This window comes from Triturus cristatus, chromosome 12 (genome assembly GCF_964204655.1).
Source record: "Triturus cristatus chromosome 12, aTriCri1.1, whole genome shotgun sequence".
NCBI classification, from domain to species: Eukaryota; Metazoa; Chordata; class Amphibia; order Caudata; family Salamandridae; genus Triturus; species Triturus cristatus.
In genome coordinates this window covers 68,528,512-68,750,657 of record NC_140595.1, presented here as the reverse complement: position 1 = coordinate 68,750,657, position 222,146 = coordinate 68,528,512, and the positions used below count along the sequence as shown (strand labels likewise).

General features: G+C 43.3%; 1 protein-coding gene across 1 annotated transcript; it reads left to right on the top strand.

Moving 5' to 3' along the window:
* The first annotated feature begins 11,242 nt into the window (after positions 1 to 11,242).
* On the top strand, positions 11,243 to 185,216 carry LOC146772524 (excitatory amino acid transporter 1-like). Its single transcript, XM_085638978.1, has 11 exons — positions 11,243 to 11,366; positions 99,790 to 99,997; positions 145,306 to 145,562; positions 147,474 to 147,611; positions 151,507 to 151,711; positions 153,315 to 153,357; positions 166,039 to 166,373; positions 169,070 to 169,303; positions 177,644 to 177,838; positions 178,879 to 179,013; positions 181,859 to 185,216. The coding sequence occupies exons 3-11, from the start codon at positions 145,343 to 145,345 to the stop codon at positions 182,052 to 182,054; spliced, it is 1,701 nt and encodes a 566-aa protein (XP_085495104.1). The 5' UTR covers positions 11,243 to 11,366; positions 99,790 to 99,997; positions 145,306 to 145,342; the 3' UTR covers positions 182,055 to 185,216.
* Positions 185,217 to 222,146: the final 36,930 nt, after the last annotated feature.

Here is a 222,146-nt window from a genome sequence, read left to right as displayed (position 1 = left end):
AACGTGTGTGAAACCTATGGTTTTTTCAGTGAATTTGTACGGTTTTTTAAATGCTAAGTTACTTTACGCCATTCGTGGCGTGCGCGCCCACTTAACGCAGTTCGTTCCGTGCGCGCACGGTGCGCTTCGCGCACCGCGCGCGCACAGTGAGCACGCGGTGCGCTTCGCGCACCGCGCGCCCACTTTACGCAGTTAGTGCCGTGCACGCACGGTGGGCACGCGGTGCGATGACAAAGCAAGAAAGCACGTCAACAAATCTGTTTCTGCTTTCCTCCGTGACTATGGTATGGGTGCCATTTACCACAACAACTTGCGTTATGACATGCAAGACATTTATAGAGGAGATGGTGTGCACTTCAATGATGAAGGGAACAGAGTCTTCCTCTTGAACCTTAGACTCTGCATCGGTACTTACTTGTAGGTACCACTAAAAAATCATTTCATAAACACAACGGCTCTTTTTAGAGCCCCCTAATATCTAAACACTTAAATCTGATTTTCATTTTTTTTTTTTTTTTTTTCCTACCGTACGCTTACCGTAAGCTTACCGTACGCGTACCCCGTGATTTTTTTTAAAATCAATAAATGTTTTCTTTGTACTTTTCTGTCCTTCTTTGACCCCCTTACAAATGTTAGGGGGTCTGTAACTCTCCTCATTGCCCCCTTTCCTTGTTTTCACTCTTTTTTTTCAGAGTGAAATACACAAAATGGCGGCCGCCGCTTCCTGGTTTCGGCCGATTCGAATGTTTACTAAGATCTAAGAGCCAATCAGAATCGCGCTCGTGCACGCCACCGTACGCTTACCGTAAGCGTACGGTAAGCGTACCGTAAGCGGGCTCAGATATATATATTGATTTAAAGGCTATTTTCTCAGAATCTACTGAACAGATTTACACCAAACCTACAAAAGGCACTTCCTTGACCTAGGGACTACCTCTCTGCCAAATTTGAGTAATTCTGTTCAGCCGTTCGGGCTGTAGCTCGTTCTAAAGGTCCTATGGAAAAATGCATGGGAAAAACGCGTTTTGGGACCCCCCTTTTATCTCAGCCCCCGCTTGACGGATCCCCCCGAGACTTTCAGGGTAGGAGCGGAGCGTAGCGCCCCACCTATTTTGAGAAATTCGCGAGGATTCGTCGACCGGCGCCAAAGTTATTCAAAATAGAATGTTGAGGTTTTCCTATGGAAACGTGGTCCTAACTATAACTACCTACTGGCGACCGCCAGTTGGTAATATATATAGCGAACAGCAACAGGAAACAAAGACATCCCTGTCTTGTTCCCCTGCTAATGTGAACTTGCTGTGATTCCATGCCCATCACACAAATCCTCGCTCGTGGTGACTTATACATACTTTAAATAGCCCCAATAAATCCCTGCCCAAATCCTATCTTCCGCATGATGCCCCATAAGAATGCCCAGGAGACACGATCAAACGCTTTTTCTGCGACAAGAAAGATCAGCCCAAGCCTACTGTGAAAAACATTAGCATAATCTATAAGAGTAACTACTCTGTTTATATGATTGGTCGTGCTTCTGCCAGGTATGAATCCATGTTGACATTGAGATACCAAAGGCGTATTTACTCGCGCCAACCTGTTAGCTAATATCTTCACATAAATTTTACCATCTGCATTTAACAGAGAAGTAGGTCTATAGGCTCCAGGCATGTTCGGGGGCTTATCCTTCTTTTTGAACACCACTATATTAGCCTTATCCCAAGATGGAGGTGGATTCCCAACTTGAGCTTCTTGAAAGGTATTCAGCATATCTATTTTCAATACTTGAAAAAGCATGCAATATACCTCAAGCGGTAGTTTTATCTGGCCCTACCGCTTTACGGTTCGCAAGCGACCCCATTGCCTCCTCCATTGTTATTATCTCATCCAATATCCCTTGCTCTTCTAAACTTAACCCCTTCGCTGCGGCGCGAATTCCGCCGCAGCGCTGGGGGGGGTGAGGGGTGAGCGCTGCGCCGCCATGCTTATGACGGAACCATGCCGTCATGAGTCACGGCGAGCTGTGCTCATGATGGCGTGGTTCCGCCATGACTCCGCCCACTCTCTATTTCGCCCGCACAGGCGGGGAATTAGAGCCGCGTGGGAGGAGCGGCCGCCAACGGCCGCAGCATGACGGAAACACGCCATCATGAGCACACGCCGCCCGTGGCTCATGACGGCGTGGTTCCGTCATGAGCGCACAAGGGGTTAACCTATTCAAATCCAATTGTTGACAAAAGTTCTCTATCTCATATTGATCAATATCACTCTGCGTGTACAGTTCTCGGTAAAATTCATAAAACACCCCCACCATACCTTGTACTGTTTCAACCGTAGTCCCAGCCGCATCAATCAATGCATTAAAGGATGCCTTTTTTTCTTCATCAGGATTACACACCCAACATGTTATATATCAAACAAAGAGACATAAGAGACACATTCATCAGTCTGTTTTATGAAGTAGACCACCATCATTAACCATAATGAACAGAACACAACCGGTAGACACCAGTACGATCAATAAAGACATACGTTTACTTCGTACAAAGCAAAAATAGTATTAAAATGACATAGGTATATTAAATGTTGTTTTTTATAGCACTGAAATAAGATATTCATCACATTTCCACACTGTGCATGAATATCTTATTACTGTATGCCAAATGAACTTATGAATTGAAAACAATGTTCATATTACATCTGCTTCATAAGTGTTCTCTTCTCCAGTCCAGGTCACCACTATACCCAATATTTTACTGCTAACTTTAACAAACATCTCTCTGTCAATGTTGTATAATATTTCAGTTGCCTTGTCTTCACAAACTGCAAACATATAAGGGTACTAGAGGAAGGCCCTCACAATTATGTGAATAAATAGCCCAGAAAATCATAGTGATAACTCTGGACACAGTGTTAAAAAGATTCAGAAAATTAATATGATCATGGCCAACTTGGCTAATCCCATATATACCTATGTGTTGATTATCATCAGAAAATCTAAATAAATCCAGTGAATATAGGGACAAACAATGGAGATTTCTATCACCTGTTTTGTTCATGCTGTTTGTAGAACGAAGTTCAGGAAAAATGAGAAATAAACAAAAATTGAGAAATCAAATTTACAAACTACACCTCTTCTCTGACTTCATTTTGGTTCGAGTACAACCCCCTCGACTCTCTCAGAAACACGTAAAGCATTGCCAACCTTTCAGAGAGCTTCAGAGTCCAAAATGAAGCCACAGATTGGAATTACGGAGGTTGCCCTTGAACGAGGTGAATAGCCCAACAATAAAATGGACCATCCAATCAACTATGTCATAATATTTTTCAAAACACAAGCAGATGTCGTTAAACAATGGAACATTCTAAAACATCTATTGGTGATGATTGTTAGAGATAGAGGACTGAATAAAGAGAAGTGTTTTCTCTTCACTTGATTGTCCCTTTAAAGCTAAAGTCTCAACTTAATCTGCAAAAGCAAAAGCCAAATATTTGGGGGTTTTCATAAGCATAGAGTTTTAGTTTGGGACAAATCAGAGATTCTAGATTCAATAACATATGTTTTGACTAAACAGAGGACATGTTTTGCCTCATAGCGTGACAGAATAGAGACAACCAAAATTAATTTCCTGCTGTGTCTAGCGGATTCATTCCAAGCACTTCTTATTGAATTCCCACTTCTTACTAGCTCCAAATTCAAAAGATATGAGGCAAATTAACGTACACACTGCCCTCAAAATTAGTGGAAGTTACAATTTAACCAGTGTTAAATATGCAAAATAGGCAACCTTGGTTCCATAAAACTTTAGGGATACAATTTTCGGATCGTATATTGCCTTAAAAAGAAAGTAAACTATTAAGACACTAATGTGAACCTAGTGATAAAACCACTTCTATCATTCTGGAACAGCCAGACTCCACCCCTTCTATTAAATACATTTCTACTTTCAAAAGTGGCTTCTCTACAATACCAGTCCATGACTAAGATGGTCAGTGTTCTGGAAGGGCTATGGGTAGCTGCCTTCTCGTGGTTAGAACCAGCTTGGTGATCTGTCAAATACTTAGTTTGCAGGGGAGTCTTGTCTCTGCTCCTGGGGAGGCCCATCGCAGGCTGGAAGCTCCAGAAATAAATATCCCAAGTGGGAGGGACAAAGAGCTGAAGCTCAGCATAGGATGCCTGTCCTGCTTGGAGCTCTTCTTGAACTAATGGATAAGACACAGCCCTTGTTGAATGTTTGTGGAAGTGAAATAAAGAAACAAGAAAGTTCAATCAATCAATCAGGATTTGTAGAGCGCGGCTAATCATCCGTAAGGGTATCCAGGCTCTAGGATCCTACTGCAGGTAGTCGAAGAGCCAGGTCTTGAGTCCCTTTCTGAATTCCGGGAGAGAGGGTGATGTTCGGCGGCGGAGTGAAAGGTCATTCCAGGACTTGGCTGCAAGGAGGGAGGAGCGTCCCCCACTGTAGATTTGACAGATGCGGGGAGTGTGAGCGAGGGAGGCCCAGCACAGGCATCTTGCAGGTTGATGGAAGCTCATGTGGTGGTTGATATATGGCTGGTCCTAGGTCCTAAGAAAGATGGTGAAAAGACATCAACAAGACAATTTAAGCTGAGGTTTTGTGATATATAAGGCGGATTGGAGGGTTTCTCACAGTTGGTGCCTCTTATAAGCAATATGGCTTGAAATGCCAATTCCACCTGATCAGGTCTACTGGAGACAGAACTGCTAACCCTTCCTATGGGTCACCTTGACATTTTTCCTTAACTAAGTCTCCTTGTAGAACCTGCTTCAAAAAACACTCCTGAAATATAACCCAGCACTGTCCATCTATGGACATCTCTGATTCATCATACTTTTTTTATGTGCTAGGAATAAATTCACTCCCTTATTAGAGCAGTAATTAGGCCCTCAATTGTTGTTCCAATAATCAGTTGTACGACGGAACAACGCAGGCCTTAACCACGCATTTTTTATCCCACATTTTTTTACTACGCATTTGCTTTCCCAGCGTTTGCCATTACCACGCATTGTTGATAAATATAAAAACAACGTATTTGTGGGGGAGACTCTCTATACCCCCCAATTTACCTTATACACATGGTAAAAACGTGTGCTAAAAAATGCGTGGTAATTTCACGACATGGTAAAAAACTCATTGTAAGGGCTGTTTCCCCAATAATCAGACTCTAATATATTTTTTCAGTAGTTGTTCACCGAATGTTAATGCCGCAGTCTTAAACTTAACTAGCAATATTACTGAATTATTAAATCCTTTCAAGAAGTTTCCTACCAGAAAACAATCTGCACAGATATTGTGCCACTAATCAGTAACAAATGAATTGATAACTAATTATTACAGCCCGAGCAGTTCCCACATGGCAGGAATAAAAACCTCAATCAATGCAAACATTAACAGTGCAATAAAAAAAATATTATGTATTCATCCACAGGAGCATTCTGTCCCCAAACCACATTGGTGCGTGGTTTGCAGGGTGTGGATTATCCCTACTGGGTCTCTCCCGGGGCAGGTGAAAACTTCCACTGGAGATACATTAATTAACATATGGGCTGGTCTATTTTGTCAGTCAAGATCAGGGCCACTGGAATTATGCAGCAGCAGAGGACATAATTATGTAGCAGAGGGGAACAAATTATGCGGCATGAAAAGTGCTATAATGTTGGGCACTGTGATACATTTCTTGTTTGTATTATCTCATTATTTTGGATTTATTTTACACGTCAACACTATTCGGACAAAGGTTTCACCTCACTAGTGCACTTTTTATATACAAATACAGAAATATGTAATAGGAAGGTGATCCGTCAACCTTCACAAAGGGCCTTCCACTGAGCGACAACATGTCTTGCTGCGTCTTTAGTAGTTTTTGATCAGTTTTAGCTAGAAACAATTCCAGTCGTCCCTATCAAAACGTATGTTCTCCCACAAGGTCTTTGTATTAACTGTTGGATTAAAAGAAATACTACCAACACTAAGCAAAAACGCAAGACATTTACTAGCTCAGGATGGATAGAATTACACTAATCCATTGCTTAGGAATTTGTCAGAAAACAGACATAAGATGAGGTAAAATAGAGTCACCTCGCAGACGGATTGACATGCTTCACTGTGGGTGTTGATATTGAGCAATGGATTGTAAGGCACCAGTTGAGGTGTCTCTCACCACTTAAGCCTGCGTCTCAGCCCACTTTCCGCAGCGTGGAGGTGGTCAAGGGAAGGATGCTACCAGACACCGATGGAGCGAGGAGGTGAATGTGGCCCACCTCACCTTTCCTCAAGCGAGCAATCAGGTCCCCTAACCCCCTGGATTTGTACCATTAGCCAGCCCTAGTGATAATGGGCCAGCAGAGGGAGAAAGGGGGAACTGCACTGCTGACCCCCTGCAGAGGGAGAGACTAATGTCAGAAGCCCACTGGCCCCAGCTGCAGGAATCCAGAACGACTGCGCATTATAAAGAAAGCAACGAGTTGCAGTGCACAAGGAAGCGTACACAGAGGAGTGTGGGGAGAAGTCCATGAGGGAGACAGCTGGAAAACACATGCGCTCCCGTGGAATATTTAACCAAAAGAAAAAAATAGTGCTTGAAAAGCAAGCTATAGAAGCAGTGGATGTTAGCCAATCCAAAGAGATGGTAAAGAGGGGGGAACAACCTTTACAACGCAACTTTTACAACGCACTACCATTACAACGCATTTTTTACAACGCATAATCCATTACAACGCATGATATTACAACGCATGACACTACAACGCATTTTTAAAAACTACCATTACAACGCATTCCATTACAACGCATACTACCATTACAACGCATACCATTACAACGCATAATATTACACTATACTATCCAACACTTACCCTACTGATGCACCCCCTGGAGTTAGAATAGTAATTTTTACCCCTATACTATCCAACACTTACCCTACTGATGCACCCCCTGGAGTTAGAATAGTAATTTTTACCCCTATACTATCCAACACTTACCCTACTGATGCACCCCCTGGAGTTAGAATAGTAATTTTTACCCCTATACTATCCAACACTTACCCTACTGATGCACCCCCTGGAGTTAGAATAGTAATTTTTACCCCTATACTATCCAACACTTACCCTACTGATGCACCCCCTGGAGTTAGAATAGTAATTTTTACCCCTATACTATCCAACACTTACCCTACTGATGCACCCCCTGGAGTTAGAATAGTAATTTTTACCCCTATACTATCCAACACTTTCCCTACTGATGCACCCCCTGGAGTTAGAATAGTAATTTTTACCCCTATACTATCCAACACTTTCCCTACTGATGCACCCCCTGGAGTTAGAATAGTAATTTTTACCCCTATACTATCCAACACTTTCCCTACTGTTGCACCCCCTGGAGTTAGAATAGTAATCTTTACCCCTATACTATCCAACACTTTCCCTACTGTTGCACCCCCTGGAGTTAGAATAGTAATTTTTACCCCTATACTATCCAACACTTTCCCTACTGTTGCACCCCCTGGAGTTAGAATAGTAATTTTTACCCCTATACTATCTAATACTTACCTTAAATGTAATTTAATATTATGCGTTGTAATGGTATGCGTTGTAAAGGTAGTATGCGTTGTAATGGTAGTGCGTTGTAAAGGTATTTTTTTAAAATGCGTTGTAGTGTCATGCGTTGTAATGTCATGCGTTGTAATGGATTATGCGTTGTAAAAAATGCGTTGTAAGTGCATGCGTTGTAATAGTGTGCGTTGTAACGTCATACATCCGTAAAGAGGCTATGCTCCATGGGCGGGCAATCACAAAAATAACAAGCTAAGACAAGATTAAGAAATACGCAAATGAGACTGACAGGAAAGCCCCTCAATGGTTTTCCGTGGGCCGGCTTCAAGTCCCGGTATGTTGTTATAATCCCACAATATGTGTTGCAACAGACAGCGAATGCTCTGTCTATTAAGTGAGACCTAAAAACAAGCACTGACAAAGCCACTAGGTCTTACCTTTGAACGCTATGTGCTTTGATGAAGACTTTTGGTGATGCTGCACAGCATCTGCATGGTGTTTAGCAGCATGGCCAAAAGCAGCATCAGATTGGGAAGGCTGGCAGTCGGGCATTGTTCGATGGGGCCGGTGCTTAAGGGTCACCTGTGGGCCGGTTGTTGTTAGCTCTATCAACCGGCTCACAGAGCCTTACTGTCTCTTTCCCGCCCGGCCACTGCAATGTCGCTCTGCCAGTATTCAGGCCGGGGCAGACTTCAGCGAGGCCCCGTGAGGCCGGGGCAGATGCTCAGAAGCAGTGTCTCACTTCCCTGCTGTGCTGTTAAACTGAGGCCCCTGCCTGGGAGCAGGTCAGTGCTTAATTTGTGCCGGTGGTTCCATGCACTCAGCACTGGTACTTAATTGTTAACACCGGCACTTATATCAGTCTGCCCCATGGTAGCGCTGTTTGTGTAATTTGGAGATGAGCACAGTAGCAGCTGTTTATTAGTCTAATACACATAAAAACAACTAATATCTGCCACCCAAGATATTTTTTTAGCTTTGGGGGCCTTGAATAGTCTGAATCGTCATACTTGTAGGAGTGCGATAGCTAGTAGTTGTGTTGGTTCGGTCACTGGCAGCGATGGCAGGGGCAGTGGGTGGTGCAAGCTGCAGTGACCTCCTGACGAGGGCCCTGGCACTTATTTTTTAACAAGTTAAGCACTGGTGCTGGTAATGTGCCTGCTGGGCCTTCCTCACCTCAGCTCCCCTGGAGCAGCAGCCGCTCTGTGCTTTACTTCACCCCACCCCTGCCAGGCCATCGCCCTGAGGCTCTACTTGGCTAGGGAGGGGGAAGAGTAAAGAAGGGGCCCGATGGGGGCCTGTTGTGGGCACCTCAGCGCCAGAGTCTTTCAGGCCTTGATAGAGGGGGGTGTATGTTTGCATAGGTCTCGCTGTGAGGCATCTTTCACACAGAGAAAACTTGAGAGGATGTAATGTTGGGGCCAGAGCTGCTGAATTTGGAAATAGGTCCGAGTCCCAGCCTCAGCTCAACATCCTGTGATTCTGGGCAAATGATTTAATTTGCCCAAGGCCTAAAATAAAAATGTCTTTAGTGGAAGAGGTGTGGCGCAGCGGCCAGGACGACTGCCTCCAGAACCTGGGGACTCTCGATTCAATCCCCGGTGCCGGCGCCAGATCAGACCAGCACCATGTGACTCTGGGCAATAGCTCACTTAATCTTCCCTACGGCCCCCATCGCCTTGACACTTTCGGGTAATTGTTTGCGCTCTACAAATACTGGACATTTACATTTGATCTTCTGTAATGTGACTGGTGCTCATATAATCGCTGCCCTTGGGCCAAGTTCACACTAAAACTACAATAAAAAATAATCTTCTGTTTGCTCATGTTTTAAGAGTCTGCAGAGGCTAGAACAATAATAAAACAGGATTCTTTATACAATAATAAAAAAAATTCCCTATTCCTTCTTGGCATGGCTTTTCTGCCTTTGTTTAGTTTTTAACTATCTGTCATGGATCATTAAAGGAGCTTTAGACCACATTTTAAACTCCATTAACCTTATGTTTATTGTTTAAAGTACATATTGATCAGAGGAGAAAATACCAGCATTATGTGATTTTCTGCATTTTCCTATGACCAGGACATTAAAATACCAGTAATGCTGGTTAAAAAACATAGGCAGGTGGCAAACATACCCACATCAGGAGTTGTGGACTTCGGGCCACTTTATTTCACCTCACTCGCACAGCCAAAATGTAGTGCTTCTAGCTGTCACCAATGTTTCTGGCTCTATAATCTTTAAAATATGTAATTTATCAAACATTTCTCTAAAAATGAGCCCGATGAGACTCGCCAAATGCGGTTTTATAAATGGGTGAAATCTGGGAATGTGGGCCACTTTTTAAGGGGTGCCTGGGCCAAATTGAGATCCCAATCCAACCCTGCCAAAAGTTACATAAATAAATAAATAAAACGGGGCATTAATGTTGCATGCCACTTCATTTTGTAGGCACACTCTTGGGTTACCAAGTAAACGTGTGTGCAAAATGACACCGGCATATTATTTTTTGCCAATCCAAGATGGAGCAATAACATTTGCTATAAACTGTTTTTTAAGGTGGAGGAGAGGGGAGCAATTTACAGACTGAAAATCAAAAAAAGTTTTTAAAAAATGTCCGATGTGTGAAGAAAAGCAGCATGGGAGTGAGTGTGGAAAATGCAGCACTGGAGAGAGAAGCAAACAGGAGGGAGTGGGAGAAGCATAAAATGTAGGGGGAAAAAGCAACATAGAGCTTTCGAGAGAGTGGTGCGGGCAAAAACCACACAAAGCAAAGCTCACAACACTATGGATACATCAGCCAGACTGGCCGTAGCGGGCACCGGACTTTTCCCCGGTGGGCCACCAGGGTGGGGGGCGCTTTTAGGCCCCTGAAGGTCCGTTTTTGTTACCGGGCCGGCAATATCGGCCCCTGTAACAAAATCGGCCAGAACCGGCCCTAGCAAACAGCGCGGCCGCACCTCCCCCCAGCAGTTTGCCAGGGCCTGTTTTGGTTCCCAGTCCGGCCCTGTACATCAGCATGAGGTAAGAACTGTGATGCAGATGTACAAGACAGAGAGAGGTGGAAAACACATGCCCTCTGATGCCTGGCTCAACCAAAAAGAAAAAAAAGTAATTTCCTAAAAGTGAGCAGTGGAAGGATAGCAGCCTGGAGAGACGATAACGTGGCTCTAGAGTAGGGACTAACACAAGATGAGCAAGGTTGGACAAGAAAAGCCACTGAATAAGTGAAAAACTCATGGCAGAGAAAATTAAAGCAACCAATGGTAAGCAGTGGGCGGCCGGAAGACCCTGCAAGCTCTTGGGAAGCCCACAATAGGTCTTTTGCAACCAAGCCAGCTGCGCTGGAGCCTGGCCAGGAGTACCTTAGCCAGTGGCACGCGGCCTGGTAAATACCAGCCGACCCTGAGTCAGTGACCATATCATGGTGCGTGTGCGCGAGCGCGTGACTTTCCTGTGCCAAGAACTTCAAACACAATTCGCAATAGAGTTTGTGAATTTTACGGAAGAAAAAAAAAAAAACACAACACCATGTGCGTTTAAGGCTCAGTTTGCGCTGGTGCAAAACTTATAATAAGCTGTGATGTCACGTAGCTGCACTGGACACGTGTGGAAGCCTGCTCGAGTCCCCGCCAGCTCTGAAAGAGTTAACAGTGGGTTCTGCCCAGCCGGGCCCAAAGAACGCCTCTTCGCCGCGGGGCAGGGGCTCGGATTTCGCAGAAGTTCTGCCTCGCTGTACTCCGCGTCCTTCTCCTGCACACGGGCGCTGAGGGGCAGACGCACGCGGATGCACGCGCAGTAAGTACCCCAAACTTGCGCTACTTTACGGGCGCATCTCTCCTTACCTTAGGTAGATATGGCGGGACTTTTGCTAAAGTGTTATATGAAAGCGTCCTGCGCCCTCTAATGAGGGGGGCGGTGGTGGGCGTGGTGTCTCGCGCTCAGCGGTGTTGTACAGCTCCACGTGGACCGAGAGGGGACTGTTTTATTTAGTCGCTGACCGGAGCCAAATTAACCGCTTCCTTTCCGAATCATTTGTATACACACATATATGCAGGGCACACTTGTAGATGTGCTTTTTGAGTTTTATTTGTACGTTGCTTAAGTTCTCGCTGCTTTTTATTGCATTTGTGTAATTGTAAGCGTATTTTTTATTTGTCTTGATTTTTTTTTTTAACTGTGTTTAATGTCCCCTAATTATGTTATTTTTGTAAACGCGTTTTCATGTCGATAATGCGAAGCGCTTTGGCTCGCTCAGGGCATGTTGGCACTTTATAAAACGACAAAAAGGAAATAAAAATAGTTGTTTACAGAACGGAAATAAAATAGTTGTGAGTGGTAGCAGAAAAGTTGCGGTTTTTTTTGTCAGTTACGTCGCTGTATACGCACTGTGCAGGACTGATGACAGTATTAGCCGGCTTCAGGGTATATCTCACCGGCATCGGCAGAATGAAGGGCTGAATTGGCCCTGCCAGGATGACATGTTACGACACGGAATCTCTTATTTTTTGTGGTTTTATAGATTGCTGTGTGTATGGAGGACTGTGAGTAGCAGCCCTTAATTTGCTGCAGAGCGCTGGGGATTTCGTGGAAAAATCAGATTTCTGCACGGTAGGAAGACATTAGAATTTAATTGCATGGGCTGACAGCTTTGTGCGAGGTGCAGACTTGTTTTGAGTTCTCTGTTCGCGGTATCTCCTCAAAGTTTTCAGTGAATGCACTGTGCCTGCCAGGAAATGTTTGCACGTCAGCCGCACACCCCCCAGCTCCACCCACCAGGAGGCGGGTTTCACAACATAGACTCCACTTTCAACACTGTCTAAATCTAATTTATTTTATTTGGGATGGACTTTTTAAGGCGTCGGCAAAGTGGTTATTTGCCCAGGGCCTCCCCCTTCCAAATGGCCCAGTGAGAAAATGTGATACGTCTCTCACCTCTCTTTTCTTCCCGTGAACCATTTTCCTGCTCGCTGCCTCTCTCTACCTTTCACTCTTTTTCTCTCTCTACTCCCAGTTTCACTCTAAGGATTTCTAGCACACCAGGCAGCTGTTTTTGTGGGACCCCATTTCTGAAATTATAAGCACAATTCAATATCGTTGGGCATCTTGCATGCTTGAATTAGCAGAAATTGTGTAATAAACTTCAATGTTGCCAGAGCAGGGGCCTCCTAAAATATGTATTGCCTAGGGCCCCAAGAATTGTTAAAATTACACTGCTTACGCTACCGCCTGATAGAGCTTGCTGTAGTTCTAAACGTTTAGGAGGCAAAACATAGAAAACACCAGGGCCCTGATTACAAGAGTAGGGACTGTTTAGCGCGCCTGAAAAATAACGATTCTTTGGGGTACATTATTTATCGAGTGCAATAAATAGCACTTATTATGAGAGTTATGGGGATTGGCATGCATATTTTGTCGTTTAACGCACCAATATCCGCATGCTCGCCAAAAAAAGCGCTTCAACACCTCATCAGGGGTGACAAGCGCTATATAAATACAAACCTTTTTTCCTTTTCTATCCTTCCGAATCTAAATCACTGACTAACCTATCCACCACTTACATTACTTTCATATTTCACTATACTAATTCAACACTAATCCTTTATGGTTCCCGAGTAGCGTGCTACTGGCCGAGAAAGTGCTTTGATGCCTCGTCAGGAGTAGTAAGCGCTATATAAATGCAATTACAATACAATGATACAGTAAATGCTGTATCATTTTCCCCTATTAAATTTCAGTAGGTTTGACCTGACCAAATTTAACAGGCCTTGAGATATTTAATGCATTCGATACATATCGGACGTGTTAAATACAAGAAAATTCGTAAACAGGGGCTTAACCGACCGACTCGTAATCAGGCCCTATGAGTATGAGAATCATATGTGATATAACATGTTGGTAATTAGTGCATGGTTTTTGTAATTATTCGGCCCTTAGTTCTTTTATTGCAGACATTTGCAATAATGAGTTACATACGTAGGATAGAACGTTAGGCGGCAAGGGCGAACCTCGCTTGTAGGCAGGCTGTATATCATAATGACAGGCCCAGTAAAAGCAATAACTTCTTCTTGATATAGCACTTCATACACCACACGTGACATTTCTAAGCGCTGTGCATAGCCAATGTCAGTATTGCCACATGTAACCATACTTGAGGATTGAGATATTCGTGTCACATTTTGAAATGACTTGTTGAAGGGGTTGCTTGGGATAATACATTTAAAGGGGTACAAGGGCTGCAAAAGTGGGCGGGGCGCAACTGAATGCAAAATCTCCCCGGCGCAAATATTTCATTTGACCAGGGCTTTAAGTTGGCTGGGTCCTGCCGGTGCTCAGCACCAGCAGTTCTTAAAAGCAGGTGCCGAGACGGGTCCCTATCGGGCTCTCCATTTTTACCCTCAGGGTGGAAAAAGAAATACCTTAATTCTGCAATAGTACCAGCCATCACTGCTTTTGATGTAACTTCAAAGAGACTCATTTTCCAGTTTTATATAGCGCAAACTTGGAGCGCTTCACATGAGCACCGGTTACATTACACTAGGAAATTTTCATGTTTTGAATCACAGGATGTTGAGCCGACGTCAGGCGTGAACCTGCTTTCGCAGCTCTAGACTTACGCCACAACCTCGCCCACAAGATCGGAAGCATTTTCAGTATTATAGGCAACAAAGTCATAGTTGTTGCTGATTTATCTTATGCGATTTACAACCACTGACCAAGCCGGTAGCCCTAGCTTGTTGTAGGTGAAATGTTACTTGTTGTGTCATATATCTGGATCCAGTGACAGAAGCAGCAATATACCAGTGGGGCAGCACACTATGCTAAGTACAGATTTTTAGCTTGAGTGTTTTAAGCCACGCCCTAAATTATGTTGGCCACGCCCCTATGAGAACCCCCCCCCCCCCACCGGTGTTTTCATCCCACTGAGGTTTTGCACTTACTGAAACCTTTGCAAATAACATTAATGCTGAACCATGTTTTGCCCTTCATTTGTGCCTGTTATTTCTTCTATCCAAGCGTTTAGCGCTATTTTTTTATCCCGCTAACTTTTAAGTGGTTATAACATCAGGCACAATTAACGCTTAACGCGTTGCCCTAGTGGTAAAATGGGAAGGAAATTATTTTGTAATTATGTCTACACTAGTGTTGAAATATGAATGTTTATTGAGCTAGCATTGCACACACATTGCAAAACATAATTGCTTCTAGGCCTTGAAGCATTGGATTCGTGTTGACCAAGGTGGTTGGGCGGGGCAGAGTCAGTCACATGCCAGGCAGAGCGTTACATTATTATTTACCTAGTCAATGGTTATCCCTAAAATCTCTCGTTATCCAGGCCTCTTGGTCCACCATTGGATGCCCCTTGCTTGGAACGGCTGCTGTTAGCATTCCTTTAACCCTGCTAGTGACGTGTGGTGACTAGCCATAAGGAATTACTCTGCTAATAAAGTTTGGGTGTAGCAATCAATTCTTGTGTTCCGATTACTTACTCTTTCTACTTGTTAGTTAATTTTTTGGAAGTTTTATGTCTTTGGCCCCACAAGAGCCTGCTCTGGGCACTATTAAAGGTTATTCGTCAGCCCTTCTGGCCTTTTTAAGTTTACAGGACCAACCATCCTTGTTCAAATCACCTTTTGTGATACGGTTTATTAACAATTTGACACATTTGTTCTCTCCCAAACAGTTTGTGATGCCACAGAGGAACCTTCATTTGGTCTTGACTTTTTAATGATATTTTTTCTTTTTAAGTGTTTCCATTTTCTGCAGTGAATTACCAATTGTAATTTTTTTCTTGAATTACGTATACAAATTAAATAATCTCTGTCACTCGCATGAATAGGTGTACAGGGCAAATGATTGTGTGACCTCGTATAGAAAACAATCACTATGCTCTTGTGCAGTGTGTTTATTTTTTTTTGTGAGTTTTTATTTTTTAACCTATGTAGTGGGTGGTACTTTAGCTGGAGCGCCAATGCCCAGTATAACTAAACACACACACACACACAAAATTACAAAGTAACACACACCTCCCTTACATTTGGAATGTGTCCCAAAACAGCAAGGTAAGAGGGAGAGGATGAGTGCCAAGTCTTGACATTCAGTGGTTAAAGCTGGGAAAAAGTGAAAAAAATTAAAACTAGAAGAAAGTAAAATAATTGGAGAATATTGGAAATTTGTTAGTCGTTCAATACTAGAAAAAAAAAAGTTTGGTCAATGTTGACCGCAAATCTACTCTTGAATAAAATATGTACCTTTTAAGTAGTACTGTCAAATGCGGCTACAGTGGCGCAACACAGACCTACGCAGCCCCCGCAGTGCAGGGGGGCCCCATTCAGCACAGTACCCCGGTCTAAGAGCTCCTGACTAAATCCAGAGCAGGACCCCTCCATGTACCTTGCAGGGGGCCCCCTCAAGTTTTGTTACGCCACTGCGCGGTTACTGCACTATTATAAATACAAGACCAGAACCCTTGATGTCATCTGTCGGACTAAAGGAAAAATATTGGAACATCTATTGTCTTTGGGACACAAACCTGTCAGAATCAAGGCTTAATTACAGGAGCCAAGGTGGTATGGTGCCAGAATATCGCTGTCAGAATATCGTCTTAGATAAATATAGTGTCCTAAATATGGTCTATAAAAATATTGGAGTTAATAGAAAATGCACATTCACTTGGATGAAATTTTTGTGTATGATATTTAGAGCACTATATTTAAATCTGATAGTATTTCTGTATACAAAATTCTGACACACAGCCGGCAGTGTACACTGCTCCATTCATATCTGCGGCTTGTTTCTCGAATAATACTCCTTGTACCCAAGGAACTGGAGGACGAGAGAGCTGTATTTTGCAAAGTGGATTGGGAAAGGTGAATAAAGATGTTTTACATATATGTACTGAATTGTTACATCAAGTTTTAAATATATCTGGCTACAACTCAGTATACATAGGTAGTAATTGCACAGTGCAAATCTAGCCAGAGGAACGGAGGTCTGTACTGAGGGCGAGAGAGTACAGAGAGAAGTATACCCCGAGACAGAACACTTCTGAGATTTGTGCAGTGTTGTGATGTAGTGCTCCAGGAAAAAATGTGTCTTCAGATCTTTCTGATCTTGGTCAACAAATTTACTAGAGATGTGTGCATCATACTGTTGCGTTTCGTAAACTCCTGAAAACCTGCCTCTTCAAGGCCCCAGGGTAGCCATGCGCTATATAAATATAAATTCATTCATTCATGAGGCAATGTCTGTAATGGGTGCAACAGTGTAGTGAGACCGTACAGAAAGAACATCACCCCTGGGTAATATCAAACACTGCGATTTAATTGAGGTTTTGTTCTCTGCAAATATTTCATAATGTGCTGGGGGCAATTCCAGTGACCACCATCCCATGTTGCTGCCCCTCCAAAATGGTGACCTCTCGGAGATTAAATGAGCTGTGTCTGAGCCCAGTTCTTTTATGCTTCTCTCTCCCTCACACACTTGTGGACTCCTCCAGCCCATAGTGGTCAACGACTCTGCCAATAATTGTTCGCTGGAGTTGAGCCTTTATGAATTTCACCAAATGAATTTCTATTACTCAGTTGCCAGAGCTCCTCGTGATGAGTAGGGTAAACTTGCTTGTTCAGTTCCTAGTTGACTCATAACTTTCAACTGGGTTTAAAAACGTATCCCTTGATCTCGCCTTATCAACCACTTCTGTAAAGTCCCTCAAGATCTGGTTTCGCGGTTGCTCGTGTGTGGGAAGCGTCCGGTTAGTTGTACTATCATCGTTCTGGAATTTGATGACTCGGACTTCCCATAATAACCAAACCAATGGGTCTTGGGAATACTTACCCTTATTCTCGGAGAAGGCTTCAACCCCCACAGGTCATTGCGATCTGATCCCACGCCCAGCAAGGAGACGAGTCTTTTGTAATCGTTGTAGTGCAGCTGCTACCACTGATTTACACGAGTGACGTAATTTTGCCTTCTACATCCACTGGTCGGTTCAAGTGTTTTTTCATATTTTGCTGCCACCCACCACAGCATGGGACTTAGTTCAGCCCACGTCATCCATTGGCTGTCATGCAGTGTGACTGACCGCATTTTGCCTGATTACATGTGTGCATCTGCCTAAAAAGGAGTGTTCGTCAGTGCCAGGACAGGTGTTGTGGGATTGCTGGACCATCCTTTCGTTTTTATATCTTTGTCAATTTTTTGTTTACTGCTTATGATTGCAAAAGAAAACAAGCATTTACAATGCAATAGGTCTCGCAATAGTGAGATTTTGAGCTACTGGCATTGTAAATGGCAATGCCTTTTATATTATTAAAAGTCATTGTCATTTATAATATCAATAGGTCAAAGTTTAGCACAAGCAAGACCTATTGTATTGTATGTAGAGCGTGGTGCCCGTGAAGTGGGTGCCGCGCTCACCAATAAAGTAAAAAAAAAAAAAAGAAACCGAGTGCGGTGTCCCTGAAGCGGACACCGCTCTCAACATGATAGTTTAAAAAAAAAATTAAACTGAGCGCAGTGTCCCTGAAGTGGGCACCGCGCTCAACATGATAGTTTAAAAAAAAAATTAAACTGAGCGCAGTGTCCCTAAAGCGGGCGCCGCGCTCAGCATGCAAAATTTAGAAAAAATAAAAGGTGAGAGAACATGCGGTGTCTCTGAAGCGGACGCGGCGTTCTTTTAAAAATTAATTATACAAAAAAAAAGCTGTGCCAAAGTGCTGTGAGTGCTGTGGGGGTAGGAGGCAGCCACTTTTAAAGTTGGGGTGGCATAGTGCTCCTATACGAAAGCGGTGGGTGCGCTGCAAATACAAAAAAGCAGCTGCCATTGTATGTTCCCATAGGCCAATGAACAAAATAGTGCTCACCCACTTATAACGCAGACCCTGTAAGAAGCCAAGTAAAAGGCCCATTCGTTATGGGAGGTAACAATTGCAGACAAGGCGGTACCAAGGAGGGACTAACAAGCCTACTTATGAATCAGAAGCCAGCATTTATGAAGGACAATGACAAAAGCCAATGACAAATAAGGGCGGAGAGTGGGCGGGGCTTCCGCTGATACCTCAATAGAGCATGCCTCGCAGAGCGAGCAGCGCATGTGCGCTGCCCTTAGGCTCGACCTAAAAATGCCAGTTTGTCATTGACGAAACGGATGACGTTGCCAATGGTTGTTTTTATTTGATGATGCCTTTGGAGACAGATAATACCTTGCAGGATTTACATTTTTCTTGCTCTAGCCCCTAGTTGATTTGTCCTGTTTGCAGAGAAGATCAAAAAAGCAATGACAAACACACAAAGCACGCGCTCCTTCACCTCGAGTAGAGTCTTGTGATTCCAGGCCTGGAAAGTATGGATGAAACAGCTGAGATTTCATCTTTACCACCTTTACTAAGCACCCAATCTTTGAAGAAGAAAAGAGAAGCTTGTAGTCAAAAAAAGCAGGTTTAAGTTCTTGGGCCCGACAGATTTTGGAGAATTGATTGTACTCCGTCAGTACGACAGAGAAAAATACTTTGCCTCCCTGAGGGAGTCCCTGTACTGTGAATTTAAAGATATCCGCCGGCCCAGCAGACAACTCCAGTCATTGACAGGAACTGCAGTCAAGGTGGTGAGGACCGGACGGGGAACCCAAAAGCAGCCCTGGCAAATGTTGTCAGACCACTTCCCATACAGTGCACAGCGAGCCTGACCACTACAAAAGGGGTTGAGGTGGGGGGGACGTTCTCCCTCCAAGAAGATTTGGGACACAGTGGCCAAAATAGTGCATTCAACAACATATTTTTAATTGTATATTCAATGTCTTTGTTTTTAAAGCATAGCAAATGATGACCTTACAGTGCACCAGGATACGGCAATCTTTACTGGTGCTCTTTAATGATTCCCTCACTACCACCCTCCAACAGTGCCTCTCGTCTCTCCATAGCCCCTCTCTTATAGCGCCTCTCATACCAGTGTAGGGTGTCGGGGCATTTTACATCCTACACGCATACAGAGACAATGAATCATACATGTAAATCAATGTGTAATTCGGTGTATAGAAAATGTTAGATAAGGCTCCGGGGACTACAAGGTGCAGGATTCAGGTCATTTATACTGATTGGCATTTTTTAAGAGTCCTTGGTCTGGGGAAGCACAAACTCAGCATTCAGAACGTAACACAGTTGTTAGAGTTGAAATAAGCATTTATTTCTACCCAAACAAACCTTTTTTAGCAAAATCGAGATAATGAAAGATGGGGCGGAAAAAAAATTCTAACCTAGATTACAATTGTAGCTTGCGAACTGGACAGTAACAAAAGGACCTCTGTGGCAAAAGCAGTAACCCACTGAGCTATGCACATAAAATACTGTCCTATTATCTGCATAGTGCACGTTCTTTGCAGCATTCATATTAACCCTCTGCGCTACCTGGGAGTCAAAACTGCCGCTAGACAAAGCTCTGAGTTCTCTACAGCAGGTGCATTAATCACCAGAGTTATCTTGGCACTTTTATTATTGCCTGAAAACTGTTGGATATACAAGGAACTCTGTAGTGCTTTTAAAACTGCTGCACTGCTATAAAGCAGGGCCCCAGTTACAAAAGTGTTGCCCCAACCTCACAGGGAAACGCCAGATACCCAGTACGACCATTCAGGCCTGACAGTGGTTCCTGTCAATGAGTTAAAAGTTTGACAGACTGTACCATCAAAATGTTGGTACCGTCCGCCAAACTTTTAACTTGTTTTTTGTTTTTTTAAAAACAAAATCCTAAAGTGAGATTTTGTTTTTCAACAAACAAAAATTAATTAAACACACACTATGGGAGTTTTCCACCATGGTCCCTTAAACGTTTTTCCTGTCCGTTTATCATTGTGGTAAGGGAGAGTAAACACTGACCAATCGACCTCCCACTCTGAATCGGGCAGTGGTTGAAAGGCTAAGCCTCCGTTGGCCCTAACCCTGTAAGGCTGTTGGGGGAAGTATGTCAGTGACCGATGCGGAGCAGAGCCGGACTGGGAACGAAAACTGTCCCTGGCAAACTGCTCGGCCAGAGGAGGGGGCGGTGCGGCCGAGCTGTTTGCTATGGCCGGTTTCGGACGATTTTGTTACACGGGCCAATATTGCCGGCCCACGGTAACAAAAACGCCCCCTAGGGGCCCAAAACCGGCTCCCACCCTGATGGCCCACCGGGGAAATGCCCGGTGCCCGCTACGGCCAGGCCAGCCCTGATGCGGATTAGCCGCAGACATACTCAAGGTCCGCCCAGCTCTAAATACGGCAGGCAGACCTTCAGTTTGGTGGAAAGGCTATATTGTTGCTGTTGCGACGGAGTATCCTCTCTTCAAACTCTACCCCCACGTTCTCTGCCTCCGCCATAAACAAGAGACGTTCAGTGGTTACAAGTGCAGCAGCGTACAGTATATGAACGAGCGTCGACACCAATAGGGTGTGTTCATTGCATTCCATACAGTATTAAACAGGGGGATTTGGATTTTAATTTAAAGTAGATTTCTAGTAAATGCGAAGGAAGCATTCTAGACTTTGTGCTTGTGTAAGACAAAATCAACTATTCCATATCTTCAAATTCCACATCTTGGGTTTTATTTTTCAGTGCAGTGGTGTAGCTAAGGTGGGCTGGTCCCTAATGCACCCCTCACCGATTGGCCAATAAAAGGCAACAATAATTGGGGGGTCTCTCACACTCCTCTGCTCCAGAGCTCCAGTGCTACTGCACCTGCCATGCTAAGGATAGCCACACCCTTCTCTGAGTCTGTGTTCACCCCTCCCTCATAAACCTTAGGTTGACTCTCATAAAAACTGACGAGGGACTTTGGAATACTGCAAATCACCTTTGGGTGCACTGTGCAGAAAGAAAAGTAAACAATACATTTTGACATTCCCAGCGAGCTGAAACCACTGGGGTGTAAAAACTGAGTGTAAATGCCTCAGGCAGGAATCATGAGGCTGACGATGGCCTCACGGGGAGCAGGTGGAAAGTGCGTTCCAGTGCTGTTTTCTCAAGATTGCTGGAGGAAGCGTGCCCATGTTAGAGAAGATGGCAGAGGCCAGACTCCTTTGTCTGTGGGCACCATTGCATTTAGTGAGACAGATCACACATTGCCTGTCTCTTTTGTTGAGAGTGCAAGGTGCCAGGTGAAAGGGAGAAAGTGAAAGATTAGCCAAGTATTTTATGAAAGGGTTAAAAAGTGGTAATTTGGCTTTGACTGAAGTGCTGCCCTTTGGGCGCCTCTCCGGGCAAAAATAAGACCGGGTTAGGCACCATTCACAGAGATTTGTCTGAAATCCACCCTTGTAGTGTTATGCAAATAAGCCGAGAGTAGGCCGCGAGTCCGCCACGTGTCTGTCACACTGATGCACAGTGGCGTAGCAAGGTCAGGTGGTACCTGGTGCGGAACATTTCTTGTCACCCCCACTTTCAACATTGTTTTTTTTTTTTTTTTTTTAAGTGAGCCCCCAATTTATTATTTTTTTTTATTTTAAAAACACTTATTTTTGCAATTTTGTCACCCCCCTCAGTGATGACATCCGGGGCTACCCGCACCCACCGCACCCTCCTTCCTACGCCCCTGAATGCAAACACTTTTCTTCCTGAATCGGGCCGATAAGATAAAGGAAACCGATCTCCGAAACCTCACGAGGAATGACGTACATGCGTGGCAAATATTGAATAATCCGTGCTTTATACACCCCCGGCGACACTGACACAGGCGGGCAACTAGAGCCAAATTTCGTGGGGGTGCTGAAAAAGATTTTTTTTGGGGGGGGGGGGGTTAAGTCTTCCAGCCATAGGCAGAGTGGCTGTAAGAAGGGGTGAAAACACAACAAAAGCCTCATTAACAAGTAAACGGTCTTTTAAAGGGGGGGGGGGGGGGCTGAAGCTCGTGAGCCCAATTGGTGTTGCGCGCCTGCACTGACACAAGTATGCATTTGTAAATACATTCTAGTAGTATTTGCACGAACAGTGGGATCCCGTTCACAGAACCATCTCAGGGTAATATAAAGACATTTATTTTTAAGCCCAGGCGCGCGCATTGTTTTCAGTTTTGATATTTTAAATACCAGTAAATTGTTTTTGTTTGTTAAAATTAAACTCATTGACAACGAAACTTGATGTAATGTTACTAAGCAGTAAGCACTTTGTTAAACGAGAAGCCATGAAACACATTGCAATGAGATTAACATCTGTAAATGTTTGTAAATTGCACTTGACGCTCAGTAGCAGTGGATTAGCTGTTCTATTGTGTTTTGTTTTGAGGCAGCCAGCCATAAACTGTGAGCCCTAACAAGGGCCAATTTCTAACGGATGCATTCATGTGTGAGTAAACTCTTGTTTGTAAGAGTTGTAGTTTATGAGATTAATGTTAGCATTGACTACTCCATGTATTTAATATGTTGTATCAAGGACGTCAAACGTTGGTCCAGGAGGGCTCTGTCTGTGCCAGATGTGTGTTGTAACTGCTAACTATTTAAATGATTGTTGGGGATGTCTAATGTAGGTTCATGAGGGCTGGATCCATGGTAGATTTTTATTGTAACCGCTGACTATGCAAATGAGGGTCTCAGGTGTCCAATGAAGATCCAGGAGGGCTGTTCTATAGCAAATGTTTATCGTAAATCAGGGATGTTCATAAGGATGGATCCGTACAGATTTTTAACGTAGCCTCTGAGTATATAAAAGGATCTGAATTAGATCTTGGTGGACGCGTTACACCGTCACAACGGTGACGGATATCCCGTCCGCTGAAATATAAATCGTATAGGCTATAATGGGATTTATATTTTGATTGGCGGGATATCTGTCACCGTTGTGACGAAGTTACCCATCCACCAAGATCTAAATCCAGCTCTAAGTATCAGGGATGTCCAGTGTAGGCCCAAGAGGGCTGGATCAATTCCAGATTTTTATGGTGACCACTGATTATGTAAATTAGTATCAGGCATGTCCAATGTAGGTCCATGGGTTACTGGATCCATGCCAGATTTTCTTTTGGGAACTGCTGACTATGTAAATGAGTGTCAGGGAGGCCCAATGCCAATGTAGGTCCATGATAGATGACTATGTAAATTAATTTGAGTTCTGTTTGTTGAATGCTTATATATCTTATGCAGACAAATTGCTATGTATCTAGCCCTCCTGGGCCAATGATGGCCACCTCTGGAATATCTGCATGTATTAGCAGCAACATGCATCTTAGAGAAGATAGTTTTTATTATTTACATAACATCTAAGTATCATTATTATACATAAAAAGGTTGCTTGCAGGTTAATGTTATTCATTTCAAGGTAAATGCATAAATAAACTATCTTTGTTCAATGTCAGCATTTTCATGGAGTGGCAGTGCTCAAATTGAAAGTGTATTCATTGTGGCATAACCTTGCATTTCTTTCTTTCTCCAAAACATTGTCCTTTTTACTCATTGCCAACATAGTGAGTCAGAGGTTTACCGCAGAGCAGAAGTAAACAGCAGAACTTGTAATGCAGTCCAGAGGGGTGAGCGGGTTCACGAGTGGAGCCTCTAGTGGAAGGCGGTGTGATCAGGACAAGGCAGTGCTTTTCTACCTCTTCCTCTAAAACTTTACTTGCGTCTAATCCTGTATTGACTTTGGGTGGGGGAGTTATTCTGAGAGCAAGCTGGGAAAACTGGAATGTCTAGATTCAGTAGCCAGCAAAACTCAGGAAGCTAGATGAATGGGAACTCGAGACAACGTGGGCAACTTTTTCTTATAATGAGATCTTTGAAGAATGAAATCCTAACAGTAAATTTCCTGAATGACCCTGATTTCCAGAGCCATGTACTCGTGGTGCTGCTGGTGAGATCTGATGATGGTGTTTGAATTAGGGAACTCGCAAGCATTTAATTTAAGAACAATCATTGGCAAAGCCAATAGGTTTCGCCTAACGGAGATCTGTTGGCTTTGCCAATGTCTTTTAGCCATATTGTGCTGCAGCGTGGAGTGGAGTGGTGTAGGGTGGCCTGGAATGGCATAGCGTGGTTTGGAGTTGTGTAGAGTGGCGTGGAGTGGAGTGGCGGAGACTGCAGTGGAGTGGACTGGAGTAGAGTGGTGCATAGTGGAGTAGCTCAGAGTGCAGTAGCTCAGAGTACAAAGAGTTGAGTACTGTAGCGTTTAGCAGAGTGGTCTAGAGTAAAGTGGCGTAGAGTGCAGTGGTGCAGGGTGGTGCAGAGTGCACTGCCATTGTGTGCAGTTGCACAGAGATGCAGTGTAGAGTTCAGAGGCATAGAGTGGTGCAGAGTAGAGGGCAGATTTGTAGAGTGCTGCAGGGTAGAGTGCAGTGGCATGGAGTGATGCAGAGTAGAGTGGCGTAGAGTACAGTAGCCTAAAGTAGAGTGGTGCAGAGTTTAAAGTGCAGTGGCATAGAGTGCTGTAGAGTGCAGTGGCATTGCGTGCAGTAGCGCAGAATGCAGTGGCGTAGAGTTCAGATGATGTGTAGAGTGGTATAGAGTGCAGTGGTATAGAGTAGAGTGGTGCAGAGTATATTGCAGTGGTGTAGAGTGGATTAGTGCAGGGTAGAGTGCCGTGGCATAGAGAGGAGTGGAGCAGAGTAGTGTGTCCTGGAATGCAGTTCTGTAAAGTGCAGTGGCATGGAGTGGTGCAGAGTAGAGTTGCATAGATTCCAGTAGCCTAAAGTAGAGTGGTGAAGAGTAGAGTGCAGTAGCATAAGGTGCAGAGTGCAGTGGCGCAAAGTCCAGGGGTGTAGAGTGGCATAGAGTGCAGTGGTGCAGAGTAGAGTGCAGTGGCATAGAGTACAGGGTAGGGGTGGGAGAGAAAAGAAGCTACATGGACAGGGTTATGGGAGACAGACTGAAAATGTAAGCACTCATATGGTGCTTCAACCCAAAGAAACTGGAGCAGTGGATGGACACAAGCACTTGGTCCATGCTCCAAGGAAGGGTCAACACAAGAAGAGGACATGACGCCCGCATGCTGTGATAAACCAGGACAGAGGAAATGAGAGCGACTCTGAAGCTAGCGAATGGTTAGCTATGGGCGGGATGTACAACAACTGTATGTAAAGAACGTGTCTTGCAGAGAACAGCGCATGCGGTGTCTAGGCGAAACCCAAAATCTTTGGTTGGCCTTCATGTGGGAAATTTGTCAGTTTTCACCCCTCTTAGATAGAGGTCTGGAGGAATCTCTGCGAGGAAACCCACATCAAGGTCAATCATAAAGGCCTAATGGGATTGTAGTCCAGCATGAGAGCGGCAGTGCATGCAACTCGTCTGTTGGGCCACTGTTTTCATGTGTTAGTATGGGTAGGGTTTTTTCTATGTCTACGATAGTGTGATGTACAAAGGGATTTTGTTAAATCCTATCGTAGTGTGGGTTGATTCTGAACACTGTCTATTGCACGGGTGTGCCTCTGGCAACTCATGTTTTGACTCTCTGCGGTTACTCTTGTAATTAAACCAAGCTTGAGTTATGCACCGTAGTGTGGAGATTGTGTGGCATCTGCTGGAGAAAGCCTTTATAGCCTTGGGGTGAGCAGTGACTGTGTTCCAACACAGCAGAATGCCGTGTTCAGTGAAATTTCTCCCACGGTGCTTGAAGCAGAGGAGAAATTGAGAGCACGTTCTCAGGATCCCACCATCAAGTAAAACTGCAATTTCTTCTTCATCAGCAGGGGGGTCCTTCTCTTTTCTTTCAGGTTCTGAGGTAGAATAGTTTGTGAATGGGCCAGTTTGTCATTTATAGTTAGCATTAAACCAAGCCTTCCAGGTGTCATTATCTTCCTACCTCTACTTTTCCAATAGGGTGATTTATTTCTCTACTAAGTTAGTGATTGATGGTAGATACAATCTCCAAGAGGTCTTTAGGGTCAGAATCCAAAATAGTACACATTTTTGCCCGGCAAGAAAGAACTCTCCTCAAAACATAGAGGTCCCATCACAAAGCTTGTTCACAAATCAAGGCCCTCTCACCTACAAAGACGCTCCAGAAAATGAAAGTAACACCTCTAGGATGACATACTACATACAGAGTAGGGAGCCAGGGAAATTGGGATGGACCTGCAATTGAAATAGGGTAATAAGGATGGGGCTCATTCCACTCTCTCTGCCAGTGGTAGGCAAGATATACCCACCTTCCCATTCCTTGACTTTGGGTAATAAACCTTTGGTGTGCTGCAGGTGGATGCAACCACTCTAGAGCTATTTGTGAAAGTTAAATATGATTTCTCTCCTTAGAGTAACTGTAATTATACATGAATGGTGGCTGGAAAATAACCCAATATATTCCTTCCATTTCCCACTTTGAGTTTTTGAGGTTCAGTTACCAAAATGCTCCAAACATGAATCAACTATCTGCCTCCAAATATGTTACTGATGTTTTTGCCAATTTTCGTATTTCTTTATTAATGAAGGAGCTGCAGCAAAGTTGCAAACTTGTCATGTTTCAGCTTGTTGTGAGGCTATTTTTCTTGGCCCTATCTACTGATAGTGTGTGTGACTCTCTCCGGGACATTGCATGACTCACTTATGGATTGAAGTGGAACACCTTGATGTTGTTGCCTGTCAAAGTGATAGGGACGACAAGAGCAAACCCCTTCTAGGGTAACGCTGCTCAGAAATAGGGTAATGTACCTTCAGAGGGGAGGGAAAGGGGCAACGGCAAGAGGATCGATCGAGGATCTATACCTCTGAGTAACCAAGAAGCAAATGGAATATATATAATCTCCTTTTTCTACAATTCACTCACAAGCTCCTAACTTTCCACTGGTACATTGAGGAAAAGATTGATTCCGGGTTGAGGTGATGAAACTTCTTTAACTAGAAAACTAAAGTGTCAAAGATCCTTACATTTCCTAAGACACGTTGTGGATTGGGTGCTCCAGATTTAAAGTTATATGCCCTCTGTGCCCAGGAGAGCTTTTAGCAATTTTTGGCTACACCCCACACCGTTTCAGCCTCATTTGGCGGTAGAAAGCGATCAGACCACTCCATGGCAGCTGAAAACTGCCTTGTTCCATCCATATACAGCACCCAAGGCCGAAATAAACACAATTGAGTGCGTGCGATGGGCATGGGAGGGTGTCCGTAGACAGATTGGCGCTGACCAGCTCTATGCGCCATCCGCCGCTTTGGCTGCGAATCCCTCTTTTCTCCCTCTGCAGGACTGTGGTATGGTGCGACATTGGGCATCAAAACATATTCCGACCTATACCCGAATGACCAATTCCTCCCCCCCATTCACTAGTACAGACACGAGGAAAATCACTTGGATGTATACACTTTTATACTATCAAATCAGATCGACGTGTAGAACTGCAAACAACTCATTCCCTGCCCCCTTCTAACTATTGCAGCACTAGAATATATATACACAACCCCCATGCCATGTAAACTCATTACCCAACTCTACTCCTTAACGATGTCCGCCTCCCCTGTGGACACCTCAAGGGCATGCCAGGCCTTGGAATTGGAGTTTGGCCAGGACATACCAGTTGAGCAATGGCTGTACTGCTGTGGGCACGCAGAACGCCTCTGCCCAATTACAGATAACGCTTGATCCATTTTAAATTTCTGCATAGAATGTATCGCACCACCATATACCTACACGAAATCGGACTGACTAGCGACGCGAGATGCTGGCGCTGCTCCGCGCCGGATGCTACCTTTTCACACCTGGCCTGGACCTGTCCAAGAGTGGCAAGCTACTGGAGGTTCGTGTGTAAGACGATTAGTGCCATCACCGGAGACCTGACCTCACCCGACCCATTGTTGTTTGTTGTTTGCTTGGGTATGTTAAGGAAACTATGGCTGCGACCGTCGGCTCGTAGCGATGCTGCTGGCTGAGCGGGGAGTGGCGATACACTGGGGCCACACACCGGCGCCTACAAGGAAGGCATAGTTGTCCGATGTAACACATTGTCAAACGCAGCTGACTACTTTCTGGTACCTCATGCCGCAGGCGAGTCGCCCTCGGTGCATATGGGACCCATTCACGACGTACCTCTGCCTACACATTATCAGCCCGTTTGGCTCGCCTACTCTTGCACTTATCAGCAGCTAGACTAACGTTGGGCGCCACACGAAGCCTGGACCATATAACCCGGCGCGTCTTATTACATACATCACAAGACACAACACAGCCACCAGAGGCTATCCATGTTAATATTCCCACATGTCTGCTTGTGGAGAATGTGTAATAAGTATCAAAATGATAGGCACGTATTACGACTGTTGTAAACGCTTGCACGTTTATGTTGCTAATAAGTAAGATGTTGTTTAACATGTACTCCCAAGAGTGTATATCCTTGTGAAGGTCAATAAAGTGTTTTATTTTTTTAATTGTCATAAATGCATACTTGTATCAGTCAAATTAAATACTTAAGGTTCCTTCTGCCATCTGCATTAGTTGTGAAGACCATGATAGGGCATCTGAGCTTTGTCTGTTGAAAGTAGGAAGACTATGGGGCTGAATACGATGTCGTTAGGAAAGGCACCGGATGGGATTCAGCATTGCAGAATCTGATTCAGAACCCTTGTTACCCACCGAATCGTACAGGATTCCCAACAACCGATTACGATGCCCGGAAAACATTCGAGCAGACCGAATCGGTTCTGAAAGGCATCGGGACAGCCCAAGTCTTTCAGAGCCGATTCGTACAGCTCTAAGGACAGAGTTTCCGGACAAGCGATTACGATGACCGATTCAGTTTGCCCGAGACGAAACGGCTGCCGGAATCTCTCTTTGGAGGCATTTTGCGGGCCCCCCTTAATACTGAGACATACAAATGTAGCCTGTGGGGGTACCCAAGGTACCCCTCTTCCCAACCATGCACAGTGTGACAGGCACCATCGGGTGCCTGCCACAGGGTGCAGGGTTTTCCCCAACCACCCCTTTTTTCTATGGGAGCCTGTGTTCTCGTTCGGAACACAGGCTCTCATTAAAGCCAATTCTATTCCGACCGATCAATGTTGGGAAGCATCGTAATCGGACGTCCGGACTCTCAGGACCCGATTCGTTTGGAAACTATTCTGGAACCGATTAGTTCGGGACAGTTTCTTAACAACATCGTAATCTGGCCCATAGTCTCGACAGCTGAAGGCAAAGCCTCTTTTCTTGTGACAGACAGGGATTCATGTTCCCAAAAGTGGAGATGTGTTGGATTAACCTGGAATGTTTGTAGGAGCTACCTCCAAAACATTTGTGGATGCCCAGTCACTATCTACATCTTATCTGGTACCTTTAGGTTTGTCACATGAAACGCAAGATCTTCTAGAGTGAAGAATTGGTCTGATTCTATGAGTAAGTTATAAATTCTGAGGACGAAGCACCAGTGACATTTCCTCTTCTACGCTATTCCATTTATGAGAGTTTATCTTCATATTTAATTTTTTCTCTAGAAAATTGGAAGTTTTTCCACGAATACCTAATTTTAAATTGGAGACGCAGAAATAAATCGAGTTCCATTGAGTAGGCGAATAGTGGCAGCTGCCATAGCAACAAAGATCTGCACAGTTTATCGTGTGTGCTGGAAAATGTGCAGTAGATGAGGAGGTCTTCGATGTATTAACCAATAATTATTTTAGATTTTACTATTTTTAGAGTTCACAAAAAAACAGTGGTGCCTAAATACGAACTAGTGACAGATTAGTCCCAAAAAAGTATCCGCTACTGATCCCAATGCCTTCATATATTCCGTTTACGTAATGCCATTATGTCTTTATGCCTACCCCAATATGCACTGCTACTATACACTGTTAAAACAATATCTATTAATTTGCTGTTTCTATCTCAAAAGTGTAACAGATACTGATTCAAATGCCTGTGTATGTCTCACTCATGCACTGCCATTCTGCCTCTCTGTCTACCCCAATACGCCACTGGAATCAAGCTATCCTGGCTGAAGAGGGGTGAAACCCCGAAACCAGTCCTAGGATGCTTGATTCCGGTCCAGGGAAGACCTGGCTTGGCAGTTCGGGCTGGACTGTTCCCATGAGGCACAGGGTCAAGACTGATTTGCATATAGCCAGGTCTAAACTGGGGTGGCATGGTGAGCACAATAACGATGGATTAAACCCAGATCTGTGACTGGGGGTGAATGTTTTGCCAATGTGCAACATTCCGTCCATCATCTTGTGTGTTTTGCTGTTCACCCCAATTTGTAAACCACATAATTACTACTATGCAAATAATGTGAAGTGCTGTGATGACTTCGGGTCAAGTTTGCGCTATATAAATTTCAATAAATAAAATAAATATACCTATGCAGTCGGGTTATTGTCATTCGTCACAGTCTTGCATACGGTATGATGTTCTTTACTGACATTTATCATTGCAAGAGCATTTTTCGATATAAAAGAAATGCTTTCAATTATGGATCAAATAAATCACATCAAATAAAAACAAATACATTAATTAATACATCTCTCCCTTTTGTCCTCTAAATACTTGCGTAGAATGGGTCAGCGACTTGAATGCTGACATGAAGTGCTCTGCAGGATGAAAACTGAAATTCTAAAAAGGCTGATTGTGACTTCCATCCTTCCAAGGTCGATAAATGAGTATTAATGAACTATATAATTCTGATTACTGTTATGTAGTGTTTAGAAACAGTGCAGGTCTGGTATGAAGCACTATATAAAAAAAGTTTGGATTATTATAGAAACACAACAAAGAAATAACTTTACATTTCCATATAAATCAAGGTCTTTCGTGTCTCGCTGCTTCCACTCAGGGCTGAAGTGGACTTTCTACAGTAGCAGCTAGAATAGGTATTTTCAGCGTTTTCTATATTAAGATCTACTTATGTTCATTAATAAAGCATCTAGAGTTGCTAACTCAAATTACAAAATGTCTTTACTGGCCCAATTAAGCAAGGAGGGATTACCAGCAGCGATGACCGCGGTGCGTCAGGCAGTGTCGCCAGCAACAATTTCGAAAACAAGGTTCATCACTTTTAATGTTGAATGTGTCTTCATGTCATGGCGTCTTACACACAATGCCCACTGGCACCTGAGAAAGGGCATCAGTAATAAGGATTCCCCCCAGAACCATGACTTAATATTTACATATCTACTTTAAAACATTTTTTTCATCAAATATCTGCTCAGCAGTTCTGAAAATAGTTTGCATTTTCCTTATAAGCAGCGCACAAGTCCTAAAAAAAGAAGTGTGGAGACTAAGTTAGGAAATATGCAAGTGACGTCATGACACATGAAGTCACAGCACATGACATACCATGTGGCATCACAGGAAGTGACCTCACAAGAAGTGACATCAGATATTTAAGACCTCAGACATGTTTAGCAGGTGTCTCATGTGTACATTTAAGCACATTACGAAATTTAACGAATGAGATTTTGCGTCGGGTTTGTGCCAAAAATGTGGTGCAACCCTGACGCAAAATCTGGGCCTCAATTTAACTTATAACTATACTGCAAAGAAATTAGCAACAATTCGAAAAATGGCAGTAGATCTGTTCTGCTTAATTGGTGGCAATGCTACATTTTAAAATACCTTATGAGGTCAAGGCACCTGCTGCAGAGATCTTTGTGTGCCCTGCAAATCTCAGGGAATAATACCAATGTTAAGATAACTCAGGAGGTTAATGCTGTTGTTGGCCGGATCTGTGTTTTGTCTAGTCCCAGATTTGAATCAAAGTAGCATAGAGGGTTAATGTGTCTCCTGCAACGTACATCATGTAACATGGATGTGACAGATTTTTATTTTATGTAGACAGGTAAGTGGGTTACTTCTTTCAACACAGAGATCCTTTTGTTATTTGTAGTTCATAAATTGTAATCCTTGTAATATAACGCAGTGAGCTGTGAAGGACATGTGACTCCTACACCTTGTAACCCTGACTGTCTTATGTAAACCATCTTTTACATTGATTTACACACTTACATGACTTTTTGTCAATGAATAATGTGTATGTTACGTAAAGCGTTCGGAAACTCTGCATTGGTATGAGTAGCGCTATAAAAGAAATTAAATAGTGGTATTTAAATTGTTACTTATGTAAATACTGGGACAGACTAACTGACATTTTTGCAGCGCATGCGTATCTCCTATGTACACATCTCTTATGAACAAAGTCGAAAGTATGCCTCTCTTAAGAGAAAACAAGCTGTGAGCCTTTATTTCCCCGCCATTGCATTTGCATCAAAGTGTGAGAATTCAGACCGCGTCGAGGATCACATAGGAACAAAAGGAAGCTTGATGGCCCCTTAATGTCAGCCTTTACCTTTGGCCCAGCTGGAGAGAACACAGCTCCCTGCCACCCCCATGTTGATGCTGGGAAAGGAAAGTGCTGCTGAACCTGTCCCGGGGTCTGAAAATGACACCAGGACGAGCTCGGCATTTTTTAGTGGGGGCCCAACTTCTTGGAGCCAAATTTCGGGGTTGGGGGGGGGGGGGGGGTTGGCTAAGGAAAAACTTCGGGGGGGGGGGGGGGGCTGAATCTTTCAAGCCATAGGCAGAGTGGAGCTGCAGGGGCTCTTAGAAGGGGTGAAACAACAGGGAGGCCTCATTAACATGCAAATGGTTTTTTAAAGACCTGTGAAGTGCTCGGGTGCGGCTGTGTGTGCGCCGCGAGGCTGTCTCATCCCGGGCTGCCACACGCGACGGGGGGTGGGGGTGGGGGAGGGGCTGAAGCCCTGTGAGTCCAATGGGTGTTGCGCACCTGGTGGACGCCTTCTACCCGCGTGGACCCCCGACTTGTGCCCAGTTTATAAGTATTTCTTTTACAATTTTGGCAACGCGCTTATTCAACTCATCAAAAACTTTTCATTTACCAGGTTGGGCTGCACCTTGGTAGCTCCTCCTAGTAGCAGGAGAGCTTCTAGCAGCTCCACGAGCCACTGGTTGGGGAACCTTAGAAGCTTCCACAGGGCGCTCTTTGATCCAGGGCAGGAGTCAGGCTCGCCCTTGACCGCTGCAGCGGCTTTGCTCTTGGCTCGGTGAGCGGCGGCTGCAAGTAAAGCGCCCTGCCCTCCCCTATCTGGCCTGGAGGCGCTCTGATAACCCGCCCCACAACAAGGAGGCCTCGGATAAGGGGCCGCATTTTTGTTGGCATAAGGAGGAGGCCCTCAGCAGGATCAGCCGAGACAAAAGCTCGAAAAAGAATCGTCGAAAAGCAATGATGCTGGAGGCGAGTGTTCAAACAATACATTCGAAAATGCATTTTTAATCATAAAAAGTTTGATTCTTAATAAATGTGCTGCATTCGACTAGAGTTTTTACCCAACAGGTTAGTGTTTCTGAAATGGGGTAGCTAGGGTTATCTCACTGCAAGGGGTCTGAAGCACTCCTGGTTTTTAAAACTTTCTTCCTTTTTGGGTTAACATCATATTGGTAACTATGATGAATCAGGAGGATACATGTTCATGGATGGGCACGTTCTTTTATAAGGGATGTTCATATTTTTATATTTTGATGTCACATAGAGCAATACAAAGTTTGCGTTTGAAATTAATTTTGATTATGAATTGTATGGGGCTGATGTGTACTTTTAATATTTATAGATAACCCTGAGGAAGGTCTGAAGTCAGACCGAAATGCATTGGGTGAAAAAATATGCAGAAGGAATGGAGACCGATGACGTGCCTGGGAATAGGCCCGGATGGGCAATTCCAGTGTGATTTACAATGCTTGAAAAAGTTGATCTTCATTTCCTTGACGTAACGGATAAAGCTGGATGAATTATGCAAATAAAATTTGGATGAACTAGGACAAAATTATTGAGTACGTGTAAATATTTCGCAAATGCGCAAAAGGCTGTGCAACTCACTGTGACATGAAAACTTGCGTGTCACAATCCTGGGTAGCTAGGGTTATGTCAAGCTCAGTAACCTGTCGTGCGCGGGCTGCAGGAGAGCAGGTTGGGCTGGGCAGGAGTCAGTAACATGTGCATTACACCTGCTGTAGGATTTTGTGCAGTCTGATTAAATATCCTCCTTCTTTCTTCTATATCTGGTTCTTGCACTTCTTCCATCAGTTAATTTCAATGTCACCACTCACGACTTTAAAGTTGGGTGGTACCAGAAGTGCTAGGCTCATAGAAGCATCCACTGGTGACATTTTCTGAACTTTAGGGGTGGCATATACTGCACCAGAGAATCCTTCAGGCTGAGGAATTTCCAGCGGTGGATTCTCTTCTAACTGCAGGGCTTCTTCCAGAACTCACTGCCACACAAACCCCAGCCAGGCCCGGTGCATCGCAAGCCGCTGGCGGCTTCCATGGAGTCTTATTCTTGTATCGGGCTTCACACTGGGCGCTACTCAGCATCACTGGCCACTGGACTCCGAGGTGGCCACAAACTCAAGGCTCTCCCTATGGGAGTAATCTGCATGTTTAAGGATTTATTCCACCGATCTACTAGAAATGATGCTCTTTTTCGACCACCAGTCACACTAGATTGTCACAGCCGTGAGAACTGGATGCTTCTCCAGGAAACTGATCTTCTTAATCAAGCCATTCTGTCCACTATCCCCATCATTACACATCACTTTATGCCCATGCCTGCCCCAAAACCAGGGTTCCATTCTACATCCCGCTCATCATGCCATTGCAAGAATCCATTGAATTCTGTCAGGAACTTGTCAGAAAACTACTCCTTTGTCCCATCTTGTTGCAAGCCCAGATGGATATTGTGCCTCCTTGGTTAGATGTCCAGTTACTCTGTAACCAGTGTAAATAACAATGCTGAGAAAACAGACCACGGTTTTACTGAACCTCCTTGGAGTAAGTTGCGGGGATAAGGTCTGCTCCAGACCACCCAGAAGCTCTTGCAGGGTTACTCCACTCTGGTTCCCAAAATATCACTGAATACCATAGTTACATGGTTAGAAATCTTTATTATACTTCAATCTAGAACATCAAGTATGTTCAGGCAATTCTGGAAATAATGATTGAAGCATTACCACAGGCAGATATTAGAAATGTGAACATGAAGAGAACCCCTAATGTATGGGGCGACAGCAGCGGACAGTACGTTTACTGATAACCTACGTTTACTGATAACCTACGGAGGAGAACCCTAGGCTTGCATATGTTACCTCTTCTCTTAGCTTGCGGAAGCGTGTGCACGCTTGACAGAGGTAAAGTCCAAATTCATGGACAAGGTGCTCTCCAGTTTAGCACTGCATCCCCTGGCAGAAGGCCCACCCTCTACAGCTAAAACCTGGGGTTTCATATACAGATGCACTCGAAAAAAGATCACTTGATCATACTATGTTCACAAGGTAAAGAGAAAATAGGGTTTATATTTATGCGTCACACTTCTGTAATTGATCGCATGGTTATTTGCTGACAATGTCTCAATGTAGGGAAAGGACAGTCGAGTAGTTGAGCCTTCACATTTGTCCTCTTCAATGGTACACCCAGTATTTTCTCCAGCTCTCCAAAAGAAATCACTAATTGTCATAGTCACTTGTCAGTCCTAGCTCAAACCTAAATCTTCTAAGTAATACACTCCATATAAACTGCTTTACATCTTGCAAGAAGGTTGTGAACCATTTAGACACCATACACCGTACCAGGCGGCCTCTGCAGTGTCATCTTAAGGATTTTCAGGGCCCTGGGCAAGGAATGTTTTGGGGCCCGCTATAGGGAACAAATTAGAACCTTATTACCTATTTCCTGCTTATACAAATCTACATGATTCCAAACAATATTTAATTATACTTTAACTTGTACACCAAAACAGCTGAAAGTTTTTCCTGGAACCCCAAAATTCCAAAAACTGTGGAGAGAAAGTGAGAAGTTCAGATAGGCAAAGAGAGGTTCTGAAATCAATAAAGGTGATAGAGCGGGAGGAAGATCCTCTTATCGGGGGGGCCTTGGAAAGTAGGGGGTGGGGTCCTGGGCAATTGCCCTCTTTGCTCCTACCTTAAAACATCTCTGAGCCCCTGGACTGGCATCTATCAAAATAAAGTTAATCGTTCTTGAAAGACAAGTAGTGATCTGGTACGGACTGCACTGTGGGGCAATCGGGCAGTGCCCGGCGGACTGATCTGAGAGGTCAGTGTGGGATGTTTTTTTGGCTGTTTATGGGACGCTTTTATGGTCTTCTGGGCTGGTTTTTACTGTTAATATTAAATCAAACATTGCCAGCAGCAAGCTCAAACCCATGCAATCTTCCATACCTTGCAAAACACTTATACAGCTTGTCTTTACAAGTTCAATACCGCCCCAGGTTGTCAACACGGGATTCTTTTTTAGCTATCTAAGTCACTTTTATTTTGGTGCCCCGGCCTATTTTAAATCCCAGTCCAATCCTGGACCAGCGATAACTGGCAAACAATGAAAGACTGTATTGATGTTCGCTTTTGCTATCCAGGCTTCCATGCTTATCACCAATTTCACAGTTTTGAAAGAAGTGAAGCACATTGAAAAATAATTTTTTGCCGTAAAGGGATTCTCTGAATTGCTCTCGGGATATGAAGGGCGTGTGTCATGTGAATCCCTGCCTACTCCTCCTTCAATAGAAACCCTGGGTGTTCTAAAGTCAAAATATCGAATGGGTCAGAAATTCTGCCCACGTAAAGCGCTCTAAAGCCTTTGGGCCAAGTCTGCGCTATATAAAAAACACATTAAAATAAAATGACAACTCCCTTCTCAGTCATTTCTTCTATTCATGGTGGTTGCTCCCAGGTGGAACTTAGATTTGTACAAACCTACAAGTGCCTTCTTCAGTTTGGCAAACAGTAGTGAGGGGCGGCAGTGCCCCGGCGCCCATGAACCAGTGATTTATTTATTTGAAAGGTTTTATATAGCACTGGCTAGACCCGGGGGTATCAGAGCACTTTACATATGCACAAACAAAATTACAGGACAGAGAGAGGATTTGTACAATAGCAGAGCATAACAGTAAGTAAAATCAAACTGAAAATTATCCGAGGGCAATATACATAAAAAAGACACTCACTGAGGTCTATTATACACGGCAGCAGCAAAAAACAGATAGATTTACATAAAGAGTGGCAGAGGGAAAAAAGAGTTTCTGGGCAGAGCTGTGGGTGAGGTAATAATTAGATGAAGATGGGCGGGGAGAACAAAGTTGGGGGCGAAGGGGTGGGCAGGTAAACTGGAAGGGATTTTTGGAGGAAGGAGGTAAGGGAAGTGGGAGAGGGGACAAAAAGGGGGGAGTGTACAAGGAGAGAGAGAAGAGAAGAGAAGAGAGGGGAGGGGAATAGTGGGAGAAAGTAGTGGGGTAGAGGAGGATAAGGATGGTGGAGGCAGAGTGTGGGGTCAGATGCCAGGTTAAGGACCCCAGTATTTGCTTAGGAGATGCATTTTAAGTTCTTTTTTAAAGCCGATGTAGGAGGGGTTGCAATGCAATTCCCTGGGGAGGACATTCCAGATAATCGGCGCATTTCCAGAGAAGGAGCGAGATTGAGTAGTTTTCTTTTTGAATAAGGGGGGGGGCGAGGAGGAATGTGTTAGTGCTCCTCATCGGTCTGGAGCCGCCTGCTTTTTTGAGTTTATTTGTGAGGTACAGCGGGGTATTCTGGTGTAGAGCTTTATGCGTGATGCATGCTGTCTTGTTGGAGGATCTGCCTTCAACGGGGAGCCAGTTGAGAACCTTCAGGGCTGGGGATATGTGATCAATACGTTTGTAGTCCGTGATAAGCCTGGCTGCTAGGTGGACACAGATCTGAGTGGGGCTAGGTGGACTTTGGGGGTTCCGGTGAGGATAGCGTTACCATAGTCTATTTTAGAGAGAACCAGGGATTGGACGACCCATTTGAAGTCTTCAGGTGGAATGAAGGGTTTGATTTTCTTCAGACGACGGAGAGTGAAAAGAGCCCCCATAGCGGAGTATTTTATGTGTTCGTTAAGGGTAAGATTTTTGCCAATGGTGATACCAAGGGATTTCACTGAATTGGACAAAGAGAGCGAGCAGTTGAGTGCATTAAGGTCAGAGATCCAGGTTTGGATGGGGAGTCCGTTATTTTTAGGGGAGAAGAGGATGATTTCAGTTTTCTTAGGGTTGAGTTTGAGATGGTTGGAGTGGAACCAGTATTGGATCTTGTTCAAGCTATGGTTAAGATGAAGTACATCAGAGTGGGATTTAATCTTATAGTAAAGTTGGGTGTCATCAGCATAGAGGTGATAATTGATTCCAGCTTGCTTCAGAATGAGGGTAGGGGGTTCCATGAAGAGGTTAAAGAGAGAGGGGGAGAGAATAGAACCTTGAGGTACACTTAGTGAAACCGTTGAGGGGTTAAATAGACAGTCATTCATTTTGATTTGTTGTGTTCTGTGTTGGAGAAATGAGGTGAGCCATTTTAGGACCTGACTGTTAAGGCCAAAGCGGGTCTTGAGCGAGTTGAGTAGGGAATTGTGGTTGACTGTATCAAAGGCAGCCGAGAGGTCAAGGAGACTGAGTAGGCAGGATTCACCGTTGTAAAGGGAAGAGTGGATGTCATCGACTATGTTCAGCATGGCGGTTTCAAGTTCTGCAGCCTTTTCTGAAGCCGGATTGCAGGGAGTCTAGAAGGTTGAAGTTGTTAATGTGTTTATCCAATTAAAGCAAAGCACATTTTTCAAGGGCTTTGGTAAGAAGTGGTAGGTTCGAGATAGGGCGGAGATTGTTCGGGTCATTAGGGTCTGAGGTGGTATTTTTAGGGACAGGTGTGATTTGACCAAGTTAAAGTGAGTGCAGGACACATCCTGTGGAGAAGGAGGTGTTGATGATGGTGGTCCAATAAGGGGCAATAATGTGGCTAAGATTTTGGATAAGACTAGAGGGGATAGCGTTTTTGGTGTGTGAGGATGACTTAAGTTTGGCGATGATGTTAAAGACTTCAAGTTCAGTCACTGGGTGGAAGTCAGCCTAGGATGCATTGTTTTCAGTTGCAGGAGGGGAAGGCTGGGTTCTGGAGGTGTAGTAGCGTGAGGGAGAGTGGAAGAGTAAGGGGAAATGAGTTGGCCTAACGGCTGGAGTGGTCAACCTCGAATCTGGGAAACTGTTTTCGAGGCTCGGTAATAACGCTGAACATCCTGTGATTCTGGGCTTATCACTTAATCTCCCCGTGCCTAACAAAAAAAAATGAATGTGTCCTCATGTAATGCAACTGGTGCTATGTAAAGCGCTCTGATACCCGATTCGGGTCAAGTTTGCGCTATATAAAACTCTGTGTAAAAAAATAAATAAGGAGGCAGGGTCAGGACTGAAGGATCGTTTAATGTAATGTCAGCGACAAAAGGGAAATTAGGTGGGATCTGAGTTAGATGGAATGCCTGATCGACTTTGGCGATTTTATCCAAGAAGAAGTTGGCAATTTCCTCACATCTATTAGTTGAGGCAGCAAGTTTAAGGGGGACTGTGTTAAACAGTTGTCTGGGTCTATTTTCAGCACGATCTAGTTGTGTTCGGAAGAAGGTAGCCTTTTCCTTGAAGATGTGTTTTTTATAGGTAGAACTAGGGGCCTGGAGACTAGGGGTGGGCGGAATTTGCATAGTCGCGCTATGCAAAGCTCCGCGAAATGGTAACAAATCTCCACGAGCACGCAGAAATTCCGCGTACACGCGGAATTGCTTGTTCGCGATGCTTTTTTTCTGTTCGCACACACTGTTTGCGTGCTCGGCTGGAAATATCTTGCGAACAAGCATTTTGAGAACGCAAACAAGCAAAAAATCCCGCAAAGCCGCGGAACGCAGAATTTTGGGCAATTCCGCATTCTCCGTGGAACGTGGAATTACCCAAATTCCACGAGCGGAATGGAATTTACCGCCCAGGCCTACCGGAGACAGGCAAGGTGGGCGGGGGAGGGGTGTTGCCTCCATGTTCTTTCAGTCAGTCTAAGTGAGCGTCTTCCGTAGTTGAGGTTCGAGTTAAACCAAGTTTTGGATGGAACGGTTTTTGGGTTTTTTTAGTTTGGGAGGGGCTAGGAGGTCTACGACCTCCTTGGAGGTCTTGTTGAAAAGGTCGGTGAGCTCATTTGCATCTTGGGAGAGAGGGGTGAGAAGAAGTTGAGCTTGTAGCTTAGACTCAAGTTCGCCAGGAGGGACTTGATTAAGATTTCTGGTCTATTTCATGGGTTTGTCATTTTTATTAGGGGGGGGGATGGGAGCGGGTTCGATCTTGAACCGAATGAGGTGATGGTCAGACCAGTCAATGGGGAGGATGCTGGAGAGGGATGCCAGGTCATTATTGGAAATGATGGCATCGAGAGTGGCACCTTTGGTGTGAGTGGGCGAATTGCAAGTGATTGCAATTATTACCTTCACATTGTCCTCTGCCTCGATGGCCATGGAACCGCTTACACCTACGGAGCTTTTTTTTCTGGCCCTTTTCTTTACCCAAAATCCCTGATCAGATGCTCGGTCTCTACTTTGAGTCTTATGTGACATCACCCCTACTTGGTGCATTGGAGGAAAACATGCAGGATTCCCCCAAAACACAACTGTTGATCAGAATCCCAGCTCAGATTTACTCAGTCTTTCTGCCTCAGGAAATGTGCTGAAAATCTTCACTGAAATTGATGAGATGCAAATGTTTCTCATGCATCTCATTGTAGCTAGCATGGAAGGAGTGAATGCGGATGTGTGCTCAGCTAATTTTAGTTTGCTAACAGTTTGGAGCTCTGTCCTAACTTACTCTGACTGCCTTCTTTAAATGCAGTTTTTCCCCAATTTTTTTTTCATTTATAGGGGTACATGTGCACGCAGTGCTGTCAAGCAGCAGTACATCGGCGTGTAGTCTTAACTAAACAGAAAACGCTATGGTTGTCTGCTGACATAGGTAAATAAATTATATATAAAATATAAAGATTCCATTCAAAATATTTTGTGAAAATGGTGTTCTGTGGATGATTCAAACCTAAAAAAACACTCAGTTCTCCAGATGTGGTTAGTACAAAACCGCAGTACCAACAATCTACTGTTAATGACCTCATACATGACATCACAGACAACATTACAAATCGTAATAATGATAAACTAATTTGTAGTAGCATATTTTTGATCACTTCCTGTAAAATACTTCCTTAGTTTCGCCTTTATTTAATGCATTTCTTGGCACCACCTTAGTCTGCAGTACCACTGTGGACCTTTAGGTGTCCTCGTCCGTGCTATGACTGAACCATAACAGATGTGCCCACCCTTTCCCCTTCGAGGGACTATAAAGGAGAGGCGTGGCTTCCATTGGTTCAGCAGTTGCAGTGCACTGGGACCCAGAGCCCTCTGGCCCATTGAACACTGATAATTGCCTTATTTTGGTACCCCACCAGCAGTCAAAGGGGCCATGTTCCTGCTGGCACTAGGGCCCATGACCTCCTTGCTACTCTTATGCTTAAAAGAGCTTGCGGTTTTAAATGGGAACTGGGACATGGATTTTATTGGTGCCAAGCGTCCGGGGCCTGTGGGGGCCACTGAACCCTGATTATTCCGTATTTTACAGTTCGAAAAGTGACTAGGTGGCCTATTACTTTCTTTGCACTGGGGCCGGTGACACAATGGCCATTCCATTGATCGAGATCTTCGCTTTGATTCCACAAAGCTTAGTGGCTTACTTTGTTTTTTGGAACTTCAGGTGACTGGTGATGGAATTTAGTTACCCTCACAATTTATTGATACCTCCATAGACATTAAAACATGCATATGGCAGCATTAATACTGGCAACATGTAGACGTCTTTTTATTACAAATACAGACTCGAAAGCCTATGGTATTGACTGTTCAAGGACCTTTAATTATTTTTAGGTCTAGTTTTTAACAGCACAGTGTGACGGGGCCGGGGACATGACTGAGGAGGACTCACCTGTTTGGCCATATTGGTCACATGACCCCTCTATATCACTTTATGTTCTTACATAGGCTGGCGAGGAACGAGAGCAACCGCAGGACTGGATTTACAGCCCTCAGCCAGACTGGACTCAGAAAGAGGTACCGGGTGCCTTTAAGACGGAGATCCCATGCGACGAGACTCCTCCCCTGGATGACGCGTCCTGTAGCGGGACTTTAAAGGAGAACAGGAACAGGAAGTTGGCGGACGGCGTTTCCCTGGAGTTGGAGAGTGAGCTGGAGTGGAGGAGAAGAGCGACGGTGAGCGGAGAGGAGTACGGGACATCGGAGGAGATCGAGTTGGAGTGGCGGAAGAGGAGCAGAGTGGAGCGGACGGCGGAGCCGAGAGCCGAGACCGAAGAGCCTACGGGAGCCGAGAACGACAAGCCAGGAGGCCACCGATTCCGCGAGGCGCCCTGCCACGTTCCCAGGGGAGGAGCGTGGCTGGAGCAGGTACGGGGGAGAGTCGCAGGCTGGGTGGGGAAGGGGAAGTCCTCTTAAAGAAATCACTGATAACCTCGAAAAACCCGCCATCACCCCCTATTCCCAAATCCCCTCCCCTGAGCACTTAGACACCAACTAGACTCTCGCTGCACGGTGTCCCTCACTCCTGGACCCTTCATTGATTATCGCTGGGCGACACCGCCTAATACGTGATTTCCTTTTTTTTTCTTTTGGGTTATACCGGGGAAGAGAAACCTGTCCAGAACGACGAACGGGGAGAAAGGGACGACGGGAACACCTGCAGTGACTCGACCTACCCTGAACACGTCAGAGCAGCCCCCTGTTCACTGGATGAGAAAGACTGTTATACTTGGCAATAAAACCTACTTTGAAACCCCTTAACCTTCTTGTGCAGCGTGTCTGTCACCCCGAACCCACTACACACAGATATCAAACAGACCTATTGGTAACAATGAACATAAAGTGGGCTTTGGGTTTGCCGCATCACCCCGTTGTCTCTTTGACCAGCCTCCTTCATCCATTGGCCTTTCATCCGTTGGCCTGAGGCTTTGTTCGTTTGTTTCCGTGTATCCTTCTGCCCCCTCTTGAGTACTTCATTGAATTGCAAGAGGGACTACTTTACCACTGTAGCTCTCTCTAGCCACTCCTGCTCACTCCCTCTCGGGTGTTCCACTCCAATGTGCTAACACTGCATGCATTAGCATTTTAAACCCAGACCTGTTGGCTTTCACAATGCCTTTTTGACTTGGGATCTATCACAAAGGTCATTGCCAGCCTGTAGGTTCGGGTTTTGGCTTTCTGCCACGTCTTAAATCGTGTGTGAATTTACACAGCTCGATGCATAATGTGGGGACTTCGGTGAAGAAATTCTCTATCTTCAATCCACAGTACAAAGTGGAAAGGAGAACACAAATTTAAAAAAAAGAGTATAACACACACGGTCTCAAAAAGAAACTGTAAGTCAGAGGCTTTCCAAGCCCTACACTTCCAACCTGGTGCGCGCTCTGACATTCTCGTATTTTTAATCCTCCTCTTTGCCTGGTGTAGAGTATGATAGTGGTACCCCAAAAATACACTTTCATCCGATATCTGAAGCCTGCATGCTAATCCGTAACTCACCTTGTCCAATAATATGTAGACATATTTCTATGCCTCCTCTCTGCTTTTTACTGGAAGCGTAAAAACACAACTGTTTCTGGGCGACACAGGCATGGGGGGAACTCGCATGTTTAGAACACCACGGAGTAGTCGGGCCTGGACAGGACCAGCCACAGTGAACCCAGAGAACACCTCTAGTAAGCAGGACAGCGGACTCCTTCTAATGCCTAGATGGGCAGACTTGAGCTTCCCAGTCCCTTTCGCCTGTTAACTACACTCTGCTGAGGGGCACCCGCTCTGCTGTTGTGGAGAAGAAATACCCCGGGTAGTCTGCAAATCTTGGAAATGTTGGAATGTCTTGTGAAGGAACTGTTGACTTTAGCGATATTATTGAACATTTTGGGTCTAAACTAGGTCACATGGGACCCCTAAGCCAATAACGTACATTCCATAGGGGAGGCTGCCCCAGGACAGGGTCAGGCATATACTCTCAAAGTAATATAGGGATGTATTTAAACTTTCTTGACTGCTGCTAGATGTATTTACCCTTCATTCCGGGCTTCTGTTAACTCTGCCCAAACCAGGCCAGTATACAGCAGTGCCTTAAGAGACACAAACCCGTAGGGCTGGGGCAGAATCTGCCAGATGTCCGGCTCCGTCGTAGTATACAATATACTAACTTTAATAGTTTTTAGGTCTCACCTAGGCATCGCTGCCTCTTTGAGACATGCTGTATTCAGGTATGGACTTGAAGCTCCGCCCTTTTCCGCCCATCTTTTCAATTGGTTCCTCTTACTGTCTTTTGTAAATGGTGGCTTTTGATTTGTGATTAGGCTTAGTAGTCCCGCCTTAGTACCTCCTTTGTAACCTCTCACGAGGACTGCCCCTGTGGCGTGTTGTTATTCTGTATCTTTTATTTATAGTGAGCACTAATTTCTGAAATGACTTTCTCCAATTACACGCAAGACACGCTCTCCTGCAAACAGCGCGGCACGCCATGCTTTATCTTTATCTTATCTAATGTTTTTTGCTTTAACAATGGCAGCTGCGCCATTAATGCTGCTCATGCCATAATATAATTTTTTTAAAGCAGCACGGCATGCCGCCCTTTATTTGTTTTTTTAAAACTGCGCTTTATGTTCTTTTTTCAACACCGCTTCAAGTTCAAGAATGGTAGCTGTGCATTTCTTTTGTTATGTGCTGCTCACCTAAATCAATCAACACACTGGCAACACACAGTCAACAATGGCAGCCGCATGGCTCAATCTTATTCAAACTCTCCCAGGTCACAGTCCCTCATCTCCGTCCCACCCCGGAGCACCACACTTTATGTTGCAGCACGGCACCCGCTTTTCAACTGTCTGCTCGATCGACTCTTTTTCATATTAACAACATGGGCGCCGCGCTTTATGCTACAGCAGAGTGCCAGCTTTTCGACTCTCTGCTCAACTGTCGGCTCGACTGTCTTCTCGGTCGACTGTTTTTCATATTAAAAACACAGGAGCCGCGCTTCATGTTGCAGAACGGCGTACGCTTTTCGACTCTTCGTTCAATCAACTCTCTTCATCCACTGTGATGGTACTTGTGTTTCTGTGTAATAATAAGCTGAATATTATTCCAAGCTCCATAAAGTTTATGGGTATGCATACACATTAAATTAAAAGAAAATGCACAAATACATTTACAATACAAGACAACTATTGTTGACACAGATTCAGAACCAGTCAACAGGAGGTGGCATTGGATCTGAGCATAGAGGCGCATGGAAATAATCAAACCACATTAACATTGGATGCTTGTTAACACATTTAAAACCAGCATTTGCAATGCAATAGGTCTTTCATCACTGAAAGTTTGATCTATTGGCTTTGCAAATGATAATGTTTATTTTATTTTTTGTTTACAAATATCCCAGCACTAGCATAAGTAATCAAATAAAATCCACAAAGCAACAAAAGGGTGCAGTACCACAGGCTGTCACTAGGTGTTCCTGTGGAGTTGTAATTAGCCATATAGGGCACTGCACCCCTACTTATGCTACTGCTGAGCTGAGATATTTTTTAACCCAAAAAATAACATTATTATTTGCAATGTCAATAGCTCAACCTTTAAGTAATGCGAGACTTTTTGCATTGCAAATGCTGTTTTTGTATATATTGTACTGTGACTGTCTCTGTTGCCAAGGTCTCAATTTTAGCAAGTGAACTTTGCAAATTTTCACATTGCGAGAACATTTTCCCTGCAACTGGGCAACAATGGAAAATATTTTGTCTGCAAGTTCATACTTTGCATTGTTTACCTATACCCAACGGCAAATGGATGTATGTTTTTTTTTCTCTTTACGTTTACCTATTGTAACAAAGATTGTCACCAATGTCCTGACTTTCAAATTTGGGTTAGGCATAAAACTTTACGAAGTTATATAATTTTCCTAAAAACTTCCCAAATGATTCATAAAATAAATTGTCAATTTTGATCACTCACGTTAACCACTCATGTACCAGCATCTTCATCTTCCAGTAGTCTCTGGAGGGCCCTATGTATGTGTGATAGTGTGCATTTTTGAAATAATTTCCCTTTTAAGAATATAATGTTGGTGTGGTGGGCTATGTAGCTAGAGTTTAGTCACTTTAGCAAGGTAGGGTGAAACCATTTTAAAGAAATCCAAAATGGTTGACAAAATTCCACATGGGCTCCATAAACCACTTCCGCCAAGCACCGAATTCCAACCCCTGGCCGTGAGGTGTTTCACAGCCATTCTGGACTCCAGAGTTTCCTGGAAGCATCCAAGGACAATTCTGACTGTTGTAAAGCAGCCAATCAAAATTTACTGCAACTACAATGTCTTATAGCGAATCTCATTGGCTGCACGCTGACCAAATACATTTCCACCTTGCATGCAGGACCTTCTGATTTAGTCCCGGCTGGAAAAAACTGCTTTCCAGAAATTCCCTAACAGCTTCATGGTCTAGGTATGTCCGCAAATCCATCCATTCATCTCAACTCTGGAGATTGTTAAAGGTTATGTTTACGTTAAATAATATTTATGTCGGAGATTGGTAAAATACACATTTTATGATAATTAAATAATCAGTATCAAATATTATTTCAAGTATTCATCCTTCTCAGTTTGCCCTCCATTTTGTGAACTGATTTCATTCATTGAAACATGAAATGGCTTGACGAGAACTAGAGGACTGTAGATCTTTCAAAGGTTGGCTCTCGTCTGCAGTAGCGACCACTATCTAAATTAAGTCAATGAGCTAGGCATAAAGAAATGTATATCTATTAAGGTTGGAAATCCTTTGTAACTGCCTCAGATACGGAGCCCAACAGCATGGTTATTAACTCAGTTCCCACCCAATTATTACAACTTTAGATTGCTTATACATTTGCAGAATCAATCTATATTTGAACAAAAACAATTAGATTTTGCCTCCTGAAGCATTCCCTATACACCAAAACAGTACTTTTTTGGGAGCCTTTTGAAGTAATTTTACACCAATGCTGATGGTTTAGAATTTCAGTGATATATTTCTCCTGACACAAATTTGCAGACACCATTATTCCTATCCAAAACATATAACTATTGCGTATCAAATGATTCCATTAAGCACTTAGTTTTCAGATGGCACCTCAGGGTATTTTCGCTTGAACGGTTCTCTTTTTTTCTCTAAACATCTGTCTTGGCAATGTTCTATAAAAGTGTCACTGAGTACAGATATGGTTAAGGATTCCACGGATAATTCAATTTCAAATGTGCGAAATAGCCTTTAGGCATTTTTATGTGTGTGTTTTTCTTTTTTTTTTTGGCTTTTTTTTTTTTTACTTTTTGTAGCCTTTGTGGACTTTAGTTATGTTATTTTCTTGTGGAGAGTTTTATAATAAATATGCCATTGAAAAATCTTTCAACTGTTTGGTTATTGCTGAGTGCAATTTGTAACTCTCTGTAGTCCTTGTGAATTAAAGTGTGTGTAGCTTTTTCAAAATCATAGTACTTAATTTTTAATGCGGCTCAAAGGAGATCTGCACAAACTTTTTGTGTAGTGATTTCTGGGTGCATGGAGCCTTTCTCATGTTCCACCTGGGTTTTTCGGGGGATTGCCTACGTTTTCTTTGCAAAGTGTGTGGTAGAACCGAACTACAGTAATCCATCCTAATTTTACTTAAAAAATGTAGCTCTTCTTGAACCTCAAATTTTAAACCCTGATAAAAAAACTCACCAAATAGTATTTCAAAATGCATCCTTTCACTTGTTTGAAATGCAATCAGTGCTTGTTTTAGCCTGCAGATTTACACTTGGCACAGGCCTCAGTCCCCGTTTCCCTAGGGAATTGTTGCATCCGGGTTCGCCGGCTTTGCTGGTTCAATGTGAATGTACGTTTGAAATCTTTGGCACGGCCGACACAGAGCAAACATCGCCAGGCACATGTTGTCCTCCCTGTCACTTTGCGTCCGGCTGCGCTCAACCAGTCAACGACGTCTAATCCAAAGTCAGGTTCTTTATCCCAACACTCAAGAACAATTATGTGTATCAACCCACATCTCTGTATCGCAAGATCTCTTAAATGCGGTAGTAGACTTGTAGCTTTTTAAGGGCGATCCCAAGTAATGCTGGAGTACATTTGCACTCACTTGAAAAATGTCAGAATCTACTTTCTTATTAAATTTGCCTGAACAGATCACAGCTAAAGTAGCTGCCAAAATCTTTTCCAGAGGCCAATTTAAAAACAAAAACCTATTCCTTGCTGGAATACTGAAATAACTGGTCATCTTCAGGCTGCCCAAGACTCCTGGACTGCAAGTGGTCTGGCGAGGTCTTTGACATGGGTGGCTTAGCCTGAATTGGTTCCCGAAGAGACAAATAGAAGGGCCTATAACCGCTGTGGCCTGTTTTGATTCATTGGTGGCGGCCAATCAAAACTGCTGAAATTGCTGGCTGTTTAGCAATTGTGTTTGTCCTTCTTTAGTTGTTTAGTGTGGCCTTCTTCAGTCGTTCAGCTTAAATCTCTCTAGTTAGACCCTTCTGATTGGATGCTAGGGAAATATTAATATATGTCTTGTCCCCTCCAGCCAGTCCTAATCACAAAGCGCTACAGGAAAATCAATGGCAAGAGCTGCTCGAAGCTTTAACTAGCTGGTTATGTCAACCAACTCTGTGTGGCTGGACAGGGAATCGGTACCAGAAAGGCAATTACGATGTGAAACGGAGGAATTACTATAATAGAGGGACGAGTCAAGACCCATTTAGGCTGGAGACTATCACTTTTTGGATTGCAATTAATACTTAACTATTTTTTTTCTGCTTAAACCTTTCTTCACTCCCATACAAGTAAATGCAGACAGCAAATTCCTATTTTATTTTGTTTGCAAATCCTAACACTTGTATCTCATATTCATCTACCTTTGGTCTGAGCATATCTGACTTCATTAGGACCAGGGTTGATGCAGTGGAACCCAACTCGGCTGCCCTTGAATGAACATCAAGTTGTATAACATCAAACTGTCATTATCTCGACTTTGAGAAGAACCGTGGCGTCTCCTAATTTTCTTATCTTCCTTATTCAGGGCACTAGCGACTGCTTCCCGAATTAACTTTTGAATGTCTCTTAATGTTATAATCTGGGGATGATTGGTGTTGTGACCTCTAGAACAATGTATTGAAGTGTGCCTACTACACCTCCCTACATCGTTGTTAAGAAGAAAGGGAAGGAGTCACATGTTCGTGCTTTGCGGCTCTTTTTCCTTCCATGGTCTCCAACCAAACTAAACTACCAATTAATATACTTAATATATATATATACAGCAGAGGTACAGGCTGGTATAGTACCAATAAGGCCACACAAAGTCACCAATAAGAGAAAAGGTTGTTACTAATCATATCCCCTTTTTCACTGGTTCTCAAACTTAAAAGGCAGATGCGTACGCTGATGTATAAAAAGGGAAATATCTGGACTAAAAAATTCTTAATCTTCTCTCCGTGCCAGCATTCCTGCGAAAAAACGCTGCTTTCTCTATTCAAAAATTGGCCTCAGGCCTGCATTCTGTTCAATGCCCTGATACTGCTGTCAATTTGTGCTGGGTACCGCCATTATCTGCCAGAGGCGCACACGCTCCCCTTTCAAGTTGGTCCTAGGTGGCCTTTTGACCACATCCGTCACACAAAGGAGAGCACACCCGCCACAGTGGAAGGCTCTCTTTCGCAACCTTCCTTAGAGGACATTTTTTTGACTGTGACCAAAGTATTACAGAGAATACTGGATATATTTTAGTTTGTTTACAGCCAGTGCCCCGCACTCGGCTGAGCATGCCAAAGCTTACAGGACACACAAAGTGACAAAAGAGCCATAAGCGACAGGCATGTTTATACCAGTGTATCGTAGGGTGAGGCTTGTGGACAATATGTTTTATGTTATGGATTGAGCGCCTCAAAATTTCTATACTGTTGTGGTCTTCAAACCTTTTAATGCAGCATCCCCGTCCATGTAAAACCAGCATTGGCAAAGCCAATAGGTCTCAGTTTAGCTTTGCAGTACATGCTTTTATGAGGCTTCCTTCAGCCTAGCTGGTTTGATAGCCTGGCTGGCTGAGGCAACAACTGTGCAACTGTAACTGACGCTTGCAGATGCCAGGTCAATGTAAGCTCCAAAATCCGATAACCGCATTAACACAATAGATACCAAGAAACATGAGGGACGGTGGCGGTAAGCAAGATGACCAGCGGCAGGAGGGAGACTGGAAGAAAAGCTGCTGGAGAGACAAAGCGAAGTCACATGAACACCTTGACAGAGAAGTTAAAGCCCAACGACTACCTACTTCTTCATCTTCCAAAACAAAACAGCAAATAGGAAGCCTTTGAGTGGGCTGAAGCCCACAATGTATATACAAAATGTCTCTTCGAGTCTAGAGCCGAGACTTAAAAACACAGAGGTGGCGAGCCTGCAGAAGGATGGAAAACAACCACCAACAACATAGGAGGTGTAACTCAGGGCACCCACGATCGTGAAATGTGCATAGCAACCCTTCAAAACCAGGCAGGAGGATCCCCAACACGGGACTTACTGCCCAAGAAAAGATCCTAAAAATCCTATTCCCTCTGCTGTGCTTTAGAACCTTTACTGACTTAATTGCATGAAAGACACTGATCGGCTTGAATAAGTGAAGGCAGGGAAAGGCAATCGGAAAGACAGTTTAATGTGATTGACAGACTAAAGAGCTGTCCTGGGAGGGGCTCGGTTGCTGTTCTGCTCTCGTTCAAGAGTGTTATTGGTTAGCAAAAAAAAGCCTGGTCCCCAAAAAGCTATGAGCACCACTCACCGGAACAAACCACGCACTGTTGCCTCAGAAGTAAACTTGATACAGATTTTGAAAGTAATTGACCAGTCCACTAGAAGTTATCGCTCAGCTGTATTTGGACGTGTGTTTGGTATACTGTGTAATTTGTGAAGACTCTGTTCTTGGGAAAACAGTAGATGTTACAGCAGCGTTGTTTTAATTTACTTTGCTTTCCTGCTCACAGAGCTCTCGAGTTTTTCATATCCAGGCATAGGTAGCTGCTTTTTTTGGAGACTTTTAACAGTCTGGGACAGTCGGAGAAGCACAGGGCAAGCTGGCACTGGGTGCGCAGGAGGGACCAAGCAACAGCGGTAAGGGGGTGATTGGAGGATGAGGCAATTCAGTGGGATGTGACGTGTATGAGGCTTTTTCCGCTCTACCAGTGCGTGCTGAAGTGAAAACACCCACCACAGCTCAAGGCTGTGTTCGTACCGCGGCTATTGTTTACAAGTGCGCGTTGAAGGGAATGCGCTCCCTCAGCGCGAGACTGTGTTCGTGCCTCCTACAAGGTTTACTCTGACGGCAGTGTGCATTAAAGATCCAGCAACAGTACAAAGGAAAGAAAGAAAGTAAATAACTCTCAGCAGTGTTACAGTGTGCAAGGCTTTTTAGCTTGCTCAATGCTGACTGGAATTGGATGGATTATCCCAGCTGGGACCTGGGGACATAGATCCCAGCCGTAGAGGTGGACACACAGCTGGTGTACAGAGACAGCAACAAGTTGTGCCCAGGGGCGGCTTGCAGCACTGCAGAGGCAGGTCTGGACTGACAGTGCACATCTGGCACCCCTGGAAAACAGTCTAACATTTAACATCGATTTTGGAATAATTCACAGCAAATTTGACAATGTTTACAAAAGCGGAGGTCGGAGCGAATGAAAACATCAAGCGATCATAATAAGTGCTCTTAGACAAAGGAAAAAGAAGTTCCTACAACAGTTGCTAAAATGGGACAAGTATAAAGCTACAAGTAATTACGCAGTGCTCCGTGGGAGGGAAGAAAACACGATAAGGAGGTACAATTAGCGATGATTAACCTCTAGCAAGGAAGCATTTTTAAAGGACATTCGAAGTAACAAATTAAAAGCAATGGGCAGGCTTTAAGCCCACAGAGTGTATACAACATGTCACTTCGAGACAGCGCATGCGCTGTCTAGAGCCGAGACCTAAAACAATAGCACCGTGGCCCTCCAGAGAGGTAAACCTATATTTTCATGACTATTCTAATTAGAAGGTCTAAATATGTTAACAATTCAAACATTGCAGTTATGTTCAGTTATCCATGTAAGAAAATGCAAAGAAACACATGATTGCCACGTGCAGCCTGGTCTTCCGAAAATATAAAAGTGTCCACAGTGTGGCGCATTTTCATAAGGTGGATAGGAACTTTGTGGGTCATTTTCATCACCACTTTTTTGTCTTTCAACACCTACTCTCAGCCACGACCTGTGTGACAAAAGATGTTACTTGTATACGTTTGCCACTTTGGTGGCTTTCTAGCGGCATGCCCTATATTTTAGTCTTTGCATACTCTTAAAACTCATATGAACAAATGGCCGATATGTTTTTTTTCTTGGAAAAGTTGGTAACCCTATACTTATTGGCTGCTACAGAGTGGCTCACTTCTACTCCGTATATTCACTAAAAACACATCACTGCTTTCAGCATTGCGCCCCTCCAGGCCTGTGAGTGGCGACCCCCTGAGATCACTTCAGACCCCCACAGGTAGACCCAAACCCAAGTTTGAAGACCTTAGATCTAATGGGGGGGAGTCAAATTCCTCCTCCCAGGGGGCGAGTTGCTAATTTAAAAAACATTTTTGCAGCTCTAAGGATTTTAGCCCAGGGCTTTTTAACCCGGGGCCTTCTAACCCGGGGCCTTTGTTGAGAATTGGGCCTGGTCAGCGACAGTGAGCAGTTTGATTTGGTGCTCTGCTTCTTTCTTCACGGACTACAACCCCGGGACTGCGAGGACCAGCATTTTCAGCACAGTCACAGCTGGTGCCTCTTCCCGGCGACACGCCTCCTGACTCGCGCCCATAAACTGCAGCCCGCTCTACGCAACGCGGGACGCGCGCGGGCAGGCGCCGGGCTAAGCCCGGGCCAAGGGCGGGCCCATTTGAGCCCGTTCGAGAACGGAAGAGACCGGACCGGGCCCCCCTCTGCCGCCTACCACAGCCTAGTAAGTGTTAACTGTGGTAGTTTTGTGTAAGTGACATATGGCGACACGGGAGTTAATGAGTAAGGCTGTGGGGTCTAGAGGACATTTAACTGGAACATTAGATAACTTTATCACAAGGGCAAATTCGGTTATTGACCAAGGGATAACCCTCATGGAGCGCAGGGTTTCACAAGACTTGGTTATGGCTAAACGCTCTTCTATGGGCAATCTGGCTAACGCACGGACACCGAATTGTGATGACTCCAGCACCACAAACGATGTGACTGTGACCTTACCTATTCGGTTCCGCCCTCAGGAGGTTGTGCAGACCTTGTTTGCTATGAGCCCTCACATAATACCTGCTCTGGCAAGCCCTGATGCTCGGACTCTGAACAAGGCCAATCTAACAGAAAAATCACCAGTTCGCCTCTGCAGAGAAAGTCGCGAGGGTGCTAAACCTAAGAAACACTGTGCAGTTGTCTCCGGTGCTAATAGAAAGTCTAAATCTGTAAAGGGACAGAGTGGTATTGAGTCCACAAATGATCCTAAGGGGTATACTACTGTAAATGACTCGCTTAGTTATTGCCCTCCAGAACTGATGACTAAGGACCGAGGGCAATCTGATAAGGTTCAGCACAGAGACGCTATTAGGTTGATAGAGGATCTCACATTAACCAAGTTGGGTGCTCTTCTAAAAACCACGCTCTCCCCGCTAGCAGAAAGGCTCGGGCGCATGGAACAGCAGCTTTCTAGGCTTGAGCAGTATTTGGGGGATAATTTTCATAATGCAAGGCCATATGGGCCAAATCAGGCCACTGCTCAAGCTAACCGTGACACAACTGGGATCCCAGATCAAAATATTACAGCTTCTATAGGTCCCGCTAGCTCAAAGGGTAATAATGTTCACCAAATTAGCTTACCTATTGCCACTCCTGGAGACAAGGCCACTCTGAGCTAGGCGGAGACTGTCTTTGTTCCCCACCCATCAGGCAGCACTCAGCCTTCTTTGGCTGAGCTCCCGCTGAGGGAAGTTAGGATTGATCCTCCACCGGAAACCAGTCCGTATTTAGTAGTTATGACTGGTATTCCTGAAATCAGTAATGCAGCCCAGGAATCGTACCAGTCTTTGAAAAACAAAGTGTCTCACTGGCTTAATACCAATAGACCCTTACCGAGCCATATTACCAATGAGATACTAATGGTGCGTAGGCTTTCCTGGGTGGGTTGTTCACCTAAAACCTTGAAAGGGGACTGTGTGTTAGTGAATTTTAGGAACCCATGTACAGTTGGCTATATTTGTAACTGGGAACTCAACTTTAATGGGTCCACAATCCAAACACTTCCTCTATCATTCTTCTACCCCCCAGTCAAATGCCCAGACCTTGAAAGTGATTGATCATTTGTGAAACATCACAGCAGGGGGAGATGGGGAGGGGTTATAATGCCCAGACAGTCCCCCAGAAATATCTACTCACACACAATAGATTCAGTGGTCTCGAGTGTGTGGATTGACTGCAGTTGGATGATGATAGCCTGTTGTCTTGTCCCCATCCTAGGACTGTAGATGTGTTAGAGGGTGGTGAGAATGTGACCCGTGCCAATTCATACTGTCCCATTCCAGTACCCCATAGTGGGATAAAAAGCCCATATCAGCCGGAGGGTAGTAAAGGTCAAGAAAGTGTAGTGAAGGACCCACCAGCAAGTATAACACACCATACTGGGATAAAGGCCCCCAAACAGCCAAGGGGTAACGATGTCGAGGAAAGTGCAGCATAGGAACCCTCAGAAAGCTTCTCATACGTACCTGATATCAGCGGTGTAAAAAGGGATTGTGTTCTGTTTGCTAAAGGGGCTACTACCCCAAAGGAGATGACCATACTCTCTTGGGGGTCTTGCTAACAAATTAAATTGTATGGAATGGGGATGTTTAGTGGACCATATTGACATCTGCATATTTCAAGAAAGTGGGCCAGAGAGGAATACCCTAGAGAGGGGTTTGCCACTTTCTATGTACCAGCAAGCTGGGGCGGGAAAGGCCGACCATCTGGAGGCCTTGCTATTTGGGTAGCCCTGAACTTGGGGTGTTCGGCAGAGATTGTAGTTACAAATTCCAATGATCTCCAATGCTTCGTTCTAAAATGGCCAAGTTCTTTTAGACTGGCAATTGTGAACGTTTACTCACGTCCTGTACGGTTGGCATGTGAATCATCTACTATAGAGGAGTTATCCCACTTCCTAACTGAAATGGCCTGTGATTCTAACATTGTGGTAGCTGGTGACGTGAATTGCCACTTTGAGCCATTCACGGGAATGAATGAGGGTGCGCTTATGGATGAAGATGATTATTGGGTAATCCCATCTTGCCAATCACCGTCCCCCAAAATATGGTCCCCATTGGCAAATCAGATCTTGGCCTTGACCTTGAACAACTCCTTGAGAGCCTGCCACGGGCGCACCCCGTCCGACACTCCTTCAAAGTGTACCTATCATAAAAGGTGACAAGAGTCTCGCCTAGATTACATCATGGTTGAGACCAAGTTATGGTCTAAGGTCATCGACTTTAGGGTAATTCCTAGAGTCGAGAGTGACCACAATGCTCTCTGCCTGGAAATGGTACTACCAGGTCCTGTGGGCTCCCCATTATCGGAGTCGGATAACTTGGGTGAAGGACTGTTGCTCTCTAACAATAGACGAAGAGTAAAATGGGCAAAAATTATAGATTCCCATGATGGAATAGCTAAACTTTACAATATAGTACTGCCCAGACTCCTACAGATTGAAAGTCTAATCACGGAGTACCCTAACGATGATTTTAATAGGAAAGTAGGGGCTATTCATCTGGACTTGGTGTCTACTTTAGCAGAGGTTACTAATCCTCTTACCCTTAGGCGGAGGAAATATAGAACCTCAGCCTCATCCTGGTATAATTCAACGTGTAGATAGGCTAAGGCAGAGCTACTCCTGGCATTAAAATCTGGGAGTGACGGAGCGAGAATCAGAGAACTAAGATCACACTATAAAGGGGTTATGGTCGATGCTAAAAAGGAGTGGGATACGGAAAGGTGGACCATCTAACTGCCGCTCTGGAATCCAGGGATGCACGAAGATTTTGGTCCTTAGTTAATATAGGAATAGGGGACTTGAAATCAGCTGTGGAACCCAATATTGAACCATCAGTGTGGGAAGCACACTTTAGGGGCCTTTACATGGATGAACAGAGTATGGACACTGTCCTGCCTCTGGCAGCCATCTCCAGCGAGGACGAGGCCCTAGAATTTACTTTGTGAGGTGACCACTGCAATCGACAAACTTGCAGCAGGAAAGGCCCCGGGGCTCGACAAACTCCCCGGCGATCTTTTTAGGCAGCAACCTGGGATATGGGGTCTCTATTTCCTTGTTTTGTTTAACGCCATACTGGGCGGTATGGAGATTCCCTGTACCTGGCTGGGAGCAGAGATAGTCCCGATTTTTAAGAAGGGTTCTCCTCTGCTTCCAGTCAACTACAGGCCTATCAGCCTTATTGACGTCCCACAAAACATCTTTGCCCGACTTGTTCTGAACCACCTCCTGGAGTGGATGGAGGACCATGATGTCCAGGTGGGGTTCAGAAAGAATACTTCAACCATGGACCAGATCTTCCGGCTGCTCCTTTTATACTGGAAAACTGTCAAGATGGAGGGAGGCAGCTTATATATGGTCTTTGTGGACCTTCGGTCTGCTTTTGACCTTGTACCACGGAGGAAACTGTGGGCCGTGCTCCGGGATTTGGGTGTCCCACCGCAAATTTTGAACATCCTAACGAGGCTCCATGACGAGAACTTTGCCCAGGTTAGGTGTGGGAGGAATGGTGCACTGTCTACTAGGTTCCCGGTCAGAAGAGGGGTGAGACAGGGCTGTGTATTGGCCCCAACCCTCTTCTGCCTATATCATAATGACCTAATCCCGTCTCTGAACGAGGTGCCAAATAATGATGCTCTGCTATTGGCGGGCAGGATGGTACCTGCAATCATGTTTGCTGACGATACCCTCTTGCTCTCCATTCCCCTATGGGGATTCAACGGATACTGGATGGCTTTCGGGATTTCTGTAGTCTGCGAGGACTAGAGATTAATGTCGACAAAACTAAGTATATGATATTTAATCCCGCGGCATCTACACGTTCGACTCCGACCTTGGGCAAAGGGAACCTGGAAAGGGTAACTACCTTCACCTATCTTGGGGTTCTAGTAAAAGAAAATATGTCATGGGGACCCCAAATTGCTAAATCCCAACTAACGGGTGGTATACTCAAGGTGTCAAATATTTCATCATTGAAGCCAGTGAGCCCCGCCCTTGAGATATACAAAGTACAAGCAAGAGCAGCAGTCCTCTATGGTGGGGAGTTGTGGGGTCACACGAAGGTAACAGCAATTGCCAAAATTGAAACCAAATTTATGCGACAACTGCTGTCCCTTCCGCAAAGTACACCTACCCTACCCCTAAGGTTGGACTTGGGATTAAATCCAATCGAAGATGAATTAGGGATCAAACCCTTAAGGTTTTGGCACAGACTCTGGTCAACGCCTGAACTATTCAATTATAGGGAGGAATTAAGACAGTTACTTGCCTATAACAAGGCAAGAAAGATCCATTGGTTAGTATTCATCAAGCAGGAACTGACGAAAATTGGCCTAGAAGCCATGTGGGAAGACCCATGAAAACCGTGTAGTGAGATCTCGCGAAAAAACCTTACTAGGATTTACAAGGAGCACAGATTTAGTTCCACTTTCTGTGCCGTAACACTGGGTTCACTAACCACTTCTTTCCTTGATTTTAAAAATTGCTATGGCTTTGAAAACTTTATGGATATTGTATATCCAATCTTTGTCAGGAAACTCTACATCCAGTGGAGACTTGGCACTCTTCCGCTTAAAGTCTTCTCTAGTAAGTGGTCAGCATCCTCGGACATGTCATGCCCGGGCTGTACCTGTGGCGTGGAGGATGAACTCCATGTCTTTTTTTTCTGTCCTGCATATATGAATTCCAGGAGATTTTGGCTGGTACCACTGTGTAGAAACTTGGGGTTTAAGCAATACCAACATGCTTATAGAATTCTAAAGTCAGACACAGCGGGCTCTACAGTATTTGCAATTTGCAAATATCTTTCAGCCATGTGGCTTAAGCGGTGCAAATTAGTTGATATCCAATGCTAACTTGTAGCAAATTGAATTTCATGGAACTAATGAATTTCGATTCAGATGGTTCTAAGTAATATTATGTAATGAGATGTAATTTTTCTTTTTTGGTGATAATTATGAATTTTGAAAAGTGTTGTTTTACGGTCTATGTACCCTTTTATGATATTGTCGAAATAAAGGCTATTTGACTGACTGACTAATTTAAAAAACACTTTACATGCCTAAATGTACACTGATATATTAAAATTAATAAAAAGTTTTTCTTCATAAATGTCAATAAAATATAAAAGGTATTTTCTCCTAATTATGAGCGCTTCTTAATCAATTTTTCAAAACGGAAAACTTTGTTTGGATACTTCCTGTAAAAAAAAAAAAAAATCTACTTGCACTGTGCTCCGCAGTCTCACAAAAGCTCTTTATCCTGTCCAAGCGTACTCACAATTTTCTGAATGAAAAGTGAAAGCATGTGTGTCCGGCAGTGGGCGTGAAACCGTTGGGGCGGGGCACCCTGCTTCCTGCACGCGTAGAATTGTGAACACCCTCGGCGTGCAAACACAGGACTTTGCATTTGCGAGGGCAAAAATGAATGAGCCCTGAAGCTACGTTTTTTCGCACACTGACTTATTCATGCTTTCACTTCCGCTAAACTTTAGTTTAACCCTGAGGCACGTCCGAGGACGGAGGAGGCGGGTAATTACATTTTAAAAAACATCTTTTGCAACACCATTATGGAAACTTTACATTTTATATATTGCTTTTAATATTTGCACGGCGTTTTCAAATGCACACTTCATCTTGAAAAGTTCAGACAGTTTCCGAAGATGGTCAAAATGTTTGCAGTGAGCGCTCTGTCGAGAGGTCTGCCACGGTGGGGAGAGGGACGGTGAGGAGGAGGGCAATTTGGCCTGCCCCGGGTGCCCCCATGCTTCCAGTGCCCCCATACTTCCAGTGCCCCCATACTGGCTGTACATGCATTTAGAATTCTGGCGGGAACGGCAGCCGTCTTGGAAGCTTAACCGCCAGAGAGCGCCAGCCAAGCAAGGAACACTTTGTTTTCTTTTCACCCCTCCTGACCTTGACCTGTAGATAGAAGGGAGTTTTCATTAAGCACGCTACCCTCTCTAATTGGGCATGTCGCCTCTCTCTTGCCAGCACGGTCCCTTCTCTTCGGTTCATGCACCTGCCCTTGTGTGCATCGGAGCTCCAAGGCGCCTTTGGTGGATCGAATTGTGGGGCAACGGAACAGGTTTGAGGAGGGCTTTAAGTGGGGTGAAATAGCTGGGGAGTATCGCAAAGGGGCGTGGCCAATGTAATTATGGGCGTGACTTAACAACTCCTAAACTAAAAATCTGTGCTTTGCATAGTGTGCCGCCTAACATCATACCTACAACAAGGCAGGACTATTGGCTTTGTCAATGGGTGTTAGTCACATAAGATAAATATACAGCAACTATGGCTTGTATATAATATTGAAAAAGCTTCCACTTAAAGCCCTGGTGACACCACAACAATGTTGCTGCTCCTGAGTTCCAAAAAGAGAAGGGAAATCCAGAGAGAGAATGACTCTCTTTAAAGGATTTCCCTTCCCCTACAACGCTCACCTGGCATGACGTCATGCTGTAACGTCTCCACTAGTGAGAAGTGCCTGCTGTCACTGCAGACGGGCACAAAACCGAGCCCGATAGAAACCAGTTCCAAGGCCTGTGCGCTCAGCACCAGCGAGACCCGGCCCACTTAAAGCCCTGGGTGTGAGTGGTGGGTGATAGGGGTTCTTGTGCATCCTTTTGTGTTTTTTTTTGGGGGGGGGGTTTATTTATTGGAACTCGACCCAAAGATATCAGAACGCTTTACATGGTCACCAGTTGCGTTTAAGACGGACCCATTCATTTTGTTAGGAACGGTAAGATTGAGTGATTTGCCCAGAATCACAGGGTGTTGAGCGTCCTTGCCGAGACTCGAACCTAGTTACCCAGCTTTGAGGTCCACCTCTCTAGCGGTGGTTCCAGGTCATTATTAGTAGACTATAGGGTCGTGTTTGCATGGCACAGTATACCTTGCCCTAAAATATATTTCCTTGTGCCCACTAAAGCACACAGTGTAAGCAAAGAGCCTGTGGTAATGCACCACACCTGTCACCATTTGGAAGCAGGACAGATGCAGGTTATGAAAAATAAATCGGGGGAATTTATTTCGCTCCATTGATTTGCATTGGAGTGGAGGCGATCTTAGACGGGTGAATAACAAAGAGCCATTTTTTGGGGCTTTATAAATTGAGAGTTTTACGCTCGAATCGGGGTATCTTGGCATGTTTGCTTACAGACTCAGATATATTTATTTATTGCACGATTACTTAAAATCATTACAATCTAAACCCTTACATATTAAGAACAACTACGATAAAAATAGAGCAATACACATAAATAAGTAGTTAGTTAAGAGCGATAATGAGTTGGAAGAATGGGGAGAGGAGTTGGCCTAACGGCTAGGGCGGTCGACCTTGAATCTGGAGAACTGGGTTCGAGGCTCGGCAATGACGCATGGGGAGGCACTTAACCTCTTCTGTGCCCATGACGAGATAGTCTCGTCATGGAGCACGGTTGCGCTGTGCCCATGACGAGACTATCTCGTCATGAACCCCGCCCGCTAATGTAACGCCCGGCACAGGAGGGGGAAAGGGCGTGGCACTGAAGGGGTTAATCTCCCCGAGCCTAACAAAAATGAATGTGTCCTCATGTAATGCAACTGGTGCTATGTAAAGCGCTCTGATACCCGATTCCGGTCAAGTTCGTGCTATATAGAACTCTGGAATAAATAAAAAATAAAAAAATGAAGCAAATGATATATTCAAATCAAATATTTCAGGATTAAGTCGGTAAGGGCCGTGCCGATTCCCTTCAAGCTCCAGAATTCAGCCCGTCTGTCTCTATTTTGGTCCAAGTGTGGGGAAGGGGAGTGAATGAATCCGTTTTCTCTTCAATGGCGATTAAGCGTTCTGAGCTATGAAAGTTTCTGCCAGTAAGTAGTCTCTTGTGATTGTCAAGCAGACAGCAGTGCCACTGCAGCCCTCATACATTTCACAAAGCGGGAAGCCAATTGTACAGATTTCCCTCTCAAACACATCTCTAGGGCTCCTCGACGGGTCTGGACATTCAAGATGAGCCAAAGTGGCCGAAGCCCAAATTTCCTTAGCGGGATTTGATTGAATGTGTCCATATAATTGTAAAACTATTAAAATGTATGACTTTTCGGCAGGATTCATGAATCAAAAATGTTCTGCTCCTCCATTTTTTTTCATTGCTAAGGCACTAATAGTTCAGTTCTGAGTCACAAGCAGAACTCCCATGGTGCACCTCATTTCCATTGTGCATCACTGTACACGGCACCCACAATACATTTATCCTGAGTAATGGGGAAAAGTAATTGTCTCTGGTGCTTTTCATTTCTAGATATCCACCCTAAGTGTTCTCAGATTTTTGTTTGCTTGACATTCATACCCCTTGGCTGAAATGTTTTCAGAGTTATTGTATTGCCAGACAATAGTAATATGCAGTCAACACTGGTGCAGCAGTGCTAGAAGATCCACATAGTTCACAACTATCCCCGAATCATGCGCTGCTATATCAGTACTGGGGGACTGTTCAGATCACTACCAGTTCATCACTGACCGGCTCTGCTGAATGGACTGGAATCCTGGTGAAGGCATGGCCACAGTAATTGGGTGGAAACATGTCACTTTTTGTTATTATCGATCAGGAGTTTAATAAATCTGTTGGTGAGATCTGCTCACCCTGCAGGTCCCCCCCTTTCAAATCCACGTGGGTCAGCCTCAGCTTTTCATCTTCTATGGTAGATAAAATGTGTACCACTGAATATTAGTTAACTTGCATTAAGTAGACATGCCTACTGCAAGCTTAATTTTACATCAGAAATAATGATAGGGGGAGGTTAATGTACATGCTCTATAGATCTACATGTATATTAGCGAATCCCAGAACATATCTAGGTAGTTTTATCTTGCTAAAAAAATGTGTGTTTGAATTTCAGCAGGCGCCTCTTGCCCTTTATCTATCTTTGGCAATTAAAAAAAATACATTTAAGTAGGTAATCAGAGCAGTTTCTGAGTTTTGGTGGCAGGACTCTGGCCTCTGTGGTTATTCACCATGCTTACTGTTCCCCCTCCCAATCCAGTAAAAGGATGCTCTCCAACGTTTGAAAGTATTGTTTTCTCAGATAAATTAACCAAGCATTGGCCGGACCATCAGGACCGTCTTGGACAAAGAGGTACAGCAAGAGAGCTCTCACGAAATAAGTAGATGGCATTTGGCCTGGGAGTTAGGTTTTATCGCTCTCTCGAGATTGGGAAAGAAAGCAACATAGCTGATTGCATGGGTGTAAAAAAAACAAAAAAAACAACAAAAATATTCTCAACAGAATATATATTTGGGGAGAGGATGTAGCCTTACGGCTAGAGCATTCGACCTCGAAGCTGGGGTACCGGCAGGGACGCTGAACATCCTGTGATTCTGGGCAAATCACTTAACCTCCCCGCGCCTAACAAAAATGAACGTGTCCATCTGTAACAAAACTGGTGCTCATGTAAAGTGGTCTGAAACCTGATATCTTCGGGTCAAGTTCACATGATATTAAAAAAAAAAAAAAATTATATATATATAATATATTTTTTTTATGGAAAAAAACACAAAACCCAGAGATGTGTGTTTTCGTCACCCCTCCTTTTAATTGACGCCCTCCTGAAATTAGATGTAGAGTTGTGTTGTTACTTTTGCAATGCTGCCATACCACACACCCAGTGCTTAATTGGAGCTGGTGGTTGCAGGTGGGGCACATTAGTACTCTTTTTTTGGGCTAGACACTTATTTTCCTCTACAAACTTTGATTCAGTGCGAGAAAAACAGAATAGTAGTAAATAAGGAGGAAGCGAAAGATGGGAAAACCGTGACAAAGGGAGAAAGCAGGGATGAAATCGAAGCCGCAAGAGTGAGATAAAGAGGCAGGAAATCATGACTACACATCCTTGATAGCGCCGGCTGTGGTCTTCTGAACAAAACTTTGGGCCCCAGCATTTATTCTTTTACAAATTAAGCACTGCGCATATCCTAAGACGCATAGTGTATCCAAACTAAATTGCGTTGATGCGATGTTGAGCCACTTTTAGTTTTTAAAAAAACTACCTGTTGTCTACATTGATGATCAAAAAACACATCCAGTGTCCTAACAAAGGTCCCCCCCAGTGCAGGGGGCCCGTGAGCTCCAGGGGGGCCTTCAGCACAATACCCTGGCCTGAGAGCTCCTAAGTGAGTCAGGAGGGGGCCCCTCCATGTACTTTTCAGGGGGCCCCCCACTCAAGTTCCGTTACCCCACTGGTCCATTTAAACCTACACTACCTGTTGCTGCATTTCTCTTTTTGGGAATACAGTGTCAGCCACCTTATTGTACATAAATTGATGGTATAGAATCTTTGGGTTCCACGGGTACTCAATATAACATTAGGATTCTGCCTATGGTCCCAGGTTTGAGCCAAACGCCATATTACGTCGAGTGGTTCCAAAGTTTAGTAATTTCTACTTAGTGATCAAGTAGTCTAGCAGCAACAACTGTGGCGGGGGATTGATGGATGGGGTGTTGTCCACATGCCACTGTTGTATCTTGGCATTGTTTACATCACGGGTGTCCACTGTAGTCCAGGATGGCTGGATCAATGCCACTTTATCAGGATAACCAGTGACTGTCTAAATTACTTCCTGTCAGAATAATTGTGGGTACATCTAGATTGCGAGGCTCGATTTAACAGTTAGCACAGACTCAACCGTTCTGGAAAGTTCCTTTCATTTACATTTTGTGGGTGAGATCCATACAGGTGACATAATGTTATGTAGTAAAATGCTAGTTATATTGTGATTTAACTTGTGCACGTATCACAGCTCTATCATGGTGTAGTTGGTGCAGGTATCATGAGGGTGTCAGATTGAAATTTCACCTTAGTACAAGATTAAACATCAACCTCCTTAAGGCCTTTATATTAAGCTGTACATTTTTTGTGGTGTTCTGTGTTCACATATTTCTCTTTCAGTAACACAGCGGTAATGTTCAGCATCATGTGTCTATTTTTTGGGAAGTGGAGCCTCATTGTATTTTCAGTTTTGTGATTTGTGATATTAAACAACATTTGTTATTTTATGTTTTTGCCTAGAATATGGTAAACTTCTTCCAACATTTCACTCTCTAATCACTTCTTGCATTGGAAGAGGCATGCATCATTTTTGTTGCTCTTGTATAACCCCTGAATTTGTGGAATCCATGTTTGTGGAGTTTTTATTATTTAGGATACCATAAAGCTGAGATGTGCTAGTAAGTTTGTACAGATAAGGTAATTGTAGCAGTATTCCCTATGTATTCTTGATGGGCTGTCAAATTCCCTGTCCATTTACATGGCAGAGTGTCCTTTCTGCAGATAAACATGAGCATTGTGTTGATGGTGGCTGTCCTTTTAATCCAAACATGTGCATTGGGCTGCAAATGATTGACAGAGTATCATGATCATTTTGTGTGGATCACAAAGAAGCCGGTTCTATGCACGTATTTGCTTTTGTCTACGAGGTTCCTGTATACAGTGTAAACATAAGGAGATGATGGATGGAGCGCTGAAACTTTTCAGACACTCACCCCCAGTCACAGATCTGGGTTGAATCTATCATCGTTCTTTAGCTCACTTTGCCACCCTAGTTCAGAACCAGTTATATGCAAATCAGTCTTGACCCTGTGCCTCATGGGGACAGTCCAGCCCGAACTGCCAAGCCAGGTTTCTCCTGGACCGGAAACAGGCATCCTGGGACCGGTTTCTGGGTAACATCCCTCATCAGCCAGGCTAGCTTGAATCCAGTGGCAAAATGAGCCCGGGACCCATGTCTGGGCATACCCTGCCAACTTAGGGCGAACAAAGCAAACCCAAAGAGACGATGGACGGAGCGTTGAAACTTTTCAGACACTCACCCCCAGTCACAGATCTGGGTTGCATCTATCATCATTCTTTAGCTCACTTCGCCACCCCAGTTCAGACCCAGCCAGTCCTGTATACAGTGCCCATTTCTACACACACATGTAATAGCATTGTAGTGTATGGATGCCTGCAATTGTTTTTGATGAAAACTACTGAATAACTTTTGGAAGCAGTTAAGAATCATCTTTTTTTCCCTCCAAATCCTGAAAATATGATCTGTGTATCAGAACTACATTAGTTGTTTTTTGGAGTGTGTTGTAAGAAATCCTGCTTCAAACCTGCTAAAAGCAGGCTGGTGTATGGCGAGGCCATTCATGTACCCTTCGCTGTTCCCTTCTATTGCAGTAACATTCTGCCATCACAAACAAATGTGTGTGAGTATGAATCTTCTCACATCCATGATAACTTTAGTCCGAAGGTCAGTCCTGTTTTATTCTTCCTGTAATCTTCTTGGAATCTATTCCATCTTCATCTGGAATGTTTGTACATAGGCGGCAAGACAAATGCAAAACATGATGGAGGCACTGCTTGAATTAACCTAAGCTATGGTGAGAAATGGCTGCATTACACACTATTGCTTTTTTTGCCACTTGACACTTTGGCCTGGGACCATCAATCAGGAAATTAGTTTTTGCCCTCTGCAATATATTTGGTTCTGTCTGAAGCAGGTCCATATCCTCCTACAAGAAAAGCACAAGCAACCAAGACATGTTGCTACCTTTTTGGCTGCTGTTAGTGAGACCTCGTGATCCATGTGTTTGTTTTTTATGAGCAATGTAGGTAGGTTGCTGCCAGACGCACCAGAAGATTATTGGGTAATACCGCCTCTGCAACTTTAATCTGCTTGTGCGATCTGTAGTTGCCTGTAAAAGCTGATGGTGTCTTTCACTAGAGGTTTTAAGATCAATTTAATATGGCTGTAGTTCCAGTCATTGTACTGAGACAAGAGATACTCAGCTGGTCCCATTAAAGAGTATAGAGCAACTCTTTTTTTTCTTTTAATTTTTTTTTTTTATGTGTGTATTGGGATCAAAGCAATAAACAAGGCATAGCAATGACGTACAATTAAAGGCTGCATGATTGCGGAGCATAGACTTTTCGTACAGAACAAAGCCGTATTAATGTAGCAATGGACCTGCACAAGCAATAACAATGCAAATCATCCCAACCAAACATTATTATTTATATACTAACCTCAAACAAGCAGCAGTAGCCAGTTGAGTGGTAGTATAGTACCCAGCCTAAGAGTAACCTCACAGTCATATCCCAGGCACCTTCACGTCTACAGCAGCGGCATAACAAAACTCAAGAGAGTCCCCCCCCCCCCCCCAGCAGAGTACATGGGGGGGCCCCCTCTGGAGTCAGTCAGGAGCTCACAGGCCTGGGTACCGTGCGGAGAGCGCCCCCTGGTGCTTGGGGCCCCCTTCACTGCGGGGACTGTGGGGGCCTATGTTACACCACTGGTCTACCGGGGCAAAGCAGATGACCGGTCTACCGAGGGGGGCCCTTTCCGCCCCTAGGTAAGCCATGCCACTGCGATTGGGGGGAGTGCAAGGGACCACTCCGCACCATAACACACTCCAATCCTGCATGCCTGGCAGTCTCTTCACCCGTAGCGAATCGAATCCACACATGCTCATGCTGGATCCTTCTCCCGGTGAGGGCGCTATTCTAACCGTCCGTCCCGGGGGACACTAGAACCTGGCATTGAGAGGCGGCCCGCATGTCGCTTGGTGGCAACTCCTCATCAGCGAGGCAATCCAGCATGATTGCCCCTCGCTCCAGATTCCGCTCTGCATGTTCGTCAGTGTGCACCATCTTCACTGTCCGCTCCTCTGCTACCCCTTTCTCCTGCAAATCTAGCAGCCACCTCCGTACAGTCTGTGTAGTCGGCCGCAGCCAGTGTATGGCCACCCGCCACTTAACCCCTTCAGCGCGGCGCGGATTTCCGCGCCACGCTGAAGGTTCCGTGCGCGGGCAGGGCCATGACGGAACGGTTCCGTCATGCGCACAGCGCAACCGACGTGCATGACGGAACCGTTCCGTCATGCGCGTCGAAGGGGTTAAGTGAGCACCAGACCCAAAAGAGTAAAGCGGTGGTTCTTCTTGGTCGCATAGCGGGAGCACCCCCAGTAACTAGAGGCCCTTGGAGAACTCCAGTTCCACCCTTGTGACCACTTGCAAAATGTGCAGAACCTCTTTTCAATAATTCTGTAGTCTACCACACTTTCATGTCCTATGTAGGAAGGTCGCTGGCGAAATCCCACATCTCTGACATGTTGCTGACCTGGTCTCATTAATTCTGTGAAAACGCTGCGGCTCAAGTAAACCTGATGCTGCAGATAATAACATTGAATCAACTTTAATTGTGCATTACTTGCCATCTCCCGGACCTGTTGAACGCCCTCCTCCAAGCGCCTTAAGAGAATGGCTCAGGCAGAGAAGGGGTCCACCTATCCCGAACCCCAGGCACGTCAACCTGGCGATCTCCCTTGAGAGCCTTATAAAAGCGCAATATCTACCCACGAGTCGACCTCGGGTCCAATATCAGGAGTAGCTTCTGCGATTCCACCGGCTCCGCTGTGAAACCAGTCCAGATCTCACAGCATGCGCGAGATATCTTAGCGTATTGCAAAAACTGTCCGTGGTGGAGGCCAAAAAGCGCCTGCGCTTCCTCCAGTGTAGCAAAAGCACCGTTCAGGTAGAGGTCTCCAACCGTGCGCGAGCCTAAAGCAGTTATAACACAAAAAAGTCAAGTCCATGCCAAGTGGTATCTGGGAGCATTTCCAACTTCCAGTCGGTCCTCCACACACTCTATATAAAAGCTCTGCCCTAAATGTTTATGTGGGTCTTCAAGTGTATATTAAGGAAGAAAATGTCTTAATACGCATAAAATACGGACAACAATTTGTGCCTAAAAGAGAGAGGTGGTAAAAGGACTGTGTAGTTTAGTATATGTCAGTTTCCGGTATGAATGGATTGGCCAAGAATGTTTGATGATTGAATGTATAAATCCGTTAGGGTGCTGTTTAGTATATTGTCATTTGTGTTGTATAGATTTGTATGAGTAATGTACAGTTGTTGTGTTTGTAAATTAATTTTGCTAATCACACAAAAAATAAGGATGTGAAATAAACAAAAAGTGTTTTGAATAACAGGCAATTAGTAAAGCCATCTTTTCGTGTTTCATTTCATGATAGGTTTTGAAAATAGTTTGCGGTTTAACTGATTTCAGTTAGGACAAGGTGTTCTATTTCCTAAGCGGTATCTGGGAGCATTTCCAACTGTGAATACTAGGCAAACAAAAACTTGGCGCATTCTATAGCCGCACAAAGATGCACAACCCTGAAAGCCTGTGCTGCCCCCGTATTTTAACCACAGGCGAGGAAACCCTGTTTGACGTTAACTTGCTTCGTCCGCATGTGCAAGGGCACATAACTTGAGTACATTTAGAGACCGCTGAGATTTTACATCACTAATGCTCACATTTTACAGGCCAGTGAACTATACGTTGCACTGGATAGTGGTACATCCTACTTTTTGGACTGTTCCGTTAAATCCATGAGTATAATGTGGGACACAACGTAGAATTTCAAAGTTATATGCACTCCTCAAGCAACTCATGCAGAAATTCTGCCCGCCACACTGATGGAACATTTATTACAATAATGCACTACAAACACTAGTAGTAACATTATTGCTACTTTGCCTTATTGTTTTCTGGTATTACACATACCTCTTGCATTAAATGTGTGCGTGATGCCTGTGATTTTTATGCATTTATCACACATAAAAGACATGGTGACTAAGAATGGGAGGAAGGGCCCAGGGTGGAAAAGGGGAGGGGTTACTCCAGATGCCAAATTTCCACCTTAGTGTCTGTTCTCCATCTCTCAATTTCGGAATTTCGGCCTCTGTGATTGGAGGGATGGTCAGTGTAAGCTTCCAAATTACCATATTTTGTTCACATTGTCCACAACAGTGTACAATTGGGTGACATTCTGTCTTGCGGCTAGAAGAATGTGGAAATGCCACAAGGCATCGATTTGTGGATTCCACCCGTAATGCCAGTCGGGCAGATCACTCAGCCTAAGTAATTGTGACATCCGATCTGTGGAGACTTGTGATGTCCAGGGCTTTAAATGGGCAAGTACTGTCCGACACCAAGCCCCTGCACTTCTTCAATTTGAAAGGGAGAGTACCTGCACTTATCAGCAGTGATACCATACTTTTAGTGTGAGAGTACCAGCACTTCTCAGCAGCAAACGGGTACTCTATGGAGTGCGAATGTCCCTGCAAAGCACTGCGGATGTCGCAGGAAGCATGGTGTTATGATGGCCAGGGTAGGAAGGGGACCCTTTGGAATTCAGCAAAATGTCACGAATACCGGAAGTGACTTCCTGCTTCCCTCATAACATCACATTGTTGGCACACTGCCTTCCTCTTAGCTCTCCCGCAGCCTCCTACTGGGTGCTGATAAGAATTGTCAAAGTGTGGCAACTTGGGAATTGTCAAAGTGTGGCAACTAGAAGGAGCAAGTCAAGTTTTTTTTTTCCAAAATGTTGACTCCTTCGAAATTGACGAGAGCAATAATAAAACACCACAAGAGAAATACATTTTTGCAACAATAAATAAAATAAAATAGATGTGGCGATTAGGGAATTGTCAAAGTGTGGCAATAGACAACAGAAAATAGAGCTTTAAAAACCTTGCCGTTGCAGTCGCACCGGTGGCTTTTCCCACTAACCCCGACTTCCTCCTCGTTGACATCTATGCGCACTTTATTTATTATACGACGTCGCCAAGCTGAATGAACATTATATATTGTGAATTATTTTATCATGATAGCCTCCAAAAAAGTGTTTCTCTATCGGCACCTGTGTATGTGACAGAATTAATTCTGTCGGTTTCGGTAGGTTTAAATCCACAGTTTCCTCTGCACAGAATAAAACTATTAACGTGCAGTCGCAGCTAGCTCTCCTCGGTGAGCGCTCTACCCACCGAGTTATCTTTTTACAGCGTGGAAGGCGCCGCCGTTAATCGCTCGGAAGCCTGGTTTCTCTGGGGGGGGAGGGGCACTGGTGGGTGGGCTGCAGAGAGCAGGGGTGTTGTCATATTATTCCCAGCCCCTGCTCTCTCTGTGATTTTCGCGTGGGTGGCTCCCTCCCTGCTGCTCGCCTAACGAGCGAGGTGTTGAGAACCAGGATGGCGTGGGAGGGGGGCGCATTGGGGTTCAGTGCCACCCGGTTCGCGCGCCCACACAGCGGCTTCGTGACGCAGATTCCCGCGGGGGGCTGGTGCCAGCAGGCGGCTGGGAAGCAGCCTTGGCGCGGCTAAATCTTTCTTACAATCTTTAAAATGGTAATGTGTACCATCCGATATTCTTTTACACACAATAGGAATACACTTTTAGGGTTCAATGGAGCCAGCCGAAGTCCTGTTTGAGGTCACTTTTATAAGATCAGTGTTTTTATAGCGCATAGTTCACTGTCGACCGCTCTTGGGCGCTGTGAGAACCCCTGGGGTTTGGAATCAGAAGAAGAATGAATGGCGTTCAAGGAAAGAGTGACAATGTGGGGGTTATAATAGTACATCTACTGATTTTCCGGGGAAGAGACACCCTAGTTTAAGTAGAAGCCATCCCTGGGTCCAATAAAGGAGGCTTGTATCCCTGGGGGCTGCCGCCTCAGACTCCTGGATTCCATGTTCGAAACAAAATCTTTGTTTTTTAGGTCTCGCCTGACCCAGCGCATGCGCTGGTCTGGCGAGACTTATTGAGAGGGCTCCAAAAAGTGCTACCAGGCCAGCCTAGAGCTACAGTGCATGGGCGCGGGCGCGCGCGCCGCACTTTTACCGAGATTACTTTAACTTTCGCGGCCGCACGGCCGCTTTGATGATTGATCGCGATCGCGATCTCTTTCACTTTCGTGGCCGCATGGCCGCTTGGCATTGCCAATAGGTCTCGCTTTTAGGACCTTATAAGTATTTAGTTATGCAACTGTTGCATAGCTAAACACTTATAAGGTTCCAAAGGCGAGACCTATTGGCTATGCCAATGCTTGTTTTGTTTTATATAGCGGGAACTTGACCCGAAGGCATCGGAGCACTTTCCACGAGCTTCAGTTGCATTACAAACGACACCTTAATTGTTGTTAGACACGGGGGGATTAAGTGAATTGCCCAGGATCACAGGATGTTGAGCGGCTTTACAGAGACTCGAACCCGGTTCCCCCCCTCCGAGGTCGACTGCTGAAGCCGAGGTTGAATATTTAGGTGAGGTGCATGCCAGAAGCACTCTGTTAGAAACATTTTTCCAATACTGACCTCATGTGATAGGAATTTGCCTGGGAGCAGTAAATCCCAGAGCGCAATCTGAAAAGCAGTGTAAGTCCCTCAAGATGTACAGCTACAGTGAATCACTCTTTGGATCTGGGAGGGAATTAAAGTTAGATACCCTGGAAGACCTATAACCTCAGTGACGCCACACCATAGTTCCATAAAATATTTATAAAAAATTCGGGAAGGTATCTTGTTGGAAAGCAATGACTGGTAAAAGGCACAAACGATCATATATTTACTTATAAAGTTTTATATAGCGCGAACAGGAGCCTCGCGGGTATCAGAGCGCTTTTTAGTGTTTAATCAAATAGAGAATATAAAGAACAACACTATTATCAAGGAGGGAAACAATTAGGATAGAAACCTCCAAGAGAGACGACCACAGGCTAAAAAAAACAAAGTATTCTGTACGTTTTTTGGGGCTTTCACCTACAGGTAACTAGCTACATAATAAAATAATACACAGCTTTAATGAAAAATAGATTAAGGAATGTATTACTCGGGGGGGGGGGGGGGGATGCAGTATAGTGCATTTTGAAACCACTATTAGTTAGTGGACTGCTGAGGTCTGTGTGTAAAAACAACAGTTGATGGACAGAATGCAGAACAATGTCATACATTCACCCCAGATCCCAGAGATCTGGGCCTAAATCCATCGTTTTTTTGCTCACCATGCTGTTCCAGTTTGAACCCAGCCATATGCAAATCAGTCTTGACCCTGTGCCTCATGGGAACAGTCCAGCCCGAACTGCCAAGCCAGGTCTTCCCTGGACTGGAAACAAGCATCCTAGGACCGGTTTCGGGATTTCACCCCTCTACAGCCAGGATAGCTTGATTCCAGTGGCATGGAGGTCTGTGTGTAGCCAGAGAATTACGGGCCTGATTAGGATGGCGATCGGACGAAACCGCACTACAAGCTGTCAACGTCCGCACCCTGCATCACGATGCAGCCGCCTTCAAGTCGGATATCGGATGTATATTTTGTATTGCGTCGGGTGCTGCGGGCTGCAGCACACGCTGCAGTACAAAAGATACACTCTGTACATATTCCTGCAACATGTGGTGCCTGCCACATGGTGCAGGGATTTGTTGGGAGGCACCAAAGGTGCCCTCCAGGGGCCAGGGAGGAAGGGGTGGCCCGCTACGGGCCTCCAATGTCCTTTCATCCTACCTTTTCATGGCAGGTAAACCTCCATGAAACGTCTGGCGGGATGGGACATTGTATCTCTTCGGCGGTGCCTGGTAGGCACCACCACTGTTGTAGGGATACAAATTCCTTCAACGTAGCCTGTCGGATCCTTGTCGGTCTGTCTGTCTCTCCGATCTCCAACCATCCGCCTGCCATCCTAATGTAGCCGGTGGTAATCAGTATTACGATAGCGGTGGGACTGCCACCGATGGGCTGGCGGTGGCAGTCCCACCTTCATCGTAATTAGGTCCTAAATCTTGGTGCAGTGGAGAATGGTGACTTGTATATTTCTAGTGCTACGAGGTAACAGCCTGTGACAGAAAGCACTAAGAATATATGGCTCATTTTGTTTTTTTATAAACAATTTTTATTGCGTCAAACAACAAATATTTTGCAGAGCTCCGTGACCCAGAGGCAACCTGACACATATAAGAAACCATAGTCGTGTTGACATTTATTAATTACAAATTTGCAATCAACATAAATCGTAAATATATATATAGGACAAACCCCACCCTCCCCCGTGCACTGTCAAAATAGCATCTCCCAAAAGTGTCATAAGTTACCGCTGTAATAGAAACTGAATATACAATGTGATAGGTCCGACGTTGCTTGGGCATATCCTGTTAGCGACGTATCTCTGCCACAGCTGTAACAGGCTCCAGTGGGAGGCCTCTGTAGATGGCCCACCGTTTCCAAATCTTGGTGTGTTTCAATGGACACCCGAGCCCTAAAAACTGGGAATTCCAGACCCATGTTAAAGTCCAGTCCGTTCTTCCAGGTCGTTAGCGTAGGTGGGGCTGTCGCTTTCCAGTTGCGAGCAATGTCCCGTTTAGCAAGTATAAGTCCCAACAGCAGTATGTGACGTTTCTATAGATTGCCCTCTATAGTCTCCATAATGTGTAGTAATGCTAATTTGGGTGTATAGGGGAGATCCCACCCCAAAACCTCTGACAAGCATGCAAACACTTGTCGAAGCTTAAGTATTTGTAAAATTAAGTTTTGGGCATGGTAAAATCCTGCTTGAGTTGTAGAAAAGACTTAAGGGTCACGCCCTTCATCACATCCCCAAGGGTAGAAATGCCGATCGCATCCCAGTAACAAAAGCCCGATAGACCAGCTAGCTGGGGTAATCTGCCATTCGACCACAGTGGGGTCGCCTTTGTCAACCTGCCCCTCAATCCTATCTTCTGTAGAGCCTGTTTCCAGATCTGGAACACCACTCTGGTGGCCGAAGGGAGTGCTCGGCGCATCGGTGCAGCGTATAGGATAGTGTGTATGGCTGGGTCCCCATATGTCTCCGCTCCAACAGATATGCCGGGTCCGACCGGTCTCCATACCACCACTCATTCAAGATAAGCAGATGTGCTGCCATCTAATAGGATAAGATATCGGACGTGGCTAGTCCGCCAGTATAAGTCGATTGAAAGCACGTACTCAGTACCACTCTAGGGGTCTTTCCAGCCCATAAAAATTGACCCAGAGCCGAGTTGACCTGCCGGAACCACGAAGGAGGGATACGGAAAGGATGGTTTTGTAGTTGGTACAATAGTCGTGGTAAGGAAACCATTTTAAAAATGGCTGATCTACGTGGTAGCGAGAGGGGCATGTGTGGCCAGGTTTTTAACTCTTCCCGGACCTGCGACCACACCGACTGGATGTTCCGTTTCCACGAGACAGTTGCAGAATCCGATAGAAAGACCCCCCAGGTACTTCATCCCATCTGTGGTCGTCTGTATCTCGGAGACCCAAGGACCGGGGATAACCCATGGACCTAGGAAGCCACAAAGTAGATTTAGAGGTCTCTCCGAAGATCTCCATAATTCGGAGCAATCGGGGGCCTGTTTTTGTTAATATTGGTTAGAAAGAAGAGGACATCATCGGCGCAGAGAGCAATAAGATCGTACAGCCCCTGCGCCCACTCAAATCCTGTGGTCTGTGCATCGGCTCTCACCCAAGCCGCCAGGGGTTCCATGGCTAAGGCAAAAAGGAACGGGGACAGCGGGCACCCCTGTCGAGTCTCCCTGCCCACTGGAAATGTAGACGAGACCAATCCCGCGATGCAGACTGCGGCTGTAATGTCGGTATATAGAAGCTTCAAATACGAGAGGGACCGTGGGCCCAGGTTAAGTCGATCAAGGAGGGCAAAAAGGTACGGCCAACTGAGGGAATCAAATGCCCGATCCATATCAGCAAGTAGGAGTGCACCGGGTACATTGAGCCTCTGGAAAATATCTATCGCAACGTGGGCTCGTCGAATATTGTGCCTTGTGGCACGCTGGGGCATAAAGCCCACCTGGTCAGGGTGGACCACCGAGGCGATATGTGGCAAAAGCTGATTGGCCAATGCATTGGCCAATTCCTTGGCCTCTATATTAAGCAATGAGATGGGTCGATAGGAGGCATGGCGGTCCGGGGGTCGCCCCGGCTTGTGTAACACCACCACTTCAGCATGGCGCCAATCTCGTGGGAAATGGCCGCTCTCTCTTGCCTCCTCTGGTGTTCAAGAAGTGGGGACCCAGTTTCATGAAGTATTTCTTATAAAACTCGCACGGATACCCGTTGGGACCCGGCGCCTTGCCAGAGTTAAGGCCACACAGGGCCTCACCCAGTTCCTCAGCTGTGAGTGGGCAATCCAGATCGTCCCGGGCGATATCTGAAAAACGTCGGGGCGGAATAGCGTCCAAGAAGTGGTGGATCTGCGCCATGGCTAGAACCTCGTGAGGAGCGTATAGCGCAGAATAATACTGTGCGAAGCTCTCGGCAAAAGCGAGGGGATTGCTCATGGAGCCCCATCGGGCCCCTCAATAGCAGGGAGGACTAGGGGAGATCGAGTGCCCTGGCATAAGCGATGTAGCAATTTGCTGGATTTATCGCCCCATTGATTCTGCTGCGCGTCGCCAGCCACACCAAGTGGGCCTCGTCCATCAAGAGATCTGCATGTGTCTGTCTCGCGAGGCATAGCTGGCGATGCGCCAGGGCCCCCTCTACCCCTCTACCCCTCTACCCCTCTACTGGTCTGGTCCAGGGTGATAAGGCGGGCCTCGGATGCCAGCAATTCTTCCTTCCGCGGCGGAACAATACGAGATATCCACACCCCGTATCGTGAACTTCATTAACTCCCATAGAGGTTCAGCAGTGTCTACGGACCCAACATTGAGCTCCAGATACTGATCGAGAGCTTGGTCAATACGGTCTCTGTATTGCTCATCATGTAGGTTCCAGGTGGAGAGACGCCATCGAAAGGGTGGACGTGTAGGGCCAAGTTGCAGCATCAGGGCCACAGGAGAATGATCCGAGACGCTTCTTGGCAGGATATCGGGGTCTCGTACCCTGTGTATTACTCCCAGGGGGACAAATAGATAATCAAGGTGAGAGAATGATTTGTGTACAGAGGAGAAGTATGTATAGCCCTGTTGTATGCCATGTAATGTACGCCAAATGTACTAGCCAGCCCATCCCTGCCACCAAAGAACTCAATTTAGTGGCAGGACAGGATACGGGCAGGCCGCCCTGCCGCCAGCGGTCTCGGGTCATATCCATCACATTGTTTCAGTCACCACCAATAACAGTCACACCCGGGGGAATCTCTGTCCACAGAGTCAAGAGGCGTTCCATGAAGGACCAGGAAAGTGGGGGGGGGGGGGGGAGCATATACACAGCCTAATATTACTTGTTCCTGTAACGCCCTGAACGTCTCGGGATTGTTTAACAGACACGATAATGAGGACGCAACCACTTGTGAAGGGTTAGTTATTTTAATGAAGGCAAAAATAATACAAAGAACAAACAAAAGTTATAGTCACTGGAATCCTCCAGGCTAAGTACGTTACCAGCTCACCGCACGGATGGTCCTAACCGTCCTCTGCATATACGCCGATCCCGGCGTATGCCAACAGAGGGCAGAAATGAAATGGCCAACAATGCCAATCGGTAGGCTGTGAGGGGCACGAAGAGTGTTGGGGAGAATCGAGGAGTCAGGGAAACACCCAGCCGGGGTCTCTACCTGAAGGGAGCAGCCGCTCAACCTCTTCCTCAGACTGCACCGGGACGCGGAGTCACCTCCTGGTGATGCGTCACCGATACCCCAATCAAAAAGCAAGAAGACTGAACCGAGAGCAGCCGCTCGATCTATCCTGTGGATTTCCGAGTCTGTAACGCGGCAAACACCTCCTGGTGTGCGTTACAGCTGGCAGTCCCTGTATCTCTGGTCTGGCTGGGAGTTACGACTCCAACCAGCAAAAGCGCCACTGCGCTTTGACTCAGCCGAGTCAAAAAGCGAAGCTCAATGGTTGACCGGTAGAGCTTCCGGGTCCTTCACAGGTGACGATGGGGCAAGACACGGCCCAGGGAGTAACGACTCGACCTACCTCCGTTCTTGCCTTACTGGAGCACCACTCCGGAACACTGCTCTTCACGAAGCAGGTACGTCGGTGTAAACACAATATCCGACAGCGTTGTACCTCCCGGTTCCTCCCTTTATAGGGCGTGTTTTCCTTGAGTTATGTAACAGCTCTCCTGTTTACATAAGGGCGTGCTTTCCTTGAGTTATGTAACAGCTCTCCTGTTTACATAAGGGCGTGTTTTCCTTGAGTTATGTAACAGCTCTCCTGTTTACATAAGGGCGTGTTTTCCTTGAGTTATGTAACAGCTCTCCTGTTTACCTAACCTCTCAACCGCTAAGCATCCTGGGAGATGTAGTCCGTTTTCGCTGGTTACCGTTTTCTTCCCCTCGCATGACAGGAATTCTTGACAGTTCCCTATAAATGACCCCTTGAATAACAACGTATCTACCCTGTGTATCTACCCAAGACCTGGAGTGTAGGTAGGGAATTCGCCTATGGATAAGAATAGCTACCCCTCTAGAGCCCCGAGTGAAGCCGGAATGGAAGGCTTGCACAAAGCCATAGCGGAGAAGACAAGGTGTCTTTGTACCTAGGAAGTGTGTTTCTTGTAGCATCAGGATGTCGGCTCCGTCGCGTTTTGCCAGTCGGAGGATAGCGCCCCTTATGATTTTATCTAGTGCTCCCGATACCTCATAAACAGTGAAGTATCTATCGCAGTGGAGACGGTAGGAGGGCCCCAACCGGAGCGCCTCCACCACTTCACCAATGGATCCCCTAGAGCCCATCTAAGAGCTGTGGGCTAGCCCCTGGACCTCAGACGGTCAAGCAGAGGTGCAGCCCCTATTGGTACCTCATCGAAACCAAAGATGCAGGTGTAAGACAACATCTGAGAAGAGTCTGTATAGACATATGACCAAAGTCCCTGGCCTGTATATATAGGCATAATTAGGCTGGTGGCTCAGATTTCGGGTCCAGTGGCGGGTCGCCTCTAGTGTCCCGACCAGACGGTACTAGGAGGTTGCTGTGTATATGCAACAGACAGGAGACTACTGTAGCAGATCCTCTACGAGAGAAAGCTCCAGAGTACTTGCGAGGCCGAGCGTCCCAGCCGGGACATGGAAGCTGATCCGCTGGTACCGCTTCGAGACTGTGAGCGGCGACAGGATCGTGACTTCCTGGGTGGTGTAGTTTTCGGTTTTGGATGTTTGCGGACAGGGTCGCCAGACGATGAATCCGATTCCAACCTAGGGGGTGTATGTGGGCGCAGCTTCACTGTTTCATCTGTTCAAGCGAAGACTTCTTCTGGAGAGTCAAAGAACCATGTAGGAGATTGTTAAACCACTCGCAGCCTGGCAGGATAGAGGAGGGCGTAAGGCAGCTGAAGGCCATGGAGGTGGGCTTTTGCCGCCATGAAGGACTGCCGTTGTTGCTGAACTATCCTAGTGTAGCCCGGGAAAATGAGAAAACGAGCATTGTTGAACAGAAGCGGCTCCTTAAGGCGGGCCTGTTTCAGGATAGTGTCTCTATCGTGATAGTTCAGGATCTTCGCTATTCTAGGGCGAGGTCTAGCACCCGGAGGTGGTTTCTGAAGAAGGGCTCAATGTGCGCGTTCGATGATAAAACAGCAAGACGTTGAGTCTGGAGGTAACCAGCTGGTTAGCCATGTGATTAAGAATCGTTCCATGTTTCCATCTTCGCAGCCTTCCGGAAAGCCAATGAAGCAAAGATTACTCCGCCGGGCCCTTCCTTCTGCATCCTCAGCACGTGAGACCAAGGTCATGGAAATGGTTTCGAGGGATGCTACCTTTTTCCGCAGTGTTACAGAATCTTCAACCTTGGAGACCCTGGTCTCAGCCGCAGTAATGCGTTCCGTCGCGTTCCGCATGTCTTGACGGAGAAGAAGAACCTCCGAGCCCACCTCGCCAATTTTAGTTTCCAGGGTAGTCCTGCAGTGCGTGATCGCCGCCAATAGCGCTGCGTTGTCTGGGGAACCCCCATGGGCCCCACCATGATCGGACGCAGGAGCTGTCGGTCCAGCGTAGTGGTCCATCGTGTTCTGTTAAATGGTAGCGGCAGTTTCAGTCGATAACCTTTCAAGTATTGCCCGGCGGTAATCGCCTCTTATACCATTCGATGATTAACCAACAAAAGAGGCAGGCGCCGGAGACTGGAAGGCAGGAAAAAAAGTTTTATTCCGTCGGAGCAGAACACATCAGATCGGACAGCAAGGTATCGTCTCAAGGTGCTCTCTCTGCATCTCTGAGACCTGGTCTCTTATACACACATTTTTGACTTTATTACCGGTTTATTGTACATGGCACATTCTTGAGATTGCTTTGATACATGAAAGAACATCCTCGGAATCCCCGGCTCGGATCCGCTCTCACACATAACTACAGTGGAAGTCCCCACCCCACCCACAGTAGGAGATGGTTATCACACAGCTGGACATTCCGCCAATTTCCGGGGGTGTGTGCGCGACTGGTCGGGTTTCAGGGGTGGGGGCCTTGATCTACTGTAATCCCTTTGATGTGAGGTGTTTCCCTTACAGTAGTGTCAATAAACTGCATCTGCAGGGCTAGGTGATGGCCTGGGATCGGTTCGGACAATCGGGCGCAGAGGAGGGGGGGTGGCCGGCGCGCGGGGGATGTTTGCAGCGCCTGAGGGACGCGCTGGCGATCGGCAATGAGACCATGGTGCCTAAAATGGCCGTCGCGTGCTTTCTGCGTGTGGCGCTTGGGGAGAGACAAGATGGCCCAGATAATGTTCAGATACAAACTAAATTTCCACAGTTCTGTTTCGCAGCACCGCCATGTAGTTTATCCTTCGTCATGTTGGCCGCAGGTTAGCTATTGGATGGATGGGTAAAGAGGGTCTGGGCCCGAGCCAGCGGGTGTCACTCTAGGCAGCGACCAGGTCCAGGGAACCTCCAGGAGGGCAGCGTGTAGTCAGGGCCGGTGCTGCACCCGTGGGCCTGCAGGAATCCCCTAGCACAGGTCGGGGGCAACAACCGATCCAAAGCAGCTCCGTGCGGGGGTCAGCGCCGCCAGCGGCCGGAGGTCTGGATCAGTGGCTCTCCGCTATGCCCCCCGCTCTCCAAGTCCTCCAGGCTGCGGGATGTAGTGAATGAAAGCCAAGCCAGGGAGCCAGTAGGCATGGGCCACCGGCGGTACAGACGCCACGCGCCTATAGCCTTGCGTAGGGATCCTTTACAGTCACACGATGGCAAGCGGGCTCCTCAGAAGCCGCCGCGCACACCCACCAAGGCCCGATATGGCTGTTGATATATGAGCGGGGGCAGGGGGGGGTCAACACAGGCAGCGAGCCACACCGGCAATGCACCCACCAGGGGAGTACCGCAAAAGCCACCGCATTGTAGCCGTCCTTTGCAAAGTCGAAGGCCCGACCAGTGCCGCAGGTGGCCCAGTGCAGCCCACCCTGCACGGCAGACGGGGACGATGGCAGAGAATCGTGGCCAGTGAGCCGATCTGTGCCCTCCAGCCAATGCGCTATGGCCGCTGCAGCGTGCGGCGAATCCCGGGTGAGACGGAGGAGAGGAGTGGGGTCCAGCGATGGCACGGGTCCGGCTGGGGCCCGCCTAGGCGGCGGAACATCCAATTCCTCAGCGCAGGGCCGCCGCAACAAGGCGGGCCCAATGGACTGGCGAGTGGGAAGCCGACAGGGGCCCGTGCACAAGCCCCGATCCCACCGTCTCCGGGTCAGATGTGCCGACGGCGTCTGCTTTAGGCCCACTCGCACCTGTGAAGCCGGGGCCTCGCGCTGGCCGCGGTCAGGTCAAGGGCTGGATAGTGACCCAGTACCCCCCCCATGCACGGTGCTGAGCGCACCAGTGGCAGATCAGCCGAGATTTCACTGCGGGGCTTGCAGGATCAGCTGTCGATGAGATCGCTGCATCGGGTATACCTTTAGCACTGTGCCAGATGTAATTTAGGAAGGAATTGGTCGATATGGCAGGATCAATGACGGATTAATAAAACGGGCTCGACAGAGCTCGTCTAAGTTGCTACCGCCATCGAGGCTTGCTAGGCCACGCTCACCCGTGGCTCATTATTTTAAACTTGCATTACACAAAGTATAAGATCGACTGCTACAAAATGCGCATAAAGGTTTAAGATAAAATGGTGCTTCCAAAATATAGATTTAAGTAATACCCAGATTGTATGTAATGCAATTTTTATTACATTACTGTCCCTTCAACACCTGCAGGGGTACTAAGCGCTATATAAATACAATTAAAAGCACACACTTCACAGCGCAGTTGTTATCTATTTGCACTACCACTCAAAAAGATTAAATCTTTGTCATCACAAAGCTTCAAGTGATTTGATCAATTAAAGCCAGTACTGCCTCCCAAACACCTTTCACATTTGTAGAATTAACCTTTGTGCATATTTGCTTTTCTTTAAGGCAAGCAGGCACCCTGGCAGGAAGGCTTGTTTAACTGTTTGCCCGTCTTCGGTTTCACAGTACAAGAGACACACTGAATGACACTTCATCTAAGCATTTAAACTATCGGAATTCGCCGTCTTGGACGGTTGTCTTTTTACAAAGAGTAAGGGAATGTTTTTTCATACATCAATAATGTACAGGCACATTGTGCCCCTCCGATCCCGCACTCTTCGACCTCTGGTTTAGGCGACTTTGTGTGTTCCCTTATCTGTTCTAGAAAACAAATCCATATGAAGTAACCTCTTTGTCCAAAAATATTGTACCTGCAAGTAGGTCTGTATGTGGTATTTGCATAGCTGAACCTAGCCACAGTACAGGGTCAAAGGCAAGGATACAGTCAGTGAGTGATGGGAGAGGTAGTGGTAATAGATTGTTACTGCTTGGTGATGTAGTTTTCTTTAAAGAGGTGTGTCTTCAACTCCTAAATTGGAGAAGCATTGGGCAGTCCTGATGAATACCGGGATGTTATAGGGATGTGGTTCCAGATCCTGGGTGCATATATCGAGAATGCTGTATGCTGGACAGACAGCAATAGCAGCGTTAAACTACATCATCAACCAAGAGTTTTGTGAAACTGACTCTGAAGCAGTGCTTAATTTAAGCCGGTGGTTTCCGGTGCTCAGCACCGGCACTTAATTGTTGACACGGGCATTTATGACAGTCTGCCCCATGGTGGCGCTGGTTGTCTAATTTAAAGATTAGCACAACAACAGTTGTTTATTAATTCAAAATACATTAACAATTACCGATTCCTGCCGCCCAAGCCATTCTTATAGCTTTAGGGTCCTGGAATAGTCTTTATCATCACACTAGTGCGAGTGTGGTGGGTAGTAGTTGTGCTGGTACTGTCATTGGCGCCCCTCACAGGTATGCTGTAAGCGGCAGTGGCTTCTTGACGAGGGCCCTGGCACTTCTTTTAATTACAAATTAAGTACTTCTCCAAAGAAGATGTTTGTGTTCTCCAAAGAAGATGTTTGTGTTGTAAGTGGTGAAATTGAAAGCTGCACCTTTATAAAAACATTGCATAGTAGATACTTTTGACAAAGGACAATTAATTGTTTTGCTTCTTTAAGAAAACCTGTGTGCTCACATCTTTACTTTGTTAAACCAAAAAATGCAGTAAACTTAACATCATATCATGAACGTGCAAGTAAAGTAATTGAGCACGGAAGGCCTCTAGTGAATGGCACTTCGTCTTATGACAGAATATTCAAATAGAAGCACTCTTAAACAAATACATGGTAATTAAACATTCTCGAGCCTGCAAAGTAAATACAACAAAGAGCACATACTGGCTTTTAACAACAAACTATACACCATGTTGCATTTGCAGTCTATTTAAAGGACTACTTGATACCCCATCACCAAAATGTAATGGAAACACAAATGGGACAAAGTAACCATCCTCGAAACGCCACAGGCTTGGTGGACAGCCCCGCAAGCAATGGCAAACCATGAAAACTTGTCAAAGCCAATAGCCAAAAGTGGCCGATCTAAAGAGCTCTCTCTCTCTATTTCTTATTGTACTTTTTTGAATAATTGATGACATGAGGTCTCTTGTAGCCAGACTTGAAAATCAGTAACCTAACTTTTGTAAATATGTGGAGCAGCAACAGAGGGCTAGAAATGCATCCGTTTATTTATGAAAAGATGAAATTGGGTCGGTCTTGCTTGTATTGACATGTATGGAAAACATCCCACTCACCCTGGACAGACCATGTTACTCATTGTAAGCCACAGAGGTGCCTGTGGAGTCTGTCTGGACAGTCTGGTCCTTAAAGGTGTCTCTTAAGTTGTGTAAAATTTGCCAAGAGTCTTGTGTATTGGGCTACTCGTCTGGGGGAATTTTTTGGAACTCAGCAGCCATCTTGAGGGCGACGCGTGTTTTTCGCGGTCAGCACTCTAGATGTTGCACGCTGATCCCCGGCCCCAGCCATGCCCTTCAAGTAGGAGGCCTGACAGGAAGCGCAGCGGACGAGCGCAGCGGGCTTCCGACAGCGCGCCTTCGGCGCGCTTAAGGCAAGCCCGTCTGCGCCCGTCAGCGCACAGTCAGGGCACAGGGCATGTCATTCTGCTCATCCTTCTTCCGAGTCCTTCGTCCCAATTATCTTGTCGGCTGAGTGGCTGAAATCCCTGCAACCACCTCGGTGTCTAACTGATAAAGTGTGCCCTAATGTCCCCCCCATAGACTTTGCTTGTGGTGACTGTGCATTTCGCTTTTCACCGGAGCTTACACCGATGGGCTCAGCTGACGTCTCTTTAAGTTCTGTCACCATCAGCGCCTGCCTCATCAATGCGAGATCCGTGAAGAAGCATTGTGTTGATGTGTTTGATTTGGTCACAGATAATAAGCTGGATATCTTGTTTATGACTGAGACCTGGCTAGATACCTCCTCTAATCCTTTAGTGGCCATGGCCACACCTGTGGGATTTAAAGTTCACCGGGTGGATCGCTGTTCTGGCAGAGGTGGTGGCGTGGCCATCTGGTATAGGGACAACTGGACATTTCGGAGTGAAATTTCTACTCTCTGGGGCGATTGTGAAGCCTTGAATTTTAGTCTCCAATTGTCGGCTCAATTCACCCTTGGCGGCTCTCTGATTTATCGCCCCCCCTGGCTCAGCTGTAAGCTTCTTAGCATCTTGCGGCGAGGCTTTAGCAGAGCGGGCCTTGAGGTTTTCGAAGTTTGTTCTCCTTGGGGATGTTAACATCCACCTTGACTGCAGCGAGGAGGCAGACTCTGTAGCCTTTTTAGATTCCTTACATCTTGTGAATCTCTCCCTAAGGGTCATGTTTCCAACTCATCAGGGTGGTCATACTCTTGATATAATTTGCACTAATTTCCCCACTTCAGTTATGAAGCCGCGTCCAGTGGCGTGGTCGGATCACTTTCCTATCTTTTTCTCTTGGGTTTTGCAAGAATTATGGAGACCGTCCAATTGTAAACGCCCGCCCCTCTCCAGGAAGGTCGATCCTACTCAGCTCAGCCTTGCGCTTGATATTTCTCGGCCCACCTTTGGCACAGGCTTGGAGGTCAATGTCACCCAATTCGCGGATTGGATCACAGCTTCAGTGGCTTCGGTGTCGGCAGCAGGGCTGCCTAGACTGAGCAGAGATGCCCCTTCTAAGCCATGGTTTACTCCCACGCTGCGGCGTCTTAAGTACATCTGTAAAGTTGCGGAGAGGACTTGGCGATCCGGTGGATACCAGCACCATGACAAAGCGATTCTTAGACCCAAACAAAAACTCTACTATAGAGCGATAGGGGAGGCCAAGGGTCTGTATTACGCAGCCCGTATTGAGCGTGCCAATAATAACGGTAAGGAGATCTTCGCCATAGTGCAGAGTTTCCTAGCTCCTAGAGCTCAGGTAGCAGTTGCCCCTGTCTCGGAAACCTGGTGCAACACTTTGGCATCTTTTTTTAAGGATAAAATTATTAGCATCCAGGAGACATTTCGGCCTTCAAGGAGGTCTGCCAGTCCTGAGCGGGTTTCTTCCCTGCCTAGGGCTTCTCCGATCCCTAGCTTTTCTGAGTTCTGCCCGATTGACTTGACAGGCTCCCTTAGAATTCTTAAAGCCCTCAAGTCTGGCTCCCCGAATGACCCGTGCGCTGCTAGATTACTCTCGGATGTGGCAGATACCATCAACGTAGAGGTTAATCTCCTGGTTAATCATTCATTAAGGGAAGCGCATGTGCCCATGGCATGGAAACATGCTTTAATTTTGCCACTTCTCAAAAAATCATCCCTTGATCCCTCGCTCCCAGAAAACTATCGTCCCATCTCGCTTCTGCCTAGTTTGTCCAAAGTTTGCGAGAAGGTGGTCACATTCCAACTGACTAATTTTGTTGAGGGTGCAGGTGTGCTTCATCCGGCGCAATCTGGATTCCGTGCCTCCTACAGTACCGAATCCGCCCTGTTGGAGGTGTCGGAGCCGATTCGGGAGTGTCTGGATGCCGGCGGGAGAGCGGCACTGATGCTGCTTGATCTCTCGGCGGCGTTCGACACGGTGCCTCATGCCATGCTCCTCGACCGCCTCTCGGATATTGGAGTATCTGGGAATGCTCTGCTCTGGATCAGTTCCTTTTTGGAGGGAAGGATGCAGCAGGTTTGGCTCCCTCCGTGTGCCTCTGTCCCCTTGAGGGTTACCATGGGGGTACCGCAGGGGTCGTCACTTAGCCCTCTGCTATTTAACATCTATATGACTCCGCTGATTTTCTTGGCGGAGTCTCTGGGGGGCTAAAGTGATGGCCTACGCGGATGACACCCAACTGCTATTCACCTGGAATAAAGAAGACGACTCGGTGGTTAGATCTCATCAGTGTCTGTCCTCTGTCTTTCAGTGGTTGGCCAATGCTCAGCTGAAATGCAATGAGGCAAGGTCGGAGGTCCTGTTGTTCGGCCTCTTCTCTCCTGAGTTTAGAGTAAGACTCTGGCCCTCGGGCTTTCCATACCCCCCCAGTGATTAACGGGGCCGTTAAAAATCTCGGCGTCTGGTTCGATGAGAACCTGAACTTTGCTTCGCATGTAAAAAAACTTGCTGGCACATGTTTTGGGCTACTGAGGAGTCTGAAGAAGTTTCTTCCCTTGCTGCCATACAGGGACAGAGAGACGGTGGTGCGTGCACTGGTTCTTTCCCGCCTGGATTACGCTAATGCCCTCCTGGTGGGCAGCCCGGGCTACCTTGTAAAGAAATTGCAGGTGGTCCAAAATTTGGCAGCCAGACTTCTAGGCGGCCTGCTCCCCTGGCATAGTGCTCGGGCTCAACTTCGGTCACTTCATTGGCTTCCTGTGGAATCACGCCTCCAATTCAAAATGCTGTCTATCGTGCAACAGGCCCTCTATGGTCTTGGCCCCAAATATTTGCAGGATAGATTCTCCTTTTATATTCCTAGGAGACAGTTGAGGTCGTCCTCTTTGCTGCTGATGCAGACCCCCAAATTTAAGTGTCAACAGTTGGGGGGGCAACTCGTTTGCCCGTAGAGCCTGCCTCGCCTGGAACTCTCTTCCCCTGACTCTGAGGGCTATCTGTGATCCTCGTCTGTTTAGAAAGTCCTTGAAGAATCTGCTGTTTTGAGGGACATCTGTTTTTCTGTTGATAGCGCCAGGACACTTCCGAGTAGCTGCGCGCTGAATAAATCAAATAACATAACATAATATTCTGTACCAGAGTGGTTTCCCAAGTCGAGTGTGTGTCTTTGCCATGATGTTTTGTCCCGGAATGGTCTCTCCAATGTCTGTTTCTGCTCGGTTACTCTGGCTTATAGAGGCTAATGTGAAACCTGTCGCTCATAGGTTCCTGTGACGGTAATGAGACAGAATAATATCAAGTAAAAAATATTATGGAATGGAAATATTGAGTACAAGAATATCGTTGTCAAGAATATCTTAGTGAAGGTAAGTAATATCGATTTAAAAAATATAGAAGTTATTAATTTCGTTTGCAAAAATATAGTTGTTTAAAATATTGATTTTTTTTTTAAAATTAGTGTTATGTATTTTAGTATTTATTTTAAATGTATGTGATGTATTTTTTGTATTAGTATTTGTTTTTTAATATACGTGTCAAATTTTTAGCAGTTATTAATTTTATTTTAATTAACTTGTGTTTTTTAGTTCATAGCGGGATGCGGGTTTATAGGGGAATAGGGTGGGAAGTAATTTAATTATAATAAATTAATGAACATTTTTAATGTATTACTATTTATTTAATTAACATTTTAGGTGCAGGTTGTGGAGTTTATGGAGGTAAAGGTTTGGAAGTAATGTATTTTTAAATAATAATTGTTAATTAACATTAATTGACAATTATGGTAATTGTGAAATTAATTTTAGGTGCGGGTTGTGGAGTTTATAGGGGTAAAGGGTGGGAAGTAATATTAATTAATTAGTTGTTAATTAACATTAATGGACAATTAATTATGGTAAGTGTGTAATTAATTTTAGGTGTGGGTTATGGGGTTTATGGGGTAAAGGGTGGGAAGCAATGTGTTTAATTATCAATTAGTTTATCATTAATCTTAATTGATATTTAATTAGGGTGATTGTTTATTTTTTTGTGGAGGGCTTTTACTTTTATAGGGGTAAAGTGCGGGGAGTAAATTAATTTTGCTTTATTTTTAGTTGTTAAATATTATTAGTATTTTAATTGAAAATAAGTTTTAATTGTGTAATTACTTTTTTTTTACAGTTTAATTTTAGATGTGGGTTGTGGGGATTGTGGGTTGTGGGGATTATAGGGGTAAAGTGTAGGAAGGTAATTAATTTTATGAGTTTTAATTTATTTTTTAATTAATAATATTTTTTTAATTGGCAATTAATCCTGTTAATTATGGAAGTACATTTTATTTAAATTTAGATGTGGGTTGTGAATTGTGTGGTGTTATAGGGTAGGAAATAAAAAAACTACATTTATGTAATAATTCATGTTTTTATTTCTAAATATTTTCCAATTAAAAATATCTATTTGTTTTAAAATTATTTTTTTGTTTATTTAATATAATATTTGTAGGTATTTGTCATATGTATTTAACATAATGGTTTTTATTTTTACATTTTTAATAATAAATATATTTGTATTTACATTTTTAACATATTTATTTTTTTATTTATTTTGTTTTTTAAATATTTTTTGTTCATATTTTGTTTGCTTTTAATTTAGAACTGAATGGAGTGGGAATATTAATTGTTGCCCCTCCACAATCCAACACTTTCCCTACTGTTTCACTTATTGGAGGGGGAATATTAAATGTTTACCCCTCAGCTATCCAACACTTTCCCTACTGTTGCACTCACTGGAGTGGGAATAATAATTTTTATCCCTCTGCTAACCAACACTTTCCCTGTTGTTGCACTCACTGGAGTGGGAATAGTAATTTCTACCCCTCGGCTATCCAACATTGTCCCTACTGTTACACTGACTGGATTGGAAATAGTTAATTTTAACTCTCCGCTATCCAACACTTTCCCTATTGTTGCACTCACTGGAGTGGAAACAGTAATTTTTACCCCTCCGCTATCAAACACTTTCCCGACTGTTGTACTGACCGTAGTGGGAAATTTAAGTTGAAAAACTTTTAAATAGTTTATTGTTTTAATTTATATGATTTTTTAATTAGATTTTATGTTATTGATATATATATTAATTTTAACAATAAATTAGGTTGAATATACATTTTAACAAATACAACGAACGTAATTAAACAAATTTAAACACACATACGTAATAATTAATATATATGTACTTTAAAACAATTAATAAACTATTAATTGTAATTTATTAATTTTAAAATTATATAAAAATTCACAAATATATATATATCACTGAAAAAACCATAGGTTTCACACGTTATAGTTAGCTGGACATTTTACTGATAAAAAACCTATGAAATTCCCCCGTTATAGTTGGTGCAGGCAACTATAACTCACGCAACCGCAATCCTCTGCTGATGCTAATACTGTATTTAGACACTTATTTGCCCATGTGTTCTTCCATTAAATTTTAGCTATACATATATTACAAATATTTTTTTTTCATAAAGACACATATGTCATCAGCAGAGGATTGCGGTTGCGTGAGTTATAGTTGCCTGCACTAACTATAACGGGGGAATTTCATAGGTTTTTTTATCAGTAAAATGTCCAGCTAACTATAACATGTGTGAAACCTATGGTTTTTTCAGTGAATTTGCAAGGTTTTTTAAATGCTAATTCCTAACTATAACGTGTGTGAAACCTATGGTTTTTTCAGTGAATTTGTACGTTTTTTTAAATGCTAAGTTACTTTACGCCATTCGTGGCGTGCGCGCCCACTTAACGCAGTTTGTTCCGTGCGCGCACAGTGAGCACACGGTGCGCTTCGCGCACCGCGCGCCCACTTTACGCAGTTAGTGCCGTGCACGCACGGTGGGCACGCGGTGCGCGTAGCGCACCGCGTGCCCACGTTACGCTGGATGGGCCATGTACGCACGATGCGCTTCGCGCACATGGAGGGCATATTATGCGCTTCGTTGTGCAAGGTAAACTTTTACATTTTCATTACTTACATATGCGGGTGGGGAGAGTATGGTTAATTTTTTTTTTTAAAACATTTACATTTTCAAAGTGTGTACATGCCATGCCGAAATGGTGCCCTATGGGCACCATTTGCACACGGGGTGGGGAGGGTATGGTTCATTTTTTTATTTTATTTATTTTTTACCGTACGCGTACGGTAAGCGTAATCAGCGATTTTTCGAAAAAAATAATTTTTTTCTTTTTGCACTTGGGGGTTCTTTGGGGACACCTTCATCAAGGCTAGGTGGTTAGGAGCTGTCTAAACAGCCCCTTTACATGTTTTTTCCCTTTTGTTTTTACTCCCCCCCCCCCCCCTCAGAGTGCGAGAGAGAAAATGGCGGCCGCAGCTTCCTGGTTTCGACCGATTCGAATGTTTACTAAGATCTAACAGCGAATCAGAATCGCGCTCGCGCACGTCACCGTAAGCGCACGGTAAGCGCACCGTAAGCTGCCACAGATATATATATTGATTTAAATGCTATTTTCTCAGGAACTACTGAACAGATTAACACCAGACCTACAAAAGGCACTTCCTTGACCTGAGGACTACCTCTCTGCCAAATTTCAAGTAACTCTGTTCAGCCGTTCGAGCTGTAGCTGTGTCTAAAGGTCCTATGGAAAAATGCATGGGAAAAACGCGTTTTGGGACCCCCCTTTTTTCTCAGCCCCCGCTTGACGAATCCCCCCGAGACTTTCAGGGTAGGAGCGGAGCGTAGCGCCCCACCTATTTTGAAAATTTCGCGAGGATTCGTCGACCGGCGCCAAAGTGATTCCAAATAGAATGTTGCGGATTTCCTATGGAAACAGGGTCCTAACTATAACTACCTACTGGCGACCGCCAGTAGGTAATATATATATATATATATATATATTTAAACACAACGACCACCGCCTTCTTTCAGGTAAAATAAAGGCTTGGCACATTCCAGGGTAATTCAAAAAGGCTTTATTTATAAATATCACTTGCGTGCTTCTGGCAGTCCCTGAAACGCTTAGGCAGCCGCGTTTCAGCCATTCTTGGCTTTCCTCAGTGCCGGTCTCACGGACTCCATCGTCTCCCTGGGGTTGAGGCAAAGTGCAATTGACCACTCCCAATCAGGTGGTGATATATATTTATGAATTTTTATATAATTTTAAAAGTATTAAAGACATTAAAATTAATAGTTTATTAATTGTTTTAAAGTACATAAATATTAATTATTATGTATGTGTGTTTAAATTTGTTTAATTACGTTTGTTGTATGTGTTAAATGGTATATTCAACCTAATTTATTTTTAAAAATAATATTTATTATTTATATATATATATATATATATATATATATATATATATATATATATATATTCTCGCCGAGTTGCTCCTGTTGACAGCCGGGGGACCCAAGGAAGGTGGCGCCCATGCCGGCGGAGCTCGCCGGTATCGTAAATCAAGTTCAGAAAGTCAATGTAAGCGCGCTCTCAGTCAGCGGACCACAGGACACACAAGGAGGCTCCCAGGGTGTTTATTTACGACGCGTTTCGACTTACTCAGAAGTCTTGCTCACGTAAACTAACAGTGCAATGTAACAAACATGACTAATAAAGTTGCATGGCGCTAGACATCAACATAGGACAGTGCAAATCGAATACTGTTTGCAAACAGCAGACATCTTGGAATGGTCAAAAGTCAACAGTCCCATAACATGAATGGCTAAAATCCAACAACAGATATGTGCATATCATCGGTCAAGAGGTAGTACACAATAATAAATGCTTCATACATAATAGAATCGAGCACATATTCAATGGGATGTTGACTGTCAATTACAAGTGTGAGTAACAATTACGACAACGGAATTTGTGGGAGCAAATTACCTCTGGACACATATACATGCCGGCTTCGCCTAGCAGGCGACCTCTACTTTTGGCTTGACTTGACGGGCACTGTGCGTTAGGTATTTTAGACATGCACAGGCACGCGACCACTTTGTATTGATAGACACTTTCTAATACAACACAGTTATTTTTCCTACAATACAACCCCCAGCAGACACACGCGCTATTCATTATTTGGCAGACACGCTCCCACAAATTCCGTGGTCGTAATTGTTACTCACACTTGTAATTGACAGTCAACATCCCATTGAATATGTGCTCGATTCTATTATGTATGAAGCATTTATTATTGTGTACTACCTCTTGACCGATGATATGCACATATCTGTTGTTGGATTTTAGCCATTCATGTTATGGGACTGTTGACTTTTGACCATTCCAAGATGTCTGCTGTTTGCAAACAGTATTCGATTTGCACTGTCCTATGTTGATGTCTAGCGCCATGCAACTTTATTAGTCATGTTTGTTACATTGCACTGTTAGTTTACGTGAGCAAGACTTCTGAGTAAGTCGAAACGCGTCGTAAATAAACACCCTGGGAGCCTCCTTGTGTGTCCTGTGGTCCGCTGACTGAGAGCGCGCTTACATTGACTTTCTGAACTTGAGATATATATATATATATTTCGTCCAACTATATTTTTGACATCTATATATTTTTTCAATATTTTTGTACTTACCTGTTTAAGTATAGGGAGTCGATATTTTTGCATTCTATATTTTTACCTCGATATTTCTTTCATCTATATAAATGAGGTCGATATTCTGTCAGTGAATCCCTGTGGCCCAGAACTGTCGCTCTAGAGTCTGTCTCGCCTATGATGCTTTGTTCAAGACAACTCTCTGTAAGTTCTGTCTCTACTATGGTATTCTGTCACATAGAGCTCTCTCCTAAATCTGACTCCGCTCAGGTTCTCCGGCTTAGAGAGGCCAGAGTCTGTCGCTCATAGGGCCCGTAAACCACTAACTGTTGTTTAAGGGTGTGTCTCGCCTATAATGCTCTGCTCAAGGTAACACTGTATGTTCTGCTGTTGTATTCTGTCACATAGAGGTCTCTTTAATATCTGTCTCTGCTATGGTGTTTGGTTCCAGGGAAGTCTATCCCTACTAAGTTACTATGGCTAACAGATGTTTGAAAAGACTCTGTCTCTGATATTTTACTGTCACCCAAGTGTACTTGTTTGCTTCTGTCTCTGCTATGGTGCTGTCAGAGATGACTCTTTAGAGCCTGTTCTGACTATGCCATTCTATCACAGACAAGTCTCACCAAGGTGCGTCTTTGATTCTGGCTCGGTCAATGTTCACTAAGGTATTCTGTCCCATAAATGTTGTCTCTGCTGGCACTCTTTCTCAGAGTTGTCAAAGTAGTGTCTGTGTCTCCTGTGGCCACCTGGAGCACTCCCTAGAGTGTCTTTTTCTGGTTCTGCTCTCCAGCTCACTGAAATCCTCTGATATGTCCAGAAATGATGCAAGAAATTAGTGTGCTGTAGGCAAAATTCAGTTTTCCTTACTAGACCACTTCCCATACACTGGGGAAAAAAAGGGCAATTTTCTGGACTTTTTCAGTAATACAGCACCACCATTAGGTGTTATCCGCTGCGTAACCTCGAATTATCAAGTTCAGGTCGTCCTTTGGCACTGTGACCCTGACATTGATGCTTAAACAATTAAAACTATCAAGCGCCATATGGGCGGCCATTTTGAAGTCATTGTGCGAGGTTTTATTTTTTGAAGAACAGTATAGACCAACCTGGGACCCTTTAAATTAAAAGCATTCACAAAGCCAATGGGTCTGTCTTGCATTTTCAGCCCTTATTTTTTTTTTTAATAGACTACTACAGTCAATAAATAGCAGAGTAAACAAAAGTTGATATAGCCTATAGGTCTGTGTTTAATCTGCCAACACATGCAGCATTTGGCTTATTAAAGAGAGACACTCGAGAGGGAGTCAGGGAGGGCAAAAGGCAGGGGAAATAGTTGTAAAGCAACCGCTTGTGCTGACCAAACCGTGAGCTGGAGATAAGGCTGAAGGATATACTCAACTAGCCAGTTCCATCCAATGCGAGATGATTACTCCACGGGGCGGAGCCAAGACGTGATTGACAAAGTCTCAAGCCAGATGCTGAAAGAGGCTGGTCAAAGAAAGCCAATGGTTGATGGAGGAGGACCCAAAGCCACGCATGCTATTTGTAATAGGTCTGATTGACAGCTGCACTAAACTCGGATGCAAAAATGATTCCTTTCTGTATATAGTGCATCGGTGCAATAAATATGTTTGATGGTTCAGTGTTCTTTTGCAATGTAAAAAAATCCTATATGCATTGCAATGGAAGCACTCTGTAGAATTCAGGAGTGAGAAGTTTAACTCTGCTCATACTATTTTAGAGATTTGGTAACAATAGCTTGCAGACACCTGGCAATCAGGGCCCAAAAAATTAACTTGTGTTTTGCAAAATGATGACAGTGCCTGAAAGGACTCACATCATTCCATGTTTGGTGGTTTTCAATAATAAAGTTCTTAGGTTACGAAAGAGCAAGTTATTTTATTGTTCTCAATTTCAAATTGTTTCATTCATAGTCATTTCACAGAGCTGGTTACATGTTCGTGTCCTCAAATTCACACATTTCAGTTTGCCTTACATGCAACATGCATCTGTTGTGGCCAAGGGCTTTCTCAGAGCTGTTTGGGGTTTGAGAATGAGAAGAACGTAAGCACATTTAATGTGTACATTATGGGGCCGATTCCGATCCTGTATTTTTTTTTCCACGTACGACTCGTATACGTATTTTTTTCCGTACGAATCGTACAAGTACCGTACAAACGGTGAAGTACGATACATACGAATCGCCTCGGGAAAAGTCTACGAGACGTCCCCGGACAGTTTTACGTACGAGTCGTAAAACTGAAGTCCGATCCGTTCCGGTGTTCCGAATGCACAAGCGTATGGAAAACGTCCCGTACGGAGCGAACTGTGTACGAACCACTACCCCGGGTACACTTGTGCCCGGGGTACAAGTCGTACGGTCCCCCCACCCCAGCCCCGTATGTACGCGCCGTACCTCCACCCCAGCCCCGTATGTACGCACCATACCCCAGGCGTACCCCCCACCCGCGTATGTACGCACCGTACCCCCAGCCCCATATGTACGCACCGTACCCCCAGCCCCATATGTACGCACCGTACCCCAGGCGTACCCCCCACCCGCATATGTACGCACCGTACCCCCAGCGCCGTATGTACGCGCTGGGGGTACGGCGTGTACATACGGGGCTGGGGGTACGGGGCATACATACTGGGCTGGGGGTACGGTGCATACATACGCGGGTGGGGGTACGCCTGGGGTTCGGTGCATACATACGCGGGTGGGGTGGGGGATACGGTCTGTACATAGGGGGGGTGGGGGGTACGGTCCGTACATAGGGGGGGTGGGGGGTACGGTCCGTACATATGCAATGTTGGGGTATGCACCGTCCATGATGACACGTACGATGTGGGTGATGGGGTGTACGTCGCGTAGCGGGCCCCCTTTTCCTCGTGCATGGCGGCGTACTTAGCTTTTCCGGCACTTTTTCGCTCCCGTAAAAATATAGCCGTGCGGAGTGCTGTGGGTACGAATCGTACTTGCTGGTCTGTAAAACGCTGCCTGACGCCGTGCGGACGTCGCGTAAGCGCTGTCCAGGATCGGAATTGTATGTATTTTTTAGCCGTACGGTGTTTTTTACGATTCGTACGGAAATGGTATTTCTGTACGAATCGTACTTGCTGGTTTGGACGGTGGAATTCCCGGGTACGAGTCGTATGGAGAAAACGCTCCGTACGACCATTTGTACCCGGGTTTTACAGGATCGGAATCGGCACCTATATGTTTGTGTTACATTGATTCACTTATCAGCATAATAGTGGGTCGCTGTGGAACAGTGTAAACTTGTGTTACACAGAAAATAAGAAAATCCATTAGTGTGAAGGATTGCAGTTTCCATAATTTTTTATGCATTTCCACCTCTGTTCACTCCTCTACTTACAAATGCCTAAGACAAGGAAGAGTTCTACCCTGGAAACCCCTGCACCACACTAAAATGTTTCACTTCCATACCACTTGACAATTCAGTAGGGTGTCCAGGCGTCCCAGATCTGCGGGGACAGTCACCCTCTGTCCTGGCTAATTTGAATAAACTGTAGCATGTCCTGACTTTCTGAGAGAACTGACTGAACTCGGAAGGATTCAAGTCTACATGTGTTCCACCGCAGAATTAGTTAAGACCTCGCAGTAAAATGTAGTTCAGTTAACACCGATGATCGTTTTTTGTAAAGGTTGCATGAAATATAGTCTTATAGCCCACTGCCAAGGGCTATTCCGGTTGTTAAAGGCCCTCATCCCGAGTTATTGACCCAAGTGCAGGCGAGGGCCTATAATGAGGAAGAGGGCCTTTAACAACCGGTATAGCCTGAGGCAGAAGGTCTATAAGGCTAATAGAACATTCTGCCCACTAAGGGTAGTATGTTCTAAATTAAAAAGGGAGAAACAAAAAGACAAACATTGGAATGCTGGAGCTCAGGGCTTATACCAGCCATTCTAAGCCCGGAGCTACTCCTTTGTCTTCAATGGAGCTCTCAACATTCCAGTGTTCTAATTCCCCCCGTAGTGCCTCAATGTATATTTTTTTTTTTCTATTTTCGATTGTGCTGTACTCCTCATTTGATGAAAAATTGTTGCCCTACATCTGTGCTTATGGAATGCCCTGGTTTTTAGGTCTCGGGACCATCCGGTCGGCAGACCGGAAGTCCGGAGATTTAATGTCATTGAGAAGAGGGGCTTGCACCCGCCCCTCTTCTCTCCTGTTCTCCATTGGCTGGCCTCTTAAATGCTGGCCAGCCACTGGAGAAGAGGTCCAGTCACTCCGTTGAAGCCCCGTCTTTTTCGGATCGGGGGGCGTGTTTTTTGCGAGAAGTCTCAGGGAGGAGACAACAGGAAAACACGCCCCCAAATCCGAAAATGAGGCTCCCTTTCTCCGAGGCATTTTTGCTGTGCCTCGGAGAAAGGCGGTCCATACCCAAGGGTTGTCATCGTATTGCACTGCCCAGCATCACACGGCTTCTTTTCCCCCTCTCGCTGAGCTGTGAACCCTCACCACGGAGGGAGAGGGCGAAGGCGAATCCCCTTCCCAGCGACACCAGCTGGCGGTCATGAGGCTCGCGGCGCTGATGGAGAGGGTGCGCCTGGCTCTCGAGTGTGCCCAGGCAGGGGTGGTAGACCCCGAAGAGGTTTTCAGGGTACGCATGCTCCAACTGTTGCTGCTGCTGGGGCGCTACGAGGAGGCCCTTCTCCTAGACACCGCAGACACCGTCTACGACCTCCGCAGGGACGTCCGGAGACGCCGCAAGCCCGCAGACAGACAGCACCTGGCCCACCAGCTCTACCAGGCCATCGAGGCCATTGCCAACGAGGAGGGCAAGCAGTGCTTGCCAGGAAGAGAGGGCGCCAGTCGGCTCCAGTCAGAGAAACCAGGGGCGGGGTCAGATACCCCCGAGGCGATGGAGTGCTGACCAGGGCCCGACGGGCCGCGAGGGACACGGGGGCAGGCGGCTGTGGGGGATCAGGTGAGACCCGGTGGCACTAGAGCACTCCTTCCCACGATACAGGATGAAAGATGAGTGCTATTCTGGACTGAGCGACGGGGTGCGCGTGGAATAGGATGCGAGCTCTTCACTGTGTATCGTGAACTGTTTTATTTTCTTTATCAGCAGCTTTTAACGTGCCCACTGCGAGTTGCACTATAATTAATTTGTATTCCATTGGTGTTTATGTAGCGCCTTCAATAACCTCTGTGAGACCTGAAGCACTTTCTGGGTGGTCAGAGTACGTCTCTGTCTTTATATAGATCTATAAAAGCGCGCAGTCTGAAGCAGCCTTAAATCAGACATGTGGGCGCTATATAAGACACAAAGGCATGTGTAATTGTGTACTCTTCGAATTCCGCAGTTTTAGTTTCTTTGCTGTGTCTCCCTGGCGCTCGTGGTTTGTTTTGCATTTTCTACACATGTACAGTGCCTAGAAGCGGCCCGGATGCAGGGCAATTGCCCGAGTTCAAAAACAAAATTCGGACGTTAGCTCAGTCAATAGATCATAGTGGGCCTTCCTTCAAATTACTAAATCTATATATATTGTTTGCATTGTTGCTTCTTTGTAGTGCCTAAAACTCTCCAATACACCGTGTGGGTGCTACACACATATGTAGTGTATACATACATAAATCCGGTGTCCATCGGCTATTAGAATCGGGCTGCAAAAAGTTTCGGGTGACGGAAGAAAGATTTAACGGCCTTGGATTCACAAATTACTTTGGTTTGTTTTTTTGTTACATTACTTTATTGAAGTTTGGGTGACAATCAGTTTGACTGATAAGGGTTTTTATGTATCCGGAGGAAACTATATTGAAAATGTACTAGAGGTCTGTTACTTTGCAATTCAACGAAAGCACCCCGGATTAGTACGGCAGCGATTTCATTTCTTTGGAAGGAAATGTCGTGGGAGGGGGCGCTTGCTTGGCCACAGCTGTGCCGATTGTTAGAGAGTAGAACAAGCATTTACAATGCAACGGTCTCGGCATTGTTAAAGTTAGAGCTATTGGCATTGCTCATGACAATGCCGTTTCTTTAAATGTTTTAAAAACAAAAACATAAACAAAAATAATGTCAAGAGCAATGCCAATAGCTCTAACTTTAACAATGCCGAGACCGTTGCATTGTAAATGCTTGTTGGTTCTTAAAATCTGGTCACCCTACAATTGAAAACTCTTCCAGCTGTGCACTCCTGTGTTGTACAGCATGCACCCTTTCTGTTAACATGCTTCTGCGCCTCATCAGTGGTATAAAGTGCTGTAGAAATTTAATTACAATACAAATGACTGTAAACACAAAGAGATGATGGGCGGCACGCTGAAACTTTTCAGACACCCTCCCCCAGTTGCAGATCTGGGTTGAATCCATCGTGGTTCTTTAGCTCACTTCGCCACCCCAGTTCAGACACAGCTATATGCAAATCAGTCTGACCCTGTGCCTCATGGGAACAGTCCAGCCCGAACTACCAAGCCATGCCTTCCCTGGACTAGAAGCAAGCGTCCTGGGACCGGTTTGGGGGAAATACCTCATCAGCCAGGCTAGCTTGAATCCAGTGGCAAAGTGAGCAAGGGACCCACGTCTGGGCATACCCTGCCAACTTAGGGCGAACAAAGCAAGCACAAGGAAATGATGGACGGAGCGCTGAAACTTTTCTAGATTTGATCACTGGAATAGGTCATGTATGTGGTGGAGTGGCGTGTAAGGGTTGTATGGTTGTGTGTAACTGGTAAAAAGAGGAGGTGGTGTTGGTGGATGGTGTGATGAAGAATGTGCGTCGACCCTTTCCTTAGGCTCCTCTGGTCTCCAAATATTCGACATCTGAAGTTGTCTAAAGGTCATGAGGTCAGTAAATTGAGTGCCATTAAATGGGGTAATAATAGTAACATCTACTTTTTGCGCTAAGAAATTGCAGACGTTTTATACGAAGTGCTATACAAAACGGTGTTATTATTTTACTATTGCAATTGATTAATCCTGCATAAATTACTCTCTCTCAAACGTTTGGCATTTTTTTGGGCGATGCTACTCTGCAACAATGTGGAACCCACTGAGCTACATGACTGAGCATTTAACCAAGCAGGTGCCATAATGTTACCTGCAGGACATGCACTGACCCTTCCATCCTTACTGACGACGGTAAACAGGAGTTTTAGGATTTCGTTCTCCACCTCCACAGTGCCAGCATCTTCCTACACCCCATCCCCCTCACCCCCATCCCTCACCCACTTATCGAGCCGTCTATCTTGTCATCTCGCCTCCTCCCCTCTCCTCCCTCCCACACTCTGTGCGTTTTCAGGCTCACGCTGCTGTTTTCTCTCTGGCAGGGGGTCTCAGAGCCGCGCCTGAAGCTAAGGACGGAGGAAGTCTGCTGTGGAGCGAGAGGTACACCGTTCCCACCGCCGAGAACGGAGAGCACAGGAAGGGGACGGCGAAACCAGACTCTCACAGCGCCTTAAAACAAGGGGCAAGAAAAACAGCGCTTTTGAAGGATTCAACTTCAGCAGGGCTGACTGGCTCCTGTCCCGCAGCAAGGTAAAAAAAAAAATAATGCTCCGTTTAGTTTGAATTTTTTTTTTTTTAATAATGTACGTGTTGACCTGAAAGAGCAGAGACCGGGATGGCGAGGTGCGCGTGCCGCATGTGAGCTACAGGTTCTAATCCCAGCATGCAACAGTCAACGTCCTATCCTTCTGAAACTGATAAAATCTGTGTTTTTTTAGTTGGTTAAGTGTCTGTTATTGTGTGTTGAGATGCAAAAGGAAATAAGGCATTGCTTCCAAGGTATCTGTGCTACAGGCGTGAATTCCAGCCTGCCCAGCCCAGCCTTTCATCTGTCTAATGTTGAGAAACGGAGTACCGTATATAGAGTATTAGTAACGCCTCTCACTTACAGTGCTAAATGAGACTCAATCTCGTGGCGCAAGTGCCATGTGAAAACACGTTTTTAAATTACAAAAAACAGCGTGTACTGCGCGTTATATCACAGCTGTAGACACACCTCTTTGAAGAACAGGACATAGACAATTAGTAAACGCACCCTGTCCAGATCCACTCTGTTTGTATCTCTCTGCTTTGAACCCTGGACAGCGCTCCGATGCCTGTAGTCTAGATTAGCGCTATAGAAATGTAAAATAGCACGTGCATACTCAGCCTGCGTATTGATGTGCTCTTTCGCTCACCCTTTCCTCCTCCATCACCATAGCGCACTGAGGCTGGAGGCAGCGCATTTACACAGCTTGGATTTTTAATAAAGCGTTTCTTGGAGGGCAGACACAACGCCGTCTCTCCTGAGACAGACCGACATCTCTGCCAAGGATTAATGGAAGTCTGTGGCAGGATGAATGGATGCATGAATAAGATCCTTGTAGAAGACATAATGATGCGGATCATCAACCTTTCCCAGGAATTAGTGCTTAATTTGTTAAAAAAGAAAAGTGCACGGTTTGAAAAGGTTTCTAATGAGTCCACCACTAGAACTGACTGCAACTAAGGCTGCCTCGCCTGGATTCTAACTCGGGAATCTTTCTTCCACCCCCCTACACTTCCTGCTCTCGCAGGTTCTCTTTCACCCACCCTTTGTCATTCGTTCCCCCATCTTTCTTTTCCTGCTTCTCTCTCCCATCTGTCTTGCTCACTCCTTTTCAGCATAGTCTGATGAAGAAAAACAAGTCCATGTATCCAAAACTGAGTGCGGGTGGCCACCGCCTGCACACACACAGCAGTTTTTTTTTTGTTTCTTGTTTTTGCACTGAGAGTACCTGGATGTTTCTACAACCATTGCAAGATCCTGATGGGGTGCGAACCCCTCACCTTCTGTATAACGTGTATTTGTAAAGCGGACATTCACCCCCAAAGGGGTATCTTGGCGCTGAATAACAGATGTCTATTGTTACCCAACTCAATGGTACTCATTTTATTGACCTCTGAAAGGATGAAAGGCTGAGTGGACCGCCGGGATTTGAACCCGTGACCTTGAGGTCCAACACAGGCCCCTGCAGTGGATGCGGTAGTCCACGAAGCCACCAGATCCGGCTGAACATGTGGATTCATAAGGTCGCCCTTAGAATGGGGGTTTAATACTTAGACAAATTCCACATTGGTAGCTTTCCGGGTCATATGTACTCCACCCCCAGTAGTTACAACACGTATCACTTTACGTCTGGCCTGTTATTAGAAAACTTGAATTATGAGTTACCGCTTCAAAATGGTTGACTTTGGTGATTCAAAGTCGTCAGAGCAGGGCTGTAGGATTACACGACATGGGGGTGCTCACTCGACCCTGATTACCTACTCTATAGGGGTGAGCCAGAGATGTTATGGTAAGAAGCGATCCACAGGTCCGGCTCGCCTCTATGAGCCAACAACCGAGCCGAGCCAGCACAAATAAAAACCAATGTTAATCCTAAAATGAATATTTTGTGAATCAAATAAATGACACGGGTTGTGGTAGAAAGATCTACCAACATATCAAGGTTCATAACAAGAAAAGGAAAACGAAATGCAAACACCTGAGGAATACATTGCAGAACTGTGAGTTTTGTAATTTGATGAAGGATGCATGTTTGACTGTCACTTCAATAGTCTTAGGGCCGCCTCTGGACATGAATCAACGTAGATCTTTAATTCTCGGCACATCCAGCCTGGTCCTTCCTCCAACGTACAATTCTCCCCAAAACTGATGGATTAGTGGGAGTAAATCAATTCATGAGACATGAAGCCACACACTTTTAGACCTGCATTAAAAAATCAATTAAATAATCTGTTTAAAGGCGGAGCTTGCGATATCGGGTAACCTCTCTACAGGGTATGCATATGGTGGCTGTTAAATGTCGATATTGTATTCCATATCCATCAAGTGCACATGTGGGGCTCTATGCTTACAACAAGTGTGCGCCCATTTTTGTGTCTAGTCAACTTTATGTATAAAGGTAGGGCAGGCATATAACAGATTGATGTAGAAAGAGGAAGTGAATTCATTAATGTCTATAGTTCATGGATATTTGTGGCATTTGTGTGCAACAATATTTCTAAATCATGGGGAATCTCACCTGCTAAATCATCCTCACGCTTACTTCCAGCGGACACATCAGTGTCTGCCCAAAGAACGTTCTCGGTATTACACATGTAAGGACCGAGCTGCAGAACCACTGGAATTATTTGACATGGGAGGTCCAAATAATGCAGCAGGTTGACTAAATTATGCGGCAAGAAAAGGCAAATTATGCAGCGTAATGCGGTACATTTTTTGATAGTATTGCTTCTTTATTTTGTCATTTTTACACTTGTGAACACTGTCTGGGAAATGTTTCAACTCCCAGAATATTGCAATAAGCAACAGAATGATGACCCGTCAACCGTAGCAACATATCTTGCTGTGTTTTTTAGTAACTTTTGAACCATTTGAGCTAGAAACACATTTTTGAGTTAAATTCTGCAGATTATGCAGCAGATGATGGATTATGTGGCAAATGCAGGGAATCCATAATTATGCGAAAAACCGCAAAAACACACACTTCCTGTGGCCCTGCCCATTTGTCAGCTGACGGAGAAAGTGGTATTTGTGGGTTTAACAGGGTGGTCAGGATTCATAGTTTCCATAGCCTGACACATGCCAAAAAATGAAAATATATCTAAGGCGCTGTCTTTCCCATTCCTTCAGAAGTCTTCTAGAGCTCAGCATCTCCCTTCCCTACATAAGTGGTCCATGAGCGATGCCCATCTTAGCTACTGAATCCATTACAGCTCGTTCAGCCGCAGGTGGTTGCCAGTGATTGTTTGGAAGTTGCAAGGCAGGTCAATACATCTTGATAACCTGCTCGCTTGGGGTCTGATTCACAAATGTGTTTCCCCTGGTCGTTCATGAGCAGCTTACACCTGAGACTAAAGGAAAACACAAGAACTCACAGAAAAGGCCATTGGATGCTTCAGCAGTGAGTAGCATTGGGAGGGTATTGCAGGGTCAAGGGCTGGCTATTTGACGCCCTGCCCAGGAAAGAAACCTACTGTTGTATTCAGAAAAGAATGTAGAAGACCTGGTGCCCTATCATCCCACACCTACGCTACTCGCTTCACGCTAGAAGTATCAACAGGAATGGGAACCCTCTCCCAGGATGCAGTTTCTAGCAGAGAATCATTGAAATCCTTTGTAGACCCAATAATCAATACATAGATTACTGAGCGGGTCTTGACATCGTCACACCCCGCTTTCTTTTCATATGGATACTAAGCGTGTAGTTGTACTGTTGCACCGATCGCACCCATACAAGTTTCCCTGCTTTTCCCTCTTCTTAATAACAAGCAAATCTCTTTTCTATTTTTGAACATTAAAAATTGTACAAAAACACTGACTATTGTAAAATATCATGATTATTCATAAAAATCTATGATATTTAACGTTATTTTTAGTTTTGCTTTTTGTGCAAATTCTTCTCTTCCAATAATAAGGAATTTTATTTGGAAATCATAGATTGATGCAGTGATGGCTACCATGTTCTTATGACCGATATAGTTTTTATTTTTAAGTATCTTCCTGTTCACTTCCGGTACCATGATCAGGGGTAGTGGCACTTGTGCTTGAACAGCTATGTCCTGGTTATAGCTACTGGATGTTTTAAACTATTTATTTGTACTTATAACAATGTACTTATATGATATAAAATGTTACCTGTAAGAATAGGGCGGTTTAGTTCTTTAGGTCTCGCCTGACCCAGCGCATGCGCTGGTCTGGCGAGACTTTTTGAGAGGGCTCCAAAAAGTGCTACCAGGCCAGCCTAGAGCTACAGTGCATGTGCGCGGGCACGCACGCCGCGCTTGACCGTGATTACTTTCACTTTCGCAGCCCCACGGCCGCTTTGATGTTTGATCGCGATCCCGATCACTTTCGCGGCCGCTTGGCATAGCCAATAGGTCTCGCTTTTGGGACCTTATAAGTATTTAGTTATGCAACTGTTGCATGGCTAAACACTTATAAGGTCCCAAAGGCGAGACCTATGGGCTATGCCAATGCTTGTATTTTAATGTTCTGTCGCAATTATAATTTACTTCTATTTTTCATGTTTACTTAATAAGGATAATTTATGTATGTTAAATACATGATGTACATTTCTATTTCCCATACTCTTCGTAAATGGAGTTGGTGTACAATATACAATAAATATTGATTGAATAATTGTAAATTAGCATTTCGCCACCCTCTGCCTGTGCCTTGATTCACGATTGAAAACCCCCAAACAGGCTTTTTAGGAGAGAGGGGCGTAGTTTGAACATGTTCTTTTTTTCACATCACTATTTAATTTTTTCCTTTTTTAGGTCTGACCTAGAAAATATTTAGATGATTCCGTAGCTTAATATACTAGAAAAAATATAAATAAATGGATGTATACATGGAGTTTGGATAAGCGCTCTTCACACATTGGTTTGTTGTCATCTCTATTTTGGTTCCCTGACCACAGCTTGGAGCGTGGGATAATGGATGGTCCATTGGCTCCTTTCCACTGTGAGGGCTTTTTGCCTCATCACATGTGCACATCCGCCATATAAAGGCACTCAATTCAGTGCCAGGGCTGATGGACCAGCACGTTTCTTTTTTTAGTGCCATTTTCATCCCATTCTTTATCCTTTTTATTCTTTATTTTAGTCTTTACGTTTTTAAACTATGTCTTTGGGTAACGGTAGTTGAAAACTAATAGTATCTTTCTTTGCACCAATAAGGATTATATTTTCTTGTGATCTGCATTCAAACTAAAAAGGGGTTGTTTACTTATCCTAAGTGCACCTGCCTGCTAAGAAGTAACTGTATGCTAGTGCGGGTGAGGTTTGCAGAAGGTTCTATGGCTCTCTACAGAAGTACACCTGAAAGTTTTCATGAACTTAATTATGTGCAGTGCTTTGAGGTGGAGAGATTACACACTCCCCAGTTGGACGACCAAAATCACCCAGTTTATACAGAAAATTGGTATCCCCAGCACACGCTAATGTCAACATGTATTACATAAATAACAGATATCAACAATTCTTGTCTTTCTTTGTATTTGTTAGGTTTATTCTTATATGTTCTAGTTTGGTTCTATTTTTTTTGCCTCTTTTTAGCCGACACGTGTTTCGTCGCCCATCACAGATGGCCGCGACTTCCTCAGGGCTGTTTCGTCGGTATGGTTAGTGTTATCTTTTAACCGGTTGTAATTCTGTCCCGGTTTTCCCAAATAGTTCCTTTTCTTCGATAGTTTTTTCTCTCCCAGTCTTGTCGGTATTATCCCTTATTATTTGTTGTCATCCGTTTTACTGCCTTCCGAGTGTTTCCTCGTTCAGCCTTCCGTCGTCCCAGCGAGTACGCTTTGAAGAACTGTACTTTACTGGAAATGGAACCGATCCATCTATTCACATGATCAGATATTAACCGGCCCTTCGAGCATTTCCGCTGTTCTTTCTCCATCAATAAGTTTACTGGTGCAGAGAAAGGTGAGGATGAGGTGCGGCATCCTAGACTATTTATTTAACAAGTAACCAAACTATCGTAGGACTTCTGAGAGCTGTGCTGCTGTGGCCTGCTTAGAAGGAGGTAGACATACTTAGTGCTGCTACATTCACCCAAAGTCAGATAACATTACTTTGGTCAGTCAGACCCAAAAATCTGAGCACATCGCTTTCTGAAACAACATTGCATGAGCAAACCCGCAAACTTGTCGGTGGTACTCCGTGGTGAGACCATGCACACGTAGTCTAAAGTTACTCAACAGCATCCTCTGGAGACACCGGGCAGGCATTTGACTCTCGGAGTAGCACCCCCTTGTGGTGGATGCCCTCAGTGTGAACCACTACAAACTCAACTGAAGGTGGTGGCCCCTGACGTAATCATGTAAGCTGCATAGAAGATGTCTCAACTCCCCAGCCTGTTTACAAACCCCATCAGTGCCTGTCCGAATCGGCCAAGCTGCACACTGAATCACAACCAACTTGTGACATGCCCCAACCAGTTTGCGCACCTGAAGTGGTGCAAACCACCTGATGTCCACCACCAACATCTGCAAGGCCACATGTGCACCGTGGCCTGATAGAGCCCCGCCAACTGTAGTGCCCAGCCTTTATCCGGGCCTGGTGGCCCCCATCGCAGAGACCCTGACCTCTCATCAAAAGACTTTGTATATAGGGAAGAGGCCACTGAATTTGTTCAGTACAGTACACAAGTCCAGTGCCACCTAAATGCATCGCTTGGCCGTCATATGATAAATATCACTTGAGACCCTCCCCCAACCTTCCTAGGCATAGAAAGGGTGCAACAAATGTGCTGGAGTGACAAGGAATATCTCTGCTAATAATCTTAAAGTTACTGAGCATATTTACTCAATATTGACAGAGAAATAACCTCTTTTTTCTGCAAGAATAACACTGCTTATACTTACTACCTACTGTGTGTGATACATGTGCTGCCTGACCAGGTATATGTGCCCCCAAACCACCTCCCAAGAGTAATTTGTGGCTCCAGCCTCTATGCCACTTGATAGTTAAAACTTAAAAAAGGGGGCACTTGGCACCTGCTTCCTCACCCTGCAAAAACCTATTTTTAGTGGATTTTCATGTCTACTTTTTTTTAACTGCCTATTTCGTTAATTGCAAGAAGTTGCCAAAGTAAAAAAAAAAAAAAAAGAATGCAAGCAGTATGTAGAGTTTTGCAACTTTAGACAGCTCTGGTTTGATCTGATGCACAGTAGTGGTGGAAACTTGCACCACTATAGTGAACTTTGTTCCTCCGTACAGTCTGGCCTAGTGCACTAGCACAACAATCATCCACTGATCTCACCCGAGGGCACTTGGAAGTGACTCAGTTTCAGTGCACATTATATCAAATATAAGACACTCATGTACACAGGAAGTGAACTTTGTTATATAGGGAATCTTAGATGAGATTGGAACAGCCATCACTATGAATCAACAAGACATTGCTTCCCTTGCCTGGAATTAGTGGTGTCCAAGGCATATGAAGAAGGTGTAGGACGTCATACCAAATCCTACTAAATCCTAAACTACTCTCGCAAAATATTTTTTTTTTAAAGAGAACCAAGTTACCTTTTCTCTAAAGAGCAGTGTAATAGGAAGGAATTTCAGTGCAGCAAAAGAAAACGAGAAAACCAGATTCCGCGTTAAAACCTGCTCCTCACACAATCCCCCTGTGCCTTTTATAGAGAGGAGCGCCCATAAAAAAGGCAAAGACTGTTTCCATAGGCCTAATAATTAAATACATACTTTATTGTGTGATTAATTAAAATCTTCACAATAACAAAGTAAAAAGAAAAAGGCATTACAATATACAGTATAATAAATACCTTAAAACTGCAGTGTGGTTAAAAAATTATGGTTTCTCTTTCACATGGTGCAAAATGATGGAGAAAAGGTAATATGCAAAGGAAGGTTTGAGGTACCGATATAATAGCAGCGTGTCAGATTTATTCTGACAACATATCGTTCCTCCTCTAAGGCGGAGGAGCGTCGCCCCACTGCTCTGTGAGCAGGTGAAAATGTATTTTTCTGTCCTTGCTCAGCTGGTTAGGGGCGGGGCTGAGCTGTGTCAAAGGTGCCGGGGGAGGAATGTTGAGCTCTCTGTAAGTGCGCATGACCGTTTGGCTGGCCTTCTTGGGCCAGCCAAACAGTCATGCGAGCTTAGCATGTTTGCCACCAGGCTGTAATGCACAGCCTGGGTGAAGAACATGCCTAGGCTCCCAGTCCTTCTCTGAACGCCAAACCACTGTGCTATCAGCAGCGTCATGATTGGCTACGGGAGTCAGGAAGTCTGGGTGCTTCCTGTTCCTGTCCCTGGAGTCCTGGAAGCGAGCGAAGAGGACCGAGAAGCAGCAGCACACAGGTAAGTGTTTTTTTTTCATTCCACCCCCCCCGTGACCTGCCCTCCCGCCGCCATTAAGTAGCAGCCGATGCTGAAATTCAAACCAAAGTGCAATGTGCCCAGGGTGTGAAGGCTCAACCAACCAAGGTGCCGTGTGCTTAAGATGTGAAGGCTCAACCAGCGCCTTTTCTACTTCCGCCGATTCAGTGCCACTTAGTACACATCTAAGTGGTGATAAAGTGCATGGTTAGTTCTGAAAGGCGGGTCTTATTGCTGCTTCCTAAATCCGCCTCCATTTTTATCTCTGCTAATGTGACCTGTAAAGGGGATAAGGTGCACGATTAAATCTAAGTTGCAGGTAATGTGACGGCATTTAAATTAAAACCAACGTAAACAATGTCTTATTAATAATTGTCCCAAGGTTCTGGCCGTGGATGGAGTATCAGCATTTCAAGGTCAATCCTGGATATATAGTTTTTTGGTGCAAATGTTCTGATAATAGATGTTACAGTGGCTAGGTGTTACACTGGCTGGTAGCCTTTAGGCGTTGCATGCCTTTAGCCGGTTCCCTGATATGGAGTCATATTTTGCCATTCTTGCTAGTTATATAGGTGCATCACGTGTATGCGTAGATGACAGCGTCCCAGCAGGTTCTTAGCTCATCCTTAAAAAATAGCGCTTCAATAGGTATCAACGCCGGCCAGAAGCATACTAGGTGGTAGAGGGACTTGATGCCCCCCATTTTTGGTCTTCCAATGTACTTGGAAGTTCCATAATGGTAAGGCCAACAATCCCATGTTGAGTATATTTTTGAGAGCGGGACTGCCCAGGGGGCCCTTTAAGTTGGGCTGTAGTGCTGCAGCCTCATGTGATGGAGACAAACCTGGGACCCCTGAAGCGTGTGAAACTTCCAGCAGGTCAAGCGCTTTGGAGAGGTGCCGTCCATGGGTTTTTACGATGCACTTCAACTGTTGGTAAGTTACCACCGTGTGAATGGAGAGACCGCAGTTGAGGTTCAGGGAGCTGAAAGCCCTCTTCAGATAACTTGCCAATGGCTTTAAAAATGGCCTGTAGTGTGCTTTCCATTGAGCCATCTGGGGCGGAGGAGACCTGGTAGCAGTATTATACAATGGCCGTTTTGCACTCAATTTCTTGGCGTACCTGGCCAAATTCCAATCACTGAAAGGTGCGTCGGATGTGCTATGGTAGACCAAAAATCTTCCTATAAGCTGCAGATTGTCAGTACTCGAGAATAGTCGATAGCATTCCAGGCAAGGCAAGGTGCCCATAGTTTATGGGCGGTAGAAGTTTATCCCCAATAACTATGCAGATTCCTTCTGTAGTAGGACTGTGTAGGTATCAGTGGAGTTTTGCCAATGCAAATGTTGTTTTGGCTGCCTTATCCTTTATTGACCTGGACTGTAAGACTGGTTTACATGTGTCAGACAGCCAAATGCCCAGATCATTATATCTGCTTGTTGTTGTTATGTTGAGCGACCCAAGGTTCCATCTCTGGTGATGTTTTATTTTTGTGCTGCCCAAAGATTAGGACCTTTTTTTTTTCTGTGTTAGCTGTTAGGCATTTCTTGATGTTATAATAGGAGGGTATGCTTAAGGCCCGCTGCATCCCAATGTTGGTGTGATCCAGAATGACAAGGTCGTCTCCATATTATATGATTGGAAGATTTATTGATCCAGTTTTTGGACATAACAAATTTCCTTTGGATAATGCCGGCACTAGGTTGGCAGAGTAGAGATTGCATGGATGACCGTAGAGACAGCATGGATGCTATAAAACAGTCATATGACATACATACATTCCATGACATACATATGACATATGTATGACATACATAGTCATATGACAGTAGAGATAGCATGGATGCTATGACACAGTTCTGTTTTAAGCCTTTATTTGTATTCATTTTTGGTGAGGCTTGGGTTTGGGTCAGCTTGATTTGGGCCCAGGTGTCCGCATATAAGGCAATTATTGCATTGAGCAGGTTGTTTGGTGTTCCTCACTCAGCTAACTTTGCCTATAAGATGTTTCGACTTATGCCGTCAAATGCCGCACTGTAATCTACAAAGCATGCATATAGTGAACATGACCCTCTTTTGCAGCTTTATTTGCCAAAAAGGACGTACCTATGACATTGTCTATGGTGGATGCTTTGAACCAAAACCCTGTCTGATAGTATGGAATGATCTCATTGTCCGTTACTCAATCCTCCAGCTCGCTTAGTAGAACCTTAGCAAAGGCTTTCCCTTTGACATTCAGTAAGACTATTAGCCTATAGTCTTCTGGCTTTGAGCTAGCGCCCTTTTTTAGGTCGAGCCTGGGCAGTGCATGCGCTGCTCTGCAAGGCATGCTGTTCCTAGACTATGGGCATTAAGCACAGCCCATGTTTTCAATTGGCTTTTCTTATTGTGGTTTGTAAATGCCCGCTTTTCATTGGTGGATAGGCTTACTAGTCCCTCCTTTTGGGCTTTCGTATCCTCCCATGAGGACTGCCCCTGTTACATGTGCTAATATGCTTCATGTTCTTTCCTCAACTTCAACAGCACTCTTTAAGTGGTTGTCCTACTTCTGCTCATGTTCCTGCCATGAAACCTTTGTGAATGCTTCTTTTTTCAGCTTGGCCTGTCACTTAATCTTTTAATCTCCCCCGTGCCATTCCCTACACCACCTCACCCCTCCCACAACGGTGCATGCCGTCCCCACCATCCCTGCAAAATCATTGCTTCTTCCGACTCGTGTTGGTGCTGGTTCAGCTGAGGCGACCGCTGTGCCGTCCAGTCTGTCGCATTAGTAAAAACATTTCAATTAAAAATATGCAACACCTATTGCACTCCTCGGATGTCACTGCGATCCCCCGACTGCAGCCCACTGCTCCCCTGTCCACCACCGACAGAACTACTAATGGCCGGTTCCCATCTAACCACTGCCTGCTGTAACTCAGGCAAATGCGAGTCCGATTGCATTGCAAGCTGACTGCGGCGGTATGCATCCCGACGTCCAACAGCAGCTGACTATTCATTACTGAGAGTCACAATCACTGCACGTTTATGTTATGTTAGACCTATTTCCAGGGCTTTAAGTGGGATTAAAAAACTAGGGGTCTCTCAACGGGGCCTGGCCGATGTAATTAAGGGCGTGGCTTAAAATACGCAAGCTAAAAATATGTGCTTCGCATATTGTGCCCGACTGGTATTTTGCTGCTTTTGTCATTCCATACAGATAAGTAACACATTACACCTATAACAAGTCAGGGCTATTGGCTTTGCCAATGGTTGTTATTGTGTAAGATAAATAAGCAACAACTATGGCTTCGTCCTATATAATTTTGAAAATGCACCTGTTCCGAAATGATGAGCCTGTGAAAGTACTATAACGAGTCTCTTTGAAATTACTTCATAGCCAATGAAGGGTGGCACTGCTGCAGAGTTAAGATTTGTTTTCACCCTGAGGGCAAAAATGGAGAGCCCGATAGAGACCCGTCTCAGCACCCGCTTTTTAGCACCCGGCCCACTTAAAGCCCTAACTTTTTCCATGACTTACATTCTACCATAGTATTTTAGTTTATTTGTTGCAACATATGAGGCTACTGATTTCATACGGAGATAAAGGCACTGCCTTTACGACGCCCATAGCTCTAACTGACAAATGCAAGATCTATTGGATTGCAAATGGTTGTTATAAATTGGATGCAGAAGGGAGCCCCCAATAATGCTGGAATATTAGAGGAGAAGAGAACGGCTTAAGAGGTCATGCATTGGTGGTGCCCAAAAGTCTGCGTCATTTCTGAAGATGATCCCGAATAGACCATTAGATCAAGGGGCGCCGTCTTTGCGTAGTGTTTGAAGAACGGTCTTTTTTCGTTTCACAGTTGGGTGGATCCGTTCCTCGACTTGAGCACTCAGTTCTTGTCCTGCTTGCACATCCCAGGGAATGGGAGATGGTTCAGAACCTGAATACAATGATTTAACGTGGTTTGACCATTGTTTTTCTGAGACAGGAGTTTGTTGCCAAGGCGGTTAACAGATTCCCAATTTCCTTGACATGGCAGCTGATAATGGGGGAAATGCCAGCTTCCATTCCTTCTCCAGATATCTTTGTTTGAGAGCCCAAAGTAATTGTTTACGTCTTATCGTCTCCGCATCTAACCTTTTTTCAAGAGGGCTCCTTTGTGCCTCCTCTGTCTGAGTTCTGTCTTCCGACACTCCTTTTTAGGTCTCGCCTGAGCCAGCGCTTTAGCGCTGCTCTGGCGGGAGTTTTAGTAAGCGGGATTTGGAAGTACAGACTAGTGGCTTTTCAGGCCTCCAACTACAGTGCATGTGCGCCGCGCGCGCACCATTTGTCAGCCTGCGTGATCACTTTCGCAGCCGCTTTGATGTTCTCAGTGAGCCGCGCGGCCACTGAGAACATCAAAGCGGCCGCGAAAGTGATCACCATTTGCCACCCCTCCCTTATCCCACTTCCTGCTTGTTTTTCCAGCCATCCAGTCATGCATTTCCTTACTGATGAGCTGCTTCGTTTTAACGAGGCGTTTCTCTCTTTCTAGGCCGAAGTGGCTCGGTGGTTATTCAGACCCTGCAATCCCCTTAGTTTGATTAAAAGGTTCCCTAAGCCGTTTAAAAAAAATCTTTTCAGGAGCTAAAGGTGTTGAAGTTTGCACGCCTTAGGACGGTTGACAGTGTAAAATGATATTAAAGCATGCATAGGAAACAGTGAAGGCCCAGAGCAGTTTCTCCCTCTTCGGTGTCGCCCCTCATTTTCGTATACACCACTACACTTTTTTACCTGCGCATTCTACAGTTTCTGTATTTTTTTGGGCCAAAGTTTTTCTCCTCCAGCATTTTTAGGTACACGTGTCCATTTCCTATTCAATTTGTCATTTGCCTTCTTGAACTTTGTTGGGTGAAAGTTCGAGTCGATCCTTGCGACATTGGAGCCGTTGCCCTGTGAGTGACAAAAGAGATCTCCACACCCGTCGCACCAGCAGTGACACAATGAGCTAAACGAGCATTGGCTTAGCCAATAGGTCTCGCCTTTGGGACCTTATAAGTGTTTAGCCATGCAACAGTTGATGCTGTTGTACCAATGATATTGTGATGCATAACTAAATACTAATAAGGTCCCAAAGGCGAGACCCATTGGCTATGCCAATGCTTGTTACTTCTGAGGAGCGCTCTATCATCTATGTGGGGCTTGTGTTGATGCTTTATGGAGGTTCAGCGGTTATTAACTTTTTGTGGATGCTTTATGGTAGTTGTTGATTTATGGGTGGTTGGTGCCAAGTATAGATCACCCATTATGCTGTCTCATGCTTCTAGTCCTGTGAGTTGGTATTTGTGTAGCTGAACTTTGTTGTTCCTTCCATTTCTGGTATTGTGTTTCTCTTTTTAAGCCCCATTTTATCCTTTTCACTAATGGATCTGCTCCTGCACTCAGGGTAAAGCCTGCTGCTTGTATTGCCGGATGTGTGGTACAATTTAAATTGATTACGATGGTCAAAGGATGATGGTCGCTTTCTGAACGATTCTGTACATGAAGGTTTGTTGATCTTCCATGCAAGTGTATGCTCATGAATCCGTAGTCCAAGGTGGAAATATTTCTCAACGTGGGCGACCTTCCCCCGACTAGTTCACTCTGTTGGTCGCATGTATGAAGGTTGAATTTGTTAAGGCAGGCTCCTGAGGTCATCTGATGGACATCTTTCTGGAGCCTCTTGGTCTGGTCCAAGCATCTCGTATTGAGGTAATGTAATGTAATGTAATGTAAGTGCCAATTTGTATCGCGCGGCAATCGCTCCAAGGAGCATCTAGGCGCCCAGAAAGGACCACCAGATGTTAGGTAGTCCCTATGCTTACTTGACCGAGACCCGAATTACACTAGGCTTCTGGCAGTTATATCTTGGAGATTAAAGATCCAGGTTTTTAGATGTTTACGGAAGTCTATTTCTTTATCCAGTAATCTGACTTTGGGCACCGATAGAGGAGCGTTCGGACACGCTCACAGAAATCATCCACAGCCTTCTTCCTGCCTACATTACATGGGTTGATGTAAGTGCTAAGGAGGATTATGGAAGTAACTAAGCATTTAGGGTTAGGCCGAAAAGTTCAATTGCCTGCATGTTATTACACCCAGTTTTGATCGCTTTAATTCTGAGGTGTAAATTGAGCTTATTAAAGATTGAGAGGCCGCCGGATGCTCTTCTAAAGATGTTATTTCTGTGTGCTGCGTTATGAACTGCGTAATACCCAGGAATTGTGTGTGAATGGCTTCATTTCCCAAGTTTCCTGGAAGCAGATGAGGTCACCACTGGTTAAGATCTCAAAGGCTTCATTGTTTGTCGAACTGATGCCGGCCCAACAACTTTCCAGCTTGTTAATTTGATGAATTGTTCTGTCTCAGATATATCCTTTTGCCTCGTGTTAGGTGCCCAATGCACCTTCAGGTCTTGGGTTCAAAGCGACCGATGGCCAGCTCCATCCATCGCCATTGTCCCAGGCTGTATCATTGATCCTGCCTATCCTGTGCGTATTACCACTCTCTACGTTTGACAGATGCACTTTTATGTTGTCCTCCCATTTGGCTGGGGCAGATTGTATTGTGCCTTCTAATATGGGGAGAGAATATGGCCGAACAGCTGGGGCGGTTGACCCGGTTCGAGTCTCGGCAGGGACGCTCAACATCCCGTGATTCTGGGCAAATCACTTAATCTCCCCATGCCTAACAAAAATGAATGTGTCTGTAAGTTAACTGGTGCTCATGTAAAGTATTCTGATACCTTTGGGTTTAGTTCACGCTATATAAAACTCCGCACAAAATAATATATATATATATATATATATATATATATATATATATATATATATATATATATATATATATATATATACACAAAAAAGAAGCAGAGAACTCTGGGTAGTTATGCCTGAAAGGGTATTTCTTTGACTTATACTGGGTGCTCCCTTGTGTCTGGACAAAGCTATACCTCTCTGAAGAGCTCTAATTAGAGCGAAACACTGTGTCAGGGGTTGCTTTTACTCATTTCAGGTTGGCTTGATTGGTATTTTACCAATTCAAAGCTGTAATACTGTGTCTGAAGTGGTAATTGGCTTTTGTCATTTTACAGCTCGGCAAGGACAGCACTGTGCTAGTCCTATGCTTAAAGACTTTGCTGTACAAATGGCAAAAGACTTTGTCCTTTTCTATCTCGGCGTGGATGGCACTGTGCTAATCCTATGCTTAAAGATTTTGATAGAAAAACAGACATTTGAGGTGAGCAGATCTAGAGTGTCGCTGGTGTTGAGAGTGCTCCATACAGGAGCTGCTTTCCACCTAAACTTGAGAACTACCCAGAGTTCTCTGCTTCTTTTTTGCATAATTTATTCGTCACTCTATGCCTGAAAGGGTATTTCTTTGATATATATATATATATATATATATACACTCACTCCTTGGTTATTGGATTCCAGTGTTCTAACCCTTTAGTTGTGGGATAATACATGTGGATATTTTTCACGATTGGGTTGACTGATGAGAATTGCCCAGCCTTCAAACGACTAGTATGTTATATAATGTCCTTCTTGTCTCGCCACATGGTTATGGTTGGTTCTTTTGTGCTGGTATCATATAGTATCTTGAAGTTGTAACCAGGAACACTAGCAAACGTTACTTTTATGGATTCTAAACACAACCTCTGAATATCGTCATAATGCAAAGGCTCGGCCGCTTTAAACGCGAGCGTGTCAAAGCCAGACATCTCTCAAAGGTTCTCCAACAATCACAGACGTGTTATGCCGAGCTGCACTCATTGTTGTGATGCAGATTTAAGAATTAGAAGTCTGAATACAATGACCAAGTGGAGAATGACGCCTTCTAAGCGCTACAACAGACCTCGATGTTCTAGGTGCAGACATCTGTTCTTGAGTCCTGTAAGGGGGTTGGCCTGTAGAGAAGCCGCTGGAAGGGCTGGGACTGATCGTGTCGCACTTCAGCTGGCCTGTTTAGTTCCAAGTAAGGGTTATGATCTGGGGTACGGTAAAATGTTAGGGTCAGAGTTAGGCTTAGGGTCATCCTTAGGATAAAAGTTAGGGTTCGTTTTTAGACCATAGTTAATGTAAGGATTGGGGAAAGGGCGTAGTTTCTGCTATTCAAGGTCACGCTTGGGTGAGCTCTGTGGTTTGGTTTTGGGACAGGTTATTATCATGGGCAAACCAGCAGCAGGCACAGGATATGGTTAAATTCAGGGTTAGTGTTTGAGTCGAGTTTAGGTTTCGGCAGGAACGGGGTTGAACATGTCATCAGCTTAAAATAAAGCCGCACCGTTGAGTTAATTGTATATTTCTTTTTTTAACTATTTTGAAATATTTTCATTGACTGTAAATATTGCTATACTTTGGTTTCCTGTTTTTTTTGTTTCGAATTAAATGTGCTAAGAACTATTTTTTCGAGGTATTCACCGTGAGTGACCTGTGGAATGCCTCTGCCCCAACCCCACAGGCTTCACAGAAGCCACTTTTTATTTGGGAATGGATGCACCTCCATCTGCCCCAGCAGAGACCAGGAACCGAATGGGAGTCCTGCAGTGGCCTCTCTCCTTCTGAGGTTCCTGTGACTCGATGCTTCTCTGCTGGCGCGTGAACCTGAGAGGGGTCTCGAAGGGAGTTCTCCAGAGCGCTCCAGGCCTGAAAACAAACTGAGCATCTGTTCATCTGTGGAGCATCTGGGCCGGCCAAGATGGCTGCTCAGAGGCAGCAGCTGCTCAGAGGATGCTGACCCCACTGCCTGGGTACTTATGGAGGCCAGTCCTGTTTGTATGTAATTATATATGAGATCAAGTTGCTCCATCTGTACAGTATAGTGCTGGTTTATGGATAGTAGTATAGCGCTTTACATACCCTTGTGAGACCTAAAGCACTGTAATGCTATTGCAGTGACAGAGGAGTTCTTTGTGCAAGCAGGCAGAAGGTCAATATCTATTCTAACATCACAAAATTCTAAAGTCACTATGTGACTTGTAATTAATAGGTAATAAGCATCCAGTTACCTGATTTAAATATTTTTGTGTTTTTTTTATAGCACACTATTTATACCCGTTCTAAGCAGTATAAGTAACACATTTCGATATCACCCATTTTAAAGGTGCTCGATTTAAACCCCTTGAAAGGAGAGTAGACGGATCCTGCCTTGTTAGGATTCAAATTCAAGCTCTGCAGATCACTGCACGTGGCAGCAGCCAGTGTTAAATCGCACAGCCATCTTTCCACCTGCCTCACTGCTCCAACTGGCTGTGCAATAGCTGTGTTGTTTGTTCATGATGATGCACTGTTTCCTCAGTACATAGAATAAATGTGGACTTAAATAGTGGGGGTGGAAGTATACTCGGGGAAGGCTGAAACCAGTGGCAAGTAACTATTAGAAACACGTGGTGGAACTAGTTTGATATAGTGTGGATCAGTTCTGCTTCCAAATAATATACAAAGAGGAGACCTGGTCTTCTCACACAGCTAAATGTAAAAACTATGACTCAACATAAACATTTGAGCACAGATATGTATGCTTCACATGGTGGAGGGAGCCACAGCCCACTTGCCTGTTGTAAAATGTGAGTTGTTTTGGCAAGGCGGAAGCTGCACTCTCCTCACCAAAATTCCAGTAGGTGTGTACAAGAGAAACAAAACACGAGGTCATTAAGCAAGGCTTGTTGAGCAAATTAAATGTGTAATTAAAAGAGTGGCAGTTCCTCGCACCAAATATTAATGCAGTTGTTGTTTCCTTCAGGATGATTATTTTGACACTGTGTACTGTCCCTGGCTAACTCTGGTAGAATGCATTGTCACTAAATGCATTGTCACTAAAATTAACATAACATAACTGCAATTAATCGCTACTGATTCTTAGAAAAAAACCATTTAATATGATCCATAGAATTTTTTATTTTTTTTATTTGACAAAGGAAATATTTTATAATTTATACATTAGGTATTGAAAAGATTGATAAGGCCTGAACCCACCAGTGGTCAAAGCACATATTTTGAATGTTGGTCCCGAAGAAAGTGGTGATATTGTCAATGGAGCTACTGAAGCATGTATTGTCTCTCCGTGGAATTTAGGTTCACTGAACAGAAACAACCAGTGTGTGATATATTAATGGAAAGAGTAATGGGCACTGTTTGGAGGATCGAGTTTGTTCTTCGAGAACATCCTGTTTTTATAAGAAAGATGAATAAATGTGTGTGTGAGAGTATGTTTAGTTATGGAGTTCAGGCTGCATACGGAACCCTTCCAAATAATGACATTGTATTGATTATATGAAAGGAGTGCTTAATTTGAGTCGGTGGCTTCCGGTGCAGGCACCGGTACATACTTGTCAACACCGACACTTATGACGGCCTGCCACATGGTGGCACTGTTTATCTAATTTAGAGTTAAGCAGAACTGCTGTTTATTACTTCAATATACATTAAAAAATAACTAATACCTGCAGTTAAAGCCATTCTTATAGTTTTTACAAATTGAGCACTGTATGAAAGTATGTGTAAATTATGAAATGTTTAAATGTTTGATGAAATTAGAGGCTCTTACCCTGAAATACAAAAAATGGCATTGTTCTAGAGATCGTCCTAATGTTTTTTTGTCTGAGAAGCAACAGAGGTTGAGCTGGATTTTGTTTTGCCACTGAAGCTGTTTTCACCCCTCCAGGGATCGAAAATTAATTTTGTGGATATCCTTTTTACGATTATAGAAGACATTGTGTTATCAGAGCTCTCTTTAAGCAGTTAATACAGGTCACAGCTGCTATCATCGCGATCTTGGCATCAGAAAGTAAAGAACTGAAACCTCCCTAGGTTTGATCTGGCATCAGGGCCTGTAGCGGGCATTGGGCATTTCCCTGGGAGGCTGGAAGGGTGGCGGCCGGTTTTGTAGTGGTGGGGGGCCGGTTTTGTAGTGGTGGGGGGGCCGGTTTTGTAGTGGTGGGGGGGCTGGTTTTGTAGTGGTGGGGGCCGGTTTTGTAGTGGTCGGGGCCGGTTTTGTAGTGGTGGGGGGGCCGGTTTTGTAGTGGTGGGGGGGGGGCCGGTTTTGTAGTGGTGGGGGGGCTGGTTTTGTAGTGGTGGGGGCCGGTTTTGTAGTGGTCGGGCCGGTTTTGTAGTGGTGGGGGGGGGGCGGTTTTGTAGTGGTGGGGGCCGGTTTTGTAGTGGTGGGGGCCGGTTTTGTAGAGGTGGGGGGGCGGATTTGTAGTGGTGGGGGGGCCGGTTTTGTAGTGGTGGGGGGGGCGGTTTTGTAGTGGTGGGGGGGGCCGGTTTTGTAGTGGTCGGGGTCGGTTTTGTAGTGGTGGGGGGGGGCGGTTTTGTAGTGGTCGGGGTCGGTTTTGTAGTGGTGGGGGGGGCCGGTTTTGTAGTGGTGAGGGGGCCGGTTTTGTAGTGGTGGGGGCCGGTTTTGTAGTGGTGGGGGGGGGCCGGTTTTGTAGTGGTCGGGGCCGGTTTTGTAGTGGTGGGGGGCCGGTTTTGTAGGGTGGGGGCCGGTTTTGTAGTGGTCGGGGCCGGTTTTGTAGTGGTGGGGGGGCCGGTTTTGTAGTGGTGGCGGCCGGTTTTGTAGTGGTGGCGGCCGGTTTTGTAGTGGTCGGGGCCGGTTTTGTAGTGGTGGGGGGGCCGGTTTTGTAGTGGTGGGGGCCGGTTTTGTAGTGGTGGGGGGGCGGTTTTGTAGTGGTGGGGGGGCCGGTTTTGTAGTGGTGGGGGGGCCGGTTTTGTAGTGGTGGGGGGGCCGGTTTTGTAGTGGTCGGGCCGGTTTTGTAGTGGTGGGGGGGCCGGTTTTGTAGTGGTCGTGGTCGGTTTTGTAGTGGTGGGGGGGCCGGTTTTGTAGTGGTCGGGGTCGGTTTTGTAGTGGTGGGGGCCGGTTTTGTAGTGGTGGGGGGGGCCGGTTTTGTAGTGGTGGGGGGGCCAGTTTTGTAGTGGTGGGGGGGGGCCGGTTTTGTAGTGGTGGGGGCCGGTTTTGTAGTGGTGGGGGGGGCCGGTTTTGTAGTGGTGGGGGCCGGTTTTGTAGTGGTGGGGGGGGCCGGTTTTGTAGGGTGGGGCCGGTTTTGTAGTGGTGGGGGGGCGGTTTTGTTACTAGTGCTGCAATTGGTTCTCTTCTGTGTGAGTGACTGCATTCTGCCCCGGCACAAAGGATGCATTTAGTAAATTTTTTATCTTTTCTTTTTCATTTTTTAATTCAGTTGAGTCTGGCTGCTGCCAAGACACTGACGCAGGGCCCTTGCTGCAGCTTAAAGTGCTCTGCACCCATGTGGGCATTGTACATGGTGCTCAACTTAAATGGGCTTTAAGAACATTCATGTGTACGCCCAACCTATGTGTAAGTCCAACCATGTGCATGCAGAGGCGGCAGTGTCTGGATAGTTTTCCTGATACAGTGGAGGAAGCCTGTTGCTGTAGCTTTTTCCTTTTTTGCACTTATTCGTCTCAAGTTTGATAGGTCCTGGCTGTAGGTGTGAAGAGACAGAGAGACCATAGATGGTGCTCATGGCAGCCATATAGACGAGGTTCCTGTCATGCTAGCTTTGCAGATGATGCAGCTGGTTTTGAAGCTGGTGCAGGCCAGCAAGGACGCCCTGTGGCATTTGATCCGGGTGGAGTGATCTGCTGATAGTTCTTCAGCCATTTGATAATGTGTGTTATTGTGTGTATGATGCACTCAGAGGGAGCCAGTGCGAGTCTGAGAATTTGTAGAGGGTACGTCCATGATCCTTTATCTGACAGTACGAGGGCTTGAACAGCAGTTCTGAGGTCGCTTTCTGGAGGAATGGTTTCACTTTCTGTAGAAAACCAGAGCTGGTACCACGTCACCGTGTTTTTCTTGCACAAATGTTCCTTGAATGTGAGGTCAGAGTCCTGGTGAATCTAGATGACACGCCATTGACAGAAAATTGGTGTTAAAATCCATCCAGGTTCAAGTCATTGAGCCTTATTTGGAGTCACTGAAAGAGTGAGTCATGTGTCGTTCCAGGGATTCCGAGACATGCTAAACCTGGATTATTGTGACATCCAGGAGAGACCGAGTGACTGAAAGACTGGTAGGCATTGGGCAAAGTTCTGCACATTACTGGCTAGTGAGGCTGAAAATTCAGTTATTGGTGTGCGATATTACAAAGACAAGTGTCATGCAATTTTTCGTATTTTAAAAAAACATTGTAGAGTGCAGAGTTTATTGTAGCAAAGTAGAGGGAAAGGGATGTAATTGTGGACAGAAGTGAGAAGCTGGCAGGCACTGTCTTTATCCCATGCAGCTGTAAGTCCCGCCCTCTCTGGATAGGACAACGAGAATTTGCCTTGGGGAAAGCAGAAACCTTCAGTGTTCACGAGGGGCTAAGCTTTTTGACTTCACCCAGCTTTGCAGATTGTTTTTGAACTTTTTCCACCTGTACGTCCAAGTGGTATGTGGCAGAGCCTGAAAGATCTCCATATCTGGCAGTCGTATGTCCGGTGCAGCTTCAACCATTGACCGCAAATTCCTTGCAGTATTTCTTCGAATCACTATGTGAGGGGCACACAACTGGAAGAAAACAATAAAAGTGCAAATATTTGTATCTGTGCTCATCGTTGTTGGACATAGTCCACTGGACTGTGACTAATGGAAGTCAGACCTTCACTGGTACACCCTTGTTTTGGTTCAAATGTGTATTTGATCCTCAGGAATTGTGGAAGAACAGCTGTCACATGAATACAAACACAGTGGAATCTGAATATACGCTGAGCCGCACAACCTGCACATGTGACATTATGATCTGAGCAGCTCTCTAGCGCCCCCTACCATTAGCAAGGCTCATTGCACGCTCTTATGTTTAGCTTTAGTTCCATCTATTGTTTTTGCATGGTAGTTTAGTTGTGTTTACTTAGTAGAGATTTGTTCAATAAGGTAGTGGTTCGTGTTTGTTAATGCTCAATCCAAATAAAGATCTTTGAACTGTGTTATGTGTAGGCACCTTCGAAATTTGCGTAATTTGCTTTTGACTAACTATGCATAATGTCAGAACAATTACGCAAAATGACACATAATAATGCAAAATGCAAAACTGACATTTGGCATTTTATTTAACGTGTCATTGCATCCATATTGACCAAAGGATGTATTTGCGCTAAGAAAAAGTGCATAAAACACAGCGCTGCAAACAGCAGCCGGGCGCTTTCTGGTCATTTATGCTGTTCCCAATGCACTTAAGCTAATTTCCCTTGCTGTGAATGATGTATAACAATGTAAAACTCTAACAACAAGCATAATGTGAAATTACTAAAACTATGCAAGGTTATGCCTGCTTAATGTAAATTTCGATTAGGCCTAGTTATGAATATGGATGGTTGTGCCTTGCAGGTTTTAAATGATTTAGTCCAGTGGGAGATTCAGGGGATGTTATGGTGAGAAGAAAAATGCAGTCCACATTTTTGAACAAGAGGCAAACTCAAGGTGTGATTTTATAAATAAGTTAAATCTGCATTTGTTCCCATACTATATACGTGGGGTATTTACTACAATTCCATTCCCAAACTGGCATAATGTATGTCAGTGGTAAGGAATAACCTTAATTGCATTGGATTAACTAAAATATGATTTTCCCTAGCCATACATTTTAGGTTTTAGGTTTGAAGGGATGTGTACATTTTAAAATTAAATCTAAATAATATTTTGTTTCTCATCTGAAACTATCCCCCTACACTTTGTCTACCCCTCCTCCCCTGATAAAATTGTGGAGGTTGGTACTCCCTCACACTGTTTGTGCAGCACTGATGATGGATCTTAAGACTAAAATCAGATCTTAATGCAAGTAAGAGATTTCCAGGTGCCAGATATTGTCCCAATTCACCTTGACATGATAGATCTGCAGATGGGAAAACAGTACGTTTAAGATTAAGAAAATGGACACATGCATGACTTTATATTGTACTGTCAACATGGAAAGCTTTTTTTCAGTTTCTGGGCTCTACCTGAGTGCATATCCCCTGAAAAGTTCCTTTATTGGGAGCAATTTCCCTCTCTAACTGTATGCTTACTCGGCTTTTGGAAGTATATGTGAACTGTATAGAAGCTTCCGACATTTTGCACAGCCCTTTTTCTCTTCCCCATTTTATCCCACCTAAGTTTACACTATAGAACATTCTCAACTTCTTAATTTTTCTATAGTTAGTGCCTCCTGCATGTCAATGTTCACAGTCCATGCTTCTGCAAATCAAGATCTGTAATTTGTGCACATGAAGAACACTTTTTGCCCATCTGGGACTCTCTTAGGGGACACAAAGATCAGTGAATTGTGCCAATAAATAAGACCAAGACGAGTAAATATTATAATTATATACATATATATATATATATACAAAGATCAGGGAATTGTTCCAATAAATTAGACCAAGACGAGTAAAAAAAAAAAATGTTTTTAAAATATATATATATTTGCAAGCACTCTTACACTCCGCGATTCTGCCACCAGCCACGGAAAAAGAGCACGGACCACAATCCTTTAAGATCGATAGTTTTTTAATGTCCTTAGGTTACATCCACAGAGTAGCAGCCATTACGCGTTTCGTCCCTGCTGGGGGGACTTGATCATATATATATATATATATATATATATATATATATATATATATATATATATATATATATATATATATATATATATATATATATATATATATATATATATATATATATATATTAGACTTGAATCTTTCAGTCCTATAACTTAGGGAAGAAAGTCTTTGCAGTGATTGAAAACATGTAGGGAGTGCCAGAGTATTCTCCACCCACACAAGAGGCATGCGTCAAAGTAGCAGATAATTTTGATCGTATGACAGATGGTATTAGACACGCTATTAACACCCTTTCCGTGCCAAAACTTTGAGATGTGAAATTGGACCCTCGAAGCCTCTGATCACATTCTTTGTACAGTGCTGGCAACAGAGGCTTAGAGTATGTTTAAGGCCTGAAGAGCCATCGGCTCCAGCAGGAACCACGTCCCCCCCCCCCCCCAAACTATGTAAAGAGGTGGGATCACCTCTATTCAGCCATGTGTTTGCTACTGCAAATGTATCACCTGCAGCAGATACAGTATCTAAGATGAAGAAATTGATGTCTGTGATATAAAAACTCTAGATTTCGTGAGTCAAGCAAATTTAAAGATCTGTTTCACAATTTCCATTCCAGCAACGATTGCGCAAAGCGCCGCGGGTGGGACAATTGCACACTGTTTCAAGAGCAGCACCGTGCACGGCTGTTGGGTGGGATTTCATACTGAAGAGGGACTGAATACTTGGTGGGTGGTGGACACAGGAGAAACTTCTGGTTTTGGACATTCTGGGCATCTTTGCAACCATCCTACGTCTGCTTCCGGTTGAGTTTCAAGGGAAAGTTCTGCGTTGGATAAAGTAATGTGTGCAGCAAAGGTCTATTGCACATTGAGCTTCTGGGCATAATCCTGACATTGGGTGGTGGGACTGCAGTGTTGGAAGTTGTCAGAGTTTCCTTTGGGTGTTGCCTGAAAGCGTGATTTAATATCTCACCACCATGCCACGTAAACCCCTACATCCCATCGCAGATTGAACAATACATTCAGTTTTTTTTATCCACTGCATAATTTGCCTGTCAAGTGATGGTGTTTGTAACCATCTAAAAATCGCCGACGAGAATGTTAGTTTCATATGCGAAAATACAACAAGAAGGTAAATGTTGATGATTAGAGGTAAGTAACATTTTCCTTCTGACTGTAGGTAGGTACTCCAGTGTAGGTGTGCTAGCTGTGCCCCTCCTCATTGTTTTATTGTGGTGCCACTGACTGGGTTGAGCTGATTTACGTGTTGCCTGACGTTATTATGACTATATGTATTCACGCGGCCGGCCCTGTTGGGTTGTAGGCGGCATGCTGTGTACATACTACAAAATGTGATTCTATCTACTTAACGGATATTGCTGCCGGCCCCGATGGGGTTGTAGGCAGAAAACGGCTGTGTCAACATTGCTGTTCTTTTCTTAATAAAGGTTTTGAAAAAAAAAAAAACATTTTCCTTCTGACTGATCTTTCTCATTCAGCAGGAAAATCCACCAGTGAGAACCTGAGCATTGAGCTTTCCCTGCTGTTTCCCTTGGGGGCTTTTTTGTGGTTTGTATTAATTAGCGTGGAGCTGATGGCTCTGGCTGCACTTATTTAATAGTTTGACTCTTTATTGACTATGCACGCTCATTATATCCATGTATGCATTCATTTCGATGACTCCCTGGAGGAGACGGCAAGCCAGTTCAAGAGCGGCTTGGTGGTAATCGTACTCTGAGTGAACATCAACACTTTAAATGTAATGCTGCTAATAATAGTGCTCTTGGTTGTCTGCCGCGCATCTGAGATTTGGCGTGATGTGCGATGGGCTGGTTACTTTATGCTACCTGGCTCATCGCCAGTACAACTGCCTTGGACTATGGCCACCGTTCAAGATGCAGATCTTTTTGTGAGCCCATAAATAGGAGCACTAAAAGGAAGCAGTTGTTTATTTCAATTCCGAATTACGGAAGCTTGGCTACTGTACCAGTCGGTTCCACAGGGCCTTCGTATCTCATCCGCTTTAATATTCTAGCCACGTTTCTTTGGGCCTCCATGAGTCGGATATGTTGGGGTTACAGGCAATACAGAATTCTGCAGCGCATGTTCTGTTAAAGTTGTGAACAGATGGTCACTCTTCACAAGCTTTTGGACTCTGTGCATTGACTACCTGTCGCACAGCATGGTGCACTGAAGTCACTGTGCAAGGCATACAAGGGAATAGTGGCACATAGTTCCAAATCCTTGCAAAACAACGTAGTCAGATATTAGCCGAGAAGAGCAGCGAGACTGACCAGCATTGGTTAAATGGGAACTCCTCAGTTAAGATGGTCAGTCACTCTCTTAAGTATTTACTAGTGCTGTTATAGAAATGCATGACGTTACAACGCAAACATTTACAACACAGTTTTTACATCGCAACATCCATTACAACGCATGCCATCACAACGCATTTTTAGAAACTACATTTTCAACGCATTGCATTAGGTTAGGTTATATTATTCCAGCTTGTAAAGCGCACGGTTACCCGGAGGTGTCCTGGCACTGGTAGCATAATTCTTCTGAGAGTATGGATCGGCCAGGAAGATAAGTGGCTAAGGGAAGACCTTATAAGTTAAAGAGCCATGTTTTAAGTTGTTTCCTAAAAACAAGAAGGTTAGTGAGTTCCTCAGATTCCAAGGGAGGGCATTCCATGCCTTGGCTGCACCTGTTATAAAATTTCTGTCCCCCCCCCCCCACAAGGCTTTCTTCGTGGGAGGTATATTCACCAGTTTGGCTCCTGATGAGCGTAGGGTTCTCTTGGGGGTATACTATTTAAACTGGTTAGCCAAGAAGTCGGGCCCCTGGCCATGCAGTGTTTTGAAGACCATGCATAGTGACTTAAATTGCACCATTTTTCTGATGGGCAGCAAGTGTAATCTTCGTATTTCTTTGGCTACCAATACAAATTTGGGGATGCCTGTCACCAACCTTGCTGCCGCATTTTGCAGAATCTGCAATCTGTTTAAATGGCGCTCTTAGATGTTTAAATAGAGCCTGTTGCAGTAATCCAGCCGCGATAACACCATAAGGGATACAACTGTTCGTAGGCTGTCTTCTGGCAGAAAAAGTTTGATCTTTTTATCATCTTGAGGGATTGAAAAGTGTCAGAGGACGTAGCCTTTATCTGATCCTCAAAGTTCAGTTTGTCATCCACCATTATACCCAGATTCTTAGCCTTTCTCATGGGTATGGGGAGGTTGCCTATGTCCGATGGCCACCAGTCAGGGGCCCATTCCAATGCATACCATTACAACGCATACCATTACAATGCATATTACTTTTAGGGCAAGTGTTGGATAGCGTAGGGGTAAAAATTACTATTCCCATTACTTACTTTATAATGCATTGTAATGGCATGCCTTGTAGTGACATGCGTTGTAATGACATGCGTTGTAGTGACATGCGTTGTAGTGACATGCGTTGTAGTGACATGCGTTGTAGTGACATGCGTTGTAATGGCATGCAATGTAAAGGATGTTGCGTTGTAATGACTTTGATTTAAAGGTAGTGCGTTGTAATGACTGCGTTGTAAAGGTTGTTTCCCGTTATAGAAATGCATTTTGTGTGTCCATCACGATTTGCACAAGCATGTTCAGTTCAAATGTGGACCTTAAAACTGGTGTTGCCCTCGAGATCAGAAAACATCTAGTTAACGTTCTTTTGACATAAGCCAGGATAGACTAGCACTTTTTGAAAATATTACTGTACCATAAAACTCAAAAAAACGCCAGTCAAATCAGATATGGCTGGAGGTCCTGATGAAAAAAGTGGAGACTCGATTTAGTGAGGCGGTATTCTATTAATTAAATTAACCGATGTAGTCAATGATGTATACCACTTTATAAGCAGAACTTAGAAACACAATGCCCATTACCTCAATGGAAGTGAAGGACAGACTACCAATTTTGTCATATATGTAATTTCTAATTTCAGTAGTCATGGTATTATTTTCAAAATGCTTCCCTTTATTTGAACTCTGTGAGGTATCCCATAATGTGACTATTTTATGATCTCTCATACTTTTTACGTTTTCCCAAATATAAATACATTGGCGGTAATCCCTAATGTACCATTGTTCATTATAAGCTATTTTAAGATCTTGCTTAAAAAAAAGAGGTAGGAATCTTGAATACCACATGTCATCACTTCTTTAAAAAAAAGAGCAAAATGATTGGGCTTGGGGTGAGCCTTGTCAGCCATTGGTTTTCATTTTTTTTCTTGGTTTGATATTGCGCATGGGCCTTCAACGTGCATCAATGCCAAGACATTCTAAGAATGATTACATTGTCTCACTGAGTTCCCATTATGTTTCAGTTTTAGGCCTCAATAGTCCTTTTGTTAGGAGTAGTTCCCGAGTGCACACATTCAAGTATTTCCTTTGCCATCAAAACAACTTTTTATTTGCTGTTTATGGCTTTGTTGTTTAGGAAGTGTTTTCTGTTTAAATGCTCTAGCCTGTTGTATAAAAGGAGTGCAATTCTCTAATCGTTGTGGGCAAATTAGTTTTACTTTGATGTCATAACATCAGGTTGTAGAATTTACATATTTTTTGATAACATAGTAATGACCATCATACACAAAGGCTTTCATGAATTTGATAGATAGGTATTGTATTGTTGGAAAAAATGTGTACTAAGCAATATTTGCTTGTGTATGCTTTTTAAGTTCATGACTTACAATGAAAACGTCATCTTCAAACTCCATGTGCCGTCACCCTTGCTTGAAGTTCAGTTGTGCTAATGCAGCCTGTTTAGGAAAGCAACCTTACTTACAACGCCTATATTGTCGTAACCCAAGACTTTGCTTCATTTTGAGATTTTCTTTCTAGGACTGCTGAGGCAACACACAAAAGACTACCTAACCATTACCAAACAGTGCCTGCCAATTCTTAGATTTTTTCTAAAAATGTTTTTATGGAGTGGCTGTGTTAAGCATCTGTTTCTGAAAACCCCTCTCCTCTGACCTCGACAGCCAGTCCTTGAAAACCCAATAAAAATTATTTGAAGGAAAAAAAAAAAGCACTTCATACAGAGCCTGAAATCAAATTCCTTGGGGAGGGTCTTAGGTCTCTGAGGCCTGGCGGAGGTTGGATGAGGTTAAAGGTGATTTCCATTGTTCCCTGGCGGCTTGTTCTGAGATTGAAAGGTGTTACAGGTCTGCAGAAGCCTTTTTGTGGGTCATTGGCGCTCATGATTCATCTTTGTTGTTGGGTTTTCATCAGCGGGGGTCTTCAGCCTGGGCTGGGATGGAATTCCAGAAGGTCAGTGGAGCAGACGTCCATGTCCTTTGATCACAAGTGGTCCCCTGGGCAGGCAGTGACTCGCATTAGAACAGGCAGTGATGGAGGCATAAGAGATATCACAATTTGAACAAACGAGAAACAACCTTTTACTATGCAATACAATCACAACGCGGTCGTTGCATAAGGAATAGTATAGTTTACTATTCCAACACCTTCCCTACTGTTATGTAGGCTGGAGTTGGAATAGTAAATTATACATTTCTAATGTTTCGGCGCCATCTACTGCAAGTCGATGTAATGCCTTGCGTAGTAATGGCATTGCGTGGTAACAACGCGGTCGTTGTAACGACCGCGTTGTGATTGTATTGCGGAGTAAAATCCGCGTTAAGGTATATATTCGAACAAACTGACTACAAGCTGCTTGCCAAGTTTGAATGTGACTAAAGTCCAAATGAGCAGGCGTATAATTATGGTGGCCAAAAATGAGAAGTTACAAATGATGATGTAAATGATTTGAATATCTAGGGCAGGGCAGTCCAGTGTATCTTCAGGAGGGCTTGCTTCCTTTCCAGATTTCAGCACAAACTCTGTGTAAATTATTTTTATTTAGTTTTATTTTAATCTATAGTAGTTAGACTTTTTTTAAACAACATAATTGAAAAATCTGTTATCTCTAGTCTTTCCTAGATCCGACCTTGTGATTTTATATTTTGAATCTTTTTGTTCCTCCCTCTAGCCTCTTTTTGTATGGTATTGGCTTGATCAAAGTGAAACTTCATACAGTCCTCCATGTCAATATTAAAATTAAATGTTGCCAGCTCTTTGTTTATGCAGGAGATGTCCTCATCTGCTGCCGATTGTGCCAGAGGACCGAAAGAGATTCCAAACGCCTTCCCTTTATAGATTAGAGAATTGTACATGCTAGGATTGCATCATGAATTATCTTAACAGCTCTGATATGCAACTCACCAGTGGATGCATAAATCGAATGAAATAAGCAGAATGGCAGAATTCCTGTAGTTTCCCATATCAACACGTCTTTAATCTGTAGCAAAAGATGGGTCTCACCACCTTCTAGGGTTTTGATAGTATCTGCTTTCAATTCATTGACAAAATCTTGGATGAACTTGCAGAAATATTTCAATGTTGATGTATAAGGTTCTAGGAAATTTTGGAATGGATTTTATTAACTCGGCAAATTAAATTAATTCATTCAATCATCCAATGTTCCTCTCTGTCCTCCAAAACCCATTATTAAAGGCTGTTGTGGCTTTTTTGAAATCTTTATCAACTTACCCTATTTTCTGTTGGTTTTTTTTCTTACAACTGCTTTATTTAGGAACTGTAAGAAGCTTTTTTAATATTATTTGCCCTAGGACCCAAGTCAGATATGATTTTCAAAAGTCTGTTTTTCACCAAAATGAGAGTTTCATCAGAGGTGTGTTCTCGTTTTCAAGTTTAGGGATGACGGCACCATATTAATTTTACTGGAAAGTAAAGAAGACAAGTGAGATTGGATATCAGAGATGTATTCCTCATTGGAGTAGTGCTGACAGCTATTTTATTGACGGCCAAAACTGTAAGATTTTTCTCTTGCGGGGACAATTTCTTTAACATCTTTAGGACAATTTATAGCGCAAAGTTTAGAAAGCTGATGATACGTGCTACTGATTAAAATCACGAAGAAGGGCTTTTACCGCCAGTGAAGTCGAACCTCAAACCAGCAGTTAATTTACACTACAACATATATAGTGCTGTGCATTAAAGATAACATATCAGGAGTTAAATGACATGTGTTCGTTCTCAATTGTTTGTTTTGTGTATATTCAGTGTTTTTATAAATTTTGAATGAAAGATGACAATCAGTAAATATAGATCTGATATTTGAGGAATTGATACATTAGCCTCGTTGACATGGATAGCAGTTTTAAGAAGCGATATATAAACGTTGCATGAAAAACAGGCTATAGTCCCCAAGGTCTTGACTCAACTAGTTTGTTATGACCATTTTCCATCCCGGCGGGCACTCTGGCACGCTAAAATTACAACCAAAATTGGGAGTTCTTGATATACACCGTGTTGCAGTGATTATGCCAAAAAGCAGCAATTTTGTTGCACAGCACTGGAAACAGCTATGGGTCCATCCTGTAGCCATTATGGTAAGTGAGCGGACATAGTTTATTGCTGTTGACCCCTTCGGAACATTTTGTATACCAGGCTTGGTTTGAGCTTTTCTGTCTATTTTGGGTGGTTTTATGGGCATCAGTTTGTGCCCGGGGTAATTATTGACTGGTGACTCTAAACATCAGAGAAGCAAACATTCCTTGGAGCAGGAGCACAGCTTGAACTGTGTTGAATAAAGGAGTAGAGTTATACGTTGCGGTTGGACTGTTACTGCCTGTGCCTTCTTGTGCTTTTGATCGCGCTGTGAATTCGGACTGTTGAATGCATTTGTCATTGTTCTACCAGTTTGATTGCTCGCAAAGTGACTCAGGTCCCATGCTCACAAAGCTAATAACTCACCACAAACCCGTCTGTAGGCAAACGTCATACGTTGGCTTTAATATTGGAGGAAAAACCAGCACTTAGTGTGAAGTGCTATAATATGATATGATATAATATGATATGATCTAATATAATATGATTTTATATAATATATGATATAATATAATCTATAATCTCTCTCTCTAGGAAGGAACAGAAAAGTTATGGTTTCCATTGTGTATCCATATTGTATGTGTAGCATTTAGGTTTGTGTGTATTAAAGTACTTTTTGTTTGATAAAGCAAAGCAGCAACGGAGGATTCAGACAGAAAGGGGTACTGTTTTGGTTTCCTGGGCTCCGAGTGTCTAACCGGCATCATCTTCTTAAGTTAGTCTTGCCTGGTTGGTCTTGTTACCATTGATAGTCAAGTGCTAAAGGCGAGTACTTAGTAATCCAACCTAGGCTTTGGTAGTAAGGTAGGTCCAGGATACCAGTGGTAAACTACTCCCGTTTCCACAATTCAAACCCGGTAACAACTACTGCTACACAACCACCAAGATCAGGTTTCAGTTTCCCAGGGTAGGATTTCAGTAAAAAAAATAAGAAATAAAAATATTGCCAAGTTAGTGAGACTTGTAACCAGATGATAAGGGTTTGACTCCAACAATTTCTGCCACTGGTCCCATCAGATGCATTGTGTGCATTCAAGAAGACATTTTAAAAAACATGATATAATATTATAAATAAAACTATGATTACATTTCAGTGTTTTATGTTTTTTGAAACATGTTTGCTCTTTATTATAGAGGAAGTGCCTGCAGCAGTTCATTATTTCTTATTATATCTGAAATATGCGTTCTATGAACATTATAATTAAAGTGTGGTAAAGTTGCAATGTAAAAACAAATCTTTGACAGTCACTAGCTAACTCTACAGTGACATTAATTCATTTGAATGCCTTGGGGTGGGAAAAAAATTGCATGTCATTTGACCCCATGACAAAATAGGATCTATATCCTGACATTTGACCCATGTGATATGACAGGAATTGTCATCATGTGGTCCTTGGCTGTGATCCTAGGCATAGAATACCTTTCAATATTGTATTTTAATGCATTGGTGTGGATACTTTTAGGTCTCGCCTAAAGCATGTCGCTTGCGAGATCTTTTATTTTTTATGCAGTGGGCCCATTACTTACCATTGGTTGACTTCATAGTCACTCTCATGTCCTTGTTTCTAATTGGTCAGCTGCGGTAGGCCTCCTTTCACTTAGTGTGTTTGTCCCTCGCCTGGAGCATGGAAGCATTACTTATGTCCTTACACTGCTCTCTTGTTTAGACTTTTCTCATTGTGTTTAAGCACTCTGGCAGAGTGAGTCTTTTTTTAGCTGGCTCTCTTGTGTGCTTTCCCCACCTCCGTGTTTATCCGGTGTCCATGTTGACTTTGCACACAATTGCCCCACTTCCTACTGCTATCTATGTTGGCTTTGCAACCTCCCTTCTGCTGTCCATATTAGGTTTGCCACCTGTCTGTGTTGCCTTTGAGCCCTCCTTGCTGTTGTCTGTGTTGGCTTTGCACCATCCCTTCCCAGTCCCTGCTTACTTTGCCCCAACCCTCCACAGTCAGTGTTGGCGTTGCTACTGCGCACCCTCCCTCCTACTGCCTGTGTTGACCTTGTCCCCTCCATTCCTCCTACTGTATGTACTGGCTTTTCCCCATAGCTTCCACCCTCCCTCCTGCTGCCTGTGTTGACTTTGCCCATTCTCACCCTTCAACCTGCTGTCCGGGTTGCCTTTGCCTCCTGTGCTGTCCCAACTTCCCGCTGTCTGTGTTACCTTGCCCCCGTCTTCCCTCCAGTTGTCCATGTTGCCTCGCCCCTTCCCCCGGCATGAAAAATGTGTTATTACAAGGACACCGCCGTGACACAGCACTTTTCCTTCCCCACCTGCCCTCTGTGTTGCCTCCATTCCCACCCTACCCTCCCGCCGTCCAGCTGTGCTATGACGCAGCTAGGCAAGACCAAAACCTCGGGGAGAGGAGACCTATTAGCTTGGTTAATGCTTCTTGTAGAGGGATATTAAGATATATCTTGTAAGTAGATGCCTTATTTCAAATGATCAGACTGGGTATGTGTCTTCTACCTATATATGTAAGATGACTTGAAATGAAAGCTTGTTCTTGTAGTCTTAAGATCTTTACAGACTGGCACTGGCAACTGCTGCCACTAAACCTCGGTAGAACGTACATGCCGCTCCCGGGCGCCTCCTCGATGCTTTACTGCTCCAGCCACCTCGGTGCTCCCCTGCTCCCCTCCCCATCCAATCCAGACGCTGCTCTCATGGATGAGAGGAGCGCGGGATTGGTCTGGGCGGGCTGAAATGCTGCTCAGTTAGGGACAGGAAGCCTGTGCCTTTTCTCCCACAAGACAGCTGGGTTGGAGAAATGTAAGTGCGTGGTCGGTTTGGCCGTCCTAAGACGGCCAACCAAACGGACATGCGCACTTACATTGCACCTACCACTCCTCCTGCCTGGGCCTGGCTGTTGCTGATGCAGAGCATGGCCCCGCTCCTCCTTAGACTTGGCGGACTCTGCCGAGTCGGAGTAAGTGAAAAATAAGATGATAATAAAATTGTTTTATTATCATTTTATTTTTCATTTGCTGCAGTTCAGCAGTGGGCCGGCGCTCCTCCGCCATAACAGGGGAGCCGCTGCTGCAGGCTGGTACAGCCGACAAAGCACCAACAAATCTACAGAAAGTTGAGTTCAGCTCTTTAAACTGAAGTTTACCATATGCTGTGACATTTTTGATTCTCTGTGAATGCTGAGTAAATGTAGAGCTGTATACATATGATCAATGAAACTTCCAGTATGTGCCTGTTAACAATCACTTAAAAATGGTTTTTCGAGTTTAATTGCAGTGATTTATAAGTCCATTTTCCAAAGACTATATCCTAATTGTCTGTTTTGCAACTTTTAAAATGTTCTGAGCAGTAGAGGGAAATATTATATACTATTTAGAGGTCAGGAGAAGGCAGCCACAGGGATGGAAGCAGGGCACCGCTGTAGGAATTTCTTTGCCCGGTGACCTTTATTGATTTCCAGCTAATTCTCGTCTTTACTGAAAATCTTGCACGTCAACAGTAACCACTTTAAACGCCAAGTATAAAAGTGTCTTGTACACCAGTTCCCATATGTGTACCTACTGTTGTTGCTGTGCTACACTGTGTACTGCTCATACAGATGTTGCTTAAGCATACAGCTGATCAGCACACTCACAAAACATGTATAACTCAACTCTGCAAATTTAAGTTGCTTAAATGGTTCGTCTGTACCTTCCATGTTGCTTCTCGCCATGCTCGCCCTCCATGTTGTTTCCCTCCATGTTGTTTCCCTCCATGCGCGCCCTCCATGGTGTTTCCTTCCATGCCTGCCCCTCCATTTTGTTTCCCTCCATGCGCGCCCTCCATTTTGTTTCCCTCCATGCGCGCCCCCGTTGTTTCCCTCCATTCGCGCCCTCCATGTTGTTTCCCTCCATTCGCGCCCTCCATGTTGTTTCCCTCCATTCGCGCCCTCCATGTTGTTTCCCTCCATGCGCGCCCTCCATGTTGTTTCTCTACATGCGCGCCCTCCATTTTGTTTCCCTTCATGTTGTTTCCCTCCATGCGCGACCTACATGTTGGTTCCCTCCATTTGCAACTTCTGTGATGCATTCTCCCAATGCCACTTGAAAAGGAAATAGGTCCCAGAGGCGAGACATATTGTTTTTCCAAAGCTTATTTATCTTGTTTGTGTAGAAGAAGGCAATCCTCTTATTACTTTTATTTTTATGAAAAAGCCCTTTAGGGAGAAAAACCCTTTAGGTTGAAAAGTGTATTTTTTTATTAATATTGTGTTTTTTAATATATTGTAAAGAACTCTGACCTTTCCTTACTTCTGGTGCTTTGCTCCTTTTTCTGAAGATAAGTAACAAGAGGTCCCTTTCTGACCTAGAGTTCACAACATTTACTAGCTTTAACTGTGATATGACACTCAGAAGAACTAGAATTCTTACCTAAACGTCTCAATGTCGATTCACCAGTATACCTTTATTGGTGAAGGTGGCCTCGCACACACACTCTGACCCACAAAAAAACATCATAGCGTCCCACTCTTGTCTCACTATTCACCCTCAACATCCTCCTATCTGACGCTAAAGGTCTTAGAAAATTGCAAAGGATGGAAATCGCAGAAGTAAAAGGTATTGTGTAGTTATTGTGTACTAAGTAGAAGTTATGGTGGCCTGACCATGAGTATCAGGAACAGTCAGTAGTGGTTTGAACATAAGTGGATGAAACATATATAGCGTATTCTGCACATTTAATCTTCTCATTTATGGGTCAACAAACAGATTAGAATATAGTAGGTGAACCTAGGTAGAAACAGTTGGTTACTTCTAGGGCAGCTCCCATTGAGCTACAAAACAGCAAATCTAGTCTAGAATTGTCATGAGAAACAGATTTGCAAATAATCATTATAAAAATTCACTTTATGTAAATTTTCCCCATATGCACGTAGTGTGGATTTCCTGCAAACCTAGAAGGATTTTTCTGTTTGTTGATACTTTGAGCACAGGCCTAGAAAGCCGGCAACTCTGGTTCCTATGAAATACTTTTGCGGCTGGAAGGAGTCAACAAGTCCGCTCCACCCCTAACGGCAGTGAGGCGGGCCTGTCACGGAATCTCCAGATTACCCCCCCATACCCAGACCAGCCTACGCAGGGCAAGGCTGTAAGGGGTGCCACCATTTGCAACAAGACCAAATATATCATCCTTGCACATTGTGTGGGTGTCATGTCTTGTAGCGGAGAACTAGACACTCAATTATTCATAGGTGCCCTGGGAGGCATGAGAGAGAATTCCCAATGAGCCCCTGGAGAACCAAGCTAATAAGCTGCAGATTAATTTTTCATATATCTCCTGCATGGAGGTAAGTGAGTTTGTGACCCTGACTGACAGATTTCGAGGTACCAAAAGCTGCTGACTCGAAAGACCTGGAGTATGGAGACCTTTAGAAACACTGTGCATCTTTCTATTTCTTTTCTTTCTAATGTACTAACCCAGTAGTGGCTGCACTGGACGACAACCGAGTAAACTCTGTATCACTAATCAATATTATTTGTTTAATGTTTTTTAGTTCTGTCGCTCTAAGGGCCTCATGTAGGTAGCATACTATTTAACGATTCATAAATACCGAATCGGTAAAATTCGGTATTTATGAATCGTTAAATAGTATGTAGGTAAATAATCGGTAATTATTACCGATTCGGTAAATATCGGTAATTATGAATCGGTATTTACCGAATCGGTAATAATGCATCCCTTCCCATTCATTCCTATGGGCCTGGAGGCCCATAGGAATGAATGGGAAGCCAGTTACTATTACCGATTCGGTAAATACCGAATCGGTAATAGGGGAGGCATTATCATGGGTGGCAGGGTGTCACATTGACACCCTGTTGCACCCCTGATTCGTGCATGTGTGCACATGTGGCGCACATACATGCCCTTGCCACATGGCACTTTACAAATAGCACAAAAATGCTTTTTGTAAGGTATTTGTCATTTACCATCAACTTGTAGTTGGTGGTAAATAACGAATCCAGACACCAATAATGCACTCACTTGAGTGCCCCTACATTGCATTTCTGGATTCGGTATTTACCGAATCGGTATTTTACCGATTTCTTAAAATTCCGATTCGGTAAATACCGAATCCAGAAATCAGCCACCTACATCTCAAGTGCCTCAATACCGGTCGGTAACGGGATATTTACCGATTTTCGGCCGTTACCGACCGGTATTGAGGTACCTACATGAGGCCCTAAATCTTCCAACCTATTTTCCCTTAAACCAGGTTAGTCTACGATTGCCCTGTTTAACAGAGTTCTCAAGTTGTGAACCGTGAGAAGTTTTTCCACACCTCTTAAATATTTTATTTTGCTACAAACAGGTTTGCTTTTTCAGTTATAATTGCACTTGGGTGAGAATGCCCCGATGCCAGTAGGAGGGGGGACACAGCCATGTTAGACATATTTAAGATGACGAAGTGGGGTGTAACAAAGTAAGTGCACAAGCGTGGACTATACCATAAACACGACTTCAAACCTACTACCATACTACAAATCGAAATTACGGAGCATAATCTATGTAATTTAGTGTTGTGCAAAATTCACACTATTATGCCATTATGGCACTTTGCCTAAACACCCGACATTTGCAATAAACATTTACAGCAAACATGGATTCAGGGTAAAACAGAATATGGGCAGCTGTTTGTGATACTTTTATTTGCACTATTTGTTTTAGCAATAAATGGGTTTTTTGACAAATTGATGCGCGGACGAATTTTGTGATAAAATATTTTGTAATTAAATGTAATTTTGCCTCATTTTGTTTACATTTCATGTATTTGCGCAAAAGCAAATTATGCACACTACATCTACTAACCCTCTAAACAGAAGCATATTAGCAACCTTTAAGAGATGGTGCATGTGGTTGTAGAGTAATCAGTTTACTGGGAACCAGTTGTGACCCTTGGAGTTGTTTACCACTTGTACCATTGTACTATTGAACGCCAAAAAGGATTAGAAAGTATCATATTGCTTAGCACTTTACTCACTCAGGCTAGCGAGACAGAGCATAACAAGATTTACTCACAAAGTCAATGAAGTGTAGACATTCAAAGCACTGTTTACCACAACAGTATCCCCCAGAAACTGAATGGCGAGTCAATTCATCACTTTTACTAATGGTGAAGTGCTCTGATTAACTAAATACAAAATATAATACAAGCATAGGCAAAGACAACCAGAGAAAAACAGAATTCTCTATCTGCTACCTGCTTAGAGATCCAACACCCTACATTATGAACAACAATTTTTATTGATTTTCAAGGTACCATATGGGCAAGCCCATCGAGCATCGAAGCATGTAGGAAAACTATATACACTAGCAAGGCACCGTATAACATACCCAATGAAGTCTGCAGAACAGCAGACCTTGAACCTCCTCCTCCTCCCCAACCACGCACCATACATCATTATAACAATAGACAGTTGCCAATTTTAATTCTATTGAATCAATTGGGTCAGTTCCCAATGTTTGGAGTATGAAACACGGGCTCACTCAGCAAGATCAGGGATGGGCGAGGATTCGTTGTCTGATTGCCGGTGCCGAAGAGCCTAATCTGTCATATTGATATTGAGATATTTTATATAGCGTGCAAACACCAAAGGCGTCTTGGCGCTAATGTCTGCTACATTAAGGAATTAGCAGACAGAAACCAAAACATTTACCACCAGGAAGGGCCTATACCTGATCAAACCGAATGGTTTTCAGATGTTTTCTGAAACTGGAAAGGTTCGGCTGAGCTCTAAGCTGGTAGGGTAAATTATTACACCGTCGACATGTAATGTGGATAAGGTTCCTTCCTTCCCTGCTCTCTGTTTTAGTTTTAAAGACATTGGCTGTTCTAGAGTTTGCTGAGCGAAAGTTTCTTCTGGGGGACGTACCAGAAGAGGTTTCTTTTCAGGTATGTAGGACCTTTGCCGTACAGAGTTTGATGTGCCGTACATAAGGCCTTGAACATCACTCTACAATGGAGTTCAGCTAGAGTATCCGAGACAGACATAAACCTCGAAATATAAGTCGTGCGGCGCAGTTTGTAGGCCTTGAAGTTTATTGAGAGAGCAATGGGTACTGCCCAGATAGAGGGCATTACAATAGTCTAACCTAGATAGGACTCAAGCAGTGATTATGGAATAAAAGGGAGAACTTTCTTTAAAATGTGCAGCAAAAAAAAGAGGGAAGTGAGCTTATTAGTTTGTGCATTAGAGGAGAGACTGGGATGAAAAATGATTCCCAAATTCCTGGCTGACGAAACTGGGATGAGGAGCGAGCCAAGCATGTGAGGCCACAAGTTTTGATGGTCCCCAAACGTTGTGTCCTTGCCAAACAGGAGTACCTCGGTTTTATCCGGGTTCAGCATAAGACTATTGTTGCTCATCCATTGTGCGACTGCACGCATACAGTTGTTAAAGCCGTGTGCAGCCTCATCATCATCATCCGAGATGGACACAACAATTTGTGTATCATGAGCGTAGGTCGCAAGGGCCAGACCAAACGAACGGATCAACCTTGTTGGAGGGGCCACATAAATATTAAAAGTGTAGTGCTTTGATGAACTTTGATGAGCTCTGGTGAACAACACATGGCAATGAGAAGAATTTAGATACAAAGTCCCCCAGGGCGACTAATTGCTCTATGTCTGCGAAAAATGAATGCAGAAGATGAAGAGCCGAGCATCTGATTCCGGTTTCCATCAAGCGTTCCAGCAGGATCGCATGGTTCACGGTATCAAAGGCCGCCGATAAATCCAACAGGATCATAGCTGCTTCCCTCCATTATCTAGAATACTTCTCAGCTCCTCTGTGGCTACTTCCAGCGCGGTCTTATTACTATGGTTTGGTCTGAACCCAAATTGAGCTGAGTTTAGAAAAAAAATTTCCTCCAGATAATTAGAGAGTGCAGTATTCATATGCTTCGCCAAGATTTTTGCCGGCAAAGGTAAACGAGATATAGGGTGGTTATTCTTAACTTCTTCCAGATGAAGTGAAGGTTTTTTCAATAAAGGGAGAATCGAAGCTTTTTTCAGCTCCATACGGAACTCGTCTGAGTCAATAATAGTATTCAGAAGTATAGTAAGAGGAGGGGCAACCGTTCCTGCTATATCATGAACTATTTTTGAAAGAACGGGGTCAGATGGAGAATCTGACTTTGTTTGGCCTATAAGTTCGATTACTTTCTCCTCTGTAAGAGATGGGAATTTACAGAAAATATTTTTTATGCACGCTACATCCATGGCACCTGATGCAGTAGTTGCGGCCCTGTCATTAGTCTTTAATTTGACATGCATTTCCTCCACTTTGTTTTTAAAGAATTTTACCAGCTGTTCGTCAGTTCTGGTGTATCGCTCTTACTTAAGTGGAAGCTGAATGTGCATCTTACGTCCTTCATTTATGGCTACAGATCGTGGGACATGGTTTGCATACCTTCATGCTTGAAAATTGAAAGCGTCCAAAACCATCACAAATAGGATGCGGTAAAATATCAATTAGTACTATTTGCTTGGGTGTTATTAATAGCTTTGTTATTGAGAAGCAACTTTATTGGTTGGAAAAAGGACACAGAGTTCATGTGTAGCTAGTGGACTTCTATTGAGTATAAACTAACAATGCCGATTCAGGCATCCCAATGTTCTAAACTACTGCAGCAACAACAACAAGGTGAAAGGTGGAATGCTTGAATTAATCTCAACCCCTGGCAATCCCTCGGACCGCATCCCAATCCTTCGTCACCACAGTTTGGACCTACCACATGCAAATTAATCTTGACCCTGCACCAATAGAAACAGACAAGCCAGAACTGTCAGGCCAGATCTTCCCTGAACTGGAATGCAAGCAGTCCAAGGTTTCTACCTGATTAGGGCTCTACCGTCAGTGGTGGCATTTCATGCCCCTGAGCGGCTAGAGGATACACTGGCACGGGTCCAACCTGCTTTCCTTGGTGGACTCATTAATGCCAGGTCCTTGGGCAAACAGAAGTTTGAAATTGCTCACATGATAGAGTGCTTGGCCCTAGACATATTATGTGTAACAGAGACCTGGGCTGACGCTGCATCTGATCCCGACTTTATTACGGCTATACCCACGGGATACAGAGCTATTAGAGAAGATAGGTCTGCTAAGCGCGGGGGTGGAGTTGCCATTATTTTTAGGGATCAGTTCCCGGCAGTTCATCATTCCATCTCCACTCTTTTCTATGAAGGCCTCCACTTCTCGCTCACACTTCATCCCAAACTAACATTTAAGGGAATTCTTCTCCACCGCCCACCTGGCCCTCGCATCACGTTTTTAACTAATTTGGACAGTCTGCTGGAATCAGTTATTTTAAACTCTGATTTTACCATTCTCGGGGATTTTAATTTTCATTTAGAGGATGCAGGAAACAAAGACACTGTAGGGTTATTGGACACACTTAGTTCCTTTGGACTCACTCAATTGGTGCAATCCCCCACACATACAGCTTGGCATACACTGGATGGCGTGTTTTCCTCAGTTCAGGGCCTTATGATCAAGGAAACGCATCCGTTAATCTGGTCAGATCATTCCTTAATTAAGTTCACGCTCCCTCTTCCTAGGGAAGGTAAGGATGTCACCAGTAAATGTTCTGCGTCTGTCGGGTTAGCTTGGAACAAAGTAGACTTATTGTCCTTTAATGCTTTGTTAGAAACCTCCTGCCCCTTCCCACAGGATCAGGAAGACCTGGCTGTGACTAATTACACTAATTGGATATTGGATGCAGTTAATGCTTCAGTCCCATTAAGAACTTTCTCAGCTAACAGGCCTACACCATCCGCCCCCTGGTTCTCCGATTGTCTCCGTTCAGAAAAACAGCAATGTCGTCATTTAGAACGACGGTGGCGGGTAAACTATGACGAACCAGAGAAATCAGCGTACAAAAAAGCATTATTAAAATACAAAAAACTTCTTATTTCTGAAAAAAACTGATATTTCACCTCTCAGATTGAGTCAGCTGCTAATTCCTCCAAGGAACTGTTTGCAGTGATTAATAAGCTCTCTATACCCAACAACTCAGGCAGGAGGGTTAACCAGAAATTCTGTAACGAGGTGGCTGATGTTTTTAAATCCAAGGTCCTAGACATCTTTAAAGCTTTCAGAGAGGTCTCTGATTAAAGCCCTCTATTATGCCCAAGCAGTCCAAGCATCAACAATCACCTACCATTTGTGTTCTCTCCGATCTCGATAGACACAGTGAGAAATTATGTCCTTCAAGCTAAATCTGGCTCACCTTCAGACCCCTGCCCCCCGAGGTTCCTTCAAGAACTGACAAACTTGGTGAGTCCTCAACTCACCGATATTTTTAACTTGATGTTCTCCTCCGGTGTTTTCCCGACTAGCTGGAAGGATACATCCATTTTGCCTCTCTTAAAAAAACCAACTCTCGACGCGGCCAACCCTACTAACTATCGGCCCATTGCTAGACTGCCTCTGCCAGCAAAGATAGTGGACAAAATAATGAACAACCAATTGTCACTATTTATTAATGCTAATGGTTTACTGGATCACACTCAATTTGGCTTTCGCAAGGACCATAGCACGAAGCTGGCATTGATCAAAGCCTCTGAGGAGATCAGAGCAGTTATGGACGGTGGAGGTGCAGCAGCTCTGGTGCTCCTCGATCTCTCTGCGGCTTTTGACACGATGGATCATCTCCTTCTGCAGAGATGTTTGGAGGGGCTAGGATTAGGAGAGACAGCACGAGCACTTATAGCCTCCTTTCTCACTGATCGAAGGTCCACCGTATCCATGGATGGCTTTAATTCAAATCCTTACACTCTTCCATGTGGTGTTCTGCAGGGTGGCTCTTTGAGCCCCACACTATTCAATATATACGTCTCTGAACTAGCGCCCCTTATTCGGGAATTTGGTTTCAGCCTGACCACCTATGCCGATGACACCCAGATTGTGGTGGCAGCTTCTAAATCCCAACAATCTCCGGCCTCGCAGTTCAGAAGTTGCATAAGTGCAATTAATAAATGGATGACAGCACACTGCCTGAAGCTTAACTCCAGCAAAATGGAAGTCCTGATCTTCGGCAGTGTGCAGCCTCCCTGGAATGATCTGTGGTGGCCTGTTGAGTTGGGCTCCCCGCCCAATCCGGTGGTTAAGGCAAAGAACTTGGGTGTGCTTATGGATGATAAACTTACTTTCCATCACCACACAAATGCGGTAGTGTCGGCATCGCATTTCCTCATTAAAAAAATTAGGAAAATGTTTCCTTACATCCCTGATAACATCAAGAGAACGGTAGTCTCTTGCCTCATTTCATCCAGGCTGGACTACTGCAATGGTTTATTCCTTAACACCCAGAAGCAGCACTTGCGTAAACTCCAGATGATTCAGAACTCAGCAGCTCGTCTCATACTGGATATCCCTAAACACCACTCAGTTTCCAACGAAATCCGCAATCTTCACTGGCTTCCCGTATCCCAGCGTATTGATTTGAAAGCCTTGCATGGCATTGGTCCTTCTTTCCTGCAGGATCATTTTTCATGGTATCGTCCCACCAGACAGCTGCGGTCCACGGGAGCACGAATACTCGCTGTTGCAAGAATTTTTAAAGCCCACTGGGGTGGACGCAGTTTTTATCACGGAGCATCTAAACTGTGGAACTCTCTTCCCTTTTTTCTTAGGAATGCCAGTTCCTTGACCATTTTTAGGAAACCACTAAAGACTTGGCTCTTTCAGCATTAGGGGCAAGGTTGTAGCGGGTCACTGTTGGGTCCAGCGGCAAGACACCTCCGGGTATACGTGCGCTTTATAAATTTCTGTAACATAACATAACGTATAGCTTGCTTCTAGTGGCACAGTGAGCACAGGACCCAGACCTGGGCATGTACATTGCCCTTGGGGGTCAACTGCAACAACAACAACAAGATGATGGATGGGATGCTTGATTTAACCTCAGCCACTAGCAATCACTTGGGGCACATCGCAGTCCATCATTTTTGATTCCACAGTGCCAATACAGTTTGGTTTCAGCCAGGCGAAATTCAGTCTTGACCCTGTTCCAGTAGGAACGGTCCAGCCCGAACTGCCAGGCCAGGTCCTTCCTGAACCGGAACACAAGCAACCCAGGACCAGTTTCACCCCGATTATGGTTCATCAGCTGGGTATACCGTGGTTCTGGCCCTCTTGAAGCATTAAAGACATTTAAAGAATGGAAGGCTTTCTTAAACATATATAGAATAGGTGTTTGTAAAGTGCATGGTCACTCAAGGTGTTTCTTGGAGCTTGTTTATTCTTATTTAACGCTGTGATGCTCAGCTTAACATCTGGAGGATGAGAGGCTGAGTGGACTCATTAAGATTGAGACCTGGGTCAATGACGGATCGTTGCAGAAGATGCATTAGCCCACTTAGCCAACACACCCACCCAATATTTTCATTCTTCCAAAGGTGTATAAATCTGAGTTGTATTTGTTGGGATTTGAACTTCTGAGCAATGCTGCAATGTTCTCTGCACTCATCTGTTCACAATACTGTTCATAAGTTATAACTTACGCTCACCTGTTGGTTTATGGTAAGTGCAGCACTGTTCACTCAAGAGAAATTGACAAACTTTTTAGTAACTTGAACATTTTCTCTGTGATACATTGGACCCTTCGACAGTCACAATGTTTGCAACATCCATAGAGACACCCGAAAGAGTTTAAGGAAGTGGGTGTTGAAGTTTGGAATTAACCTCTTAGCGTTTGTCATAGGGGCCCATCTTGACGGGGAACTTAAAAATATTGTGGTTTTTTTCCATTTCTGTTTTTACACTTTTGTCAGTCTTTGGTAATGGCAAATTGTTAGTTTAGATATGGGTGTTATTCCTAGCCAAAGGGAACTTTTATAGCTATAGAATGTGTGACTACTGGCCTACCGTCTAACTTTGACAAATATGGCCAGGAAGAGCTCTCTTGTGCGGCTGAAGCAAATCTTTGTGGTTCTGAATGTTACTTAGTTTTCCTTGCTTTTTGTTTTACCTCCAGTGACCCAAGAGTACCTTCGCAATCAGGCACTGGCTTAATGATGGATGAAAAACAAGACAACGCAAACAGCCTATTCCTCAAGGAGGATACAGAAAAGATGAACAACTCTGAGAGCGGCGTTCAGCGACTACAGCAAGCCATGCAGACGCGAGCATCACGGGCCAAAAAGCATGTGCGTTGCATCTCACGGGAGAGTGCAACAAGCTTCTTGAAGCACAACGCCTTTGTCATCCTCACAGTTGTTGCTGTTATTCTCGGTACGGAAAAAGGGCATTTCCATTGTGGGGGCAAATAGGATTAGTCTCTTTACTCGATGTTTCTGAGGGCCTTTAGATGCCTTTAAATTTCAGTGTTCAAAACAGTATTTAAAGTTGTTGTTGTTGTTATTACTATTAATAATTGTGATTTTGATATATTGTGAAAATTGAAATTCCTTTTTTCAGTAACCCCTCCGGTGATATTGTCCCATTTTAGAGATTAAAATTATCATGCAAAAAAAAAAAAGTCCAAACTTTTCCTTGAAAACAATCTCCAAAATTAAATTTGTAGCTGCTTGTCTTAACCCATTATGTTGAATAGAAGAACTGCAAAATTAATTTTTGCAAATTGATTTCATAGCAAAATATTTCTTCTTAAAGTTACAGTGCAAAAATATAGTTTTCTGTTGGTTTCCCTCTTTAAACGCATTCTTGTGGCCATCTTTTACTAGATATTTTATCGGATTTCCTAATATTGCTTTCCATAATATTAGACAAAATTTGCGAACATGCACTTGCAATTTTACAGAGCAACAAATTATGTCCTCCAGTTTTGATAAAAGGATTCTGTAAGAGACTTCCACATTGCCTGTCTTTGTCTTACGTGTTTTGGCTTTGTATTTTATATAGCACTAACATGCCACACTGTGAACCTACCTAAGGAGGACCAATAGATTTTAAAATAGTGTTTTTAGCATTAAAAAACAGCTATATTTGTTAGTCCTCGTTTAAATCACTTAGACACAAATCCATTCAGTCTCGGACTACTCACTTACCAACATTGCAAGTATGCGGTTCGGACATGCATTTTTTACCATCCATGTAATTAATTCAAAAATATAAATTTTAGACTGATAACCAATACACATATGTTGTTGTGAACTTGCTCCACACATATTGATAATGACCTAGTCCACACTGTAGTTATAGGGCACCAAATTTTCCTTGCAGAGGTCCCAGTGACCCTCCGATTAATCACTTGTGTGGGTGTCACTCAGTCCCTTACCAAACTTCAGTGCCTATTATTTGTAAGATTATCTTTCATAGAGAAATGATGGAGCCACAAGTCTCAGAGTCACACTTTTGACCAAAAAAACCTTTCTCACTGTCAATTATGGATCACTCTAGAGTTTTGTTTTATTTATTTATTTATTTATTTATTTATTTATAATTGAATGTAACATTTCAAAGGAAATATTTCATTTAATTAAAATCTTTAAAATGAGTATCATTCACATTTATAATAAAAGAGAAGATTTAAAATGTTTGTACAATTTGTAACAAACCTTCACTGGTTTTGGATTGGACGGTTCGAGTTGTCAGAAAGCATATTGGCATTATACCTAATTAAAATAGGTTTTAGATATTAATTTTGATAAAATTGTAGCGCTGGACAGAAAAAAAAAATCATGGCCCACGGGACCGCAAGAGCTTTCAGCTGCCCACATCCCTGGCCCCACTGCATGATCACCTACAAAATCTTTACCAAATTGATCAAAAGCATGGTCTGTTAAAGTGAGCAATAATCCATACAAAACCCCTTCCACTAAATAATTACTGTATCAACATCTCAAGATACAATGTGAAAGTCCATCTCCCCCTTAAAGGCTACAGTTCATACCTCTTACCATGTGGCACACAACTAAAATCCTTTATTTTCTTTGTCATTGGTTTTTATGTGCTCGACCTCCGGAGTGATATAATTTCAGAATTACTTAATATTTTTATGGCAACTATCTTAGAAGGAATAAGATCTCACAATTAGCTAAAGTGGATTGTATAATAGTTTATTATACAATTTAATCAGTATAATTCCTTGTTGACCCGTCAAAGTTCAACATTATCCAAACATCAAGGCACAATGAGCAAGTAATGACATTCATTTTCATCCCTTTACCACCTTTCTCCCAGGTATTGTTCTGGCCTTCGCCCTACGGCCCTACAACATGACCTATCGCCAGGTGAAGTACTTCTCTTTTCCCGGGGAGCTGCTGATGAGATTGCTGCAGATGTTAGTTCTTCCTCTTATTATCTCCAGCTTGGTCTCAGGTGAGGAATTTTCTGTTTCATTCAAAATGTCCATAAAGAGAATTGTTTCTATTCAGCAAATTCAAGGCGTTAAGGTAAAACCCAAGGGGGGGGGCATTAGTTTACACACCAGCCTCTGTCCCATATGGTTGAACAAAGACCCACCACCTTGCGCGTCACTGGAACTGCGTGTGGAAGATGAAACGCGTTTCTACACAATGATGAATGACAATCATGTGCAAATTGTGTAGTATGCAATCCTTATTTTGTTATTAGGTTTCTAATATTTAATCTGCGATTTTGTGGATGCTGAATATACTGTCTTGAGGAGGTACGATTTGACACGAAGTCCACGGGTTCGGTGTCTGCTGTGCAGATTTGAGTGTAACTTGCACAAAGTCTCTTGGCAGTCTTTGTACTGTGATAATTATGTTATCAACTTCAGGATAAATAAATCCTTAGTCGTCCCTCCCTATAGCTAAACCTATAATCTGTGGGTTGCAGATAGATTTATGCACCAGTCATTATTAATCAAATGAGATATCTTAGTAAAGACAGTCATATGCTATATTGACCAATTATATACTTGAAATAAAAAAAAGAATAACATCTACGAATAGATCGTGCTACAACCTAACTCAGTGACAGATTCTTCTATCACAAGCGAAGAGTATCTGCGTGCATGCAAACGGATGGATAAAAATGATCTTAGTATTATTTTCTTAATGCATAAATTAATGAAATGTTTCTTTCTGGAAACCCAATCTAATGTGACCTATCCAGGGTACATAAGGGCCAAAATCAAGGGCAATTTTTAGAAAGTGGGACTGCTATCAAAGATGAGTTCTCATATATATACTGGGCAACGGAGTAAATTACTCCGTCGTCCTGGTGGAGGTATTGCCTGACAGATTATAAATGGTCATTTATAAATAAGGCTCCCAGTTTTCAATTTTTACTGGTTTTTTTTTTTTTACAGATAAATACAGACCAAAAACAACGTGTTTCCTGTCTGTATTTATTTTTAACAGCAGAAAATACTGAAAATTGTGCCTCTAAATATGGATAAATACAGACAGAAATGTTAAACATAAATACCATGTAACCTTATTGATTTTCAAAAATAAAATCCCAAAGCAGGATTTCCTGTTTTAAAACAAAAAAGATAATGGCCCCCTCACCATGGGAGTTAACTCCCATGACAAGGGAGGCATTATTTCTTGTTTACTGTCCCTTAATGCCAGTGCCTGCCTGATGGTGACGGGCAGAATGAAACGCAATATCTCCGCCCATCTTAATTGGGCGGATGGACATTTAGCCAAGTCGATGGAGTAATCTCTTCCGTGGCCAAAATTAAAGTCTGCCAGCATCTAAATCGGCAGGCCGACCACTATGTTGGTGGGGAGGGAACTTTGTCGCTGTCGGGACGGAGTTCCCTTTCCACCCACATATAAAGTAAGCCCATAATTTGCTCGTACAAACTAAATGCGACTTTATGGAAAGTTCCGCTATAGGTACATACAGAACCATTTCTTATTGAGATTTAAGATTTTAACATACAAAAACAAGATCACACACAAGCCCTCCGGTTTCGTGTCTACTTAATATTCAGCACTGACGGAACTATACAATTGTTTCTATAAAGAGGCAAGCATGTCGTTTTCTAGGAGTAGTAACTGTTTGTGAACCCAAGTTTACGTACACATTCTGCTCTGCAGTTCACAAGGCCTAGGCAAGGACCATCACAGATTCAACTACAAAGTGATGCTGTCTGAGCTATTACATTTATTACAGTTCTTGAGACAATGATTGCAATTGATATCCACTCTTTCTAAGACCCTTTAATAGTCCTTATCAGTTTATCAAAATTCCAGTTCGGGCACTGTTTTGCTTCCTCATATTTTGGGCTGCATTTCTACAAGCAACAACCACACCTTGTTAGCAAATGTTTTCTGATGCTGAGGTAGGTCTTATTCACCCAGAATCTACAACCAAGCTGTTTTCACTCTGGTGTTAACAACCATCCCACATACTCTGGAGAGTATACCTTTGCTTCCTTTCCAGAAGATGGGGATCCTGGGACTATGTCAGAGTTTAGGGAGCAGGGTTCCTTATACTTCTAAGCCCCTAAAACATAGAGCCATATTAATAATAATTCCTATTTGTAAAGCACAAACATATCACCCTTAAGGGTTTCAAGATGCTGGAGGACGTCAGGGAGATTAAGTGAGCTAGTGCCCATAGTCACATGATGCTGAGCTGAGCTGCCACCGGGAATTGAGCCGCGACCCCACACTCCGACATCGGCCGCTCTGGCCACTGCTCCACACCTCTTTCCTGCCAGTATCCTTCATTCCTGCTAATGTGAAATGTACCCTACGCAATATCTTGCACTGGATCAATCTAAAGCTGGCCTTTATCGTTAGGCCTCCCCTCTGAACGCTTCATATTTCTCTCACGAGTTTCAGTCTTACTTAGAGGATTCCAAAGCAGTCTAAAATGTCGTTCACAAATGTTGTGTAAAGTTCTATGGGCCCACTATTTTCTAGGTGAGAACAGTCTGGCAAACCCCTCCCCACATATTGCCGGAAGGAAGGTTGGGGGTGCCAATTGCTGAAGAATTCAGAAGCAATCAGTTCATATTACAGTTTTAGCTGATCAAACGATTTCTGCCCTGTTTGCTACGTACCTCACCCAAATTAGCCAGTCTTATCAAGCCCACCTTTTGGTCCGGTTGGGTTATAGATTTATGGGTTATTTATCTTATAAAACACTTAAATCTATCTCCCAGTCAAAGGGAAAGGGGCTCTTCAGTGGCTAATGTTTGCCGATGGTTGACGGTGGGGCCCACCAGCACTCGTTTATGTGGAGCAGCAGTCATCGACTTTAACCCCCAGCCATAGAGAGTAAAACACAAAAGGTAGAAACCGAAGATGGAAAAAAGTAACAGAGAAAGAAAGTAGGGATGAAAAATAATGTGAGTGAGATAAAATAGAAGGGAGTGCCTGGTGGTGGATGAATGAGGCATGAGATAGAATCAAGACTACTCAGCCTTAGCATTCGGCACCACTGACATTCGATAGCTTGGCCACACGATTTTGAGAAAAAATGTGGGCATCTGCACAAATTAATTTACAAATTTGGCACTGAGGATCTTACCGGTGGGGATACCTGGACAGACCATCAATGAGTTTGTGTCTGTCCATAATGTGACCACAGCACATGGGACCTCTGGTACAACAAAAGTACTAGGCAGTGCTTAATTTGAGCTGGTGGTTTACGGTGCTTGGTCCCGTCACTTTGCTCTCAACACCAGAGCTTGCTACAGTCTGACACAAGGTGACGCTGTCTGGATAATTTAGAGAAGACCACAACAACAGTTTATTATTAAATTAATATACATTAAAAATGTCTATTACCTGAGCCACTCTTATAGCTTTGGGGGGTGGAAGTAGTCCTAATTGTCAGACCTGCAGGAGTGTGATGTTTAGTAGTTGAGTTGTTACTATCATTGGCAGCATGGCAGGGGCAATGTGTGGTGCAAGCAGTAGTGGCCTCCCGACGAGAGCCCTGACACTTATTATTTTTACAAATTAAGCACTGATAGTAGCTTTGCATCACTAAAATCTGTCCAGCTATAGTGAGTGTCCACCTGTCATAGTAATGTTTATTCATTCTCAGTTGCTAACTGTGATTACCTGTAATATTTACAGAGATGGGGACGTGTGGCCCCTTTCTCTTTGGAATATGCATGACTTCGCTTAGTTTCCGAAACTTTTGAGTTTTGTCAATATGTGAAGACATTTTGAATTAGGGATGGAATTGGCAGAAGACCATCACGTGTGACCCTTTGAAGTGAGATGGTTCGAAGCTCTCTGTAGACTGCTTCTTTAACTTTGTCAGGGGGTGTTGACAGGCATGGCCTCTCTGGACAGTAAGGCTTCTGGCAAGATGGGGCTGCGGGCCGTGCTCTACTACATGGTGACGACCTTCATCGCGGTGTTCATCGGCATCGTCATGGTGATCATCATCCATCCTGGGAAAGGGACCAAAGAGGACCTCCATGGTGAGACGAAGATTGAGCGGGTGCAGACGGCGGATGCTTTCATGGACCTCGTCAGGTCAGTGATTAAATATATAAAGGTCTCAATTGTCGTGTCACCAGGTCATTTTGTTGCAGGCTCTGGAAGTCGGATAGCTTGAAAAGATTATTAAGTAAAATGTTGCTAATAGTGTGGAAAACTAGATATAAAAGTATTTTAAGTCAAATAGGTAGGATCTGGGTAGGGTTTCAATAGGTGCCCAAAAATTACATATTTAAAAAAAAAAAAAAAAAAAGGAAATGAATGTATTAATTAAATCAGTACAACTCCTATTATTAGATTGCATAATTAAACCCTCTACTGCTCATGCAGTTAGACTTGCTACTAACTCAATGTTTACCACTGTTGCTACTACTGGGGTTACAGTTACTGTTACTACTACCATTCCTATTACTACTTCTGAATCTCTTGTGCTAGTAATGTTTCAACGGTGTTCCTACTACTAAAATTGGTCTTTGTAGCATTATTGTTATTACTCTGTCCGTTATTGTTGATGCTAATCATGCTAGCTTGCTACTCTGCTAGTGCTATATTCAGCAGATTTGTGTGCTGATGTTTGATAATAGATTCTAACCTGCTAATTGGTATAATATATGGTATAAAGTACCCCCTGCTGTACATTATAAAGGCATTGCAAGTCACGGAGAAGTTCCATCACTCATAGAGGAACAAGACAGAAGGCTGAGTTCTAAAAGCTTATGGAACTCCAACGTGACTTGCAATATCCTTATCAAGTACAGCGGGGGGGGGGGGGGTACTTTATTCCTCATAATACATGGTGAAACCATCACCTTTCCAACAAACCACTTACATCCTTGGTGTGTAGCTGTTTAATATGTATAAGAGAGCATGTTTGCAAACATGAATAATAAAATAGAATCTCTTGGGCAAGAATAAACACATTAAAAACTGTGCTAGATATTTGTTGCAAAAAGATATAAATCAGTTTAAATCAGTTTTTAAAAAAAGGCAAAGTAGAAACATGAACAAAGATTAAAAGTTTTTTATAATTAAATAAGGAGTTTAAAAAAATGAACATGTCTCAATTAATATCTAATTTCTGCTCGTCACTGTACAGTTAGAAAAACAGGGCAGAAGAAAGAAAAGGCGTTTTGTTTTTGTTCTTTAAATGACTGTTTAATTATGCTTTGTGATCTGATCTGCTTTTCCCCTCGACTGCTAGCACTGTCAGCAGGCATTACGATGTCAGTACTCAACTTTAATAAATTATTAAAGTTGAGTTTTGATATTTCTTTATAATAGGTGACTGGGTCCATCACAAGTTTATAAAGAAATTAGACAGGCTTTTATACAAAGATTGCAGAATCCCATGTATTAAATACTTATTTTTTGTTTTAGAATTAGCAGGTCTCTTAAAATATCAGATAAGATCCCTCCTAGTTTATGGTGTTTGCCCTGGTAGGTTTACATTCTCTATGGAGTCATGTGTTGACCATTACCAGCTTCTATTTTGGCTCTTCATCATGTATGTGGAGGAAGAAGGTGTAAGATGAAGTGGGCTTTTTGTTTGTCTGCGATTAGCTGGTAGACACTGGATTGTTTGTAGCACTCTTTGGAAAAAAAATCGAAATATCAATGTATCCTTATCTAATTGTTGCAGGAACATGTTCCCGCCTAACCTGGTGGAAGCCTGCTTCAAACAGGTAGGTCAAAAAGTATTTTCAGTTGTTACCAATAAAGGCCTACATTTGATAAAGTCAATGGGAGAAGACAATCAGAACGTACAATTAAGTAAAATATTCACCAATTAATCTATAAAAATGATAAACAATTGTCTGAGCATTTACTTTTATATGTAAGGGATTAGAGGTAACTTGTGGTAATTGTCTTAAAATTGGCTAGGCTGAACTTAAAGCTGGTTACAGAGAAAACTAAATAATTATGAAGAACTCTCTTACGGTGATCATGGACATTCTGTACAGATTTTATTCTGAATTTAACACATTTTTACATGTAAAGTGGTGTTCCACTTAATGGTTCTAAAGGACAAAATCCATCCCACCCCTTGATTTGCTGGTTAGTGCTGGGCACAAATGTGGTGAACTATACCCCCGCCCCCCTCCTCTGTTTGTACTTATTTTTTACAGAGATGTCCAGGCTCCATTTTTAAAAGAAAAATAATTAAGGAGCATTGTTTCTGTCCACTTCGACCTTCCTGGTTCTAAACCAGTGAACTAAAACTCCTGTCCTGCTTTCAGTTTTCATCAAGTCCAGGCTTACTGGCCAAGAATACAGGACAAGGCAACATCTAATTTGATCTGAGATCCCTAGAGCAGATGTCACCATGGCAACAGAGGGTTGCACTAGAAGGGAACATAAGGTTATTAAGGTGAAATTTGTAGATGAGGGATCAGCCATGTCTGCGGTAACATCTTTGGCCGGCTCCCACCCCCGGGCACAGTGCGCTGGCGGCCTCTGGCTCACCCCCATCTGTTCCATCCAGGGGACACTGTGCTTCTAACTTGGAATTCAAGAAACAAGAACCTCAAAGGGCTTGGAGCTCTGGCTCCAAATAGTCTTGAATAGGTGAGGCATTTACTGGGCCTGGTAAATCACTCTGGGATGAGGTATTTATCCGGTACAGTAAGTACATCCCTGTGATTTTTTTCGCTTGGAAATAAGGAATAATATGCGGTAAATAAAACACAAATTCTGTACTTTAAAAAAAAAAAAAAATCTGTATCCTTTCCACAGAAAAATGTCAGCATGTTTGACCTGCCAAAATCTGTGTGGTGAAAACAGCAACAGTGTGAAACTTATCTTCAACTTAATTTCCTCTGCCAACTCCTGTTAGCCTAGGCATAAAATGTAAACCCCACCTCGTGATCTGTGCCCATGTAGTGAAACAAATTAACCCTATCCTATTTCCCCAGACCTATATAATAGAAGGTCACCATTTCAGAGTTTGCTTTCTGTGACGCCAGACTGGGTTTTGAGGCTTACTGTGACGTCATTCACTAGTGATGCACTCGTACGCATCCATGCGCACCCGAGTTTCACAGTTCACACTATCATGAGGTCAGAATATTAGGCCTGGGCGGCAAATTCCGTTCCGCTCGCGGAATTTGCGGAATTTGCGTAATTTCGCGTTCCGCGGAGAACGCGAAATTGCTCAAAAGTCTGCTTTCCGCGATTTCGCGACATTTTTTGCTTGTACGCGTTCTCAAAATGCATGTTCGCGAGATATTTCTCCTCAAGCACGCAAACAGCAATTGCGAACAGGAAAAAAGCATCGCGAACAAGCAATTCCGCGTGTTCGCGGAATTTCTGCGTGTTCGCGAAGGTTTTTTACCGTTTCGCGGAGATTTGCGTAACGCAATTACGCAAATTCCGCCCACCCCTACAGAATATGACCTCCAGATGAGAAAGTATATCCGTCAGGTACAGTGATTTTAATGGGCAGGTACCCTCTGGTACTGAATACCCACAATTTAAAATTTGATAGGGAGAGTTCCGGTACTTTTCTTGAAGAAAACAAGTACTCTAAATAGAGAGTACCAGCACTTATATACAGGGGCACTGGAATTATGAGCTTGTGCTGCCGCTGCGATTGTCACATAGATTTTCCCCATTTGCTACATAATCCATCTGCTGTTGTTTAGTCTGCAAATTTTAACCAAAAAAAATATTGTTTCTAGCTCAAACGGTTCAAAAGGTACTGCAAATGCAGCGACGTGTTGCGCATAAAAAAGCCCTTTGCAGACCTGGACTTGTCACCAATTTGTTGCTTATTGCTATATGTGGGTATTAAAATGTTACTAATGACGCGCATCCAATGTCCAGACAGTGTTACCAAGTTGAAAAATGATTCAGTAAATTGAAACTATTACAAAATGTGCCGCATTATGCTACATAATTTGCCTTTTCTTGACACATAATTTACTCAACCCTGCCACATAATTTGGTCCTCGCTTGTTGCTTAATTCCAATGGCCCAGTTTATATATTTCCATTTAAAGCACTGATCAGGACTACCAAGTACGTGCTTTAGCCCATTCCTGGGAAAATAACAAGCCCATTCCATTGACCATGACGGAGCGGTTTATGGACTCCTGCTGTGGGTGTATTTTGTGGGGTGTTGGGGCGGCAGGGGGGAGGGGGGGGGGGTCGTGGAGGAGAGAGAGCCACATGAGCAGTAAAGGGCGGATGGGGAGCGGGTGCAACAGCTGCCTGCAAACCCATGTACAAAGTTTCGGAGCCCAGAACTATGGCGTCTGTTATTTATAGATCCATTAAGCACAGGTCCGGAGAAACCGGGCTACTCAAAATGACCAAAGTCTCAGGGGGGTACCGCTCCCGCCACTCATAATGAGGGTCTCAGTAGGAGATATATCATGCTTTCTTTAACACCATCATGAATAGGAGTCAACCACTTGTTTGACAAGCTCACCATTGCAGTCAGGATGTATTCCTTTCAAGTTCTTCCCTTGGTCCCTTCCAATCGCCCACCCCTGCCCAATATACGCGGTTGGTATGTTCTTTTGGACTGTTGGAATGGAATGTTGTGAGAGGCGCGCGGCGCCAGGGGACAGCCCTGTGAGGAGAACGTTGAAGGTGTTGGAGAGAATCATTTTACTTTCACAAATGTATGAAATGTAATTCTTCCACTCAGATACGCTTTGTGTGATGTGGTGGAAAACCCCTCTCCTCGTGATGTAACACTGCCACCCTGTGGTCATTATGGATCGAGCCTTGGTTATGGGCGACAACGTAACTGCAGGAAAACACAACTGCGGAGCTTGAACGTCCCTCTTCTCTTGTTCAACGACGTTCTTTTTTTGTCGTAAAACACACTAAGAAAAAACCTTTTTTTATCCTAGAAATATACATGTTTAGTTCCTTTTCGTCAGTAAGACCCTATCTTTACATGTTTTTTTGCGTTTTTGGCTTTTAATGTACATGTTTAGTACCTTTTCGTCAGAAAGACCCTGTCTATAGATTTGTTTTTGCGGTTTTGGCATTTAAGTTGCTTTAGGAATATTGATACCTACTATATAACCCAGTTATTGAGTGTGGGCTGGGCTCTAATATTACCCATATCTTTTTTTTCATAATGACCACGAATTCGTAAATTAACTTAAGTGAATCTTATGAAATCTAAATGTACTCATGCGTAGCTATTGGGGTCAAAATATGAGCGGATTTTACCATTCGGTGCGTGAACAAGCACAATACGTTTTAGTGCGCTATTCTGCAAGTCACCACACATTACTTCCACGGTTAATATTAAGTTACAGCCTCTCCCATTAACAATAACATCACCACCAATGGTGTCTATTTTTTTTTTTTTTTTACACGCACCATTGTTCCTGAAGATTTCCATTAAATTATTGAGGCTTTTGAAACATGCATATCAGTCGGTTTTATTTGCCTTTTGATTACTGATTAAAATATTAAATTCATTTGTATATTGGACCACCGAAAGGGAGAGGAGATTGACCAGGAATCCAACTTTCTTAAATTTCTTCGTCATAGTTTGATCTAGCAGATCTAATAGAATAATTCAAAATTTGCGAACATACGTGGCAAGAATTTTCAATTCTATTAAGGACAAGGAGGCGAGGATTATGCTTTCTCATTTCTTTATTAGAAATGCTCAGCAGCCTATTAGAAAACAGAAGATAAAAGAGAAAACTACAGTACCCATAAACACCAGGGTATCACGTGACCAACCATAGAGACCATAGTATAAAAGGTCATGTAGAAAGTATCATATCCTCTTTCTTTGGTGAGTTCAAATTAAAACAGGAAGTGCAAGAAAACGTTGAACATCAGGGATAGAAAGACCATCAGCAGAAGTCCACTTGGAATTACACAGGACTCTGCAGCAGTAGATCATCGGAAACAGAAGAGCATCGAAAACAGGATAAGCCAGATGGAACAGCAACCGTTACTTCGGGTCAGAACCTGAAAAGAGACATACAGCCGTAAAGGAAAAAATAAAGAGGAAGGTGCACCAGATCCAAACAAGTGTCCTTAATGTTTCCTTTTATTTTCTTCTAACATGAAGAGATAAAAACCCAGCCAACGCGTTTCGTTCCACACTGGAACTTCTTCAAGGCTGTAGACAAGCAACATAACAACATATAAATGACATGTACAACATATAAAGCTACAAACGTCACAAAAATGCAATACATAAAAAACAATAAGTACAGGGATCAAAAGCGCACATGAACCATAAGAAAATACATATAAACATTAGCCAAAATAATTACATACATAAAAACACTTAAAACAAACATGTATTTTTACATGTCTGAGAACGTAACACCGCATATACCTTGAACATCTTCCGGATAGACCTATCCTAATTAGTTTAAGCTCTTAATTCATATTTATAGCTAACCCGCTGTATTTCGTTGATTAATAACTAGGTCAATTTTTTTATTATTATTATTAAATAGAAAGAGAGAACAACAGGAAAAACAGGAAAAAAATGGCAAGTCTACAATGGTCTTTTTACGTGTATTCCATGACAAAGACTACAAGGGAGCAGGGAAGGGCGGGGGGGAAGGGAAAGGGGTACAAAGGCAGAGGGATAGAAAGAAAGAAAAGAAAAGGTAATAAAACGAAGGTGGTCATTTGATAATCCTCGTTAAAAAATGAAGAAAATCTCTAGCCACTCACCCAACGATGAGTTCTTTGTTTCATTCAGACACGAAATGCAGTATGGCACAATCCCGTATGCATGGGAAGTTTCCAAAATCGAAAATCTAATATGAAAATAATGTATAAATATATGTATGTTAAAACCAAGCCTGATGATTTTTAGGTGAAGATTGAATGGTCCTAGATACGGAGGACACTCAAAAGGCTGGCAATGTCTACTTCAAAAATAAAGAAGTAAGATAAAAGTACGAAATTCAGAAAAATACTCCAAAATTGTGAAGACTATTAGTACATTTGAAAAGGCAATAAAATTGGAGAACTGCAACACATTACAAAATCTAATCAGTACATGGCATCATAGTTAAAATTAAAATTGAAAACCGAGGAATGTATAGTTCCAATCATATACTGATCATTAATATAAGCGTAAACAATTTACATGCCGTATAATCTCCGAATGATAATCAGAAAAGGACTTACCCAGTCTCTAAGTATTAGACTTGGAAAGCGATAAGTATACCACAAATTTTCTAGGAGGCAAATTTGTCAATTTAGTGCAATTCTTTTTAAAAACTCCATAATAAGAGCAGGATTAGAAGGGTTCAGAGATTCTAAAAACCAAAATTGAAGAAACTAATGATCCACTTGTATCATCTCCAAATTGCCAAGATACAAAAAATGTACTAAAATATCTAACGCATGTATTTAAAAACCGACTGCATTATAGTAAATGCAGTTGACGTAGCCATATGAGACGGTGCCGGTACCGTAACCCCCGTCTTATAATACATGCCGTAATACACATCCAGTATATAGAATGAAGTCATAAATAGGGGGGATTAGAGAAATAATGAATTGCACTAAACAAAATTCATATGCAAAAAACAACAGTATAAATGCATAACATGTGCAGAAAACTATAACAACGGGTGGGATAATCCTCGCCTCCTTGTCCTTAATAGAATTGAAAATTCTTGTCACGTATGTTTGCAAATTTTGAATTCTATGTCAGGACAGGAGGCTCCGATTATGCTTGTTCAAAGCTGATCCACCACCACAGAAGCAATGTGATCAATTGGTTTGTAATAAAAGGTTTTAAACACTGAATCAAAAGACCAATCTGCGGCCTTCATGATGTCAAATAAAGTAACACCCAACAAGAATGCCTTAGAAGCCATAGCCCCACGTGCCGAATGAGCACCAAAAATGGAAACATCAATGCCAGCTTCAGACATGAGCCATCTAACCCAGCGAGCCAATGTAGCTGGGGTAACGGGGCGAAAAGGCTTCTGCAAAGCAATCAACAGTTGACCATGCATATCTGAACGTAAAGGAGCAGTACCTACCTCATAATCCTTGACACATTGAACCACGCAAAGGTTGGGATGATTAGGAAAGGAAGGATAGGTAATCAAGGAAAGTATTCATTTTGGTACGTTTGAAAAGACGAAATGTGACACCCTCGGGTGTAAAACTGCGACCTGCCAAGTCCAAAGCACGAACATTAGACACCCGTTTGCAAGAAACAAGGCATAACAACATGGTCAGTTTGGTGGACAGTTGCTTACGGGAAAGCAAAGAATTGGAAGGCCAGGCTTCCAAGAACTTCAAAACAATGGATACATCCCATAAAGATACGTACTTAGGACATGGGGGTTTCGCCAGACGAATACCCTTAAGCAATTAGGCAATCGAAGGATGCACACCCGCAGGTTTACCATCAATATGAAGATGAGCCGCCGAAATGGCAGAACGAAAGTTGTTGACAGTGCGATAAGCCAAACCGGAGGAAGCAAGAGAGGCTAGAAAATTAATGATCAGGGAGACATCCGCTGAAGAGGGATCAGCCTCCCGTTGAACACACCAGTCACACCATCTCTTCCATGACCCTCTGTATCATTTATGAGTATTGGGAGACCAGGCGTCACTGATAAATTTGGAAGCGTCATGTGAAAGGCCTGGGACCGACCAGCGATCCCCGAGATTCGCCACGCTAGCAGAAGTAGATTGCCTGACAGAATCAGGGGATGCGGATTGCCGAGAGGATCCAGCAAGAGATTCCACTTCTGGGGAAGAAGGAGCAGCACTGCACAACACATCTCCAGGAGAACCGGGAACCACGCCTGAGCCCTCCACAGAGGAGCAATCAGAATTAAGTCTGCCTGATAACGTTTCGTGCAAGCCAAGACCCTGGGAATCATCATGAACGGGGGAAAGACATAGCACAGAACCGATGGTCAAGTTTGTAGAAACGCATCCGTGGCCAGGGCTTTCAGATCCGGCCTCCAGCTGAAAAACAGAGGGAGTTGAGTGTTCAGGCGAGAGGCGAACAGGTCTAAGTGGCACTGACCTCAGATCCGGAGGAGAGAACGGAAAATGCGAGAATGAAGCCGCCAGTCGCTGAAGTCCCGAAGGTGGCGTTAATTCCAGTCCGCAATCTGATTGAGGCGAACGGGAAGATATTCTGCAATAACAGTGATCCTCTGTTGCAGACAAAAGTGCCAAAAATCTTTGGCGATCTCCGCCAATATCCTGGATTACGTTCCACCTAACTTGTTGACATACCGAACCGCCAAAATATTGTCCATGCGGAGAAGAATGCAACAATTGGATTGAAGAGGAGAGAAACACCGGATCGCAAATGATCCTGCCAGGAGTTCCAGGCAATTTATATGGAGAGACAACTCCTGGGAGGATGACCGACCCCCCGTCGAGACTGGATCGCACCGGGCTCCCCAACCCCACAGACTGGCATTGGACTCTATCACGAGATCCGGAGATGAACCGAACAGGGCTCGCCCATTCCAGGCATCCATGTGGTCCAACCACCATTGCATCTCCCTCCTCGCTTCCTCTGAAAGAGGAATTAGATCGGAATAGCGAAGGCCTTTCTGGAGATGACGGATCTTCAAACGTTGAAGTGCCCTGTAATGCAGTGGACCCGGGAAAATCGCCTGAACGGAGGACGCCAACAGACCGACAACTCGTGCTAACGATCTCAGTGACACAGTCTGTCTGGAAATAACCGAATTCAATTCCCTCTTGATGTACCGAATCTTTTGATTGACATGAAAGAGAATTGACCTGAAAGCCCAGAAAATCTATCGCCTGTGATGGAATCAAGACTGATTTCTGAGGGTTCACCAGAAAACCCAGAGATTGTAAGAGGTCGATGGACCACTCCAGATGTATCAAGACTTGGAGGGGACAGTCTGCCATGATTAGAATGTCGTCTAGGTATATTATTAAACGAACACCCGAGAGCGCAGACATTCCACGACGGGCCTCAGAAGTTTCGTGAAGCACCAAGGTGCTGACGAGAGGCCGAACAGGAGAACTTTGTACTTGTACCAAATCCCTTGCAAATGGAATTGAAGGAACCGCCGATGTGGCTTGAAGATGGGAATGGACAAGTACGCATCCTTGAGATCTAGGCGAACCATCCAATCCCCTTCGCGAAGAAGATCGCGCAAAAGATGAATCCCCTCCATCTTGAAGTGTCTGTAAACAACACCCCCGTTGAATTCCTTCAGATTGAGAACTAGGCGGGAACCGCCCCCTTTCTTCTGCACCAGAAAAACCGTGCTGATGAAACCCTGAGGATGGCGAACAGTTTGAATGATTGCCCCCTTTTCCAGGAGAGAATCGATTTCTGCAGAAATGAACTCTTGGTCTTGAAGAGAGAAATACAGAGGATTGGGAGGGAGGGTTTGATTCAGGGGCTGATAAAACTCTATTTTGTAACCCTGAACGGTTTGCAGTACCCAAGTTTCTTTGGAGATTAAACGCCAATTGTGCAGAAAAAATCGTATTCGGCCCCCCAGAACCACATCGGAAGCCGGAATCAAGCTCACCTGAAGTGTTGGAATCCTGGTAGCCACTTTGATTTCCCCCGGAACGTCCCTTTCTATATTGCCCTCTCCCTTTGCGAGAGGGATATGATTGGGAACGGGTGCTGTAGCCTGAATCTTGACCACCGCCTCTTTGGGACTGGAATCCCCGAGCGTCCCCTATGTCGTCCGGCCCTGGCAAAAACCGGTCGAAACGCTCGCCGCAGTGAAGCTTGAGCTTTATCAAGGCCACTGAAAGTTGCCACAAATTTCGTCAGTTCTTTCAAAAAAGGATGACCGAACAACAGCCCCTGAGCTAAAGGGCCAGACTCGGATGAGGAGAGCTACGCTAGTTTGGGATCCAATTTAAGGAGAATAGAACGGCGACGCTCACTGTAAATTGCGCAGTTGGCATTACCCACCTGGCAAATAGCCCTCTGAGACCACTCGATAAGTTCATCAGGGTCAACAAGGGCCGAAGACTCTTTGGCCAGAAACTCGAGATCTAAGATCTTCGTGAGAGGACCTAGCAAATCCAGCAACTTGTCCTGACAGGAGCGCCAGGATCTGTCAAGACCCTTTTTGGGATCTTTGGCATATTTTTTGAGGTAGGAGACCATCGTGGGATCAATCTCCGGAGTGTCCGCCAAATGGTCGGCGAGATCCGGACGTGGACATTCGGACCGAAGGCGGGCCCTGACATCCTTCTCAAAGGGTTGTCGAATATGAGCTTGAACATACTCCGCCACAGCAGGGGATGGAAGCCAGGAAGAAGAATGTGGATGAAAGATGTCCGAAGGTTTGAAAGTTAGTACAGGAGGATGTGTAGGAGCATCAACATAATGCCCCTTACGCGACTTCTTACGTGGCGGAGGAACATCCTGATTAGTGGAAGCTGAGGAATGAGTACCATCAGTGTCCGTGACAATGCTGGTGGATGCCGAAGCGCCCCTCGAGGTCAAATTGGAAGACTTATCAGAAGCTAGAGTTTTGGCCAATTTCTTAAAGTCCGACCTATGTGGATTAACAGGTGACTTGGAAGACGAACGTGAGGATGGCAACCAGCCCTGTTGTTTGATGTAGTGAGTCAAATGACGTTTCAAGGGATTGATGGCACAAGCAAGTGCCTTATTAACTGAGTGTTGCACACCCTGGTCTAAAGCCTCGACCAAATCATGCTCCGAAAAGCCAGAGGCGTCATCCTCATAATAGTAGTCATCTTCATAAAAATACTCATTCATAGTGACACAAAGTGTTACAGTAATGCCCACAAGATGACATAGTTCAATAATGCCAAAGGCACAATGCAGGGGGAGTGAACAACCACTCAGCAAGCCAACAGTACAGGAAGAACCTGCACACACTGCTAATAATTAAATGTGGAGGGAGGGCTTGCTGTAAAATATACACTCTAGGCAGAGCCTATGCTTTGTTGTACAGCCCAATGCAATTTAATAAGCAAAAGGCGTAAATGGGGCAGAAAAACACGAGGCTGTGGGCATGCGTTGTGGAGAAACAACCGGAAGAAAAGCCTCAAAATGGCCACCGCGCTTGCGCGGTAACAGCCGCCTCGGTAAACAAAAAGAGAGGAGGTCGCGCACAGTGCGCGAGTCCTACAGCCCCGATCTCCCGCTCCACTAAAATGATCTGAGACGCGGGCGCAAAGCGCCCGGACAAAGGGGGATGAACCACACGCCCCCTGCCACACGCGCACACAGAAGCGACGAAACATCCAAGAAACAAGAGCCGATATCAGCCAGGCAGCCTGCAATGCGCGAGGGATTTGAAGCGAGCACGAGGGATTTGAAGCGAGCACGAGCGCTAACAAGATATTGGAATTAGAAATACAACGAAGCATCAAGTAAGTAATATGAAAAGAAGCACTTAAATGGCTGCGGAGCAGCAAAGAAAGAGGATATGATACTTTCTACATGACCTTTTATACTATGGTCTCTATGGTTGGTCACGTGATACCCTGGTGTTTATGGGTACTGTAGTTTTCTCTTCTATCTACTGTTTTCTAATTGGCTGCTGAGCATTTCTAATAAAGAAATGAGAAAGCATAATCGGAGCCTCCTGTCCTGACATAGAATTATAGCTCCTAAATATAATAAAACTCAGACACTCCGTTCCTGAGTTTGGAGATCGGAGTCAGGGTTTCAAAATGTTGGGTCAGGAGCATAGGATGCATGACGGATGCTCTACGTATCCAGAGTTATATATTTGAAAATAATACTTTTAAATTGATATAATTTTACACGGTGTTTGCTTATCTTGGTATGTCTCAAGAAAGGGGGGGGGAAAAAGAGTTATGTAACTTATTTTTAAAAAAAGGGGGAAACCCAGGTTAGTTATGTACAACCAACTCTCCATGGAATAAAAACAAAGGTTTTTCTTGTAAAACCCTCACCCACCAGGGTTACCCCTTGGTGGCATGCTCCATCATCGGGTTTTATCACGTTCCGCTGCGGTTCGGGGCGTACTACAACCTACGTGGGAGCACTTTCTGTTGTCCTATACAATGATAAAGAGGTTGTTCACAAAAGGAAGGGGAGAGGGGGTTGATGGTGTGTAGTTCAAAAATACCTGGCTAGTAGGTGTTCCTTAATTTATTTCAACCCCTAGTCAGTATAATTAAAAAATAGGGTGAGTTTTAGGGTAAGAGATTTTTCATGAATCTACTCTCCTAAAAGGTGCTTATCTTGATGATTCTGTATTTGTAGTTATAGGGATGAAGGGTAGTAGCTGGGGTAAAGGTTTTAGCCGGAGGGATACGTACTTAGGAAATGGCGGTTTCGCCAGACGAATACCCTTAAGCAATTTGGCAATCGAAGGATGCTCACCGCAGGTTTACCATCAATATGAAGATGAGCCGCCGAAATGGCAGAACGAAAGTTGTTGACAGTGCGATAAGCCAAACCGGAGGAAGCAAGAGAGGCTACAAAATTAATGATCAGGGAGACATCCGCTGAAGAGGGATCAGCCTCCCGTTGAACACACCAGTCACACCATCTCTTCCATGACCCCCTGTATCGTTTATGAGTATTGGGAGACCAGGCGTCACTGAAATTATGTATTTGTAATTATATAATTATAGGGATGAAGGGTAGTAGCTGGGGTAAAGGTTTTAGCCGGAGGGATACGACCGGATGTTCACACTGATATCGTATTTTAAATGTCCAATTTTGCTTTGGTTTCATTACAACTCTTTGCTAAAAGGAGCGCTAGATTATTCAAGATGGCAGTGCTCGACTTTTCACCAGTGTTCAAAATCTAAATTTACATTACCAAACTTCATGGCAGCTCTGCTGGGTGCCCATGAAAGTTCGTCTACTGCTGTACCACTATGACCCACCAGCCTTGCACTTTCAAATGCTGTCTACGAGGAGTTGAGTTCATAGCAGCATTGGCAGCTGCCCGAACATTTCCGTGCAAAGTTAACATTTTGCCAATATAATAGACACAGCAGACGGAGCATGTCCTAACGCACTTCCCACTATGATGTCACAGGAAGTTACATCACCTACCCATGACCTCCAATAACAGACATTTGCTACAACAGAGACAAGCCACAGCAGCTGCTAAATCCACTAACAAAAGCAGAATGCATGCTAGTGTCAACGTTGTCCTCATGGCTTCATTGCAGCAACAAAGAGAAAGCAGTTGCTACCCAGGGGCACAATCTGATCACCTTGCTTATAAAAGACAACACTTCTTATTCAACTACGGAACTGTTCATGTCCGGCCACTCTCCAAATGCCACCACACATGTTTATTGCCAACCCCAAAAAATATTCTCTTACTGCACACTTAAGACGTGTAGTAATTTATAAAAAAACATTTAGAATTTTTCTAATTTGAACTTTCTGTGGTTATTTTTCAGTACAAGACGCAGTACAGCACAAGATCCATTCAGGTACCGCTGATGCAATCAGGCAACACCTCGGCCACCGCTGACCCGTCCTTTTTGTTAGTGAACCTGAGCGGCATACTGGACAACGTCACGAGGGCGGTGGGCAGCCTGCAGGAGATGATCACCATCGAGGAAGTGGTGCCTATACCAGGGTCTGCAAATGGTGTCAACGCCCTAGGGCTGGTGGTTTTCTCCATGTGCTTCGGACTTGTGATTGGAAACATGAAAGAACAGGGGCAACCCCTCCGCGAGTTCTTCGACAGTCTGAACGAGGCCATCATGAGACTCGTCGCTATCATCATATGGTGAGCCTAGATCTTGAGAACTTCGAAAGACAGTGGCTGGGCAAAACGACAATGCTGTATTTGTTTATTTTTTGCAGAATGTTATAGGGTGCTAATATTTTCACCTTGCTGTTACATTAAGTGCTGGGTACATCATTTGTGAATTGCAGTATAGTTATTAGAAAATCTGAAAGTAAGGCAAAGCTTAGTTTGTCAGTGCTCTTTTTTGTTGCATCAAAAATGAAATTGTCAAAGTACAAATCAGAAATGAGTATTCTTCCCTAATAAAAGAGAGAAAGAATAATATATACTGAAAATAATCTCATTTGAAATCAAGCAGGTTTCTCATTTCAGTATTAAAATAAGTCAGAAGTTTTACAATAAACTAAGTCATAAGCAGGCAAATCATCCACTTGTTCCTTAAATTCATTCCAATCCCAAATAAAGTGCTAAGTAATATCTCACTTCTTCCTTGTTTGAGGATCCAGGATTAAGTCATCCTTCTGCAATTCCCACTAGAAAGGGCCCCACGCCATATTCATTTTCATATATATCTAATTTCTAATGTATAAAACCCTCACCCGAAATCGCAATAGACCTCATTTCCATCCACTATTCCTCAGCTGTGGAAGCGTTATTATCTTTACATTTTTTAGTAATTACTCTTTAAGCTGCTAGGATTCCCCAACACACATATTCTGCCTGGACCGTTTCCTTCTTTAAAATGATGGTAGGCCTGTGAGGGCGGATTTTGTACGTTTTCATAGATTTTTGTCCAACAGCTTTACTCAGGACCCTGAAATTGATCCCAGAAGGGTTACAGTTTTGCACCTCCAAAAGTATATTTGCCTTTGTTTCTATGTTGATCTTACAAAATTGAAAATATAGATCTGCTCCAGAGAAACATTAATGACTTAATGATGGTTGATGACTCTTTTAAGAACGAGGTACACCTACGTGGAAGAGGTGTGGCGCCGCGGGCAGGGGTGGAAGAGGTGTGGCGCCGCGGCCAGGGCGACTGACTCCGGAATCTGGGGATCACGGTTCGATCCCCGGCGCCGGTGGAAGATTAGCCCAGCACCATGTGACTTTGGGCAATAGCTTGCTTAATCTTCCCGACGGCCCCCAGCGCCTAGAAACCCTTACGGGTGATTGTTCGCGCTTTACAAATGTGGATTATTTGTCTCTACATCGCCAGCCTTGCTTTAATTGGTCAATGTGACCTTCCATGAGTCCCATATCATCAAAAACCAAACTATTATATATGAACACACAGAAGCATCTTTTGTGCAAAGTCTCCTATTTCTCGTGCGTCTGTATTTCACCAACCACCAGAACCACTGCTTATAGTAGACCAGGAATTAAGCCACGGCCACAACTTTTGGGAGTTGCCAAAGTATAGGCGATGGAGCACAATTTGATTCCCCCTTAAATTCCTCAACTTTTAGTGCCGCATCCCAACTATTATATAGTACAGGTCTGAGAGTTAATGCTTGAGCAGGTGAGACAATTACTCTCCTTAAGAGTTGTATTTGCGGAGATGCAGAGATATCCATATTGTCAAGTATAATTTAATAGAAGACTTGATTTTCTTAAATGCCCATTAATAGTTTGGTTGGATGGAAGTATCGTCACATGTTTGGTTCCCCAGTCTGATTTAGAGGTGGGGAACGCAGAGTTTCCACCAGTGGAGCATCGGCTGACTCTTGCAGGTAGCAATCCATGACCTGCTGGGCCTTCCTGTACGAGACAGACATGCCCCGTTGATAAATGCCCTCCTATGTTTAATTTTAGGCTTTCCATCATCTCAGACATTCTGGGATGATGGAAAGGAAAATGTGAAACTGTCCCTAATGCACAGTGCGAAAACTCATTGGTGCCTTAAACATTTGTCTCTTGCTTTTCAGAAGCACAACCCTGCTTTGGCGGTTTGCCACTTATAAGCAAAATAGAATGCTGAGCTTGCTGAATAAACGTACCTGCCCACTCAGCATTCCCAAGTGATGAAAGTGCATCTGTCATATCGGCAGTTGCACTTCCATCACAGATCGCACCAGGCTGATGGGGATCTCTAGATACGGCTGACGGTCCTTCTCCCGGAGGTTGAGGCCCGCCTGGTGAGCAGCCAGAGTCTAAATCATGCCCTTAAGCCATGTATTGATCTTCATAAGGTGGTGGGAAAAGGATATAACACCCACTAGACACTGGTGCAAAGAGAAAGCTTACCCAAAGAAGACACAAATGGCAATCCATGACAGACCTCTGTTGCCCCATGTTTGTAAATATGCCTATTGATCGTCACGGGTGGTGAGAGTACCCTATAGGGTTTAAGTGAGTCTTCAGTACTGGTGATGGTTACTTGAGCCTCATAGCAGTGACTTGTTTCGTCTCTAAATGGTTGCAGAATCAATGTGTATCCTTCTGTGGGTGGTATTGGAGGGGCTTGTTTATGGAGATAAATTATTGGACTGTCGTGTGACAATGCTAAAATGTTAGGGGATTAGATTTCCCTCAGAAGTATCGGTCAGGGCAAAAGTTGATGGGTGGAAGTCAGTGTTATGCACTGGTGACATTGATTATAAAAAGGTAATATTTGCAATACATGCTTTGATGTTGAACTTCTGTGGTGTCAAGCAGTGATGTGATGACAAAGAATTGTAGCTTGCAGTCTTCTGTGTAATCTCTTGTCAAATCTTTATTTTTCCTAACTTCCCTAGGTATGCGCCGATAGGAATCATGTTCCTGATCTCAGGTAAAATCCTCGAGATGGACGACTTGGCTCAAATGGGCGGGCAGCTGGGCATGTACACCATCACCGTCATCGCCGGGCTGCTCATTCACGCTCTTTTTGTCTTGCCGCTGCTCTATTTCGTTATCACACGGAAGAACCCCTGGGCTTTCATTGGTGGCCTGCTCCAGGCCCTCATCACCGCCTTTGGGACGTCATCGAGGTAACAAAAAGCTTTAAATGTATTTAAACTCCACATACCAACAATTGCTCTTGCAGTTTGAAAACATTTCATTTCAATCCCTTCTTAACACTATGCAGAAAACCAGCTGAATACCTTTTTTTAATTTTTAAAGACGTTGTACTGTATTGATTTTGAAATTTTAATTGATCATGGTATGGGTAAGATAGTGAAGTGCAATTAAGAGAAGGCTGTTTTATCCCCCAGTACTCCTGCCACTGCTCTCAGTACCCCTGTTCCCGGTGGTCAATAAGGCTGGATATGAAAATAAAATGAACAGGGGCAAAAAAAAAACCCTGTTTAGTTTGTTTCCCCTTCTCCTTGCACATCCTCTTACTACGTAGCAGCCACTAGGAGGCAGTTGAGCTAAGGTTGGGTCAAGAGGTCAATCCTATGATGTTATTAAAGGTTATAATAAAAAAATCCATATTTGTAAATTGCGAACATATAACCCCTTAAGGTTTCAAGGCGCTGGGGGCCGTCGGGTAGATTAAGTGAGCTATTGCCCAGAGTCACATGGTGCTGAGCTGCCACCGGCACCGGGGTTCAAACTGAAAGCCCCACACTCCGGAGTCAGCCTCTCTGGCCGCTGCACTACACCTCCCCCGCTGTGATGGTTAGGGTCAAAGGGTGTGTGACTTTATTTCCATAAACCCTTCATTTTGGTGACTCAACAGCCAAGAATATGTTCTAGGAAAGACTTGCTATTAGGAAACTCTGTGAAGTCTAGCTCATGTTACCCAAAAAGCCATAACAAAATCTATAGTTATAGGAGAATTGTAGTAAGAAAAAAATACCTTTATTGCAATGCATGTGTTTTTTGTAAAGAAACATTCAAGCCTGCAGAATACTTAAAACACTTAAATAGGCTTAGATTTATAATCATGAGGCAGCACGAGTGGTATGGTCTATTCCATCTTTGTTATGTCTCACCTCCCAACCTGATTAGGTGATCTTCCAGTATGGGAGAAGCGAGGTATGTGAAGTTTGTGACCAAGGCCCCAAAAAAAGATTCTGATGGGTCTTGCTAACTACTGTATGTTGTTTGACTCTTTTACTATCTTCAGACCAGTTTTTGAGGCCATAGCTCTTGAGGAATAAAGACAGGACAGAGACTGCAGAATGAACATTCATTAGAAAATGTAATGTTTGTAATTACAAACCTATTCAATGCTATACAATAGGGGACATTTCACAGAGTTCACAGTAAGGCAGACTGACAAACCTCAAAATTGGGCGTCCATCCATTGCTGGTGTTCAGGGGCTGAACCAAACCTCATTTTCGCAATAACCAGGATTACCAAACCCGATTTTCAGTAGATCAATTTACGTACAATTTATTTTTTTTAAATATAATTTTATTGCCATTTTATACAAATCTTCACACAGGATACAAACAGGAAAGGAAGATAAACAGTACAACAATGACGTATGGGCTGTACAGTGTGTAATCACAGACTTGCATCGTTTGGCACCACAAGTGGTCATGACAGCTATTGGCTCTTTAATTCAGAATTTCGCCTTGTCTAGTACCCTCCACCGTGCCTAATGAACGATTAGCAGCAGTTCAACAAAATTGCATACGTCTTCGTGCATTGACTACATTCTCCAGTACTTGCTCCACTATTGTTTTTATATTACGTCGTTTAGGTGGGCAGCCGCCCAACATCAGTCCTACATATGTGCATACTTCTCAAGTTTGAATATACGTATTCTATTAACTTAGTTTAAGCCATATAATACAAATTAAAGGAAAAGAAAAAAGAAAGAGGAGCTGAGGAGTGGTGTGGACAGTTCTGAACACTAAGGCTTAAAGGAAGTCACAGCGTGGAGAACCGAGTGGCGGGTCCAGGAGGAACCCACCACAACCGGTATCCAACGTTTTCATGGCTAACAGGTCCCACACAAACTGCATTCCATGCTCCTCCCCTATGTGTGTCAGACCCCCGGGTTCCCTGGGGACCGCGGGGGAGTGTCTTGTGCCGCGCTACCGGTTTCGGAACCCTGTCCTGGCCTACATTCCTCTGCTAGAACCCTCCGCCCTCTCCCACGCAGCCAGCATCTCCCTCCACTGTTCAGCTATGGGGTGCTTTCTCGCTCCCTTGGCTTCCTCCCAGCTGAGCACTCTATCCTCTGTCCCAGCCCATGCGATGACATCTCTGTTCCCAGTTACAAATTGTGGCCCCCCTCGCAGACTTCGACTCCATCGCTTTTCTGCGCTTAGCAAGACCCAACGTGAGGTCTATCAGCCTCTTCCCAACTTTAGTTTAGGCGGCCTAGGGAAGAGACCCAACAAACATGTCTGTATTGTGGGGGCCAACACCCTACCTAATGCATTTCTGATCTTACCCAGCACAGCCTCCCAGAAAGGACATAAGCATTGACAGTCCCAGGTCATGTGGCCTTAAATTTACTTACAATTAATGTAATTTAGTATCATGTACCTAGTTTCTGGAACTTTTACAGGTTTCTCACCCTTATTCAACAATGTTAGGTTAAAGAAAGTGGGTAAAATTAGCAGGTGAAATCTTAGCCTATATTATACACTTTATTGTAATTATTATGCAGAAGGAAAAAAAAGGAAGTTGAGTTTTCCATTGCGTCAGAATTAAGAGTTGCTTTTTCTTCCTCATGAACATTTCAGCCAATAAACCACAATAATAGCAATTTGTCATTTACCAGAAAAGTGTGCTTCACTGATTTCCAGACAGGGGAATTAAAATTGTTTACTGACTTGGCAGGATGGCCAGATTCGCAGGTGGGGAGTGGGGGAGAAGGGGTGGGCTAAAGAGTACACAAGAAGCAGCCTGAAATTAAAATACTGGCAGTTCTGTCCAGCATACAAATTGACTACCCTACGGTTTAGTGAGTGTGGGATGTTAGAAGCCTGAAGCAACCAAGATTCAAACGCGTGACCTGCGGTTGTATGACGTTACAACGCATGCTTTTACTCTGCATGTCATTACCCCGCATTTTTACACCCCAAAAACGTTTACAATGCAGGGCTTTACAACGCAATCTGTTACAACGCATTCCCCATTCCAACGTAATTACTATTCTAACTCCACGGGGGCGTTACTTTGGGGAATGCGTTGTAACAGTTTGCAGTGTAAAGTCCTGCGATGTAAAAGTTCTTACGGTGCAAAAAATGCGGGGTAATGGCATGCGAAGTAATGCATGCGATGTAACGGTTGTTTCCCGTGACCTGCATATCACTATGAATTTCAGTGGTGAAAGTGTAACTCACTGAGACCTCCGGCATTCTGCCCAAGGTATGCTTGGGAGAGTGGGCCAGATACTTGGGACATCCTACTTTACAGTTGTTTTTTAGGTTAGATATATTTAAGAAAAGTAGATTTACAAGTCATTGTATGATCCAGAGCCTATTTGAATGATTCTAAGAAAATAGAAATTATTTTGTTGTGGAACATACTTGATTAGCTTGATACAGTGGTATGGCACACCATATTCAGAGAAGAAAAGTGAGCTACATGTGTCTCTGGAACAGGTGCCCCTTTTTAAAATAATCCTACCTCATTTAGTGGGGTAAGCTGCCGTCTAGTTTTGTTAGGAACACCCTATAGTGGTAGTTCATATGATTTCCTCAGTCAGGTACCTGAAGCTGCCGAGATAAATTGAGTGGTACAAAAGGGGGTGGTGATGGACGGAGCATCAGAACCAATCAAACACTCACACCCAGTCAACAGATCTGGGTTTGATCCATCACTGTTCTTTAGCCCACTCTGCCACCCCAGTTCAGACATGGCCATATGCAAATCAGTCTGATCCTGTGCCTCATAGGAACAGTCCAGCCCGAACTGCCAAGCCATGCCTTCCCTGGACTGGAAACAAGCTTCCTAGGACCGGTTTCTGGCATTTCAGCCGTCTTCAGCCAGGCTGGCTTGAATCCAGTGGCAAAGTGAGCAAGGGACTCGCGTCTGAGCATACCCTACCAACTTATGGCGAACAAAGCGGTACAAAAGGGGGTGGTGATGGACGGAGCATCAGAACCAATCAAACACTCACACCCAGTCAACAGATCTGGGTTTGATCCATCACCGTTCTTTAGCCCACTCTGCCACCCCAGTTCAGACATGGCCATATGCATATCAGTCTGACCCTGTGCCTCATGGGAACAGTCCAGCCCGAACTGCCAAGCCATGCCTTCCCTGGACTGGAAACAAGCTTCCTAGGACCGGTTTCTGGCATTTCAGCCGTCTTCAGCCAGGCTTGCTTGAATCCAGTGGCAAAGTGAGCAAGGGACTCACGTCTGAGCATACCCTGCCAACTTACGGCGAACAAAGTGGTACAAAAGGGGGTGGTGATGGACGGAGCATCAGAACCAATCAAACACTCACACCCAGTCAACAGATCTGGGTTTGATCCATCACCGTTTTTTAGCCCACTCTGCCACCCCAGTTCAGACATGGCCATATGCAAATCAGACTGATCCTGTGCCTTTCCTGGACTGGAAACAAGCTTCCTAGGACCGGTTTTTGGCATTTCAGCCGTCTTCAGCTGTAGCAAATGTTGTTTGAGTAGTGTTCGATAACTTCTATCATCAATTCAGTCGTGTATCATTGTATTAGCACAACGGGTGGGTTATTGTGTAGCTGGTTATTTTGTGCAGCTTAATCTGAGTTGTTTGTGCAAAGAAAAATAGGTAACAGCTAAACTGGGGAGGGAAATGCAGAATGTACCTTCTCTACTGTTACTTTTTGAGCCATTCAGATGAGCCCTTTCTGAGATGGGGAAAATGAAAAAACGTTTTCCCAAATTACACACAAGTGTTTAGGGCCGATTAGGGCACAAAAAGGAGGTTGTATCTCCCTCTTCATTGCTTTGAAGCAGAAAGACAGGAAGAACTTAGTCACTATGAAGGACGTGGCTTAGATGAGTAAGATGTCTGTGTTCAAAAGTTGGATTTACATTTTGTACCATATATAAGGAGAATGTGCAGAGAGCAGAGTAAACCACGTAGGAACACATAATTTCTCTCAGGAAATTAGCATCCGTGTGCAAATTTGGTACTTTAATTGATGAATTTATAAGGGACCAATTCCCACTGATTTGTAAAAATTATAAAGTCCGGGAGAGCTAAGGTTGAAAGATGAGACCCTATTAAGCTAATTTATATAGACTGCAAAAAGAGTGCAACACATATCATGTGTGGATGAGACTAGGAAAGAGAATGTGAAGAAAATGGATGTTAATGCAGTGGGAGCGAAAGTCTGTGAAAAGGGGATGTGTGGGGAAATAAAAAGTCAAGGTCTGCTTTTCTATTGTAGCATCATTGAGCATGTGTCTAATAACAGATTGTCCTGTTTCCAAAGTGGTGTGTAACAAATATAGCAAACCAGGGTAATGTTGGAAAATGTTTCAGTAAATAAGTAAAGAGATTAAAGAGGTATGTGATGAAAATGGTTTACGGGAGGGAGGAAGTAGTGAAGGCAGTCCCTGTGACGTAGTAATAATAGAAGGCGTACCATTTAAAATTATGTTGTAACATTTGGCAGAAAGTTTAAAGTTGTCTAAGATGGACGTCAGACCTATAGGTTATGCTGGCCAAGATATTGACATGCTAGGGTATTTTCAAGCTCAAAGAAAGAATCGCAGCTGGGACAGTTTATGTAGCTGTGAAGGGGATAATATCGCAGGATGGCCTCACCAAAAAGAATCGAGTTGTGTTCTTGGATCACAATGCCCATACTCAGTAAGTACAGATCTATCAACTGGAAGAGTGTTGTGAGGATTTTGAAAATTGTTGTTGTGGTAAGTTTAAGCTTGAAATGGGTTGTCTTTGAAACCATGTTCACAGCTGAAAGTGCAAAAGGACAATTTCAGGTAAGTTGAGAATGATACTAAGGAATGTCCAGGAGACAGTAAACCAAGGCATAGATAGTTTGTGTAGTTTAGAAGTGATTGACCTAGTGGAAGTGACTGACTGGTTGGCACCACTAGAATTTTATCTCCGTGTCAATCTCAGGCCATTTAATATGGAGGTCTGACGGATGGCGTTCCTCTCTCTAACATCACACAGATGCTATCAACTTTGTTTAGGGGTAACATTAGATTTATCCTCAGAGTGCCACCAGATCAAATTACTACAGGATTCACAATATTTGATGGCCTTCGTAACCCCCATGTCGGCACTCAAATGTTGGAGAATGCCTTTTTGGTTTAGTCTCAGTTGGTGGGTTGATTTCCCCTCCCCAACATCACACAGACGCTCTCAACTTTGTTTGGTAGTAAATATTTCACAGTATTAGATTTACCCTCAGTGTGCCACCCGCTCAAATTGCACACAGATTCACCATATTTGACTGCCCTCATAAACCCAATGCGGGCATACAATTTTGGACAATGCCTTTCTGACTATGTCTTAGTTGGGTCTATTGTGCAGAGGGTAAAGTCTTCCAAGATGATATGTCGATTTTTGTAGAATCGTGGTTTAAATATAACGAATATCTGGGAACTTTAGAAAGAACGGGTAAACTCTGAGACTAGATGAATGCAGTTTTGGCAAAGATAATATTGTATATCTGGGGCATAACATATCAAAGAAGGTGGTAAAACCTAAGAGGGATTTGGAAGATAACATTTGCAAATTGGAGCCATCCAAAAGTAAAGAAGAGTCGAAGGGGTAAAAAATAAGGAGGATTTGAAAGATAAGATTTGGAAATTGGAGATTCTCAAGAGTAAAGAAGATTTGCTGTATTTGTTTTAGAATAATTCAGTTTTATAGTAGAGTTATTCAAAATTTGTCAGAAGCAAACTTGTGCCATGAGAGAGTTACTTAAGAAAAATACTGATTTCAAATGGTCCAAGGAATATGAATTGGAGTTTGTTAGAATTAAAGGGGATTTGTTGAAGACGCTCAGTTCCCAAGTGTTCGTACCCACCAATGAATCGACTATTGTTACAGATGCCAGCTGCAAATGGTTGGGTGGAGTTGGTATACAGGTGAAGGAGGGTGTTGAGGAAACCATAGAGTGGGCATCAAGGATGCACTTAGAACTTAACAATTTAGATAGAGTTGCTAGCTGTAAGTTGGGTGATAAAAAATTTCCAGGATTATTTTGTGGGGACCTACTGACAAATTGAGATCTGAATGCAAACCGTTGAGAGAAATTTGTCTTGAGAAAAGCTTTGGATTCCAATTAATTGAGAATCGGGGGACGGTTACAATATTACACTTTTGTGATGTATATTCCAGGGCTCAAAATTCATTCCACAGATTATGATCTGAGGGTACTCCCGGGAAAAGAGAATCGCAGGGAAGAGAACAAAAAGAGATTTGGATAAGGAAGAGTGTGTTCGTAGTCGAGGATTAACTCTAGATGAGGAATAAAGGTATGAGCTTTTGAGGGATGACACTTTTATTCAATGATTGGGGTAGTTAAAAAGTGCTGGCCACAAAGGAGGGATGTGGTTAAAGGGGTGAAACCATTCCGGACTGAACTAGTGGAGAAGAATGGTCTCCTGTTTAGAGGTACAAGGTCTTGCCCAGTGTGGTTCATGAGGATCACCTACTGCTAATGAAGACCAAAGAAAGGATAAAAGAGTCTTCTGGTGGTGGAGGTTAGACCTCTATGTGGAGAGAAGTATCTTAAATCGTGATGGGTGTTTGCTAGTTATAACATTTATTAAAGTTGGGTGGCTTCTAATGTGTGTAGAGAGTGACCGGAGCCCGTGGCAAGAAGTATCTTTGGATATTTGTGTCTTTGTGTCTCTATTGTACATCTGTTGTTTTTTTCCAATTTATTGATGTTTTTATTGTGGAGTGAAGATGTGTGGTGTCTCGCTGTGCTCTTGCCTGGAGACTGGTACTGATAATGTCTTTACATTTTAACCGTGAAGCTTAACAGACTGACCTGGCTAAGGCTTTATTGCTTTACTGAATATACTTGTCTACCTCTTTGTTGCTTTGCCACATCCTGCTAACCTCCACACGAGATAAAGTATATTTATTCTGAGATATTCAAATTTCTTAGACAGTTTTGTGATAAAAGGATCATTTATTTATTTTTAGCTTTAGGACATCTAAATTGATCTTTGATACAATATTGTAAAACTTGTTTTATGTCTTAGGTAGCGTAGATACCCTGGAATGCATCTTTCACTGCCCAGTAATGCACAACTGTTGTTGACATACCCACCTTCTAAGCAGCTCCCACTGTGATTTCTGATGTTTTATTGCTTTTCAGTGATATTATTTTCATACAGATGATTGCCTTTCCTATGGCCTTATTATTACCTTGGTCTGGATTGTTAACCCATTTTTCGTGATACTAAAGCTCCTGCTTTCTGTTTGAACCCCAGCTCTGCAACTCTCCCGATTACATTCAAGTGCTTGGAGGAGAACAATGGTGTGGATAAACGAATCACCCGCTTTGTCCTTCCTGTGGGAGCCACTATTAACATGGATGGCACTGCCCTCTACGAGGCCCTGGCAGCCATCTTCATCGCCCAAGTCAACAACTACGAACTTAACTTTGGGCAAATTATTACTATCAGGTGATTAACCTCTTTGTAAGCGGTTCAGGGATTGCACATCTATTAGGTAAGGTAAGGAAGCTCTCTCATGGCACCATCTACTCCAAGGTTGCAGTAAAGAGCACCGTACTTCAGTGGGGAACTGCGAATGTGGCCCTTTTGCTGGGCTGAGGTGAAGCACCACAGATACAAATGTCCCAGGGAGAAGTTCCTTTTTGCCTTCGGCATCAGTAATGTATATAACGTTACTGATGCTTTGAGATAGAGACAGAAAAGTTTGTGTATGGGTCCGGGTCTTTTTGTCAACTTTATTCAGTCATTAAAGGCACTTATGACGCCAACGGGTATATTCAGGTTCAGAATTATTAAATCTTGTTCACAGAAACATAATTTGAAGAACTTAAGTCCATAAATCTCTTTTCCAACACCAGAAAAATTGCATGTAATCAGTTAGGGGATGGGAATATGAATGTTTCAAAGCAATGTTTTGGAATATCAATTGTGAATGCCCTGGACACTTGGAAAATCATAAATTTTTGGGTTTTCAAATACTTTTCCAGTGCCATTTGGTAGCCAGTTGTAGACTATAACTATTGCGGGCATAGGTGTGTAAAAGTGTGATAATGCTCCAAAACTTGATACTTTACAGGGTTGCCATGAAAGGGTTTTTCCTCAAAGAAAAGGTTTCTATGTGCAAAAAAGGTTGTGTCCATTTGCTAGTAGAATGCCGTGAGAGTTTGTGAACTACAAAAATGTTAGGAAAGCCATGCAAATAGTTTTCAGAATTGCTAGTAAAATCCTGTTTTTAGTCCAGATACAGGAGCAATTCTGTTGCAGACTGTATCGTTTGGCTGTGTTTAGAAAAACTCAGTAGAACTCCCGCTTAGCCTCCTGGAGAAAGTTTTACTTAGTTGTAGTGCTCCCTTGCTCTGTGCAATATGAGAATTGCTTTGAACTATATTCCAGAACTGATTTTAGATCCTGTCCTGCCCACACCATTCTTTGGTGAGCTTGTGGCCTGAGGTTACCACTAACTGGATTTCATTTCCTTTCTAATGCAGTATCACCGCAACTGCAGCAAGCATTGGTGCAGCCGGCATTCCACAAGCGGGTCTGGTAACCATGGTTATTGTGCTGACCTCGGTGGGCCTGCCAACGGACGATATCTCACTGATCATTGCTGTGGACTGGTTCTTGTAAGTCTTTATTTTTGTTTTGATCCTGTTTTAGTCTAGCTCAAGTAATAGATAATATCAATTTCCCAAATCTATCAACCAGAACTATGATTACACTAAAAGTAATGAGTCTTAGTTACTAAGGCTTTCTAGAGCCCACCTTCCATCCTGACGTTTCGGAGCCCTCCTTCAACCTGGGAGACTTAGAGCCCCCCATCCAACTGGGAGGTCAAGAACAAAATTTAAATTCATCAGTTCAAAATCCCTCTGTCCACACTGGAGATCTTAGAAAACAGATTCTTCTATTGCATACAAAACATGCTACGAAAGAGACTAATGTTGCCAAATTCAATAAGTTGAAATGAACATTTGTATTGTGAACTTGATAAACTGTTTAATTTTTTTTTTATTAACACAACCTAGCATAGGCTCTGACTGTCTTGACCAGATAGAAGAGTGGTCTAGTTGGCAAACAAGACCCCAGGGTTACACCTGAACATGATGCAAATTCCCAGTAATTCCCAGTTGTTCTTCCAAATAGAATTATTTCTTCTTTTCCCATCCTCTGTCTTGCTCTTTTACTCTAGCTGCCTACCATGAACACTTTGAGCACCAAGCACAGCAGTCAGGTTTTTATCACTAGAACTCCTATTGAGATTTCAGTACCAATTTTCTATGCAAATAAGAAATGATAACCTGTCCAAAACACCATAGGGGCATGGTGCACCTTTCAGCATTTTTTAAATGTTTCAAAGAAAGGTTTCCAAAGTGCAGGGCTGGGGGTTGTGTTTTAAAAAACAATACCACAATTATCCTGTTTGGCTGGTAGTTTTCTCTTAGGTGCAGAGCAGACATTGTTGCGATTAATAATCTGAAAGAGACTCTTCAGTTTACAACTTTATTCTCTCTTATGTCCACTAATAGACAGCACAGCCACACAGAGTCCTCTCAACTTACTCCTACACACCTAACTCCCGTTTAGTCCCCACAAGCATTCCTATGATGTGACTACCATTAAAGGGCTAGTACAGATTGCTATAACAATAGATTACATCCCATTGTTTACTTTCCTGCTTGTGACCAACATTGTGGACTACACTCACGGACAGAACAAATTGCTGGCATGGCGTAGGCAGGCGGGCTTCAAACCCTGTATCAACTGCAGGGTGTCTCACAACGATGTTTCTGATGATGGGAGAACAGCATGTTACTAGGATGTAGTGGCTTTTTGAATCGGAGGTGTGGATTCTGATGAACACCGAGGAACAATACACTATTGTCTTGAGTTATCAATTTTACTACAAATAATTAGTAATCGTGCAGCTCATTTGTTGAACTGAAATTATTAATTTTCTCAATAAAATGGTTAAGTATGCTTCTGTTTTGCATTAGCATTACCTTTGGATTCCACTATGCCCATGTATTTAAAAACATTTTGATCAAAAGTGAAGCTCTCCTGAAAGCGTTTCTCGTCAAGGGTCTCATTGCAAGTGCCCCGGACCCACCATGTTTCCACAGACCTCTCAATTCCGATGGGCCCGGTAATGAACTTTCCTGGATGCATGGGATTAACAGGGCCACTTGTAAAGAGGGCCGAAGGCCATCATTACGCGTGGTGCAAATTTACCCTGAAGCAATAACTTGCAGCCCGCTGCTACAAGTATCTCCTGACTCACTAATTTCGGGCCCGGTGACAATGGACCTGTCATTGATGCTGCTGGGGTTGCGGACAGCCGATTAGTGTTGCTCCCATCGGACACTCCCATCCTCCTACACAGGGTGATGCCCTCCCAGACTGCCATCCATCACACCATCTTTTCCAGACACTTTCTGCCTCTTGTCCCTGCAATTGGGAAAAACACTCAGTAAAGAGCCGATATCGCCATGGCGTTGTGTTTATTGCCCATGTGTGCAAGAAAACTAGTAATTGGTAGATTGACCAATAGGCCAGCATCAGTATCCCCACACCAACATCTGCTGAACTAGTAGCAAGGGCCTCAGTGGTGTATGCCTAAGTTTAATATTTCTCTCACATACTCTACCACTGTTGCCAATAATATTTGAACAACCCTCCCTGTTCATGTATGTCATATCGCTTTAACAGGGTAACGCTTCCCCCTTAGATGGGTGTTTTGATTATTAGAGCTTTCAGATGTTGACAATCCCCTAAAACATTTTTTCAGGTTATTCTGCATTACTTAGGTAGACGTGGGAGCAGTGAGGCATTTATTTTACTTTCCCAGCCCTGTGTTGAAGGCGGGGAGTAGAGGGCATTTTCCTGTGACCATTGGTCGGCACAACATCAGTTCACATCTTTTGCAGAGTACAACCCTAGGTCACATACTTGGACCTTGTAACTGTGTCAACTAGGAAGTAAATGTCAATGAACTCAAACAAGACTTTTGAAAACAATTTGTGTCGGTAGATCTTCTACAGAAAACCAGCCATATAAATTATTTTGCACAACTGTTCATCCCAAAATATTTTCCATGACTGTACATTTCTATATGGTGTAGCAAAGTGTGCTTATTTATTAGGGTTTTAATAATAAAGAGACCAAAATAACTCCTTTAATTACCCATGCCCTTCTCCATTTTATTTTAACTTTTACACTTCTGTTATATCATTCCTCCAAATTAAAAACTTGCACTTACTTTTAACACTTTAAACTTCACTTTTCACTCGCATGCTTTAATTTTCCCTTTACTATAAACCTGGGATTGATGTATTCCGAGGTCATAATATGGAGAAAGTGATGCAGCACCTTACTAGCCATTTAATTTAATGCCTGCTTGAATTCTAATTTGTGGTCAACTTTGACTGTTGCTGTGTAAATTCTCCTCTAAATGTGCATTTTTACTTTTAGGGACCGCCTGCGAACCACCACCAACGTGCTTGGAGATTCCCTTGGAGCTGGCATAGTGGAACACCTGTCCAGACACGAACTGCAGAGGCAGGACGAAGAGCTTGGAAACTCTGTGCTTGAGGACGAAAAATCCTACCAGCTGATCTGCCAGGAGAATGATACCTTGAAACACCCAAACAGCGAGAGCAGGATGTGATCCACTGCTGGTGAACGAAGGGACCGTTAAATCGGCGAGTGATAGATAATACAAGAAACAATGGCACTATTTTAGTGCTTTACACACAAAACAGCACAAGAAGAATTTGTATAAAAAGACTTTGCTTCAAAAATTTCCGAAAAGGAAATTAACTCTTTGGATCTCTCCCAACTTGCCTAAAAATGAGGAAGAAGAATTTGTTCTCTATTGTTTTCTTCTCATTTAATATACGACTGGACCAATTTTGCAGCAATGCAATCAAAATCAACTATAGAGTTACTGAGTGAGATTTACCGCAGGGGAGGGCTGGAGGGAATGAGTCAAGATCTCAGAGGTCTATGAGCGACCTTTGCAATTTCCGGTCTAGCCTTTAATAACTCTCTCCTACGTTGCAAGCCGTACTTCCTCAAAATATGTTCATTGTGAAAGTGATTTGAGGGTGTATCCCATAATGTGACGTAAAATGTGACAAAATCGCTCCTGGTGCGGTGCTACATCTTTTATAGAGAACTGTCTCTATTAATGATATGAGTGAATCTCTTTTTAAGGTATACCTGTCAAGTTCCACCCGCTTTGATGTTCTTGGTCCTTCGTCCATCTTCAACCTTAACTCCCACAAGAGAAGAGTTGCGTTAAAACCAGCAGTTTAGTCTTTCTGATCTTTCTGATCTCTTCTTTTGTATTATATTGAAAAGTGCTTAATTGCGAAAAGAAGAGCTAAAAGTACACCAATAAACTCCAGTAGGTTAGGAACACATTGCTCACAAAAGACCCGGTTTTATCTGAAATTGTCACAATGCGTAAACCACATAAATAAAAAAACACAGCGAGAGAGGAGTGAGGGTATTAAAACTAGATTGAAATCTTCTTTAAATGGATCCACATTTTAGAGATTACATTGTATTTTTATTGAATTATTCTCTTGGGCAGTGTATTCTCGGATGGCTCCATTCTGTAAATAAGAACGTGACTCCTACTTTTTCACTTCGAAAGCCACAATGCTAACCCAATCTACAGCAGCATTTATACACTTATTATCTCAGAAAAAAGGTATACGAGAATCGAAGGAACAAATAGGCATTTGACTTTCCTTAGCATGGCTCATTATCAGGGATTTACACTTTATCTACACCCAATTAAAATGGCATGCAGCTTAATTTTCCCACGTAGTCTGAAGGAGTATCTAATCATTGAAAGATGAATTACCAAGAAATAATGTTATGAGCCCATTATGGCAAAACAACAAAGGTTTTACATTAACATGAGAATAAAGGACACATCTACAAGGCCACAAAGATAGCTTGGAGCTTTATTTTCTTGTCGGCTTAACTGAGTTGCCACCTATATACCTCATTTTCGTGAAATTGCCCTTCCGCATTCAAACACAGGGTTGCTCGCTTGTTCTTTTAAACAAACTAGAGAAGAAAATCGAAGTAGAAGATCTCAAAAATGGAAACGGGAGCTATGTAAAGTGTGTTCAGGGATTTTAATATTACTGGACTTATGTTTTGGAAACATTCCATTAGTGTTTGTAAATATAATTGCTCACTATTTAACAATGGATCATTGTGTGCGGTGTACGAAGACAACCTTAGTTTAGATTTATAGATGTTCTGTCTTGCATTTGGCTGCTATAAAAGTTGTAAACACTAATTCTAAAGTGTAGTCAATTTATGCGGAAGCTCACAAGCCTTGTTCTTGTGCTACATGGATTCAGGCACTCTGTGTGCCAAGAAAATCCTTGCTTTTATTCAACATATTTCCCAAGTTCATAAGATATCATTCAGCATTTTCAGAACCTTAAAACCACACCACCACCCTTCAAAAAATCTATGGTGCTCACACACGAATGCACTAGACAGGCTATGGCATAGTGATGTTTTTCATGCCCAAACTACAGGTATTCAGGAACTGTGGGGGGTGGTTCACAAAATCATTTATGAATGTGGGAAGTAGTTCAGCAGGAATACTTTTTTATATTGTCTTGCATACCTTTGTGATTTGGCCTGAAAGATTCAACTCACAATGGAAACAGTTCAAAGAGGGCACAGTCCTTTCTATTTGTACTCAATTTATATGACTATTTCCTGAATATTCCTCTATTAGGGAATGAAAGAGTTTTAAAGAGTACTACAGGAGTACTCCAAAATGCCTTTGTGAATATGCCTATAATTCTTTGTGGTGGGGTCAACTTTAATAATAATAATAATGCACCCAGGCGAATACCACGGTCGCAGTTTCCTGTGCTTCCACATGCATAAACAAACATAGCACAGACTCCCTCACCACAATGGAAGGGCAGTGTGTAAATTGGACATAATGTATCATATGCTTAGAAAATTGTTTGGTTCTCTTGTTTGTTTTAAAAAAGAATTCCAATGGAAGAATGAAAAATAATAGGGATATTCATTTTATATTAACATACAAACAGTTGTAATTTATTTTGTTGTTTTTAAAATGTTTTATATATATTTACTGGTTGTGATGGTGGGTTGTCAAAACATGAAATGTGCTTCTTTTGTTTAATCACGGACTAGTAAAATGTCGTCAGAGGAGAGAGCAAAGTTGGACTGTTCCAAGTCGATATTAAGTGATATTTTGAGCATTTTGACACGTGATTGACTGTGTCTCAGCTCACAACTTTTCAGGACAACATCCTGCTGAAATCCTTCTGTGCATCAGTTTGCTGCTGTTGACCACACATAATCAAATTATCTGGTGCAACACTTGTTGATAATGTCTTCACTTTTAGGACTGGACCAGAAAATCGCAAGCAGAGCAAAGATGCTATGGAAAATAAGGACATAACCAGTGATGCTTCAGAAGAGCCTAACTGTGCAGTGTCTGAGCATAGGTTCCTGGGTCCACTGAGAAATAATCTATAAAACTGTACTTTTATATTACTGAATTACAGAACAGTGTCGTTTATAAAGAACACCCAACTGTTTGCTTCAAACATTCTACAATGGACCCTGTTAAGCTGTTTTTATAAATGTTGAAAGTGTAATATGTGACGCTTCCATAGGATCTCACTGGGCAAAGCAAATAAAATGCCTATCTTGAGATGCCAGCGGAAGGCAGTAGATTGAAGACTGGTGCCCGTCTGTGGCTGATTGTGCGGGATTTGTGGTATGTAAAATAAAACTGGAAGTTAAATCCTGAGACTATCTGTGCCCCTTTTTTTCAAGACAACAGGACGTTTTCTATAATTCCATTGGAAGTAAGGATCTGCTCTTGCAATCTTTCTTCATCTATTCAACTAATCCATTGTATCTATGCTAATTCCCTATGGAATTCTTTCCATCCCACCTTCTCATTTTTATTACTTCCAAACATATGTCTTTATTTTTTTTTCTAGAGCACCCTGTAAAAATCCAGATATGTCTTCACAAGAAGACATATCTGGTAGACTCAGAGCCAGCCATACATGAGACATGCCCCACATATGACACTTTTTGAGCAAATAATCCCTTTCTCTGCCAGTCTTTCAGATGTACCACATATGGTGAAATCTCTGAATTTCCCAGCAAACTCTTTGACCACTGTGTTTATTGCACAGATCCAGACTTTCCTTTTTCCATATCTTTCTGAAATCATATAAATATGAACCATTCCAGTGTAATTCCTTTTTTTTTTCATAAACAGAGAAGTATAAGTGGGTCAATTTTTTAATCCTGACTTCATTTATTGCAGAGTTGTACAATGTAGTACCATTAGGGCACACTCTGTGCCAGTTTTTGCGGATTATCACTGACCGTGCAAAAGGGCTTCATTTAATTCAGTAATATTTCAAAGTATTTTATGTGGATTTCCTAAAAATTTGCCCTGGAGCTGAACATTTGATGACACCCCAGATTAATTTTTTTCTAATCTTGTCCTCTCACTTTCCTTTATATTACATTGGTGATTATTTGGATCTTACCTAATTTACAACCTTCGCTCCTTTTACTTTAGCAGCCATATATATCTTTCATAATGCCTGTTTTCTCTCTTTCCCTTATTTATACACAAGGCCAAATCATTGCTATTTTAATTTTCCCAGTAAAACTTTTCTCTTTTTTCCTTCAGTTTAAAAAGAAATTCAAACTTCAGGAACATTGTTATAGTGTTATACAAAATTTACTGAAATCATGAAATTTCACACCCCGCATCTGCAAATATTTGTACTCTTGTATTTTTTTTATTTTATGCACCAGAACGTCACGGCTGGTTTCAGGCAAATGTTCTTATCCATAGTTTTACACCGCATATGTGAATTGATAGACTCTCATGTTAATCTTTGCCCTATAGCTTCAACCTACTGGCTTGGTGCACCAAAACCAAAATTCATAATTCAGAATTTTCAGATTTGGGTGCAAACAAGAGTTTGTAGATGCATAAGGACTTCATGTTTGGGGTTAATTACTACATAGTGTGAATACCCTAGTGGCACTACCACATTAAACACTTACTACACCCGACAGGTAGACCAGTGGCGGGAGCACGCCCTCGGCCCCTGGTTGTCAAAGTACTGAACTTCAGGGATCGGGACATCCTGCTACAAAAAGCAAGGGAGCTATCCCACATACAATATGAAAATCAGAGGATATCCCTGTACCCGGACTACACCGCTCTGGTCCAACGCCAACGGTCCCACAACCAAGACGTGAAGGTCAAGCTCAGGGCACTGAATGTTAAGTATGCACTGTTATTCCCTGCCAAGTTGAAAGTGATTCATGACCATAAGACACAATTCTTTGAGTCCCCGGACGAGGCGGCAGAATGGATCGAAATCATGTTCCCCCCTGGCGGATCTGGGCCCTCTTACCAAGACGGTCCCTGCCCCCAAAGAGGCCACGGCGAGTTCGCAAATCAAAACTTCTCTGGACGGGGCTCGCCACTACGCCCGGGACTCCCACCCCGGAGCAGGTCCGGCAGGATCAGGCTGAGGCACTGGAGACGGCAGCCCGGTTCGGGGATGCAGCCCCTCCAGTCCTATCCGACTCTTCTGACGAGGCATCAAACCACTCTGACTCAGGATCTAGTATTAACTTGTTTAGTAACATTACGCCCCAGACTGCTGATGGTTATCTAGGGTGGGGCTGATTTCTGCTCTTTGTAGAGGTGGGCTGTCTACTGACCCCGCCACTTTTGTCTTGCACCTAGCGACATACCATACCGCTAGTACCGAAACTGCAAAATGTGAAGGTAATAATAGTGGTCCGGGCTGCGTAATGCTCGGAACGCTCTAATTCAGCTGGCCTGGCTGTGGGCATACACCCCCCTATGGCGAAAGCAACACGCACAATGTTTTCAGTTTGCACCGTTGGGCACTGGGTTTGGGCCAGCAAAGTTCCGATAGCTGGCCCGAGTATTGTAGATGGGAATTTGTTTTTTTTTTAGGCTCTGGCCAGCCACCTGTTCCTACCGACACACTGCTGCTCCCCCTTTGCTGCGCAGGCGATATATAGATACACAGCTTACATATCAATGCAGGATAGCTTCAGCGTGATTACCTGGAATGTCAGGGGACTGGGGTCGATTCATAAACGGCACAGAGTACATGCACAGTTGAACAGGCGGCGTGCCCATATAGTGTTCTTACAAGAGTCCCACCTGACGGCAGCTGAAGCGGCTAAGCTTCGCAAAAGATGGAGAGGTCAGATTTTTTCCACATCATATTCTGCATTTGCGAGGGGCGCGTCCATATGGATATGGAATGGGGTTCCCTTTGAGGGGCTGGAGCAGCGGGTGGATCCATTGGGCAGATATGTCATAGTGAGGGGCACACTGGATGGGGCACAGATTGTCCTTGGCAGCATATATGCGCCCAACTTTGATCAGGATGCATACCTCTTAAGCCTCAATCCAGTCCTGGCGCCTTGGGCTGAGTGTCCGTGGATACTGGGAGGGGACTATAACACTGTAATGGACCCATCTATTGATAGGTCTCACCCCCCCTAGGAGGAGCAAGCCCTGTCAGACAAGCGGAGGCAGTATGCAGCTGGGCCGAGGGCTGGGGCCTGGGGGATGTTTGGCGTTTGAAAAACCCCACCAGTAGGGAATACTCATTTTTTTCCCACCCGCACCAATGTCATACTCGCATAGATAGGATACTTTGCTCCAGTCACATTACCACCCAGGTAACACACGCCACATATTTGGGTAAGACCCTTTCTGACCACAACCCTTTGGAGGTCTCCCTCAGCTGGGGCAGAAACCCCACCCCGGTTCCTACCTGGAAATTGTGGCCTCAGATGCTCGAGGACCCAGTCTTCCGGGAGGCACTGGCGACTGGCACAGACAATTACTTTTCTGAGAACACTGGTACCGCATCCACACCCCAGGTGAAGTGGGATGCATTCAAGACCGTGATCAGGGGGATAGCTATCAACACCACGGCTGGGGCACGAAGGGAACTACATAACAACTTGAAAGCGGTAGAAAACTCACTAAATAGTCTCGAACAGACTGCGGCGACTAACCCCACGAAGGTCATACTTCTACAAGACGCCCGAATACAACATGCAGAATTGCTGGAGACGCTTAGGCAAATAGATTATACTGCCTATACACACGCAAGACATGCTGACGCGGACCAGGCGGGCCCGCTACTAGCACGCATACTCAGGGATGACCCCCCATTCCCCGATCCATGGGCTTATCACTAGCAGCGGGGACACAGTACATACGCAACAGGACATTAATGCGGCCTTCTGTGACTACTATCAGGCTCTATATCGGGCACCCCCCCCCCATTGATGGAAGAGGCTCTTGATACCTTTTTAGCTGATGTACAGTTTCCACAATTGGACAAATCAGGACAGGATGCTCTCACCGGCCCTATTACAAGGACGAAATTAAGGCGGCCATCAGGGCCTTACCCCGGAATAAGGCCCCAGGTTTGGACGGCCTTCCGGCCGAATTCTATGCCACTTTTTCGGACACTCTGGTGCCGCAACTAGCGAGCTTGTACAAAGCCGCGCTGTCTTCAGGGTCCCTGCCCCACTCCACTAGGCAGGCACTGGTAGTCTCTCACCCTAAACCGGGACGTCCGTTGACTGACCTGTCCGGTTACAGACCACTGTCCCTACTCAATACCGAATATAAAATATTGAGTAAGGTGCTTGCTAGCCGCCTGCTACCATATGTACACAAGCTCATACACCCAGACCAATGCGGCTTTGTGCCGGCACGGTGCACCTCGCTAAATATCAGGAGGTTGTATCATGTCATGGCAGCCACCCCCAAGGCGAGAGCCAATGCTGGATGTGTCACCCTAGATTTGCGACAAGCATTCGATACGCTCCGGTGGGAATACATGTTCCGAGCGCTAGAACGCTTTGGTATACCCCCGGATTATTTAAAGTGGGTGCAGCTTTTATACACGGACCCCACAGCACAGGCCCGTACGGGACGGCATATCTCAAGGGAGTACCCGGTGGGTAAAGGCACCCGCCAGGGATGCCCCCTATCCCCCTTGCTTTTTGTGCTGGCCCAGGAGCCTTTGGCCCTTAGGGTGCGGCTATCGGCGACGCAACAGGGGATCTGCCTGGGGCAGACAACACATGTAATTTCCGCATATGCAGATGACATAATTCTGTACGCTGTTAATCTAGCCTCTCTCTCACCCCTCCCGAGCATTTTTGATTCTTTTGCGCGGCTTTCGGGCCTTAACATCAACGGCAATAATTCTTATGCCTTCTTTTTCCGACAGGGGGATCGCCCAGAGATGGTTCAGTTTGGCTCCTGTTTCCTAACTGTCGGCGCACACACTTTTAGATATTTAGGCATTCATATTTACCGATCAGCGCCAGATCTCATTGAGGGCAATCTGGGCAAAGCTGCACGATCGCTCCGCTCCCAGGTCAGTTTTTGGTCCTCCCTACCACTCTCGGTGATGGACCGAGTGGCGATCTCGTAAATGGTAGTCCTGCCCCGGCTTTTATATTTCTTCACCAACCTACCGGTTGTAATCCTGACCCCGATACTCCACTCCCTTAACACTACACTTTCCGCTTTGATCTGGGGTAATGGCCGCCGTAGGGTTGGGCTGACCAAGTTACAATTTGACACTGATCAGGGCGGGCTGGGTGTCCCAGACTTCCGAGCATACTGCTATGAAAGCCAATTGCAATGGCTGTCGTATTGGCTGGCAGGGCGCAACTTACAGGAAATAGATTTTCCCCCTGCAGACGTAGACCGGGGGCAGCTCCACACACTGCTGCTCCCGCAGGCTAGGATACCGGCGGATGCCACGTTGCTCTTGCGCACGGGGCTCATTTATTGGAAAAAAGCCACTCATTACACACATAGTTGCCTTCCCTATTCCGACACTACTCCACTCCTTGGGATCCCTACCCCCACTGGACTGCTCACTAAACGACGATTGCTTCCTTGGGCGGAGGGTGGGGTGACCACAGTGGGTGATCTATTTGATGACGGCACATTAATGGACCATGGTAATTTTGCAAGACATCATGGGGTCACGGATGCATTGTACCTATTGCATGCTGCACTCGTGCAGTATGTGAAGAAACATTGGGCCCCACACAGGGAGGAACGCCCACGCCACAAAATGGTCTTTATGACCTACCTGGTGGGAAACGGCCGCCACCTTACCAAATGGCTCTACAAAGGTATTACCACCCACACCAGAATCTCACTGACGGATCTACACAATAAATGGGCTCCAGACCTGGGGACAGACATGACAGATAGGGACTGGGACAAAGCCTTAGCATACCCCAGGAAAATTCCACGGAACTCCAAATTCATACAATACATGGTTTTGCACAGGGCGTATCTTACCCCACACCGCTTACAACGTATTTTTCCGGCCACACAACACTGCTGTCCGAGATGCAAATTAGAGGGTGCTGATTTACTACACATGCTACGGCGGTGCCCTGTGCTTACCCCTTATTGGTCCGAGGTACTGTCCTTGCTCACAACTGCGGCTGGGATCCCAGTCCCAGACACGCCTGCAGTATGCCTTTTGGGACTGATAAGACGCCCTAAGGCACAGAAAGTGCAACTTCGCTTTGTAGACCTGTCTTTGCTTCTGGCTAAACGCTCCATTACGATGCGGTGGAAATCGACCACACCCCCCCAACTTTCCGGCTGGCATGGGGAAGTAGTGAGATGGGGTGGAGCGGAGAGTGCGGCCATCCGTCGGGAGGAGGCTCGGGGTTTGCGCAAAAGGGTTATCACTTTGGACTGGGACAGTATCCTGGAAGCCTTCAGGGCCTTGGCCCCGCCACCTGTGCCGATAGCGCGGACATAATAACAGTTTTATTACCTAGCCCCTGTTTTCTAGTTTCCACGTTTAGGGGATTCCATTGTTTGTGACTCCTGCACTATGGGGCGCATATATACCCCTTTGAATGCTTGCATGCAGTTGGGAGTAGACTTGGGAACACCTTGACATATACGCCAGGAAAGGTCGGTGCCAGATGAAGGGAGGGAGGGATGGGATAGTTGTATTCCTGTGCCATACACTTATTGTTGATGATAATGCATATACACCGTACGATGACCTCAATGTATCACGACATTGTGTATGACTGTAACATGTTGTGATTGACGGGTTGAAAATTGAAAATTTAATAAAATGTTTAAAAAAACAAAAAAACACTTACTACACCCGACCTTTCCACTAACTTATTTTACAAAGAAAAGCCTGCTGCAATTGTCTAAGAGAACATTGTGGGGGGAAAATGTGAAGCATTTTAAGTACCAATCCAGTATTTTATGCTTTATTTGGGCCCGTGGAAGTAGTAATAAATATTATTGCACACTTCCCGCAAATACCGCACTCTATGGAATCATTATTTACTAGGTGCATTAATTACTTCACACTAACCTTGCATCTCTGGATGTGGATCTTACAGGCGAATCTGGTCTGATCTGGGGTCCTGGTCGGCGCAGAGTAGGACTAGCCAAATTGCAACTGTCCAGCAGAGGTGGGGGTATGAGCGCACCGGATTTCAGGGCATACGGTTACGCAGGACAACTACAGTGGTTGTCATATTGGATTGTGGGGCGCAACCTCCAGGAAATAGAAATGTCACAGGGAGAATGGAATAGAGACAACTTACACGCGCTACTGCTGCCCGGTGGAGTGATTGCGCCATCCGCCTCCCCGTTACTGAAGGTGGCAATAATATACTGGAAAAGGGCACTAGCTTTTACAAAGACACGTACTCCATATGCACCTAATATACCACTACTTGGTATAACTACACCGCTAGGAACAGTTTCGCAGAGACAAATTTCTAGGTGGGTGGAGGCGGGTGTAGACACTGTTGGGATGTTGTTCGCAGATCACACACTGATGAATCACGACACATTTGTGGAGGAGAGGGAAGTACCGAACACTCTGTTCCTACTACACGCAACCATTATGCGATATATCAGAACCAATTGGGCTCCTACTGGTGAAGAACCTCCGACACGCGCACTGGTACATTTACAATACTTAATGGGGAATGGCCGCCATTTGACTAGATGGCTCTACCAAGGTCTTCGGTCACATGCAGGACTGTCACTGCAGGCACTCCGGGATAGGTGGTCGTCCCACCTGATGCTATATTGGAATATCCCAGAAAGGTGTCACACAATGCGAAGTTTAAATTTATCCAACTTATGATTGTGCATCGAGCTTACTTGACCCCCCGCAGGCCACACGCAATGTATCCGACCACGACAGACACATGCCCATGATGCAGGAGCCCTAGTGCCGGCCTGTTCCATATGCTGTGGACGTGTCCGTGCTTACAACACTATTGGGTGGAAGTGCACAAGGTCCTCAGGGAATTGGCCCCGGGGAGGCGTGGTGTACTAGCGGAACATTCCCTGCTGGGGTTTGGTATGAAATCCAAAAGTGGCAACACCACGATCAGATTTTTTAACTTGGCACTAATCCTGGCCAGGCGGGCAATCACTAAATGCTGGAAAGCCACTACAGCGCCGTTGGTGACAGAGTGGTATGGCGAGGTGGTGAGATGGGGCAAAGCAGAGAGTGCTGAGCTTAAGACGGAAGAAGACTGGGGTTTGCGCAAAAAGCCTATCTCTTTAGAGTGGAATGCGATACTAGAAGACTTTAAGGTGAACGAATTGTAAAGGAGATATAGTCGGGGTCTGGAGGCTACAAGGTCCTGCATTTATATATGAACAACTGTGTATGAGGTGTCCAGGACGTGTTAATAGATTGTGTAAGAAACATTTTATATGCAAAAGAGTTGCCGCCTGACCGAACTTTGCCTGAGTGTGTTGTATCTTTATACTAACCACATGTAATTTCATGAGGGTTCATATGGAGGGGGGGGGGGGTTATTTTAAGTAGTTATGTTAAGTGTCATGGACTGTGTTCGAATTGTAACATGTCGACAGAATGTGCAATGATCGTTACAGCTGTTCAAGATGATCTGTGATTACGGAAATGTTCATGCACTGTATGATATATGTGTATCATGGCACTTATAAAATTAATAAATATATTTAATAAAATAAACTTACCTTTTTACTCGCATGCTTTAGTTTTCCTATTACTATTAACCTGGGATTTATGTATTCCGAGGTCATAATGTGGAGAAAGGTATGCATCACCTTACTAGCCATTTAATTTAATGCCTGCTTGAATTCTAATTTGTGGTCAACTTTGACTGTTGCTGTGTAAATTCTCCTCTAAATGTGCATTTTTATTTTTAGGGACCACCTGCGAACCACCACCAGCGTACTTGGAGATTCCCTTGGAGCTGGCATAGTGGAACACCTGTCCAGGCATGAACTGCAGAGGCAGGACGAAGAGCTTGGAAACTCTGTGCTTGAGAACGAAAAATCCTACCAGCTGATCTGCCAGGAGAATGATACCTTGAAACACCGAAACAGCGAGAGCAGGCTGTGATCCACTGCTGGTGAACGAAGGGACCGTTAAATCGGTGAGTGATAGATAATACAAGAAACAATAGCACTATTTTAGTGCTTTTCACACAAAACAGCACAAGAAGAATTTGTATAAAAAGACTTTGCTTGAAAAATTTCAGAAAAAAAAATTAACTCTTTGGATCTCTCACAACTTGCCTAAAAATGAGGAAGAAGAATTTGTTCTCTATTGTTTTCTTCTCATTTAATATACGACGGCACCAATTTTGCAGCAATGCAATCAAAATCAACTATAGAGTTACTGAGTGAGATTTACCGCAGGGGAGGGCTGGAGGGAATGAGTCAAGATCTCAGAGGTCTATGAGCAACCTTTGCAATTTCCGGTCTAGCCGTTAATAACCCTCTCCTACGTTGCAAGCCTTACTTCCTCAAAATATATTCATTGTGAAAGTGATTTGAGGGTGTAGCCCATAATGTGACGTAAAATGTGACAGAATCGCTCCTGGTGCGGAGTTACATCTTGTATAGAGAACTGTCTCTATTAATGATATGAGTGAATCTCTTTTTAAGTGATACCTGTCAAGTTCCACCCACTTTGCTGTTCTTGGTCCTTGGTCCATCTTCAACCTTAACTCCCACAAGAGAAGAGTTGTGTTAAAACCAGCAGTTTAGTCTTTCTGATCTTTATCATCACTTCTTTTGTATTATATTTAAAAGTGCTAAATTGCAAAAAGAAGAGCTAAAAGTACACAAATAAACTCCAGTAGGTTAGGAACAAGAATCTTGTTAACAACACATTGCTCACCAAAGACCCAGTTTTACCTGAAATTGCCACAATGCTTAAACCAGATAAATAAAAAAAAACACAGCGAGAGAGGAGTGAGGGTATTAAAACTAGATATAAATCTACTTTAAATGGATCCACATTTTAGAGATTACATTGTATGTTTATTGAATTATTCTCTTGGCCAGTGTATTCTGGGAGGGCTCCATTCTGTAAATAAGAACGTGACTCCTACTTTTTCACTTCGAAGTCCAGGATGCTAACCCAATCTGCAGCAGCATTTATACACATACGTATATATGGACTTATTTATCTCGGAAAAAACGTTTACGAGAATCGAAGGAACAAATAGGCATTTGAATTTCCTTAGCATGGCTCATTATCAGGGATTTACACTTTATCTACACCCAATTAAAATGGCATGCAGCTTCATTTTCCCACGTAGTCTGAAGGAGTATCTAATCATTGAAAGATTAATTACCAAGAAATAATGTTATGAACCCATTATGGCAAAACAAACAAAGGTTTTACTTGAACATGAGAATAAAGGACACATCTACAAGGCCACAAAGATAGCTTGGAGCTTTATTTTCTTGTCGGCTTAACTGGGTTGCCACCTATATACCTCATTTTCGTTAAATTGCCCTTCCGAATTCAAACACAGGGTTGCTCGCTAGTTCTTTTAAATAAACTGGAGAAGATAATCGAAATATAAGATCTCAAAAGTGGAAACGGGAGCTATGTAAAGTGTGTTCAGGGATTTTAATATTACTGGACTTATGTTTTGGAAACATTCCAAGAGTGTTTGTAAATATAATTGCTCACTATTTAACAATGGATCATTCTGTGCGGTGTACGAAGACAACCTTAGTTTAGATTTATAGATGTTCTGTCTTGCATTTGGCTGCTATAAAAGTTGTAAACACTAATTCTAAAGTGTAGTCAATGTATGCGGAAGCTCACAAGCCTTGTTCTTCTGCTACATGGATTCAGGCACTCTGTGTGCCAAACAAATCCTTGCTTTTCGTCAAAATATTTCCCATGTTCATAAGATATCATTCAGCATCTTCATAACCTTAAAACAACAACACCACCACCCTTCAAAAAATCTATGGTGCTCACACACGAATGCACTAGACAGGCTATGGCATAATGAAGTTTTTCATGCCCAAACTACAGGTACTCTGGAACTGTGGTGGTAGTTCACAAAATAATTTATGAATGTGGGAAGTAGTTCAGCAGGAATACTTTTTTTATATTGTCTTGCATACCTTTGTGATTTGGCCTGAAAGATTCAGCTCACAATGGAAACAGTTCAAAGAGGGCACAGTCCTTTCTATTTATACTCAATTTATATGACTATTTCCTGAATATTCCTCTATTAGGGAATGAACGAGTTTTAAAGAGTACTACAGGAGTACTCCAAAATGCCTTTGTGAATATGCCTATAATTCTTTTCTGGTGGTGGCAACCTTAATAATAATAATGCACCCATGCGAATACCATGGTCTAAGATTCCTGTGCTTCCACATGCATAAACAAACATAGCACAGACTCCCTCACCACAATGGAAGGGCAGTGTGTACATTGGACATAATGTGCCATATGCTTAGAAAATTGTTTGGTTTTCTTGTTTGTTTTAAAAAAGAATTCCAGTGGAAGAATGAAAAATAATAAGGTTATTCATTTTATATTAACATACAAACAGTTGTAATTTAATTTGTTGTTTTTAAAATGTTTTATATATATTTACTGGTTGTGATAGTGGGTTGTCAAAACATGAAATGTGCTTCTTTCATTTAATCACGGACTAGTAAAGTTGGACTGTTCCAAGTTGATATCGAGCGATATTTCGAGCATTTTGACAAGTGATTGATTGTGTCTCAGCTCACAACTTTTCAGAGCAACATCCTCCTGAAATCCTTCTGTACATCTGTTTGCTGCTGTTGACCACACATAATCAAATTATCTGGTGCAACACTTGTTGATAATGTTGATAATGTCTTCACTTTTAGGACTGGACCAGAAAATCGCAAGCAGAGCAAAGATGCTATGGAAAATAAGGACATAACCAGTGATGCTTCAGAAGAGCCTAACTGTGCACTGTCTGAGCAAAGGTTCCTGGGTCCACTGAGAAATAATCTACAAAACTGTACTTTTATAGTACTCAATTACAGAACAGTGTCGTTTATAAAGAACACCCAAATGTTTGCTTCAGAAATTCTACAATGGACCCTGTTAAGCTGTTTTTATAAATGTTGAAAGTGTAATATGTGACGCTTCCATAGGATCTCTCTGGGCAAAGCTGATAAAATGACTATCTTGAGATGCCAGCGGAAGGCAGTAGATTCATGACTGGTGCCCGTCTGTGGCTGATTGTGCAGGATTTGTGGTATGTAAAATAAAACTGGAAGTTAAATCCCGAGACTATCTGTGCCCCTTTTTTTCAAGACAACAGGAGGTTTCCTATAATTCCATTGGAAGTAAGGATCTGCTCTTGCAATCTTTCTTCATCTATTCAACTAATCCATTGTATCTATGCTAATTCCCTATGGAATTCTCTCCATCCCACCTTCTCATTTTTATTACTTCCAAACATACGTCTTTATTTTTTTTTTCTAGAGCACCCTGTAAAAATCCAGATATGTCTTCACAAGAAGACATAGCTGGTAGACTCAGAGCCAGCCATACATGAGACATGCCCCACATACGACACTTTTTTAGCAAATAATCCCTTTCTCTGCCAGTCTTTCAGATGTACCACATATGGTGAAATCTCTGAATTTCCCAGGAAACTCTTTGGCCACTGTGTTTATTGCACATATCCAGACTTTCCTTTTTCCATATCTTTCTGAAATCATATAACTTTCATCCATTCCAGTGTAATTTCTTCTTTTTTCATAAACAGAAAAATATAAGTGGTTCCATTTTTTAATCCTGTCTTCATTTATTGCAGAGTTGTACAATGTAGTACCATTAGGGCAGTTTTTGGGGATTATCACTGACCATGCAAAATAGCTTCATTTAATTCAGTAATATTTCTAACTATTTTATGTGGATTTCCTAAATATTTGCCCTGGCGCTGAACATTTGATGACACCCCTGATTAATTTGTTTCTAATCATGTCCTCTCACTTTCCTTTATATTACATTTTGAATTTTTTGGATCTTATTTAATTTTCAACCTTTTCTCCTTTTACTTTAGCAGCCATATCTCTTTCATAATGCCCGTTTTCTCTCTTTCCCATATTTATACACAAGGCCAAATCATTCCTATTTTAATTTTCCCAGTAAAACTTTTCTATTTTTTCCTTCAATTTAAAAAGAAATTCAAACTTCAGGAACATTTTTATAGTGTTATACAAAATTTACTGAAATCACGAAATTTCACACCCCGCATCTGCGAATAGTTGTTCTCTTGTATTTTTTTATTTTATGCACCAGAACGTCACGGCTGGTTTCAGGCAAATGTTCTTATCCATAGTTTTACACCGCATATGTGAATTGATAGACTCTCATGTTAATCTTTGCCCTATAGCTTCAACCTACTGGCTCGGTGCACCAAAACCAAAATTCAGAATCCAGAATTTTCAGATTTGGGTGCAAACAAGAGTTTGTAGATGCATAAGGACTTCATGTTTGGGGTTAATTACTACATAGTGTGAATACCCTAGTGGCACTACCACATTAAACACTTACTACACCCGACCTTTCCACTGACATATTTTCAAAGAAAAGCCTGCTGCAATTGTCTAAGAGAACATAGTGGGGGAAAATGAGAAGCATTTTAAGTACCAAACCAGTATTTTATGCTTCATTTGGGCCCATAGAAGTAGTAATAAATATTATTGCCTACTTCCTGCAAATACCACACTCTGTGGAATCATTATTTACTAGGTGCATTAATGACTTCACTCTAACCTTGCATCTCTGAATGTGGATTTTGCAGACTAATTGCTTTCCCCGTCAGATGTTCTCCTGCTTTTGGTAAAGGGTTTTGATTGATTCCAATTTGGTATGCTATTGCTGGGATAGCACAGGCAAAGTGAGGCAGAAATATGTCCGAGCATTTCTCATTGATCTAAATCATTTTTTGACTGTTTTTTGCTTCTTTCAAATGGTCTTTGTTGTTTTACATATTTATTGATATACCTCAGACGTTTTATTGCACAGCATCTTTAATATTTTTTTTACCAGCAGTACATTAGATCCTGTAAATACAATTGCACTGCAAGGGCATAGGTAATTAGCTGATGGATAGTCGGGCCCAGCTTAAGGCTGTGGTTTCTTTATCTTGATCGAGCTCTCTTTATCTTTCTATCTGCCTGTCTCTTCTACCCTAGAACTCAAACTGCATCCATAGAGCCACTCTGGTAGTGTTTGGACCCTCACCTTTGGGCTTTGTCCCTTTAGGACAACAGATAAAAAGGAGACTCTTGGTGCCCTGGCATACCTCACAAGAGGAAGGTTTTTTTTCCAGGGAGACACTAAATCCCTCTGTCTAACCTTAGAACCCAACACAGAAGTGTAAGACAGAAATAGGTTCTCTAGAACAACACAACCACGCTTGCACTGAGCACGACTAGACATGCCTTCGCCATGGAAATGCACATGAAACCTAAGCCATTAGGATCTCCCATTGTCAAGTGTGACTTTGTGGCATTTCAATTTGAAATAAATAATAGTGTTTTAATCTATATTTAACATATGCTATTAGTACAAGTATGAACCATCCTGGAAAGAACATAACCTATCTAGGGAACATCACTGGTATAACCTTTGAGGATTTAATAGGGATTGGCGTGAGGGGTGTAGTTTAGGATGGGTGAAAGTGTAAGGCGCAATATCATGAGCCAGATAAAAGCTGCTGCGTGGGCAGCGCATCTAACGTATAACAACTAAACTGTTCATTAAACAATAAAGGTCCAGAGAGGTGACTTCTCCATCCGTGAATGTCTACAGAGCAGCTTGAATATTCTTTCACGCTGGGCTAAAGAGGTGGAGAGAGCAGATTTAACATAATAGTGATTTACTAAAACACAGTGTCCGACAGCCGAACCCAGGTAGAAAATGGGCGCTAGGTGATGGTCCAGTGACCGAAAAGAAATGAGTGTAGATGTTGTTTTCAGCCTTGTTGGGCCCCGTCAGAGAGGTATAGCTTGGATCCCGTGGTGCAGGGGACAGGGGGCCCATCTTGTGTATTGTCACACTTGCCTAAGGGATACAAAAAAGGGATAGGTAGAATGCTATTTCTTAAATTAACTATTCATTTGCGGTGTGCTATCTGAAGCTATGGTGACCTTTGGAAAACATTTGTGCACATTGATCTTCCAACAGATGTGAAGAAAATGGAACTCAATCCAATCCTTACAAGTAACTGCAAAGAATTGCCCTTCAGATGTCTTTAATGTGGACATCAAAACAAGAGTTTTTTCTATACTATCTTTCAAAGTGAACTACAAGAGTTTTTTCTATACTATCTTTCAAATTGAACTACAAGAGTTTTTTCTATACTATCTTTCAAAGTGAATTAATCTACTCAGGATACAATTAGTAAATGCTGAATCTTTATGAATATATTACATTCTATAGGTGAACACACCATAAGGCCCGGATCCACTTCATTGCCTCGTCTAAAGCGCATTTCAAACTCCTACTCCTCTGCAACAAGGTCACTAAATATCTTAGTAAGAACATACATGAGTTATAAAAAGTATTTTCACGTGTCATATACTTGGCATAAATCAATAAATCTGATGTACTTCTGCCACTAGGTCTGATAACTCTCACACTGTCTACATGGGTGCTGAACTGTGACAATTGGTTTGAGAAGATAAGTGTTATTCTGTGATGAATTGCAAACTTTTTACATTGTAATTTTCCTAAATTATATATATTTTATCCTTACAAGAATCGGGTTTGTAGCAGCCGAATATCTCACCCCTTTCTTGTTTCGCAATCGGATACTACCCAACGCATACATAGAAACAATGTGCAATGTTAAGATAGGAAATATTACTTAATCTAATTTGTTTTTGAATAAAAAAAATTCTACGGTCTGTTATTGTTATAACACTAGTTGAAAATTTGCACAAACATTAAATCACACGCATTCTAATTTATGCATTTATTTGTTTTTGCAGCAAACAAACATTATTTTACCATCCAAAGCAGCTGCAACAATCCACCCCAGAAGTGTTAATTGGAGTAAATGAATCTGATTGCTTCTCACAAATTTTGAAGAATTTTATTTGACTACTCACAGAAACCTGTCTGGCTGTTAGTCTTATGACAGTAGTCTATAAAGGTCTTCAGGTAATGAGGCCCAAACAACTTCAAAATTATTGTATGAGCATTTTTGAAGATTTGAATTTGAGTTTCCCGTCACCCACTCATCTCTAAAAATTGTGAAAGGCCCAAGAGACTAAATAATTTTATGGGCGTCCCCAGAGGTTTCCCTACGGTTGAATTAGACTTGGTTCTTCTTCTACACCTCAAAAATACTTACCCACATTATGCTGACAGGGAAAAATACATTCTAGGGGCATACGTGTTGCAGCTCTTTATCTGCCAAATTTCTCCATAGTTTCTCAACCTTTTTTCACATTGTTACACTATAACTGTTATAACCAAAGCTTCTTGACGGAGAGCTATCTCAGAGTGCCAAAGATTTTAGTGGGTTCTCTTGCGAATCCATGGAACCGGGACATCAGAACTTCAGGTCTGAGCATTTTAAAGAAAATGAGACTGTGCACAAAAAAGTTCAACAAAATGTGACCCTGCAGTGGAAAAAAACATCTACCTCTATTTTTCAGCATGGAAATATATTGCAGATTGTGTGAATTGCTCTGTGTGTTTGCCTTAGTTGGGTTCAGTTGGCATTAAAATCTTCTTGCTGTGCAGTGAAAAAACTATTCACAATGAAGGTAAAAAAAAATCGAAAAACATCACAAGTTTTGTGAAAATTGAATAATTATCTAAATGTTATTGGAGAATAAAAACACTGATGCATTCCATGATGTATACCGGCAACGCAGAAATTCTAAAGTGGGGTTCTCTACTACATGGTTTACAGAGTCTAGTTATCACCTCCCTCCTAGCTGTGCTGATTCCCCATTCTATAAATATAAATTCTCTATTTGTCACAAAAAGTTGAAATGTGCTCCTTTTTGTAACTTTTATTGAATTCTAAAAGTGTTCAGGAGTACTCCGTACGGTGGACTTTTGGCTGTTGTAGTTTTGTGGTGGGAAGTGCATGCATACAACTTCTACATGCAGTATTTTCATTAGGTGAATAACTGCATTCAAAAATCTAACTCGTGTACATTGCATATCATTTTTATTTTGATTTCTGTATTGTAAAAAATACTTACTTCCAGTGAGAGATCACTTTTCATACTCAATCATGAAATATGTGGGTGACCTCCAAAAAAGGTTTGTGTGACTTTGAGACCTGTAAATTTGCAAGTGTATGAAGGATGGGAACATGTGTAAGGGGTAAGGGACTCGCCACAAACGTACGACTTTGTGACTTTCCAATTACTGGAGCAGTTAGGACATTCCTGAAACGTCCAATGATCAACCCCAACCTGAAATTTGCAAACAAAAAACATCTACAATAATCACACAATTTCCCTTCACAAAGGTCATACGATAGGGTAACATCGTGTCAATACAAAATTGCTTCTTTGCCATCACAAATGCATTCATTTTGTTACTTAAGTATATTCATTCAATCTCAGTTTACAAATTGCATTGGGAATTGACCCATCATGAAACAAAATAAGAAACTTGCATAAGAGTCATTGCCTGAGCTTTGGTTACGTTTACCGATTGTTGGGTAGCAATAGCAATCTGTGCAATGCATGCATCTATCCTAGTGTCACTTTTTGTCCTTTGTGGCTGAGGTAACCAAGATCACCCCTTACAAGATCATGGCAATAATAAAGCACCACATTGAACTGCTCTTGGGCCCCATGTGAGGCTAGTTCAACTGAGCCCCAGTTATCAGGCATGTGCATTTCTTCCTCATAGGGAATGACACAGGCAAGAGAGAGACGGATCCATTTATCCTTGCGGTCCCTTATTGGTAGCCATACCATCTGGGCATTTGGCACCGATAATTTAGGTTTGGCAGGATCTTTTCTGGTCAGAGGGAACAACCATTATTGGGACCTGTGTAATGTGTTCAAATCTTACTCTCAATACGGGGAACACATGCCTCATTGAGGCAGACTTGTTGTGTTTTTGTTCAGGTTCGTTGGGGCATCTGTATGCATTGACCTTTGTTTGTTTTGTCTGTATTACTGTTCGTTCTTGAAAAAGAGTCTTTGCCGCATTAGGTCGGACCGAAGTTGTTTTTGAATCTGGGTTAAAATCTATATTGGTCAGAGAGCTCACAGCCCCACGTTGGGCTATGTTCTGTTAAACTTTATGTAAAGGTTTTTATGGGTGCAAATTAACCAAGTAGCACCACCTACCTACTTTTGGATCTACGGTGTGTTTGGATACAGTCGAATTTTTATTCCAGTCTGAGGAAACGTGCCCAATTGGAATAAATGTTTTTCTTGAATTTGGTTCAATATTTAATCAAGATATGTGGATGGTGACGTAACAATACTACATCTATACTTACCAGTTTATACTTACCTTTGAAATATTTTGGTTCCCCAGATTTGGTCTACAGTATTTTTGTTGGACGATACTTTTTTAACGATATTCTGACATACAACCAGAGTGCCCCCCCATTCCTACTGGATCATACATGGTGCACTAATGTAAACTATTTGATTGCCCTAATATCCATAACATCTAACTGATTGAAAGACCAGCAGCAAACAGCCACTTTCCGACCTCCTTCCCTTCCAGATTCCAAGATGTCACAATCAGATGTGACAGCACAGCTCAAACTTAATCTAAACTTTCCTATTATTCATGAGGGCGTATGTTATCTATGAATCCGGATCAATATATGCATACCTGCCACCTTACAATGTTGTACAAAATAGCACATTCTATGCTTCCAGCATAGATGCATTTAGAGATTCTCTGGGTCTTATTGACAGTTTTGAGACAAATGGAAATCCTAAAATTTTTGTAGGAAACTCTAAATACCAACGAGTATCCATCTGCTCAGTTTCCTTCACTGTGATTTTACCTTGCAGTGATGAGCAGCAAAAATGTATATTACACCATCCACCCTAAATGGTGCAGGTGGTGTTATATGTGAATTTCCGATGGATTATACTCCTTCTGACCATCGCGGGACTAGGTCAGTCACTGACATACTTAAGGTCTTCCCGACTGTAAATCAGGTGAGTGGACCCTCAGTTTGGTGGAGAGGGTAGTTTACCCTCTGCGCAAAACTGTAAATCTGCCCCCTAATCTTCATTTATTGATTTATTTTCTGGTTGCTTTTCTTCAGGTAAAGTGTGCTTTAAATTTGAGAATAAGGACTCTATCACCAAGGTTGTTGTGTGAGTGGCTGTCAATAATGCCAGGTACTCATGTTAAATTTCCATTTAATAGCCAATCAAGGAAAAAAATATCTGACAAATGATTTTCCAGCAATTTGTACATCACCCACAGAATTTAAAATAATTTCTGGAAATTACCATGGGGTGTGTTGGTAGTATTTTTTGTGTATGTTTTTCGCACAGACAGTCTAGAGCATTTCACCTACAGGTCATTTCTTTCAGGTGTGTCTTAGTCAAATTAGTTCAGTGGAAGCAAAACATGACTACCGCACCTAAAATGCATTCGGCTTGCATGCAAAAGTCCAGAAATGCAAACAGTGTCTATAATGCCCCAGATAGAGGTGTTCTCCCTATGTCTGTGTCTCCATTAGTCCTTTGCTGCAGTAGGATATAATGGATTAGTTGTATTTGCCATGGATCATATTGCTTTTTGCACAGTGTTGCTTTATCTTTTCAGTGATGGTTTTCAGCCTAGAACTGCACTCCCTTTTCATATAGGTACATATATGATCTGTCACCATGGATAAAGGCCGCAAATGGGTACTGTGCCATTTTCTGAAGAGATGTATCATTTAATATTTTTTTTCTTAGAATTGCAAGTGAAACCCTGATTTGAGTCAAGATACAGGAGCAATTCTGTTGCAGAATGTATTGTTTGGCTCTGTGTTTAGAGAAACTCAGTATAACTCCTGCATAGCCTCCTGGAGACAGTTGAACTCTGTTGTAGTACTCGGATACTCTGTGCAATATAAGGATTGGTTTAAACTATTTTCCAGAACTGATTTTAGATCCCGTTCTGCCCACTCCATTCTTTGGTGAGCTTGTGGCCTGAGGTTTCCACTAACTGGATTTCATTTCCTTTCTAATGCAGTATCACCACTACTGCAGCAAGCATTGGTGCGGCCGGCATTCCACAAGCGGGTCTGGTAACCATGGTTATTGTGCTGACATCGGTGGGCCTGCCAACAGACGATATCTCCCCGATCATTGCTGTGGACTGGTTCTTGTAGGTATTTCTTTTTATTTTGATCCTGTTTTAGTCTAGATCAAATTAAAGATAATATCAATTTCCCAAAACTATCGGCCAGAACTAAGTCTACACTAAAAGTAATGAGTCTTTAATTTGTATATTTGTATTGAGAAGTACATGTCAGTATATAAACAATACATAAAAAGAGATTTAAACAGTAAATCAAATTATGATCACACAATTACTATGAAATGTTAAACTTCTCAGATTTCTAAACACAAAAATCATAATACAGCTATCAAAATATACAATATCTGAGATACTCATAGAACCTGGAAAGAAAGAAATAGGAAAGGTTGACAAGGGAGGAGATGATGTAGATAGTATACAATACGTATTAAACCATATATTATAGCTAGTTAGAAGATAGTAGAGGTAATATCATTCAAATATAACATTTCAAGTGGAGATATTTCCACTAACTCAACAATTTCCAATAGGTCCTAATTAAAATAAGTGTTAATGGCTAAAGCATGAACAGGCCTAATGATAACAGCAACAGTATGGATATAAATGAAGATGATAATGAATTAATAACAAAAAATAAGACAAAAAAGGAAGGGACCCCCTTACGGTATTACCTAATTAGAAGGAAGCATCTTAAATATTACCAGACAAAGACTTTGTATTAGCTAGAGAAGGTTTCCCAATTTGGATCAAAATTCCAATCTGTCCTGCAATCTGTATATGAGTTTTTAATATGATGCCATTTTATACATATCAATAAGCCATTCATCATGTGTAGTACATTGTGCTATTCTCCAATGTCTTAATATACACATCTTTGCTACAGTGAAAGCAATAGCTGTCAATCGTCTCGTATGGTTTGTTAGATTTAGGAGATCAGTAACCTCATGTAATAGAGCAAATTTTTCTGTTAAAGGAATAGACACATGTATAGCTCTGTATAGAGAGGAAGTTGTAGAAGACCAGTATCCCTTCAAAATTGGGCATCAGAATAAAATGTGTAGTATATCTCAGTCTTCCTGTGGACACCTTCAACAGGTAGATTGGTGTAGTAAACCTGCTGTCTTGAGTTTTTGGGGTGACCAGCACCAGTTATGAAGAATTGTGAAGAGACTAAATTTCATTCCGGCCTCTCTAATTCCTTTATGCGTGTTCATAATAACATCCGCCCATTCCTCATCAGAATGAGCTACAGTAATTAACCCTTACCATTTGACATGAAGTTGTGCTAGTAATGGGCATGCGTGTAGTTAAAAGTAATTAATATTACTTGAACCAGGGATTTCTAGAGCCCACCTTCCATCCTGAAGTTTTGGAGCCCTCCTTCATCCTGGAAGAATTAGAGCCCCCCATCCAACCAGGAGGTCAAGTACACAATTTGGATACATGAGTTCAAGATCCCTCTGTCCACACTGGAGATCTTAGAAAACATATTCTTGTATTGCATATGAAACATACAGGGACTAATGTTGCCAAATTCATTAAGTTGGAAGGAACATTTGTATTGTGAACTTAATAAACTCAGTAACTTTTTTTTATCAACGTGATCTAGCATAGGCTCTGACCGTCTTGACCTGATATAAAATGTGTCTAGTTGGCAAACAAGACCTCAGGGTTACCATAAACGTGAACCAAATTCCCAGTAATGCCCAGTTGTTCTTAATTCCTAATAGACATCTTTCTTCCTTTCTCATTCTCTTTCTTGCTCTTTCACTCTAACCGACTACCATGAACCCTTTGAACACCATGCACAACATTCAGGTTTTTATCACTATAACTCCTATTGAGATTTCAGTACCAAATATTCTTGGCATAAGAAATGATTACCTGTCCACAAGAAAATGGGGGCATGGTGCACCTTTCAGCATTTTTTATATTTTTCAAAGAAAGGTTTCCAAAATGCGGGGCGGGGTTGGGTTTTGGAAAACAATACCAAAATTAGCGTGATTGGCTGGTAGTTTTCTCGAAGGTGCAGAGCAGACATTGTTATCATTAATAATCTGAAAGAGACTCTTCAGTTTACAACTTCATTGTCTCTTATATCCACTAACAGACAGCACGGCCACACCGAGTCCTTTCAACCTCACCTCCACACCTCACTCCCACTTAGTCCCCTCAAGCATTCCTATGATGTCACTTCCGTTAAAGAGCTAGTACAGATTGCTCTAAGAATAGATTACATCCCATGGTTTACTTTTCTGTTTGTAGCCAGAAATGTGGACAACACTCACAGACAGAAAAACGTGCTAGCATGGTGTAGGAAGGCGGGCTTCCAACCCTATATCAGGTGTAGGGTGTCTCACAATGATATTTCTGATGATGGGAGAATAGCAAGTTGCTAGGATGAGACTTTGTCATAGTGTGACATTTTGAATGGGAGCTGTGGATCCTGATGATGGGAAACAATACACTATTGCCTTGAGTTACCAATTTTATTACAAATTCTTAGTAGTCGTGCAGTACATGTGTTGAACTGAAATATTCATTTTCTCAATAAAATGCTTTAGTATGCTTCTGGTTGGCATTACCAATTCCTTTGACTTTCACTATGCCCATTTATTTAAAAGCACTTTGATCAAAATTGAAGCTCTCCTGAAAGCGTTTCTTGTCAAGGGTCTCGTGATAATGGACCTGTTGTTGATGCTGCAGGGGTTGCGGACAGCTGATCAGTGCTTCTCCCGTCTGAACCTTATAACACGAAGGGATAGCCGAAAATGTTCGCCCAGCCAGGATGAAGCCCTTCCCGACCGCCATCCACCACTTCACCTTTTCCAGACACTTTCTGCCTTTTTTTCCTGCAATTGGGAAAATGCTCAGTAAAGAGCCGGTGTCTCAATGGCTTTAAGTTTATTCCCCATCAGTGCAAGAAAACTAGTAATTGGTGGATTTTAGTGCAGGCCTACTGACCAGCATCAGCAGCCCCACTCCAACATCTTCTGAACTAGTAGCAAGGGCCTCAGTGGTGTATGCCTAAGTTTAATATTTTTCTCACAATCTCTACCAGTGTTGCCAATAATATTTGAACAATCCTCCCTGTTCATGTATGTCATATCGCTTTAAGAGGGTAACGCTTCCTCCTTAGATGAGTGTTTTGATTTTTCGAGCTTTCAGATGTTGCCAATCCCCTAAAACATTTTTTCTGGTTATGCTGCGTTATTTAGGTAGACGTGGGAGCAGTGAGGCATTTATTTTACTTTCCAAGCCCTGTGTTGGCGACGGGCAGTGTGGTACTTTTGTAATTGCTTGAACTCTGAGTGGAGGGCATTTCCTGTGACCATTGGTTGGCACAACATCAGTTCACATCTTTTGCAGAGTACAACCCTGGGTCACAAACCTGGACCTTGTAACTGTGTTAACTAGGAAGTAAATGTCAATCAACTCACATAGGACTTTTAAAAACAATTTGTTTCGGTAGATCTTCTACAGAAAACCGGCCATATCAATTATTTTTATATGGTGTAGCAAAGTGTGCTTATTTATTAGGGTTTTAACCCCTTCGACGCGCATGACGGAGCGGTTCCGTCATGCACGTCGGTTGCGCTGTGCGCATGACGGAACGGCTCCGTCATGGCCCCGCCCGCGCACAGAACTTTCAGCGTGGCGCGGAAATCCGCGCCGCGCTGAAGGGGTTAATAATGAAGAGACCAAAATAACTCCTTTAATTACCCATGCCCTTCTCCATTTTATTTTATCTTTTAGCTTCTGTTATATCATTCCTCCAAATTAAAAATGTGCACTTACTTTTAAAACTTTAAGCTTACCTTTTCCCTCGCATGCTTTAGTTGTCCCTTTACTATAAACCTGGGATTTATGTATTCCGAGGTCATAATATGGAGAAAGTGATGCATCACCTTACTAGCCATTTAATGTAATGCCTGCTTGAATTCTAATTTGTGGTCAACTTTGACTGTTGCTGTGTACATTCTCTTCTAATTGTGTATTTTTACTTGTCCCTTGGAGCTGGTATAGTGGAACACCTGTCCAGGTACGAACTGCAGAGGCAGGACGAAGAGCTTGGAAACTCTGTGCTTGAGGACGAAAAATCCTACCAGCTCATCTTCCAGGAGAATAATACCTTGAAACATCCAAACAGCGAGAGCAGGATGTGATCCACTGCTGGTGAACGAAGGGACCGTTAAATCGGCGAGTGATAGATAATACAAGAAACAATGGCACTATTTTAGTGCTTTACACACGAAACAGTACAAGAAGAATTTGTATAAAAAGACTTTGCTTCAAGAATTTCAGAAAAGGAAATTAACTCTTTGGACCTCTCCCAACTTGCCTAAAAATGAGAAAGAAGAATGTGTTCTCTATTGTTTTCTTCTCATTTAATATACGACGGCACCAATTTTGCAGCAATGCAATCAAAATCAACTATAGAGTTACTGAGTGAGATTTACCGCAGGGGAGGGCTGGAGGGAATGAGTCAAGATCTCAGAGGTCTATGAGCAACCTTTGCAATTTCCGGTCTAGCCTTTAATAACCCTCTCCTACGTTGCAAGCCTTACTTCCTCAAAATATGTTCATTGTGAAAGTGATTTGAGGGTGTATCCCATAATGTGACGTAAAATGTGACAGAATCGCTCCTGGTGCGGCGTTACATCTTGTATAGAGAACTGTCTCTATTAACCCCTTCAGTGCCCGCCCCTTTCCCCGCCCTGTGCCGACCGTTGTATTAGCGGGCGGGGTCTATGACGAGCTGGACTCGTCATGGGCACAGCGCCACCGCGGCCCATGACGAGTCCAGCTCGTCATGGGCACTGAAGGGGTTAATGATATGAGAGAATTTTTTTTAAGTGATACTTGTCAAGTTCCACCTGCCTTGCTGTTCTTGGTCCATCTTCAAACTTAACTCCCAAAAGAGAAGAGTTTTGTTAAAACCAGCAGTTTAGTCTTTCTGATCTTTATCATCACTTCTTTGTATTATATTTAAAAGTGCTTAATTACAAAAAGATGAGCTAAAAGTACACAAATAAACTCCAGTAGGTTAGGAACAAGAATCTTGTTAACAACACATTGCTCACAAAAGACCCAGTTTTACCTGAAATTGCCACAATGCTTAAACCAGATAAATACAAAAACACAGCGTGAGAGGAGTGAGGGTATTAAAACTAGATTGAAGTCTTCTTTAAATGAATCCACATTTTAGAGACTACATTGTATGTTTATTGAAATATTATCTTGGGCAGTGTATTCTGGGATGGCTCCATTCTGTAAATAAGAATGTGACTCCTACTTTTTCACTTCGAAAGCCAGGATGCTAACCCAATCTGCAGCAGCATTTATACACGTACGTATATATGGACGGCCCTCTTTATCTCGGAAAAAGGTATACTAGAATCGAAGGAACAAATAAGCATTTGAATTTCCTTAGCGTGGCTCATTATCAGGGATTTACACTTTATCTACACCCAATTAAAATGGCATGCAGCTTCATTTTCCCACGTAGTCTGAAGGAGTATCTACTCATTGAAAGATAAATTACCAAGAAATAATGTTATGAGCCGATTATGGCAAAACAAACAAAGGTTTTATATGAACATGAGAATAAAGGACACATCTACAAGGCCACAAAGATAGCTTGGAGCTTTATTTTCTTGTCGGTTTAACTGAGTTGCCACCTATATACCTCATTTTCGTGAAATTGCTCTTCCGCATTCAAACACAGGGTTGCTCGCTAGTTCTTTTAAATAAACTGGAGAAGATAATCGAAATATAAGATCTCAAAGGTGGAAATGGGAGCTATGTAAAGTGTGTTCAGGGCTTTTAATATTACTGGACTTACGTTTTGGAAACATTCCATTAGTGTTTGTAAATATAATTGCTCACTATTTAACAATGAATTGTTCTGTGCGGTGTACACAGACAACCTTAGTTTAGATTTATAGATGTTCCGTCTTGCATTTGGCTGCTATAAAAGTTATAAACTCTACTTCTAATGTGTAGTCAATTTATGCGGAAGCTCACAAGCCTTGTTCTTGTGCTACATGGATTCAGGTACTCTGTGTGCCAAACAAATCCTTCCTTTTCGTCAAAATATTTCCCAAGTTCATAAGATATCATTCAGTATCTTCAGAACCTTAAAACAACACCACCACCCTTCAAAGAAATCTATGGTGCTCACACACGAATGCACTAGACAGGCTATGGCATAGTGATGTTTTTCATGCCCAAACTACAGGTACTCAGGAACTGTGGGGGTGGTTCACAAAATCATTTATGAATGTGGGAAGTAGTATAGCAGGAGTACTTTTTTTTTATTGTCGTACATACCTTTGTGATTTGGCCTGAAAGATTCAACTCACAATGGAAACAGTTCAAAGAGGGCACAGTCCTTTCTATTTATGCTCATTTTATATGAATATTTCCTGAATATTCCTCTATTAGGGAATGAAAGAGTTTTAAAGAGTACTACAGGAGCACTCCAAAATGCCTTTGTGTATATGCCTATAATTCTTTTGTGGTGGTGGCAACCTTAATAATAATAATGCACCCAGGCGAATACCACGGTCGAAGTTTCCTGTGCTTCCACATGCATAAACAAACATAGCACAGACTCTCTCACCACAATGGAAGGGCAGTGTGTACATAATGTGACATATGCTTAGAAAATTGTTTGGTTTTCTTGTTTGTTTTAAAAAAGAATTCCAATGGAAGAATGAAAAATAAGAAGGATATTCATTTTATATTAACATACAAACAGTTGTAATTTAATTTGTTGTTTTAAAAATGTTTTATATATATTTACTGGTTGTGATAGTGGGTTGTCAAAACATGAAATGTTCTTCTTTCATTAAATCACGGACTAGTAAAATGTCGTCAGAGGAGAGAGCAGAGTTGGACTGTTCCAAGTTGATATCGAGCGATATTTCAAGCATTTTGACATGTGATTGACTGTGTCTCAGCTCACAACTTTTCAGAGCAACATCCTGCTGAAATCCTTCTGTTCATCAGTTTGCTGCTGTTGACCACACATAATCAAATTATCTGGTGCAACACTTGTTGATAATGTCTTCAGTTTTAGGACTGGACCAGAAAATCGCAAGCAGAGCAAAGGTTCTTGGGTCCACTGAGAAATAATCTATAAAACTGTACTTTTATATTACTGAATTACAGAACAGTGTAGTTTATAAAGAACACTCAACTGTTTGCTTAAAAAATTCTACAATGGACCCTGTTAAGCTGTTTTTTTAAATGTTGAAAGTGCAATATGTGACGCTTCCATAGGCTCTCTCTAGGCAAAGCTGATAAAATGCCTATCTTGAGATGCCAGCGAAAGCCAGTAGATTCATGACTGGTGCCAGTCTGTGGCTGATTGTGCGGGATTTGTGGTATGTAAAATAAAACTGGAAGTTAAATCCTGAGACTATCTGTGCCCCTTTTTTTCAAGACAACAGGACGTTTTCTATAAGTCCATTGGAAGTAAGGATCTGCTCTTGCAATCTTTCTTCATCTATTAAACGAATCCATTGTATCTATGCTAATTCCCTAAGGTAATTCTATCCATCCCACCTTCTCATTTTTATTACTTCCAAACAAACGTTTACTTTTTTTTTCTAGAGCACCCTGTAAAAATCCAGATATGTCTTCACAAGAAGACATATCTGGTAGACTCAGAGCCAGCCATACATGAGACATGCCTCACATATGACACTTTGAGCAAATAATCCCTTTCTCTGCCAGTCTTTCAGATGTACCACATATGGTGAAATCTCTGAATTTCTCAGCAAACTCTTTGGCCACTGTGTTTATTGCACAGATCCAGACTTTCCTTTTTCCATATCTTTCTGAAATCATATAACTTTCATCCATTCCAGTGTGATTCCTTATTTTTTCATAAACAGAGAAATATAAGTTGTTCCATTTTTTAATCCTGACTTCCTTTATTGCAGAGTTGTACAATGTAGTACCATTAGGGCACACTCCGTGCTGCCAGGTTGTGCGGATTATCACTGACCATGCAAAAGAGCTTCATTTAATTCAGTAATATTTCAAACTATTTTATGTGGATTTCCTAAAAATTTGCCCTGGAGCAGAACATTTGATGACATCCCAGATTAAATGTTTTCTAATCATGTCCTCTCACTTTCCTTTATATTACATTTGTAATTATTTGGATCTTATTTAATTTTCAACCATTTCTCCTTTTACTTTAGCAGCCATATCTCTTTCATAATGCCTATTTTTTCTCTTTTTCTTATTTATACACAAGGCCAACTCGTTCCTATTTTAATTTTCCCAGTAAAACATTTTTATAGTGTTATACAAAATTTACTGAAATCACGAAATTTCACACCCCGCATCTGCAAATATTTGTTCTCTTGTATTTGTTTATTTTATGCACCAGAACGTCACGGCTGATTTCAGGCAAAAGTTCTTATCCATAGTTTTACACAGCATATGTGAATTGATAGACTCTCATGTTAATCTTTGCCCTATAGGTTCAACCTACTGGCTTGGTGCACCAAAACCAAAATTCATAATCCAGAATTTTCAGATTTGGGTGCAAACAGGAGTTTGTAGACACATAAGGATTTCAGGTTTGGGGTAAAATTACTGCATAGTGTGAATACTCCAGTGGCACTACCACATTAAATACTTACTACACCCAACCTTTCCACTGACATATTTTACAAAACAAAGCCTGCTGCAATTGTCTAAGAGAACATAGTGGGGGAAAATGTGAAGCATTTTAGGTACCAATCCAGTATTTTATGCTTCATTTGGGCCCGCCGAAGAAGTAATACATATTATTGCCCACTTCCTGCAAATACTGCACTCTGTGGAATCATTATTTACTAGGTGGCTTCACATTAACCTTGCATCTCTGAATGTGGATTTTACAGGCTAATTGTTTTCCCTGTCGGATGCTCTCCTGCTTTTGGTAAAGGGTTTAGATTGATTCCAATGTGGTATGCTATTGCTGGGATAGCACAGGCAAAGTGAGGCAGAAATATTTCAGAGCATTACTCATTGATCTAAATCATGTTTTGATTATTTTTTGGGGGTTGTTGCTTCTTTCAAATGGTCTTTGTTGTTTTACATATTTATGGATATATCTAAGGATTTTTTTATTGCACAACATCTTTAATGTTTTTTTTTACCAGCAGTACATTAGATCCTGTAAATACAATTGCACTGCAAGGGCATAGGTAATTGAGCTGATGGATAGTCAGGCCCAGCTTAAGGCTGTGGTTTCTCTATCTTGATCGAGCCCTCTATATCTTTCTGTCTGTCTGTCTCTTCTACCCTAGAACTCGCACTGCATCCATAGAGCCACTCTGGTAGTGTTTGGACCCTCACCTTCGGGCTTTGTCCAACCATGTACCCTTTAGAACAACAGACAAAAAGGAGACTCTTGGTGCCCTGGCATACCTCATAAGAGCAAGGCTTTTTTCCAGGGAGACACTAAATCCCTCTGTCTAACCTTAGAACCCAACACTGAAGTGTAAGACAGAAATAGGTTCTCTAGAACAACACAACCACGCATGTACCGAGAAGGACTAGACATGCCGTCGCCATGGAACTGCACATGAAACCTAAGCCATTAGGCTCTAGAATTGTCAAGGGTGACTTGGGGGCATTTCAATTTGAAATAAATAAAATAATAGTGTTTTAATTTGTATGTAACATATGCTATTAGTACAAGTGTGAACCATCCTGGAAAGAACATAACCTATCTAGGGAACATCACTGGTATAACCTTTGAGGATTTAATAGGGATTGGCATGAGGGGTGTGGTTTAGGATGGGTCAAAGTGTAAGGCCCAATATCATGAGCCAGATAAAAGCTGCTGCATAGGCAGCACATCTAACGTATAACAACTAAACTGTTCATTAAACAATGATGGTCCAGAGAGGCAACTTCTCCATCCGTGAATGTCTACCGAGCAGCTTGAATATTCTTTCACGCTGGGCTAAAGAGCTGGAGAAAGCAGATTTAACATAATAGTGATTTACTAAAACACAGTGTCCGACAGCCAAACCCAGGTAGAAAATGGGCGCTAGGTGATGGTCCAGTGACAGAAAAGAAATGAGTGTAGATGTTGTTTTCAGCCTTGTTAGGCCTCGTCAGAGAGGTATAGCTTGGATCCTGTGGTGCAGGGGACAGGGGGCCCATCTTGTGTACGTGTCACACTTGCCTAAGGGATACAAAAAGTGAAAGGTAGAATGCTATTTCTAAATTAACTATTAATTTGCGGTGTGCTATCTGAAGCTATGGAGACCTTTGGAAAACATTTCTGCACATTGATCTTCCAACCGATGTAAAGAAAATGGAACTCAATCCAATCCTTACAAGTAACAGCAATAGAATGCCCTTCATATGTCTTTAATGTGCACATCAAAACAAGAGTTTTTCCTATACTATCTTTCAAAGTGAACTACAAGAGTTTTTTCTATACTATCTTTCAAATTGAACTACAAGAGTTTTTTCTATACTATCTTTCAAAATGAACTACAAGAGTTTTTTCTATACTAGCTTTCTAAGTGAACTCATCTACTCGGGATACAATCAGTAAATGCTGAATCTTTATGATTGTATTACATTCTATAGGCGAACACACCATAGGACCCGGATCCACTTCATTACCTCGTCTAAAGCGCATTTCAAACTCCTACTCCACTGCAACAAGGTCACTAAATATCTTAGTAAGAACATACATGATTTATAAGTATTTTCACGTGTCATATACTTGGCATAAATCAATCAATCTGATGTACTTCTGCCACTAGATCTGATAACTCTCACACTGTCTCCATGGGCGCTGAACTGTGACAATTAGTTTATGAGAAGATATGTGTTATTCTGTGATGAACTGCAAACTTTTTACATTGTAATTTTCATAAATTATATATTTTTTTACCTTACAAAAATCAGTTTTGTAGCAACCGAACATCTCACCCCTTTCTTGTTTCGCAATGAGATACTACCTAACGCATACTAGACATAGAAACAATGTGCAATGTTAAGATAGGAAACATTACTTAATCTAATTTGTTTTTATATAAGAACAATTCTCCGGTCTGTTATTGTTATAACACCAGTTGAAGATTTGCACAAACATTAAATCACACGCATTCTAATTTATGCAATTATTTGTTTTTGCAGCAAACAAACACTAATATATACCATCCAAAGCAGCTGCAACAATCCACCCCAGAAGTTGTAATTGGAGTAAATAAATCTGATTGCTTCTCACAAATTCTGAAGAAATTTATTTGACTACTCACAGAAACCTGTCTGTCTGTTAAGTCTTATAACAGTAGTCTATAAAAGTATTCAGGTTATGCGGCCCAAACAACTTCAAAATTATTGTATGAGCATTTTTGAAGATTTGAATTTAAGTTTCCCGTCACCCACTCATCTCTAAAAATAGTGAAAGGCCCAAGAGACTAAATAATTTTATGGGCTTCCGCAGAAGGTTTTCCCACGGTAGAATTAGACGTTGTTCTTCTTCTACTTCTCCAAAATACTTACCCACATTATGCTGACAGTGAAAAATACATACTAGCGGCATACGTGTCGCAGCTCTTTATCTGCCAAATTTCTCTATAGTTTCTCACCAATTTTTTACGTTATGTTACACTATAACTGTTATAACCAAAGCTTCTTGACGGAGATCTCACTCAGAGTGCACAAGATGTTAGTGGGTTCTCTTGCGAATCCATGGAACCGGGACATCAGAACTTCAGGTCTGAGCATTTCCAACAAAATAATACTGTGCACAGAAAAGTTCAACAATATGTGAACTTGCAGTGGAAAAAACATCTACCTCTATTTTTCAGCATGGAAATATATTGCAGGTTGTGTGAATTGCTCATGTGTGTTTCCCTTAGTTGGGTTCAGTTGGCATTAAAATCTTCTTGCTGTGCAGTGAAAAATCTATTCACAATGAAGGTGAAAAAAAAATTTAAACAAATCACAAGCTTTGTGAACGGTGAAAATTGATTATCTAAATGTTATGGGAGAATAAGAACACTGATGCATTCCATAATGTAAACTGACAATGCAGAAATTCTAAAATGGGGTTCACTACTATATGTGTTGTGGAGTCCAGTTATCACCTTCATCCTAGCTGTGCTGGTTCCACATTCTATAAATATATATTCTCTATTTGCCACAAAAAGTTGAAATGTGCTCCTTTTTGTAACTTTTATTGAATTCTAAAAGTGTTCAGGAGTTCTCTGGAGGACTTTTGACTGTTGTAGTTTTCTGGTGGGAAGTGCATGCATACAACTTCTACATGCAGTATTTCGATTAGATGGAAAACTGCATTAAAAAATCGAACACGTATACATTGCATATCATTTTGATTTTGATACTTACCTCCAGTGAAAGATCTCTTTTCATACTCACAATCATGAAATATGTGGGCAACCTTCACCGAAGTCCCACCCTAAAAAAAAGTTTGTGTGACATTGAGACATTTAAATTTGCAAGCGTACGAAGGATGGGAACATGTGCAAGGGGTAAATGACTCATCACAAATGTACAACTTTGTGTCTGCTCAATTACTGGAGCAGGTGGGACATTCCGGAAATGTCCAATGATCAACCCGAAATTTACAAACACAAAATGTATACAATAATCACACTAATTCTCATCACAAAGGTCATATGATAGGGTAACATTGTGTCAGTACAAAATTATTTTTTACCTATCACAAATGCAGTCATTTAAGTTCAATCATTCAATCTCAGTTTACAAATAGTTGTGTGAATTAACCCATTTTGAAACCGGGCACTAAAATAAGAAACTTGCATGATAGTCATCTCCTGAGCTTGGGTTAGGTTTACCTACTGGTGGGTATCAATCTGTGCAATGCCTGCATTTAACCTAGTGTCACTTTGTGTTCATTGTGGCTGAGGTGTTAAATGTTAAATGTTGTATACTTGTAAAGCGCACAGCTGCCCCAGCAAAGGGGCGTCCCGGCGCTGTATACCGCTGGGGAACCCATCCTGGCTTTCCCTGTGAGATGGTCCCTACTGGGCATCTCCAAGGTGAAGACAAGCATCCCCGGCGCTGATGGGGACGTAAGTGGAGATTAAGCAAGCTATTGCCCAGAGTTACTGAGTGGGATCCATGGTTATAGTAGGCACCGAGGTGAGAATTGTCGAGTCCGCTGACCTTGGCCCAAGACCCTGCCGCGTCGGGAATCGAACCCTGGTCCCGGACCGACCTCTGCTTCCGGGTCTGCCGCCGCTAACCAGTGAGCCACACCACCCCACTTAACCAAGTAACCCCACGTAACCAAGATCACCCCTACCGAGCATCACCCCTAACTGGACAAAATAAAGCACCCCATTTAACTGCTTTTGGGAACCACATGAGGCTAGTTCAACTGACCCCCAGTTATCAGGCATGTGCATTTCTTCCTCATAGGGAGTGACACAGGCAGGAGAGAGATGGATCCATTTATCCTTGTGGTCTCTTTTTGGTAACCATACCATCTGGGCATTTGGCACGGATAATTTATGTTTGACATGATCTTTTCTGGTCAGAGGGAACATCCGTTATCGGGACTGGTGTAATGTGTTCAATCTTACTCTGGATACAGAGAACACATGCCTCATTGAGGCATATTGGTTGTGTTTTAATCTGAATTAATCTTTTTTCAGATCAGTTTGGGCGCCTATATTCATGGACCTCTGTTTTGTTTAAGGTCGGATTACTCGTCGTTCTTGAAAAATAGAAAATTTGCCTCATTAGGTTGGACCTAGATTGTTTCCGAATCTGGTTTCAAATTTATATTGGTCAGAGAGCCCACAGCCCCACATGGGGCTATGTGATGTTAATCTTTGTGTAAACGTTTTTATGGGTGTAAATTAACCAAGTGACAACATATGCCAACTTTCGGATCTAAAGCCTCTTTGGATTTAGTTTAATCTTTGTTCAAGTCTGAGGGAACATGTGCCCAATTGGAATATATTTTTAGCTTGAAATTGGGTCAATATTTAACCAAGGTATGTGGATGGTGACGTAACAATACTACATCTATACTTACCTTTGAAATATTTTGGTTCCCCAGATTTAGTCTACAGTATTTTTGATGGATGATAATTTTTTTTAATATATTCTGATATACAACCAGAGAGCCCCCTATTCCTAAATGACCATATGTGGAGCACTAATTTAAACAATTTTAATCCCCTAAAAGCCATAACATCTAACTGATTGGAAGACCAGCAGCAAACAGCCACTTTCAGACCTCCTTCCCTTCCAGATTCCAAGATGTCACATTCAGATGTGACAGCACAACTCAAACTTAATCTAGACTTTCCTATTCTTCATGAGGGCTTAGTTTTTCTACTCTATAAATCTGGATCAATATATGCATTCCTGCCACCTCACAATGTTGTACAAAATAGCACATGCTATGCTTCCAGTACAGATGCATTTGGTGAATCTTTGGGTCTTATTTACAGTTCTGAGGCTAATGGAAATCCGCAAATGTTTGTAGGAAACTCTAAATACCAAGGAAGATCCATAAGTTCAATTTGTTTCACTGTGGCATAATATTGTGGAGGAAATTTAGCTGGTGGATTCTGCTCCTCCGGAAATTGGTGGATTTTAGATTCCTGCCAAACTCTAAATGCGGTCCTTTTATAACAAAAGAAATCCCATTGTATGCTGGAAACTCTTACACATGGTGGATTGGATTTCCAGTTCAAGAGTGGATATTTACAAAATCCATGACAGGTTTTCCATCTTCCCAGATCTTGAGAGGCCGCTCCTAATGCCTTTATATGTGCTACTTGCCCCTGAGGAGCACAGCTGGAAATAAATCAAAGGTACAGGGCTCATGACTTTTGTTGGCCAGAATAAGGCACGACCCATAGAGATCTGGCGTCTGCTTAAACTAGGTCAATATTTATACTGGTCTGAGAGAACAAGGGTCCCATAGAGACCATGGTTTGTAATTGATCAATATGTGTACTGTTTGAGGAGAACGCTTTGCCATTATAGAGCAAGGCTATTCTTAAAATCTGTATATTTATTTGTATTGGTGAGGAACATCGCCACCTATTCTATGTCGATATTATTCAGAGAGAGCAGCTACCGTTGTGCTTGAATCTTGATCAATATTTATTACTATGAAAGAGAATACCAGCCCCATAGAGAACTGATAATGTTTTGATATAGATCAATATTTATATTGATTGGCAATACATGTGTTTGATATGACTGAGGTTGTGATTGACTATTCATCAACCTTTGTATTGGTCGACAGAACAGATTTGTAATGTTTGGAGATAATGCCCGGCCCTTAGAGATTAAAGTTGTGTTTGACTCTGGATCAATATTTGTGTTAGTGGATGGAACATCGACATCTGGATCATAGTAAATATTTATTAGAGAGAACACCTACCTAGGTGCCTAAATCTGGATCAATATGTGTATTGGTGCGATGGAATATAAACATCTATTTTGTTTTTCAACCTAGATCAATGTTCTATGGGTTAGAAAGTGCACTACCCAATAGATAACTATGTGCTTAATCTGAATCAATATTTGTATTGGTAAGAGAGAATACCACACCCATTGAGACCTAGGTTATGTGTGAATCTGGATTCATATTTGCGTTGGTCGGCAGTACACCTGTCTCATAGGCCCGAGGATGTTTTGTATTGGTTGACCGAACACATTTATAGTGTTTGGAGAAACTACTCAGTCCTTATAAAACAAGATTGTGCTTGAACCTGGATCAGTATTTGTATTTCTGAGAGAGAAAGCAGCTCTGGATCAGTATTCGTATTGGTCAACAGAAAACATGCCTCGGAGGACTGAGGTTGTGTTTGAGTCCTCATCAAAATGTGTTTTAGGCGATGGAACATATTGTGTTAGTTTGAGGGAATACGTGGTCCTTAGAGGTAGAGCTTGAATATGAATCAATATTTGAATTTGTTGGAGACAATACCATCCACAATGAGACCTAGGTTATGTTAGAATCTGGATCAATATATTAATCGGTCGGCAATACACATGACTCATTCTGTGTTTGAGTCTTCACCAATATCTGTACTGCTCGGGAGTGCACATGCCTCTTATGACAGAGTTTATGTTTGAGTCTTCATCAATATTTGTATTGGTCGACAGAACATATTTATATCTGTTTGAGGGAACACTTCACCCTTAAAGACAAAGGTTGTGCTTGAATCTCGATCAATATTTATATCTATTGGAGAGAATAGCAGCCGCATAGAGACCTTGGTTATATTCGGATTTGGATCAATATATGCATTGGTCAGCAATGCACTTACCTCATAGGATCGAGGTTGTGTTCGAGTCAACATTGGTCAACAGTAGGCGTGGCTCACAGGTGCTTGAGCCTTCTTCAATATTTCTATTGAATACATGGCTCACCTGCACCATAAAGACAGAGGTTGTGTTTGACTTGGGATCATTATTGGTATTGGTGGGAAAGAATAGCTACTTCTAAAAGACTAAGGTTTTGTATGAACCTGAATTACTAGTTGTATCAGTAAGAAACAACACCTGCAGCACAGAGGTCCATGTTATGTTTGTGTCTTCATAAATGTTTGTCTAACTCAGAGGGAAGAATTGTGTTAGAGGGATCTGTGCTTGTATTGAAATCTGGAGACGTCTTCGAACTGGTCAGGAGAACACCTGCCCAGCAGGAGTATAGATAACTTTGGACCAAAATTGTATGTTATAATTAGGCCTGGGCGGTAAATTCCGTTCCGCTCGCGGAATTTACGTAATTTGCGTAATTTTGCGTTCCGCGGAGAATGCGAAATTGCTCAAAAGTCTGCTTTCCGCGATTTCGCGAAATTTTTGCTTGTTCGCGTTCTCAAAATGCGTGCTCGCGAGATATTTCTCCCCGAGAACGCAAACATCAATTGTGAACAGGAAAAAAGCATCGCGAACAAGCAATTCCGCGTGTTCGCGGAATTTCTGCGTGTTCGCGGAGATTTTTTACCGTTTCGCGGAGATTTGCGTAACGC

Bases quoted from the DNA above. Each gene is read 5' to 3' on its own strand.
- LOC146772524 (XM_085638978.1), top strand. From the start codon at position 145,343: ATGATGGATGAAAAACAAGACAACGCAAACAGCCTATTCCTCAAGGAG. The intron at 147,612-151,506 runs GTGAGGAATTTT...GGGTGTTGACAG, and splicing joins TATCTCCAGCTTGGTCTCAG to GCATGGCCTCTCTGGACAGT. The intron at 153,358-166,038 runs GTAGGTCAAAAA...GTTATTTTTCAG, and splicing joins TGGAAGCCTGCTTCAAACAG to TACAAGACGCAGTACAGCAC.